This window comes from Caretta caretta, chromosome 20 (genome assembly GCF_965140235.1).
Source record: "Caretta caretta isolate rCarCar2 chromosome 20, rCarCar1.hap1, whole genome shotgun sequence".
Taxonomy (NCBI): Eukaryota; Metazoa; Chordata; order Testudines; family Cheloniidae; genus Caretta; species Caretta caretta.
This window is the reverse complement of record NC_134225.1, coordinates 13,637,950-13,909,485: the sequence shown is the minus strand read 5'-3', so window position 1 is coordinate 13,909,485 and position 271,536 is coordinate 13,637,950. Positions and strand designations below refer to the sequence as shown.

Here is a 271,536-nt window from a genome sequence, read left to right as displayed (position 1 = left end):
AAGAGCACGGGCGAGTTGTCGCGCATGTGTCTGCCCAGCCACTAGGGGGTGACAGCCCTGCATACAAAGTAGCTCCTGGGGCCTCTTCAGAGCCAGGGGGGGCGCTGTATGTCGGGGGAGGCACTGGTGGTATTTCGGGGAGGAATCTCGGGTCTCTGCTGCTCATATTTTTAGCATTTGCATGGATGAAGGGAAGAAAAAAAACCCCAAAACTAGGACAGCTAAAAAAATATATATAGCTGTCTCTGTCTCCTAATTAGAAAGCGGAAGGGAGGCAGCTGGGCCAGAGGTTTTAGAACAGGAGCTGAGCCAAGGCTGGCTAAACTGTCCTTGAAAGGGCCAGAGAGTGCATAGGCCAGCAGAAAGGCAGCGTGGGCTAGTGGTGAGGTCTCTGGCCTATGCTTTGGAAGAGGCGGGTTTTGTTCCTTTCTCCACTGTTGGCCTTGCACACAGTGGTTCCCCTCCTGCCCTTTTAGGCAACAAGCAGTTAGAGTAGGGCCTGTCCCTCTTCATGTGTATGTACAGCACCTAGCGCAATGGGGCCCTGATGCAACTGGGGAAAGGGGAGGGCAAGAGAGCTGGGCCTGCATTGCTATGAGTGATCGAAAGGGCCAGAGGTGGCTTTAGACTCCAGCTCAGCCTTAGGGGTCGTAATAAAGACTATTCCTTATAGTGGCTTTTTCATCAATAGATCTCAAAGTGCTTCATAAGCTTGTAATGCATTTATCCTCGCCACACGAGAGAGGAGGAAGCTTCATTATACCCATTTTACAGATAGGGACCTCAGACACAGAGAGGCCGAGTGACTTGCCCCAACGAAGCCCATGGGAGAGCAGAGAATTGATCTTGGTTCTCCCATGGCCTGTGCTAGTGCCCCAAATCACCGGGCTATCCTTCCCCTCTGGTCTGGGTCCCATCCCCAAAGGGCAACTAGAGCCTTGGCTTTTATTTCAGATCAAGGTGAAAGGGCTTCAGGAGAGAGCATGGCATGTGCCTCTCCTCTGGGATAGGAGGCTTCCCCCTGCAAGCTGGCAGGGCTCTTGGAAATGGAAAGGCACAGGGCTCAGAGCAGCCAGAAGGGATCACAGTCCTGACATGACAGGGTGAATGTTTCTGGGCAGGACAGGAGGGGCTGGGGGCTCTGGAAAGATTTGCCAGTGAAAAGAGAGACGGGGGGGGGCCCAGATATGAGGGTGATGGGCGTGTCCCATCAGGAGTCACCAGGTGAGGCCATAACACAAATCTTTTTCTTAGCAGCGTTCAGTCTTGGAAGAAATGCTGTCATTGTTTGTGATGTAGTTTCTTTATGAGGTACTCTAGCAAGTAGCAGGAGAGTTTGCTCCCTGCCTTAGTTGTATCAACCTGCCTGGAACTCAGAGGGAGCAGCCCAGTTTGCAGGAGGGAAGGGTTTAGAGGTGGCACCCGGAAGCTAGTCTGTGTGCACATGGCTGGAATGCACCCTCTGTAGATTGCTCTGTTAATAAAGAGCTGGTTTAGTTTTAGAAACATGGAGTCCTCTCCTGTTATGATGCAGCACATGGTCCATGAAACGAAAGCCAATTTTGCAGGCTGAGATGCTCACTGGGACCCGGCCGCTGGTGTTTGGGCCAAGATGCCAGGCAGAAAGAGGTTGCCTGCATGCCATTTGTAACCACCTCTGCTCCAGGACTGATGGAGAAAGTGTCAATAAACCAGCTGCAGTAGGAAAACACCCCGACGCTGTGCCACTTTCTCCTCCAACAGGCGGCAGAGCTGCAGGATACCGGCATCGGCAGAGCATACCCTAGATACACCCCCTGGCAGAGCAGCCCGGATGAGATTTTAGATTAAAAGGATCGATGTACCCAAGGCCTCTAAAAGAGCAAGGGTATAGGAACACCCCAGCCACATCCCCTCCTGCCTCTGGGGTGCCTGTAGGGGAACCCCACTGCACCCTGATATTCTCAGGGAGGGGGCCCTTTATGCTGGCTGCATATCCATGAATCCCTCCCCCTGGGGTGAAGGGAGGGTGGCTCACACATTCCCCCCCACCCACCCAGCATGCTTGTGGTGTCCCCTCTGCTGCTCGCCGCTGAGCTGTCTGGAGCCCCGTGGCAGCTGGCACAGGGCGAGACGGGCTTCGGGAGGAGCTAGCGAGAGCCGCAGTGCCGCACCCACACACCCATTAAGGGAGGGTTATTTCAGTCCCTCCGACCACAAAGGAAGCATCCGGGGCCGAGGCTTGAGACAGGCGGTGGGGGGAAGGGAGGGAGCAACAAGCAGGGTCTGTGAGAGAAAGGAAGGAAGCAAGAAAGGGAGGGAAAAGATCAAGCTGGATTCTCCCAGGATCTTCCCCCCTTGACAGTCCCATTTTCTGGGCGTAATATACCAGGCATTGGGCAGGCAACGAGCCAAGCTCCCAGCAACAGAGATTAAAATAAGGCCCCAATGCATCCAGCTGCAGAGCCAGGAGCCCCCAGCAGCATTACTGGGGGGGGGGGAGGGCAGCGGGGCAGTCACTGTGGTGTTTGCCACCCAGCATGCCCCCCGCCCTGGGGCAGCCCTGTGCTGTGCCTACGGCAGCGGGGGGCTGCTCCCCTGGGTCCTTGCTGCACAGATCTGACCCCAGGAGTGGGTCAGGGGGAGGGAACCAGGCCGACCGTCTGTAGGGCCTTGCACTGGGAAATGCATCCAGTGAGGAAAGGTGTTAGCCAGCCCCACCTTAAACACGCCTCTGGCCCAAGCGGGACCTGGACCAGTCGGGGTTAACACGCTGCCTGGGGGCCGATCCAGGTTAAGCTGGCACCGGGGGGAGGGGGTTTCCTTCCCCAAGGGAAGAGAAAGGGGAGCAGAGAGGGTTAATGCTGGGGGCTCTGTGCTGGGCGAGGGGCCCTGGGGAGCAGAGTGGGTAAGTCTGAGTCATGGTGGTTGGCGAACTATTAATAACAGGGGAAAGTTTAGCAGGAAAAGCTTTCGGAAGCCGACACGGGGGGACGGGGGATGGGCGGGGGAGGGATGGAGGATACAGGATAAGGATGGGGAGGGGGGTGCTGTTAATCCCCATTGTGCGGGTAGGGGGACCGAGGAAGGGAGGGGGGCTGGCTCAGGCTGAATTGCCTCTGCGTGTCCTTCCTGGAATCGGATGCTGACAGCAGTTCAGGCCGTGGGGGCCTGATCCCAGTGGAGTTTGGGCTGGGGACGGTGCCCCTGTAATGAAGTGGGGGGCAGGCCGGTGCCTGGAGAGGGGGGAGGGGGAGTGCAGGGAATCGCTGCCATCACCATTCCCAGCCTGTGGTTTAGCAGGCGATGAGTCAAAAGGATCCCTGGGAGAGGTGGCTTTCCTGTGCAACATGGCTCCCTCCTCCCACGCTGGAGAGCCAGGGGGAGCCGCTGGAGCAGAGCAGACAATGCCCCCCCCCCCCGCCTCCGTTGTGGCCTATTTACAGAGAAAGAGGGAAGGGCATTGAGGGGTATAGCTCAGGACACTGCTGTGGGGAAGCTCTCAGCAAGGAAGTCCTGCCGTGTCACTGCTGCAGGGAAGCTCGCAGCCCTGCAGTCTTGCCAGGGCACTGCGGCAGGGAAGCTCACGCCAATGGAGTCTGAAGTGGCATTCACGGGGCACAAACGTCTCCGTCATGGCAGAGATAACGAGGCGATGCATCTCTGTGCTGTGAGGAAACACACTCGTTAGCAGAGCGGGCGGGAAACGATTCCCTCATCCTGTGAAAACCTGGGAGATTTCAAACCAGGACAAACCAGAGACAGAGAGAGACCCCCGAATGGCCATCGGGGCTGCGGGAGACCCGGGTTCAAGACTCTCCAGGTTGGGCCAAGCTGGGCTACCCTGGCTCCGCAATTGCTTCTGGTCCCTGGGACCACATGGCGGCTCTGAGTGTAAAGCGGGACTTTGCTGCAAGAAAAGACATGCAGCCCAAGCTCCCCCCCCACACACACACACATCAGACCCTCTTCCCCCACAAATCCTGCAGCCCCCTACAAACCTTCCGGCCCTCCACAGGTCCTGCAGCCGCTACAAACCTCCAGCCCCCACAGATCCTGGAGTGCCCTACAAATCCTCCAGCCTCCACAGATCCTGGAGCCCCTTGCATTCCCTGCAACCCTGTCCCCTCAGATCACACAGCCCCCAACAAACCCTACAGCCCCCACAGATCCTGCGCAGCTCCCCCTGCCCCCCACAGATCCTGCAGCCCCCTTCCAACCCCTCAGTCCCTGCAAACCCCGATCAGCAGCTTCCCCCACCACAGAACTTGCAGCCCCCTGGATTTTTCATTGCACTTTCTGTTTTCCTTGCCCTTTTTTCTCTCCATGCTGAAAGCTCCCCTGGTCCCTGGGTGAAACGTTCCCTGTCAGACCCATCACTTCTTCAATGCTTCCCCCCCAGCCCCGCTACCCTACATTTACAGTGATTGTCTAACCAGTGCCCCCCCTCCTCCCCCCACGCAGAGCCCGGCTCCTACACATGGAAATGATTCCACGGTTTATTTTATTTTCCCCTTTGAAGGGGAAGAGCGTGTGCCGGCAAGAAGCTCTGTCAGATCTTCATTTCCCCAAGGGGGGTAGTGGTCTGGGGGTTACACCCCAGGGAGTATGGGGTAGGGGTGGGAACTCTGTGGCTGCCTTAGATTAGATTTTCTAGATTTCACAGGAGTCCTGGGGTCTGTTCCTGGATCTTGGCGGGTGTGTGGTCTAATGGCCAGGGATGGTGCATCAGGACTCCTGGGTTCCAATCCCAGATTTAGAAGGGTGTGCGGGCTAGTGGTTAGAGCAGGAGATGGTGCGCCAGGACTCCTGGGTTCTATTCCCAGATTTAGAAGGGTGCGTTGTCTGGTGATTAGAGCAGGAGATGGTGCGCCAGGACTCCTGGGTTCTATGCCCAGCTCTTAGAGGGGAGTGGTGGGGACTAATGAGTTAGAGCTGAGAGCCAGGACTCTGGGGCTCTATTTCAAACTCAAGGAGGGGAGCATGGCCTAGCGGTTAGAACAAGAGCTATCCAGGCACTAAGACAGTGGCCCCAGCACTAGAAAGCGGCAGGTTTTGATCATGAATTCTTGTGACAAGCCGCCTGGACTGGACCTGGACCCCTGACATCGGCCTGGGGCAATAAAAACCGGCTGTTCCTGGGCAGGGAACCAGGTCTCATCCAGGTCCAGGAAACCCACAGCATGAAGAGCAGAGCGGCTCAATGCTCAGCACGGCCTTACCGCAGCAAAGCCGACGGTGCGCGAATCCCGTTGGTCCCAAGGTTGAAATTTCAAAAAAACCCATACCCCGCCATGCGAGGAACAGGCGGAAAACATCCCCCTTAGCGAGACGTTTCGGTTTGCTATGGCTGGAGTGCTTTGTGCTGCCGTCTTCTAGTCATCTTATTTTCATTTGGCCATGATATGGAAGCCAGGCGGATGCGCTTTGATCTTGTCTGAATGATAACTTGCCATCGAAACGTGGACAAAGCGAGGACCTTCTGGATTTAGCTGAATCAGCATTTTCTGATGGCAAACGGGGCACTGAGCTGGCTAGCGTGCGGGCCTCCTCCTGCCCCGTCACAACTGCGTATTCCGCTCCTCAGGATGGCAAGTCTCCTTGAGCTCATGGGTGTTTGGAGGGTCTGAGGTGCAACCCGGCAGGTCAGCTTGGAGCAGCTGTGATGTTCAACACAGTGACATGGAGGAGAGTTTTGTGAGGAAGACACTAAGCGGGGAAACTGAGGCACGGAGACTTACCCAGCAGGAGAGTGGGAGAGCCAGGAATAGAACCTGGGTCCCACAAATCCCCTTCTAGTGCCTTACCCACTAGACCACTCTGCCTCTTATAAGTACACTCTGTTAAAGAGACCAGCATTCACCCAGCTGTCACTTCTTGACCATCCAGCACCAGGTATAGAACCCAGGAGTCCTGGTCTCCCTCCCGCTACCATACGCCATGGCAACACGGAAGACCTAGATACTACAGCTGGATCTGTGGGGCTCTGGGCAGGGTTAGCCCTCTACAGGAACTAGCCCAGGGGATCTAATGGTCACTCCTGGCTCCCCCTGAGTCTATGAAAGTCTCACCCCAGCTACGTGTGTTGTGTTAGGTGAATAAACAAGCCAAAACCGAACAGCCTCCAGTCTGGCACGGGGAGCAGGGGCCTGATCCTTCTCGTCTCGGGAAACGGAGGGAAGGCAGGCGGAAAAGGAAAAGGAAACAGAAGACAAAAATTAACACACACACCCTTATTTCAGAAGCACAGGCCCCTGCAATTGGTTAATTACAGACTCGGGGTTGGCGGAAGCCACCAACATTTCAGTAAGTGGGAAAGAAATTGTAATAAAACAAACAAAAAAATGCGATCAGTAAATCAGATTTATCTAGAGGGGAAAGGCCCCATATCCCATTCCCCCCTGCCCCAGCCCCCAAGCCTGCCAGTACCCTTGCCCTGGGGCCGGATCTGAGTCAACACTCCCTAGAGGGGAAAGGCCCCATAGCCCATTCTCCACCCCCAACATCCAGCCAGTGCCCCCACTTTGGGGCCAGGTCAGAGTTGGCACTTCCTAGAGAGGAAAGGCCCCATATCCCATTCCCTGTCCCCTTGAGCCCAGTGGCGGATTAGCCGCTGGGCTGACGGGACTCGTGCCCAGGGGCCCTGGCCAATTGGGGGGCCCCAGAAAAAATCCACCTGGAGCCCTGGTAGAACCACTGGGCTGTGGGGGAAGCCCCAGCACCTGGTGCTCTTGCTCCCCACGGCAGCCCCAGTGGAATGGGGCGGGACCAGAGGCTGAAGGGGTGGGGAGGGGCCCCCCCACTTGCTCTGGACCAGGGCCCCAAGAAATCTTAATACACCTCTGCTTGAGCCACTGGGGCCAGATCGGAGCCAGTTTTCCCTGGAGGGGAAAGGCCCCGTGTCCCATTCCCTGCACCCCTGAGCCAGCCAGTCCCTGCGATCTGGGGCCACACTGGAACCAAGTGCCCACTAGAGGGGAAAAGCCCAAATCCCAGGCTGCCTTGCCACTGAATTAGCCAGTCCCCCAGACTCACATACACCATCTGGGCTCATTTTTCTCATCCTTAGAAAGCCCGGGTTCTTTGCAGACTCGTGAGAGGGGCCGAGTCAGCACGTCCTGCTGCCAAAGGCTACAGAGCTCCGGCCCTTGCGGGCTGCGTGTGGTTGCAGGTCCCGGCTCTGTGGGTGCTCCAGGTGGGGCACCCAGAGCGCTGTGTGGGTCGATGAGATCCAGATGTCCTGCTGAACCGACAGCATCCTCCTCACTCCCCACCCCCACCCCCCCGTCAGGCTTCAAACAGCGCCCTGAGAAATCCCTAACCTGGGCTGCCCGGGCTCTTGAGTGGGAGGGCGTGGGGGGACGTATTTGGGGGACAGGCAGAGGAGTTGCCTCCAAGAAAAAGCTATGGGATTCCACGTAGGTGTGGAGAATGGAGCGGAGGTGTGTGTCCTTCTCTCCCTGCCTGGGGTGACGTACCAGCAGCTCACCCAGTTGAGGGAAGGGTGACTGTCCTCCAGGCCCTCTCTTTCATATGAATTGGTGGGGTGACCCAGTCCAGAGCTTCTAAAGCAGCTCAGTCTGGTCCAGCCACCTGTCCGCTAACTCGTCAATGCCAGGTTCCGCTGCACCTTCCCATGCCCACCGCGGGGACAGGCGGTCTGGCGCTTTGCAGCGCAGGAGCACCAGCTGAGACCCCATTGTGCCAGGCGCTGTACATGTATACACAGTGACAGTCCCTGCCCCACAAAGCTCACACTGGAAACAGACAAGAGTGGGTGGGGAAACTGAGGCACAGGGCGGGGAAGTGACCTGCTTATGGTTGCCCAGCAGGTGCGTGGTAGAGCCAGGAAGAGATCACGTGCATTTTCTCCCGATGGCTTCCCATTTGCCCTTCCTTTGTGTTCACCTTGCTGGGGTGAGGAATATATCCCTAGACTTCCCTGCAAAGAACCATAGTTAGTAGCAGAGTCAGAAATAGAACCCAGGAGTCCTGGCTCCCCAATCCCTGGCTGTCTGTGCAGGTAAGATACATATCTGGCCACCATCACTGCAGTATCCAAGCACAGGGCAGGGCAATAATCCTTGTTGTACTGGGAAATAATAATAGATAATAATAATCCTGGGAAACTGAGGCACAGAGCGGTTAAGTGACTTGCCCAAGGTCACACAAGGAGTCTGTGATGGGTCAGGGAAATGAACCCCGATATCCTGAGTCCACGGCTAGCACCCTAACCATTGGGCCAGCCCAACTGCTGGCCGGCATCATAGTGGGACAAGCTACCTGTTTAGTGACTGTTCCACTGTTCCCAGCTGATACTTTTGATTGACGAAGACAGGAACCAGTCACGGCCCGTGCACAGGAAAAGGCCATGGCTGGGCTGAATCACCATGAGACAGGTCCACGGCGAGCCAGTGAGCAGCCAGCCAAGGTGCGTAGCTGAATGAAATCCATACCCCTGGAAGGAAGGCCAAGCAGCCGAGGCTGGGCCATCCCGCAGCGACTCCCCGAGATGCACACTGGAAGGTGCAGGTAATCACGGCCCCGTCAGGCTGCTCCAAACTGGATTACACAAGAAATCTAATTTGCCAAGTATACCTGGCGCAGCCCTCTCTGTCCAGTCGTGACCCTCGGGGCCGTGTCCTCCTCAGCTCCCACCCCCAAGCCAGGGGAGTGGATGGGGCCACTGGCAAGTGGGGAAGAAATTCACCAGGGACAGAAGGTTCCTCCTTTTGTTTTGTAACTTTTAAAGCTACAGACACACTGTAAGAGAGAGACAATGAGAGGAACTGGGAGCTGCTGGGTCACAGCAGCAAAGTTTAAGGAGACTATCTCACTATCCTCTTGCACATCTATCTATCTATCTATCTATCTATCTATCTATGCTCTTATCCAATCCAAGCATCAGTTGGTCCAGCTATTTTATTTGCCCATCAATGTCATTTCTCCCATGAACTATCCCCAAAGTATTTAGCTTCCAATCATGGTTGACCAACAACCAACACAATTAGCTCTGTGTAGCATGAAAGCTCGTCTCTTTCATCAGCAGAGGTTGGTCCAATAAAGATACTGCCCCATGGAACCAAGTCATCTTCATTGACCGAGCAGGGCAGACATAACTGAGCAGCTGGTGATGCCCTGGGTGTTTATAACGTCTACACCAGAGGGGTTCACCACACTCCATCAGCGTCACAGATTGGAGGGGCTCCCAATTCCAGAGCCAAAAAGAAATGAAGGTGCGTCCCATAATGCACCTGGCCAAGCGGGATGGGACCAGCTGTCCCCCAACGTTGGCCCCCTGGCTCAGCATGCGCATGCCATGGCAGCAGGTCGATGGGTTTCCAAATTCTGACACCATTGCGATGGTTTTAAATTTCAAAATTTTGTGTGGGGGGGACCTGATGACAAAATCCTCCCCCGTCCCAACCAACTCCAGAACGGGTCAAAATCTTGAAATGGGGGAGGGGGGACTGGGGTGTGTGTGACATGTTCCCATCGTTTTTTTCAAGCCACGTCTAGTGCTTGGCCCCAGTAAGTGCAACAGCCTGCTACTGAGCTAGCAAACGGCGTTAACTTAGCTCCGCAGCATGGGGCTTTTGTGGGGGGTGTAAAACTCTGGGGGTTTGATCCTCCGCTGGTGCCTTAGGAGATCGGCTGGCATCATTGGCCTCTTCACTAACATTGCTGCAAAGGCTCCACCTCCCCATCTCAGCTCCTGTCCTCTTTCTGCACCGGTCCCATTCTGTGGCAGGCAGTTTGGTGCTGCACGGCAGGGTATTTCCACTGATCAGCAGCAGTGGTGTTTACTAGGGGGCTGCACACCGCGTTGCTTCGGTCGATAGCACGCACCACCTTGCCTCCCTCCATTTCTGCCCCGCCCCCCAACTCCCTGGGTGCCACCCTCCCACGGGTGTTTTGCTGGAAGGATTTTAACGGCTGCCATCAACCGGTTCTTTGATATGCAGCTGATTTCAGAGGTGCCTGAAGCTGATGGCTGTGCGAATCTCATGCCAGGGGCTCTGTGTGTCCCCTCTATGTGTTTGTGAGGCAAACCCACAGCCAGACCAGGGCTGCTCACTCTGCTGCCACGACTCATCCCTCCCACAGAGCCCCCCCCAGGACTCGGCCCTCAGGCACCCTGCAGCAGCCGATGGGGCCTGGGTCAGGTGATCCCCAAGCACAGGTACTTCACTGACCCTGCCAGCGTGGTAAGTCAGTCTGGGCAACAGCACAACCTGTCCAGAAATCTCTCTGGTGCCCTGTAGTGTAACAGATCCCCAGGCTTCTGGTTCCTGTTCCCGCCCCAGCCTTGCTCCAGCCTGGTCCATGCCCTGCTCTGATCTCGCTCCAGCCCTGCATCCACCTCTTGACCCCCGGCCCCTCTGACCACCCGGCCCCAACCCTTGGCCTGCACCTAGACTGCGATCCGGACTTGACTTGCCAGTGGATTCTGTCCTTGATTCTGACGCAGAGCCCGACCCCAGACCCTGGTTTCAGTGCTGTCCTCGGCCTGCTCCCGACCCTACATCTAGCTTTGACCACTGCTCCAACCACCAGATCTGACTGCCCGGAACCAGAACCTGGCACCATTTTATCCCCCTCTGGTTTCCTGATTCCCACCCTGGCCCATCAACAGTGTTCTTCTGCCAGGTGATGCCTAGAACTTCCCCAGAAATTCTGGAATTGATCAGATGTGGCATTCAAGAGTCGCCACGTTACAGGCAGATGGACAAATACATGCCACCAAGCTAAGTGTCTGTTTGTTGGGTGGGGGCGGCTGTGCCTGGTAGTGCCAGTCGCCGACCAAGCCAAGCGCTGTACAAACACAAACCAAAAAGTCCCTGCCCCAAAGAGCTCACCAATTGCTTTAAAACGAAGCTCCCAGGTTGAACTTGGCCCACCATTTAAAACAAGCTTTTAGCTCCTGTCATATAGCTCCCGAAGGGATGTGCGCACTGGGGATCCCTGAGCTAGAACCCGCCAGGCAAGGATTCTTAAAATCAAAGGATTTTATGAGTGAAATTTCACAAGCCCCCCCGGGAAGCAGCGGGATGAGACTAACCCCATTGCATCTCAGGGAGTGACTTGTCTATAGAACCCAGGTGTCCTGGCCCTCAGCACCCCACTCTGCTGCTGGCTGCGCCCCTCTCTGAGTGCTCGGAACAGGCCCCAAGCACCCAAACTCCTGGTGCTTCTTTCTGAGTCGTCAACTCAGGTTCTGCCAGGGCTGCGGGGGCGGGTGAATCGCTCAGGCAAACCTTCTGCCTGTGCTTCTCAACCAGGGCCATGGCGGTGCGTCAGCTCCCCGGGTGAATTCCGCGGCTCCATTCCCAAAGCCTGGCCAACCAGAAAGCGCGGAGCGAAGACCACCCATCCCGCCCAGCGGAGCCACCCAGCCTCGGCTCTGCCCCCATCAGGAGGCCCGGTGGGTCTGGGAAGGGCTCAGCCTCCTCCCTGTCCCTAATACAAGCTGCCATGGAGCGTGTGCCCACACCAGGAGGCCGAGTCATCGCTCCTCGCCTGCCTGCAACACTCATTTGCTGCTGGTTGGCAGAGAGCCCACTGGACACGCTGCAGAACTCATTGCCAGGGGATGTTGTGAAGGCCACAGCTATAACGGGGTTCAAAAAAGAATGAGATAAGTTGATGGAGGACAGCTCTGGGTGTCCTTAAACCTCCAACGGGCAGAAGCTGGGAGCGGAGGACAGGGAGTGGATCACTCAGGGATTGCCTGTTCTGATCATTCCCTCTGAAGCACCTGGCACTGCCCATTGTCAGAAGACATGATACTGGGTTGATGGACCATTGGTCTGACCCACTATGGCTGTTCTTATGGACTGAGGGAGGGGCGAGGTGCTGTGATCTCCCAAAGGGCAGCATTCAAAGAAGCAGAGTTAAGGTTATGCAGCTAATGTCCCCTTAACGCTGCATTTCCAACCCTTGTGCGTGGGGAATTAAACTCTCCTGTTCTGGAAGGACCCGAGTTGCGTCTGCAACTTCCACAAACAGGTTGCAAGGCAGGGGCGGCCTTTTGTACAGAGCCTAGCACAACAACACCCTGGCCTCAGAGCTGTGCGTGCCACAGACACTAATTAAAGAACCCCTACAGCCCGGTAGGGAGGTGAGTCCAGGGCTCTGGGGGAGGAATTCGCCCTCTCTGATGCACCCACGGTCACTAATCAGAGGCAGGGAACAGAACCCAGGGCCCCTAGCTCACTGCCTAGCGTGATGGGCCACAGATCCAGGGGCAGGTGGCTGGATTCCCCAGTCTGAGCCGGCTGTCTGGGCTCGCAGGGTCTCTCTCGCTTCCTTTGCACTTTCACCCTCAGTTTCATCAGCTTCAAAGGCCCCCCCTTGGAGCCCCGCCCTTTGCAACGCAATATAAATACACCAATAACTGTGATCGGCTTCAATCGCGGCCCGGCAGCCGGGTCACCCAGAACGCAAGCTACTAAAATAAGAGAGCGAGTTTCCTGCACAGCCAGCCTCCGGCTCTGCCCTGTAATCAGCCGAGGCCTAAATGGCGTGTTTATTTATAACCCTTTCATTTCTCCCTCGCGCGCGCTCTTTGGTCGGGCGACCGCAAAGCCTTCGAATGGGCCGAAGGCAGGCGCTGCCTTGGACCCGGAATCCGGGCGGGCTCCCAAGTTAACCCTTTGGCGTGCGTGACAGGGACGAGAGATGCTAGTGGGCTAGTGAGTGGCACCCTGGCTGCCCGGAATGGGCTGCCCCCTGCTGATCCTGCTGCCTGGCTGCCCCCTGCCCCCCAGAATGTTCCTCCTCTGGGGGCTCTGCCAACTAATGACCCCCAGATCTTACTGCTCCCAGCAATCCAAAGGGGTCTGCATGTAGCTGCCCGGTACCTCAGGAGGGGAGGCGACCGTGGGGAAAGCAGCTGGCAAACAGCAGCCAAGTCACTGTGGCGACCAGTTGATTGATTGTACAAAGCCCAGGGGTGAAGCCTGGCCATGGTTACCCAGGCAGGGGATGAGGCAGGTGCTTCCAGCTGCATAATGGGACACTGGGTCTCTCATAAGTTAAGTAGGACTGGCCTGTGGCAGGTGTTGGTTGGGAGACCCGTAAGGATTGGCAGGGGTTTAATGTACCTTGTGCGCCCATAGATTACCTCCCACTACTCTTACCTGGCCTCCCATAACAGCAGCGGGAGTCCAATCTGTTCAGCAGCCACGTGGCTGTGTTCTGCTGCTGATTTGATTACAGCAGAAGGCACTGCTTCCGTGCTGGACCCCCCAGCCTCAGCCTCGTAAGGTGCTGTCTCTTAGACAGAAGACGTGGCCAAATCCCCTGGCACTTTCTGCTGTAGCTGGCCTGGGTATCCTGAACAAATTGCCCTTTGGTGAATAATATTCTGCCTCCCTATGAGCCTTGCTCACTTCCTGTCTGAAACACAGAGTAGTGAGGCTTATGTGCTGCTGTTCAACACTTGCCCTGCCCCAGAGGTGGCTGCATTTCAGAGGTGGGGGGGGGGAAGATCCCGCTATAAATTCAGCAGAGCAAATCGTCCCCAGCCAACCTCTGCAAAGGCTGCCTGCCTTGTTGGCAGGTCCATGCCCTCCTTGATGGAAGTGTCTCTACCTGGGGAGTAGACGCATCCAAACCTTTATGAGCCTGTCGGGCAGGGTCCAGCTGTTCCCCAGATCCTCCCCCTCATTAGGCAGGAATGCATTCTTTTCAGGCCCCTTCTGTCCTGGCCTGTCTCACCTGCAGAGCCTTTGTCTTCACCCGCAACAATAGCAGCCCGAGGGTGCAGGATTCTCCCATCCTATCCTCAGGAGTGGATTATCGTACCTTCCAGAACAGCATGGGGCATTGCTGCAGAGACAGGGCAGGCCATACCTCTAGAAAGCCAAGTGCCAGGTTGATCTGCCCCTGTGATGCTGCTCAGCTCTTAACTTGGACTTTTCAGCCAAGCACTGGGTAAATACACAAGGCTCCTTCTTCAGAGGGGGAAAGTGAGGCACAGAGAGGGGGGACTTGCCCACGTTCACACAGCAAGTCACAACATCCAGGCTTCCCAGAGCAATCACTACCATTCTGATAGCACCTCCAGGCAGCTAACCAATATCAGGGCCCCATTGTGCCAGGTGCTGCACAGACAGAGCAAGAGACAGCCCCGGCCTAAAGAGCTTACAATGGAGGGAAGGCCCAGAGTCATGCGGCTGGCCAGTGACAAAACCAGGAATAGAACCCAGGTGTCCTGATTAGAGCCGGGTGAAATTTTTTTGATGGAAAATAGATTTTGGGGGCTCCGAAATTATTGGCAAATTCAGGTCAAATCTGATAACTTGTTGTGGTTGAAAAAGAAAAACTGAATTTCCCCCCCAAAATAATGGAGATGTTTTATTTCCACTTTTTACTTCCAAATGGCATTTTGTTGTCAGTCTAAAAATATCCCCCGCAAAAGGGTGCAAAACATCCCCAACCGGCCGAATCAAAACAAAATACAAAATACAAAACAAAATACAAAATACAAAATTTCATTTAAACATTTCGGTTGACTCGAAACGAAACGAAAAAACGACAAAAATGTCGAGTTGCCTGGAAACATTGCAGCTGATTCAGAACGAAATGGTTTTGATTTTTCGATTCAACAAAAAACTGGTGAAAAACTTAGTTTTGGTTTGAATCATCAAGCTGATTTCTTTTTAAAATTTTTCATTTTGGCTCCTGACCTGAAAACCCCCATTATTTTCCATCCTGATTCTCAAGCCACTGGCCCACACCGTGTGTGCTTGCACCCTGCGACATGTATTACCCATGTAACCCCTTATGCTGCGCTCCTTTGCATTGAAGTGAAACAGCCTTCACGCACTGCAGACAAATCAGTTCTCAGCGGCTTGCTCACCCCAAGAAACCGCCTTTATATTCTCTGCATTTTCAGTTAGATGGGCATCTGCATTCTGCTCTTTCCCTGCTCACGCGCACTTTCGTATGGGAGGCAGTTTTCACTAGCCCTGAAATAGGCCCGTTTTCTTTGCAAAACTGAGTCTGTTTCTCTCCACGACCTTGCTTTGACTTGGTTCTCAGTTCTGCTGCAAATAATTTGGTCTATAATGAATTCATAGAATCATAGAATCACAGAATATTAGGGTTGGAAGAGACCTCAGGAGGTCATCTAGTCCCACCCCCTGCTCAAAGAAAGACCAACACCAACTAAATCATCCCAGCCAAGGCTTTGTCAAGCCAGGCCTTAAAAACTTCTAAGAATGGAGATCACCACCTCCCTAGGTAATCCATTTCAGTGCTTCACCACCCTCCTAGTGAAATAGTGTTTCTTACCTGTTCATCTTCATGTTCATATGAATAGATTTTAAGGTCAGATCCTTACCAGTGCTTAAGTCCTAAAAAAAAAGAAGTGCCGGAATGCTTGGTTTCAACAAAAATAAAACTTTAAAAGGACTCTTATGAAAATCCCAATTATCACTGTTCCAGCACAACTGTTCCACCCCCACCACCCCAAAAGTGCCCGAATGGAAAGGTGCTGAATCAAGCATCCAATCTGACTCTCTTCTATAACACAGGCCATAGAATTTCACTCCGTGATCCCTTCAGCTACCCCAATAGCCTGTGGCTGAAGTGGCACTTTTAAAAAGCCAGCCAGCCCTGATTTAAAAAAGGCCAGCTGATGGGGAATCCACCGTATCCCTCAGGAAGCTCTGCCCTCCCTGTTAACAATTTACAGCTGATTTCCAGTGTGAATTTTTCTAGCTTCAACTTCCAGTCCTTGGGCCTTGCTGATGTACACCCTTATCTTCTGCATTCTCGGGGTTTGCTTTCCCTGAAGGTTTGGATTGCTTTAGATCAGCCTAGTTAAAGTGGGACTGCCCCTCCAGCGTAGACACAGTTATACCAGTATAAATGTGCTCATACCAGTAGCTATAATTCCTATAAAGAAAGGGGAATAAGCTATACCACTATAAGACATCTTTATACCAGTATGGCTGTGTCCACACTAGGGGTTGTACTGGTAAAACCATATGGGTAAAAATCATGCCCCGAGCTGACACAGTTATAGCAGTACAAAACCAGACGTCTGTGACACCAGCCCTTGGGTCTGATTCCAGGGCCTGCAGCTCCAACCCCCAGTCCATCCTGGTGCAGGTACAATCGTTTTGCAAATCTCCCAAGCAGAAAAGCTGGGCTAACGCTGAGTGGATCCAAACGACAGGATCCAGCGCAGCGACAGGCGTACGGGCCTGACCGGGGTACACGCCCATGAGGGGACGAGGCCGTGCGCTGCACAAGGAGGAAGGAAGGTGCGTGGTAAATTGTTAAATCGAGCTCAGCGCTCAGGCCCTGCCCTGCCCCTCCCCCAGGGCTGCCTCTGGGAGCCAGGAGAGGGAGGATCAAATTGATTAGCAGATAAGCCCTCAGAGGAACCTGTTTGCTGGGTGTCCTGCCATCAGCAGGTGGGGAAGGAGGAGGAGAGTCGAAAGAACCTGCTACCTGCTTTGTCCTTTGTTTACAAGTTGTCGCTTGACCCTTGCCCAGCATCTTGCCAATGGGACAGATCTGGGGAGAATCTCAGGCCAAGCCTCACAGTTTGGATCCAGACTTGCCCATGGTGCATTATCCAGAGTCCAGGCCAGGGGCTGGCTTAAGGGATACCCACTGGATCCTGGCCTCTTAAAATTTATTAGGTATATTACGGTAGTGCTTAAGCGCCCTGATCACAGATCAGGACCTCATTATGCTGTACATTATGTATTAATATGTACAGCCTGTAAATGATGTATCAGGTGTCTTATGGTAGCACCTAGGAACCCCAGTCATGGACCAGTTGCGCTAGGTGCTGTACATTATTTATTAGGCATATTACGATGATGCCTAGGAGCCCCATTGTGCTAGGCGCTGTACATTATTTATTAGGTGTATTATGGTAGCGCCTGGGACCCCCACTGTGCAGCACACACACAAAATAAAAACATGGTTCCTGCTCCAAAAAGCTTCCAATCTATTAGGGCATGTCTACATTTAAAATGCCATGGTGTAGACACTCCCTGCAGCAGCAGGAGTGTAGTTAATCCCCCTCCCCAGAAGATGGTATTTGGGGGCGGAGGGATAGCTCAGTGGTTTGAGCATTGGCCTGCTAAACCCAGGGTTGTGAGTTCAATCCTTGAGGGGGCCATTTAGGGATCTGGGGCAAAAAAATATTGGGGATTGGTCCTGCTTTGAGCAGGGAGTTGGACTAGATGATCTCCTGAGGTCCCTTCCAACCCTGATAGTCTATGAGTCAGTCTATGAGCTGGGTTGACAGAAGAATTCTTCCATTGACCCAGGACTGTCTACACTGGGGGTTAGGTCGGCTTAGCGGTGTCTCGCAGGGGGGTGGATTTTTCACAGTCCTGAGAGGAGTATAGATGCCGATGTAAGTGCTGCTGAGGTCAATGGGGTTGCTCCAGAAATGCACTGGTGTTGGGGCGATCAGAACCCAGATCCCAGTTCACCCACAGCCGAAGGCGGGGAGTGTTTGGATGTGGGACAATTGGAGAGAGGGGGATCAGCTAGGGAGTGTGTCATTTGTTGGACTCTGATTCTGCATCTGTTTTACTCACCAACCCCAAATGTTCAAAAATGATGAGTCAGGTCCCCCAAAAGTCACGAGATTGCCTTTACGAATCATGAGATCAGCTTCAAATTCATGAGATTTTAACAATAATACATTTGAAGGGGTTTTTCATTTGCCTGCTGGCTCTTAGCGCTGTCTGGTATCGTATTTTCCAGTTTTTCTCTGCGGCCATGAGACCTAAAAACATCCATTTTTTTTAAACACAAGCTGAAATTCTCACATAGTCACAAGACTCCAGGACCTGGGTCTTTCAGGGAAACACCAAATATCGTGAACGTCAGGCAGTGTTGATTTCAACACCCTATTGTGTTTTCACTGCCACATCAGGCAGTGAGTGAGAGGTTTTTATGGAAACGCCTGGAGAAAGCCGTATTACGGTAAAGCTTGTTTCCAAGTTTCCCAGCAGGCGTCAATGTGGCATGGGCTAGGCTGACCCACAGCGACAAAGGGACCAAGCTTCTACCCTTTGCATGTCTGGCTGGGCTGCGTGCTGCATCAACAAGAGAATGGCTTCAACTATTTCATTCAAAAACATTTCCCAGTGGAAAATCAGCTGTTTTCCTGATAGCATCAATGTTCATTCTGTTCAAAATTTTCTCATTGTTTTTGGTCAAAAAACCAAAAATCAAAAACGTTTTAGTTTTTTGGGGTTTCCCCTTCTCCTTTGCCCATTTTGCTGCTGGAAAAGAGGGGGGAGAAACCCCAAATGGTGCCTTTGTGGAGGGGGGTCAAAACTGTCAAAATGTTAGCTGGAAAGTTTCATTTTGTTCTGCAAAAACAGTGACCATTTTCTGTTCTTTAATCAGAACCATGGGGCCTTAAGAAACATCCCTGAACCCATCAGAGTTGGCAACACCATTGCTTGCAAGCTCAGAAAATGAGGAATTCTCCCTCTGAATCCCCGGCACAACAGAGGCCCCAGAAGCACTGACATGGTCCGGGGGGAGGTTTTGCATAGCCGGGCACACGGGGTGTTCCATCATAGTGTAAGTCTTGGGACCTCCAAGCCTGAAAGTGCAAGCCTGAGCTAAAGAGCCACCGGTACTCAGCTGGGGTGTCATTTCAGAAAGATTGGGGGAGGCAGGATTGGGGCAAGGTTGTGTCAGCACAGAGACCATTGTACGTTATATCCAGCAAAGTCAGGGGGAGAACAAGTGGAGTGTATAGACCTATGCAAAGTCTGGGGGGCAAACCCAGGTCTGGGGAATAAACCTAGGACATATCCCCCTGCTATAGGAGACATCTTCTCTGCGGACTAGGCTCAGAGAGGGCTCTGTAGCACATTCTCTCCAGTGGGTTAGACATGCTTTTTCCCTCACTCCTTTGGGCTGCACAAGGGTCTTCTCTGTTGCATTTTTCTTCCTTAGGGCCTTGCAAAACCCCCTCCCCCCACCCCTGATATCAGGCCGAAGCTCGCTTCAACCATTGGCTTTTATGTGATTAAGGTTTTTTGTTTTTTTAAAGCTTAAATACAAGCTTCACTTGGTTTCAATGCACAGCACTAAATCAGCCCTAGGCAGGCTCCAAACAATGACACCTGGTGCTTCCTTACTGCCTTTCATCTTAGGTGTTCAAAGGCAGGCTCGCCATCCCCTATTGTAGGGATGGGGAAACTGAGGCACGAGGCAGGGCCGTGACTCCACCCAGGTTCACACAGCACATCAGTGTCAGAAACAGGCAGTCCTGACTCCCAGACACCCCTCTGCTCTGGCGTCTAGATCATGCTTTGTCCCTTTGGAGTGGGCAATAGAACCCAACAGGCCTGACTCCCAGACACCCCCGTGACTGCCTCTCCCCTCCCAGAGCTGGGAATAGAACCCAGGAATCCCTGCAGCCCGCCCCCTTCTCTAATCAAAAGACCAGGCTGCCTCCCGTAGCAGGCCCATCTCAGTTTCTAACATGCCCTATAACAGACTCTATTGTGCACTCCTCACACAGCCCAACCTCCCAGCGAGCACGCCAAGATCTCTGAGCGCTGACCCTCCGTCACACACTTGCAAGAAGCAAAGGCTGGAAACGGGGGAGAATAATTTATTTCCACCCCAGCTGCTGGCGTCTCTGTTGACGAGTTCCCCCGACTTTGCCATTCTGGCTACGTTCATTTTAAAATGGTCTTTAATGTCATGTTGGAAAATCAATCTGAGGTCGGGAGCGCATGCCACTGCAGCCTTTGATTCCCCCCTCCCCTTTCCACCAATTGCTGATTCCTCCTCCCTCCCCCCCCCCCCATTGACTTCAGATGCACAAAAAATAAATACTTCCAAATGTGGCCTCCAAATGGGCAGCGAGCTGCTGTATCTTTAATTAGTGGCTTCCCCCCTGCTAACTAAAAAGGAAAATCCAGTCAAAGAAAGGTCTAAACAGACCCAATGCAAGGCCTATCCTTGTAGGGAGGAGGGTAGGAAGGGATCTCAGCAGATGAAAGACTGTCTGATTTTATTAGTGAAGCAGTTGTGATACTTGCATTGCATCATCGCGGGGCCTCTGTGAGTGTAGTGCAGAGACAGGGTGCTAGGCTGGGGCCCTGGTTTTTAATTCCTGGCTCTGCCACTGGCCTGCTGGGTGTCCAGGCGCAAATCACAGCCCTGCTCTGTGCCTCAGTTTCCCCTCCCACCCTTTGTCCGTTTAAACTGCAAGCTCTCCAGGGCAGGGCAGGGTCTGTGGCCCACTCTGTGTTCGTTCCTCACCCGGGACGATGGGCTCTTAGGGGCTACTTGGGTGTGAAGCATAATCAACGGTCTCAAAGCCTCCCACCTTTCAAAGGCAAGTGCAAGGAGTTGTGGGGTAATGCTGGAGATGGAGCCCATCAGTGTGGAGCATTTTATTTGATAGAAGCAGGCAAATTACCATAGAATCCTATGTGCCAAATGCCACACAGAGCAATCGCTGGGCCGTCTGAGCGAGCTAGATTTTGCTCTCATTTATAGCTGAGTAAAAGCACAGCAAGGCTGCTCACTACAGATTTATCCCAGCGTCAAGGCAGGGCACCGCGGCTCACTCCAGATTCACACCAGTGTAAACGCACAGCCATGCCGCTTAGTCCAGATTTACGCCTGTCTAAATTCAGGGCAAGGCTGCTGACTCCATGTTTACACCAGTGTGAATGCAGATCAGACTCTGGCTCTACACGAGAATACATCGGCGCAATTTACACCTCCCCTCGGCCTGTCAGTTAGAGCCACCCCCAGCGCCTCTGTTCTGGTCCCACTCTCTGTCTCTTTCACATTCTCTCCTTTTCCTTCGTGACTTTTCTCTTTGCTGACCTGGCCTGTCTGCCCTTCTCTTTTCTTTTATACCGTCATTGCTTTCTCTCTCCTCTCAGCTCTCTCCCTTCCTATCCTCTTTTCTTCCCCGCTCCTCCTCACTCCTTGATCCTCTGGCTGACAGCCAGACAGCTAGACGGACTCTCCCACCCCTCATCCTTGTCCCACCTGCACTCAGGGGCCCTCTGCTCCATGGCCCTGTGGCTTGTGCTCCCAGTGCAAAATGTGGGGGCGAACTGGCCACCGCATTGATCCGGGTAGCACTTTGGGCCAGTGTAAACGTCTGCCCAGAGGGCGGCAGGAGGCTGAACCACCCCCCGCAGTAGGAACCAGATCAGACCTCTAGCGAGCGTGGAAGAGGAGTCGGATTGAATCTGAGCTGGGAGTCTCTTTCCACGTGCGGGCCCGATCCTGCTCTTTTTGACGTCGATGGCAAAACTCCTAGGGACCTAAACAGGGTCAGGATCGGTGTTGAACCATTTGGGCCTGATCCTTCCATCCGTTTACAGACTACCCCACCCCCACCCCCTCGGCCTGAGTGGGAAAGGAGAGTGTGTGAGGACTGCAGGGTCAGCCTTCATCCATCCCTCAGGCGCAGCCTCCCCCAAGCCCCCCGGCATTGCCTTGTGCCCTGGCGGAGAGTCCCAGCCCCAGCATCCCAAGGGGTCAGTGCGCAGAATGTCATCCGGCTCCCTATTCCTAGCTCCCCACTTCTTCTTTCCTCCTTTTCCATTCTTTTTTCTGTTCTTTCCCCATCCTTTCCCCCGCCTCTGTTTCTTTCTTTTCTTTCCCTCGTCCTTCCCCCTCCATTTGTTCTTTTCCATTCTTTTTTTCCCTTTTCTGTCCCTCCTCCTTTCCCCTCCCTCTCTTTCCTTTCCTCTTTTTCATTCTTCTCTCCTCTTCTTTCCCTCCATCCTCTCCACCCCCATTTCTTTCTTTTCTAACCTCTGAGGAAACAAGGATCAATCCGAAAATGTTGACTTCTTCCCCCCACTCCACCCCCTTCCCTCCTCCTTTATTGGATACTAGCGGGTGCTCAAAGGCTCCTAGGCTGTAATTAGAGGGTGGATCCTAGTGCAAAGGGAAGGAGCTCCCCCCCAGTCCCTTCTAACTACGGATCAACTAGTTCCCTCTCCTTGTCTCTCCTCAAAATCTGCTGCAATCGCCCCAGGCTGGGACACACAGAGAGATGGCATCTCCAGCGCTCGAGGTAATCTCCCCACTGCATGCATTCAGGGGCCTTAGAGAGTCCTGACTTAGCAGCAATTGGGTTTTCTCAAGCCAGGTGGAAACTAAACCCCAAGGAGCTGAAAAAAGTAAGAAGCTCTTTTTTTTCTCTCTCTCTCTCTCTCTCCCTTTCTTTCTTTGCATTTTCTTTTTATTTTGGGGTGGGGTGGGGGTTGTCCTAAAATCAAATCCATGGTGAAGCTATAAGGACTGGGTGCAGGGGGTGCTGGGCAGCCTATCTTAAGAGGGGGTGAAATATACCAAGAGGAAGGAGAAGCGATAGAGATCAAGGATGTTTCCTCTAAACTCTGGAGTGGGAGCGCCTGGGTACTGATTGTGGGTGCCCTGGATTTCAGTGTCATCTGTGTTTAGTTTGTGTGAGTTTGTGTGTGTAGACTTTTGCAAAACCAACCCAGGGCTGTGCCCCATTTAACAGGGTATGGTTTTTAAACCTGAGGGGGTGTTTTCCTTGTTTAGATGAAAGGCAAAACGTGGAAGAGGGGAATCAAGTTAAAGAGGGGAATCAAGTTAAACTTTTTCTAGCCTCCCCACCCTTCACAAGCAGCAATTGCCTTCAGAGCAAAGGTTGGGAAAGATTCAGAAACCCAACTGCCCAGCTGCTATAGTCACAAATATTTAGGTTTCGGTTGAGGACAAACTCCCAGTTCAGGGCTATTTTCAGATTTTATTGGCTACAGAAATTTCACCGGCTGGAGTTGCTATTTAAAGGGTTGTTTTTAAGATTTTTTTTTTTTAGAAAAAAGAAAAATCCTTTTTAATGATCCTATGTGATCGTACAGCGAAAAAATGTCTTTTTTTTTCTTAAAGAGGGGGATTGGGTAGGTTTAGAAGTTGGCTTTTAATTTTTTGAATAAGGGGGAAGAAGATAACGAGGGGTTTTAATTAAAAGAAAAGGAAATAACGATCAGAGACGGAAAATAAAAGCGGCCCAGAGCTTGAACGTTTCCAAAAACCCACAACCCAAGACGTCGTTTGAAGTTGAAATTTCAGCAGTGGCGAGAGATTTGAGGCTCGCGATAGGTGTGTTAATAAGGTCATGTTCCACATTAACACGCCCCAGCTCCCAGCTAACCCCCCTTCCATTCTCCGCTTCTCCATCTCAGGAAAAAAGAAGGTAGGGGGAATGGATCTTGTTAAAGCAATGTTGCTTTCAGCTTCCTGGAACCCGGCTACTGGCATCAGGCACTTGGCACTTCAGGCAGTTGGCTTAGCTAAGCGTAGGATTCAAGCAGTCCTTTGAGGCCCCGAGGCAGGCACCTGGGCTGGTGTAAATCAAAGTCGATCTGTTGAGGGCAATGGAGCAAATTCTCCCCAATGGGTGTATATCGTCTGTCGCTCCCTTGGAGTCAATGGGGCCAGACCCCCAGTTGGCATCATTCCATTGGCGTCGATGTCTCTATGCGGAGCGACGGCGATCTGCTCCCCCTGAGGATCTGGCAATGCGGATGCACGGCACCGTCTGAGAGGGTGCTCACAGCTTCCCAAGGTCGAGCCCATGGTGCGCTGATGGGACTATTGCAAACCTAGCTATGGTCTCTCCCAAGAGGCTAGCTGGTGGTGGCGAGGGGGTCATCCGAGCAAGTGGCCTAGAGACAAATGTCTTTGCCCAGATGGCCACTGTTTCCAAGGAGATACAAGCTGCCCAGTCTCCCTCTGGGCCCCATCCCTGCGGTGCCACTCGCCCTTAGCTCTCTCGGCTTCGCTGCAAGTTGAGGGCGCTTGGGGACAGTTTTGAAAGGTATTAGCTGCCTCATGCCCAAGAAATCTGGCCCTTGGTCTCTAAGCTCATCCCATTGCTGGGCCCGGAGCTGGTTCAAAAGGGGTTGCCACATTCCTGAGTCTTCAGGATGTTTTGCTGACACCGTCTGTTCTGTCTGTGGCCAGTCCCGTGTCTGTCTGCCTGGGGCTGGTTAACCCGGCTGCTCCCTGCTGTGTCTCGCGAAGGTTTGATTTGATCGGTATATATTTCCTATGGAGAGGAGGGATTCAATCAGGATGGACTCACTGGGGTAAGAGGGGGAGGAAATGGTTGACCAAAGGGGCTGCCTCTAATTTGGCCCAGTCAATTCCACCCCCCAGTGTCAGTTCCATCCCACCCCTGTCAAAACAGCCCTGGGCTGAGGAAAGTTACAGCTGGAAAAAAACAAGAGCTGCCTTCCCTTACAATGGCATGTGCTGGTCACCTAGGCCGACTTGGCTGCCGTCCATGCATGGGGAGCCAGGGGTGGCAGGTGGAAGGGGGTGCATGAGAAAGGCTCGCTCCTAGATCCTGGCACAGGGGGGCTTGGGATTGCAGCTGTGCAGTGGGTGTCCCGTTGGGCAGTAGGAGCCAGGACTCCTGGGTTCTATTCGGGGAGGGAGTTGAGTGGCTAGAGCAGTGGCCTGGGTCCCCTGAGTTCTCTCCTAGCACTGGGAGGGAATTGGATGGTTGGACTGGGACAACTGCGTTCTATTCTTTGAGTGTGGTCAAGCCAGGGGAGGGAATATTGTCTACTGCTTAGTGTACGGGGCTAGGTTCTGCCATTGACCTGCTGGGTGACCTTGGGCAGATGCCTTCCTCTCCCCCTGCCTCCATTTACCCACCTGTAGAACAGAGTTCATAACCCTTTCACATCTCCCCGCAGTGCCCGGCAGGGAGTTTAAACAAGGCCTGTAAAATTCAGAGGCACTGCGGGTGTGCACAGCCTTGCTGCCAGCCTCGCCGAGGCGCGCCGCGCTGGGAGGGAGCAGAGCGTGTGCGTGCCAGGAGCCGAGACGCGGCAGGTCCCACCTGGGCCAGCTGCTCATTGGATGCTGATGGAGCAGATCTGTATATCTGCTGGGCGGAGGATGGGACTGACCCTTCCAGGAACACAGCTTGAACCATCTGAGATTCCAGGTGGGGGGTAAATCTGCTCCCGTTTTAGGGCGCAGGATTGAAGTTTGAGCAAGTCGGACCAATTAAAGAAATTCCTTATCCCTCGTTTTAAAGACCCTTTGGGCCAAGCTTCTTTGGGCACAACTGTAGCAATGCTGCATCAGGTTATGGCAGGGGCATATTGACCCAATTTGGACCGATTTCCGAGTGCTCAGCACCCACAATCAGGGCCGGATTTCCCAACTAAGCACCTTTGCCGTCTGACCTCCCCCGCAACCAGGCTGTTTTCCATCTTGCATCTCTATTAGTCCCTTGCCACATCCGCTGTGGGATTCACTCGTGATCCTATAGAACATTGTTGTTGCTGCTGATATGAGTTTTACCTGTTATCAGCCACTTGTTTACCTCCTTCCCCACTTGTTTCACGCTGATTATTTTTGTCCTGTGGAATTTTTAGGGTTCCTGGAGGATTAGAGGGTAAAACACAGGTCTGAGGCATCCCGCACACACCCCCTCCTTCCTTTGTCATGTCGAAAATGATCCTCCTCTCTTATCTTCCTCATGAATTTCTCAACACCCACATTCCCCTCTTGCTCTAAGGAAACAGGGAATCCCCAAAGGAGCAGATTTTCAAAGATGTCTAGGGAGATTATCTTAACATCACATGACTCCAGGAGCTGGTGCTTTAACTAAAATGCCAAATATCACGAGTCTTGGCTGTATATGTTATTAACCTGCCAGAGGCCCAAGCTGAGATCAGGACTTCATCATGCCAAAGATCTCATAGTCTAAATAGACAAAGGGTGGGAGGGGAAACTGAGGCACACAGGATCACCCACCAGAGTTGGCAATAGAACCCAGATGTTCTGAGTCCCCGTCCAGTGCCTGTTCCTCTCAGACATGTAGCTCCCATAGAAATGAATCCCCTAGACAGCTTGAAAAATCTCAACCTTTGTGTGTAAGAACAATAATAGTATTGCAAATATGAATGATCCCTCACCCTGTCCCATATGAGGCCAAGGTAGCACCATTATCCCCAGTCAGGTGGGGAAACTGAGGCATATGAGGCCATAATGTAGAGCTCACCCATTAAGTAGCTCTAATTTTGCTCCCAAGCAGCCAGTGCAAGGTCTGTAAGTTTCTTTCCATGGTGTTATGCTTAAATTCTTGGTATCCTCAGAGATAGCAAGTCTCCCACTTATTTTGAGCTCAGGGTCTAGGAAAGGTGAATTGTGCCATAGTGCATACACTGCACAGTGACTCAGGAGATTTGAGGTCTAGTCACAGCTTGGCCTGCTGGGTGACCGCTCCGTGCCTCAGTTTCCCCATCTGTAGAATGACGATAATACAGACTTGCTTGGAGATCTACTGATGAAAAGCACTATTTAAGATGGGGTATTACTATTATTATTACGGGTGCAGGCTAAACCAATCTGAAACTGATCGGAAGGTGTCCACACAAGGGTTTAATTCCATGGTTTGTTAAACCGGTGTGACTTCTGTGTTCGGCAAGCCCCAAGTGTATCCCCAGTAGTGCTTTGCAGTGTGCATTTTTCAACCTGTAAAAAGAACGAGGAGGACTTGTGGCACCTTAGAGACTAACAAATTTATTTGAGCATACGCTTTCGTGGGCTAAAGCCCACTTCATCTGCCATTAAATTGGGGCATTTTGCTGGCACAGACGAGGCCAAAGAGAAGGCAAAAAGAAGGGGACTGAATTACTGGTGATCGCTGTTAGCATCAGGCCAGAACCCTGGCTCCTTCCTTGACTAGGCAGAGGCCTGGTCCAGCTAGGGATCAGAGACATAGTCTATTGTCGGATGAAATTCCCTCCGCCCGTAGCAGGCACCAACAGAGGATCAGGAGGTGCCCAATGCTGAGAAGAATCCAGCCCAAGGTCTGGTGAGTTCCCCCCTGTGGTTCAGCTCAGAACTCAGAGCAGGGACTAAAGAAAAGCAGAGACACTGAGCATATAAACACAGCCCCCATTCCTCTGCCTCTGAGTCTTCCCCACCCGTGGCAAACGCTCCGTCCTCCCCACAGACTCCAGCAAGCTTCCCCTTGGAGCACACCGAGAATGGCCCAACGTGCCTCGGCACGAAGACCAGCCTCCTGAACAAAGTCCCACCATGCACTGGGGCTCCCCTGAGCATCTCTTCGGTTCGGTGATTTCAAAGGCCTTTCCCAGGAGGTCCTGGGTCCCTCATGCAGAGCCCCGAAAGTTGCGTTGGCTCCTCTCCTGGAGGTTGGGTCATGTCAGTCGGTCCCCTTGTCACATCGGTGACCTGCTGGAGGATGGGCGGAGTCAGTGGCGGAGTCCAGAATGGAATCAGGGCTCAGGGGAATTAATTCATTCTATCTGTACCATCCTGGGTGCAGCCGTCAGTTCAGGGGTGCCAAATAGCCCCTTAGCAAGGCAATAACGAAGGAGAATCCAGGCATTCTGGCTCCCCATCCCCTGCCCTAATTCCCAGAGCCAGGAATAGAATCCAGGAGTCCTGACCCCAGATTTCCTGCCTTCACCAAAGGACTGGAGGCTGTGAAGGGCGGAAGGAGTGGCCGGAGGCAGAACCCGTTAAGGACTGTTTTTTTCGGGAAGGGAAGGACATCAAACCTGCCCTCTGTCCCCCCACACCTCCTGCGCTACCAGCAAGCGGGATAGTGATTTCCTAGTGGTGGGTCCTTGGATCACGTTTGTCCACCCCCTAGGGTTTGCGTATCCCCCTCGCTGGATTTCACTTGTCTTGTTCTTGCCGGGCCAGCCGGCTTTATTCAATTCCCAGGCGGGCATTGAGGGGTGCAATCTGGTGGCACAGGGCTGAGAGATCAGGTTTCCATCATATAGAAGAGCTTGTCTGGACTAAGGAGCTTGTCTGGACTAAGGAGAGTTGCACCTGTAGAAGGATAGCGGTGGCGTTACATGGACCCAAGCCCCAGATGTGGAACGCACTGGTCTGCCTACCTGGCCTCCCCGGGCCCCAGAGGACATGGATCTGTTACAGCTCCTAGTGATGCAGGCTGGAGCTTTAGCTCAAGCTGTTGGAGGGTGGGCTGGGGAGGTCCCCGGGGTGTAAAATCGGGCTGGCGTTACTGCAATTGACATGCTTGCGCTGCTGCAGTGTACCCGCATTGGGGAGTTTGTCCTGCTTTTGCTATATCGGTGCAACACCTTCTCCCCAGGGCCAGGACCTTAGCTCCACCCGCAGAGATCTATTCCAGCTGTGACTCCAGGAAAAGCCCAGGGAGCTACTAAGGATTTGCACACAGGGGGTGGTCAGGGGCAGAAATTTGGGCTGAATAGTTTCTCTCTCCCAAAACTGGAAGGGGAACCGTCTGTCTGTGATGGCCGAGCTGGCCGACTCGGCGGGCAGAGACGTGAGTAGCAGAGCCCTACGCCGGTGCCACCACACGGTCATTCTCATTTCAGCATTTCCATTACAGCCCATGCTGCACCCCAGAGGTAGGGACGGAACCCAGGAGTTCAGGCCCCCTGCTCTAACTATGACTCTCTCCCAGAGCTGGAATAAAACCCCAGAGTCCCAACCCCCTGCCAGAGCCTTCTTTCCATCGAAACCTAATTTCATTCCCAAACCATCTCCCTCCAAACCAAATAATTCCCCCTCTGCCCCCCTCATTTCATTCTGGGAATAAAACACATAACCCCCCTCAACAAAGAACCTGGTTTGAATTCTTAAGAGAAACATACGGACTCCCCCACAACAGGGGGCTTTGAAAGCACACAGCCTCACAAATTCATGAATTCAAAACACCCTCCAAAACCCAACTTTCAGACAATGCCCCAAAAATCACATTTAAAGAACACTCCCCCAAACGCCCCAGTTCCATTCTTTAAAACATGCTCCCCCATAAAAGCCAACTTCATTTTTCAAAAGCAGACACCTCCCTGCCCCATTTAATTATTTTGGACATTCTCCCTTCTCCCCCAGCCCACCCCTTTATAAGCCCTAGGTTGTGCCACAAAAAAACTCCACAACCCAAAACCAGTTCATTCCTTCTGTCTCACACGCCCAGCCTGGGGTGCGGTGGGATGAGGGGGCTGTACAGGGAGAATCTAAAGTCCTTGTTCTCCTCCACTGGTGTAAATCAGAACTAATTCCACTGAGGTTGATGGAATTACAACCATTTAAAATGAGTGTAAATGGGATTACGATCAGGCCCTAACACATTTCTTGCTGTGCATTATCTTAGACCCCCCCATCCCGCTCCTATTTAAGCCAATGGCAAAGCTCCGGTAGACCGAGTCTCATTTACACTAGCGTGGCTGTTTAAAGAGTCCTTAGTGTAAATGAGAATCCCAATGTCGTGATTTTACCATGAGTCTCGCGAGCTCTGGTTTTTCAGGAGGTCCCAGAACTGGGAGTCATGGGGTTAGGTCAGAATATCTGGTCTCGTTGCTTTAGACAAGGAAATAAGTTGCTAACTCTCATAATTGTGAGGAAAAGCTTGAAACGCGACGTAACCCAAAATGCTCAGAACCCAGAACAACAACACAGGTAGAGAGCGAGGGCCACAGTGCTGGGTGTGCGTGTCCATGTTGTAGGGCTTTATTCTGCGCATCTAAAAGCTCCAACAGGTTATTACTGATCCAGTGTACCAGGTTAATCACAGGTTAGCCACCAGTCCGGAGCTGGGCAATGTCCCTTCCTGATCTCATGTCTGATCTTCAGGGCATGATGTGCGAGCTCTTTATCTCCAAGGCAGGCAATCTGACCAAAAAGTGCCAGCTGGCGATGACATGGTGACTTCAGTCTGCCCGAAGCTAATTCTCAATAATATGTCCCTATTACTGATGTAATCTAAGCATTTTACCAGGAGCCAGAATGCACATTAAAAAAAAACAAACCCAAATGTATTATTTAATTGTAAAAGCTCATGAGTTTTTTAAGCCAATCTCTGGCATTTTTCAAAGCTTGACTCAAGATTTTTGAACACTCCAAGCTTGTAATGCTAGAATCAGGCCCGCTCTAGTTTCATGGGACCCAGATTGGATCCTTATTATTGGCCCTAAAGATGCGTAAAATGTGCTAGATCTTGAGAGGTCAGATCTTGAAGTCTTTAAATCATGATTTGAGGACGTCAGTAACTCCGCCGGAGGTTCTGGTTCTGTTACAGTAGTGGGCGGAGGTGAGGTTCTGTGGCCTGCAATGTGCAGGAGGTCAGAGTAGGTGATCAGGACAGTCCCTTCTGGCCTCAAAGTCTATGAATCTAAGGGCCTCTTAGGTGCCCATAGAAACTGTTTCACAAATAAGACGAACTATGCAAGGATTCATCCAAAGGCAGGCAGGCGCTCTGCCAGTTTCTTGTGTAAAATAAGATAAAGAATTCGGAACCAACAAAAATCAGCCTGGAGATATTTAGCTGCAAGAGCACAGTGGCTGATTTGGGGAGAGTTTTATAAAAACCTGTGTTTAAAAAAAAAAACCCAAAGAAGAATCAATAAAGAAAGAAATAGATAAATAAAGGTTTGGTGCTTCAGGAAACTTCTCACTGGCTTGGGGAAGTTCTAATGGGCCATGAAATATTTTTAGATTTTCTTTTTTAATACTTTCCCCTCCCGTCAAAGGTAAAAATCCCCCCTTTTCCCTCATCCTCTAGCCCTGTGCTTGGCTACTTGCACAAACGTAACAGCTACCCTGCTTGGGCCTGAACCTGGAGCAGTCTCTAGTGAAGAGTATGAACGGGGTCTGCTTTAGATAAAGCAGCAGCTCTCTGAACTTGGTGACAGTAGCTGACTCTCTGGTTTTGGCACGAACATTTTAAATACATTTCACGGCAGAGGGGGCGGTAAAAAAACGATACGTCACCAAACGGTCACAAAATAATGAAGTTGGCACTGAAAGGTCAGGCCCAGGGTGTGTGTGGTGGAGGTGGAGAGGAAGCCCATCCTGCATTCGCCCCGGACCAGTGACTCCTGTCCTGTGAGGCTGGGCTTGATGTCCTGCTCCAGGCATTGCAACCTGGCACACAGAGTTCCTGCACCACTCAGGTTTAACCCGCCCACCCCTCTGTCTACAGAGGGGCCAAACCTGAGTGGTGTTGCGACCTAGCACATGGAGTTGCAATGCCACTCAGTTTGGGGGTCTAATCAAACAAGGGTTGCCAGTTTTGATGGGACGTATTCCTACAGCTTTCATCACATGACGTAATCTTTAAAGATTAATTCCTGGAGATTTCAAGACAATCCTGGAGGGTTGGCAACCCTACATCAAATGTGGTTTTTCCACAATTTCAGGGACTTTATTCAAACTCACGATTTCCATGATCACTGTGACCTCCATGACAAAAATGCAGCCCTACCCATAAACCCCTTGGTGTGGTCTGGCCACCAGCGAGGGCTAATCTAACCTACAGGCACAGACAGGTGGTTGAACTGCTGGGTCTGCCAACCAGATGGCAAGGGCTTCACCTGCCCCCCCCTTTCCTGCTTTTGTTTTGTTCTGAGTTTCACCCAAATCAATAGGGTTCTGCCCACTGCTGCCTAGAACATTGCCATGGAATTGATCAGCTGCAGCGTGCGAAAGTGATTGCGATACACAGACAGACAGAGACACGCCACTGAGTCGCGTGTAAAAGGCCTCAGAACCTTGGGGCCAATGGTACTTACCCAGAGCTCGCAGGGCAGATGCAAGCCTGCTAAGGGTTTGTAATGGCTTAACCTAGTTCATCTTGCTCCGGAAATCATGACAGGCTGGTTCCCTTCAAATGCCTTTGTCCAGCCTGGTTTTCATAGATTTTAAGGCTAGAAGCAGGGCCTGCCTTAGGAAAAATGGTGCCCTGGGCGAACTTGTATTTTGGAGCCCCTGGCCCCCACTGCCTTCCTCGGCTTGCCCTCCAATCACTCCTGGCCCCCGCTGGCTCCCCGGGCTCTCCACACCCCCCACCCCCATCGCTCCTGGCCCCCTCTGCCTCCCTCAACCCCCCACCCATTGCCCGCAGCCCCCGCTGCCTACCCATCCATCCCCCCATCACCCCTTGCCCTCACTGCCTCCTTGGGATCCCCCCCCGTCGCCCCCCTAGTCCCCACTGCCTCTCTGGGCTCCCCCCCATAACCCCTGGCCCCCACTGCCTCCTTGGGATTTCCCCCCCCCAATCGCCCCCCTAGTCCCCACTGCCTCTCTGGGCTCCCCACCCATCCCCCCCAGGCCACTGCTGCTTCCCTGGCCTTCCCACTGCTTGCATTGCTCCTGGGCCTCGCTGCCTCCCTTCCCCCCTCCCCCCCCTGCATTTTCCCAAGCTCCCTTCCATGGCCTCCCACCCCAGGCCTGCCACGCTTCATGCCTCTTGACCACAGCACCCTGGGCGGTTGCCCACCCATAAGGCTGGCCCTGGCTAGAAGGGACCATTTTGATCAACTAGTTAAACCTCTCGCAAAACACAGCCCAGAGAAACTGACACCTAGTGATTCCTGCATGAAGCCCATGTCTTGCAGTGGAGCTAGAATGCAGTTTTGACGCGGAATCCATCCCTTGGTAAGTCGTTCCAATAGTTAATTGCCTTTCCTGTCACAAAATTGCACCTTATTTCTCATCTGATTACGCTGAGCTTCCATTTCCAGCCACTGGATCTCGTTCGCTTTTCCCCGCTGGGTTAAAAAGCTCTGCCGTCTGGCGCCTTCTCTTGAAATGTCCCGATTACAGCTGGGCAAAATTTTTCATCTGCAACGTTTTCCAGGCGAAGTTCCCCACAGATTCGGTTCGACTGAAACATTTTGTGATTTTATGTCGATTTCTGCAAATTGTTTCGCTCAGTAAAACCAACTCTAAAAACAATTCAGAAAAAGTCAGAACATTTTGTTTCTACGCTTTCGAAAGGAAACATCTGCCTTTTTGGTTCGATATTAGGTTGAATATGATCTTTTTGAATTTAAAAAGGGCGGGGGGAGCTCAAAACCCAAATGAAACATTGTGTTTGGGGTCCGAAGCAAGGCTTCGTTCGACCTGAAATGAAATTTTTTGCAATTTTCCAATTTGCTAAAAAGTTTGAAAAATTTCATTTTTGGGTCAATGAAACTAATTTCCTCTCCCCTTCCCCCCGATTTTTTGGAATTGCTGCAAACCAAAAAATCCATTGTTCGCCCATCTCTAGACCCAAATGATGGTGCTTCCAATACCTCCATTGAGAAAAGATTCCCCAACCGAACAGACTCAATCATCAGAAAGAATTTCCTGATATTCATAGAATCACAGACTATCAGGGTTGGAAGGGACCTCAGGAAGTCATCTAGTCCAACCCCCTGCTCCAAGCAGGACCAACCCCAACTAAATCATCCCAGCCAGGGCTTTGTCAAACCTGACCTTAAAAACCTCTATGGAAGGAGATCCCTCCACTGGACTCTTGCCAATTTTTCAGCCTAAAGGTTCCCCTTTGTAATATTCTCCTGTTATTCCTCCTGTGGCTACATCCATTTGTGGCCCTCCAGTGGCGGGTTCTCTTTCCAACAACTCCAGCCAGGCAAACAGACTGACTGGCTGCAAATCAAAGCGGAAACGCCTGGGGAGCAAAGGGATTATCACTCACAAGTGTTGGGATGGGGAGGGAGCAAACAAGTGTGAGTCAGACTTGAGGAAATATTGAATGCTTGCTGGCTGTGTGCGTGGGTCAGGGGGCAAGCACAAGCTGATGAGCCAGGATACTTGGGTTCTGTTCCTAACATTGCTGTTGAATGGCTGTGTAACCCAGTCATGTCCGGCTCTCTGCCTCAGTTTCCCTATCTGTGAAATGAGGATAATGGGGGGCAGGGGTCAAATGCTTCATGGCCGAATTCATTGCACGCCCCCAGGGGGCTTCTCCATTCCCCCACAAGCCCCTTGTGAGTCAGCCAGGAACTCCCTGAAACTCCCCTTCTCACAGGCCAGGGGCTCTATGTGTGAGCCCCCCTTCCCTCCCATGCTAGGGTCCATCATTCTCCTCCATGCCAGTGCTCCCCCAGTTCTTTCTTTCTTTCTTGGAAATGGACAGCACTAAAAGGAGGGGTGTTGCTGTCATGCTGGAAGGGGTTAATTTCTGACATCAGCCTGTTTCTTGATCTATAGAAAATTAGAGGCAGCTGATGCTGATGGCTTTGCCTACCTGATACCATGGGCTCCCCTTTGCCCCTTTTGTTTTCTCCAAATTTCCCCCAACTCAGTAGGGTTCTGACCATGGACACCTGGAATATTCCCTGAAATCTGTGAAATGGGCAGTCTGTGGCGATCAGAAACTATTGCACTGCAGATAGACAAGCAGAGAAATGCCATCCAGCTGCATGGAAGAGCCCCATAAGCCAGTGATATTTACGCAGCCCTCTGGGACCGGCTCAAAGGGTGCTAGGGACTGTAATGGAGTAACGAAAAGTCAGCTGGAGACGAAAGGCCCCTTCCTGCTTTAGCAGTTATCTCTTAATAGCCTGTTAGTGCTGGGATAGGGTGCTGGATGTGATATAAACCCCTCAGCGGAGAGCTGGAGCCTGCATCTCAAGGGCCATATCTACATGCCAGACTTCTGCCGGCATAACGGCCTCAGTCACAGGGGTGAAACTGTGTGACCCTGGCCGATACCGCGGCGCTGGCCGAACCCCCAAGGGCAGGGGCAGTTACTGTGGCAGAGATATGCTTGTGTTGCTATAGCTTGTTTCGGTTCACGGACCCGGGGGGATGAGTTCTACCAGTGAGATTGCGGCTTTGCTGGGATAAACTCTGTCCACACTAGGAGCGCTTTGTTTAGTCTGGCAGTATTCCTGTAGTAGAGGCCTGCCCTTAGTTATAGGCTAAGTTAGATGACGGGCCAGGGTAGCCGGAAGGCACAGGGGGGTGGGTTTAGGGTGTATTTGATGGCTAGGTCACCAGTTTAAACCTGGCCTAGATTCCTAGGCACTGGGAAGGGAGCCCCTGTGTGGAATGAATTTGGAGGGTCTCAACTTTAGTCCTAATGAACAAGGGTCAATGTTGCAAAACCCACTGGCACAGCTGAGTCCCATGATTGGCAGGGCCAGGCCTGACGATGCTGAAATCCCAGGCTCGTCTCTCCAGGCAGGATGCTGGCAGGGGCTCTGGAACAATTTTTATAGTGGGGGGGCTGAGAGCCATTGAACCAAACTGCAAACCCTGTGTATAATGGAAACCACTTCAAGCCAGCTGCAGCACCCCCTGCACCCCTACTTCCAGCACCTATGGATACTGGGGACACTGCCATGGCCTGTGCTGGGTCTAAAACATCTGGTGATTAGAGCCTGCAGGATTTTCTCCCCTGGCCCAGGGCTTAGGTTGGTCAGTACATCTACAGCAGCTGTTCTAATGGGGAAGTGTCTAAGGGCTAGTGGGTTTCCAGGAGGCAGTGTGGTCTAGTGGCAAGGCGCACTCGCCTAGCTGGATTCTATTCCTGGTTCTGCCATTAAACTTGGGCAAGTCACTGCCCTGCTCTGTGCCTCAGTTTCCCCCCCCCACCTTTGTCTGTTTAGAATGTGAGCTGGGGCAGGGATTGTCTCTCTGTGTGTGCCTATGAAGCACCCTGCACCATGAGGCCCTGATCTCAGCAGGGGCAGGGACTGTCTGTCCCTGTGTGTCTATGCAGCGCCTAGCACCATGGGGCTCTGATCTGGGCTGGAGCCTCTATGCTACTGAAATACAAATAACGATGATAATCATTCTGATTTGGTCACAGTTCACACCCGGCTCACACTTGTGCCTGGAGCCAGTTTTCCATAAACGCTCAGAAGCTCTGGTTGAGGATTCTCTCCCCTGGTAGCCCTAGAGATCTGTCTCCCGGCTAGCAGCTCCCTTAGCTGCTGGTACCAACTGGCTGCCGATACCGCGCTGGTCTCCTGGTTTCTCTTTGTCCCTGACAATGGCCGGGGCATGGCAAGGAATAGTTGGGCTGGGACCCTTGGCCTGGGCTGATGCAAGCCGCGGGTCTGTCTCAGCCACGTCCCAGCGTGATCTGTTCCCTCTACCTGCCCCCACCACCGGGTTTCTTCAGACTCTGAGGCGGCAGCCACACTGGGGTCTGGCACTTCCCACCGAGCAGCCCAGCCGCATCTGAGTCCCTGGGTGTTTTGTGTGAATAGCTGAGGCTCTGGTCTGGATGTTTCCATCTGGCCATGCCTGTTGCCAGCCAGAACTGAGAAGGGGAGGGGGGATCTCAGACAGCTCCCTGTCCTCTCGCCTCACCCAAAGGGCAGCACGACGTGGTGTCGACAGCCAGACTCATCCCCGGGCCAGACTGCATTGCTCCACGGTGCCTGGTGCTGCCAGGCTGTGTTTGCATTGCAAAGCCAGCAGGACCCTCCCTGGCTGCTGAAAGAGACACTCTCAGGCCAGATTTGGCTTGATGTTAGGTGCTGCTGGGAAGGGGCGAGTTCCTCTAATGCCCAGTCAAAAATGTTCTCCTGGAATCTCTGTCACACCGGCCAACAGCAAATCCCCGTTGTCCTGGCAGCGGGTCACCACTCAAATACTGCAGCAGTGGGTTGGTGTGGAATGGAAGCATGCTGGAGACTCATGCCCCGGTCTGCCCCTCGAATCAAAGCCCTGAGACCACAATGAGGGGCATTGCCAAGAGATTTATCCAGCCTGTCTACACTACATGGGCAATCCACTCTAAGCACCCAATGTCCTGTCCCAGCACACCTTAGGATGGATCCTCTGAGGGGCAGGCTCCGGTGGTTTCCAAGCCCTGAGACAACTCTAGGTAGGGTGACCAGATAGCAACTGTGAAAAAACGGGACGGGGGTGGGGGGTAATAGGCATCTATATAAGAAAAAATCCCAAAAAACGGGACTGTCCCTTTAAAAACGGAACGGATGGTCACCCTAGCTCTGGGGGAGTGTCTGTGTGCAGCATTGCTCCAGTTTAATTTAAGGTGTGATTTGACAGTGATTGAAGGAAATCAGAGCCAAAAAGTGTTTAGCATCGTTTATTTCATAGATTCATAGATATTTAGGTCAGAAGGGACCATTATGATCATCTAGTCTGACCTCCTGCACAACCTTGTTTCAGTTTAAACCAGACTCATAAGTCAGTTAGGAACAGGTTTAAGTGAAACCAAAATAAGATGCTCTTAATCTGAAATAAGATCGTCCACACAGGACTTTGCACTGGTTTAACTGAACCAGTTTAATGAATCTGGTACAACAAATACTATGTGTAGACAAGTCCAGGACATTACAAAACTAGGTGACTGGTCAGCTGAAACTGACTAACTGCAATGGGTTAGAAACAAAATGAAAGACGAAACTTAGATCGATTTTTTTCATGGACTCATAGATGAAGGACCCCTGTGATCATCTAGCAGCCCCTCCTGTATAACACAGGCCATAGGACTTCCCTGAGATAATTCCTGTTTGAACTAGAGCATATATTTTAGAAAAACATCCTGTCTTGATTTTAAAGCCAGCTCTCTGAATCAATGCAAACTGCTAATATAGACACACTTAATTCGGTTTTCCCCTTGAATCAATTGACTCAACCTAAATCAAACTAAACTGATTTACATGAGGCTGTGTGTCTGCATTGCATTGCCTTCACTAAACTGGCTTTTTGTTAAGTTTGTGCAGCTTTTTTAGTATGCAAGGCCTGTGTCTTGTTATGTTTGGAAAGCGAATAGCAGATTGTGGGTGACACCAGAATCCTAATAAAAATAGTCTTAGCTCAGGGAAATAATAATAATTTTTTTTTAAAAAAAAAGCCACAAATAGTGAAAAATAAAGTGCTTAAAAATACAATTCCTGAGCTGACAATCTTCCTGTAATAACAGACAAATCTAAGGCCATTTAACAATTCTTGGGAACAGTAGAGCCAGAACTCAGACTCTTCTGCTCTGAAAGTGCTACTACCTGAGCTCAAGGAGAATCTCCATCACCAGTTTGCAGTAGAGGGTTTAGGACACATAGCTGATCAGCTGTGATTCTCTCCAGCAGAGGGCCGTGGCACGTGTACAAAACTAGGCAAAACTATTACAAACATCTACAGATTCTTTCAGCTCTTCCTCACCCCCAATACAAATCAGCAGTGGGGCGGGTGTGGGGATAGCTGTGAAGTTAAAGAAGGAAATGCCAGTTTTTACACTCCAAATTCCGATGACAATATAGATAGATGCTTAGCATGTGGGTCAAAGCCTCTGAGTGATGAGCTCGAAATGCGCTGTGTTTTTTTACGCATTGCATGTCGGAATTGGCAAAGCCCCAAGCTCCCAGAGTAGCAGATTAAAAACATAAAGGGAGCAAATAAAGAGGAAGTCATTTAAGGAAGGGAAAGAGGAGGATTTAAAATGCCACAACGTAATTCAATTAAAAGGCCATAAAAAGAGAGAGAGAGAGAGAAGGAGGCGAGATTGGAAACAGGAGGCTCTCGGAAGCTGTGAGCTTCTGCGTGGAGAGGATCAGCCATTCGGAGAAGCAAAATAATGAGACAAGCAAGGGGGGAAAAAGCCAAGGGGCTGACGGCAGGGATTCAATGCAGCAAAGCTGGATTTATATTCTCACTTCTGCATGTTAGGAAGGATGAGAGTTTTACTGAATGAGTTTTAATGATTCCAACAGTTTCTCTGTCCCTCCCCCAAATCAGCACTGGGCCCCAGTTCAGGAAACCACTTAAGCACATGATGGGACATTTTATCATGAGTCTGGCAGTGTCTGGTGTTTAATGTCAAGCACTAGCTCCCGGAGTCATGGGGCTGTGCAAGAATCTCACTAAGAACATACAAGTGGCCATACTGGGTCAGACCAATGGACCATCTAGCCCAGGGTCCCGGTACCAGATGCTTCAGAGGGAATGAACAGAACAGGGCAGTTATTGAGTGATCCACCCCCTGTTGTCCAGTCCCAGCTTCCAGCAATGAGAGGCTTAGGGACACCAGGAGCATGGGGCAGCGTCCCTGACCATCTGGTTAATAGCCACAGAGGCAGCTCGCCCTTGTGGTTGCAGAGCAAAGCCTAAAAAGGTGACCCTCCCGCAGAACCCCCCCCCCCCCCAGAGAGCCAATAAAAAGAACACCAATCAGACTTCTTTTTGCCTAAATATGATGATCTTTTGGGGCCTGACTCAGGAGTTTTTTGAACGTTGGATGAGTTAAGCACGTGCTTAAGTGCTTTCTTGAATCAGGGCCTGAGTGCTCAAGCCTCCAGCCCTGGGCTAGGCTGGGTCACACCACACAGGCTTAGAAGAAGGGTGGTTTGTGACTAAACTGGAACTCGAGAGTAAAGGCCTCATTTTTAAGCCCAGCCTGGAGTCACGCCCACCTGACCCGACCCTGACACTCCCACCGGCCGCCCCCTTGCTGGGCTGTGTGTGTTGCAGAGCAAGAGAAGCTGGGACTCCCGGCACATTCGCTCCGTAGCACACGCAGCACAGCAAGGTGGCAGTGGCTGCAGGAGGAGAGCTGACCCGAGCCCCAGAGGTTTCAGTTGTTCATCCACGCTTGTGGTCAGGTCCCATCCAGGTTGGACTGCAGGGCTCTACTCAAGACTGGCGCAGAATGTGTGTGACCTTGGGCAAGTCACTTAGACTTTCTGGCCCAGATCCTCAAAGGTATTCATAGAATCATAGAATATCAGGGTTGGAAGGGACCTCAGGAGGTCATCTAGTCCAACCCTCTGCTCAAAGCAGGACCAGTCCCCAATTTTTGCCCTAGATCCCTAAATGGCCCCCTCAAGGATTGAACTCACAACCCTGGGTTTAGCAGGCCAATGCTCAAACCACTGAGCTATCCCCTTATTCAGACACCTAATGTCCACAATGGGAGTGTGCCTCAGTTCCCCACCTGTAAAATGGGCATAATAATCCTAGCTTTCTCTGTCTTGCCCATGATTGAGCTCAAGGCCCCATTGTGCTAGGTATGTACATGTAGCATGATGCGGCCTTGATCTCTACTGAAATCTCTAGGTGCTACCTTAATGCAAATAGCAGCGTGAAGGAAATTCCGCAGATTTCATGCAGGTTGCTGCCTTTCTGTGACAGTGCAGCTTTATGACATGCGTGGCAATGCTGAGACCTGCAGCAAGGTGTCGCACAGATCCATCGGGGCAACCCGATGCTTTAACGGTAAAGTGATGTATCTTTAGAGTAAGGGGGGGGAAAATGCAACAAGAAAAGTTAAAGAGTAAAGTCACTTGGAGAGAGCACTGTGTGTGTAGCTCCTCTATGACAGGCTGCAGCAATGCTAAGAACAAAATGGCTGAACAAAGAGGCAGAATTCTCTCCTCAGATTATTTTATCTTTTTCTCTTTGGGTTCTGTTAATGAAAAGAAAGGCAGAAATTAGGGCTGGTCAAAAATGTCCCATTGAAACTGTTTTAAGATAGAAAATTGGGTTTTTGATTAAAGAAACATTTTCACTAAAAGTGTCTGCTTTCTGCAGAGATTTTCAACTGTTCATTGAAAAAAAAAAACCCCAACCCCCAAAATTTATATTTGGAAGCAATGTAATGGTGCCTTATGGGAGTTGTAGTTTGGGTGCCTCATGCCATCACCAGCAAGACTACATCTCCCATGTTACACCATAGCTATGCAGCACCCATGATGCATCGCAGAAGCTCAGCAAGAGGGAGATGTAGTCCATGGGTGTCTCATGGGAGATGTAGTCCAGCCACGGAGCCCAGCCCAGAGTGTAGAAGGCATCGAAACTACAACTCCCATGAGGCACCACAGCAACATTTCTGAATAGAAATTTTTGGGTTTTGGATGAAAACTTTTGAGTTTTTATTTTTCACCCACAATGTTGAAATTTTCCATGACACCCTCCATTTTCCAGCTGGCTCTAGTAGAAACATTGAAGGGACAGGGCACAGAAACCCAAAAGCACCAAAGTTCCAGACCAGGTCACGATATTGGAGTCATACATGCAACTGGCAATGAATCCTCCCAGACCATGAGGGGTGGAAGGTGGGATTGTATGTTACCATATGTCATGGGATAGGTAATTTTCCTTGCAGTCGCAGTAGATTTGGATTTCACCTCTGGCCGCAGTGCTATAAGCAGTGGTTTGCGAAATATCTGAAACAAAAATGCAATGCTTCTTGAATGTCAAGTCTTTTCACATTTCATTCTGAACTCCAGAATGGGGACCGTTTCCATGGCAAATTTTGCTCAGGTGCATTAATTCTCCAGTAAAAAAAAAAAGAAAGAGCCCATCTTCTGTCACAGCCCCATCCCCAATGCAAAAAGCATTGCCACCTCTTATTATTTATCATTTGTTATATCATAGCACCTGGGAACCCCAGCCACGGACCGGGACCCCCTTGTGTTCGGTGCTGTACAAACGCTGGACAAAAAGTCCCTCTCCCAAAGAGCTTCCAAGGCAAGCTATAAGAAACATGGTTTTATAAATGTGAAAATAGACCTTTTCCCAAAAAAAAGTCACACACGTTGCAGGGGTGTGAAATTGCACACAGTAGCCAACATTCCAAAATGGTGCACGGTCTATTCATGAGTATTTGTGATTCTTCCATGAGTAATATGTAAACCAAACCACACATCCCTTCTGATTCAGATCTCACAGGAGACATCTGAGAGCGATCCTGACTGCAGGTAGCCATGAAGACTGATTCTGACAAGATTTAAGAACTTTTCGAACTCCCGGCATGGGAATAACACTATTGATGGCTTAAAATTAACTCTTTGCATGGTCAGAGCACATAGCTTTCTGTAAGTTTGAGGTGTTACTCTAATGTCCTGCCCAGATTTCAATTTTGGGGTCAGATCCTCAGGTCAATATTAACAATAATCCTATTTAATTTATCATTTACATAGCAACAGCTGTTGTGATAGTGGCTTTGCCCTAACTTCCCCCTGCAGTTTCAAATGGACACAGTATTTTTCACTTCCTGCCGCAAATCACTGCAAGTGTTTCTTCCCATAGGTAAACATCTGGCACATCCCACCCCAGAGGTGGCTGCATTTTAATGGGGGGATAAAGTCAGCCATAGGTATACACAGTAGTTAGGCAGCAGTAAAGTGATTTAGAATCTTTTGGGAGTCAAAAAACACATGATAGAAACTCTACCTACATTGGCTAGAATGTCAAGGATTATAACATTCATAAACCAGTCGGAGAACATTTCAATCTCTCTGGTCACTCGATTTCTGACCTAAAAGTGACTATTCTTCAACAAAAAAACTTCAGAAACAGACTCCAACGAGAGACTGCTGAATTGGAATTAATTTGCAAATTGGATACAATTAACTTAGGCTTGAATAGAGACTGGGAGTGGTTGAGTCATTATACAAAGTAAAACTATTTCCCCTTGTTTATTCCCCACCCCCCGGACCCCCACTGTTCCTCAGACGTTCTTGTTAACTCCTGGAAATGTGCAAGAAATGGCCCACCTTGATTATCACTTCAAAAGGTTTTCTCTCCCCCCACCCCACTCTCCTGCCGGTAATAGCTCATCTTAAGTGATCACTCTCCTTACAATGTGTATGATAAAGACCCATTTTTTCATGGTCTGTGTGTATATAAATCTCCTCACTGTATTTTCCACTTTATGCATCCGATGAAGTGAGCTGTAGCTCACGAAAGCTCATGCTCAAATAAATTGGTTAGTCTCTAAGGTGCCACAAGTACTCCTTTTCTATTGGCTAGAATGTTATTCATTTACAAGGATAACGTCAAGTCGTAGAACTTGCTGATGGCTGAAATGTGGCTTGGACAGAGGCATGAGACTATGCTCGTGCTGGGAGATTTGCTGGGTAAGGGCACTGGAATGAAACTACAGCTCTGGTTTGTTTACTATCTTCTGAGCTATCTCAGGATCAGGACTGGACTAAGGAGTGAGGTGTACCAGCAGAGCTGTGTGTCTAGGGTGGTCGAAGGTTTGGAAGAGCAGTGGGGAGAAGAAAGCCAGGAGTAAGGAGCATGTCCGCAGAAGGCCCCATAGCGGACCGTGGGGATCGAGGGGCATCAGCAGAGCTGTGCCCAGGGAGGGTAATCCAGGGCTGGAACAGCAGAGGGGCTGAGTTCCAGACTGGGGGCAGAACCCCAGCCACTCGTGCTGCTGCTCAGATCAGTTCCTTTGGCCAAGCCCATCTCTGCGAGAAGCAATTTTTTAAGATCAGAGGAACTGCACCACCCAGAGCAAGAACAGGGGCTGGATGCAAGGTGTGGCGATGCCAATTAGTCAAGCTACTCGGTGAGACCCAGATCTGAAGAAACTGACAAGCAGACCCGCCCCATTCAGTTAGGCTCCAGTTCCCAATTAACCCCTAGCCATCCTGCCACACTCTCTAGACCAGATTTCCAAGACATCTCAGCTCCCATTTAGGCACCAAAGGTCTCAGCCTCTCTGGTGCTAATTGAGGGCTAAACTCTATGTGAAATCTGGTCCTGATTGTGGAGTCACACCTCTCAGATTGACACCTCTGGTGAGCCCTTGAATATCTGACCCCACAACCAGTGGCTACATGAGAATAAGAGAAACATTGGTGGGAATTTTCCAAGTTCCACCCGCATGATAGGCTTGGCCCACACCTCTCAGAACTATTATTCAGAGAGTTCACACCTCACCCAGCTGTTGTTTCAGGCTCTCTGCAGATTCAGGCAGATGGGACTGTGTCAGTTACACATAGTAACTGTGCCGAAAACGTGAGATTCTTGAGAGCAGAAAGGCAATTTGGGATAGCTACGAGTATGCTGTATGGCCACGTACCCGCCCAATCCAAGCCCTGTCCACATCTCACGTGTTCTGTTTTCACTAGAGCTGATTGGGAATGTTTTTTCACCAGAAAATGCTGATTTGTCAAAAACGAAATCTGCTCCTGGGAAAGGATTGATTACGACAAATCTTCCGAATCGAAAACAAATTGAAAATAGAAGCGTCGACATTTTTGAAATGAAAAGTTTTGTTTTTCAGTTCGAAACAACTTTTCATTGCAAAATTTTGGTGCATTTATACTTTAAAAAAAAAGTAAAGGGTTAATAAAAGGTCAAAATCAATCTGACATTTTTTCAGGTTCTTGGTTTGCCAAAATTTTTGAGATTTCAACTTTTCATCCTGATTCAGAATGGGAAAACATTTGGAAATCTCAGAAACTCTCGTGATATGGGAAAGCCTGCCCACCTCTAGTTCTCAGTCTCTCTTCTCGGTTAGCATTTGCCTCCTGTCCCACATTCTCTTTACACTGTTGGTGTGAGAATGTTTTACTCTGCATCTCCTGCTGCTTGGAGCAGTCTCCTGGTATCTCTCTGCATCACAGACTCTCCTTGGCTTCTACCTCTTCATTTTTTCTCTGTCTCTGTTGGATTGTGCTTTAGTCAAATGCAAGTTATTGTGCTCAATACGGAGGGGACTGGGTGAAATTCTCTGGCCTGTGACATAGAGGTGGTTAGAGGTGATCTAATGATGCATGTTGGCCTTAAAATGTATGCATCTATGAGTCACACTATATATTTTCTAAGGCAGGGATTTTCAGAGGAGGGTAAGGGACTTAGATGTATTTGAGATTCCTACCTAATCACATGACTCCAGGAGCTGGGGCGTTAGGATAAACATAAAATATCTTATGATTTGTGATTAAAATCAAGAGAGTTGGCAACACTGTAACTGCCCAAATCCCATTGAAATTCAGTGGGAATTGAGTGCCTAACTCAATTCTCATTGAAAATCCCAATCATCTTTGTGGGCTGCTATGATGCATCATAGGAAGTTAGTTCCCATGACTGCTGTGCATCATGGGAAGTTAGTTCAGCTGAGGAGCCCAGTCCACAGGGGGCAGAATGGGGGTGTCAGACACCTGAATTTACAACTCCCACAAGGCACCACTTGGTGGGTAGGGCAGTGTTCCAATTACTATGAAACAACGAAGCTGGTTGGGAATTTTAACATTGGAATGTATCTTTGACGGAAAATGTGGTTTCTGCAAAATGGAAATTTTGTGTGGGAAAATGTTGACTTAGCCAATTTTTTTTTTTAAATCTGTTGGAAAAATCAAAAGAAATATTTAGTTTAGGGTCAGTTTGACATTAATCTGCATCTGCCCGAACCACTGCGGTGCCTTCTGGGTGCCTTATGCCCTCGTTCTCCTTCTTGGGCATGGCTTGCTGGCTGAACTACATCTCCCATGATGCACCACAGTCAGATGCTGGCTGGCCTTGGTGCATCATAGGAATCCCATGACTTCAAGGCATCATGGGAGATGTAGTGTCTCTGTGGAGCACAGTCCATAACAGAGAATGGGAGCAGGAGGCACCGAACTACAACTCCCATGTGGCACCGCAGTGGCTCAGTTAAATGCAGATCTTGGGGATGTGGGGTGATTCTCCATTGTTCTCAATGATGTGGGGGAGAGTCTCCTTTGATCCCAGTGGGAGCTTATCCCTATTGTGCTGCATCTGTGTGCAGTTCTGGTCTCCCATGTTTAAGAAGGATGAATTCAAACTGGAACAGGTACAGAGAAGGGCTACTAGGATGATCCGAGGAATGGAAAACCTGTCTTATGAAAGGAGACTCAAGGAGCTTGGCTTGTTTAGCCTAACTAAAAGAAGGTTGAGGGGAGATATGATTGCTCTCTATAAATATAGCAGAGATAAATATCGGAGAGGGAGAGGAATTATTTAAGCTCAGTACCAATGTGGACACAAGAACAAATGGATATAAACTGGTCATTGGGAAATTTAGACTTGAAATCAGACGAAGGTTTCTAACCATCAGAGGAGTGAACTTTTGGAATAGCCTTCCAAGGGAAGCAGTGGGTGCAAAAGCCCTATCTGGTTTTAAGATTAAACTCGATAAGTTTATGGAGGAGATGGTATGATGGGATAACATGATTTTGGCAATTAATTGATCTTTAACTATTCATAGTAAATAGGCTCAATGGCCTGTGATGGGATGTTAGATGGGGTGGGATCTGAGTTACTACAGAGAATTCTTTCTTGGGTATCCGGCTGGTGAGTCTTGCCCACATGCTCAGGGTTCAGCTGATCACCATATTTGGGGTCGGGAAGGAATTTTCCTCCAGGGCAGATTGGAAGAGGCCCTGGAGGTTTTTTGCCTTCCTCTGTAGCATGGGGCACAGGTCACTTTCTGGAGGATTCTCTGCTCCTTGAAGTTTTTAAACCACGATTTGAGGACTTCAATAGCTCAGACATAGGTGAGAGGTTTTTCGCAGGAGTGGGTGGGTGAGATTCTGTGTCCTGCGTAGTGCAGGAGGTCGGACTAGATGATCATAATGGTCTCTTCTGACCTTAATATCTATGAATCTCTGAATCTGTGTTGCATTTGTGTTGCCCCATGTCCTGGCCCCCTGAATCAGCCTGGCCTGGTACAAACCTAGCTGCTGAAGGCCTCACTGAGCTCATGCCAATCCTGTCTCCCTTTGCTGACGCCTTGCCCTCCTTTCTCCCTCCCTGCAGGAGGACGCTCGCTATGGCTCCAGCCCCCTGGCTATGCTAACAGCCACCTGCAATAAATTTGGAGGCTCCAGTCCAATCAGGGATTCGGCCACGCCGGGGAAAGCGGGGAACCTTTTAGGGAAGAAACTGTACCAGCTGGGAGCCGAGCAGTCCAGCCCCAAGCTCCGCAGCTCCGAGGCCATGGGAGATTCCTACACGGCCGCCTTCCCCAGTGGCAACGGGCTGATGTCCTCCTCGGCCAGCCCGCAAGCCTCCACCACCTATGGCAATGACTACAGCCCCTTCTCCCACTCCTTTCCAGCTTCGTCCGGCTCTCAGGACCCCTCATCCCTCCTGGTGTCCAAGGGCCACCCCTCGGCCGAGTGCCTTCCCAGCGTCTACACCTCCTTGGATATGGCGCACCCTTACGGCTCCTGGTACAAAGCTGGGATCCATCCTGGGATCTCCAGCAGCTCCAGCAATGCCACAGCCTCCTGGTGGGACGTGCACTCCAATACCAACTGGCTGAGTGCCCAGCCCCAGTCGGACGGCCTCCAGGGCTCCCTTCAGCCTGTGCCGGCCCAGACATCCCTGAGCCCCCAGCTGCCAAGCTACAGCTCCGACTTCACCACCTTGAACCCTGCCCCGTACCCGGCCGTGGGCATCACCTCCTCCTCTCACCTCCTCCCTTCCAGCCAACACATGCTGTCCCAGGAGATGTACAAGCCCAAGCCTGTGGCCAACAACTCCCTGATGGAAGGCGGGATCGGACTGAAGGCCCCGCGTGGCGGCACCTTCAGCAGCACCGGCCGCTCGACGTGCGACTGCCCCAATTGCCAGGAGCTGGAGCGGCTCGGGGCTTCAGCCGCCAGCCTGCGGAAGAAGCCCATCCACAGCTGCCACATCCCGGGCTGCGGGAAGGTCTACGGCAAGGCCTCCCACCTCAAGGCCCACCTGCGGTGGCACACAGGCGAGCGCCCCTTTGTCTGCAACTGGCTCTTCTGTGGCAAGCGCTTCACCCGCTCAGATGAGCTGGAACGTCATGTCCGCACCCACACCCGGGAGAAGAAGTTCACCTGCCTGCTCTGCAACAAGAGGTTCACCCGCAGCGACCACCTCAGCAAGCACCAGAAGACCCACACCGAGATGGGGGCAGCCAAGCCTGCCGAGGGCGAAGCCGAAAGGGAGGAGACAGCCACCGGCGGTGGCTCTCCAGGCGCAGCCTTGCAGGATGGGTTGGCCAACGACGACAAAGACACCACCAGCCCTGAGCAAAGCAGCTTGCTGGAGATCTAACCTGGGGTGGAGCTTCTCCTCCAGCCTCCTCTTCTTCCTCCTCCTGTTTAGTTCCCCCTCTCACTGAGATAATTTATTTCCTGGGGGAAGTGGCGGCTCAGATGCAGACACCTATTGGGTTCTTGGACAGGATCCTCTTGGAACCCTTGCTTTCTGCTCCACGCAGGCATGGGAGAGTTAAATGACCTTGATGCAAGGTCACATGGAGCAGAGGCTGGGATTTGAACCTAATCCCCAGGTCATGTTGTTTTCTTTGCCGTGAATAGACTTACTGAGCCTTTTGTCCTACCTGGCCGGGATCGCTCGCAAAGCCACTGGCACCGTCTTCCTAAGGAGTTACTTAAGGTTGACCAAAGTGTGTGTGTGTGGGAGGAATCATCTCCCAGTTGGGGCAACCCCGTGAGGGCTTGATCCTGGGCAATGGGAACCTGATCCTGCAAAGCCAATGGGACTACTCATGAGTTTGGTGTTCAGCGGGTGCATTGATGGATTGGGGCCCTGGAACTCAGCCCCTGCCGGGATCGGGCCCTAAATGGTGCATCAGAACCTTTGCCCTCAGGTCAGATGGGGGAGGGGAGGATACAAAGAACCCATGTCGTCCTCCACCCACTTTACAAAGGAGGGCCACCAGTCACTATACGGAGATACCAAGAGGAGCTTCCACCTTCCCCTCCTCCCCCGCCTCCCCTCCCCCGTGTATTTAATCTAGAAATGTAAGAATTATATTTATGTCTTAAGTTATGATGATGAGCTAAGGGAGCGGGGTGGGGGGGTTTCACGAGGCCTTTGTGTTTAAAACACAGGAGGGGGCGTCTTTTAACGAGGGGCTCCCTGTTAATTGGTCGTCTCTCTTGACAGGGCCTCTTATGGTACCATTGACCTGCATTTAGCCTTGGGCCTTTTATAGTTTTTGCTTCTTTATGATGGAGGGAAAAAACAACAACCCTGAACATTCCCCCCTCCCTCACTTTAAAACCTTTTTTTTTTAATTTCTCCTTAGTTTTTTACCTTATTAATATCAGGAATTTTAAAAATAGCTCAGGGACAGATTTCCAGTTCTTCAGCACACACAATCCAGGCCAGATTGACAAAAGCGCTCAGCACCCATACAGGGATAGGCATGTAAGTAAAGTCCTCAGCACCCAACCTGCCCCATGTATTTAGGTGCCTAAATAAGAATTGAGCTCTTTTGTAAATTTCAGCCATAAAGTCTGATCTTCTGTGGTGTTACCTTTGGGAGGACTCAGGGATGTGTACTGTGAGCAGGAATAACTTAATGGGGTGGTTTATTAACAATGGATTCCTTTCTTCAAAACATTCGTTAGGCATCAGAGTTAAACAGGTGCTGACAAAGACAGAGTTTTAACAGTGTGTCTAAAAAATCCCTACCCTTTTAATTGCTCAGCTCTTGTGATGTCACTGTTTCACTAGATCTCCTGTCACCATAGAGTCTTCCAGCCTAGACAGGACCTGAATTAGGGATGTGGGACTGAAATGGACCTCCCAGGTCATCACGTCCAGTTCCCTATTTTCACAGGCAACCCTGGCAGATAATCCCCTTCATACACGTATTAAGCACCATCTTAAAACTAGTGAGGGTGCTGGCTCCCACTGCCTCACCTGACAACTCCAGACTGTAAACTCGTTAGGACAGGGATTAGCTTTTGGTTTGTAGCTGTGCAGCGCCCTGCACAATGGGGCTGCAGTTCTGCCTGGGGCCTATGGGTGCTACCTCATACCAGAAATGGTAATGATGTTGATGAGTTTTTTTTAATGTAAAAAACAAGCAGAAAACATTTCTTCTTTTTTTTTTTAAAGCTTTTTTGGCCTCATCCATCATAAAGGTGCAGGAGCCCATTTCCTCCCCCCTCCCCCTTGCAGGTCACCCTAATGGAAGGGCGCCTCTGTTAACAGCCGGGACTTCTCTGTGTGCTAATGGAGGAAGCATTTAATTAACGAGCATTGCTTCATTTGAAAGGGGTTCTCTGTCAAAAGCCTGAGGGATTCTCAATGGGGATTGGTTCATCGCTGAGGTTCGCAGGCAGTGGGGAGGGCTCCATATGTGAGGGTATGTGTGACTGTTAATTGGGGAGCAGCGTGAGTCATGTGTCTCTCTTCCTATCCCCCCAGGAAACACGGGAGCCAGGGGGAACAGGCCATCGGGGTTGGGGGTATGAAAATGATGTGCCCCTTTTCAGCCAAGTGACACTCACCGCGCCCATGCACACTCTTACACACTTGCTCAGACACACACTTACACACACACTTATGTGCTTGTGCACACACACACACACACACACACACATATGCACACACGAGTCAGGGAAGGGGTGGAGGGCAGCAGGGGCCAGCTGAGAATGCTGACAAAAGCATTCAACTGAATGCTCCGCGCATCTATTCATTTTCTCCACGTAGGGTAACATGGTGGACCAAAGACTTAGCTGGTGTCAGTTGCAGTAGCTTCCCTGATTTCAACCCCCTTCAATTTTTAACACACTGCCTGCATGCCTGCCCCCAAGCAAAAAATATATGGGGCAAAAATCAGCTTTGCTCTAATTGTAACCGACTGGGGAGGGTATATTACAGACGCCCGTCTGTGCCTGCTCCACAGAGTTTGTTACAGCCCCAGCTAGGGATGCTGATGCTTTTTGGTCCCCGGTTCTATCTCTGGTGCGTACACCCAAGTTGGGAGCTGTCACATAAGCAGATGTCGATGCCACCGACATCAGAGGGAACAAGATGGTGTCTTTAAACATCCCCCCTCCCCACAACACTCCTCACCGCCATTTGATTTGGAATGGAATTGTTTGGATTTTGGTTTTGTTGGTTTTAATTTAAGTAATAAAAGATGAGCTAAGTTGGACCCTCGCGAACGTGCCTTTGTTAAAAGATCCAGCGTCTCTGGTGGGCGGGGAAGAGTGAGCTAGAGAAGACGGGGTCCGAAAGGAGCTTCTAGGATTCATTAGCCAATAATCAGGAGGGCCCCTTTGTGTGGGGAGCTGTGCAAACACATTGGGAGGGACAGACTCGGCCCAAAAAGGAGGGTGGGGGAAGAAAGGAAGTCTTGTCCTTCCCACTTAACAGACGGGGATCTGAGGCCCAGATGCTCAAAGGCATGTAAGCACCTAACTCTCATGGGCGCACAAGGAGTCTGTAGTAGAGGTGGGAGCTGAACTTATTTATCCTGACTCCCACTCCAGTGCCTTATTCCTACCTTTGAGGCTAGCGAGGGGGCACTGCCATTATGTATCTCAACTGATGAGTCACAAAGCTGGGAGGGGGTGGGGTGCGTGTGTGAGACGGGTCACCAGGCATTGAAAATGTCCTTGCAATCTAAGAGAGAGAAGGCGGGTGAGATAATCTCTTTTATTGGACAAACTTCTGTCGGGTGCGAGAGACATGCTTCCGAGTTCCACTAAGCGGCAAACTGCAATGGAAAGTGAAGAAAACCTCACTCTCCTCTTCCCCGGCCGTTAAAGGTCACGTGTCCTCTGCCTCTCAAACACCGCCCCAAATCACTTCTTCGGGCTCAGTGCCATCACTGACACATTGTTCACAGTCAACATAAGGACTGTTCGTGAACAGTTTTTAGTTTGACGAAAGGTGCTGCTCCGCTGAGAAGCTTCACTCCAGGGCAGGATTCGGCAGACCTGGCCTCCATTCCCAGCTCTGCCACTGACCTTGGGCACATCACTTCCTGACAGTGCCTAGCTCTTATCCCGCGCTTGACACCTTTAGATCCCAAAGTTCTTAGTGCCAACGCCATTTTACAGATGGGGAAACTGAGGCAGGGGGATAAACGTGACTTGCAAGCTCGCCCAGCAGGCCATTGGCGGAAGTGAGAATTGAAGCCCGGTCTCCTGAAGCCCAGTGCACTATCCAGTAGAAAATGCTGCCTCCATTTTCCCTCTCTCTAACATGGGGCTAATACTTTCCTCCTTTACAGTGGATTATGAAATTCGTGAGACGCTCAGATACATCTGATGAAGTGAGCTGTAGCTCACGAAAGCTCATGCTCAAATAAATTGGTTAGTCTCTAAGGTGCCACAAGTACTCTTTTTCTTTTTGCGAATACAGACTAACACGGCTGTTACTCTGAAACCTGTCAGATACTACAGTGACAAGGTCCACGTAGGCACCTAGATAGATCCCCCAGGCCGCCCGTCCTCTCCTTTGCAGGCTAGCAATATTTCAGAATGGCCTGTGTGCTACCTAACGGCCCTGTAGCCCAGGCTGCAAATGAGAAACAAGATTACGTCTCCAACCACTGTCGTCAATGGCACGTGTCTTTGAGACGTGTTCCTTCCCGGCTTAATACACCTGAGATCATTCACAGACTCAGATTTTAAGGGCAGAAGGAACCATTAGGTCCTCTAGTCTGACCTCCTAACACCGGCCAGAGAATTTCCCTCACATCTTCCTGTACTGAGCCAATAACGTGGCTCTGACTAAGCATCTTCCAGAAAGACGTACAGGCAGGACTCCCTCCCTCAGCACCACAGGGCACCAGACGGATGAATAAACAAACCAAAGCAAATAGAATATTTTCCTCCCCCATCCCTGAAATCACCGAGAGGAAAAGTCACCCTCTCCAAAAAGGAAAATAAGGAATGGGGAGACTATAGAATCATCATGGAATCATAGAAGATCAGGGTTGGAAGAGACCTCAGGAGGTCATCTAGTCCAACCCCCTGCTCAAAGCAGGACCAACCCCAACTAAATCATCCCAGCCAAGGCTTTGTCAAGCCGGGCTGTAAAAACCTCTAAGGATGGAATGAGAGCAAAAGGGAGTGAGAAAGAGGGAGGAGGATGAGGGGAGAGAGAGACCTGCCCACCCATGAGATGGTAACCACTCTGAGTCTGCTGAGCGGCTTCCTGGTAGTGCAGGAAGCTGGAGTGTCTGCCCCGCACCACCTCCTGTGAAGCTCAGCTGGAGGCAACTGCAGGCCTGATTAGGCACTTATCGTTAGATGCCCTGCTGCACGGCATCTGGGTCTGAGTCGGGGGGAAGGGTACATGCTGGGGGTAACACCAGCCCCTAATGGGGCTGGGGTCCTACATCCGCAGGGAGCTGAGATTTGCATGGGCTCAAAGCAAACCCAGGCAAGACCTTTTGAGCCAGGTCAGCACTGCTAGGGGTGTAGATATTGGGATTCTGGGGTCCACAATGCCCTCAGCTAGTCATCTTCTGACTTTAGTAACACCTGGAGCCCCCAGCCACACTCAGGACCCCATTGTACCAGGTGCTGCAGAGACACAAAGTGAAAGACAGTCCCTGCCCCAAAGAACTCCCAGTCTGAATAGACAAGGAGTGGGGAGGGGAAACTGAGTCACGAGGATGGGACGTGACTTGCCCAACGTCACCCAGCAGGTCAGTAGCAGGAATACAACCCCCCATGTCCAGAGCCAGCCAGTACTCTACCCACTAGCCCACACTACCCCCTAGCTTGTGGGGCTGCTCTGTACACCGTAGATCTTGCCACATGCTAGACCGCTCTGTATTCCACTCCAGGCCCTGCTGTCCCAGGCTATCCCACCCATGAAGTGGGTGCCAAATTGTCTCCTTGTGCCTCAGTTTCCCCTCCCACCCCTTGTCTATTCAGACTGTGAACTTTTGAGGGCAGGAGCTGTCTCTCGCTCTGTGTCCGTGCAGCACTTGGCACAATGGGCTCCTGACATGAGATGAGTGTCAAACCCGGATGGGACGAGTAGGGCACCTCAGGCCCAGAGGAGTGCAACGCTCATGGATCCGGAAAACGAGGCAGGGCGCATCTCAAGGGTAGAAACCCTTCCGCCTCCTCTGTGCCAGGGTCTTCCTGTGGCATCGCTGGGTCTCCCTCATGACAAGCTCTGCCAGTTGGGGAACTTGGGGAGGAGTGGAGTGAGCTCCAGAGGTCAGTGAGGGGCCAAGCAGGCCTGGTGGTGGGGAGGGCGAAGGGAGGGAATCACCCTCCTGGACTGCAGTAACAATCACAAAGCCCCTGAGTTGTCGTCACCAGCGAAGCTCCCAGCCCCCGCGGAACAAAAGGGCTTCTGTGTGGCCGGCAAGCGCACAATGGGGCTTTGTAGAGAGATGGGATCCCGTTGGCAGGAACGGCGATTACCGCCAACACCGCGGCCATGCCTGACGGCCCTGGCGTTAACTCCTTGGCTCGTGAGACACCGACCGGACCGACCCGAAAGGAGCCCCGAGGAATGGGACTCGAGAGCCCTTGCTCAGTCATCCCCTGGCCTGACGGAGCGCTGCTGCCCTGGGTCCCACATTGCAATGCTAGGCAAACTCAACCCTGGTGTAACAGCGCTGCCCACTAGGAGAGGCTGGGACGGGAGTAGCCGGGAGCTCCCCCTACAGTCAGGGCTCCTGCCCCACTCCCTACAGTGCCCCCTGCTGGAAGAGACCAGGACTGGAGTAGCCGGGAGCTCCCCTGACTGCCAGTGCTCCTGCCCCGCTCCCCATTTCCCCCTGCTGGGAGAGGCTGGGACTGGAGTAGCCGGGAGCTCCCCCCACTGCCAGTGCTCCTGCCCTGCTCCCCACAGTGCCCCTGCTGAGAGAGGCTGGGACTGGAGTAACCGGGATCTCCCCTTATAGTCAGGGCTCCTGCCCCAACCCCCCCCATAGCACCCCCTGCTGGGAGAGGTCAGGACTGGAGTAGCCGGCAGCTCCCCCCACAGCCAGCGCTCCTGCCCCGTTCTTGAGAGCACCCTCTGCTGGGAGAGGCTGGGGCTGTTGTAAACCCACAGCTAAAACCGCTTTTGAGGGAGGTGAAAGCTGGTTTCTGTGGCTCTGTTTCCCTCTGTTGCACTAGCCCTGGTGCACCTCCTCTTGCGGGCAGCAGAGCACGAATACAGACAAGAGGCTGGTGTTTCTACCACCATCATGTCCGACAGCGGGCCTTGGGACATGGTGGTGAAATATAAGTGTGCAGTTGTGTATGTCCATATGTATATGTGTGTGTGCACTGTCCTTTCCCCGACCGCTCTGGGGGGACCTCCCCCACTGTCCCCTCCACCGCTGCTCTGTGCGGACCTCCTCAACCACTGCTCTAGGGAGACCTCCTCCACCCTACCCCCCACCCCTGCTCTGGAGAGACCTCCCCCACCCTACCCCTCTACCCCTGCTTGGAGGAGACCTCCCCCACCCTACCCCTCCACCTCTGCCCAGGGGAGATCTCTCCCACCCGCCCCTCCACCCCTGCCCAGGGGAGACCTCCCCAACCCTGCTCTGGGGAGGCCTCCCCCCCCTATGCCTGCCCCTGCTCTCTCCCAAAGCAGCAGGAGATACAAACATTCTTGGGGTTCCTTCCAGCAAGGACAACACGGTCGCCTGTGCCCAGCAAAGCCCCGGGCCCTGACTGCCCTAGAAGTTGGGGAGCTGCTGGGCTCAATTCCCCACAGGCTCCTTGGGCTCATTGCTGCAGAATCTGACCCCTGGAAGCTGCCCAGCTACGTTGCTAACAGTCTCTCCCCCTCCTCCGGGAAAGGAAGCCCCAGAGTGGGGCACCGGGGGGGGAAAGGGGGGTCGAGGAACTGCCCCCCACCCAGGAAAGGCTCCCACTGAGTTAGTCTCTCCAGCCTGGGACACACGAAGGCCCTCGGCGGACCACACACCGTCAGGCGCACAGTAGCTGCACAGCTGGGAAGCACATCTGCTCTCCTTCTGGCCTACACAGACCCACGCGCCCGGCGCGGCCCCGCAGCCAAGAATCTCTGTGGTGCCCAAGCCCCTCCCCATCTTCCTCTCCCTTCATGGGGGGCGGGGGAGGGGGGGTCAACTTCCAGCAGCTTCATCCTGAAGTTTGCATGAGGGGATAGGTTTCCAGGGTGGGGGCTGCATCTCGCAATGAAGTTCCATGATCTTCAGGTGAGCTGTGACTGGAAAACGCTGGCCCTCAGCTGGCAGGGGGGCGACTGGCAAGATGAGCCAGCCCCCGCCCCACCCAATCTTCCAGGGCTTACCCTGCAGGAGGCAGGCTGGCTGGTGCCCGGGTGATCTGGAGTGATCTGAAGGGGAGGGGGTTTGGCCCCAGCAGCGGAGATGCAGAGGAATTCCCTCCATTGCCTTGTGACAGGCCAGGAACTGGAGCAGGAGCCAGCAGGGCCCGGTTGGATCACGGTCGTGCAAGGATTGTGGGTGTGGGTGTGCGCAGATGCATGGGGTATGTGTGCACCTGTGTCAATGCATGTTCCTGCCTATGTTTGTGCATAGACGTGTGTCAACTCCACCAGGACCCCCACCCCGCAGGGATCACCCAAGCAGCTTGTTCCCTTCTTCCAGCTTGCCTGGTGCTCTGCCCTGGCCCAACCAAATCGGATTGATTTTCTGTGGCACCCCCATTATGATTCCTACTCTGAGTTATGCTGTGGTGATGCTGTCCAGCCCCATCTGAGATCAGGGCCCCACTGTGCCAGGTGGTGCACAGACAGTGATGGCTCCAGAGAGCTCACAGTCTAAACAGGCAAAGGGTGGGAGGGGAAACTGAGGCACCGTAACTTGCTCAGGGTCACCCAGACTGAGAATGGAACCCCGGGGTCCTACGTCCCAGTCCCGGGCTCCACCCACTTCACCACACTGCCTCTCCTCCTCCCTCACAGCACCTTAAGTGCTTTCCAGACAGAGCAGAAGGAGCGCTCCCGGCCCTGAAGTGCTACCAGACAAAGAGCCCCACACTGTGATCGCACATGGAGGGTGGGGAGTCCCGCTGTCACTCCCTCCCCAGCAAAGCTCTTGTAGCTCAAAGTGCTCATGGGATTGGGGCCCCTTGGTCATGCCTGCAAAGGGTTAATGGGGCTAATAATAAAGCAGCATCAGGATTGTCCCTAGCCTAGCTGTGAGCAGGCGCAGGGTGCCTTTGAGTCAGGAAATTACACCTAATCCCTTGGCAGGCAGAGCTGCTAATTCCCACCCCCCACACCCCTTCCCTAAACACCCCCACACTCCTCCCCTTCCAGCAACCCACTGGCCTCCCTGTTAGGAATCACCCTGAGTCGACAGAGGAATAGAGCTGCACGCAGAAGAGGCCCTGGCCAGAGTCTCTGGGGTTCCCCTAGCCCCCTGCCCCCAGTAGCAGGGGGACTCTGGAGCTGAGCTGGTGGCACTGGGTGGTTGCATGGCTCTGGGGGTGCCAGGCGTAGCCAGCTCTTCCCAGCACCTTGGGCTCCAGCCAGGCCTTTCATCTCTGGGCGTCTCAGTTTGGGGCTTTTTTGGTTTGCTGAAAGATAAAAAAAGGCCTCCCATCCATGGGCATCCCTCTGCCAGGACAAACAGAGGGGAGGGAGCTCAGAGCCACTGCCTTGAACATGTGCAAATGGTTACTGTGCCGTGGCCGGAGGGTGGGGTGGGTTCCAGCTATCTGCTCCCCAGGAGATGCACTGGGAGAGAGAGCGACATCAGCCGGAGTCAGCATGAATTAAAGAGACAGGGGAGGAGAAAGGGGGTGTCTTTTGTGAACTTCCCCACACAGCAGTGCCCAGAGAATGTCCACTGGGCAGGGATCCCAGAGCATGAGCGTCTCCCATCTGGGTCCTTTGCCGTGTGTTTCCTGACAGCAGTGTCCATCACGGGACTGCAGTGCTGTGAGCTTCCCCTCAGCAGTGCCTGAGGCTGAAACCCCACGCGGGTTACGAATTGTGACAGTGTGGATGGGCTGAGGCTGGCTGTGAAGCATTCTTTGCTTGATGCAGTGTGATCTAGTGGCAAGTGCTGGGGACTCAGGAAGCCTGGGTTCTATTCCCTGGCTGGGCAACTTTGGACAAGTGACGGTCTTGCTCTGTGCCTCAGTTTCCCCACTCACCCCCTGTCTATTTAGCTCTGTGCCTGTGCAGTACCCGGCCCTGATCTCGGTTGGGCCCTCTGCGTGCTCCTGCATCCAGAGAGCGGCCTTGTCTTCCCTGCAAAGTGGCGGCACATTGTAGCTCAATTGTTGCTGTTAACACAATCCCCCTGGGTGCTAGTCACATGAGCTGGCCCACACAAGCAGGGGTGTAGACTAGAGCTCGAGTGAGTGGCCCTCATCAGGGGCTAACATGACCTCTGGGAAGTGTGGACGCAGGGCAGGGCCACATCACCACAATGGAGGGCTGCTGGCCCTTCACGCAATTCCCCCCTGGTCATCCCCAGACACACACACACTTTATAAGGAGCAGACTAAGGCCAAAGAAACCTGGGACCGGGCTCACGACTGGAGCTCTGAGCTGGTGAGCTGGTTTTCCCCAGAAGCCAGCGAGCTCCAGTGCGGCTGGGCTCTACATTCAGGTCTCTGGAGCCTGTTAAATTCACTGAGCAAGGCCGCCCGTTTCATGGGGTCGGTGCCGAGTGCTTTCAGGGAGGTCGCGGCCGCCATCAGCTTCGGTGCGTTTCATGGTCCTGACACAAACCACAGACGGGCCTGAACAGCCGCTGGGATGCGGGGGGGGGAGGGGGAAGGTCCCTACAAAGTCCAAGCGGCTTCCTGTGAAGTGGTTTTCCCCGTGTGGGTCAAGGCGGGGAGTTGGTCTGTGGATGAGGCAGGCCGGTTGGCTGGAATTTCTCTGCTCTCAATGGGGACTGTGTGTGTGTTGGGGGGGGGGGGGGAGTGGGGATGGGCAAGGAAGGGGATGTTCTTTAGCCCCCAGGCTGGGCTGGGGGGAGCTGTTTGCAATAGCCATGGGGGCTTTGGAAGGCTGAGATCCTCCCTGTATGGGCCCTGCTAGGCTGCCCTGCTGCCCGCCCTTGGGAAACAGCTGGCAGAGGGGGCAAGGGAACAAGCATGGATTTCTCCCTCAGAAGGCCCTTTGCAGGGGCAGGGGCAGCAGAAGGGCTGGGGGGAGCTGCCCCGGGGTAACCACTTGATGCATGTTTTCTAGGAGAGGTTGATTCTGGTGGGATGGCCCTGGGATCCATCAGCCTGACGAGCAGGATGCGCGTGGGGCTAGGACCGAACTCCAGGCCCCGCACTGCACATGGCCATGTCACAGCATAAGGCCGTCATGTAATACTGACCCAGCAGTGTGATGCTGTGACACCGCAGCCGAGATGCCAGGGTTGAGATGTCGCAATGTTGTGCAACAACAGTAACAAATCCCTGGTCGCCAGGACTCTGTGTGGCCAATTTTCTGCCCTCTGCAGCCACTCAAACTTCACGGCAGGGTTAGCTCTCTGATTCCCCTGCTCTCAAAGCTCGAGCCCCTTCCTTCCTGAGCTAGAGGAGAATCTCCATCAAGCTGTTGGCAGTATAGGGGCCGTGACACACAGACGAGCTGTGTTTGTTCCGTCCAGTAGAGGGCAATGGCATGCACATCCACACACACAAGAGGTTGATTGCTAGTGCCGGGGGCTTACAGTGCATGGGGGTCTCCCTGGCCGGCCATTGAGCTCAGCCTACCTAACTCCTGGCGTGAGCACCGCCTGCAGGCAGCACCAGGATACGTTTCCCAAGTGAATTTGGCTCTGGAGAATGGCACCTGTTTATTCTACCCAGAACAAGCAGATTTTGCCGGGGGGGAGGGACAGGCCAAGGTCTGGATTGCCCCATGGTGTCCAGGAGGGGGCCGTCTGGGAATGCAGGAGAGGGGGCTGCAGCCCTTGTGACCATGGCTTATGTGATGCGGGTATCACAAGCTAGGGAGTGAGGCACGGAGCTGCTGCATATGGCCATTTATTGCATCAATACAAGCCTGCCCTCTAGTGATTGGCATGGGTAGATGCACTGGGAACGCTGCAGGGGAGAGGAAGGTGGAGAGTACAGGGCAAGACCGGACCCACCATGGTCAATCAATCTCGCCTAGCACTTTTCATCCATCGAAGGCACTTACACAGAGCCCATCACCGTAGTATCTGTGCACCTCACAATCTTTAATGTAATTGTCCTCCGAACACTCCTGCGAGGCAGGGCAGAGCTATTATCTTCACTAGAAGAAAAGGAGTACTTGTGGCACCTTAGAGACTAACCAATTTATTTGAGCATGAGCTTTCGTGAAGTGAGCTGTGGCTCACGAAAGCTCATGCTCAAATAAATTGGTTAGTCTCTAAGGTGCCACAAGTACTCCTTTTCTTTTTGCGAATACAGACTAACACAGCTGTTCCTCTGAAACCTATCTTCACTAGGGAACTGAGGTATGTAAAAACTAAGGCCTGGATCCTCAGCGGTATTTGGGCTCCAAACTTCTGTTGAAATCAATGGGCGTTTGATTTCAATGGAAATCTAACCCGCACAGATGCTCCACACAGAAAGACTGTGGAGGAGCAGGGATGCGAACCCAGCGCTTCTAAGTCCTAGGCTAGTGCCCCAACAACCACTGGCCAATAAGGATGCTAACCCTGGTAGCCTGGCTAAATCCCTGTTCAGATAATATCCTGCTTCCCTAAACTTTCCCCTGCAGCTGGATTCCAATTCCACCTGCAGGCGGATGGGAATTCTTCTCTGCCTGTCCTAAACGATTGTACGCTGCATGCTGGTAAATATATCTTATCTCAGAAGCATCCGCATCTCAGCGGCAGGCAAAACAACCTATGTGTACTGTTTGTAGATTAGTTGGTAAGCACTGTGTGGCGGTCGGGGGATGGAGACTATAGCTCTTATAGGCAGAGCTGATAGTACCACCTCGAGCGAAGTTAACCTAACACATTTCCATTATAAGCCCCTGTCTTCAGGTATAACTTTGCCAGACTTAAACAATTTGAGCTGAATTATCCCCTGGTTGCTCTCAACCTCAGGCTGAATTTTTTGTTTCTGGGAGATTTTCAGCAAAAAATGGTCCGCCTGAGAACGAGATTAAGGAAAATAATAGGCCGTTTCACCAGCGGTAAGCAATTTCCCCTCCTGTTTCTTTGAAGAGCGCTAACACCATCATGGTTTGAAGCAGGATGTTGAAATCTGGGAATGGTATAGGCCTGGAGTCAGAGAGGTGCCTTTGATTGTCCACGGGAAAATACTGCTCGATTTGGCCAAGTTATAAGCCTCTGAAAATCACCATTTGCCCATTCTCAGTAGAGCTTGCTCCTAAAAGATCTCTGAACATTCCCTTTGCACTGAGCAGGCTCCCCGGCACAGAGCTAGAGCATCGTATGCTGCTGCTGCTACCCCTTTGACCTAGGGAAGTAGATTGTGAGTTCTAGTCTCAGCTTTTTCCACTCACTTCCTGATGCTAACAATTGCCTCCAAGGTTGTTGGGTTGGGACCCAGCTAGCCATTTAACAGACGCGCCTCGTATGTTGCCCTTGAGAGATGATTTGTATTGATTTATTTTTTAATCTGGAGAACGTCTCTCTTAATGAACGGTTTCAGAGTAGCAGCTGTGTTAGTCTGTGTTCGCAAAAAGAAAGGGAGTACTTGTGGCACCTTAGAGACTAACCAATTTATTTGAGCATAATTATCAGCTTATGCTCAAATAAATTGGTTAGTCTCTAAGGTGCCACAAGTACTCCCTTTCCTTTTTCTCTTAATGAATCTCTTTCTTTGCCGAGCCCGAGCAAATCGCTGGGGTTACCAAAGCCAATGCTGTGGATGGGCCCCGGCCAATGGCCAATGGCCCACTGAAATCAATGGAAAGACTCCAGCTGGCTTCACAGGCTCCAAGGGGTACCGTGAAGAGATGGCAGAAACCCAAGGGGAATGCTCGGGTCCTTGGCGGGGAACTTCCCAATCTGGGGGCTCTGTTGGTGCGAGTAGATCTTTATCACCCCCTAAGGCTGACCTGGGGACCCCTTCGCAGAGGGAAGTGGGCACCTCAGGCGTTGCCTATTTCACTTCCCCACATGCAGCTCCAAGCAGGGTTTCGCCTGTGGGTCTGTGTCCAAGGTGGGGGGAAGCAGTCAGGGCCGAGCCAGGCCTGTGGTGGTTCTGATGTCTTCCAGCAAGAGGCGCCGTCCAAATCGCCGGCTCCTATCAAACCATCTTCTCTGTGTAATGGATCAGGAATGCAGGCCCCCTCCCGCAGCCCCCTCCACCAGAGCATTTATTTAATATCCTGAAAAAATTAAAATAACTTCTGTGGCCACTAACCCCCCCCCAGCCCCCAAAAGACAAATAGAATAAAAGTGAGCTGAAAATGGAAGGGAAAGAAAATAGAACCCCAAAGAGGGGCTGGGATCCTTCCAAACCGGAGAGGCTGGGATTCGGGAGGGAATGTGAGCATGAAGGAGACACAAAGACGGACACACACACACACAGAATGACACACACACAGAAAGAGGGACAGGCAGACACAGGCGCATGGACAGATGGAGATAGGCAGTTGGATATACACACGGAAAGACAGAGGGACACGCAGAGAGGCACAAATGGCGATGATGGATGCACACACACACACGCGCGTGCGCACACACTCAGAGAGGCAGATGGATTTGCATATACAGAGAGATGGACACACCCAGAGAAAGACACACACAGGCACATACCTGCGCATACATATAGACAGGTACAGGCACACACAGACATACATAGCAGGACACACACAGCTAGATGGACACACACATCAGAGAGACAGACACACACACACACATCTTACAGCCCCATGGCAGGAATGTGCCAGTTGGGGGAGAAATGAAACAAATCTGCTGAAAAGAGAAAGGCTGGGGGCAGTCATGTGTGTGTGTGAGAGAGAGACAGAGAGCATGGAGCCGTGTGGGTGTGTGTCTCGCAGGGACTGGTGTGTGTATGTGTGGGCGTGGAAGGGATTAGGAGGCGCACACATATAGGAGGATATGTGGGGATTTGATGGGTGTGTGTTTACGAGGGGATGTGGGGCTCAGCTGGAGGTGGTTATATAGAAAGGCGTCTGTCTGCGTGTGGCCTTGTGAGAACAATCCTTCTAGCCAGCTGCCTACAAGCTCCCCCATTATCCCCTTGTGCCTCCCATGCAGCTGGATGCACCCCACACTTCTGTACATCCTCCCCCCCATCAGACACCCCCCACACACATGTGCAGACCCCTCTGCCCACACACACAATGCCACGCGCCCACCAACACGGTTGTCTCACGCACGCACTGTCAGCCTCCCTCATAGCATTGCTGGGCTTCCAATTAGATGAGCCGTTGGGGTATTAAGATGCAAAAAGCCTGGTTCGTGGGGTGTCGCGACTGCAGGCGGTCAGCAGCGGCCTGTGCCCTTGCAAAGTGGGAGAGACTCCTCCCCGCACGTGGGCAAACTAGGAAGTGCACATCTAAGGTGACACGTCCTGCCCAGCACAGCCTTAACTCTGACCCCATCACAGTGGACCTGGGAACAGCCTGTTCATAAGGAAACCTGCCATTTAACCTCTGCCCACCCCAATGTCAAGGCAGGACTTCTAGCTACCCCACCCCAGTGATCTGCACAGCACTTGCTGCTGGTTGGTTGGCAGAGATCACAGTGGACTATCTATGCTAGGTATTTGTAAGGCCCGCCATTACCATAGTGACTCAATGCGCCACAGCCTTAGTGTATTTTTCTTTACAACTGCCCTGTGAGGCAGGCCGGTGCTATTATTCCCATTGTACAGATGGGAAAACTGAAGCACAGAGTGGCTAAGTGACTTTCCCAAGATCACACAAGAAGTCTGTGGCAGAGCAGGGAATTGACCCTAGCCCTCCCACAACTGAAGCTAGTGCCTGGAAGTGCTAGAGCATGTCAAGGAGAGGTAGGGTGCTGCGATCACCCAAGCGGCTGGGCTCAAATGGGGCAGACTTAAGGTGACATTAGCCATGCACCTTAACATGGCTGTGCTTCTGCTTTCCCAGCGTTTGAGTTTGGGCAATTAAACGTGTGTTCTAGAAGAACAACCATTAACAGAGAGATTGCAAGCGCTTTGGGGCCGGGACCGACTCTTCGCTCTATGCCTTTACAGCGCCTCGCCCTGGCCGTAACACTGCGTCTTCCCGGGTTTCACAGCATCTGAGAATTTGGGGAATTAAGGCCAGGATTTCCAGAACCGCAGAGTGGGAATCAGGCCTCTGCATCCGCCGAGCCGCCTAAGCGCCTCCGCTCCAGAAAGCTGTGAAGAGCACAGGGTGGAGCTGAGAGTGAGACCCTACAGCCCCGGCTGCCCCACGTGGGGGGTGTTTGCATGCTCACGGCCCTTATGTCGTTTTTCAAAAGCAGGCGGTGAGGGGGGCATGATCGAGGGGCACCTGGGGGAGTGAATAACTGGGAGCCATGGGGGGGGGTTGTGGGAACCCCTCTCAGAGCCCCCCAGATATCAGCCCCCCTCTACTCCTGCACCCCACGTCGCCTGTTTGGGGGGCCAGGGGTGGAGGGAAGCTAGAGAGATGGAGTAGGGGACGGAGGGGGACAGGGGGAAATGGAGGGGGAGAGGGAAGGCGGGAGGGGGATGGAGGAAGAGGCAGGAAGGCCGCAGAGTTGGTTAGGGGCGGGCGGGCTGGGGAGGGTGGGGGCAGCAGCGGGTAGCTGGAGGCTCAGGCCGCAATGCGGTCGCGGCCCCTTTAATTGCCGGGCCGCGGCTCTCTCATGTGCTTCTCCCCACTCCCACCCGGCCCCAGCGAGCTGCCGGGAGGCGCCGCTAGGGGGCGAGCGCGGGTCGAGCGGCGTGTCCTGAGCCGGCTTCCGTCGGGCTCTGAACCGGGCCCGGGAAAAGCAGGGGTTTGTGCCTGGTAACGGCAGGGGGAGGGGCCGGGGCTTCCCGTGGGGGTGACTGGGGCTCCCTGCTCCAGCGCGGCCTTTTTCCCCAGGCCCGGCCGGGGGACGTGTCCCTCTCTGCGGGCCCACGGGGAGGGCGAGCCTGGGGGCCCCTGGCTCTGCCCAGCCCCGGCGAGGGTGAGGGGGGGTGTTGAGTGGGGCCCTGGGGCCACGGTCTCCCCCCGGGCCTGTGTTGGGACGGGGGAGGCGAATGGGACCCCTTGGGGGCACGTGTTCCCTTGTCCGTGGGCGGCGTAGGGAGAGGCGGGGTGCTGAGTGTGGGGCCCTGGGGCAGGGGCTCCCCCGGGCCTGCGGTGGGAGGGGGGCCCCGGGGCAGGGTGGAGGGCGATCGGCTTGAATGGGACCCCCCGACGAGGGGCTGCACGCCCGTCTCTGACCCGGCCCTGCCTTCTCCCCAGGGCCTGCAGCAGGATGTGCTCCCTGGCGCTGTTCCCGCCCCCGCCTGCCCCCGGAGATGTCACCCTGTACGAATTTAACAACGCGCTGGTCTCCGGCCACGTCTATGAGACACTCCCGCTCGCTTTCCAAGACCAGGCAAGTGCTGCCCGACCGAGGGGGCCAGCTGGGGTCTCATAAGAACGGCCACACTGGGTCAGACCAAAGGTCCATCCAGCCCAGTATCCTGTCTATCGACAGTGGCCAGTGCCAGGTGCCCCCAGAGGGAGTGAACTTAACAGGTAATGATCTAGTGATCTCTCTCCTGCCATCCATCTCCACCCTCTGACAAACAGAGGCTAGGGACACCATTCCTTACCCATCCTGGCTAATAGCCATTAATGGACTTAACCTCCATGAATTTATCCAGTTCTCTTTTAGACCCTGTTATAGTCCTAGCCTTCACAACCTCCTCAGGCAAGGAGTTCCACAAGTTGACTGTTTGCTGTGTGAAGAAGAACTTCTGTTTATTTGTTTTAAATCTGCTACCCATTAATTTCATTTGGTGGCCCCTAGTTCTTCTATTATGGGAACAAGTAAATAACTTTTCCTTGTTCACTTTCTCCACACCACTCATGAATTTATAGACCTCTATCATATCCCCCCTTAGTCTCCTCTTTTCCAAGGTGAAAAGTCCTAGCCTCTTTAATCTCCCCTTATATGGGACCCGTTCCAAACCCCTAATCATTTTAGTTGTCCTTTTCTGAACCTTTTCTAAAGCCAGTATATCTTTTTTGAGATGAGGGGACCACATCTGTACACAGTATTCAAGATGTGGGTGTACCATGGATTTATATAAGGGCAATAAGATATTCTCCGTCTTATTCTCTATCCCATTTTAATGATTCCTAACATCCCGTTTGCTTTTTTGACTGCCGCTGCATACTGCGTGGATGTCTTCAGAGAAATATCCACGATGACTCCAAGATCTTTCTCCTGATTAGTTGTAGCTAAATTAGCCCCCGTATGTATGTATAGTTGGGGTTATTTTTTCCAATGTGCATTACTTTACATTTATCCACATTACATTTCATTTGCCATTTTGTTGCCCAATCACTTAGTTTTGTGAGATCTTTTTGGAGTTCTTCACAGTCTGCTTTGGTCTTAACTATCTTGAGCAGTTTAGTATCATCTGCAAACTTTGCCACCTCACTGTTTACCCCTTTCTCCAGGTCATTTATGAATAAATTGAATAGGATTGGTTCGAGGATTGACCCTTGGGGAACACCACTAGTTACCCCTCTCCATTCTGAAAATTTACCCTTTGTTCCCTGTCTTTTAACCAGTTCTCAATCCATGAAAGGATCTTCCCTCTTATCCCATGACAACTTAATTTACGTAAGAGCCTTTGGTGGGGGACCTAGTCAAATGCTTTCTGGAAATCTAAAGACACTATGTCCACTGGATCCCCCTTGACCACATGTTTGTTGACCCTCTCAAAGAACCCTAATAGATTAGTAAGACATGATCTCCCTTTACAGAAACCATGTTGACTTTTGTGCAACAATTTATGTTCTTCTGTGTGTCTGACAATTTTATTCTTTACTATTGTCTCAACTAATTTGCCTGGTACTGACGTTAGACTTATCGGTCTGTAATTGCTAGGATCACCTCTAGAGCCCTTCTTAAATATTGGCATTACTTTAGCTATCTTCCAGTCATTGGGTACAGTAGCTGATTTAAAGGACAGGTTACAAACCATAGTTCCACAATTTCACATTTGAGTTCTTTCAGAACTCTTGGGTGAATGCCATCTGGTCCCGGTGACTTGTTACTGTTAAGTTTCTCAATTAATTCCAAAACCTCCTCTAGTGACACTTCAATCTGTAACAATTCCTCAGATTTGTCACCTACAAAAGACTGCTCAAGTTTGGGAATCTCCCTAACATCCTCAGCCATGAAGACTGAAGCAAAGAATTCATTTAGTTTCTCCACAATGATTTTATCGTCTTTAAGTATCTCGCTTTTCCAGGGGCCCCACTGGTTGTTTAGCAGGCTTCCTGCTTCTGATGTACTTAGAAAAACATTTTATTACCTTTTGAGTTTTTGGCTAGCTGTTCTTCAGACTCCTTTTTGGCTTTTCTTATTACATTTTTACATTTAATTTGGCAGTGTTTATGCTCCTTTCTATTTACCTCACTAGGATTTGACTTCCACTTTTTAAAAGATGCCTTTTTATCTCTCACTGCTTCTTTTACATGGTTGTTAAGCCACGGTGGCTCTTTTTTAGTTCTTTTACTGTGTTATTTAATTTGGGGTATACATTTAAGTTGAGCCTCTATTATGGTGTCTTTGAAAAGTGTCCATGTAGCTTGCAGGGATTTCACTCTGGTCACTGTACCTTTTCATTTCTGTTTAACTAACCTCCTCATTTTTGCATAGTTTCCCTTTCTGAAATTAAATGCCACAGTGTTGGGCTGTTGAGGTGTTCTGCCCACCACAAGAATGTTAAATGTTGTTATATTATGGTCACTATTTCCAAGCGGTGCTGTTATAGTTACCTCTTGGACCAGATCCTGCGCTTCACTCAGGACTAGATCGAGAGTTGCCTCTCCCCTTGTGGGTTCCTGTACCAGCTGCTCTGAGAAGCAGTTGTTTAAAGTATTGAGAAATTTTATCTCTGCATTTCATCCTGAGGTGACATGTACCCAGTCAATATGGGGATAATTGAAATCCCCCACTATTACTGAGTTTTTTATTTTGATAGCCTCTCTAATCTCCCTTAGCATTTCATCATTGCTATCACTGTCCTGGTCAGGTGGAATTACTATCCATAGAGATTCTATGGAACATGTGGATTCATTTAAGATTTTTATTTCATTTGATTCTACATTTTCTTTCACATACAGTGCCACCTCACCTCCCCTCCCCCCCCACGACCTGTTCTGTCCTTCCGATATATTTTGTACCCCGGAATATTTTGTCTCCTCCTCTTCCAGGGCTGGCCTCCAGCACAGGTTTCACCAGCTGCTTCTTGGAGACTCTGTCCCTCCTGGATGGGCCTGCTCTCCCCAGTGGCAGGTGAACCAGAAGGAGACCAGTGGACTGAACCCATCTGCTGCTCCAGACCAATGGACGGCCTGGCCTCTTTCACCAGGAGAGCTTGTCGCTGTTTTCTGGTGGAGCAGGACTATAACCCAGCAGAGCTTTGCAGCTCCATGCACAAGCTGGGGTTTAAGTAGATTGGAACAGCAGGGAGCACTCGCCACACCAGCCAAGAAGAAGGGGAGCAGCCTGGGGGAGCGCTGCTTATTCAAGCCATGGAGGGACGGGGCTTGCCCCTCTGGTCGTAGCAGAGGGGCATCTGTGCTTTCTCCCAGGTCCCCCCTACTTTAACCCCTGAGCATGAGGCATTGTTGTCCCTGAAGGATTTTTGATGCATGGAAGAGGGAGCTGCCAATCTTAAACCCTCAGAACTGTATTGTGTCACTATTTCCTTGTCTTGCCACATCCATCTTTTTGTGTCCACCTTTGTTGCTTTCCTTGTACTTGGATTTTAAGCTTTGGGGGCAGGGACTGTCTCTTTGTTCTGTGTTCACAAATTGTCTAGCAGAGTGGGTCCTTGTCCCTCAGTGCAGGTCCTCAACCTGTTTTCTTGATACTTGAAGGTGAGGGAGACTTTGGCTTCTGGCACTTTCCATCTAGCACCAAATTCACAAAAAAAAAAACAAACCCAAAAAAACTTCAAAACCTTTTTTTAATTAATCAACATTTTGACAATTTGTAGCAGCCGCTGTGCCTCCTGGCCCAGTTTCTTTCTGTTTCCTTTCCTATGTGACCTCCTTTTCAGGAATATAGTCAGTTGCCTCCCAATTGCTTATTTCCCCACCTGTAGCTATAATTATGGTGCTGCTTAGCTGGCAATGGAAGCTGGTTTCTGATGCATGAGTTGTGATCAGTTAGCGCTTACATTGTTAATATGTTCTTCTAGCATATTGCTTACATCAAGTTGAGAATATATCCTTCAGCTCAAGTTGCTCATTACTTAGAGGATAAGCCCCATCTTTTTGTTCTGTTTTTGTATGAACGCAGTGGGGTCTTGATTAATAACTGGGGTTCCAATACAAATAAGATTCAACCTCTTTCCTCCTTCCTCACGTGTAGGTGCTGCTTTTTCAAAACGTGAATTTAGAATGTCTGGCAGGTGCCAGTCCTGGAGACTGACTCCTTTGTTTACGCACAGAACAGATACAGTCAGGCACAACATGGCAAGCATTCCCTCTATGCTGCCCCTGCCAATGTGCCTCAGCCCTGATCTGAACCAGCCTCTTATTTCTATTTCCAATCAGCCTTTGGCGTCTTTGCTGAGGTTGCCCACAAGAGGGGTCACTTGGCTGGTGGGTTTTGTGATCATAAATATTTACTCTTTTGCATAATGGCCACAATGTGCTAAATGCCTTGCAGACCTGTGAGAAGGCATATTCCCTGGAGCTTACAGACCCTTGACCTGCACTGACATCTGCCAGCTTGTTACATGCAAGTTGCCCAATGATTGGAGAGTGGTAGTAGCTTTCAGCTGCTCTTTGGAAATGGTGGCTTGGAAGTGATTGGTTCTGTGTCCTGTTCCCAAACCCCTCAGCCATTGGTCCTCAGATCAAGCCATTTCACTAGAGTCTGTTTGATTGACTGTGTTTTTTGTGCTTGCAGTTGGCTGATCTGCCTGTCCTAACCATCCCCAAGGAAACCCTGAAAGCTCACAGCCGGCTGGAGCATAGCACAAAACCCGCCTTCATCCACCACCAGGAGACCCTCTGGAAGAGATGTCTCAATGCATGGTGAGCAAGTGTGTGCATGCTCTGAACAGAAAGCAAGGAGGCAGCTGTTACTTACGAAGATTGCAAGCTTTTTGGGGCAGGAACCATCTCTTTAAATATTTGTACAGTGCTTAGCACAATGAGTCCCTGATCTTTGAGTGGGTCGCCGTAGGCACTGCCGTAACACAGATGATAATAATTAATAATCTGCGGTTGGGATGTTGGAGGCTGAGAGGTGACTGTTCCTCAGATAACCCTGATTGTGCTGGCTGGCATTCGGAATTAAAATGGTGTCTCATTTCAGTTCCCTATGCTGGCCTTCTATAGCTCTGCTGGCCTGACCAAGCCCATGCTGAAATTCTCCTTTCAGCTCTCGTTTGCAATCAGTGGAAGAAAAGCCTGGACTGTCCTAAGGGCAGGTACAGTGCTGCTTGAGATGGGAAGGGGTTCTTAACCCTAGACTCTTCTGCAATTTCCAAGGGTGGGTGCTTGACACTTGGAAACTGGGAAATGAGGTTGGTCATTTTTTTTTTTTTGTCCTGAGGTTAACAGGCAGCTCTGCAGCTGGAAAGCAGGTCATAAGCAAGTCCGGTAGCAGGTTTGCCTGGTATAAACTGACAGTTTCCAACAGCTGGGAGGCAAAGGGGTTGGGGGTATTGGATATTGGACCAGGTTGGTGGGAGAGAACCAGCAGTTGGTGGCTTTTGTTGAGGGAGGAGTTGCAGTAAGGTGAAGCAGAGCGAACAAGGTGGGGTCGCAGGGAGATTGCGAGCAGCTCTGAAAACAACTTGAGGCCCTGTTTAGAGTCTGGCTCCTGGATACTGTGTCCAGTTCTTCATGCCAGAACGTCTTGCTTACCTACTCACGTGGCTACGGAGAGGGTACCTCAGTAGGGATGGACTGTTTATATAAGGTATGTTACTGTAGTATCTGCGTGCCTCACACCGTTTTTAAGGGATTTATCTCTCTCTCTACTCCCCCGAGTGAGGCAGGGTAGTGCTGTTATCCCCATTGCACAGATGGAGAATAGAGGCACAGAGAGACTAAGTGATTTGCCCACAGCCACGTGAGAAGTATGTGGTGGTGTAGCAGGGAATTGAACCTGAATCTCCCACGTCCCATGCTAGTGACCTGCATTGCTGGGGGAAGAGCTACTCCCCACCCCTGCTGTCTAGCTTAAAACTGTAGCCTTGTGATATGTAGGAGACTCACAGAGTTTTCTGTCCACAGGCGCGATGTGGGAATGTGTGGGGTGCTTAACGAGATAGCAAATGCGGAGGAGGCAGGTGAGTCTGACTGTGGGTTAAGAGAGCAGCCCTGGCTACATGTTGTGAAGGAACTAGGTAGCTGTCTCCTAAATCTTTTCATGCCTTGATCACTCCAGTCCCTTTAGTCCCTGTCACCTGGGACTCTGCTGCTTCCCCCCCCCCCTCATGCTTTGGACCCCTTTCTGTGTCCCGTCCCTCCCCACCTCCCTGTGGCTCCTCTCTCGGTTACGTGAGTTAGTGAGGAAAGGGTTGTAGTGCTGAGCAGGTCAGCTGGAGTTTGCGGGGATCGGGCTGACTTCTTCTGAAACAGCTGAAGCTTAATATGAGATTAAAGCTGCCACTCCGTCCTTTCCTCTCCGTCAGTGCCTAGAGTCACCGTAGGACATAGAGGGAGCTGCTGCTGCCACCGCAACAAAAGCTTAAAGCAAAACCTATCTGCTTATTTCACAGAGGGGAAATAAAACCCAACCAGTATCATCCACTGCACGGAACCTGAAATAACAACCCAACCCATAATGAGAGAGCAGCGGGAGACTGTGGTACAGACCCGTCCTGTCTGTTGCTGTCTCGGGGGGGTGGGGGGGGTGCTGCTGGATCATGCTAGCTCAGTGCTGCTCCCAGGGACACTAGGCTAATGATGTCTGGTTACTGTTGTGTTTAAAATCACATTTGCAGTTATATGCTGAGCCTATAAACTACAGGTGGCATGTTGCTTTCAAATGCACATCCACAGCCATAGAACACCATAGTGTTTCCCACTCTGAAGGATCCCAAATAAGCTCTGTGTAGGAATTGCTCCCCTGCCATTCCCTGGAATAGCTGAGTAAATAACCTAGAGATTGCCTTGCTGGTTAGTTCAATGGTGGTCCTAGTTCTGTATCTTGTTCCCAACAGAGGCCAAGACCAGATGCTTCAGAGAGAGGTGCAAGAAATCCTCTATGGTATACCTTGCCCCTCAGGGAAAGTTTCTTCCTGACTCCTACTAGAAGTTGGCTTAATCCCTGAAGTAGGAGGGTTTAGATCTCTGTCAAAACACCTGGGCTTTGGTAGTGCTGTTTTCAGTCCTTACTCTTGTAACTCTGGTGGTTATTTGTAGAAACCTCTAATCCGTCTTTGAATCTTGCCAGCTGTCAGCCTCAGTGGCATATTGTGGCAGAGTGTTCCACAAGCTGTCCGCACTCACAAGTACCATCTCCTTTCTGATTGTCACTTTTACATTTGCCGTCTTTCAGTTTTGTTAAATCAATAAATCACTTTCCGTGCACCTCACTCTCCACAATTCCCATCTGATTTCAGCGGACTCACAGCACTTCACTGGGTTTTCCCACACTGTCCGTTGCGAAAGTTTGGCCTGTGCCCCCTCATTGCTGGTTGCTGCCTTTCACCCCGAGGTGTATGCATTTCCATGGCACTTTGGGATCCTTTGGGCAAGACCAGAGCTACAGAAATAGATGGGATTATTTATTAAATCCAGTAATGGTCCATGAGATTCAGACAATACACATGACAGTCCTTAAGTTTCCAGGTTAACTCTAGTCTGTGCATCCTTCTTCACTTCTGTCTTGGAAAATCACAATTCCAGAAGGATTGACGACCCTCTTCTCTTTTCCTTCCCATTCTTATATCCCTCTCTTTCCTTCTAGATCTCCAGTGGATGAAAACAGGATCACGCTGGACTTTGGCTCTGTGCCACTGGGTCTCCTCTCTCCACGGCTCCCTGTTTCCCCATTTGTCAGTGAGTGCTGTGAAGAATGAATCTGTCCCTAACTATTACTGGGGCCTGGTCTGCGCTAGGAAATTACCTTGGTATAACTATGTTGCTCATGGGGTGTGAAAAATCCGCACCCCTGAGCAACGCAGTTAAACTGACCTAACCGTCGGTGTAGACCCTGTCAGCCTAGCTAACTCCTCTTGGGAAGGTGGAGCACCTGTGCAGACAGGAGAACCCGTCCCGTTGGTGTAGGTAGGGTATTCACGGGAGCAGCTGCGCTGCTGCAGCGTTTAAATGTAGGCAAGTCTTGAGTGTCGTGGAAATGCTGGCAGATGTGGCACATCTTGTGATGTTAGCTGCTTGTGCACTACAAGGGGGTGGAGGGTCTGTATGTTTCCCTGACTCTGAAGCTCAGGCTCTAACACGGTGTAACATTGGACCAGCTGGGCAGGAATATAAATGTTGTTCATCCTATTGTATTGCAATTAAATTAGTGGCCTCATGTCCATTTGTGGACTGAGTCCATCCCGTTGCCTTCCAGCAACATGAGAGGTACAATACAGGCATCAAGGAAGCTGGTCTCCTTGCCCAATTAAACATAATGCTTTGAACTTGCAGCGCTTTTCACTCAGGTGGGTTGGTATCATTATAGATGGGGAAACTGAAGCAGAGAGAGGGCAAGTAGCTTGTGCCTATGAAGCTTTGTGAGTCAGTGGGAATAAGAATGCAGGTTGCCTGATTCTCAGCCCAGTCCACTAGGCCACAGCTGCCTGCAGGATCCCCTCGACACACAGAAAACTCAGGAGTCCCCAGTCTCTGAATTCATTGCAAGGGGACAGTGATCATAACTGATCAAAGACCAATGGATGCAGACATCCTGTCACTCAGAGGGTGGCAAATACCTCAGGCAGAATCAGTCTGGTAACTGGCATTTTGGCCTAAGGTGTGTGTATTTACAAAGGGTGTCATGTCCAAGTTCACATGTCCAAATTCAGCACCGAGTACAAATGTGGGGCCACCTCAGAGTAATTGAGCAGGATCTGCAAGTTGAGAAGCAGAGTGATTCAGTGAACAGAGTACTGGACTGGGACTTGGCGAGCAGGGTTCTGTTCCTGGCTCTCACTGACCTGCTTGGCCAAGTCACCGATCCACCCCATGCCTCTGTTCCCCCACCCCTTTGTCTATTTAGATTGCAAGTTATTTAGAGTAGGGATTGTGTATCTCCATAATAGAACCCCAAATTCAGCTGACTACTGTAATAAAATAATTAATAGTAAGTTGCCATTTTTAAAACTCAAGCCGGTTAAAATCTTCTCATTGATAGTGGCTGGGATTTCCAAAGGGACCTAAGGGAGTTAGGCACTCAACCTTGTTGCAAATCAGTGGATGCCCCTCTGCAAATCCAAGCCATAATGTATTGCTCTAATGCTGGCTTGCCTGGGCACTCCAAGTCTGCCTACACTGCACTCAATAAGTGTGAGTGCAGCAAATGTAGTGTGGCTAGCTAGTTCAAAACTAGCTTGAGTAACAATAGCAGTGAAGCTGCAGCGGCAGGGATGATTGCAGGAGCTAGCCCCATGTACTGCTGCTGTTACTCATATGTCTATGTGCTGCAGTCATATCTCCCAATTGCAGTGTAGACACGGTCTCTGAATGTTCTTTCTGTCTGGGGAAGGAGAACAACCGGGTACTGAAAAGCAAGGGTTAAATATGGCAGAATATTCCAGAGGAACTGTTGAGGGTGTATATAAGGTGGGTGAGACGTGAAAACCACTTAACTGAGAACTGTAACTCCCATCAACTTCTTGTGGCTCCGATACCCACTCCGCAGGCAGCTGCTGTCTTCTCTGTGCGGTTTGCCAGATCTGCCACTGATGTGTTAATTCTTTTTTCATCTATCCTTAAGCTATGCAGTGAAGACATGATTGCAGAGTTCTCCCAGGCGGTGGACTGGTAAGTTCTGCACGTTGAGGCTCTGCAACGTGTGTGTACCTAGCTGGGCTTTTATAAGGGTGCCCATCGTGGTGGGGACTAAGTGCCTGCAGTTTACAGAGAGGAGAAATAGGGCAGTGGTGAGGGTGCAGTGATGAGTGGTTTTGCCTGAGACTCGGGAGACCTAAGTTCAACTTCCTGCTTTGCTTTGGGCAGGTCACTTTGTCTGCCTCAGTTCTCCATCTGTACAATGGGGTTAATGGCACTGCGTGAAAGATGGTGAGCTGCTTGGGTACTACAGCAATGAGGACCTTAGATGTTCACCTAACTCATAGCCATGCTTTTAATCCATGGATCTCCAAGTGCTTTGTGCAGGAGATCAGGATCATTAGCCCACTTTACAGATGGAAAAATCAAGGAGGAAATTATTTGCCCAAGGTCACTCAGTAGTGGCGGGACTAGAACCCAGGTCTCCTGAGTCCTAGCTCAGTGTTCTGGCCACTGAGCCACAATGCCTGTGTAGAGTTACTCTCTCTCTGTTTCAATTTGATCCTACTTCTGCACCAAACAGGAGTCTTGGTTGCTGTGCACCCCAGGAAATGTTAAATCTAGCCTCCTGCCACCTGTGTGGTGTTATCCCTGTGGTATGTGTGAGGCCCAGAAGGGGAGTGATGTGCCCAAGGACACGCAGTCGGTGGCACAGTTCCAGCCTCTCTCCCTTAAACTAACAAATAGTTTCTGGGAACTGGAGGGATTTGATAATTGGAGAGAGTCCAGCAGAGGGCAGCGAAAATGATCAGGGGGCTGGGGCACATGACTTATGAGGAGAGGCTGAGGGAACTGGGCTTATTTAGTCTGCAGAAGAGAAGAGTGAGGGGGGATTTGATAGCAGCCTTCAACTACCTAAAGGGGGGGTTCCAAAGAGAATGGAGTTCGGCTGTTCTCAGTGGTGGCAGATGACAGAACAAGGAGTAATGGTCTCAAGTGGCAGTGGGGGAGGTCTAGGTTGGATATGAGGAAACACTATTTCACTAGGAGGGTGGTGAAGCACTGGAATGGGTTACCTAGGGAGGTGGTGCAACCTCCATCCTTAGAGCTTTTCAAGGCCTGGCTTGACAAAGCCGTGGCTGGGATGATTTAGTCATGGTTGGCCCTGCTTTGAGCAGGGGGTTGGACTAGATGGCCTCCTGAGGTCTCTTCCAACTCTAATCTTCTGTGATAGCAGAGGGCCAGGCAGGACCACAGACTCTGAAAAGTGCCTAAGTTAGACAGACCCTGTAGTCCTGTGTTTATTCCCAAGGGCTTCTGGATCCACCTTACTCCCTTTACAAGTCAGAGAGCGAACTATCTAAATGTCAATGCTGCACGCTTCACCTGGGCTCTTGGTATTGTCCTGGGTTCTCTCTGCTACCACTGGCACGAGAAAGTGGGACTTGGCTCCAGCCCGCCCTCCTGTGGCTGTGTCACCCCTTGCAGGACTAAGGGGAATCAACAGTCGTGTGTCCATGAAGCCAGTAGATCAGACTTGCAGCCTGTGGGAGTCTCTCTTCAGGCCTGTTCAGTTTGTGCATAGTCCAGTCGTACACATTGGGCACTGCTGGAGATGGAATATAGGCCTCTATGTTCCAGCACTCAGATTCAGAAAGGCATTCTCCAGGATATTGCTGTATCTGACATGGCGCTCTTTGTCCTGTCATCTCTCAAGCTCTGTGTATGCTGTCGGTGGTACTTATCTGGCCCCCACTCAGTAGTATCTGAGAATCTCAATCTTAGACAAACTGAATTCTCAAAGGTTACTCCTCTTGGGAAGGATGAAAGTTTGAGGAGACCTTGCTGGGGTTTGAACCTGTCTTTGAACCTGATGCTTTGCCTTTTCTAAGCCATCCCTTACTGTCTTTACTATCGGGCAATCCTGCTTTGCATCTCAGACTGTCAGACCCTTGGGGCTGTGTAACACAATATGATCCCTTCTCTCTTGCTCATTGTTTTTCCAGGGCTGGCTGCTCCATCCGGGCTTTTGCCTGGCACCCTCATTCCAGCAAGTTTGCAGTGGCCCTTTTGGACGACTCCATCCGAGTTTACAACACAAACAGGTGAGGAGTGTCAGGTTGCCCGTACTGCCGCTGGCAGAGTAAAGACGCACTGAGGCTGCAAAGCTTGTGTGATGGCGAAGGCTCATGCAGTGAGGTACAGACACCTCCGTTGCTGCTACAAAGACCTCTATGGATCCCTGTTCTTGGGGTCTGGGAGCCTGAGCCACAAGCTACTGGAAACAGCACTCCTCAGAGGCCGCCTAAGCAGTGCTTTGCTGGCCAAGTTTGGGAAAGGGAGGTGCAGCCCCAGTTGTCTCCAGTCCTTCCTTCCTGCCATACCTTGCAGGGACAGGAATCTGGAGCTGTGACTGAGTCTGCCTTTGTCAGATATCTCTTGGCAGGGTCATGCCCACAGGACCATGAGGCAAGGCTCTGAGCCTTCCTGCTGCAGGAGTCCCCGTGCATAAAATCTGCAGCTCCGCGCAGCGTCCAGACGGGCTGTTGTCTGCTCCTGAACCCTTAATTCAGGGTTCTAAGCTGACTCCCATGCTCTTGCTAGTGCATACGAAGACTGAGGTTGTTGTGGGTCCCGTGGAAGCTGCAAACTGATGTCCTCAGCGAGAGGGGAGTGTGCGCCCTGTGTTTTGGACCTCTGTAGCAGCACAGTTGTTAGACCTTTCTCTGGTTCAGCAGGTCAGGTTCCTAGAATTACACTGGCAGTGCGAGGCCCTTCTGCACTGAAGCCTGTTAAGACCTTGGTGGTTGCAGCCAGTGTCTTTGTTCTGAGCATGAGGCTAAGGAGATTCCCTAGGAAGTTCCCTTCTTCCTTCTCAAGTGCCTTCAGGCCTCCAGGCTCCTTACACAGCCTCGAGAGCCCTTATGCCCTGCCCTGACGCTAAGGGAGAGAAGGTGGTGCCGTGGGGTAGTTCCTCAGCACCAAGACAGTGAAGGCAGTTCCAGTGAAGGCAACACTTCAGCTCTAGGTCTCTTGGCACCAAATGCCACCATTCCAAATGCTTCTCCAGTATGTCCCAAAGACTCTGCATCCTCTCCTCCCTCTCCTCTCCTCTGTAACCCACCTCTGATCCCTGAGCTAGCCACTCCTTCCATCACACACTCGTCTTCAGCTCTTGGCAGGTTTTTTGTGTTCCCAGAATTTCTCACTCTGTAGCAGAAGTTCTTATCAGACGTTTAGTAAAATCTCCAGATCCTGCTGCTAGCCTACTTCCAGTTTTCTCTCCGTTTCCCCCCTCTGTTGATGCAGGCCATCCCATCGAAGGAAAACAGCACTTGCTGTGCATAGTGGGGAAAGGTGGAATGACACTGCAGCTGAGTGACGTCCGCTGTCAGTAAGGCCTGGCCCTTGAGGGTTATTTATAGTAGCCAGATAAGTGTCAGATAAGTGGCTGAGCAGAACACCCCCCAGCTTGGGGTTCAGACCAGTCCTGTTACTGAGGATGTCCCATGGGGGTCCTTCTCCCAGCTCCTCATACAAACCTTTCCTGTGAGCACCTGTGGAAGGGGCATGTTGGGGCCCAGCACTGACCCCATGTTTCCTGGAGAGCAGGTATGCTCCCGCAGTCTCTTGAGGCCAGCATAGCTCCTCTGGCATGGAGGCCTCCTCTAGACCAAGGGCCAGAATCGTTAATAGCGCATCTATCGCCTCGCCAAGCTAAGCAGCAGCTGTCAGTAAGGGCTGATCCATTCGTCTTCAGGTTAACACTTAAGAAATCCATATTCACGTCACTAGGTGGCTGGGCTAAGCAATATTGCTCTCATCTCATGTGCTGCCTGGAGTTTGTCCCTCTTCCCATGTGATGGCTCAGCAGGCAGAGCAGGTTCAGACTGTCTCCCACTGGCCTGCGAGAGGCTTAGTTAGGGGAGGTCTCTCGCTTTTTTCCCTTGGGCATCCATTGAATTTCGTCTCTCCTGCAGGTCTCCCCACTCTCCAAGTGGGTCCCAGCTAGCAAGTAAAGGCATCCTTAAAAGAAGACTCTCCCAGCTCATTCTGAAGTGCTGCCGGCTTTCCCCTCCACAGGCTGCATCCCCTGGCTGGACTTTCTTGCCAGCATGTGCCAAATCACATCCATTAACTGCTGGGACTAGGCTGCAGGCTGCACCGGGCACGCTGCTTAAACAAACTAGGTGCGCTGCCATCTCCGTCCTCTTGAGCCTCTGAATGTTGCAGCTCTGCCACCCTGGGTGGTGATCTCGTCAGGTTCCCCCAGGCTTAGCAGTGTCAGGGCCTGGTCATTACTTCAGGGGACTCCACCAAAGAAAATCCAACATCTTGCTGGAAGTGGGATTGGCGATTCAGTACAGCTGCACTGCGCTCAGTCAGTAGTGACCTGGCGTGGTGCTAGGGGGCGCTGTCTTTCAGAGTAGGTATAAAACCGCTCCTGGATGATCTGTGAATTGGCCGCAAGTAGTTAGAACTTTTCCCAAGAATCAGTGTGTTCTGGTCAAATCCCCCTGGTATTCTCCACCTCCTGCACTGAGCTGGTGTGCAGTGCTATGACACAGCTGCTGTGTCTCCCCCACCCCAGGGGGGGCCATGTTTCAGTGGTATGTGTGCGGGCTCTGGGATCATTTCTTTCTCTTTGGTTATACCCATTACCGCAATACCTGAGTGCCTCATAATCTACAACACGTTTACCTTCAGAACTCCTGTGAGGCAGAGCAATGCTATTACACCTATTGACGGAGGCACAGAGACCAAGTGTCTTGCCCAAGATCCCACAGGAAGCCTGTGTCAGAACAGGGAATCAAACCTATGTCTCTAGAGTCCAGTCTGATGCCCTAACCCCTAGGCAATCCTTCCTCTCCATTTAGGACAAAAGGTGCCATAGAAATAGAAGATTGTGTTAGGTCTCATAGAACTATGCTGTATGCACATCTCGGGCATCCACCCAGGCAGAGTATCTGGAGCTGATGACTGGGCAGAGGCAGATACCAGAGGCGCCGGTTACCTTGCTGCTGCTGTGAATGCTGCCTTTGTCTCCCATGTCACACCCCCTCTCCTCTCTTGCAGCGCGACGGTCCCCATCCTGAAACACCGCTTGCAGAGGAATGTGGCCTCGATGGCGTGGAAGCCACTGTGTGCATCCATCCTCGCTGTGGCATGCCAGAGCTGTGTCTTGGTTTGGCACTTGGATCCTACTTCCCTTTCCACCAGGTAACCAGCCACCTGGAGACATGGTCGTGCCCCTGTGGTCTCTTCCCATGTTGCTGGCATCTCTCTGCTGGCAAGGAGGCTGCCTCTAAAGCCAGGGCCAGAATCCTATGTGTCTAGTGTGGTTATAGCACACCCATTACTTGGGCAAGCAGAACAGCATGTGTCATTAAAAGCCCAGTTCAGTGGCATTTGGATCAACACCACCTACCCATCAACAAGCCACCTGACACAGACAGATGTGGCTACATGTCCCCTGGAAATAAGCAGCTGCTGCCAGCCTTCCTGGAACATGTCATAGCAGTTTGGCCCCTACTAGCAAGGTCTCTCTCCTCTCCTTCAGGCCTTCCTCTGGCTGCGCCCAGGTTCTTGCCTTCACCGGTCACAGTCCCGTCACCAGCCTGGCATGGGCCCCCAGTGGAGAGATGCTGCTCTCGGCCTCGCCTGTTGATACTGCCATGCTTGTGAGTAAGGCGGGCCCTCCTACGTTTCTCTCCGCCTGTGTCCTCCTGTAGTGTGGGGAGTGGCTGGGGTGTCTCTACCACTCAGTGCTGGACGGAACAGCAAGACCTGCTGAACTCTCAACCACATGCCCTAGTAGATGCGTGTGACTGTTTCAAAGGGTTTCCACTAGTAACTGTGTGTCTAGTTGGTCATCCCTAAGGTTTGAACCTGCGACGTCTGGGTCTAAAAGCATGGGTTTCTACTGCCTGACCTACCAATCCAACTCCGCTAACTAAGAGGCAGTAGTGGGCTCACATCTCTACGGCCCGGGCACTAGAGGGGGACAAGGATCTATATAGATACTAATGTAGGTCACGTTAGCATTATTCCCTAGACCAGTGGTGCTCAAGGTAGCCTCATACTGCTGGTGTGCTGCAGAGGACTGGAAGGAACCTCCTGGGTCCTCAAGTCCAATCTCCTGCCATCACAGGCAACCCCTTGCCAGAGGTCTGTTGAAAGCCTGCTGGCGACATTGCTGCCTTTCTAGTTTCCAGCTGCCAAACTCCAGTAAGACAGCTAAAAATACATTAAATTGGGTCCTGATCTTACTCTTCCATGTAGTTGCCACAAGGATGCTGTGTGATGGAGAACGGGAGGGGAGGGGGCCTCTGCAGTCACGCCTGGCCCAGAGGTGCCCGGGAGACCATCTCCGTATTAAGATGAGGGCCGGGCTTTGAGAATCTGAGCTCCCCCACTCTAGACTGGCCTCCGTCTATAAAGACCCTGAGATCGAGTCCAAGATGGCACAGATGGTGATAGTGTCACTGCAGGCCTGGGTTCGATTCCGCCCAGCTCAGTTTTGCAGCAGTCGGCCACCTCTATTCAGAAGCCGCGCACTGCAGCAGCAGGGAGCTGCAGGTCGGGAATGAGCTCTGTCACCAAGTTTTCTGGGGCCCGGGTCAGGAATGAGGGGCACTGACCGTGCAGCTGCAAGGCGTGGGGGGCAGGGAACCTGACGGGACTAGCAGGACGGTGGGTCAGGGTTAAGGGCCATTGGCAGCACTTTGTGTGGGAGGCGCTTAGGACTGGAATAGCAAAGGGGCCACGGGTAAGGATTGAGGTGTGTTGAGCAAAGAGTGCGCCTGGCTCAAGCTAGCTCTGTCTGTGAGCGATATCTCGACTCCCTGATAGAATTTTAGGGCCAAAACCTCCTGGCCTTGGGGCAGCCTGTCTGCTGCTGTGAAGAAGCCCCAGGTTCAATTTCTAGATTCTGCGGTTTCTTCCTGGCCAGCAGGACCTGGGTGGTTTGGAGGCAGAATGCTTGAGTTTAGGCATGGGGCAAGCTGTGTGCCTATGGGCTTGTGACTGAAGGCAACTAAAGGTCATTCTTGATGCTCAAATTCACTGTGTGTGATTCACAACTTCCAGAGGTTGTAGAGAGCTGCAGAGTGGGAACTGGTCTCTGACATGACCAAAGGGACTAAAATTGCTCTGACCGGGGGGAAACCAATCCCTACTTGATGTGCTGCAAGGCTGAGGCCTCTACTGATGCTGTGATGGCTTAATATTGAAAACCGTGGCCGGTGTCTGTCATCCTCTTCCTGGTATAGCAAGAGCCTGCCTGGAAGATAGCTGAACCAGCGAGCAGAGGGGCACAGAACCTTTCCAACTCCCAGCTGTGTATGGGTTGGAGGGAGACAGATTTGTTTTTCCAGTATGTTACCCTCATCATCTCTTCCCCCCTCCCCCCACACTTCTCTCCCTCTCTAGGTGTGGGACGTGTCCACGGAAAACTGTGTCCCGCTACAGTGGTTTGGAGGGGGTGGAGTCACTTACCTTGCTTGGTCACCCGATGGCAGCAAGGTGCTAGCAACCACACCCTCAGCAGTGTTCAGGTGAGGATGAGGACTGCTGGGACCCATGGGAGCATGGTCTAGTGGTTAGAGCATGGGACTGGGAGCCAGGACTCTTGGGGGTCTCTTCTCACCTTTGGACTGGGGCAAGTCACCTCCTTTCTCTGCATGTCTGCATCTTGATCTGTAAAATGGAGAGGATGTTATGGACCCATCTCAGAGGGGGTTGTCAGACTTCATCTGTAAAGTGCCTTGAGATGTGGGGGTGAAAGATAACAGAGAAGTTCTTCACTCTTCTGCTGCAGGCAGGTGATATCTGGGTGACAGCATCTCTGAGCCCTCCATCACTGCAGGTTTTCTGCCTTCGGAGTCCCATGGCTTTGCTGTGTCAGTCTGTGCCTCCCCTCCTCCCCAGCCAGTAACGTCTTCCCCTTGCCTAGCACCTGCCATCATCCAAGGAGCTCCAAAATGTTCTGCAAACTTTAGCAAAGTCTCTCACTCCTCAAGGAAGCAGCTGCTCTGTGGCTTAGTCAGTCAGAGGCAGAACCCAGGAGCTGACATGCCCCAATTGTCTGTGAAGACCATGTTGTCTGCCTGTTGATGGCAGTTGTTTGGTTCCTCTCAGAGAAGCAGAACTGGATTAAACCTTGTCTCTCGATGGTCTTGGGTCTAACACAAGAATTGAAATGGAGATGCTGGAAGTACAATGAGTCTGTGCTCTCATTCACCTCATCCTATGGTCTCTTCCAGGGTGTGGGAAGCTCAAATGTGGACGTGCGAGAGGTGGCCCACCATCAAGGGGCACTGCCAGGTATGTGGGGTGGAGGGTTGTTCCTGATTCCGCGCTAGTGAAGGGGAGAGCACTGAGCAGATTGTTTTTGTGAAGGTTAACGGACAAACAGCTGAACAGTGAGATCCTTCCCCCATCACTGCCCTGCTACGTACCAGGTACACAGGAGCAGATGCAGTGAGTCGCCCTGCCTTGACCATCGCCCTCTTGCGGGGTGAGACTAGCTCTCTGCTTTGTTCTCCAGATTGGCTGGGCCCTTCCTGATGCAAAACTGGGAATTTGATCCAAATTGGGTTAGTGGGTTTTTGTTTTGTTTTGTGCAGACTCCCATCCTGTAGGATAAGCACAGATAAGACCCACCAACCTCCAGCCCCCTGCAACAGGCAACCCCTTGCCAGAGGTCTGTGGAGAACCTGCTGGGGACATGGCTACCTCTCCTTGTTTCCAGCTGTCAAGCTCCATTAAGTCAGCTAAAAATGCCTTCACAGAAAAAACCTTGAGCTGGATCACTGCGGCGTAAGGCCAGTGCTTCATCCCCAGCACCACAGACTTAAACTTCTGTCACGTGATGGAGTCTTCCCTTGTTCCTGTGTTGGGGTGGAGAGACTTTTCCTTACCTGAGGGTGAAACGAAGTCCTCGATCTGTGCTCATAAATACTCCAATTCTGATCCAAAGGGGATATCAGCCCTGGCTGAATTCCACTCTACCTATCTAAACTCCCCCTGCAGTGCGAGTTGGCTGCTGGATTCTCCTTCCCTCCCTATCCTAAACTGTTGTGTTACAGCAGTGCTGTGCAGCAGCTGCTGAGTTAGATACAGAGGTGGCTGCGTTTCCGTGGTGGGCAAATGATGCCATATGGGTTGAGCCCTTAAAAGCTGAGTTAGCCACATGACTTCCAGGAACGTTAAGGGGAAGCTGTGTGGCTAGCTCCCTCGTCAACTCTGAGGATAAAAGGTACCATGTTGCAAGTTGTTCTCATGGTCTGGTTTTAAACGCGTCCCTTTCCTTCCCACAGACAGGGTGCTGGAGCCCTGACGGCAGCCGATTGCTCTTTACGGTCCTGGGGGAGTCGGTCATTTACTCCTTGTCCTTCTCAGAGTACAGTGGTGAGTACGTTAAACTTTCCAAGAGGAGATAGCCGATTCCACCAGATTGTTGTCTGATTCCCGTAGCCACACTGGCCTCCCGGACGCTTTCCAGCCAGAGCTTTGCCTTCCTCCTATGTGATCTTGTTAATTTCCTCCTGGTCTGGTGAGCACACCCTGGGTGCTGACTATGAAACACCCCAACCAAAGCCAGTGTTCGGACTCATCTTTCATTCTGTTTCCTCTCCCCCTCCTTAATCCAGCCCATTGTGCCATAACATCCTGTAGTGCTACGTATCCTAGGCACACTCTAGTGGTGGGGCAGAGCTCTTCATGAATCTCACAATGCTTGTAGTTCTGAGTTACTGGTCATTAGCCCACTGGGGGGAGATTTTCAGAGGTACAAAGGGCAGTTAACTGTCCAACTGTTATGGACTTTCAGTGGGAATTGGGCACCTAATTCCTCTCTGAAACGGTGAAAATCTCCCCTTTGTAGTCTAAACCACAATGCAGCTGCTTCTGGGGTGGGGCAAGGATTCTTTTCAACAGTGCACAGCAACATAGACAGTGGTTTAGGCCAGGAAACGGAGAAGAATCCTGCATCCAATCCAAAGTGCAGGGGCAATTTAGGGAGGCAGAACGGAACGATCCATCGTGGAATTTGGTCAGGACATGGGGGGCCAACACAGCAGCAACAAACTGATTCACGTTGCTCAGCACACGACTCGGCAACTTTAGCTACTAGCTGTGTGGCAGAATTCACCTGTCTTGGTCTCTTCTATTCCAGGCGAGATGCAAGGGCAAGTCGGAGGGTCAAAAACGGCGTCTATTGTGGCAGACCTGTCCGAGACCACCTTCGAGACGCCATATGGGGAGGAGAGGTGAAGACAGGGTAGCTGGCCCCGCTACAGGGCTGCGGTGGGAAGACCGAGTGAGGGGACGGTGCTGCAGATTCAGATCCTGAATGGAAGATGCAGGCGCTGATGCCTTAACATAGCCCCTGTGCTTGTTACTCAGATTTGTGTGTGGGGTGTACAGGGGCATCGCTCAGTGCTTACATGACATTTCTCTCCCACTTTCTTTTGTGGGTGATTTCAGTGGCAGATCGATATCATTGCCCAGAGCCTGGTGTAAAACTGGCAGGCCCTTTTCTCTCTTCCCAGATGTTTATCTCTGTACCCATCAGGGCCTGCAGCAAGCCTAGGTGATTGCAATTCTGGGTAATTCCTGAGGTGGGAGAACTAGGTATAGGGTGGTTGCATGTAGCAAACAAACTAAGCTGAGCTCAGCTGACTTGTGTCACATGTGACTTCATCCGAAGGGGTCCCAAGCCAAGGCTAAGGGTGGAAGACATGTGTGTCCCAGTTATGCTACTCTATCTCCATAGGATAGAAATTCTGTGATGCAAAAGGCAGCTTGGAACAGAGCTTGCTTGCTTGCTAAGGAAACTGTGTGTGTGGGGTGTGGGCTTCTTCCAAGCCCATCTAGCGAGCGAGGCGGCAGGCAGCGTTCCTGGCAGCTGAGCCTAGCTCACACTGATGCTGCTCTCAGCAAGAGGAGCTCTAATGCCCGGTGTGTTGGTTTCAGGATCGGAGGGGAAGTGCACTCCATGGTCTGGGACCCCAGGGGCGAGAGGCTTGCGGCTCTCATCAGAGGTAAAACCTTAAGCCCTTCAACCCCCTCACTCTCAAATGGGATTTTCCTAAGCGATCTTGGCTTGTGTAGCTTGGTTCCCCCACCCAGCGTGAGGTTAAACAGTGAGTGGGAGCTAGATAATGCAGAAGGGGAAGGGAGGTGCAGCTAGCTCCAGCTGAGAGCAGTGGATAATCTCCTCTCGCTCCGGAACCGACCCTCGCCTGAATAGCCTCTTCCCCATCTGCATTAAACAGCTACTCCTGCCCCACAAATCCCCAGGCAAGGAATAGGGTGGGCTCCACCCTGCCACTGGGTCTCAGCCTTCACCTGCATGAGCCTCCTCCTTCAGATGAGCCTGTAAACTCTCTGGAGCAAGGACCTGTGTGTTCAGATGGGGCCCTGGTTCTGATCTGGTATAACAATAACCAGAGGGGTAACAGGGGAATGCTCTGTTGCTGCCATTAGACCTACCATCTAGAGGCCATTCCCAACCCACTGAACCATCCAGTCCCCTGATCTCATGCAGAGAAGTCCTGTGTGCTGTGTAGGAAGCCCAGCTGAAGAGAAGAGGGGTAGCTGCAAAACCAGGGCCAGTCAGGATGCATGGTACAGTGGCAAGCCATGACTGGCACCCTGTGCTGTGTCACACCCCCCCACCCCCAACCCCCAGCTTACTACAGTGGCCCATGAGTGAGAGCAGGTGTGTCCTGCGTGGATCTAAGCATATAAAATTGCATGCTTGAGAGACTTAAGACAATCCTCTAATCTGCATTTTATAGCAGCAGGCGGGAGGCTGCTGGGATTCTCTTCAAAGCCTGGTTGTAAATGAGCCACCTTTGTTATTCAGAGAGCAGGAACCCAATGGGATATGGCTGTAGTAACCCCCTCAGAGAGCTAGTGCGTCTCCAAAGGCAGCCGGCTGTCAGCAATGTGGACAAACTGGTGTCATTCCTGCCTAGGGCAAAAGGCTGGCCTGGCAGGGGAGTTTCCCCGCACCTTGGCCTGAAGGCACTTTCCATCTGTTCGAATGCCCCTTTGTACCACTTGAGCAGTGTCAAGTGGCCTTAGCCATGAGAATCAGCCGCCTTCTGTATTAAAAATGCTTCTTTCCTCTGTTGCCCTGTGAAAGACCCCACAAGTGACGGGGAAATGGGCTTCTCCAGCGTGCTGTGCAAAGCACACAGTAAAGCCACTGATAAACTAGGAGGAACGCTTATTTCCCCCCCCTCCCACCCCCAAATCTTTCAGTTGTAGGCATCTTAGGGGGTGGGATTTTTCAAAAGTGGAGCAAAAGGATGGTTAGAGCTCCAGCCTGGGACTGAGGGAAACCAGGTTCAATTCCCTGTTCCGCAGACTCCCTTGGGGAAGTCACCTAGCATGTCATGGTTCCCCCTCTGTACAGTGGGGATAACATCTTGTGGCGTGGATAAATAGGTAAAGACTATCTGAGCACCCCCACAATGAGGGCCAAATAGGTACTGTAGATGCTCCCCCTTACCATAGCATCTTTGCACCCCATAATCTTTACTGTATTTACTCTCACAACACTCCTGTGAGGAAGGGCGTGGCTATTATCCCCATTTTATGGGCAGGGAAATGAGGCACAGAGACCAAGTGACTTGGCCAAGGTCATCCAGGAAGCTTGTGGCAGAATAGGGCTTGAACCCGGGTCTCCCAAGTCCTAGGCTAGAACCACTCTTGGATTTCACTGTTTCAGTACCTAACACAGAGTACGAGACCCACTGGCTTTTGATCACCTAAGTGCTGTTGAAAACCCCGCCCTAGGCATTGCTTGTCCCAGTCGCTGGTCAATGACGTTCTGATGGAAGTGAGGCTTTCTGGCTCTGATCCAATGTAGAGAAAGGGGATCTGATTAGCGTCCGGGCCACAGCGATCACTTCGGATAATGGTACAGGTGAAGTGAAGTTCATTAATAAAGAATCACCCCAGATTCCTGCTGGGACCTGCGGACAAATAGCGATTTACCGAGGCCTCAAACCAGCTTCCGGGCACCACTTGTGTCTGAAAAATAGCTAATGTCCTGTTCACTTGCTTTTTTCCTCTTTGCAGGGAATCCTGAAACCCCTGAAAGCAGGACAATCGTTGCTGTGTTTCGTACCCGCAACAGCCCCGTGTTCGAACTCCTGCCATGGTGCGTACTGGTGGCTTAAGGAGTAGCCCTCAACGCCATAAGATTAAAGGCAGCAGAAGGACTGTTTTGAGCAGTTAGTCTGACCTGCAGAACACAGGCCTAAGAGAATTTCACCCAGTAACTCTTGCGTCAAGCCCAGAGCTTCTGTTGGAGTGAGGTCATGTCCTTTAGAAAGATGCATCCAAGCTTGGCGTGATACTGGAGAGGGTGCTGGGTTCTTGGTGCCATTCCCTCTGAATCGGCACTAAGTTAACACCCAGAGGTGGTGCTAGGGTGGACTGTGTCACCACAGGGTGCTGTCTTTCAAGTGAGTCATGAAACGGGGATCCTGACTGGCTAGTCCTTAAACATCCATGGTGCTGGGGTGAGAGTCAGGGAGTGGGCTCTGGTGTCCTGGTCAAATTCAAGCTTGTGTAATTCCATTCTGCCTTGTGGTGCTGAGCACCCTCTGTTGGCACTAATCACTGAGGACACGGTGCAGGATCAAGCCCTAAATTTCCCCTAATTGGATGTTGTATTCTGTGGTTCCTGCCCTAGATGCTCAAGGAAATGTTAGTATGTGGTGTTGTGCCCCAGAAGTGGCTGCATCTCAGTTGGAGCTATCCCTGCCATCCTGGTCCTTTTTCCTGCTGGCAGGGTGGCGTCCACTGAGTTCCTGTTTTAAAATCCAAACAAAAAACCCTCCTTGCAAGACAGGGAATAAGAGACACCCATAAGAGTAACAACCCCAACTCCACAACACCAATCCATACAGCCCATTAAGGCCCCAGAGCACCGTGACACATCTGTGCAGGTATGGGTCTTTCAGACAAGACTATCAAATCCCCAGATCCTGTCCGTGCCGCATCAATGTTAAAGATCCCGTAGTACTGCACAAGGGTCGGGGGTAAGGGGATTTGCCCCAGGCCCTAAAGCCCAAATGTCCCTTCTCCCTCTCTGTTTGCTCTCCACCCCAGAGGCGGCTGCACCTTGCTGGTGTGGTATTAATAGTTTGTAATAGTCTGACGGCAGTATAACTGCCTCCCTCAGTGTGAAGGGGTGGGCAAGGGATCCCAGGTCCTGTTGCTCACAGCCCAACACTGGAGGAATGTGAGAGTGAGTGAGATCAATTGGTCATGCAGTCACTGTGTCCCCTTTCTCTTCCCTAGTGGCTTCCTGCAGGGTGAGCCAGGGGCTCAGCCGCAGCTGATCGCTTTCCATCCCTGCTTTAAGAAAGGGGCCCTCTTGACTGTGGTGAGTGCAGCCTTGTTTTTTGGGATCTCCTTGGGGGGTCCCAGCTGAGATACTCTGAAGCTGGAGGCTTTCTAAACACAATCCTCCTCCCCCCCCCGCCACCCACCCTCACAGTCCCTCCACAACAGAGGAGCAGGAAACCACAGGGCTTCAGCAGAGGGGACAGCTCTGTGGCTGCTGGGAATGGGGCTTGAGGGTGCCGTTACCCTAACCCTAGATCTGTTAGCATTGAAATGGGGAGGGGTGGGGGGAGTCATTACCAGACCCCATGAGGGCCTCAGGGGCCTTGAGATCTGCTGGCACTGAGAATGGGAGGTGCTGTTATCCTGACACAGCCCCATATGCTTGGTGTCCCTAGGCCTCGAACTGCCAGAAGCTGGGACTGGACGACAGGGGATGTATCCATCAAATCACCCTGTTCTGTTCGTTCCCTCGGAAGCGCCTGGCACTGGCCGCTGTTGGAAGACAGGACACTGGGCTAGATGGACCTTTGGTCTGACCCAGTATGGCTGTTCTTAACTCGGGTTCTGTTGGCATTGGGACATGGGTCTAATTTCCAGCAGAACAGAGATCTAATTGGCTGGGATTTGGGGTGTGTTGCGCAGGTCCTGTGCTCATGTTTCTCTCTCTCCCCCCCCCCACCAGTGCTGGTCTACAGGGAGGATCAGCCACATCCCGTTTTTCTTTGTGAGCGCCCAGTTCCCCTGCTTGAGACCCAGCCACAGTCCTGTTGTGGCCCTGAGCAGCAGCAGTGCCAGTGTGCGGGAGCAGCCCTTGTTTTCGGAGCTGTGAAGAGCGGAGCAGGGGACCCTTGGGCCGGGCTCCATTTCAACCCTGCTGGGCCTTTCCTTATCATGCTAATTGTGCTGTTTAAGGAGTTTCCTTTTGCCCTGCTGCTGGGTAACCACAGTGCTCACTCCTTGTAATGGTTACTCCTCCCCAGCCTCACTGGGAAGAGAGAGCTGGTCCCAGCACATCCACTGGGGTCAGCTGGGGTGGCAGCATATGCTGGACACTGATGGATTTTATAATTTGTCAAGAGAGCCCCGAGTCTGGAAGGGGAGCAGTTTTGTTTGCTGTATAAACTTGATTGAAGGAGTCAGCACAGAGCATGAGGCCCCACTTTTTAAAGCGCTCGGTGCTGTCCGGATTAAAGATCACACTTTCATTCTGGCTTCCGTTCTCTTGTACTTCCCAATGTGACCTGAATGGCACTTGCTTTGCAACCACAGCAGCTCAAGGCTGCACTTTCGGCTCCCAGCCTCCAAACGGCTGCCTGTAAAAGGCTAAGTGGTATTTGCGCTGGGGTGGCTCAGAGCCCTGGAGCTATTTAACCCAGGGAGCTGCTCCTGGCAGGTTCTGAAAGAACTAGCACTTCCATGTGCCTTTCATCTACAGCCACCTGGCCTCATTTCTGCACTTGGTCACAAATGGGGCAAGTGTTTACAGCTTATGTCTGTTCTGCTGTGTGGGCGCCGGCGTGCGGTGACACCTGGGAAAGGGGCGGGCCTGCTTGGAGCTAGGGGGCCTGTTCCTATTAGGCACTGCTGGAGGGCTTTAAAAACAAGTGACACCTCTGTGCCAGGTCAGTATTATCACTATTGGGCTAAACCAAGCATACAGTGTGGATCTCCAGCCCCCTCTACTGTCTGAATTACATAGTGGTGTCAGTCACAGTCTGAGCACACTTGGGTCTTTCTGTACAGCCACTGAAAGCTCCTAGTTTGGGATCTAAAAGATCCTGGGTTAAATCCCTCATACTGACAACTCTCCCATAGGTGTCATGTTACATACAGGTTGGCAAGTGTGAGCCTGGAATGGGGGAGTGACTCTGCGCAGTCAGAGGTGGGAGTGGAACCTAAGAGTCCTGCCCGTGTGACATTGCTTCCTTTCTGTATGTTGGATTTGGGTGCCCTGTTCCTGTTAATGGGAACCAGGTGTCCAAATCTGCTAGGCAGCTCTGAAAAATCTCAGTCCATCTTCCATAAAAGTAACAAAGCTGTTCCCATGAGAGAGAATTCTCAGCCCCCAAGCCAGAGTCTCGCATGTCCAGGGCTAGTTCATAAGGGGTGACAGGGAGAGGTGGTGTGTAGGGATAATTCTGAAATTAAAAGAATTAAAGTTTGGTTAAAAAAATGACCTATTTGCTTTATAGTTTGTGGCTAGCAGGGAGAAGGCCGCAATCAACAAGTAGAAGAAGGCTGTGAGAATAATTAGTATTGTAGTGTGGGAAGGATGTATGGTTCCGAAAGTAACTAATGAAGAGCTGCAGTAACAAGACAAAGAAAAACTGTCTTAAAAGAAACCAGTACAAACCTTCCCACAGGTCTGCTGGTAAGCAAGGAGGGGAGAGGAGATAAGGGAAGACCTTGGAGGGAGGAAAGTACCAAGGATAAACGGCTTCAAACTTGGTTTTTGCTAAAGTTAGCTTGGTTTTAGCCAGTTAGCTGAAGGGTCTTTATCAGACCCTACCTGATCATACTGAAGCACGCCAGCGTGAGATGGTTTTCCCTAGGACTGGCCTATTTGTAAGTATACCGATCACATGCTTATGAATACTTCATTACTGTATTGGGTGTAGGGTCTGCTTAGGCATGTTTAGAGCCATTGTATAAAATACCATTTGGCCTTTGGAATTAATAAAGGAATTTATGGTTGAATTACTGTCTCATGGCCTCCTGTACTAATTTCAAATATTAATAAATCCAGTATGGTGGTTAATTTATTTCTGTTGCTGTGGGGCGTAGGAGCCTCAGTCAGAGATTGACACCCCGCTGTGCAAGGCGCTGTACTAACAGAATAAAAAGTCCCTGCCCCAAAGAGCTTCCAGTAATGCAGGAGAAACTGGAAAGTGAAATTGGTTAGGAACAAAAGTGAAGCTGACTGGAGTTTTAATTTGAGTGGAGAGCAAGGCAAAAAGTTGACCAAGAATTGTAAAGCATGAAAAAACTTTAATGGCCCCTTTACTGTGTTATCTGAGCATCACACAATCTTTATGAAATTATCCTCATGCAGCCCTGGAGGCAAGGCAGTGCTGTTATCCCCACTGTATGGGCAAGGAACAGATCCCCTAAGGGATTCAGGCATGCCTACACCTCCCTTTTAGGACCTTGCCATCCAGTAGAATTCATAGCGCTGTATTAGCCACCCAGGCACACCATGCATGGTGAGAGTTAGGCATGGCAGAGAAGCCACCTAGGCTAGCCTGTAGGAAATGCCAAGGAACAGGGTGGTAGTGGGGGGGAATCTCCCCATCTCTTTTGTTGAGCCTGTTCCATTTTGTATAAATAATTAGTCGCTACCAGGACTTGAAGCTGGGTCTCCGGAATCCCAGGTGAGCTCCTGACCCAGAGGGCTGTTGGGTGCTCTGGTGGACTTGCTTAATCTCTCCTGTTTTGAAGCTGCTCCACTTTGTATAAATAGTTCGGTTCAGGTCTCTGCTGCTTCTTCATGCCAAGGTAAATGCCCTAAACACCAAGCTATAGAGGCAGTCTCGCTTGCTGTGTGGCCCAATGAATATTTAATACAAAGTGGAACAGCTTCAACATATAGAATATCAGATTTGGAAGGGACCTCAGGAGATCATCTAGTCCAACCCCCTGCTCAAAGCAGGCACAATCCCCAATTTTTTTTGCCCGAGATCCCTAAATGGCCCCCTCAAGGATTGAACTCAAAACCCTGGGTTTAGCAGGCCAATGCTCAAACCACTGAGCTATCCCTCCCCCAACAGGGGAGCTTCCCTATCTCAGAATACCCCAGGGTGCACCCCGACCAGTTGGAAGACCTGGGTTCTAGTCCTTGCTTCAAATTGTGGCTATTTGAATACAGGCGATTTTGAATACAGTGTCCTAACCTCTGGGCTACTAGGTGATGTAGGTAGGGCCCACCCTAAGCTATCTTTTGTGGGGGTTAGACACATGTATCGCAGCAGCCAAGATGCCAGCTCATGGCAAGGTACTCATGTCTCATGAACACTGACAAACACATCGCTGGACTCAGGCTGACTTACCTGTGTGTTAGTGTTGTTAAAACAGGTATTAAAATTCAAAGCGTTTAGACGTTATTGAATGCTTGTGAGTTGCTACCTGCATTAATCTCACTTATAGCATCTGTATCCCATATTGTAAGGTAATGTTTAAGTATTTGTATTGTGAGCCTCTGTGACGGTGTAAATCACTGGACAAGAGCCATTTACTCGTGCAGTGGTTTTCAACCTTTTTTCATTTGCGGACCCCGAAAAAGTTTCTAACGGAGGTGTGGACGACCTTTGGAAATCTTAGACATAGTCTGTGGACCACAGTTTGAAAACCACTCAACTAGCATACAGTGCTGGTCTCCAACAGAAGCAGTTACCTCCTGGCCAATGGGGAAGGCCCGTCAACCCCAGACAGACCATTGTGGAACATTAAAGAGGACAAAAGACTTTGTTGTTCTGCTCTTCCCTCCACTGAAGATGAGTCAAGCAAGTGGATTCCTCCCATCAGCTGAGTTCACAACTCAGAGCATAGGGGTTTTAACTCCCTCCCCCCATAACAAGAAGGAAGTGTATCTTTGTGCTGCTTGGACTCTGGGGGGTAAGATTTTTCTAGGCATAGGGAAGAGATCCCCACTGCTTGGCCTGGGTTAGCCCTAAAGGACATATAGAGCTTGCTTATAGAAGTTTCTATTAATTTTTGAAACAAGATGGTAACTCATTCGTGTATGTATGTTCACCTGCTTTAACCTTGTAACTAACTCCCTTGTATCCTTTTCCTAGATAATAAATCTATAATAAAAGTTTACTATAGGACTGGCTACAAGCATTGTCTTTGGTGTCTAAAGTGCAGTTGAGCTGGGATAAGAGACTGGTCTTTTAGGACTGGGAGTAACCTGAATACCGATGTAATTCTTGGTGTAAGGGGCCAGCTATCACAAAGGCAGTCTCACTGGGATGCAACAGACTGGGATACCCAGGGGGGCTCTGTAACTCCATGTTAAGGCTGTTATAATGCCTTAAATGTTTACATTTAATAGTTGGTTGGTGAACTCTAAGTATAGGACTCACAGCCACTTTGGGGTTTGTGCCCTGGTTCGTTGCTCTTGAGCCACTGGAGGCCATCAGAATGAGGTGGAAGACCTGGGTTCAAGGGCTTGCTTCAAATTGTGCATGGAGATTTGAAAACAGGTCTCTGATCTCCCAGCTGAGTGCCCTAACCTCGGGGCTTTGGGGTATAATGGTATGTGTAGGTAGGTCCTCTCCCAAGCTATGGTTTGTGGGGGCTAGGCATGCTCTAAGAATGCCTGCCCCCATCACGCTGAGCTAGGCCAGGGGACACCTAGTTTGAGAATCTTGCTATGGCTTGGGGTGCTGAGCTATTCAGTGCCATCGGGATTTAGGCAGCTTTGCAAATGCTCACCAGTGGAAACTTAGGCACCTAGGGGATTTAGGTGCCTATATCATTAGGTGGCAGCTGAGCAGGGATTTGGAGGAGTTCGGTGGCCCCTAAGTTCCTTTGTGGATCTAGGCTAGTTCCTGAAGAAGCCGAGGTGAGCTGCCCAAGGTCATGCAGGAAGGCTGTGATGCTGCAGAGAATTGCACTCAGGCTCTTATCCCAGGTTAGTGACCTAATCTCCAGATCATCCATTCTCAGTCTAAAATGTGTGTGGGGGGGTGGGGGTGGTATTTGTCTTAATTTGCTCATGTTTATAACTTAAAGGTCAAATTAAAATAATAAATTTGAAACTTGGAATAAGATGCACAAAGGCTGATCCAATAAAATAAGGCAAAATCGTTTAGAATGTCACAGGAAACTTTTTTAACAGCATGACCAATTAACCTGCAGAACTCACTGCCACAAGATAATAGGGAGCAAAGTGTTTAGTGTTACTAAAAGATTAGCCACTTATGGGACCAATGCTATCCGCTGTTCCATTTGATTATAAAAGACGTAAACCAAATCATCTCAGCATGGTGAGAGAACTGCACTCATGAGTCTCCCCCTGTGGGGGCGGAAGGACTATTGCCCAAGTGCTATTATTGGATAATAGGGATGGGTTGATACTGTGCCACTGTGAATGGTGGGACACCAGACCAGTTCAGACCATTGGTAGCAAATCTTTAGGATTGTCTCTGCTTTTAAGCCATCTGCATCCTGACTTGGCTTGCTGAAGATTTAGGCTTGAACGACACTGAACAGCATGTGTACATGGGATGTTATCACAGACCCCGCGAGGGGGTTAACTGTGGGGCATCTGCCTCACCTTTCTGGACAAGCCAGCTGGGGAGATGTGCAGCGATGAAAGGGCTGGTAATAAATAACCCGGTGAGAGAATGGAGCTTTGCAAACCCACCCTCCGCCCCAGATGGAAATGAGCACTTTGTTTAATGCTCAAGCAAGACCGTCACGCTACACGCCATCTCATTTTCCGACTTGCAAGTGACAGTCTGTGGTGAGGTTCCCAGGCAGCAAGAACAGGAGGGACGTGCAGAACTGAGGGGGCTGTAATTGATCGTGGGCCAGAGCCTTGTCCAGGACACTCCAAAGCAGAACATGTGACCCCTGCAAAATGAGCTGTGCTAATAGTAAAAAGAAAAGGAGTACTTGTGGCACCTTAGAGATTAACCAATTTATTTGAGCATAAGCTTTCGTGAGCTACAATTCACTTCATCGGATGTATACTGTGGAAAGTGTAGAAGATCTTATTATATACACACAAAGCATGAAAAAGTACCTCCTCCCTCCCCACTCTCCTGCTGCTGATAGCTTATCTAAAGTGATCACACTCCTTACAATGTGTATGATAATCAAGGTGGGCCATTTCCAGCATAAATCCAGGGTTTAACAAGAACGTTGGGGGGGGGGGGTAGGAAAAAACAAGGGGAAATAGGTTACCTTGCATAATGACTTAGCCATTCCCAGTCTCTATTCAAGCCTAAGTTAATTGTATCAAATTTGCAGTATGCCATAAAAATGTTCATAGAATCATAGAATATCAGGGTTGGAAGGGACCTCAGGAGGTCATCTAGTCCAATCCCCTGCTCAAAGCGGACAAATCCCCAATTAAATGTTGGCATACTGTGGGGCCATGCGGGTACCCATGAACTTTGTGACTTTGTCCTTACCCATAACTATTTTACATTTGGGGACAATGTATACCTTCAGATCAGCGGCACTGCTATGGGTACCCGCATGGCCCCACAGGATGCCAACGTTTTTATGGCTGACTTAGAACAACGCTTCCTCAGCTCTCATCCCCTAACGCCCCTACTCTACTTGCGCTATATTGATGACATCTTCATCATCTGGACCCATGGAAAAGAAGCCCTTGAGGAATTCCACCATGATTTCAACAATTTCCATCCCACCATCAACCTCAGCCTGGTCCAGTCCACGCAAGAGATCCACTTCCTGGACACTACAGTGCTAATAAACGATGGTTGATTTAATTGGGGATGGGTCCTGCTTTTGAGCAGGGGGTTGGACTAGATGACCTCCTGAGGTCCCTTCCAACCCTGATATTCTATGATTCTATGATGGTCACATAAACACCACCCTATACTGGAAACCTACTGACCGCTATTCCTACCTACATGCCTCCAGCTTTCACCCTGACCACACCATACGATCCATCGTCTACAGCCAAGCTCTGTGATACAACCGCATTTGCTCCAACCCCTCAGACAGAGAGAAACACCTACAAGATCTCTATCAAGCATTCTTACAACTACAATACCTACCTGCGGAAGTGAAGAAACAGATTGACAGAGCCAGAAGAGTTCCCAGAAGTCACCTACTACAGGACAGGCCTAACAAAGAAAATAACAGAACGCCACTAGCTGTCACCTTCAGCCCCCAACTAAAACCCCTCCAACGCATTATTAAGTATCTACAACCTATCCTGAAGGATGACCCAACACTCTCACAAATCTTGGGAGACAGGCCAGTCCTTGCCTACAGACAGCCCCCCAACCTGAAGCAAATACTCACCAGCAACTACATACCACACAACAAAACCACTAACCCAGGAACCTATTCTTGCAACAAAGCCCGTTGCCAACTGTGCCCACATATCTATTCAGGGGACACCATCACAGGGCCTAATAACATCAGTCACACTATCAGAGGCTCATTCACCTGCACATCCACCAATGTGATATATGCCATCATGTGCCAGCAATGCCCCTCTGCCATGTACATTGGTCAAACTGGACAGTCTCTACGTAAAAGAATAAATGGACACAAATCAGATGTCAAGAATTGTAACATTCATAAACCAGTCGGAGAACACTTCAATCTCTCTGGTCACGCGATTACAGACATGAAAGTTGTGATATTACAACCAAAAAACTTCAAATCCAGACTCCAGCGAGAAACTGTTGAATTGGAATTCATTTGCAAATTTGATACAATTAACTTAGGCTTGAATAGAGGCTGGGAGTGGCTAAGTCATTATGCAAGGTAACCTATTTCCCCTTGTTTTTTCCTTACCCCCCCCCCCCCCCCAAGACGTTCTTGTTAAACCCTGGATTTATGCTGGAAATGGCCAACTTGATTATCATACACATTGTAAGGAGAGTGGTCACTTTAGATAAGCTATTACCAGCAGGAGAGTGGGTTTGTGTGTGTGTGGGGGGCGGGGGGGTGAGAAAACCTGGATTTATGCTGGAAATGGCCCAACTTGACTATCATACACATTGTAAGGAGAGTGGTCACTTTAGATAAGCTATTACCAGCAGGAGAGTGGGGTGGGAGGAGGTATTTTTTCATGCTTTGTGTGTATATAAAAAGATCTTCTGCACTTTCCCCAGCATGCGTCCGATGAAGTGAGCTGTGGCTCACGAAAGCTCACGCTCAAATAAACTGGCTAGTCTCTAAGGTGCCACACGTCCTGTTCTGTTTTTATACCGACTAACACGGCTGCTCCTCTGAAAGCTGTGCTAATAGCAGCTCTCTCCGTGGAGAAGGCTTCTTTGGCCAGTAATGCCTCGCCGCTCCCTAGGGCGGGCAGGAAAAGCCAGGGGCATTAGAAGCAGAGCTGCCCAGATCTGGGCAATCCAGGCAGCAGCAGCAGGGGGAGGATCTGGGACACCCCTGTGGGAGTGAAGGAGTTCAGTTGTGGAGTCCTACACACCGACACTGAGCCGGTCTCCCCCAGGCTTTCCCTCCCTTCGGGCCAGGCTGGTGGGCCCCACGCTGGGACTCTGTCAATGGTTTCCTCCCCAAAGACGAGCAATGCTGCGGGCGTGACACACACGGGCCTTTGAGGACACCAGGAAACTAAAGCCTTTGTGGGTTTAATTTTTTTTTTTTAAACAAAACAAGAGGAAGCCTAAATCAGCATCCAAAGTGAGTCAGGAAAGATGCCATTTGGTTTAGCCGTAATCGCCTTAAAACCCTTGCCAGGCTGGAGAAATTAAAAAGAAAACCAAGCATCTAGTATCTCAGCTGAGCTGCAAAGCTCAGGGCCCTGCCTCCTGCTGGCCTTTCTTGTTCCAAGAGGCAGAGGGTATGAAATACCAGCATCCCAGCCAAGTGCCGGTCCCCCTCCACTTTCTCCTCCCCTAACTTGTCCCATAGTGTGGCTGTGAGCTGTTAAAACAGTGGCCCTGTTCCTCCCCAGGGCTGGCTGCATTTCAGGCCCAGCTGCATTTCAGGCCCATGGGGGTGAGGTGTGTACTTGCAAAGCATTTTACGGTTATTTGGGATGAAAGGCGCTGTCAGCAGGCAAGCTCTTCGTTCTGCTCCTGCTCTCGCCTGCTGAGGAGCAGCAGCGTGCACACGTGGATGAGAACGACTGCCTGGAAAGTGGTGGCGGAGGGGCAGATGGGCCTTACTTGCACCTCTGAAAAGCAGGGATTAGAGGAGAGGGATTTATGGTGGTTTCATTGTTAATCCTCCAGATTATGTTCCCACCGTTCCCATCCGCTCTGCCTCCTCCCACCCCATGACTCTCTCCTCACACACCCTCCCCTGCCCCCCACCCCCCGACACATCCTGTGCCCTTCCCAAAACTCCAAGGCCCACTCCAGCTTCTACCACTGCTTCCACTGACCTCACTCCCTATCCCTTTGTCCTCCAACTCCTGCCCCTTTTGCCCCGACGACCTGACTCCCACCCCCTCTCCCTGCACACCAACTCCCAGCCCGTCCAACCTTCAATTCCTGCCCCCTGCCACATACCCCCCTCCCCTGCTGCCCTTCACCCCAGTGGAGATGGGTCACCAGAGGAGAGGCTGGGCCCAGCTTGCTGGTTCTGACCGGCAGCCCCTCGCTGCCACGTGAAATCACCCAGCGTCGGGCCAGGCCGACAGAAGAGGGGCCCCGCTGACACTCTGGGACTTCCTAGTTACTCTCACGCCAGGAGCGGGACTTGGCTTATGAGGGTGTCTACACACCTAAACAGACACGGGAGTTCATGGCTCATACCCTGCCCCTGGAGAAAGGGAAGGCGGCTTGGATTATCAGCCAGCCTGGCCAGAGTGCAATCAAACTGAAACCCCGTGACTAACCAGGAAAGCCAACAGCGACCTGGAACTCAACTGCCTTGCCTGGGCAGGAGTCCACGCGGCCCCAACAGGGGATCCAGAGCTGTGGCCCACCTGGGGTCCCACTTCTCTATGTTTAGCCGGAGGTGACCGACTGTCCGGCTTCTTTTTCTTCTGAGGCACTGGCAAGTGAGATCAGAGCCTGCTCTCCGCTGGGCCTCGGGAGGTGCCGTGCTGGTACCGAGTGTCCCGGGACAAGTCCTTTCTCAGCACCAAACTTGATGACGGCACCGGGGCACTCTGCGTCGATGAGGACGTGTTAGAAGCCGGGTCCCCAGAGCCCGGGGCCGAATTGGGGTGTAGAGTTGCGTGAGGATCGCTTTAAGCCGCTGCTCCCTTTCTTTAAGTGTTCTAGGGTGGACCTCGCAGCAGATCTGACAGCGATCCTTTTGGTGACCCTCCCCTAGGCACCATAAGCACGAAGAGTGTGGATCATTCTTCGGCATGCACTTTGCGCAGACCACACCGTTTTTAAACCCTGGGGACCGCAGCATACCACGGCTCTGGGGAGTCAAAAGGGGCGGAGGGACCCCTAACAACTCTAATCACTAGCTACAAACTAAAACTACTGAGATAAACTATATACAAAGAACTGCTGAACATGCTTGCTAAAGCAAGGGCTACGGGAAGTTCCAGCCTCCGTCACTGGCGGCAAGAAGGAACTGAAGGGGGGGTTGAAGGGGCAGGGTTCTATATCAAGTGCCATGAAGGCACAACTCCAGGGGGCACCCAGACCGATCCGACGGATGCTGCTCGGTGAAAAATCTTCCGGCTACCATGCATGCGCATACACCTGATTGCAATTGACATGAACACGCACTCGAAGAAGAACGCGGAGTTTGGAGTTTATTCAGTCTGAGTTTTAAAAACCAGCTACAGTTCAGCAGGAAGAACACAGTTGTCTGTGCTAGTAACTCGCAGCTCCCTTCCCAGCCCTTCCTTTTAAAAATCAGGACCTTTACTTTGGTGCCTAAATAAAGGATTTTGCAGTTTAAAATTAACCTCCTAGTTCTGAACATTTCCACCCCCTCTTGAATAATAAGCTAAATAAATTGAGCTCCATCAGCCTCTTGCTCCGAGGCAGGTTTTCCAGAACTTGAATCATTCTTGCAGCTCTTGTCTGAATCACCATTTTTTCCATCCTCCTCTTTGAAGAGTGGACGCCAGGACTGGACACAGTATCCAGTAATGCCCTGGCCAATGCTATGCACCGAGATAATACCACCTTCCTACTCCATCTCCCCTGCTTTGTACATCCAAGGACTATGGATGTCTCCTCAGCCACCGCACCGCACTGGGAGCTCATGTTCAGCTGGTTTCCACCATGAGCTCCCCACACCCTTTTCAGACTCTTATTCCCAGGACGCAGCCGGTGACACCTATCTTCTTTGTGCCTCTATGTCAGACCAGGCATTCAGCCAAGTGTGAAAGGTGCCCAGGTTATCTTCATTGCTGTCTCTCACTGTCCTGTCTTCATCATGATTTAACAACCTGCAAACTTTATTGGCAGTGATTCCCCATTTCCTGCCCAATGGCTGAATAGTGAATGGCATTGAGCCAAGAACTGATCTTGGCTGGAAACACTCCCCATGCATTGACTATTCCTCATTAGCGATTATGTTTTGAGCTCTAGGGCTTAGCTAGCCTTCAACCCTACCTGCCGTAGGCCTTGTCTACATGGGGAAATTGACTGGAATAGCTACTGCAGAATAAGCTAGTCCAGAAAACTCCCCATGTGGACACTTTTGGTCCAGCACAGCTGCTGTGCTTCAGATTCATGCCCTACTTTATTCTGGAACAACTTCCCCGTGTAGACAAGACTTAAGGTACAGATGGGGGAACTGAGGCACACAGACGCTAAGTGACTTGCCCAGAGTATCACAGGAAGTCTGTGGCAGAATAAGAAATTGAACCCAGGTCTCTCCTGGCCCAACCACCACAAGGCCAACCTTCCTCTCTAATCCTTCCAGCATACTCTGTATGGGTTTCTCAGCCATCGTGGTTCAAAGTCAAAACCTTCCCCTTTTAAATACAGCTCCCACCCACCGCAAAGATGCGGGGTCAGAGGATGGTACTGAGCGTGTCTTCCTCCATCTCCTCCTCCTCTGGACTCGGCTGCTTGATGGGCAGGGACTTGAGATACTCCAGGTGCCTGCGGGTTTCGGCCTGGTTCCGCTGAACGTAGTAGAGCACGTAGGCGATGAGCACTGTAAACCAGCAGAACATGGTGACCAGCATGGCCACGTCCGTGGTCCTCTGCTGGACGCTGCAGAAGTCGATGCCGGTGTTGAGCAGGAGGGCGAAGGGCTGGCCGGCGTACTCCTCCCGGGCCGCGCTGGCGCACACCACGTCCTCCAGGGTCTCGGCCTCCATGGGCAGGGCCTCCAGCAGCTTCTGCAGGGAGCAGCCGCAGTGCCACGGGTTGCCGTAGAGGCGCATCTTGGCCCGCAGGGCGGAGGCAGCCTCGGCGGGGCCCAGCTGCCGGAGCCGGTTATTGGAGAGGTCCAGCAGCTGCAAACGGCTGCCCAGCTCCCCGAAGGCGGCTAGGGAGATGTTCTCGATCAGGTTGTCAGAGAGGTAGAGTTCCCGCAGCTGGCGCAGCTCCCGCAAGGCACCATCCGGGAGGCCGGTGATCTCGTTGGAGTCCAGGTAGAGCACGCGGGTGTCGCGGGGGATGCCCTGGGGGATCTCCCGCAGCTGCCCATGGGTGCAGCTCACTACCCTGCTCTCCAGCGGGCAGCGGCAGCCCTCAGGACATGCCAGGCCGCCACAGCGGCAGAGAACCACGAGGAGGAGCCAGGGCAGCACTGGCATTTCTGCATAGCTCTCCCTGCCTCTTCTTGGCTCTCCAGGACCCTCACAGCAGGGAAAGAGCCCCTGGGATGCAGGCTGGCCACCCCGTCTGGAAAGCAAGAGACAAGCCCCTGGATGTAAAGAGCGCTGGGAGGTGGGGCGGTAAGATGCTGGCACGTGCGTGTGTGTGGACAGGCCACTATCCGGGCAGGCTGCAGAGCAAGAGGGGGCACAGGATTAGTGGTTAGAGCAGGGAGCTAAGTCAGGACTCCTGGGTTCTAGCCCTAGAGCTGCGAGGGAAGTGTGGTCTAGTGGGTTAGCTAGAGCAGGGGGGCTGGGAATCAGGACTCCTGGATTCTATCCCAGCTTTGGGGAGGAGGTGCAGTCTAGTGGTTAGAGCAGGGTGGAATTCAGAGTCAGGACTCCTACTGCTGGTAGGGAAGTGGGTCTAGTGGGTTAGACCAGTGGGTCGCAGTGGCTCTGGTCAGCACCGCCAACCGAGTGGTTAAAAGTCCCGACAGCGGCGCTGCCCGGCTAAGGCCGGCTAGTGCCTACCTGTTCTGACACCGTGCTGCGCCCCACACGCAGCCAGCAGCAGGTCCGGCTCCTAGGTGGAGGGCCACGGGGCTCTGCGTGCTGCCCCCGTCCCAAGCACCGGCTCCGCACTCCTCACCGGTTCCCAGCCAATGAGAGCTGGAGGGGTGGTGCCTGTGGGCAAGAGCATAGGAACTAGAGGGGGGACATGCCACTATTTCTGGAAGCCGCCTGAGGTAAGTGCTGCCCGGAGCCTACACCCCCCCCCCCCCCCGCCCTCCCGCACCCCAGCCCTCTATCCCAGCCCTGAGACCCCCCCCAAGCCCAGAGCCCTCTCCTGCACCCCAAACCCCTCATCCCTGGCCCCACTGCAGAGCCTGCACCCCCAGCCCAGAGCCCTGGCCCCCTCCCACACCCCAAACTCCTCATCCCCAGCTCCTTTGGGTCACAGACATCAACGATTTTCTTTAACTGGGTCACCAGAAAACCACTAGGTTAGATAGAGCAGGGGAACTGGGAGTCAGGACTCCTGGGTTCTATTCCCAGCTGGGGAAGGGGGTCGGGTCTAGTGGTTAGAGCAGAGACTGGGTGGGGCCCACTCTACCCAGGATAACAACAAAGGAAGCAATTCAAACAAAAATACCTGGCTGCATCTGCTCCCCCCGACTCCAGCGGTAGCCGGGGGTGTGTGCGCGCAGCAGGTGCCTGAAGAACTAAACCCCGCCAGGAGCACCCTAGGGTGCTAACCCCGTTTACTTCTCCTGCCCCCCACCCCTTACCCTTGAGCCCCTGGCTGCCCCGCCCAATCCGGCAGCGACCCCCGCCCCGCCTTGTTCATCACTGGCTGGAGGGGGCTCAGGAGCTGCTGTGCCCGGCGCTGCACGAACCCGGCTCTGTCCTCCCGGGGCTCCCTCCGCGATCCTGCCTGGAGCCCTGGGGCCGAGCATCCCCCGGGGCCGCTATCACCCCCCGGCCTCGGTAAATGCACCCACCGGGATGGGGGCTGTTCCGGGCCCCGGGCTCCTCGTTCGGGCTCCGGGCCGGCCCCAGCCCTGGGCATCCGCCAGCCCGCGCCTGCCAACTTCCCCGGCGGGACCGGCCGCTGCCTGCGGCAGAGCCAGCCCCGCCAGCCGGCACCGTGCGTCAGAGCTGCGGGCCCCGAGCCCAGCCCCCCCACGCCCCCCGCAGAGCCCGGCCCCCTCCCCTGCCTCCAGCCCCCCACCGGAGCCCTGCCTCCAGCCCCCTCCTCCAGAGCCCGGCCCCCTCCCCTGCCTCCAGCCCCCTCCTCCAGAGCCCGGCCCCCTCCCCTGCCTCCAGCCCCCCACCGGAGCCCGGCCCCCTCCCCTGCCTCCAGCCCCTCCCCTGCCCTGAGCCCGGCCCCCCCTTCCTCCAGCCTCCCTCCGTTGCCCCCCCCCGAGCCCTGCCCCCCCTTCCTCCAGCCTCCCTCCTCTGCCCCCCCCCAGAGCCCGGCCCCCTCCCCTGCCTCCAGCCCCCCACCGGAGCCCCCAACTCCTTCCCCCCCCCCACAGAGCCCTTCACCCAGCGCCTCCTTCCCCACAACCAGGCTGCCTCCAACACTCCCCCACAGCCCTGCTGCCAACATCCCCAATATCCCCCACAACTCTGCCCCCCACCCTCCCCACAGCCCTGCCTCCAGCTCCCCAGACACACTGCTCTTCCTCAACACCCCCTTCTCCCAACCACCCCATCCACACTTCCTGACTTCAGCCCCCCAGATACATATTGCCTTCCCCCCCAGTCCCCAATACTCCCATATACTGCCTCCCTCTGACACCCCTCACTCCCTCTTTCTCCCAACCCCTAGGCATTGCCCTTCCCCCAACCCCCCATTCCCTCCATAACCCTCCGTCTAACCCCCCAGACACACCGCCTCCCTTTGACACTCCCTCCACACCCACACACACACCCCCTCCCACTGACACCCCCATACACACTGCTGTTCCCCCTACACTCCCTCCCCCACCCCACCCCTTCCAATCTTCCCCCACAGCCCACTGACACCCCCCCAGACATACCACCCTTCCCCCAACATCCCTTCACCCCCACTGCCCTCCCTCTGACACCCACACACACACTGCCCTCTCCAACGTGCCCAAACACCCCCCCGACCCATCCCCCACACTGTCCTCCCTCCCTCTGACACCCCCCACCCATACTCCCTCCCTCTCTCTACTCGGGTTGGTATTGGTCCATTACTAGATGGAAATAGTAGGATTGTCAATAATGCAGACAAGGCAGATGTGTTCAATAAATATTTCTGTTCTGTATTGGGGGGAAATGATTTAGTCATATTACCCAACACTCTTTCCATTCCACTAGTGCCACTGGAGGATGTTAAACAGCAGCTATTAGAGTCAGAACATTTTTAAATCAGCAGGCTCAAATAACTTGAATCCAAGAGTTTTAAAAGAGCTGGCTGAGGAGCAGTGCTGGACATTAACATTGGGGAAGTTCCAGAAGACTGAAAGAAAGCTAATGTTGTGTCAATTTTTAAAAAGGGTAAAATGGGATGTCCTGGGTAACTATAATACTGTTAGTCTGACCGATAGTGGGCATGATATGGAGCAGCTGATATGGGACTGGATTGATAAAGAATTAAAAGGGGGAGGGGTGTCTTATAATTAATGCCAATCAACATGGGTTTATGGAAAATAGATCCTATCAAACTACCTTGATATCTTTTTTTTTTATGAGATCACAAGTTTGGCTGATAGAGGTAATAGCGTCGATGTAATGTGCTGAGACGTCTGTAAGGTGTTTGACTTGGTACCACACGACATTTTGATTAAAAAGTAGAAAGATATAAAATTAACATGGCACCCATTGACCGCATTAAAAGCTGGCTAAGTGACAGGTCTCACAATGTAATTGTAAATGGGGGATCATTGAATGGGTCTGTTTCCAGTGGGGTCCTGCAGGGATGGGTTCTTAGCCCTACACTATTTAAAATGTTTATGAATGACCTAAACTCATCTCTGATAAAGTTCACAGATGACACAAAAATTGGGGAGCAGTAAATAAAGAAGCGGATCGGTCACTGATACAGAGCGAGCTGGAGCGCTTGGTAGATTGGGCCCAGGCAAACAATGTGTTTTCATAGGGCTAAATGGAACTGATTACATCTAGGAAAAAAGAATGCCGGCCACACTTACAGGATGGGGGGCTCGATCCTGGGAAGGAGCAACTCCAAAAAAGATTTGGGGCTGCTGGTGGATAATCAGATGAACAGGGGGCTCTCAGTGCAATCTCGAGTCGGAAGAGCAAGGTTATATGCCTTTGAAGTGCAATCGCTGCTGGAATAGAGAGTCCATTTCTGGTGCCCCCGATTGAAGACTGTTGAGGAGATTGGGAAGAGGTCAAAGAAGAGTCCTGAGAATGATTAAAGGATTAGAAAACCTGCCTTATAGTGATAGACTCAAGGTGCTCAATTTCTGCTGCTTAACAAAGAGATGGTTAAGGGGTGACTTGATCACAGGCTCTAGGTACGTACACGGGGAACAAATATTTACTAATGGGAGTGTCAATCTAGTACAGAAAGGTCTAACCCACTCCAGTGGCTGGAAGTTGAAGCTAGACATATTCAGATGGCAATAAAGTATAACTTTTTAACAGAGAGAGTAATTAACCATTGGAACAATTTACCAAGGGTGGTGGTGGATTCGCCATCACTGGCAATTTTAAAATCAAGATGGGATGTTTTTATAAAAGAGATGCCCTAGGAATTAGTCTGGGGCAGTTCTCTGGTTTGTGTTACACAGGAGGACAGGCTAGGCGGTCCCGTCTGGTCTTGGAATCTATGAAATACTCCCCTCACATGCAACCCCCTTTCTCTGACACCTCCCCCAGCTCGACACGCCACACTCCAACACCGCCACTCCCCTTCAACCCCCCCAAGCTTCCCCCACTCCCCGTCTCCCAGCCCCTCCATACACCCATTCGCCCAATCACTGCCACCCCACACATCCATACATGCCCCCACATCCAGTCCCCACTTGCCACCCCACAAGACTCCCCAAGGTCCCCCTCCCCATGCCCCAACACCTCCCCCCATTCATTCCCCCCCAGTGGGACAGATGCTGCCCTCTCATCACATCCCCAGATCCTTCTGGGACACACTGGCAGCTTCCAAGGTGTGGGGGCCTGGCTAGGGTCAAAGGACATTCCCCTGAGAGCGCCATTTAGAGCAGCCCCCCCAGCTCCTTCCAGGGTCAGGCCCCCAATAGCTTTGGTTTATAGCATCCATGTCCATGACTGGGGACCTCCTGCTTACCCCAAGGGCTGCTAGGGAGAATGGGGGAGGGGCAGGTTAGTTACCGGAGGATGGGGGCAAGGGGGTGCCAGGGAGCAGTGGAGGGGGGTCCATGGGACAGGGAAGTCTCAAGGGGTGGTGGGAGCATTTTAGGGTCCCAGCCCAGGGAGTGGGGGAGGGCAGGTCCTTGGGTCATTTCCCCACGCCAGATTTCAGCTTTCCTTAGAACAGCACCCCGCACAGATCTGCAGCAGGCAAAACAAGCCCAAAGCCACATGCCTCGGCCCACACTGGGGGGACAAGACTGGAGTAGGCACAAGCTGCCCCACCTCCGGGCAGGGATGTAGAGAACCCACCCCCGCCCTCTGTTTTGTGCAGGTTTAGCCAGAGGTGCTGGGGCCTGGAGAGGGGTGCATGGTGGGGTAGGGGGAGCTGGATGATCTCACAGGCTCTGAAAGCCCCCACTGCTCCTCATTGTTCTCACTGCAGGGAGGGGGGATTCCCATTAGGAATTGGGGAGGTGGGGGAGATTCTCCGTTGTTCCCGGGGGAGCTGCTGGGAACTGCGCTCCCGGGACAAGCTAGTGCCAGCTCTCTCACCTCCATTGAAACCCTGGCGAAGGCAGTGTGACCTAGTGGCTAGAGAACAGGACTGGGGTCTATCCCCAGCTTTGTCACTGTGTGACCTTGGGCAAGTGACTTTTCCCTGCTCCGTGCCTCAGTTTCCCCTCACACCTCTCAGCTGTTCCTCGGTGCTTGTTGGGATAGGGAGCAACTCATTCTGGCTGTGCAGCACCCAGTATAAGATGGGCCCTGATCTCAGCAGTAGCCAGCCCAGAAATAGAAACAGAAGACTGAAGCGCCTTCCCCAGTCCCTCACAGCATGAAAGAGAGATGCAAAGGATGGCCTCCCCGCATAAACACAAAGACCCTCCTGCCTGACAGGAACTTGCCCCACATCCCTCTGGAGCAGATCAAAGCTCCAGCAACCAGGCCTATGGTGGCAAACGTTAAGTAGTTGCAGGCTGCAATTAGAGAGCGAGAGATAGCCAAGGGGAAGGGGCTGGGAGTTTGCGGTGGCTCCAAAGGCTGATGGGGACAAATTCCGAAAGCACTAGACAGACTTTGTAAGTGGCTTAGAGACTCTGGGAGACGTTACCCTGCACCTTGGCAAAACGGCAGCTGGGGGATTTTTACAGGGAAAGATGCGGCTGGCTCTGGAGGAACTCTTTGAGGAAGTTCAGACCTGGATCCAGAGTGGGCAACCCCAAAAGCTCTGGTGAAAGGTGGGGCTCAGGCCCCTGCCAGACAAGTACTAAACTCTAGGGCAGTGACTGAAGCACCTCTGCTGCCAGTGCTGGACTGACCTCCCCCCAGCCAAGACATGAGGAAGTTTACTGGGATGAAATGCCAAAGAGATCAGAGGCAGAATGCATTGCCTGGTTAGAATGGCAGGGTGTGTGACAGTCTGTACCCCAGAGCACCCTTTTTCAAGACTATGATAAATTTTGAGCAAACTATGCCTTGCAAGGTATCATCTGAAAACTCATAATTTGCTGATCATTATTGTCCTGATAAAATGTGTGGCAACACTGCATATAAAATTATAAGATTCTATTGTATGATATTACTGAGACATGTTCCAAATCCGGGGAAGCAGCCACAAACCAGTTCCTCAGAGACAAAAGGCAAACTGACCCCTAAGCCAGGTGTCAGCAAAATCAAATGGGCCATCACCTGGACAAGGGCCATTCTTTGGCAGAAAAAAGGGTGTGAGCGAGAAATTTACACGTTGGCAAAGAAACAGCTGGAGGTTCCCATCCTCACAGATTTTGTCTCCTGTACCCCAGCTGGAGATGATTCTCAAAGAGGCGGAAAAGGTGTAAGAATGCGGAACAGAGGCCCCAAGATCTCTCTCCCTTCATCTCTCCCCACGGCAGCCACAACACCTGAGGAACAAAGAAACAGCTTTGGACTAAGGGAGGGATCCTGTCTGAAAGTTCAGCCAGTTAGACTGCTGAAGCACTGCGTAAGAGAGACCTGTGCTTTGAATTCATTTAGCTTGTTAAGTTAGGTTAATAAAATGGCAGACTTTATATGAGGTTGTATTGTCCAGGAGAGAGCTGGGCAGTACATGACTCATGTTTCTGGGGGCAAATCTGGGACTGGGAGTTTCTCTGCAGTGTAAGTCCGGAGCGGCTGGCTGTAGCACTCAGACAGCGTAGGTGGGAGTGATGTACATGCTGGAGGCTGCATGTGGGCACCCCAGGCTGGAGAATTGTCCATCAGTCCAGATTGCGCCCCAGGGAACGTCACAGCTGGTGTCGCTTTGTTTACCTGGCGCACCACAATTGATGCAACCCAGCACAGATGCACAGCACAAGTATACTACAGGGCTGGGACCAGCATGGCCGACCTGATTTACGTCATGGCCTAGCCGCGCGACAGACAGACCCAATGCAGACAGGTCCATCCACAATCCTTTATTGTTCCACTTCCAGCCATTTTCCAATCCTCGCTGTGATTCCGTGGCCACCCGGCCTCCATCCTCCAGGGGTTTCTGCTGGCCAGGGCCCAGTTCGAGAGCTCCCACTGCTCTCCTCATGGCACGACCCGGACGAGCTTGCGGGACCCAGAAGGCCAGCTCTGTGGGGACAGTCTGGTGGCAATCAGCTGCTTGGTGCGTCAGAGCCGGTCTGTTGAGCCAGCGTGCTCTGCGCCATTCGCAGTGCGCCTTCCTGGGTCCGGTTGCCTCCGATGAAGCCGCTGGCGTGCACGAAAACGCAGCCCGGGATGCCGCTGAGCTGGGAAAGCGCCTCGTCCCGGACTCCGCGCCACTCCTCCGGCAGGGACAGCCTGGCCAGGAGAGAAACCGAGCAAGGAGGAAAGAAGCGTGGCTGAGCTCAGAGCACTTGAGGCGCGTCCAAAGGCTCTCGACCTCCCTGGCACCCTCACCTGACCCAGCTCAGACACCGAGCTTGTCTGTACCCAGAAATAGTGTGAAATACCCAAGACACACAAGCGCTCTGATTTCCGTTTACATTAGGAGCAGGTTTAAGATGAACCCAAGCAAGCCCCACTTGGGCCTAGTTTACACAGTGTTTGTGCTCGTACAATTATGTCGTTTCGCGGCTTCCACTCCCAACCCCCGCTCCCTTCCCCTCACAGAGGCAGTGGCTTGTCTCTCCCTCACCCCATTGCTGGGGGCGGGGGCATGCAGGAAAAGATTGGGGGTGGGGCTCTGGGGGCTGAGGGTCTCACCGGTTCTGGAAGGTGTGGAGCCCGGCAGGGACGCACTGCACTCGCCACTGGCCGCTCTGATCTGCGTACAGGACGAACTTGATGGGTTTCTCCACCCCCAGCTCCGACTCCAGGCTGAAGAGATGCTCCTTCCAGGGGCAGCCGCCCTGGGAGAACAATAGGATCTCGCCACTGGGGTCCACCTGACAGGGGAGAGGGAGACATGGGACTCAGGAAGGGAGGGGAGCAGATAAGAGCTCCCGGGATGCTGGGCCATTACGACCACAATGGATTTGTGCCCTGGGCTGGGACTATTCCTAGCTCTGCCACTGATCTGTTGAGTGATCTTGGGCAAGTCACTTCCTCTCTCTGTGCCTCTGTTTCCCCACCAGTGTCTAGAGTCTCAGCTCTCTGGGCAAGTCCCTGACTCGGGGAAGCTCAGGCACAGCCCCTGACTGTGTGTCTGTGCAGTGCCTGGCCCAATGCGGCCCTGTCACTGCCCTAGGGAGGGAGTTGGGGTCGAAAGAAACCCACCTGCCCGTAAAAGCAGAGCCCCTGGAGTAGCCGGTGGGAATAGCTGCCAAGCATGTTCAGTGACCAGAGAAACGCAGGCAGGGGACATGCTGGGGGTCGGGACTCCTGGGTTCTATTCCCAGCTCACTGCGTGGCCTCAGGTAGGCTGCTGCCCCACTTCTGCAGAGTGGAAATTTATTGAGTGTGTGTGTGTCTCTCTCTCTCTTTGGTGGGCATCAACCTCAGTGGACATCACGTGCTTGGAGATCCTTGGAAGGGGTATGAATTATCCTTGGAAACCCAAGCTGGGCACTGGGCCAAGCCCGTCAACCAAATCTAGGCTCAACACCCCAGCCCAGCATACAGCCAACAGGACATTGATCAGCCTCTGCCACCCCAGGATCCCCCGAACTTGAGAATCCCCACGTGGGAAGGCCAGGGCTGGTCGCAGACCCCAGACCAAGAACCCCTGCGTGCTTGAAGATACCTTGAAGCGCTTCTGAATGGCTTCCTCCACCAGCACGCGAGCCGGCAGCCATGAGTGGTGGTAGTAATTGAGACGGTCCAGGAACTCCTGGCCCACCAGCTCCATCGCCTTCTTGAACCCGGCCTGGAGGAGAAACAAGCCAGGGACGTTAGCTGCTCCTTCCCCAGCCCATAGGCACTGACTTTAATTTTTCCCTGTGGGAGGCTCCATCCCCGCTCCACCCAGAGGCCTTGCCCCACTCTGCCCCTTCCTCCAAAGCCCCGCCCCCTGCCTCTTCCCGCCCCTGCTCCACCCCCTCCCGAGGCCCCGCTCCCAGCCTCTTCCCTACCCCACTCCACCCCCTCCCCTGACTCTTCCCACCCCTGCTCCACCCCCTCCCCTGAGGCCCCGCCCGCCTGCTGCTCTCTGCCCTCCCTCTCCCCGCTGAACAGCTGTGGTTGGTGGGTGCTGAACACCCACAATTCTTTTCCCAGGGGTGCTTGAGCCCCGGAGCACCCACAGATAGATAGAGGTAGGGTCAGATAGATAGATAGGAGGTCGGCGCCTATGGTACAGCCCACCCCCTATCTAAGTCTATGCTCCCCTCCGTGTTTCCATGGTGCAGCCCACTTGGTACCTGCGCTTTCCCCTCCGCCCACCCCCACGTGCCCACCTCCGTGTCCTGGTCCGTGTCATTCCAGCGGGGGTTGAGGTTGGCCACCCTGGCGCTGAGGTTGGTGGTCATGGCGTAGCGAGGCTCCCCGTCCCACTGGGCGATGCCGTTGTCGATGGCGTCGATCTCCTCCACAAAGTTCTCGTACAGCTGGGATGGGGGCAGAGGAGAGGATAAAACAGGTCCGGGGGGGGATGGGGGAAGGGGGCTCCTTGCCCTGCCCACCTCCCGATGGAGCCTCGTGGCGGATTCAGGCCGGTCACGAGCAGATCAGAGGCCGTAAAAACGGGCCCATCTGAGTCAGCGGCCACGGTGACCTGCTGGCTTCAGTGCCACAAAGAGGGTTAACTCTCGCCAGCCCTGCAGGTACCCAGACCAAGCCAGAGTCTGCTCTGGCTCAGACAGAATTGCCAGCCCGGCTCCCCCTGCGGATCCTTTGTCGGCCGCCAAGATGCATGATGCAGAAAAGGACCCAGCTTGGCCTTCTGAGGCCACAAACTCTGCATTTCCAGCTACCAGCAGAAGGAGCAGCAAGGGCTGCTAGGAAAACGACCTGCCCCGAGGGGCTGAGACCATAAGCCTAGCTACGCCTTAGCTCTGTTAATACAGAAATGTGAGCTGGGCTTGGGAGGACAGCGCACCCACCGTAAACCACAGCAACTCCGGGCACGCGTGAGCAGGAAACCTTGTGCAGAGATTCTCCAGATTCCATCCAACCCCTCTATGGCTGCTAGGCAGGCCAGGCCCAAGAGCCCCTCCTGGGGGATCCCAGCAACACAGGGACCCCTCTATCCCAGAAGCAGGGACATCCCGCGTCAGGGCAGAGGCAAGGATGGGGCATCCTTACCCATCTGCAATGCTGAACCCCTGCCAAGTCCCATGGGTGCTTTTCAAGTTAGGACAGGCCGAGCCTGTACCAGGAGCTGAACTGGCCCCTGCAGCTTCTGAACAAGGCAGCAGCTACCTGCCTTCCCCTGTCTCTGGGGTGCAGCTGGGATGAACACCCCCCCTCCCCCCAAGCCCACATCATGGTGGGAATCCGAGAATATGGACAGCGAGAGTGTGTCTAAAAAAAGCCGGTTTCCTGGGGAACGTCAGCAGAATAGGACTTTTTACAAAGGGAGCATCAGCCAGCCGTTAGAGCAAGGTGATGGCGCCAGGACTCCTGGGTTCCATTCCTAGGTCTGGGAGGGGAAGAGGGTCTAACGGTCAGAGATGGAGGGGCTGGGGTTCTAATCCCACCTCTACGAGCGAGTCACCATTCCTGGGCAAGACACGGCCCTGCTCCGTGCCTCAGTTTCCCCAGCTATAAAACAAGGCTAAGGATACTAATCCACCACACAGGAGGCTGGTAAGGATCACTGCATCTATGTCTGCAAAGTGCTTTGAGATCCTCAGACAGGAGGGGCCAGAAAGGGGTATTGATTATGATTTTCCTAAGGAGGAAAACAGGCCTTTTTAGCCCTGGAGCGTGGGACACCCCGGTTAGTGCCCACCCACCCTGCCTCCCCACTTCCTACCTTATCGTACAGCGCTTGCACTATAGGATCCTCCTCCTTCAGCCCCAACAGACTGGCCAGGATCTGGGAGCCAAAATGGAAATACACCAGCCCCGCACTGCTCAGCTTGGTTTTCCAGGGCTTGTCGGGCCTCAGGCAGTGCATGGACTGTGCAAAGGACCTGCAAAAGGCAGGGAAGAATTAGCCCGAGCTCCTGAGGCCCTGGGGCCACCCCTCCTTCTTTAGTGTATTATACACCAAAATAACTTAAATACTAGCCATTGCTGTGCCCACTGCCTGAGCCCATTAGGGTGCGTCGACACTGCACTGTAAACCCAGATCGGGGGACCCAGGCTTGTGGACTCAGTGTTTCCAAGCCAGCGCTTGAGATCCACACTGCGTTTTAAATGCTGGATGTATGGATGCTAACCCATCCATACAGCACTACGCAGCCCTTCTGACTCAGGTCTGCGTCTGGAGCTGCGTCCACACTGCAAAATGACAGGTCTTGAATCCAATTTCGGTGGGACTTGAACTCAGATCTCCCTTCCCTTGCCGAGCTGGGTCCTAGGACCCGGGTGTTAGGGGGTTTATTCCTTCACCCACTTACTTCCCTAGTCCTTCTCGCATGAACAAAGAGCAACATTACCTGAAGTCCAAAGGTGCAAACGATTCAGTGTTTATTGGGATGAACTTCCAGCAAGCATGATTCCAGTTTCCTTCCTTAGTGTCCCCCTTCCCAGCTCTGACACCACAGAGCCTTACCTGTGTCCCTGTTCCATTTCCTGCCCTTAGCCAAACATGATTCCAATTCCCCCTCCCCCATTCCCGGTTCCCATTTCCCCCTTTAGCAAAACATGATTCCAACTCCCCCCCCCCCGCCCCCCCATTCTCCCCTCTCACACTTCCTGATTGAATGCAGACTATATAGTAAAACTTGAGTTCAGCTTAGCTATACCTTAACCAATCATTTTCCTGAAATTTAACTAGCCAATCCTAACATATTGTAACATGATCATGTAACCAATTATATCCCACCACCTTAATTAGTTTACACCCAACAAAATTAATTATACAGCAGACAGAAACAATCAGAGAATCAGACAGAGACCACGCAAATAAATAAGTGGGAACTATAATGACAAAACAATACAGAAGTGAGGATTTCACATCCCAGCTATTGATAAGTGAGTTCTTGCCAAACAGGATGCTCTCAAACTAAGTTTCCTTTTACATCTTCTAGGCACTTCCCTTTCTCTGGAGGCGACTGGCATGATCAGGACAGGATTGTATTCCTAACAGCCCAATAGCACCTTCTTTCAATGTGACCGTTCACTTCCCAGCTTATGGCTGCCTCTGCTGCTTAGCCAAAGGCCTTAGCCTAAGCACAGGGCCTCAGACTGTCACAGTGAGAGAAGGCCCTTACACTGGCAGACAGTGATTTTGATTCTTTTATACCTCTAGAACGAGCCACATGATAAGAATACACCTACATTCTTAGAGTCTAGGCCTTTACAGAGGGGCCTGAATATCTATATCCTGACACCGGGGCCAGAGGGTTTCCTGGCTCGAGTCAGTCAGATCTGTGTGTGGATGGTAGGAGGGTTTGGGCTCAAACCCGAGTCTGAGGCTGGGTTTACAATGCAGTGTAGATACACCCTTAGAGGGACAGGCCCAGGCCCCATGACCCAGTGAAAGTAAGGACACCTGGGTTCTACTAAGTTGCTTGGTGTAGGACCTTGGGCAAATCACTAATTACCTGTATCCCAGGAGAGTCGAGATCAGGGACCCACTGCGCTTAGGTGCTGCACAGACAGAGCGGGAGGGAAAAAGAGACCCGGAGAATGGAAGGGACATGCCTAAGGTCAGCGGCAGAGCCAGGAATAGAACCCAGGTGGCCTGAGTCCCAGCCCACTGCCCTGTCCGCTAGTCCACTCCAATTCCCCTCCCCCTCTCCGTGCCTCAGTCTCCCCATTTATAAAGGGAGGCATGATGCTCCTGCCCTTTCCTTTGTAACATGCTCTGAGCCCCTGCAGTGGGAGGGGCCAGGCAGAGGCTGTGCGTTTCCGCTCTCACCTCTGGTGATGATCGTACCGGTGTTTCTGAGGGTCGTACTCGCCACCCACGTCTACCACCACGTCACACTCGGACAGCAGCTGGGGCTCCCGCGTCCGGACGATCTCCGCATCCTGGAGGGAGGGGGCACACAATGAAAGGTTCCCCTCCACAAGGCAGCTCAGTAGGGGAGTGAATTCAGTTCCACCCTGTGTTTATCAGCAGGGGCAGGGCTTGGACTCAGCAGTGGTCAGAGGCACCCAAGGGGGGAAGGAACTGGGGCTTTCTGGGGCAGGAAAGATGATGGGAGGGATCCCTGTCCGTAGTCCCAGGGTGTGCTAGCCTCCAGAAGGGATGGGGGGCGGTGCCCGGGAGGGGAGCTGGAGGCTCTGGGAAAAGGAGAGAACTGTCCAGGGTTTGAGGTCCCAGAAGAGGGGTGCCGGGTCCCAGGGCAAAGGGGACTGGGAATCCCAAGGGAAAGGGAGGGGTGCATGCCCCAATGCCAGCAGGAGGGGATGGAGGGGTGTCAAGGGACGGGAATGTTGGATCCCAGGATGACGAGAAGGGGAAGGGGTACCGGATGGGGGTCGTGCTCTCAGGAGGAAGTCCTGGTGTACGGTGGTCTTAGGTGGGGATGCCAGGAGTCCTGAGGGATAGGTGATCCTGGGGTGTATGGGAGGACTGGTATCCCAGTTGCGGGTCCCAATTCCTGGTGGGGAAGGGGCTGCGGGATAAGGGTACCAGCTCCTGGTGGGCAGAAGGGAGACTTGGGTGTAGGTCCCAGTTCCCAGGTGGGGGTCCCAGGGTGGAAACAGGTTTTTTTATTTTTTTGGGGGGGGGGGGGGGAGAGGGGGGAGTGTCCCAGGCTTCTTAGTTCCTGGGGGTGGTATCAGATGGTGGCCCAGGTCCCAGGAAGGCAGACTGGGGGAGGGTGGTTGTGGGGTCTTGGTTTTGGGGAAAGGTCCAGGGAGAAGGTTGTCTTGGGGGAGTGCTTGGGACTAGGAGTCTCAGTTTCGGAGGGGTGGGGGGGGGAAGAGGGGAGGTGTATTGGGAAATGAGGGCCTTGGTTCCAGGGGGGCAGGGCAGGGAGGCCCCAGGGGATGTGGATCTCAGGTCCGGAGTGGGGGGAGGGGGGTCCTGATGTGGAGGAAGCAGGGTGTGGGGGAGCAGGATTCCAGGTCCTGGGGGGAGCTGGGTGGGGGTGGGTGGGATCCCAGGGAGCTGGGGGGGGTCCTGGTGGGGGGGCGGGATCCCATGTCCCAGGGGGGTCCCGGTCCGGAGGGAGTTGGGGGTGGTGGTCCAGGGCTGAGGGGTTGTAGGATCCCAGGTCCCGGGAGTCAGGGCTGGAGGGTCCCGAGGGATGGGGATCCCAGGTCCTGGGGGGAGCTGGATGAGATCCCAGGGGGCAGGGCTGGGGGGGGTCCCGGTCTGGAGAGAGTTGGGGGGGGAACAGGGCTGGGGGGTCACGGGATCCCAGGTCCCGGGGGTCAGGGCTGGGGGGACCCAGGGAATGTCTGGGGGGAGCTGTGTGGGGGTGGGTGGGATCCCAGGGGGCAGGGCTGGAGGGGTCCCGGTCCGGAGGGAGCTGGTGGGGGCAGGGCTGGGAGGGGGTTGGACGGGATCCCAGGTCCTGATCTGGAGGGAGCTGGGGGGCAGCGCTGGGGGAGTTCCCGGGGAGGGCGGGATCCCAGTCCGGAGGAAGCTAGGGGGGGCAGAGCTGGGGGATTCCCGGGGGGGCGGGATCCCAGATCCCGGAGGGGGGGGCCCGGTCCAGAGGGAGCTGGAGGGGGTGCAAGGCTGGGGGGGTCCCGCTGGGGGGCGGGATCCCAGGTGGGTTCCAGTCCGGAGGGAGCTGGGGGGGCAAGGCTGGGGGGTTCCCAGGGGGGTGGGATCCCAGGTCCCGGGGGGGTCCCAGGCCAGAGGGAGCTGGGGGAGCAGGGCTGGGACAGTTCCCGGGGGGGCGGGATCCCAGGTCCTGGGGAGGTCCCAGTCTGGGGGGAGCTGGGAGGGGGCAGGATCCCAGGTCCCGGGGAGGGTCCCGGTTCGGGGGGAGCTGGGGGGGCAGGGCTGGGTGGTCCCTGGGGGGGACGGGATCCCAGGGGGTCTCGGTTCACAGGGAGCTGGGGGACAGGGCTGGGGGAGGGTCCCGGGGGGGTCCCGGCCCAGAGTGAGCTGGGGGCGGTTCCCGGGGTGGCAGGATCCCAGGTCCCGGGGGAGGGGTCCCGATCTGGGGGGAGCTGGGAGGGCAGGGCTGGGGGAGGGTCCCGGGGTGGCGGGATCCCAGGTCCCGGGTTGGGTCCTGGGCCAGGGGGAGCTGGGTGGGCAGGGCTGGGGGAGGGTCCCGGGGGGGGGTCCCGGTCCAGAGGGAGCTGGGGGCGGTTCTTGGGGGAGGCGGGATCCCAGGTCCCGGGGGGGTCCCGATCCGGAGGAAGCTACGGGGGGCAGGGCTGGGGGAGGGTCCAGGGGGGGCAGGATCCCAGGTCCCGGGGGGGTCCCGGTTCGGGGGAGCTGGGGGCGGTTCCGGGGGGGGGGGCGGGATCCCAGTTACCGGGGGGGGTCCCAGTCTGGAGGGAGCTGGGGGAGCAGGGCTGGAGACGGTTCTGGGGGGGGCGGGATCCCAGTCCGGAGGGAGCTGGGGGGGGCAGTGCTTGGGGATGGTCTCTGGGGGAGGATCCCAGGTCCCGGGGGGGTCCCGGGCCGGGGGGAGCCGGGGGGGCAGGGCTGGGGGAGGGTCCCGGCGGGGTCCCGCACCCGGTACTGGGGCAGCAGCCGCAGCAGGTAGCAGGCCAGCGCCTCGTCGCAGTGGAAGGTGCCGCTGTGGGTGCCGATGCGCGGGGCCATGGCGCTGCGGGGCCGCTGGGGGCCGGGGCCCGGCCTGGGGCGGGGTCGGAGCAGCAGCCGCAGCCGGGCCGCGCGGAGCCCGAACCCCATCCGCCGCCACTGCGCATGCCCCGCAGCGCTCCGAGCATGCGCGCCAAGGCCAAGGGAAGCCACTGCGTGCCCGGCCTCTGCCCTCACCTGCCATGTGCTCCCGGAGCGAGCCCGGCTGGCCCCCGGGGCTGGGTGGGTGAGAGCCTCTCAAGCAGCCGAGACCCGGACCTGGGTTCATGGAGTCTCAGGCTAGAAAGAAGGGACCGTTGTGATCATCAGCCTGTACAAGGCAGGCCAGAGAGCTTCCCCCCACTACTCCCTGGAGGCGACCTGTTAGAAAAACTTCCCCTCTGGCTTTAAACATGGTCAGTGATGGAGAATCCGTGGCAACCTTTGGTAAATTGTTCCAAGGGTTAATTGCGCTCACCCGTGGCTATTTAGTCTGCTCTACGTCATTATTAGTGTATTAGGTGCCCATTATAAATATTTAAGAGAGTAAAATAATTGAAGGAATGGGAGGAAAATTGCTACATATTAAGTGTTTAGCACCCCCAGGTCAGCGCCAGATTTAAGAGAGCTCAGCTGTTTGAGCACTTAAATAAGGGCCAAGTTCTCCAAAGGGTTCAGGACACCGCAGCTCCCCTTGCGACAGCAATGGGCAGATTTTCATAAAATCTCAGCTCGCGTGCACACAGCTCCTTAGAAACTCTGGCCCCTAGAGGTCAATGGGATGAACACTGATCAGCAGTCAGGGTTTCTAAGGAATAAGGCTTGCTTTTTTGTGTGTGTGGTTCCTGATTTTGAGACCAGAAGGAACCATTTATGATCACTTAGTGTCACCTGCATAACACAGGCCAGAGAGCCTCACGCTGTTTGAGCCAGAGCATCTTTTAGAAAGACATCCAATCTTGATTTAAAGACTTCACTGATGGAGAATCCACCACTTCTGCAGGTAAATTTGTTCCAAGGGCTAATTACTTGCTACTTAACGTACACCTTATGTCTAGTCTAAACTTGTCTTGCTTCAGTTCCAAACCAGTGCATCTCATTATGCCTTTGTCTGCTAGATTGAAGAGCTCTCTGCTACCGCCAATCTCTTCTTCATGTAGACTGATCAAGTCACTGCTTAGGCAAATTGGATAGAGTAAGAGACTAAATAAGCTCCAAGGCAGGTTTTCCAGCCCATTTTTGTTGCTCTCCTCTGAACTCCTTGCAATTTGTCAACATCCTTTTTGAAGTGTTGACAACAGAAGAGTATCTGATTTTGTAACTTCTGAGACCCCGCTCCTGCAACTGTATCCCATTTAATCAAGGCCTTAGTGAGAGAATCAGACAGTAGATGTTACATATTTGTTTTTTTTAGGAAGAGGTACAAAAGATTGTGAACCTACCCAGGAGGGCACAGGACTTTTGCTGAGTGTGTGTGAAAGCACGAGAGTATGCACAGAAGAGAGCAAGCAAGCAGAACACACAGAAACTGAGAAAAGACCAAAACAGAAAGAGGTGCAAAGGTAAAAAACAAGAAAGCCAAGCAGTAGCTGGTGAGCACAGTGACACCCTGGAGAAAACTAGAGCGCATGTTTTTGGGTCTGTTGGCTAAAGAGGCTAAGAAACTGCTCCCCTTGTTCCGAATGCAGGAGGAACCAAGGACAACTGGAGTTTACACATTCCCTATAAATAAACAAGACTGCATCAGAGAAAATACCAGCTCCATCAATTTCTACTGCCAACTGGAACAGCTGTAGGGCCCCGACTTTTGACTGGCTGATCAGTTCGGGGGAAAAAAAAAGAGGGCAACAATATCAGAGCTCATGAAACGCAACTGAAAAACGAGCTATTACTTGCAGTAAGACGATTCAACTCTCCGCTGTTTGAGCAAAAGTCATTGTGGCAAATTTGCTACATACCCCTGTAAAAGCCATTTGGTTACATTCTGCCTCCTTTTATTCATGGTGTACTTTACCCAGCAAGTGCTTGGGCAGGTTGCAGAATTAGGTACCATGCTATGGGAGCAAGGCCTCGTCGTTGCACAGAAGTTGCACCAATTTAAACTTGTGTGGATGCTCAGATTTAACCCTGGCTTTAGCTTGAATAAGTAAGGAATCAGTTGAAACTGGAGCTATATAAGCCAGGCTTGAAATCAAATGAGCACAGCTACACAGGGTTTTGCACTTTTAAGGGATCAAAAACCCTACATCTTTAGTTAAACTGATACAACTGTGTGTGGAGACCAGAACTAGTTCCCCCTAGCTGTACAGGCGGTGAGAGGTGGCAGAAAGACACTGTCTGTAGTGTTGTTGGAGAAAGGCCAGAAGTATAAAGCATGGAATCACTGTCTGCTTAAAAAGTCCCATAAAGATTCAAACCAGCCCCACTGAAATGAGCTTTTCACAACATCATACATTTTATTGATAAGGCAACAGCGTAGTACAAATATGAAACAGCATCCAACTTCCTTTGTCATAGCATTAAAGCTTTGAAGTTGGGTTCACATTAATACACATGTATTCCAGCTTCTCTTTTTTGCCAATTAGGAAAAGCTCAAGGCATACCAGGGAGGGGGGGGGAAAAGGAAGAGACAGCAGCTGCCTCTATTCTTCATCACTATAATTAAAATAGATTTCTTTTAAATCTTTATTTATAAAGTGCATTGCCTTACAGTTTGTATTACACAAGGCAACAAAACAGAGAGCTGTGTTTCACATTCAGAAATTTCACCTAAGTACTGTACACACTTGGTTTACATGCACAAATGGAAAGAAAAAAATCATGCTTCTATCTGTTCAAAAGAGCAGCTTTGAATGATTTAAACACTTTGTTTAAAATCCAATTTACAATAAAACATTTCCACTATATTAAATAGTTATTTACATTTTGACACTAAATTACTCAACAAAATTTGGCGCAATCATTCTGTAGATCTATAACTTACGTTTTTGTTGACAGGATCAATATTAAAAACAACCACCCCCACCGCCACCTTTCCCCACCACCGTAAAGAAATGTTTTCTTTTAACTAAGCCATTTATAGAATATAAAAAATCAGACCTCCCTATTATCACCTGGTTGTCTATATGTTCAGTTTCTCCAGTCAAACATTTACTTTAGTGCTAGTTTTCCCCAGGGGTGGTTCTTCCCTGGTGTGTGCAATGGTTTTAGGAAAGAAAAGGTGAGGTCAGGCAAACAGTCTAGAACAGCAAGACACGAAGGGAGATATTCAGCATGCCCTCTTTGGGCATTAGTTGCCCTTTCCCGGCACAGCAATGCCCTGGCGACTGATGGTGCAAAGCTGGAGTTATTTGGGTAAAATACACCTGGAGCTGCTCAAAACACTTAGTCATGAGGGTCAAGGCTTTTTATTTGTTTTTTTAAAATTTAAGCTCTGACGTATTTTACTTGCAAGTTATAGGGTATATTGAGCTTTGGCGGAAGGAGAATGCAAAGGGGGCGTGTGCATTTTCAAAATGCACAGGTTTCATTAGAGCCAGCCCAAAAAAACCCAAAAACTTTTTTGTAACAAAAGTGGGGTATTTTTAGGTCAAAAATGTGTTATTAAAAAGACTGAGAATGTTTAGCAAGACATTGGACATTCTTCCATGTATCATTTTCTGGGTTAGAAAAAAAGAAATGTTACAAAAGCCTAATTCTTCAACAGTTTTGAAAACCTGAGGAGTTTCAAAGTAATAGCCAGGATTTTTTTCTTCCATTCTCCACCCAGCTCCCCTTTCCGCATTAGAGACACTGAAACAGAACCGCTCCAAGTCTAACCGAAGGGAACTTCTATGCAGCGTTTGTGCGGGATGCCCCTTAGGAGCTGTGGTTCTCCCTAAGGATGGGTTAGGATTGCTAGAGCACTGTGGTGCTATAGTATTGGGAAGCCTCCCTCTTTGATAAAGGCTCCTTTATGGAGAGAAAGCTCCCATCAGTCAAAGATTTTCTCTAATGATGCCTGCTTCACAGTTTAGCGAGTGGAACAAATACGTACACCCAGGGGTCTCCAATCATTTATAGTGCTCTAGTTAAGCATGGTACTGTACTATGGGTCAAATGCGACAGCAAGAGTCCCTGCCCTGATAAGCTGACAGTCTAAAGGCACAAATGGGTACAATACAGGGTAAACTCCAAGAAGGGTGAGGTAACTACAGCTGGAACACTTCCCACAACTGGCTTTGAGGAGATGAGGGGAAAGCATTGATTGGGTGGGCTGGTCATGGCAACAAGGCACAATGCCAAAAGCGAGGGAAAGATGGAATGGCAGGGCCAGGGGAAGCTTGGAGGGTGCATATAGGGAGGTTAAAGGCAAAACAGCAGAGGAGATTTAAGCATGGGGCTGTGCAGAGATCTGAATGGGGAGATGAGGAACTTGGGAGGAAGCCAGTGAAGGAATTGGTGAAAGGGACAGTTGTCTTGGCAGCGGGATATTGAGTAGTCTTCCATCCCATCTGGCACCATCCTGTCCAGTAGCTGGTGAAGAGAAGGTTTTTATCCCCCCCCAGAACAGGAGACTGCCATATCATTTGGTTGCCAAAAGGATAGGCACAGAAGGAGCAAGCCAAAGTGAGAGGAGGAGGGGGCTTGGAATCAGGGTATGGCTGGCTGAGAGTTTTCTGAAGCAGTTTTTCCAAAGAAAATTGTTTTTTTTTTTTTACCACGAAATTTCATGTTTGCATCCTGGGGGAAATTTCAACTCTTCTGTGGTCAAACACTTCTTTGGATTTTTGAGGAAGAGCCAAAATTTTCCATGGGGAAATTTAAACAATTTTTTTTAAAAAAAATCAAAAACTTCAGCACCCCTTCCTCCAGTTTTCCAACCAGCTCTGAGTCAGAGACAGGATTTAAGGAGAAGCTTGAAAGTAGAGGAAGAAAAGGGACAACTGGCCCAAGGGATGCGGGGTGAAGAGTGCTAATTTTGCTTTAGAAGAAAACTAGCAGGGCTGAGGCAAGACACACTGAAGGACAAGTAGAGTCATTTGAGAAGGCAGAGAACAGAGTTGAGGCAGCAAAGAGCAAGTCCTCACGGGGGCTGGATTTTCTCCAGACACACAGAGTGAGCCGGTCCAAGGAGACTGCCAGATTTGGGGGTTGGAGCGGGGCGGGGGGTAGGACTGAGAAGCAGAACTGGGCAGCTTGCAAGACACACACACACACGCGGGGGGCGTGGGTGGGTTGGGGTTTACACACATACCATGACATCAACCAACGGGAAAATCAACTGAGGTTAAAAGACCCACTACACAAGCGTACAGATATATTTGATACAGCAACAAGATATCTATATTTAAGGCACCGATTTCAAACAAAGGTGACGCATGCATCCGATGAAGTGAGCTGTAGCTCACGAAAGCTTATGCTCAAATAAATTGGTTAGTCTCTGAGGTGCCACAAGTACTCCTTTTCTTTTTGCGAATACAGACTAACACGGCTGCTACTCTGAAAACTATATTAAAGAACACAGTGATCTTCTCCGAGGAGAGGGAACTGCCTTCCCACGGCTTCTCAGACAAGTGCAGAGACCAAGGAGGAGATCAATTCCTTGGATCTGAGTGAGCGATATTTCAGATTGGCGAGACTCAGGAACGCAGATAGGGAAAAGGTTAACTGTGCTGTACATAAGCTCAAGGCACTTAACGCTTGCAAAGGAGCTGCTTTCATTCTTACTGTGCGAGCGACACCAAGTGGACACAAGAGAGATTCGCAAAAAGAAAAGGAGTACTTGTAGCACCTTAGAGAGACTCACAAATTTATTTGAGCATAAGCTTTCGTGAGCTACAGCTCACTTCTCGAAAGCTTATGCGCAAATAAATTTGTGAGTCTCTAAGGTGCCACAAGTACTCCTTTTCTTTTTGCGAATACAGACTAACATGGCTGCTACTCTGAAACAAGAGAGATTGCAACCAAAGATACAAGCAAAGCAGTCTCTCCCCCACCTGGGACACAGGATTTCTTATTTCCCAGAATATCTCCAGGGATATACTTATCATTCCTACAGCCTTTTTCTACCCTGATGGGAGGAATTATTTTGGTTTCCCTTTGAAGATTCTATCTAGAGGCTTAAACATCTGCATTTCACAATGTGGTGTCCCAGCACACCCTTCTCCCTGCCCTCATACCTCTGTGCTGTGCAGACACACACTTGAACTATGCACATTTTAAATGACATTCAAATACTGAGATGCCTAAAAAGCAGATGACATGCCGGGTCTCTCTGCCAGTCTCAACTCAGCTTTCTGGAAAGTTTACTCAGTAATGAGGTTTTCCTATTTATATTTAATCACGTTGTTTTATTAAACATCATTATTTAGGGCTCCCTCTTGAAGAGCTGTGGCAGTGAGCACAGAGGAGACAGTTGGCATTTCAGGCATAAGTCAATACACAGGAATCAGAGAAAAAGCATAATTTAAACAAGAGAAATACCGTGATTTCACATAACCCCCAAGAATATATTTGTGGAATCCCGGCTCTCTGAAGTCACCAGTTAGTGAGTTACTGCAGGCCGAGTTCCTTCCAGAATTATGAAATAATTCTTTTTTTTTTTTTTTTTTTTAAAGGAAACATTTCTTCTTATTCCAAATCTCACAACCTGGGGGAATGCACTCTCCTACAATAAGTGCTTGGAAGTTTTGGCATATGGAATGAACGGTTTTAACACGAAAGGCCACTGGCAACTTCCTGAGAGCGGTAGAGGGTCAACCAAAGTGCAACACAAATCTTCCCACATTAGTGCAAGAGACAGAGAAAGCAACACCATTGCCATGCGGCAGCCACTTGACAGAGGAGCATGAACACAGAGCTTCAAAGCCCAATTCTGATTCTTTAGCATTAGGAAAACGAGCAACTTGTTTACAAAGGCGGTGGTGGCAGCTAAAGGTGCACATTAGCAGATGGAAAGTAATTTTCATAGTACACAAAACAGAAGCCGACCCCAAACATCCTCTGCACACCCAACGACTGACACACAAGGGACTGAACTAGAGGGATTTTCTTTGCTCTTGCGTCATTTGGTTTTCCTTGGTTGGCAGATTTTTCTACAATTTTTTTTGCCCTCTTAATAGCGCTTGACCTGCCACTGTTGGAGGCCCCAGAGTGGATACATGTTTCTCTCCAAAATGGATGCTATCACTGGCCGCTGTGATTTCATATGTTTGCACAGGGCCTAGCACAATGGGACCCCTGACACAATAGAGTCTGTGTCCTGTAGTGCATTGAAAGCAGGACTCCTACATAGCACAGGAAAACTCTGGAGAACTCAGGATGAAAGACTGGGTTCATCTCAGGCCTTAATTGACTGTGATGCAATGCTATGCACAGCTTATTGGCTGCTTTTCCTCTTCCTTAGTTCTAAGAAACCAGGACTCCTCTCGTAAAGACTGAAATCTTGCTGCAACCAGAACATTTCAGGGTAGGAAGATGTGAGATTAATCCTTCCCCGCTTAATTCTTACTGAGTTATCCCAAGATGTTGCACATTTAACAGGCTTGGCAAGTAATCTGTTCAGACGCTATTTGATAACTGTCCAGCAGACCCAAAGGCCCAGAAACCACCCCACTGGCCACCCCACAGGCTGAAAGGGTTTGTTCCTAACTGATTATCTGAGGTCTCACCTCGACACTTGGCAACATCAACACTGAAACAAAAATGGTACAGCGTGTTGATTAGCATGGATTTTCGTGCTTTTAGCTATCCATCCTGGGAGCCCAAGAGACAGTCTTCAGTCTATCACAGATCAAGGGTGAAACTGGCAAATACCACTTCCAGTCTGGCTACACCTCTCAGAGCAACCCAAGAGACTAGTAACCTTACAAATATCCCATTCATTCCTGTCGCATTAACAGGGGGACAGACCACAACGTGCCATTGCTTCGGAGATCTTCAGCTTCTACACAGCAGGCAAATGGAGATTTCTCTCAGAGATACAGGAATTGTTCTCCCCTAAGTGCATTGCCCTATTTATTTTGAGACTAAGATATTTCTGTACTTTGCAGCCAGTGTTGGAGGAGGTGGGTGCATATGCTGGGATCATTCAGCTGGCTCTGGGGTGGAATGAGCCAGCAACTATGCACCAACAGCACTTGGGCAACAGGCTTTGGGAAGGGATAGGAGGAGTAACTAGAGAACTGTTCTCTCTCCACAGACAGCATTAGGGGTTCATTGAAGCCCTGAATTCCAAGCTCACCCATGAAATCTCCGTCATTTCCTCCCAACTAGTGGCCTGACTTTTCAGTTTTTACTTTGTAAAACAAGCCAAAAAAGTGGTGGTTTCAAGAAGGCCTCAGTCTGAAGGCAGCCTTGAAACAGCCATAAAGGGATATGTGAGGATATGTGAGCATAAGGGATAGGGTTACAGAAGGAAGGCAAGTGGAAAAGCCACTCGCTGGGGAAAAAAAAAGCAGCGTAGCTGGGTTGGCTGCCGCTCTGCAGCAAGCCAACTCAGGTGACTGAAGATGTGCAGAAAACGCAGTCCTCTCCAGTAGTGTGAAACTAAACTGGGTCTATATACAAACCCTGGTTAAGGGTCACACCCCTCCCGCTCACCAGGCTGACTTATCCCTTTCTTTCTCGGTGCGCTGTCCTGCATCTGAAGTCAGGAGATTTCATTGCCAAAAACCTCCAGGACCAGCGGGGTGAGCTGCATGCTGTGCTCTGGCTTGAAGGAAAGGCAGCGGTACTGTTTGGAATGCTCCTCATTCAGGCTCCGCAGGTCTGCCAGCTTCTGGATCATCTTGGCATAGAGTAAGCGGTTGCCTGGGGGAGGGTGTTTGCACAGAATGTAGGTCTGCAGGACCTCGGAAAGGCGGTCTTGGAGGGACTCCACCAGAGAAGTGTCCTGCACGCCAGGGCGGTCTAGAAATCAAAGCAAACAATTCAGGTCATGGGAAGGGTTTAGCTGATTAGTACTGTCGGGATGGTCTAAGCATAATCCTGCTCAGTGTGGGGGGACGACCCCTTCCAGCTCGACATTTCCATGATTTCTTGCTATCGCCGCTTGTTTATTTAAAAGGATTCAGGAAGTACACCTATGCCAGGCTCTAGGTGCCCGATCGTTACTGCCACGTGTCAGACACAGCTGCACTACATCATAATTTCAACAGAAACAAACAGCCAGACACCCACTGAAAACTCCTTTCCCCTCCCTCAGTTAGGAACGTCAGAGGTTTTTGGCAGCATGCCACTAAATCGGGTGCTATTTCAGACCACGGAGGGGAGCAAGTTCCAGGATCACAGATCCCTCACAGGGATCTCCCTGTCAGCTGCCCCCTCTCTTTTACAAGATGGGGAGCCAGCTCAGGTACCAGCGCAGATCCAAGAGCACTGGTGTCATGCGCCCAGTGAGATGCTCCACTCAATAAGCGAGTCACTGTTCTGCACTGGCATCAGTCTCCGAATGGTTTTAAGGTGTAGCCCCACACACAGCACCTTGGCAACCCACGTTTGATTCCAAGTCTCTTGCTCCCTGGCTCGGCAGTGGCTGTGAGGGCTGCGGTGCCTTCCCTGGGCTTGGATCAGGGTCTTATAGATGGCTAGTGGTTAGCTTTGTAGGCCCTGGCTGAGGGGGGCAGCCCCACTTCCGCAGTACAGATAAAGGCAGCTCATAGATTATTGGCTCTGAGCATGGAACATGCAGCCAGACACCAAGTTTCTCTTACCAGGGGAGAGGATGCAGATGCCCATCAGGAGCACATGCTCCTCTTCGTGAAGGTTCAACTTCTTTAAGCCAATCTGAAATTTCACAAGTGGTTCCAACAGTTCTAGGCTGTGACCAGCTAAAAGACAAAACACAGAACATCCTCCAGAACAGTCTTTCTACCTCCAGGAATTCGGATCTCCTAAAAGTCAACTGCTAAGTGAAAACAAAGGCAGAGATATCAAGTTTCAGAGTAGCAGCCGTGTTAGTCTGTATTCGCAAAAAGAAAAGGAGTACGTGTGGCACCTTAGAGACTAACCGATTTATTTGAGCGTGAGCTTTCGTGAGCTACAGCTCACTTCATCGGATGCATCCTGTGGAAAGTGTAGAAGATCTTTTTATACACACAAAGCAGAGTGGGGTGGGGGGAGGTATTTTTTCATGCTTTGTGTGTATAAAAAGATCTTCTACACATTCCACGGGATGCATCCGATGAAGTGAGCTGTAGCTCACGAAAGCTTATGCTCAAATAAATTGGTTAGTCTCTAAGGTGCCGGAGATATCAAGGATATCTGCAACCAGGTCCCTTCAACTCAGAGAGTTTGGTCAATGGGAGAGGAGATAATAAGTGGTTGAAATGGATCAGTTCCAAACTCTAGTTCTCATGAAGCAATTAAGCGTTTGTCACACAGCTCTAATTACACCTGAGTGTTGCTACTCTAATCATGGGACCCCCCTCCCACAGCTTTATCAATGCACCTCATTCCAGACCTACAACCCTCCCTATATCTTATTTCTGGGCCTCTCTCCTGCAGAGACTTGCTAAATGGTAAGACTTTGGAGCAGGGACCTTGTCTTTATATCATTTAAAGCATCTTAGCATGCTGCTGGTGCTATGCCCATTAAAAGCAAATAATTTTAGGAGCTAGGAGAAGGAATCATTGGCACTTGAGGATCTTGGAAAGCTCAGCACTCTGATTCCTAGTTAGCTGATCTGCAAAAGGAGAGTGTGTGGGTTTACAACAGTGGTAAACAGTCATTTTATTCAAGTGTCACATTTGCATGCACACTGGCTCAACTTTCCATAGGATTTTTGCAAATAGATAATTTCCAAGTATTTACTACTGTAACAGTAGCAGGTTGTTTTAAGCCAGCTGCTCTTGAAACAGGAATCTCCCGAGTGTGGTAAACAAATGACAGCAGCAGGGACTACGTTGCTGGAAGCTCAGATTTCAAGGCCAGATTGATCTGGGGTAAGTGACTGGTCTCTTGGGACTGGGAGCAACCTGATGTGGTGTGATTTTTGGTTTAAGAGATTTTTTTATCACGAAGTTCAGTTTGCCTGAGTGGCAAGATAGGCTGGAGAGTCTGAGGGGCTGTCTGTGACTCCATCGTAAGACTGACATAGTGATCCAGGAGTTCACTTTTGTTACTGGCTTGGTGAAAGCTAATTATAGAACACACCACTGGTTTGGAGAGTTTGCCCTGAGGTAAACACTCATAGCCGTGAGCCACTCCAGACAGCGTGACAAAGACTTCATTGGATAGACTAAGGATCCCTCTATCAGATATATTCTCTTTGCATAGGTACTTCTAGACTAGCGGTTCTCAAACTGTGGGTCGGGACCCCAAAGTGGGTCACGACTAGGTTTTAATGGGGTTGCCAGGGCTGGCTTAGACTTGTTGAGGCCTGGTGCCAAAGCCCAAGAGCTTCAGCCCTGGGCGGCAAGGTTCAGGTTAGAGGACCTTTCCCTGGGGCTGAAGCCTTTGGGCTTTGGTTTTGCCGCCCTGGCCCACGCCACTTCCCGCAGCTCCCATTGGCTGGAAACGGCAAACCATAGCCACTGGGAGCTATGGGCGGCTGTGCAAATGTAACCAAACTGTCTGGTGGCCCGCCAGAGGATTACCCTGATGGGCTGCATGCGGCCAATGGGCCGCAGGTTGCCCACCACTGTTCTAATGGGTATTATTTTCAGATGACTAGTTAGGCTGTTAAATGTACATGCCCCATGGGGCTCAAGCACAATGTAAGGGATGTGAGGGCCTTGTGCTGGGGCTCCGGTCAGGAATGAATTACATGCCAGTACCCAATCCCAGCTAACATCACCTTAACTTTGCATTCCTTGAATTGGTGTGGATCTCAATTTGCATCCCCAAAGTGGTATTAAATTATAGTAAATGCAAAAATCTATGTTAAGGTTGGGGAAATCAGATTCAGACAAATTTATTAACCTTCAACAAGCAACAAAGCTGCCATGGGACCCATGCTGTACTTTGGTTACAGGGGTAGCCAGAGATAATTTACCTTGGGTAACGTCATTGATTTGGTACTTGAATTCATTGCCTCCACATGACCATGCCATATCCTCCAAGGAAAACGACTGGTTTGAACGAAGCATAATAATTTCAATGGCGCTGGACTTCAGTAAGGCAATCTGGTCCTCCGCCGTCAGATCCCTGAACATTGGAAGGGAGGGGGAGACAATCAGTGAGACTTCAAGTAAATCTAACACCAACCCTCCAGTTAGATTGGCAATGGACCTGCAACCAAATGCCAGCCATATAGGTAATGTCTTCTGGCTCACCGCCAAAAGCAGCCTTTTTGGACTACAGAAATACAGAAGTAGAATAAAACCCAAAATTCCGTCTGGTGGCTCGTTTGGAAATTAAATGAACTGAAACTGCAGTAAAAAGATACTGCAGTTCACCCAGGATGAAATGCTTAAGGGAGTTAGAGTTGGGAAAAGGGACCTTGTATAGCTTTTTTTGTAACTTGGAATTAGTCTCTCTCACTTGCAACATCCCCTTAGAATCTTGAAAAATAACAGCTTCCCCTACTGTCATTCCTATTTGAAAAGCTGGTATTTCCCTGTGTTTCTAACAGAAATGATGACACCAGGGTACCATCTTTTAAAAAATTATGTGTGTTGCAGTAGCACCTACGAGCCCTGGTCACAGACTAGGAGCGCATTGTGCTCGGAGCGATACAGAAGCAGAACCAAAAGGCAGTATTTGCTTAAAGAGACTTATTTCCTTGATAATGCACTAGCTCTGACAACAAGCATGCACAGGTCTTGAACAGCGTTTGTCCTATGATTAACCTAGAAAGCATTGTAGCCTAGTGGAGAGAGCGTGAACTGTAGCAATCAGGAATCCTGTTGTGACATTCCCCAGGGTACAACTGGGACTATTGAACAGCTGTGTCCCCTCAACTCTCCAACCTGGAGTGCCTTTTACACTACTTTGCTGTGAAAGCAACCACTCCTGGTCTGCTCACACACAGCCTCCAACATGTACATAACTTCCAGGTATACGGTGAGTGCTACAGCCAGCCGCTCCTGAATTACGCTGCCAAGCAACACCAGCAAATTCCCAGTCCCAGATTTGCCCCCAGAAACGTGAGTCTCATACTGCCCAGCTCTCTACTGGACAATACAACCTCATATAAAGATAGTCATTTTTTAAATAGAAAATGATATGCACCAATCCTGTTATCTCAAATGGTATCTCAATCCAAACACACTGGTTTAGATCAAACAAGTTTATTAACTACAGAAGGATAGGTTTTCAGTGATTACAAGTAATGAGGCATAAAAGTCAGAAGTGTTTACAAGAAAATAAAAAGGTAAAATGCAAAGAATATTAATTTAAGTTAAATGAATTCAAAGCAAAGGTATCTCTCACCACTTGCTTCAGTAGTCTTACTGGCTGGATTTCTGTCAGCCAGGACCCCTCTCTCGCTCAGTGTTACTTTCCTTATCCTTCAGGTATTGATGCCATGGGCAGAGAGTAAAGGACGAATAACTTGGCGTGTTTGTTCCCCATTCTTACACTTTTTCTTCTTTGAGAATCATCTCCAGCTGGGATTCAGGAGACAAAGTCTGTGGGGACCGGAACCTCCAGCTGTTTCTTTGCCAAGAACATAACAGCCATACTGGGTCACACCAAAGGTCCATCTAGCCCAGTATCCTGTCTTCAACAGTGGCCAATGCCAGGTGCTTCAGGGGAATGAACAGAACAAGTAATCATCAAGTGATCCATCCGCTGTCACCCATTCCCAGCTTCTGGTAAACAGAGGCTAGGGACACCATTCCTGTCCATCCTGGCTAAGAGCCATTGATGGCCCAATCCTCCATGAATTGATCTTTTTGAGCTGGGGCAACCAGATCTGCATGCAGTATTCAAGATGAGAGCGTACCATGAATTTACATAGAGGCAATATGGTATTTTCCTAATTAGTCCCAACATTTTGTTAGCTATTTTGATTGTCTCTGCACACTGAGTGGATGTTTTTTTTTGCAGAGAACTATCCACAAAGACTCCAGGATCTCTTTCTTGAGTGGTAACAGCTAATTTAGACCTACCATTTTATATATATCCTTCGGATTATGTTTTGCAATGTGCATTACTTGAAATTCAATGTTGATAAATGCAATCTGCCATTTTGTTGCCCAGTCACCAAGTTTTGTGAGATCCCTTTGTAACTCTTCGCAGTCTGCTTTGGACTTAACGATCTTGAGTAGTTTTGTATCATCTGCAAATTTGCCACCTGTTTACCCCTTTTCCCAGATCGTTTATTAATATCTTGAACAGTACTGGGTCCAAAATGTAAATTTCTCCCTTACACCCTTTTTCCTGCCACAGACTATCCAGGCGATAGTCTATTTGATTTCACTGACACCTGGCTGAAGTGTCAGTTTGCCTTTTGCCTCTGAGGAACTGGTTTTTGGCTGCTTTTCAGACTTTGGAACATGTCTCAGTACTATCATACAGTAGAATCTTTTACATACAATGTTGCCACACATATTTTACCAGGATAATAATAAGCAGCAAATTATGAGTTTTCAAATGACACCTCACAAGGCATATTTTGTGCATAATTTATCATAGTCTTGTAAAAGGGGTGAACATAAGGATACAGACTGTCACATCTGTGTTCTAATCCTGCTTCTAGCACTGACTTAGAATAATAGAATCATAGAAGATTAGGGTTGGAAGAGACCTCAGGAGGTCATCTAGTCCAATCCCCTGCTCAAAGCAGGACCAACCCCAACTAAATCATCCCAGCCAGGGCTTTGTAAAGCCTGACCTTAAAAACCTCTAAGGATGGAGATTCCACCACCTCCCTAGGTAACCCATTCCAGTGCTTCACCACTCTCCTAGTGAAACAGTGTTTCCTAATATCCAACCTAGACCTCTCCCACTGCAACTTGAGACCATTGCTCCTTGTTCTCTCATCTGCCATCACTGAGAACAGCCTAGCTCCATCCTCTTTGGAATCCCCCTTCAGGTAGTTGAAGGCTGCTATCAAATCCCGCCTCACTCTTCTCTTCTGCAGACTAAATAAGCCCAGTTCCCTCAGCCTCTCCTCATAAGTTGTGCCTCAGACCCCTAATCATTTTTGTTGTCCTCCGCTGGACTCTCTCCAATTTGTCCACATCCTTTCTAGAGTGGGGACCCCAAAACTGGACACAATACTCCAGATGTGGCCTCATCAGTGCTGAATAGAGGGGAATAATCACTTCCCTCGATCTGCTGGCAATGCTCCTACTAATGCAGCCCAATATGCCATTAGCCTTCTTGGCAAAAAGGGCACACTGTTGACTCATACCCAGCTTCTCCACTGGCTTCTCCACAGCCAGATCCTTTTCTGCAGAACTACTGCATAGCCAGTAGGTCCCCAGCCTGTAGCACTGCATGGGATTCTTCCATTCTAAGTGCAGGACCCTGCACTTGTCCTTGTTGAACCTCATCAGATTTCTTTTGGCCCAATCCTCCTATTTGTCTAGGTCCCTCTGGATCCTATCCCTACCCTCCAGTGTATCTGCCTCTCTCCCCAGCTTAGTGTCATCCATGAACTTGCTGAAGGTGCAATCCAAGCCATCCTCCCTGGTCTTTAATGAAGATGTTGAACAAAACCATACTATGTTACCTTGGGGTCTCTTACTTCAACTGCATAATGGGAAACAAGGAAATCAGTTTACCACATTGAGGTGCTATGGTATCAAAATAAAGCATTGCTGATGGATACTGTGGTGATGCACACCAGAGAGAGGCCTAAGAGCCTCACAAACACAAATTTAACATTACCAGTGATGGAACCAATGCTTTCACTGATTTTCCCACAGTAACGGTCAGATCTTTTTGCTCATTAGGGTGTCCGATGACTTATCCATCTAACATCTACTCTCTGGCTCCCAAATTAACTAATATTTGCTTATGTTAAACTGTATCTGCTGGCCCAACCACCTTCACTATCCACATCTAGATACTATAGAACCCTCAATTCCTACTCGCATCCTGGGCTCAGAAATTGAGTGGGCAGAAGAAGTTTCCAACTCCGAGTTGCTGAACCTTGAGTTGACATCTTGCAAAAGAATCCCACTAGTGAGCAAAAGCGAGAAGTACAAGCAGAAAGCAAATAAGAAGAGTTCTTTTGGATGTGAGGAGCCAGATTCTGATTTCATTTGTGTCAATGGATTATCTACAATGGATTTACTCTGTCTTTACACCAGTGTAACAAATCAGAATTTAATAGAGGGCACAAATATACTGGTGTAAACTTGAAAAATAAAAGGCAAATTTGGCTTTACCAAGATAGCAGCACACATCAGGGATCGAACTCAAATCCATGGTTAGCTTCCAGACCAATAATCAGCCCGCCATCTGTACTAGATGAAAGTGATCAGAGAATAGCAGAGGCTGTTCCTGGAATTCTCAGAAACACAGAACCTTTGTTCTGTTCTTTGAAACTGAAAGACACTGCCGTCTGAGTAAGCTTTTAGATTTGAGTGCTTTAGTTATTCTTCCTGGGAGCTCTTGAGAAGTCCTCATCCTATCGCCGCTCAGCGCTGAACTTGGCAGAAGCCACTTCCAATCCAGAGCAATCCACAAAACACCAAACGCCTTCTATGAATCATCATCATGCTAAGATTATAGAATGCTTTACAGAGTGATTTGTAAACTTTGGGCTCAGGAAACAAGCACTGAGTGGTGGGATCACATCGTCATGCAAGTCTGGGCTGCGGCGCAAGCACACGAGATTGAGAGCTGCCCTGACGGTGGAGAAGCGGGTGGCTATTGCAGTCTGGAAGCTGGCAACTCCGGACAGCTACCAGTCACTAACCAGTTTGGAGTGGGAAAGTCGACCGCTGGAATCGGATTGATGCAAGTTTGCAGGGCCATTAATCGCATCCTGCTCAGAAGAACCGTGACTCTGGGCAATGTGGGTGACATTGTGGCTGGCTTTGCACAATGGGTTTCCTTATCTGCGGAGGGGTGATAGATGGGACGCACATTCCAATTCTGGCACCAGACCACCTCGTCTCAGAGTACATAAATCGGAAGGGGTATTTCTCTATGGTTCTCCAGGCGCTTGTGGATCACTGTGGGTGTTTCATGGACATTAACGCAGGCTGGTCCGGAAAGGTGCATGACACACGCATTTTCTGGAACACTGGCCTGTTTAGGAAGCTGCAAGCTGGGACTTTTTCCCCAGACCAGAAGATCACCGTAGGGGAAGTCGAAATGCCCATTGTGATCCTTGGACACCCCGCTTACCCTTTAATGCCGTGTCTCATGAAACGCTACACAGGGAGCCTTGATGGCAGCAAGGAGCAACAGGCAGAGTCGGTGCAGAATGCATCCGATGAAGTGAGCTGTAGCTCACGAAAGCTTATGCTCAAATAAATTTGTTAATCTCTAAGGTACCACAAGTATTCCTTTTCTTTTTTCAGAATGACTGTTGAGTGTGCTGTTGGCCGTTTAAAGGGCCACTGGTGCTGTCTGTATGGGAAGCTGGACCTGGCCGTTATAGCTGTGTGCTGTACCCTCCATAACATTTGTGAAGGGAAGGGTGAAAGCTTCACTCAGGCATGGACCTCAGAGGTTCAACACCTGGAGGCTGAATTTGAACAGCCAGAGACCAGCGTATTAGAGGGGCCCAGCGCGGGGCTGTAAGGATTAGGGATGCCTTGAGGGAGCAATTTGATGCTGAAAGCCACCAGTAATGTTTGGTGCCCTGCATCTGTGTTTGCTATGTACGATGCACTGACTTGCAGTGCCTGTTGCTTTCCTGGGCTATGGTATCTTTTACTTAATGCAATAAAGAACGTTTTCAAAGCCAAAACAGTCATTTATTGAAAAGAAACACAACTGCTTGGGAAACAGAAAGGGCATGACACATCTGTGCTACGTGGGAGGAGGGAAGGGGGGTGGGGAACGGGACAATCACAGATTTGCATATGTCCTGTTATCATACTCAGCTTTCCTGTCTGGAGTGCCGTAGAATGAGTGCTGCTCTTCAGGCTGGCTAACATGCGTGGTGATGTGGGTTGAGTGCAGTGGGTAAGGGTTGTAGTTTGCAAGGCTGGGTGGTGAAGCTACAGGCATTGGAGGCAGCTGGTGGAGATAAGAACCCGGATGTTGGGGAAAGTGGGTTGGCAGTGACATGGGGGCACAAGGGAAAGAGTTTTGGGACAACGGCTGCAGGGGATGGGCAGGTGCGGATGTGCTCCGTCTGCATTGCTATGAGCGCCTGTATCAACTCCGCTTGGCGCTCCATGATGCTTAGCAGCTGCTCCGTGCTTTGGTGCCGGTGATCCGCATTCTGCTGATGAAGCCTCCTTTCATCTCCCGCCACTCCTGTACTTTTTGATTTTCATTAAGGGACTGCTGCATGACTTCATGCAGCAGGTCCTCTGCGTCTTTGCGGACGCTTCCTGATTCTTTGAAATCTTTCAGCAGTTGATAACAAGGATGGCTGGGATCTCAAGGTTGCATCTGTAAAGCCAAAATGCAACACTTAACAGAGGCAGCATTGTTCACACCAGACAGAGCAATGATTTGGCCGTACTTAAAGACAAATAGAGTGTACATAATAGCAGAAACTGCCCGACCCAAAGCGAGCGAACATAATCCACAGGAGCCCCAAAATGATGAGTAAGCACAGGGGCAAGGGGGACTGATTGTTTCATAGCCATACTGTCCTCTGGGGTTCTGTGCCTTGGGAAGAGCCAACAGCTGTAGGGGGCCCCTATAGTGAACACTGTCCCCACATTTTCCACAGGATGAATTCGTCCTGGAAGATATCTTGCTGCTAAGGGTGACCTGGGAAGCAAGGGAGGGTCTTCTACTACAATGTGGCTTCCACCCTGGCCCTTATGCAGATTGCCTGTGTGCAGCAGTGGTCTGCCCGCCCATCATGGCACAGTGGCATGGACATGTTAGCCTTAATCATAGAATCTCAGGGTTGGAAGGGCCCTCAGGAGGTCATCTAGTCCAACCCCCTGCTCAAAGCAGGACCAATCCCCAATTTTTGCCCCAGATCCCTAAATGGCCCCCTCAAGGATTGAACTCACAAACTTGGGTTTAGCAGGCTGATGCTCAAACCACGGAGCTATCCCATGTATACTGGGACAAGGAGCACAGTAGCTCTGCCAAGGAACCTGCGCAAGCGGATTGCCCAGCTTCTGCATCAGACCTTTGAAGACATCCCTGAGGCCAATTACCGCGGTGTGAGAGAGCACATCAATGCCCTGTTCCGCATCTAGGCATGCATGCAGCCCTAACCCTGCAACCCTCCTTGCCCCAAGGGCCCGCACCGAACAACTACCTTCCCAAAATAAAAGCCACTTACCAGGCACCTCCTCTGCGGTTTGTTCTTGCCCAAGCACTATCCGCTGCGACTGGCTACCTTCCTCCTGGCTTGAAAACAGCTCCTGGGTGCATGAATCTAGGGATGCCGGGCTGTCCCCCTCCTCCTCAGCACCTTCGTTCCCGCTCTCCTCCTCCTGCCTTGTTGAACTCTGTGCTGCTATGGCCTCTGAAGTGTCCACGGTGGTCTTTGGAGTGGAAGTGGGGTCGTCCCCAAGTATCGCGCCCAGCTCTTTGTAGAAACGGCAGGTCGTGGGGGCAGCATCAGAGCGGTGGTTTGCCTCTCACGCTTTGTGGTAGGCATTCTGCAGCTCCTTCACTTTAACCCTGCACTGCTGTGCGTCCCGGTCATGGCCCCTTTCCATCATGTCCCTTGATATCTGCCCGAAGGTATCGTAATTCCTATGGCTGGAGTGCAGCTGGGACTGGACAGCTTCTTCCCTGCAAACTCTAGCTTGCCAGCAAGTTAAAGAGTATGGGCTGGATGAATGGACTGTAAGGTGGATAGAAAGCTGGCTAGATCATCGGGTTGTGATCAATGGCTCCATGTCTAGTTGGCAGCCAGTGTCAAGCGGAGTGCCCCAAGCGTCGGTCCTGGGACCGGTTTTGTTCAATATCTTCATTAATGATCTGGAGAATGGCGTGGATTGCACCCTCAGCAAGTTTGCAGATGACACTAAACTGGGACGAGTGGTAGATATGCTGGAGGGGAGGGATAAGATACAGAGGGACCTACACAAATTAGAGGATTGGGCCAAAAGAAATCTGATGAGGTTCAATAAGGACAAGTGCAGAGTCCTGCACTTAGGACGGAAGAATCCATGCACTGCTACAGACTAGGGACTGAGTGCTAGGCAGCAGTTCTACAGAAGAGGACCTAGAGGTTACATTTGTCGAGAAGCTGGATATGAGTCAACAGTGTGCCCTTGTTGTCACGAAGGCTAACAGCATATTGGGCTGCATTAGTAGGAGCATTGCCAGCAGATCGAGGGAAGTGATTATTCCCCTCTATTCGGCATTGGTGAGGCCTCATCTGGAGTACTGTGTCCAGTTTTGGGCCCCACACTACAAGAAGGATGTGGAAAAATTGGAAAGAGTCCAGCAGAGGGCAACAAAATTGATTAGGGGGCTGGAGCACATGACTTACAAGGAGAGGCTGAGGGAACTGGGCTTATTTAGTCTGCAGAAGAGAAGAGTGAGGCGGGATTTGATAGCAGCCTTCAACTACCTGAAAGGGGGTTCCAAAGAGGATGGATTTAGACTGTCCTCAGTGGTACTAGATGACAGAACAAGGAGCAATGGTCTCAAGTTGCAGTGGGGGAGGTCTAGGTTGGATATTAGGAAACACTGTTTCACTAGGAGAGTGGTGAAGCACTGGAATGGGTTACCTAGGGAGGTGGTGGAATCTCCATCCTTAGAGGTTTTTAAGGTCAGGCTTGACAAACCCCTAGCTGGGATGATTTAGTTGTGGATTGGTCCTGCTTTGAGCAGGGGATTGGACTAGATGACCTCCTGAGGGTCCCTTCCAACCCTGATATTCTACGATTCTATGAGGTCCAGCACCTCGCCATTGCTCCACACTGGGGACTGTCTGTTGCGTGGAGGCATGGTCACCTGGAAAGATGCATTGAGAGCACTCCACGCCTTGCTGAGCAAACAGGAAGGGGAATTTCAAAATTCCCAGAAAATGTAACGGGCGTGTCTGATGGTTGGTCACCTGAGTGCAGGGCAGTAGAGTTCAAAGTGAAGACCAGAGTGGCTAGAACAGGCATTGTGGGACACTTCTGGAGGCTGATCAGAGCGCATTAATAGACCAGGGCGTCCACACTGGTGCCGCGGTGGTCCAGCCGGGGCACAGCAAGTGTTATACTTCTTGTGGAGGTGGATTATCAGGGGCGTTCCAGCCGCGGAGTCCGGGCGCTCTACGTGCCTTGCCAGTGTGGACACCTCAGGAGTTAGGGTGCCAGGGGCTGACTTAATGCACTCTAACTTGCAAGTGTAGCCAAGCTCTTAGAGTTAGGCATGTGTTTAAGTGCTGGATTAGGGGCATTGTGGATAAGGCTAGGGAAGCAACAGGAAGAGAAGAGTCAGTGATGACTTCAGTGGAGGCAGTGCTGAGCTGCAGAAGGAGCAAGAAAGAAGAATGCTTGGGCTTAAGGCAGCAGCAGAGATGAGACAAATTTAGGAAAATGAACAAGCAGCATAAAGCAAGACAGACACAGAGTGATTTCAACCAAAAAATCAAAGCAAAGCCTGCCCAAACTTTGGGGAACAAACCCGTCCTTACCTGAACCCTGGGATCATTTTTGCAAAGCCAATCACTTTCTGTATGCTGTAGCTGACGAGGTCAGCCAGGTGAGGTAGCATGGTGAGGTGCGAGAGGTTAATATCCATGGAAGGGCTTTCGTCAGACTCCTCGTTCAGTGCCATGTTGGAGAACATTCTGTGCTCTACAGACTCTGTGGAGTGGAAAGAGGTTGATATTTATCTTGGCTGCACGGTTTCCCCATGATAGGAAGTTTGTTCTTCAGGATAAAAATCAACCAAGAGGAGAGAGTGTCAAAATAAATAACTGCACAACCACAACATTTGTATCCCAGTCCATGGGCACCATGTGCACCTTGCCCTTAGGGGACTTAGGCTAGGGAATATTTTAGTAAAAATGAGAGAGAGGAAGAGTATGCAACAATCTGTGTTTGAGTGAGCTGACTCATGCTACAGGGATTTTAAAGCTGTCCTTGGAAAAGGAGCCTTGAGGAGCCACTGCAGCACAATTAGGAGAATTTTGGAATCAAAGCAACACTAAAGCTCTGTTTATTTTGAAAATCTGCATCGCATTCACCCACATCTCTCACCTGGCACCATTACCATCTGCCTTCAAGCAGTCTATATCCCCGCCTTGCCTAGTAACTCACATCACCCCATACCCAGGCACCAATATCCCCTGTGTTATAATCCCCCTGCTCCCTGATACCACCCCTACAACTATTTACCCCTAGCCAGTCTTCTGCTCCCTGCTCTTCCCTCATCCCGTTCCCCAGCTGTTTACCTATTTGCTATCCTCTCCCTACTTACCCCCACAGCTCCCTCCTGTTAAACAAAGCCATATGCCTACAGCAAACCCCTCCCAGTGAGGCCTCTATGGGTTCCTCTCCATCCAGTCTCCACGTAAAGCAAACCCCCTCTTATGGTTGTCTCCTGCTCTCTGTAGCATCCCAATCAGCCACCCCTCCTCTGAGCCAGGTTCTCTCTTGCTCTCTAAAATCTGCAGAACCACTGGACTGGCGTAGCACGGAGCAGAAATGTCACAAAGGTATTTGCTTGAGGGTTTGCTAAGGTGATACCTTGTAGAGCAGCTGTCCTCTGCCATTACCTATTCCCTCCCAGCCACACAACCCTCCAGGCAGAAGAGTTGCTTCAGGTTTGGCGCAAGAGGGGATGCCTCTGATGCATCAAATGTGGAATTAGGCCATGATCCAACAAAACATTTAACACGCTTAACTTTAAACACACGAGCACTCACCCTGGACTATGCACATGCTTACTGTTAGGTATGTATTTAAGTGTTTGGCAGGGTTGTGGGGGAAGGGGTTGCATTTCTTAAACAAAGATCATGAAGACTCAGAAATGACAAACTGTCAAAATAACCGTTATTTAAAAACCCCACAGATTGCTTAAATCCCTACTCTGACTTATCCATGTGACTATCATTTGTAGGGGAGAAAGCCAATACCACGTATAATACCTGGAGAACAGCTGAAGGTATCTGAAGACTCTTCCGATGAGGAGCCATGCGTAAGGACCGATGATGATCTAGTTATTCTTTTGCTTGAGTTGGCTCTCACAGGAGGCTGGAACAGAATGCAGGAACTGATTATACCTCTGAGAAAGTGGGTTGACAAAGGAACACTGCATTTTTCTTTATTCTCTGTGTCCTCCCAGGTAGAGGGGCGCACTTCTTAAACATTGTCCTGGCCAAGGATAAGGGTACAATCCAGTGGACTATAGGATTTTGGAGGAGAATTTCCAAAAGTGCTCAGTGTTGGCCTACCTCTGCTTCCATTAATTTTGATGGGAGCAGAGCTGGACTGGTGCTGAGTGTTTTTGGAAACTTCACCTTGGTCTTTCCTATCTCTATTAGATTGCTCAGGTCATTCCTGGCTGACGCTGGACTTCTTCCTATGATACCCTGTCCAACGAGTAAAATATCATCAGGTTTTCCTCCACCACCACCATCATGGGAAAGAGCAGATTAGTCAATTGTTCCTGGGATGGTAAGTTGTCATGACAATGTTGCAAGGCTGATTTAGAAGTATTTTAAAATTGACTAACCAATAGCTTCTACCATGTGTCCTCTTTTGCACTGGGACATTACTTTTTAATTCTGTTTTGTTGTGTATCTTCTGGGTTTAAGACACATTAAATATAATTCTATAATTAAAATTACCTAGTGATTGTGTTAAAGGTCTCAAAACTAACAGGGCAGATACATTAGGAATATTAGTAACTTAGGTTTTTCTTCTAATTTTAAGCTACTAGTGTTCCACTTCCTGGCCCAGATCCTTGGTTGTGTGAATCAGCCTATCAATGAAGCTAAGTTGATTTACATCAGCTGGGATCAGGCCTGCCATATTTAACCAGATCATCCAGCACATACTCAGGTTTTGAATATTAGTTTTCCGATCACTATTGATCTAAGAAAATAGTCAGCTACTCATTAATTTCCAGCTTATTAAAAAAAATACTGTATCCGAGGCAGAGAAAGGTTTTATGCAATTGCTGCATGTTTGAATCTTGTGTTCCAGAGTCCTTGCATACCACTGAGGAATTTGACTAATTCAATACACATGTAGGCTCTGATTTGACCTATAGTACTTCTCTCATGGATGGCAACTGGAATGGATTCATACATTTTAAGGTCAGAGCTTAGGGGGATCATTGGGATCTAGTCTGATCTACATAACACCAACCACAGAGAACTTCACCCAGTAATTTCTGATTCAAGCCCACAGCTTCTGTTAGAGCTATAGCAAGTCACCCATTTTTTCATGTTCTGTGTATATATAAATCTCCTCACTGTATTTTCCACTGAATGCATCCGATGAAGTGAGCTGTAGCTCACGAAAGCTTATGCTCAAATAAATTGGTTAGTCTCTAAGGTACCACAAGTACTCCTTTTCTTTTTGTGAATACAGACTAACACGGCTGCTACTCTGAAACCTGTCTTTTAGAAAGACATCCAGTCTTGATTTAAAGCCTTCCAGTGATTGACAGCTGCCACTGTCATTTGTGGCAAGATTCTGAGCCCCAATTATATAAACAGAATGACATTTTGGGAGAACAGCACATGGGCACTTTCACTGATAGTCAGTGAGTGCCCTAAGATCACACGTTCTGAACCTGGGGGAGCCATAAACAAGATTCAGGGCATCATGACCACCTTTCTTCCCCATATGACTAGTTAGGAGGAAGATTGCAAAACTTTACATTGTAACACTGGGTCATGGTATGGAAGAGGTAGAGACTACTACTTAGCTTATCTATCAGAATTTTGGCACAGCCTTCTACCACCACCAGAGGTCCTCCTAGTAACAGCAAATGGGAAGTCTTCGCATGAAAGCTAAGGGAGAGAAAGCAGGTCCTGGAACATACCCGGAACTGGGTGAAGTCAGAATAGGTTGGGTCATAAGTTTTGCGATGGGCCTCGAGAAGAATGTCAACGACTCTCTGTTGCTCCTCCGATAATTTGGGCTTCATGCTCTCTTTGAGAGCCTCCTCTTCCTTCCTCTTCGTTATCATCTCTCTCTTCCTCTGGACCTCCTCATCTGTCAGAATGACTGTTTACAAACATGTGGCAAGGGGAAGAGAATGAACAAGAGTCAAAAATCAACATCCTGGAATTATCTACAAATACTTAGAAACTGGGTAAAACCAAAAGTCATTGTAGAAGATGTCTCAAAAGTGAGCTCCAGAGTAAATACCCTGTCCCTTTTGTATTGCTACTTAATAATTAAACCTGTATTTTCTCCCTCTTGTTTTAAATCTGCTGAATTAGCAGGTCACTGCTTCCTGCTGCTATTTAAATCCTGATTTAGCAATGTCACATCTCCCATAATTCTAGAGAAGCATTTGATCCAGTGTTAGATAGAATGAGAAAGAGAGAGGTGAGGAATTTTGGCATCACCATACATGTTCTAGACCCCAGCCTTGCAGCTTGTTGCATGTGGGTGAACTTCTGTGGAGAGCCCTAAAAAAGTCTGCAGACTGCCTTGCTCAGACCCAAAGAGCTCAGTGTAAGATCAACAGCTAGTCTCCCTTACCAAAAGATATCACCTCACCCACCTTGTCTCTTTGCTCACTCAAGGTCTAGATCCTGCAGTTGATATTAAGAACATAAGAACAGCCATACTGGGTCAGAACAATGGCCCAGTATCCTGTCTTCTGAAAATGTCAGTGCCAGATACTTCAGAGGAAATGAACAGAACAGTGCAATTTCAAGTGATCCATCTCAGTCATCCAGTCCCAGCTCCTGGCAGTTGGAAGTTTAGGGACACCTGGAGCCTGGGATGCATCCCTGACCATCTTGGCTAATAGCCATTGATGGCCCTAGCCTTAATTAACTTATCTTTTTGGAACCAAGTTATAATTTTGGCCTTCACAACATTCCATGGAAGTGAGTTCCACATGTTGACCATGTGTTGTGTAAACAGAAGTACTTCCTTTTGTTTCAGAGTAGCAGCCGTGTTAGTCTGTATTGGTAAAAAGAAAAGGAGGACTCGTGGCACCTTAGAGACTAACCAATTTATTTGAGCGTAAGCTTTCGTGAGCTACAGCTCGCTTCATCGGATGCTACTCTGAAACCTGTCTAGTAGAATGGGTAATCTCCTACTTCAGGGAATTTTGAGCAGGGGAGGAAGTATCAGATTGAAAATTCTTTGTGTGTGCTGAATGCCCCTCTTGATCATACGAGAATTTAGTCTGTAACTCTACAATTCCTACATTCTAAACTAAAATGCATGAAAGTTCAAGAGGTCATCAAACGGGAAAAAGCCCAAGGTGTCCAGGGATCTAGATGAGGAGTCTTTCGAAGAGCTGATTGCACACACTCTTTACATCCTAAAATTTAGGAAGATGCCGTGTGTACGAAAGACGAACTAGAGCTCTTTTTGCAAGTCTTCATTCTGGTTCTCGCATTTTTAGAAGACAGCAACAAACTGCTCCACATTCTTGTGAAGTTAACATTTTCAATTAAAGGAATTGTTAAAGGAAAAAAGTGACAAACTGAAAGTACAGTAAATCTTTTTTGCACGTACAATGCAAGTTTTTCCCATTTCTTTATCCCCACCCCTAAAATGTCTCATCAGGTTTCACTTCTGTGCTTTATTGCACCATCAAAACTCCTGAAGAGAATTCTAGATTTGTAATTAAAATGCTCCATGCATTACTCTGAACAGCGTACATTCCACAGACATGGTAGAATGCAAAAGGCAGATTCTCAATCCCTCTTTGAAAACACTGACAATTTACAGGTTCATGGTCAGGAAGGGTTTGCATTACACTCTGTAGATACTGTTGTTGAGAAGTGGCAGCATTTCCTTCTCTGATTGCATAGATTAATTTGGGCAAGTGTGCACAGTTCAGTTACAGTACACATAGCAATATTTGTGCAGCAAAAGCTACCTGAATCTGCTATGAACACAAGCTATGCCCTGCTCACAATTAAACTTATTATTAGTAAACATCAGCAGTTTTCATGGGATTTTTTTTTAAATGAACATATAGTATAGGCTTAAAACTCACTAATCAGAATGTGGAGGGTTCCTAAAGGACCAAGCAGACTCATCTCTATAAACTCAGGCCTTGATTCAGCAAGGCAGTAAGCACATGCTTAGCTTTAAGCACATCTTTTAGCGAGACCTATGCATGAGCTGAAGCAATTTGTTGAATTGGGGCCTTTGTACAGATCAGGATTCTGCACTCTGAATGAACAGTCACAGCTGTTTTGGCAAACAAAAGTCAATCACCATTTTCTCTAATCACTGGTCTTTAAACCCATTACTGGTCCCTTAACCGAACAGTGCTTTTTTGGCTCTGGTCTAGAATTGATTTTAAAAATTTCCAGGACTTAAACCAGTGTCCTTTGAGCTGTCTGAAAACAAAGGAAAATTATGTTTGAGATTCTAGCTCCACAAAACTCAGGAAATTCAAGTAATTGTTCTTCCTTTGACCATAGCTTGTCTCCTTTCCACATATGTATATTTCTGTTCAGAATATTAGTTTTGCCACCTCAGTACTATGTATGGACAGTACTGGTTTCTAGCTATCAAACACACTTGCCTAGATTTCAACATACAGGTTGTGACATTCCGTACCCCAAAGCAACACCCTAGTATCCCCATATTTACCTAGGTGATCTAATTATATGTTTTATGCAAAGTACTCCTTGTAAGGGATCATTCTAAAAGTCTTGATCTGTTGAACATTAATAGCCTGTTGGATTGCACGTGCTGTCATTGTATCTGAAGTTATGAATATTGACTCTGTACCAGTATTTCAAATGTGTTTACTCCTGGGGTGACACCCACAAGGTAGTTTACATCCACTCTAGCCAGCACATTGTGGATGAACCATTCAACGTCATGGCCCATTAAGAAACACAACAGGCCATGGAAGAAGCTAATCCCAGACCTGATGGACTTTCCTGTGAAAGTTCTAGTCAGGATATGGGTAATGGCCCCTGCTGTGACTCATCGAAGCATGCAAGGGCATGTGATCAGCTCATGTGACACTGGACTCCATCTTATGCCTGTACTTTTCCACTAACTGTGCTGGGGGGTTTGTTTGGGACAGTGAAGTTCCCTCCACATTGAAGAAGCTATAAAAGGAGGAAGTGACATCATCACTTGGCTTCACTCCCCTGGAACTCAACACCTGGAAACACCTTAGGAACAAAGAAAGGAAGTGGTCCCAGGCTGAAGGGATTTCTAGCCTGTGTATGGAAGACTGGTGGACTGTTTGTACCATAAGGGTGAGACAGCACTTGATTAAAATCTTGTCTAGAGTACAGAACTTAGATTGCAATTTTGTTTTATTTCTTAGGTAACCAAGTTTGATCTGTGTGCTATTATTTATAATCACTTACATTCTCTCTTTCTGTAGTTAATACATCTGTTTTATATTTTTTACCTAAAACAGTGTGTTGTTTGAAGTGCAAAGGGAACAGGGGCAGGAACAGGGGCAGGTGCACTGCCCTCTCCACATTGAGGGAGGGACGGACTGGAAAATAAACTTACACTGGTCAGGCTTTTGAGTAGGGCAAGACTGTATAGCTCTGGGGTCCTAGGCTGGGGAGCTGGCTGGTGCCTCCACAGGCGCCAGCTTCCTCTGGGCTCTAGGGGTGCTCAAACCCTTGCCCCCACTCCCACCCCCCCGCCCCTACCTCTGCCCCACCTCTTCCTGACCAGGTCCACCCCAGACCCTGCCCCCACCCCTTCTCCCAAGCTCCCGCCCCGCCCTGTCTCTTCCCACCTCTGCTCCACCCCAGTCCTGCCTCTTCACGCCCAGTTTTGCCCCCTTCCCCAAGCACACCCCATACCTGCTCCTCCCCCTCCCTTCCAGTGCCTCCTGCAAGCCATGAAACAGCTGATTGTAGTGGGTGGGAGACGCTGGGAGGGAGGGGGAGGAGTTGAGTGGAGAGGCCAGTGGCGGGTGGGAGGTGCTGTGGGGGAGGGAGAGCTGGCTGCCGGTGGGTGCTTCCCCCCCCCCCCATGAGTGCTCCAGCCCTGGAGCACCTACACAGTTGGTGCCTAGGGGAGCCTCTCTGTTGTTGGCTCATGAGTGGCATGTCCCTGTCTCCGTATGGCTGTGTAAGTGCAAGACCTGGAGAGAACTGCAGCTTGTCACAGCCTCACAGTGTGGGGGGGGGGGGAGCCCAGATTGGTATGCCAGAGGGCTCAGCGGTACCCCAGTTTCAGGTTGCACCCCAGGGAAGTCCATCACACATGTCTGCAGACATGCAGAAGCATCAGCTCTTGAGTACTTGGTCCCATACAGCGCATGTGGGACAAGAGATTTTTCTAAACCCTTACATGCCTTGCTCTTTCTAAATAAAATCTTTGCAAAAATGTCTGTCGGCCCAATCCTGCAATGTGCTTAACATCTTCAACTGTCCCTGAAGTCAATGGGAGTTAAGGGTGCTCAGCACCTGTAGTATCAGGCTCTGAAACGCAAGTTTTCCCATAGAAAACAAGAAGAGGGTTAGGTTTATAGCTGGGTTTTCAAAAAGCTCAGCACCCAAGCAAGAGGAGCTGCTGGGTGCAGAATACCTTTGAAAGTCTGGCAACTTATTTAGGTGCCTAAATTGGAAATAAGCTGTTTTGAAAATCTAGCTTCAATTGTGGGTGCTGAGTTTCTTTTCAAAATCTAGTTCTTACAGTTCTTGAGCTATGAGCGAGTCATTCTGGTAAAGCACTGACCACACACCCCTTTCCACATTTGGAAATTTGTTGTTTGGTGTCTATACGTGCTACCACAAAGCAATCAGGACTGGGACTTCAGTGTTTTACGTGCTGCCACAAAAATCTTATAGGCCAACTAAAAAGAGGCCCCACAGAATTCCGTAAAGATTTCTCCAGACAATTTACTTTTGGGGTGAGAACAAGCACAAACTACTTCTGCTCAAATGGTACCTTTATTAAAAAGCTCCAAGCATCTGAAAAGTATAAGCAATTGAAGAGCTTTAAAACCACAACTACATTGCTATTTTCAGAAGATTATAATATACCCTGTGGCATAAGCAGCATAGAGATTTTATCACCTTATTGATAGGTTTCAGAGTAACAGCCGTGTTAGTCTGTATTCACAAAAAGAAAAGGAGTACTTGTGGCACCTTAGAGACTAACCAATTTATTTGAGCATAAGCTTTTGTGAGCTACAGCTCACTTCATCTGATGATAGCTCACGAAAGCTTATGCTCAAATAAATTTGTTAGTCTCTAAGGTGCCACAAGTACTCCTTTTCTATCAGCTTATTTTATCTTTTGATAGAGATTAAGATAGCAACCACAGGTGGGGTTTTTTCCATCTATATTTAAACCCAAAGCCAAACAGTCATAGACAGGTCCTGTTTTAATACAGTGACATAACTCAGCAAAGCAAATACACCTTGAAGGGTAGGTAATAAACCCTAAATATAGCAAAGAAGAATTTCACATTCGTTAAGACATTAATCGTCTTTTAACCTATCATTAACAAATAAAAAAATAGATTTATCTTATGACTGGAGGCTTTTTGCCGACATTAGGTTCCAGGAATACTCTACGTTGGTAGGTTAAGGTGGAGTTCGGAATGAAAGGTTTGGCAAGAAAAAGAGAAGCAATACACTTGATGTAGCTGTACTCAGAGGTAACGTAAGGTACAATAGCAGTGCTATGTAGCTTTCAGTTACAGCCTCAGGGTTTAGCCGCTGGTATTTTTCCAATACCTTTTTTGAAGTTGCATAACACTCTACATGCCTCAAAATGATTTAAAATCTAGGAGGCAGCTACCTGAACATTTCAGGCCAGAGGGTTACACTAGCGATTAGAATACTACAATTAGTTCTTAAGCAATATGTTTTTGTAAAATCATTTTTTATGTTTGTTTACAAATTAATCTGAATAAGAGACGGACTATTACAAATTCCCCTTTAATACGCAGCCTTCGATAGCAAAGTGAGGACTGCTAAATTTTAATGGGAAACTGCTAAAGAATTAGCAGGGGAAGGAGCTTTAGGACTAGTAGATGCATTGCTAGAATCAGATATCTGCAAATATAAAGAAATAAAAGTAGTGGGCAAAGTTAAGATCTCCTGAGACAAACATGCTTTTGGGGGGCTGTGAATCTTTACTCTTCAATATTAAGTTACAATTACACAGTTTACTTTGGTTAGCAGGTAGAAGAGCTAGAAAACAAAAACATCAAGCCAAGCTGAACAAAAGCTTTGTCCTGACTACAGCTGTGCAGAGAAGACAGAAAAAGGAGACAGCTATCACACTGTAAAAATCCTAGTAGAGACAAAGCACAGGTAGGTTTTATTTCAATGTAGCTTTTCTGCGTCAGCCTCACATAAGGGGGGTACGAGGTAGATGCACAACTTTTCTGCAGTGAACATTAGCCTAGGATTTAAAAGGTGTGTGAGAATGTGTTAGCTAGTGTGTTTTATGCTGCTTTGTCCACACTAGCGATTTAGAACATGCTAGCTAACACCTTTAAATCCTAGTGGAGATCAACCGAAAGGTGGCACAAATCAAGGGGTATATTTTGAAGCGTGGGCCTATGCTACCTAGATCTCTGCATAAAGAAAAGGAGTACTTGTGGCACCTTAAAGACTAACCAATTTATTTGAGCATAAGCTTTTGTGAGCTACAGCTCACTTCATCGGATGCATACAGTGGACAATACAGTGGGGAGATTTTATATACACAGAGAACATGAAACAATGGGTGTTACCATACACACTGTAAGGAGAGTGATCAGGTAAGGTGAGCTATTACCAGCAGGAGAGAAAAAAAACACTTTTGTAGTGATAATCAAGGTGGGCCATTTCCAGCAGTTGACAAGAATGTGTGAGGAACAGTTGGGGGGGGGGAACGGGGGATGACACAAACATGGGGAAATAGTTTTACTTTTTGTAATGACACATCCACTCCCAGTCTTTATTCAAGCCTAATGTAATGGTGTCCAGATTGCAAATTAATTCCAATTCAGCAGTCTCTCATTGGAGTCTGTTTTTGAAGTTCTTTTGTTGAAGAATTGCAACTTTTAGGTCTGTAACAGAGTGACCAGAGAGATTGAAGTGTTCTCCACAGGTTTTTGCATGTCCATTATCAGCCTGCAAAGTCATGGCACTCATCAGTCCAGAGAGAGCGATAAAGATCTTTCAAGACAATGCAAGCCAGTGAGTGGTAGTAAAATTAAAATGATCACCACTCGACAGCTATGGGTGAAAGATTAACAGGGTAGATAGGTGCTTAACAGTGACAGATAAGGAGATTAGGAGGACGGTGGGCAAGGTTATCATGTTACACTCACAAAAACACTCTTTAAGAGGGAAAATAGATACTTGAGGGAGTGTGGTGGTGGTGGGCACAGAGGGTATTCAGATGCACTCAGAGAAGCTATATGTATATGCCCAATGCGAAAATGCTCACAGAGCAATGGCAAGGAATCACACCCTTTTACAAGGAAAGGGACCATGTCATTCTGGGGAGAACAATAAAAGCAGAATGTAGAGCCAGATGTTCAGAGTGTGCTCAGTACCAACAACTGGACCAGAGTTTATCGAAACCTCCCATTGTTTAAAAAAAGCTCCTTTGTCATGCAAGGTGCTGAATTTTGATTAGAGAGTTTGAATATCCAGTCCTTATTTAGGTGCCTGAATAGGAGTTACAGACCAGGATTCTTATGTCAGATTTGCAAGAGAATGATGTTATTATGGTGAGGAAGCTCAGAAAGCCCTTGGACTCTATTAGTGAAACTCACCCTTGTGCAAAGGAACAACAGGAGATCTATACACCACCTGAGCCCCATCTGAGGGTTTACAAGTGGCGTGAAGTGCTGGCTCTCTGCAAACGAGCAAAAATTAATTCTAAATTCCCTGTAGAGGTTAATTGGAGACCACTGAGTCACAACAAAACGAGCTATTCCAGATTCTTCAGAAGAGTGAACACCACACAATGCTACTGGGCACCAATCTTGATTGGGTTACTGGGTATTACTGAACTACATAACTGTGCTTGGAAGGAATCGATTTTTAATTGGTGAATGTCGATTTCACCGCACACATAAACCAACAAAAATATTTCAATAATAAATACTAATAGTAACAAGAAAAATGCTGCTTGAGAACTTAGTAGGTGTTGTGATGCAAAAAGTTAAAGCTTTATAATAATTAAAACACAATTTGTCAACATCACGTCAAAATATACAAAGTAAATATCCTAAAACAAACTCTACCATCGTTAAATAATTGTCTGACCGCCCCAACATCTGACCCCCCCACCATGAAAATTTAAATAAATAAAAATAAAAACCGCTTAAAAGTAAACATTGATACTACCAAAATTATATTAAAAATAAAAATTGAATTCTGCCAAGCCTATATACAAGTATGGCATAATAAATACCATAATTGTCAAGAAGCCAGCCAGGTAGGGTCTAGAAGAAATCTACTTCTACTAGGATTTTATACGACAAGTCCTAGGCCTGGTCTACACTAGGAAATTAGGTCAGTATAACTTTGTCACTCAGGGGTGTGAAAAATCCACACCTGAGTGACACAGTTAAACCGACCTAACCCCCCCCATAGACAGTGATAGGTAGATGGGAGAATTCTCCTATCAGCCTAGCTACTGCCTCTCAGGAAGGTGGATTACCTATGCCCACAGGAGAACCCCTCCTATCGGCATAGGTAGTGTCTTCATTGAAGGGTTCCGGCTGCAGTAGCGTAGCTGCATCACTGTAGCATTTTAATTTCTTCGCTTAAGAGTGCCACCAATTAACCGGGTTCAGCAACAGTTCTGTTGTATTCAGCTTCAATACACCCATTCACCAGCTTCCAGACACTTTCCCAGAGAGGGGACATGCCTGAATACTACTGAGGGCAAACTCCTACTCTTGTATCCTCCACCAGATGGATTGTGACATGCCACACATTGTTAACACAATCACACTTGTTAGTTCCGGATACAGGAATGATTTAAGGAAAGTATAGTATACTTACACCAATCAGCCCCGTTTAAATGCTTAGAAAGTGGAAAATGTTAACTTTAAAAGGTGCTGACAAAATGGGTTAATTTTAATTCTAACTAAAGGATAGCAACTTCAACCCACTCAAAGCAAAAACATTGCAAATCATTGCTTCTGCAGAAGTGAGCATGCTGGCAAATTTACACTCCCTAATCCTGTTTTGTAATCCATCCAGATCTTCTTTCACTATAAAGAGGCTATATAATGAAGCAGCGAGTTCCTCATTTGTTCTGTCACCAAATTGAGCGCTGTCTGTTGCATGAAGCATTTTGGAAGACTAAACATGGTGGGGCTGGATCCTGCTGCCACAGAAGTCAAACCTCACTGATGTCACTGGGAACAGGACAGGGCCTTGTAGAGCATCTGCAGTAACTCACCCACAATTTCATATTTGACTGCCAGTCACTGAAAGCAGTTATCAGCTTTGCCAGCTCCATGTGCTTTGCCAGGGCTTCATCAAGAGTCCAAATGTTACTGGAGCTTTAAAAATATTGCAGTGGAATACAAGATTATTTCAATTACAGAGAAAACTGGAACCCTTTTCTTTTAAAGCTTGTCTTTAATAGATGTATATTGAATTCAGGTTGAAAGATTTCTGCCACGTTGGCAGTTTGTGCAAGACTTAAGATGTAGGAAATGAATCGCTACAGCTGAACACTTCTCAACCTATGGAAAGCTAAGTATTTCCATAGACACAATTTCAGCTAATGGAGAAGGACAACATAATCTCACGCATGTGCCTTGTACTTGAGGCAAAGCTGGAGTCATTAAACCCTTGATGTTAGAGATTTACCCTCAGTAGAGCCAAGGGTCAGGCAAGAGGATTTAAAACACTCAAAGAGCTGTCAGTGACATCACAGGACACACAGCATGGCTGGAGGATTGTTAGATTACAAAGAACTTGTATAAAAGGTCCCGGGAAAACATGTTGACCATCATTCTCTGCCAAATAGCAGCAGTATATGGCTACAGATCAACAATGGAGCTATAAAGGGTGCAATGTTGTGATAATCTGGCCTATACACTTACTCTCATTGTAAAGTGAACTGTAAAAAGTATGCAAAAATTCATAAAATGTCATGGTAACCTCTCCTAACAAACGTTGATGGGAGAAGGTATGAAAAGGAGACAAAAACTGAATTAGTCTAAACAAAAAAGCCTACTGATATAACTCAAGCACTACGTCAAGATCCTGCTTAGTAAACCAGAAAATGTGAGTCCAGAAATCAATGAACCAAAATTGATGGATCCAAAACTAGGCCTAATTGGTGGACAAAATAATATTCCACCCATCACTCTCTTTTTGGGTCCTTAAAGAAAGACTTTGTAAGGAAAAACATGGAAGATCAGACAGAAGCTACTGAAGCAAGCTTCACCATCAAGGCTGCCACCACCACTTTTTCCCCCGGCACCCATTGTCTTAACCCTGAGGGGTGTCTTGAGCAGATTGGGGCAGAGGGTGGGATCCAGATAACATTACCACCACCCCTACCAGCTCCAGCTGAATCCCAAACACACCACCAGACATTAAACAGAAGCAGACTTTACCAGTAGCAAGAGCTCCAGCAGTTACTACCGTCTAAGAAAAAAGAAAAGGAGTACTTGTGGCATCTTAGAGAGCTTATGCTCAAATAAATTTTTGTTAGTCTCTAAGGTGCCACCAGTCCTCCTGTTCTTTTTGCGAATACAGACTAACACGGCTGCCACTCTGAAACCTACCACCTAAGAGGCTGTCAAACTAGGGCTTTTCTTTCCCATTCTCCAGCTACATGGAAATGGAACACGGAATATTGTTAAAATGAAAGCCTTGTTTAATACTTTACATTTCAAGTGCTTTACCTGTTTTTCTTTTTTTTTCTTTAATAAAAGAATAAAAGATTTTTAATGGTGTATTGCTATGGTACTAGAAAGGCTGAGGGCCCTGTATACCAAACCCTGGACCTTGTTTATCACTGTTCAGTGTTGGATGGTGACTGAGTTATGTTAACACCCCCCAGGCATTTTGTTCAGAATGAAAGCCAGCAGACCAGCTCTTCAGCCTGGCTGTCAGCGTACACGCTGACCAAGTGCTATCTGTGAATCCACAGTTGGATTCCTGACATGCAATTTGTGTGGCTCTTCCTGTAAATGCTTCCTGAGATTTCTACAGAACTACACAGACTCTCTGCTGCGCATGAGGGCTCTGCTCAAGTCTGTTACCCGTCAGCAGATGGCAGAACATTCCCTTTAATAGGAGAATTTAAGACAGCCAAATGAAAGGGTCGAGATGTTCAGGATCCTGTCTGGATCGGCAGCAGTGGGGACTGGCCACATCAGGGGGCTCACAATCCAGCCAGACTATAGCTGACTTTGCATCTGAACTGCAACACAAAACACAATAGAAACTCCCAAAGCAGTGGTAACTTTACAATGATTCATAGTTAGGCAAGAGATATTGGTAGTATAAGAGACCAATTCCAGGATGCTAGACTATGCAAATTTATAAATAGATTGATGAATCATAACTCCACATGACAGGGCTGGTCACATAGCTGCCACAGGACTCTATGTACCCTGGATTTTCTGGTGTTTTTCCACATTTAATACAAAAATAGGATTGAGAATCACACATGGGTGGGCCAGGAGTGATCCCCTGGATCACTCAATCTGACCCCTGCAACATCACAAGGCAACTCAGTCCCAACAGATGGTTTCAAAGACACACACCGGATCCAGCTTCATACTGGATCACAAAATGAGGAAGCCTCTTTACTGCCCTTCTGCCAGTGCCTTGTCTTGTGAGAAGCAACAGCAGCACTGCCTGCAGAAATGGAAAGACGAATAGCTTAAAACTGCTCCTGTCAGTGCTTTGCGGCCACCTCTGCCACTTCCAACCCCTCAATGCTGCTGCCACCACCACCTGTGGATCTCATTCCACGAGAACTACTGGCATCGTGCCCTTTGAAAGTGAGAGAAGCATAAAGGAGGAAGGTCTCTTCTCTAGGGAAGACTGCAAAACTCCAGGCTGCAGAAGAAACGGACAGAGAAAGTGACACTCTCAGCAGCAGGACACAGGAAGCAGGAAAGAAAAAAGGGCAGGGAAGAAGAACCCTGCCAAAAAGCTGAAGTGCAAGCCAAAACAGGCTCGTTCCTCATCCCTTGAAAAAGACTAAAGACACACAACGTTGCTGTCACAGACAATGCTACAAAGCACTTGACATTTCCAATGTGCTTCACAAGCATTAATGAAACCTCTTGCCCACCTTGATGCTGGTTAGTACCACCCCCTTTTTACCGAAAGGGAAACTGAAGCAGGGAGAGGTTGTAGTAAATGATTTGTTCAAGGTCACAGCAAGTCAGTGGCAGAGCCTGGATTAGAACTTGTCTCCTGGCTCCCATTCTCAGCTGACAGGGAGGGAAATAGCAACATTCTGGTAGTGATCACAGCGTACTAGGACTGTCTGGTCACTGCTCTGAAGAATTTGTAATTTGAAAAATACATACAGACGGACAGGGGGAGTGTATGTTAACAATAAAAATAGGTACGCTAATTAGAAACATTGATCTCTAAATTAAAAAAATACATCGGCTATACCAGACTTCCCCCAGTATTCGTTGGCCAGTTTCTTATAGTTGTCACAGAAGTGGGTTTTGAGGAGGCATGTACAAAGGAGAGGGTAGAAGCCTTATGAAACAGTTCAGGGAGGGAATTCTACACACAGGAGGACCATAGAAGTGAGGTGGTCAAAGCCAGCAGAGCAGTTGGGATCTCAACACAATAGAGGAGAAGGTATATAGGGAGGGGCAGAGCTGCAAAGGCCTTGATAATGAGGGAAGGAGTAGGAATGGGGCTGGTGAAAAAACAACCAGTAACAGCAGTTACAGTAGCTGGGAGCAGGCAACCAGACCATGAAGGCAGGAATGCCAAAGTAGCAGCAAAAAAAAATGCCCTAGCACAGCAAAGTTGTAGCCTAAGAACCAGCAGCACAGAAGCAAAATTGGAGGTTTGCGCGAGTGAGGCCACACACAGGCAGTATTCACGACATGCAGAGGTGTTATTAGTCATGGCACACGTACGAAGAATCCTCTCCATAACACACCCTTCCATTTAGTGCTCACAGAACACGCAACCAGAGCCCTGTAACTCACCCTAAATGAATCATCCTTCCTGGGTAAAGGAAAGCAGTAGTATAATGGAAAGGAATGCGTACCACAGTAAGTTAAGCCAGCTAGCGTCTTGCTGCTCAGAATGCTTCTGTCTCTGTCTCCCTTGCTCCTCTGCCTTCACTCTTAAGAGCATCACCCCAACCAACCCCAAGCACTCAAGTCAGGTCCCGCCAAAATCAGAAGATTTTTAACATAAATAAATGTGGGGGTCTTTATTTGCTTTCTGGTTTTGAACCTTTGGGGTTCAGGTGTTAAAGCTTCTCTCTGCAGCTGTGATGGCTAGAACTCTACTTTCTTTTTAAAAGTGAACACCGAGAGTCTTACATAATCACATGACTTCAGGAGCTAGGGCTTTAAAGAGGAAAAAACACAACAGAGGTGGCAAGACTTGTGATGAGCTGACAATAATGAAGCTTCGTCTTCACTGATGAAGAGGTGTTCTTTTTTACTGCAAGATAACGAAGACGTGATAGTCACCCTGCTGGAAAAATCTTAGTGGCGACAAGGCACCCATTATTGTTTTTTACCTAGGTAGTTAGGTGAGGTCAACGCTTAATCCTCCTCCCACAGCTGACCTCACAGTAAAACTACTGGACCTTGTCTCCACCAGGATTTCACCACAGGATAGCTAATATTATCCTGTGGTTAAAAATATCCAAACACTCCTTTTTAGCAGTGAAGCCAGCCTAAAAGGGAGGTGCAGCAGATCTTGTATGTTTAAATCTTATGCTCCCTGCCAGTGCCATGAGAAGCGTAAAAGCGCAAAGCCAGAGTTGCAAAAGCAGCTGCAATGCTCCATGCTAGTGACACACATTCACCTCAAGAACAAAAACAGTTTCTTTCTGATGAAGCTGACCAGAGTGACGCTAGCACTGCATGTAGGGGGAGGGACATAAATGGGAATTAAGCACCCCATTCCCATTGATTTTCCTGGGTATCTTTGAAAATCCAATGATAATTGTAAAAGGGATACAAGAGCATATGGTGCTTTAGAACATGTGGTTCAGACAGGTCCCCAGCACTCTAGCAACCTTGTCTAACAAAACAGGACGTGTCTATTCCTGCAAAGGAGCGTTTTTCTTAGATGGCAAAAAGAACCTTTATTTCTTTTTAATATTATGCACTCTCCACTTTGCCAGTTTTTTTAACGCCAGTTCCCATCCCAAAGGCCAGTCCTTGCACAATTATATTATTCGTTGCTCACAAGAGAATGTAAAATGTGGTAGGCAGTTTCTGTCTCCTGACCTTTTTCTGTGTTTAAATGCAGTAGTCATAGCCATTATTCACAGAACCAAAAGCATGCGGGAAATACCACCTCTAATTTATAGTTTTTAGGGACATGGATTATTAGGAATCAAACTCAAAATAGCTTTTTTTTTTTTTTGAACATCCTTTTTTGGTCTCTGCGTTAAACTAAAAACACAGGAGAAAACAGAAGAGCTTAGCATGCTTTTTAACACTTTAGTGCACAGGAGAGGAGAGAGAAGCTGTCTGGTTTGTGAGAGAACGAACCCTACTGTTCCAAGAGGCCACCTTCTGGCTGGAACTGCTCTTACATCAGAAGATTAGTACTGGCAGTAGCCTTCTGCTTTGGTGAATCTCAGCTTTGCCCACTGAGGAACAATCTGATACCGAAGCTGCTTTCTCCACATGCCCCCTCCCCACCCAGAAACATTGCAGCTACTTCCATATAGGCTCCCAACTCCCTCTCCCTGCTTAGAACTCCCTTCCTCCTCTCCCCTCATATCCTTGCTCCTTACCTCCGCCCTGGTGTGCTCACTCACCTTTGCCCTACTGCCCTGGCGAACACCATCCCCATCTCGGCCTTGCTGCTACTCTACCCCACCCTGCAACTCTCTGCTCTTAGCCTCCCGCCTCTTCCAGTTGCGAATCAGGGTGAGCTCCCATAATTATTTCTGCAATCCACCCCTCCCAGATGGTGAAATTTTCCACTCCCCTCCCCTCATGAATTTTCAGACCACATTTCAGAAGCGCTGGGGGTGAGACAGTAAATCCAGCCTCACTACAAGCAAAGTGAGCAGCTTCTGCTGGCACGTCAGTCTGTTATCCATGGACTTTGGCCCCTGGTACTCAGAGTGTCACAGCTAAATACAAGATCCAACAGATTAGTTTAACATAAGTCGTCAGCACATATTCTATCTGTTGGATCTTGTATTTAGCTGTGACACTCACAGTACCTTTCCCAGACCTGAAGAAGAGCTTTGTATAGCTCCAAAGCGCATCTCTTTAGCCAACAGAAGCTGGTCCAATAAAAGATATTACCTCTCCCACCTTGCCTCTCTAATATCTTGAGACCAGCATGGTTACAACAACACTGCATAGCTCAGACTAGAGTGAAGAGCAAATGCCTTTTGGCTCAAAGACTGCAGAATGGTTCACCTACATATTGTCAAGGGATCAATAATCAACCCATAGCCTAAGCTTGTAAAGATACAGGCATGTGTCCAAGTAGATATCGGGACTAGCCAGAGCAATATAAAATGCACTGAATTAAAAACTGAAATTTAAATTTCCTAATAGATTAAGTTCCAAAGAAGTCTTCGGGTGATGACAAAATTAAAAACAACAAAAAAAGGAACTCAAAAGAGGATCTCTTGCTGTCACTTAACCCCTTTTCTACTAGACAATGCTGGATCTTTCAGGCATGGGTGGAGCAATGATTTTTTTTTTTTGTATTACAGTAGTGTCCAGAGGCCCGACATACCAAATAAGAAAGAGTCCCTGCCCCAAAGAGTTCACACTTTAAATAGTCAAAACAGAAAAAGGGTAAGTGGTAAAACACAGGCACAGACAGGTGATTCGACTTGCCCACGGGTCACAGATTAGTTGTAGTGCTGGTTTACCTGGCTCCTGACTCCTACGCCAGTGACCTGCCTGCTAGACCACACTGATGTTCAAATGAAACGTCAGCACTTACACATCTGGGATACATGGGGCAGCAGTGGAGGGCAATTCGGTTCGAACTGTTCTGCTGCTGCCTATTAAAATCAGTGGCAAAGCAAGGTTGAATATACAGAGTACGTGCAAAATTCTCAAGAATTGCAGATTGTAACGGTCAGGGCTGCTTTGGCTGGTCTGAGTCAGATATTTTATGAGCAAGTGAAGAACAGCTATGGGAAACTGTACCCTGGCTGTTTGTCACACTAACATGTCCTTAAGTATAATTCCTCACAGTGTTTACTCGCATTCACCTAGGGAGGCGTTGTGATCTCTTGTCACGCACAGCTGTACTAGTGGAAAAATGGGTGTACACATCAGGGTCAATTATATAAACAAAAGAGTGAGCGTGGAGTGAACTAGTCTGGAAACATTTTGAATTAAAAAGCAATTTAGACACACAGGGTTTATATGAGATGTAGAGAAGTTTTTTTTTTGGCCTTTAAGCTCCTCCCCCCCCGGCGAAGCTGTTCAGTGTTTTTATTTGTATACCATAGGGCCTAAAGGTCCCCTCCACCCCATCCCGAACAAGGTCAGCTCCCAGACTGCTGCGCTGGGCATCACAACATGGGGAATAGATGGCCAGCCCTCTGTGGAGAAAGAGGTGGTTAGGCACTATTTAGAAAAGCTGGATGTGCACAAGTCCATGGGGCTGGACGAGTTGCATTCGAGAGTGCTAAAGGAATTGGCGGCTGTGATTGCAGAGCCGTTGGCCATTATCTTTGAAAACTCGTGGCGAACAGGGGAAGTCCCGGATGACTGGAAAAAGGCTAATGTAGTGCCAATCTTTAAAAAAGGGAAGAAAGAGGATCCTGGGAACTACAGGCCAGTCAGCCTCACCTCAGTCCCCGGAAAAATCATGGAGCAGGTCCTCAAAGAATCAATCCTGAAGCACTTACATGAGAGGAAAGTGATCAGGAACAGTCAGCATGGATTCACCAAGGGAAGGTCATGCCTGACTAATCTAATCGCCTTCTATGATGAGATTACTGGTTCTGTGGATGAAGGAAAAGCAGTGGATGTATTGTTTCTTGACTTTAGCAAAGCTTTTGACACGGTCTCCCACAGTATTCTTGTCAGCAAGTTAAAGAAGTATGGGCTGGATGAATGCACTATAAGGTGGGTAGAAAGTTGGCTAGATTGTCGGGCTCAACGGGTAGTGATCAATGGCTCCATGTCTAGTTGGCAGCCGGTGTCAAGTGGAGTGCCCCAGGGGTCGGTCCTGGGGCCGGTTTTGTTCAATATCTTCATAAATGATCTGGAGGATGGTGTGGTTTGCACTCTCAGCAAATTTGCGGATGATACTAAACTGGGAGGAGTGGTAGATACGCTGGAGGGCAGGGATAGGATACAGAGGGACCTAGACAAATTGGAGGATTGGGCCAAAAGAAATCTGATGAGGTTCAATAAGGATAAGTGCAGGGTCCTGCACTTAGGACGGAAGAACCCAATGCACCGCTACAGACTAGGGACCGAATGGCTAGGCAGCATTCTGCGGAAAAGGACCTAGGGGTGACAGTGGACGAGAAGCTGGATATGAGTCAGCAGTGTGCCTTGTTGCCAAGAAGGCCAATGGCATTTTGGGATGTATAAGTAGGGGCATAGCGAGCAGATCGAGGGACATGATCGTCCCCCTCTATTCGACATTGGTGAGGCCTCATCTGGAGTACTGTGTCCAGTTTTGGGCCCCACCCTACAAGAAGGATGTGGATAAATAGGAGAGAGTCCAGCGAAGGGCAACAAAAATGATTAGGGGTCTGGAACACATGACTTATGAGGAGAGGCTGAGGGAACTGGGATTGTTTAGTCTGCAGAAGAGAAGAATGAGGGGGGATTTGATAGCTGCTTTCAACTACCTGAGAGGTGGTTCCAGAGAGGATGGTTCTAGACTATTCTCAGTGGTAGAAGAGGACAGGACAAGGAGTAATGGTCTCAAGTTGCAGTGGGGGAGGTTTAGGTTGGATATTAGGAAAAACTTTTTCACTAGGAGGGTGGTGAAACACTGGAATGCGTTACCTAGGGAGGTGGTAGAATCTCCTTCCTTAGAAGTTTTTAAGGTCAGGCTTGACAAAGCCCTGGCTGGGATGATTTAATTGGGGATTGGTCCTGCTTTGAGCAGGGAGTTGGACTAGATGACCTCCTGAGGTCCCTTCCAACCCTGATATTCTATGATTCTATGATCCCCAAGCAGGACTGAGGCCCCATTGTGCTAGACACTGTACACAGTGAACATAAGACTGTAAGCTCTTTGAGTCAGGGACTATCTAAAAGTGGAGAGAGACAGAAAACAAGTAGAATATTTTTTGCCAAGAGCACAGTACAATTTCTTCCCAGTTTCTTCTTCACATAAACATGCCCCCGTCATCAGCCACCCCCATGTACAGCTATCAAACTCCTTCAGTCCCTGCTCAGCCCAAGAATCCTCCTTCCTTCACACCCCCAAAGGAAAACACCTATCTTCATTCTGGGAGTCAAATATCAGCACTTCCCCTCAACTGCCCTAAGTGCCTGAAGGCAGCTCACAGTTGCTTCCCTTCCTTGTGAGGGATCCAGGAGTAGTCGGGCGGTCCAGGGCTTGGGCTATGTCAGTGGTTTTCAATCTGTGGCTCACAGACCCCTGGGAGTCTGCAGACTATGTCTAAGATTTCCAAAGGGGTCTGCACCTCCATTTGAATTTTGTAGGGGTCCGCAAATGAAAAGCAGTTGAAAACCATTGGGCTGCACGATGTCCTGGACTTTGGCAACTACACCAATTAAAAAAAAAGGAGTACTTGTGGCACCTTAGAGACTAACAAATACAAGTACTCCTTTTCTTTTTGCGAATACAGACTAACACGGCTGCTACTCTGAAACCTACACCAATTAAGTGTGTTTTTAAAATCAATGTATTTAAATGAGTGCAAACACCCCATGGATGTTCTTAAAAAAAAACCCAACTATTTAAAATCAGTGCAACTGTGTGTTCAGACTGGCTTTAGGGCTTGTTTACCACAAAAGTTGGACCGCTTTAACTATAACAGTATAGTTCAATTAGTTAAACTCCCCTTTTGTGGATGCAGTTATATTTGTATAAAGGTGCCTTCTACCAGTGTAGCTTTTCCCATAGTGGAAGGGAAAAACCAAACCAAACCAGTGATAGCCCCTGTAAAAGGCACCTTCATAGAATCATAGAAATGTAGGGCTCGAAGGGACCTCAAGAGGTCATGAGGCCTCTGAGCTGAGGCAGGACTAAGTACCTCTAGACCCTCCCTGACTGGACGTAACTGCCTCCACCCTAGGGATTATTGCCAGTAGAACTATTTTGGTAAAAAAAATTCACCCCTTTAACTGTGGATACAGTTACCCTGGAGCTGGAAGGTGTCATTTCCAGCTAAGTAGACATACCCGCACTAGCTCAGACCGAGCTTGCTTGCTAAAAATAGAAGTGTAGCTGTGGCAGCAGGACTAGCTAGCCGTCCCAAGTACGATCCTGTCCAACACTCTAGGTACGTACTTGGGGAACCTAGCCCACTGCACTGCCATGGCTACACACACTTCTATTTTTAGCACACTAGGTCGATTAGCACTAATGCAGGTATGTCTACCCAGGCTGGAAATGGCAACTTCCAGCTCCAATGTTCCCCAAAATAGTTATAACTGTATAGAATGTGTGTGTTCCCAGGCCTAGCTATTGGAAACAGTTGTGTCATTTGACACGCCCCGTGAGCAAACACACTATCATTAAGAGTTCAGACTGCAAAAAGAGCATTTAAAAATGATGTGGCTTGTCTTTAGCTACCATTTAGAGTCAGCACCCTCTTATCAATAGCAAAGCACCACAAATGTACACATTGCTTTACAGAACTTGGCAAATATATTTGTGGTTTTCCTCCTCCCTCATCTAACCCTGTTACTGTAAAATGAGCTTTGAGTATATACAAGGCACCTACAGGAAATAAAGATGCACCTATCATTACTATGTAGAATCATAGGACTGGAAGGCACCTCGAGGGGTCATCTAGTCCAGTCCCCTGCACTCAAGGCAGGACTAAGTATTATTTAGACCATCCCTGACACGTTTTTGTCCAACCTTAGAGATGGCTAAGGGGAGATATGATTGAGGTCTATAAAATCATGACTGGTGTAGAGAAAGTAGATAAGGAAGTGTTGTTTACTCCTTCTCATAACACAAGAACTAGGGGTCACCAAATGAAAAATTAATAGGCCACTGTCGGAAGACAGGATACTGGGCTAGATGGACCTTTGGTCTGACCCAGTAGGGCCATTCTTATGGTCTTAAAAATCCCCAATGATGGAGATTCCACAACCTCCCTAGGCAATTTATTTCAGTGCTTAACCACTCTAACAGTTAGGAAGTTTTTCCTGATGTCCAACCTAAACTGCCCTTGCTGCGATTTAAGCCCATGCCTTCTTGTCCTATCCTCAGAGGTTGTTAGTCTGAGGAATAATGTCTGGGCTGATCAAAAGAAGATTATTTTCACTTTTCTGTTTCAATTTGTTAATTATTTCAGAATGGTGTTTGAAAACTGTCATCTGATGCGTGACAGGATTAACACATGTAATTGAAAACAATCCCTGGAAAAATCATGGAGCATGTCCTCAAAGAATCCATTTTAAAGCACTTGGAGGAGAGTAAGGTGATCAGGAACAGTCAACATGGATTCAACAAGAGCAAGTCATGCCTGACCAACCTGATTGCCTTCTATGATGAGATAACTGGCTCTGTGGATAGGGGGAAAGAGGTGGATGTGATATATCTGAACTTTAGCAAAGGTTTTAAAACCGTCTCCCACAGTATTCTTGCTAGCAAGTTAAAAAAATATGGATTGGATGAATCCACTACATGGTGGCTAGAAAGCGGACTAGATTGTCGGACTCAACAGGTAGTGATCAACGGCTTGATGTCTAGTTGGCAGCTGGTATCAAGCAGAGTGCCCCAGCGGTCTGTCCTGGGGCCGGTTTTGTTCAACATCTTCATTAATGATTTGCATGCTGGGATGAATTGCACCCTCAGCAAGTTCGCGGATGACACTAAGCTGTGGCGAGAGGTAAATATGCTGGACGGTAGGGACAGTGTCCCGAGTGACCTAGACAAACTGGAGGATTGGGCCAAAAAAAGCACTACTACAGGCTGGGGACCGACTGGCTAAGCAGCAGCTCTGCAGAAAAGGACCTGGGGATAATAGTGGATGAGAAGCTGGATATGAGTCAACCGTGTGCCCTTGTTGCCAAGAAGGCTAACGGCATATTGGGCTGCATTCATAGGCCCCGACTCCATCGGTGCTCCACGGCTGGAGCACCCACGGGGAAAAATTAGTGGGTGCTCTGCACCCACCAGCAGCCAAGATCCCCTAACCCTCCCACCCCACCTCCTCCTCCCCCCTGAGCACGCTGCATCCCTGCTCCTCCGCCTACCTCCCACCGTTTCCCACCCGGCCGCCGCCAAACAGCTGTTTGGCAGTGTTAGCATGCACCCGGGGGAGGGATGCGGGGGGAGAGGAGCAAGAACATGGTGCACTCAGGGGAGGAGGCGGGGCCGGTGCAGGGATTTGGGGAAGGAGTTGGAATATTGGCAGGGAGGGGGCGGAGTTGGGGTGGGGACTTTGGGGAAGGGGTTGGAAGCGGCAGCACATGACTTACAAGGAGAGGCTGAGGGAACTGGGCTTATTTAGTCTGCAGAAGAGAAGAGTGAGGCGGGATTTGATAGCAGCCTTCAACTACCTGAAGGGGGGTTACAAAGAGGATGGAGCTCGGCTGTTCTCAGTGGTGGCAGATGACAGAACAAGGAGCAATGATCTCAAGTTGCAGTGGGGGAGGTCTAGGTTGGACATTAGGAAAAACTATTTCACTAGGAGGGTGGTGAAGCACTGGAATGGGTTACCTAGAGAGGTGGTGGAATCTCCATCCTTAGAGTTTTTAAGGCCTGGCTGACAAGGCCTGGCTGGGATGATTTAGTTGGGGTTGGTCCTCCTTTGAGCAGGGGGTTGGACTAGATGACCTACTGACGTCTCTTCCAACCCTGATCTTCCATGATTCTATGGACCTCACTCAGTAATACACTTTGGGAAAAGTCATGAAGAAAACTGAGCAACTTCATTCATTAAATTCTTTTCTTGTGATCCCACCTATTTGCAGGAGTTTTATTTCCTGTTTATCGGGGTTGCCTGCAATGGGGAGAGAATATACTAATCTATCCTATGCCCCTTCCTCCCCAGTCCAAGCATCTCTGCTCATTCACCCATCTCCAACTCTGAGAAACCACCATCACTGTCTTCGGCTGTGTATATACAGTGGCACAGCTATGCCATGGTAACACTGTAGCATAGACACTTTCTACAATGCCGGAAGGAGTTTTTCCCTTGGCAATCTACCTCCCTTGGTAGCAGTAGTTAGATCGACAGAGGATTCTGCTGTTGACTGAGCCATATTGATACACCTGGTTAGGTCAGCTTGCCTACAGTGCTCAGATAAATAGCTATGTCGACCTACATTTTAAGTTTAGTCCATGCCTACTTCTTACCCCTCAACCTGTCACTGAAACCTTATGGTCTCTCAACTCTCTTGCTCATTCTCTCAGCACATTCCTCATGTGCTGTCCTTAAGACTCCTCTCTTTAACCCCAGTTGTTCCTCTAATTACTGTCCCATCTCCTTCCTGTCAGCTCCCTGAGGAAGCCATCTCTGCCTCACCACCACTTCCAGATACCTCCTGGAACACCCTGCTATTCAGCATCTCCCTCTCTGTGCCTCAGAAGTCAAACACTTCTTCTTATCCAAGTTCAGGGCCTTCTTTATAATACCTTTCACGTGGCTACTTTCAACATCTGTTTTCCTGACTCCATACTCTTGTACCTCATCATACCTCTCCAACTCCTCACTCATTCAGCTGCTTCTTCCCGTCACTGTCTGCTTTCTTTAAAGCTCTGCTCACCTTCCACAGCCTGACCTTGGGTGACTTCATCCTCTGCCATGATTTCTAGATCTCCTATACTATATCTGAATACTCAGATCTTTCCTATCTACCCACAACCCTTCCTCCTATGATCAGTCTTTCATCTTCCAGCTGCTTCCAACATCTCCACCTGGATATTCTGCTGCAGACTAAAATTCAGCATGACAAATTCCAAACTCCTCTTTCCATCTGAGCCATTTGATATTGACCAATACCACTGTCCACCTGGTCACCTAGTCTCACCACTTCTATTCATAAGCTTACCATGTCCTGCCACTTCATCTATATTAATAAAATCTCTCTCTTCCTCTTTACATGGGAGGAGCTCCACATCAACAGCTGCAAGGCCATTGTTTTCCTCCTTCAAATCCCTCCTACAAACTTTTATTTGCAGGAAACATGGCAATGGTTAGGCAGCTGGTGTGCAGAGGCAGCTGGTGTGCGGAGACCACTGCCTATCATATTAAACAATATTGCTCCTGATTTGCTTATGCTACCCATGTCTGCATCTACACCGTTTGTCTCCTGTCTTAGATTGTAAGCTCCTCAAGGCAGGGAGTCCTTTTGTTATCTGTTTGTGCAGTATCTAGCACAAAGGGGACCTGGTCCGTGACTGGGGCTCCTACGTGCTACCGCAATACAAAGAAAATAATTTATCTCCATGTGACGAAGTGGGACTGTTCTTAATGTTTCCTCTGAATAGTGTGGGGGTGCCTCAGTTTCCCCTATGCAGTTCTTAAGTATCTAGGTGGTGGGATAAGGGTGTATGATCATTGCAGAGCCCTAGAGGGCAGGTGTGTGCAGGAGTCTGGACACAGAGAATGGCCGACACCCTGTTTCCTGGCAACTGATGGCCTGGGCCCTTCCCCCCTGCAAGGTGAGAGCTGAAGGGTTGGAGAACAAAGGAATCAGGTGACCACCTGGCCCGGGAAAGGAACAAAGCCCAGAGGAGGAGGGGCTGGAGGGGGTTTCAGTTTGGGGCTGGCTGGGACATGGAGTGAAGTGCAGACGTGGTTGTCTGGCTCACTGCCCCCCAAAATGGACCCAGCTGAGGGGTCCCGTTCTCTGCACCTGCAAGCTCTGTTTTAGACCATGTTCCTGTCATCTAATAAACCTTCTGTTTTACTGGCTGGCTGAGAGTCACGTCTGACTGCGAAGTTGGGGTGCAGGACCCTCTGGCTTCCCCAGGAGCCCCGCCTGAGCGGACTCGCTGTGGGAAGCGCACGGTGGGGCAGAGGATGCTGAATGCTCCGAGGTCAGACCCAGGAAGGTGGAAGCTGAGTGAGCTGCGTGTCCTGAAGACAGGCTGCTCACAGAAAGGCGACTGCCCCAGAGTCCTGACTGGCTTCATGGGGAGCAGTTCCAGAGCATCGCCCCGGGACTCCGTGACACTCCACCAGGAAGAACTTGTCTCTCACCTGAGCTACCTTCTCTAGCTGCCTCATACCTCATCTCCTCAAGCTGCTGCTGCTAACGTAATGGTTTTGGGATTGTTGGTTTTTTTTTTGCTGCTTAGGTCACCCTATGAATCCCCCCGCAAAGCCTTCCCTTCTTTCACCTTCCTAATTGATTTCAAGCTCCCAGGACTTCATCATTAAGACTCGGATAACAAACATTCATAAAGCCAGATTCCTCAGTGTTGCCATGTTTGGGCTGCAAATGGGCCTGGGGAATATACATTTGTTGAAAAATACACAGTGCAATTGTAGCCCTTGTGAGAACCAACCAGAACTCTCATTGGCCTGGGAGAGCAAGGACTAACGACACTAAATCCTGCATTAGTGAGCTGTCGCTAAACTACAGTTCTGTCTCCCTTCTTTCCCCCCCTTTCACAGAAGCTCTTTCCCCTTCCCTTTCTCTTTTGGCTCCCTTCAATTCCTTGCTCTGTCTCATCTGCCAGTGTTTTCCCTTCTCTCACTCCCTTAGATCATGTTTCTGCGTCGTTGGACTAAAATCAGATCAGTGTCACTCTGTTGCTTGTTGCAGGAACAGTGATAGGGACGTCCCAGAGAGAGGTGGTAGCTGTGGGAAGACAACTGCTTGCACTCTTGTAGGAGTTTTAAACCTGATTCGACCTAAAAATAATTGAAGCACACTTTGTTCCCATTCATTTAACTAGCAGTTAAGTCCACTCAGAGGGTCTATTTTTAGTTACTCTGGGTTAGGTTTCTATTGATAAAGAATGGATTTCATTAAATGGATCATTTACAAGTTAACTACTATACAGCTTTGCTCAGGCCGGAAAACAACGCCCCCGTTTTGCTGCTACCGAAGTTTCCTGGCTGTCCTTGCAAAATTCACGAACTAGCGCAAACGGGTATAATCCCCTTGATTTCAGTGGAGTTGCACTTGCTTATGTCAACTCTCAGTTGGACTCCAGTAACCAAGGCTATTCGCTTGCACCCAATTTGGCTTTTAGAGTCACAGATTTCAAAGCCTTTTTTCCATTCAAATAAGCACAACAGCATTTGCTCTCTCAAAGGCGATTTGTGTAATGATTACAAGATAATGCCAGTTGAAAACAACATTGTTCTTGGAGAATGGTCTCCGGCCATTGAAGAAATGTGCAGGAGAAGCCGATCCATCCCTTATTAAAGCAGAAGGCCCGTGAAAATTCTCCATTTCAAATAATTATTTCTGGAATATCCCAAAAAAAACTACAGTGCCGAGAAACATTTTCAGAATTGCTTAAGTGTCGTTGACTTTGTGTTGCTCTGTTCTCTACTAAGTAGCTGTACTGGTTCATTGCTCTAGCCAGGGAACAAGGATGTTTTAACAGTGTGCTGTACCAATTTATTTTGTATGGTATCTTACATTACCCACTGGACCCCAAAGTACTCACACAGAGTCCAAAATAAAACAGAGAGCAGTCTATTAATTCTGTTCTAACATGCACATGAGCTTTAACCTATGCCCTCCGATGGCCCAGCTAGCTCAGATTTTAAGCACCACCATGCTCAAGTGAAAGACTGTGTGGGCAGGAGTTGGTTTAGAGTAAGAGTAAGAACTTTGCAGTAAAGACATTACAATTTATTTGTATTCAAACACAGGTTAACTGGCTGCAAAAAACAAACTAATAAACTGCAGTCTCAGTTGTTACCCAGGGCAAACAGGGCCTTTGTTTCTCTTTCCATGGAGCCTCACCCACTAACTTTAAAACTAGTTTTACTGGAGCCTGCCTATTTACTAGAAACATGGAGATTTTTCCACATGTGCTGAAGATACAAGACTCTTCTGGACTGGAGCATTCCAGTAAACACTGGTTTTCTTAAAGGGCCATAGGTGACGTTCCTTAGCTGCACCCAGTTACATTATGAAGCTGTTTCTTCTCTACTAAATAGAGAACATTTATAGGAAAGCCAAGTGATACTAAAATTTCCAAACAGGTTGCAGATTTTTAAATCCATCAATCATCACGTGGCACAATGTCTTGTGTGCCCGTGCCCTGATTTTCTCAAAGCGATAGGCACTCTCTTGCAGAGTAAATGGTGAGGCTGGCTGGAAGAGAATAAGAACTCTCTCTGAACAAAACCACACTTTCACAAGTGGAGCGAAGCCACATCCCAGCTGAAAAAGAACAAGAGGCAACTGTTGTCTCCATGGTACAGGTTCCACTCCCCCTTAGGAGGGGGGAAACTCTTACAGATGGGAAGAGGGAGAAGCTAGGGTCAGCAACTATCAGCAAGATTCTCCCCACTCCAAAAAGCATGGGGGGAGAAGCCATGTCTGATTCTCCCCTGCCTGCATCATATCATGTATCATTTATACCTGTGCAAACTGGGTGCAACACACTAACATTTTGATAGAATAATACCTTACACTCATTTTGCACAGGGAGAATAGACACAGAAGGTACAAGGAAGTGGAGAATCAAGTGCAGGTTCTTTTGGCTACTTGCACAGGTTCACCATACACACCATAACACACCCAGGCTCTGCAGGCAGCTGTAATCAGGAGAACAGCACAACTCCTGCAGAAAGTTCATGATGCTTCCTAACGAAGGTGGATCATTTTGGTTTGACTTGAATCCATAGAGAAGTGAAAAGAATGTGTACAAACTCACCGGACATGTATTTTTAAGTACAAACTCGGAAAAATAAATATTTTGACAACGTTCATGTGTTTGAACTCAGTTGAACTTTACTTTTCCCGAGTTATTCCCCAAGCCTCTACCAAGGAGGCTCAAGGTCACAAAACAGAACTCTGCTGAAATGAATACCAACAAGAGATGCCATTAAGGAAAAACACAAGGAAATTCCACAGCAAAAAACTACAATAAGAGAGATGCATGAAGCCAAAGTCATGTGGAAGATGTTTAAAGGGAAGAACCGCATGAATATTTGAATTGTTTGATGTGATATTATGTCACCAAAGAAAGGAGTTCCACAAAGCCAGGGTGCAGTATGGGGGTTGTTAATACTTTTCTTCAAACCTACTCAGGAGACAACCTCAAAGAGACAAGTGTGATGGATACTCTCTCTCTCTCTCTCTCTCTCTCTCTCAAGACAGTAGCTTAACAATGGACAACGCTACCATTCGGCTCAAAGAAGTTCTCCCATGGCACAGAGCCAACTCCACCTTTACAAATCACAAACCAATATGGAAACCAAAAGCTAATTAGTCTCAATCATTAAACCGCTCTCAATCATTAATCAGCTCCGCCCAGAAACAATACATACCTATAGCATCCCGTTTTAACCAAACCAAGTCCTTGTAAAATGCAGAGATGCGCGAGGAAAACTTGAGTGCTATGAAATCTTTCCCACTTTTCAACTCAGGAAACATAGGGTAGAACAGCCATGAACAGATCACGATCGCTAGTGGGTGAACATATTTCTCAGATCACAATGCTCCCTAGCAAGGAATATGTTTAAGACATTTGCTTCATTTCCCTGGCATTTAACAGTGAGCAAATTGCTTTGTAAATAAAACTAACAGAGCAGCTACTTCTAAAAGAGAGAATGAAAAACTCTGCTAGGACAAGAGGGAGATGAAGTAGATGACCCAAATTGCTTTTTGACATCTCTAATTTCTATGGGAATTCAATTTTTAAATAGAGCGGTCCACCTGTTCCTGCTGTCAGGAGACAATACAACAAGGTTTCAAAGAAGGGCCAGGCAAGAGAGATGCTTGGCAGGGAAGCTAAAAGCTCTGATTTAGAAAGCACATATCTACAGACGTTAGATGACTACAAGATACTTGAAGCTTGTCTAGATTAGGGAAATTGCTCCAAGCATATTTCAATGATGCAATTACTGGAGTAAGTTGATCCAGTGCAGTGTGTCTGCATTAAGGGTTTCCATCCGTGCAAGGTGTAGGATTCCTTACTTTGACTTTTATTTGGGAGCAATGTGCTTGGTCTCAAAATTTGGCCTACTGCAAAAATTCTCCTTTAAATCATTGTGAATGCTGAAAAAACTCAGTTCAGGACTGTGGACCTTCTTACCCATAAAGTACTGCAGTCTAGTTATACCCCAAATTAAAAATTAAGATGGCAAGTGATGCATGAAATGATCCATGTATTACTACAGACTTCTGACTTATTTGTCTATTCCATGGCGGTGTCTAGTGATTCTGGGCACCTCCATTTTTGGGTGCTCATCTGGAGATATATCTTAAAGGGGCCTGAGATTCAGAGGGCAGGAGCTGTCAGAGACCGGGATGTGGGTTTTCATGCCCAGTGGCTGGAGCACGAGTTGGTAGTTCGAAATCAGAGCCAAGGGTCAGAACAGGAGTCAGAGGCCAGATCCCAGGGTCAGAAGCCAGGAACCGGAGCAGAGGGTCAGGACTGGGTTACCTGGAGTGAGGAAGGGCTGGGAGCAATGTAGGAGCAAGGATGGGAACAAGTAGGCCCAGGAAGTATCACAGCCATGGGCGAATGGTTTGAACAGCTGTTGAACTGCTGCTGGGCTTAAGACTCTTCCAATCAACCAGGTGGTATAGCCAGACAACCTACTGCAGGCTTTGTGCTTTTTAGGTTGCCCGAAGACTGGCTCTGGTGCAAACCTTGATTCCTGATAGGAGCTCAGCACTTTCTCAAAACAAGGCCCCTTTTAAAGGTGACTTCAGTTGGGAACCCAAAAAAACCCAAAAGCATCCAGAGAATCGCTAGTCACTTCTGAAGGTTGAGGCCAAACATTTTAGGCTAGAATTTTCAAAGTGACCTGAGAGATTCAAGTCAATGGGAGCTGGTCAAGCACCTCAAATCCCCAGCCTTAAAACTACTGCAAAACTAAAGTACATTAAGCACAGAATCACTGTGCACTTGTTTACTCACATTCTTTCATCATGCCTATGTCCACACAACGCTTCAGCCGGCAGGCTTGGCAATGCCGTCGGTTATCTTTGGTGATTTTGCAGTCGCTGTTGAATGGACATGTAAACATTGCTTTTCTTTTCATGCTCCTCCTGAAAATAAAACACAAATAAATATTATGATGCCTGGACTTGTTTACTGCTAAGGAAACATTGAAGCTGTGTGTGGAGACCGTTTCAAAACATCGTGTGGGACATCTGCAGTCAAACCCATTGGGCTGTGGGGTGAGGATTGCAATTGTGTGCCAGAACACTCCTGTAGCCACTGTTCAGTTTCTGCAAGTTGTACATTTTAAAATACTTTTTTTTAAATGTTTGAAAGACAGCCACAACTTGTATGTCTCTATGGTTTTTAAAAGGTTTAAAAATTTCTAAGCTGCCCAAAAAAACCCAAACACACAGAGCTTCTTGTCAACAAATACAACATGTACTATAAACAGGAAAATATTAGCCACAGTTTAAATTTCACAGTTTTGGATACTGTGAAACTGGAAAAAAGAGTGGAAGAATTTACAGAGAAATACAGACTTGAACCACAAACAGCAGAAGCAACGGAAACTAAACCAAACCAGAGTATAAGTCAGCTTGTACCTAGCAAGGGCCTTTCAGAAGCAGTATATGTTATTAAACATTTACCAGGCTTGGAAGCCTCCTGGTTGGAGTGAGAGAGAGAAATCCCACTGTATAATATGGGAGAAATATTTCACACTCTTGTGCCCACACGCATGTGAACGCACTATTGCACGTGTGTGTGTGTGTGTGTGTGTGTGTGATTAAGATTTTTAATGTTCTTAAATCAGTACATTCAGAGTTCTAGGTCCCATCAAAAGTATAACTTGTCTTCCTTGACTAGTCAGTATTATAGGATTTCTTTGGGGCAGGGACTAACTTTTTGTTCTGTGTTTGTACAGCACCTCGCACAGTATGGCCCCAGTCCATGCCTAGGGCTCCAAGGCACTAGCACTATATATATATATAGTGTATAGCATGCTCTTTAATGACTAGTTAGTGGTGATTCTATATTAAGCTCGGTTTCCATATTGCATGGAAAACAGGGACCCATCATCTTTGTTTTGGATGAAGAATGCAATGTAATTTACAGCACATCTGTGAGCACAGATTGAATTGTCTGGGGAAGTTATGTAGTTTGAGATAGACATGAATACAAAAATACATCCTTTAGAAAGGAGGAGAAGTGTGGCAGAGCAGCAGAGATTGGAGCAAGAATATCTCCAAGCAGAGATCTAAATAGCGAAGATACTGGGAAGGATGGCAGCCTGGGCCCAGACATCTACACTGCAATTTTATAGCCCTGCAGCCAAGTCTGAGCCAGCTGTCGCGGGCCAGTTGCAGGTGTTTTACTGCAATTTAGATCTACCCAATCCCATCCAGTTAGAGAAAGATCTCAGGTTACCCATTGGGCCTGCCAGTTAAAAGGTACTGAGAGGCAGCATGGTATGATGGTTAGGGGACTGGGAATCTGGAGACCTGGATGCTGTTCCTGGCTCTGCCACTGACCCTGGTGGGTAACCTTGAGCATATCACTTTTCCTACTCTGTCCTTGTTTCCCTTCCCACCCTTTGTCTTGTCTATTTAGATTGTAAGCCCTTCAAGATGGGCTCTTACTGTATTTATGTGCAATGCCTAGCACAATGGGGTCCCACACTTAGTTGGATCCCCAAGGCAGTACAGTAAAACAAATACACAGTAGCCCAAATTTTGCTTTCTTCTTAAGTTCTGAATGAATCTCCTCTCCTTCCCCCTTGATTTTTCATTGCCACGCCTCCACATGAATTCATGCAATGGTTCAGCAAGATATATCAGAACACAGAAGCAGATAAGAGGCTTTAAGGTGAGAACCTCTCCAAGCAAATATTTGCTTGGCACAAAGCCTTAAATTTTGTTTCCAGCTTGATCTTGCAGCCCTTATCCACTTGTGTCAATGGGGCTACAGAAAAGGAAAGGCTGAAAGATAGGGCCCTCTAAAAGCTAATTATAAAGACATTACATTCAACATATTTACAGTTCATTTAACCAAAAAGGGGAAACAATGTTATCTGATATGCTATAAACCAAAGTTTGCTGCCTGAATAAGATTAGATGGGCCAAAATCTCCAATAAACTCTCCCTTCTGGAATTGCTATTACTGTACTTCCTAAATACAGCTGGGGCAGCATGGTCCAGGAACTAGGGTACTGGCCTAGTAGATAGAATATCTGGGTTCTATTCCCAGGTCTGCTGCATGACTTTGGACAAATCACTTTGCCTCAGTGCCAACCCAACTCTCTTTATGTTATCACAGATCTTGTGATATTTGATGAGTCATTAGGAGGCAAGTGATGTGAGAACCCTTGGCGTTCATTAAAAAAAAGTTTCTAACCCTTGTGTGTATGGAAAGAAATTTTGAAAATTTGACCCAAGTGCACCCTACAGGTTCAAAAAACCCCAAACCAAACAAAACACAGAAGGCAAATAAAGAGGACGCAACGTTTAAAAAAAACAAAACAAAAAAAAACAACAATAAATCTTATGGTTTTTAAGCCAATGCTATTCTGATGGACCCAACTCATGGTTTTTGAAGAGTTACGTTGGCAAAGCTGCTCCCTCTCTCCCTCATGCTTCTGTTTTCCCTTGCACACGGTCTCATTTATTGTAAGTTTTTTAGGGGGCAGGGACTTCATCTGCACAGAGCTCAGCACAGTGGGGTACTTATCTTGATTGGGGCCTCTAGGCACTACCGTAATACAAATCAATAATATACAGTACTTGGATTTTGGCTAGTGTGAAAACTATTGCAATTCATTGTATACCTCCATGCAGAGCAGCAGTGGAAAATGACATGGTTTAAGAGCCCTTTTAAAAGCAAGCCTTATTGCTCAGAGCACATTAGGGTCTTGCGTCTTTATTACAAAAGAAACTAAATTACAGAGTCAGTGCAGTGGGGGCAGATGTCCTACCCACAGAAGCACAACAAGAGCACAGGCTGTCAGGCTCTGTCCAGCCGCAGTGTATTTTTATTAAAAAAAAACACAAACACAAAAAAAAACCTTACAGAACCAGCCATTTCAAGGCTCCCTTAAAACTATGTCCCAGGCATACTGCCGAAAATTAAAAATAATGAAATCCCTCTCTGCACTAATCCTGACTATGTGCAAGCATAAACAGGCTCTGTATTCAACCAAAAGCAAAAGTACATGCCAGTGCATGCTGCACAGAGGTTTTTGGGGCCTGGGAAAAAATCTGAAACTGAGGCCCTCCACCCTTCCACCAAAATAAAATAAAATAAATATATATATATTTTTTAAATAGATCACTCAGGGGAGCTGGGGAAGTGCTGGAGAATGAGACTGCCCTGCAGCGGTGGCTCCTGTCCCATGAGGCTGGGGCCAGCTCCCCACTCTGGCAGTTACAACGTGACACCTGGGATTGCTGCATCACTCACGTCTGGCTCAGCTGTTCTTCCATCGTGACAGAGAGGCCACCAGGCCAAATCTGAGTGGTGCTGCAATCCTGTACACCAGGTTGCAAATATCACTCCGTTTAGGGGCTCTGGGCAAATTGTCCCCCCCTTCCCAGGCAGCTCTGGGGCATGTTTCCAATGTAGAAATGATTGTCTCAGTAAAGCCGAGAATTCACCTGCTTGACTATCAGTGAGAAATGGAAGATATTGATTTTCATGGTCTGTGTAATCAACTAACTGCTGGATGCCTGAATTAAGAGCTCACACACCATGCAGAAATTCTGGACAGATCCATGTAACTTCAGGAAGAAGTAGTTAAGTTTGCATGCAACTGAACATGAAAATGAATCTGTGGGGCAGTTTTCAATATTCTTTATTGGAAACCCACCTGCGAGTGCCCAACGCACTGAAAATTAGGCCCACAATTTAAGAAAGTTTGAAAAGACTGTTTTGTTTGAAACCCGGGCTAGAATGCTGGATTCTAGTGGATACTCCAATTGGCACTTAAGTGGGTGGGTGCTTAGGCCATAAACTCTTTAGGGCAGGAACTATCTTTCTGTGGTGCATTTAGAGTGCCTACGACAGTGGGGTCCTGTTCCATGACTAAGACTCCTTTAAGGTGCTTCCACAATACAAGAAAGTAATATTTATTCCTGAGGGAATTCTGCGCCACTGCGCATGTGCAGAATTCACGTTACCTGCAGATTTCTTTGCTTCCTTGCAGAAAAATGATTTTCTGATGGGGAAACAAAGGGAAGCCACAAGAATGGTCTCGCGGCTGTCCCCAGCAGTGCAGGTGTGTCATTTCAGGCACCTGGTGCAAACGGGGGAGAGGTAAATCACTGCGAGGAGGGTCTGGGGACATCAGGCAGTGGTTCCTACTCTGTGCCAAGCTCAGCTGCTCGTCCTGGCTGGGCAAGAACAGGACTTCTTCCCCTGCAAGGAGTGGCTAATCCAGATCAGACCCACCCCCAGAAACCTCCTCCGGCTGCAGGAAACTCCACAATGCCACCCCTGCACTTCCTGCCCCCATTGCTCCTCAGCCTTGGGGGGAGAGGTCAGTGTGCAGGAGCTGCTCCCCCAGTCACCCAACCCTCATGCATCCAGACCCCACCCCCCAAGCCTTACCTCCCCACACATTCAGAGCTCTCCCACCCCAAACCCACTGAGCTGCATCTCCTGCTCCTGGAGCCCCCTGCATCTGAACCCCACCTGAGCCCCCTGCACTCAAACCCCAACCACCTTCACCTAGACCCCCTTGCAGAGTCCCATTGCCCCTGCACACAGAACCCCACCCCACCCTCCAATGAGCCCCTGGGCATAGAGATCCCCCCCCCCCGCACCCAGACCCCCCACTGAGCTGCCTGCACCCAGATTGCCCCACACAGAACCCTCTCACCCCATACCTGGATCCCCCCATACTAAGCCCCTCCACCCTTGGATCTGCCACCCTGAGCCAGTTTGCCTGCCCACACCTGGTGCAGAGGGGTAGGGCCCTGGGGTGTTTCTGGGGCAGGCCCAGCCCTTGCACTGTGTCAGGGTTGGGTGCTGCCTCATTGTGGAGCCCATGTCCCGGGAGTTGGGGGAGGGCACTGCAGGTGGTCTCCCACCTTCATGCAGCCAGTGGCCTGGCTCCCCACTGCCATGGTGGAACCTCTACATTTATTTATTGACACACAAAATTTGCAGAACTTTAAAATATTGTGGGCAGATTTTTTGGGGGGGAGGGGGGGCGCAGAATTCCCTCAGGAGTAAATAGTAAAGTTGCCTGAGTACAGGTCTCCCAAATGAGGACATTAGAAAATTAAGTTGGCTCTCTTTTTGTTTGATGTTTGGACAAAAATACAGCACAACAGCATCCTGGTCCATCCTGAGGCTCTGAGATACTATGATAATAAGTTTATAGCGTATGCTTAAAGTTACTTTAGTTGGCAACTGCTCTGTAGATATTTGTACCGGAATGTGTTCAGGGCAGAACATAAAGGAAGAGGAGATGTTAAAAACAGGATTCAGACCCTCTCCCCCCCCAGTGAAAGACTTTTTTGGCAACATAGTTAATTAGAAACAAAAACTTTTAATTAATTGGACAAAAGGAACACACATTGGCCTGTACCCACAAGTGATGGCCTACTATGGAAGGACGCGTTGAGAGAGGGTATTGGGAATTCACCATTTCAGAGATGCTATTTATTTATATTTTGTTGTGGCTTAGCCTTTTACTGAAAGGAAAAAAAAAACCCCCTCTGACTTTCAGTTTCACTCTCTCTGAATCTTAATTAGTGCAGTGACCTTTAATGACAAACTACCCCCTCCCCCCCATGTCTAGCACATTTGTGAAACCCGTGAAATGCTCAAGTTCCTGAAAGTTACCTTTGTCATAACCAAAAATCACAGCATACCAACTGGCGTATTTTGTTAGTCATGCTCTAGCCCCCGGAATCAGGGACTATCTACCTAATGCCAGTGAGTCATTTCAATCCTCAGCCTATGGTAAAAAGTTTCCCACTCCTCTTGGGTTAGCTGTAGACATCAGCTCTGTGCTGCTTATCTAGGTATTTATACTACACTAAGTGTCTAGCACAACATGGCACTCATCCATGAATGGGACTCTAAAGGAACAACTGCAATTTTAAACGAATATTCTATATGTTGAAATCACCCATGAAGACCCATAATCCCTGCTAGCCCCAATTTTTCCAGGTGCTACAAAATTCCCAAATGTAGACCTAAAATTTCCAAAGTCAGTTCACTCATTCTGGTTGTCTTCCATTTTTGGGTGCCCAGTCTGACTTTCAAAGCCAAGCACCCACAACTCTGGTGAACATCCATGGGAACTGCGGGTAATTGGGATCCCTCTTAAAGAAAGAGTTAGGCCCAAGGTTTCTCAAGTTTGGATACCCAACATTTGAAAGTAGCCAGAACAAGTGCATGGTTTAGAACACCCATACCCCTGTTCTATACACACACACAAAACAGAATCAGCCTCAAAGGGGTGCCCGTGTACAAACTCCCCTGCCATTAGCTTCAGTCACTCAGGGAAGCTTCGAGGACAGAAGACTCTTCTGGTGTGCAATGAAGGTTACCAAATCCTAGCTCTCGTGAACCAAAGATTTCCAAGGTCAAGGACCCCTGGCAGGGAAGATCCTGCTGCCAGCCCCCTCTTTAAAATCAACCATCCCAGGAGACAAAATACGCTTTTCTCCCACGAGGACAAACCAGTTGGGGTTAACTGGTCCCCATGAGATCCCTGGGACACAGAAAAGCACCAAGAAGAGCTGCAATACTCACGAGGCAGACAGAGTGGGTCTCTGTTCTAGCAAAGAGCAGTAACTCTGACTTTGGAGGCGACCGCACAGCTAAGAGAACAAGCATGTTTGTCCCCGGGCAAATACATGAGCAGCAGACACATGGCAAGGTTAAAAGAGTTCCTAGAGATTTGCCCTTGGTGGCACCCACTTGAAAGGCTGGAGTTGGCAGAGCTGTAGTTCTTTGGCAACCCTTTTGTCTGTATCCTTATGTCTGTTTGCACAAGTGGAATAATTGCTGCAAACTCCATCCTGCACTTTTGCTTCAGGTTCCAGGGGTTGGGTTACAAATGCAACAGAGACAACTGCACCCTGCCCAGAAATGCATTTAATCAGTGCCCCGAACTGCATTCCTGCCAGGAAGAATTAGGACCAGCTTGTTCAGCCAGACCTTTGAACTAAGATAGAAAGAGGAAAAAGTCCAGAGGGGCAGTTTGTGCCTGGTTTCTTTTTTCTATATCCTGGTTTTGTCTGCAGCAGTCTCATTACATTTGTTTTAAAAAATGAACAGTTTATGCAGACGTTTCCCCATTCACAGACATACCGTGCCTGGGTGAAATTCTCTGGTCTGTGTTATGCAGAAGGTCATTATGGTCCCTTCTGGCCTTGAAACCGATGAACCTACTTCACGGTTCTGTCATTTTTTTAGCGTGCATAAAAGCAGAGCACTATTTTTTTCTTAGTAATCGTTTACATAGTGCCACAGTTATACAAGACCCTTTACAATGGCAGACATGCCAACTCGCGAATTAATCACGAGAGATGGGCTTTCTACGTACAAGTATTAAGCCTGACTCATGATTGCGGGACAGAACTCTCCAATGTCAAAGATTTTTTTCCCCCCAACCACAGATGGGGAAAAAAAAAAAAATCCTGACATTGGAGACTTCTGTCCCGCGATCATGAGTCAGGCTTAATAATTTTACTTAAGATCATGGTCAGCCAGCCCCAAGGCAGAGAGCGGCAGCCCTTCCTTGCCAGGCCTCTATGATGATGGGCTCCCACGGTCAGCAGATATGTGACTTGAGAGCACCTTAAAGGCTCAGAAACTGGAGGAGAAATAAAGGGAACTCACTTTTCATTAAAAATCCTCATGATTGTTAAGCCAATCTCATGATTGGGGGGGTCTGACTCATGATGTGTCAATGGTGAGGGTTGGTAACACTGCAAATGTGCCAGAGTTAGACTCCCTACTACACAGAAGTTACAATGCGCAGGTGTGAGCCAGGGCTAAGGGATGTGTGCGGGGGGGGGGGGGGGGGGAAGGAAGGATAGTCTCTGTAGATGGAATCCTTTAAGAACAAATGGACCTTTAGAAGTTTCAGAAGGGGAGGAAAAACACTTGGGGAGCATTACTGAAGAGCACCCAGCAAAGTTGAACTTGAGCTAGCCAACATTTTCCAGAAATTGCAAAAAACTTTCAAAGTTATGGGAATTGTTATGGGTGAGGGAGAGGAAGTAAGCCATCAGTAAAGAAGCTTGGGTACTGTATGGGGCATAGGATGGGGTGTAAAATATGGGTGGAAGCAGGAACAGCATTGGACAGAACCTTGAGGGGAGGACCAGGAGCATGAATTTGATGTGGAAGGGGAGAGGAAGCCAGTTACAGGATTTGGCACATGGGTGTCAAAGACAGGGTGGAAGGAAAGTGATCTTGGCAATTACCTTTCGGACAGATGGGAGTGGGGAGAGGAGAGATGTAGGAAAGGAGATTAAAAATAATTGGGGTAAGTGATAAGGTAGGTACAGATCAAGATAGGGCCATAAGGATGGAGGAAAAGAATGGATTTTAGAGAGGGGGGAACGAAACTTCAGATCTTGAAAAAGGACAAGCCATGGAGACACAAGCTGACAAACTTGGATGACTGGTGATATTGTCAACAGTAAGGGATAGCGAAAGAGAGGAAAGGGTTGGGTGAAGAGATTAGAGATAAATTCTGCACTTGGTTATGCTGGTGTCAATCCAGAATAACTCCACTGACTTCAGGAAAGTCACTCCAGATTTATTCTGTGTACGACAAATTTAGCTCAGTTTAAGAAATACTGAGCAGCCACTGCTTAACAAAAGGCCACCTGATGCCTACCAATGTCACTAGTAAACTGCCCAACTGTGACTTGAGACACCAATTGGCCAAAGGTTATTTAGTGTCTGTTAGTACTATCGGCTAAGTACACATTTCAGTACTTCTGTACGGACAAATACATCGCCTCATAAATATGTAGGAATTAAAGGTACTCCCAGGCCCTGCTGGTTTCAAACATTCATAACTTCAGAACTATGGTGCAGATGCACCTCATGTTTGCCTTGAGTTTTAGGATTTACACATGTGCCAACAAAGCCAGCTTTCAAGTCAGGAAAACAGTTCAGAAGAACACGTGCCCTTCACTATGCTCTCTTGTAGGTGCAGTGCAGTCTTCTAAGGGCACTTCAAGGGCAGAGCCCAGCCACCTCAGGAAAAATTGCAAAGCCTCTTTGGCGAAGTTTTGCTACTACTGCCAGAATGACATTCACAGTGGCTGCCACTGTCACTACCCTCCTTCCAAAATTAAGAATCTACCTTCCTATGCAAAAGTCTCTCTAACCCCACAATGGAAAAGGAGCCAGAAACGCCATGAAGTCCACTAGAAATTCCGCCATTTGTTTTATGTGGAAGGCACTCACGTGCTACCATGAAGGGCAGCAGTACAATCTATTCTGTTACACACAATCCCTGGGCTCCTTCATCCAGTATGTGGCAACTCTTGCACTCCTCTCCCATGAGCACTCAGCTGGCAGGTAGCTATATAGCACAGAGCCGGTTTGGACTCCCTGCATGAAGTACCTTGCCCCTGGCCACTGATGCATCCTTTAGCAGCTGCTTGACTGCTGTTTCTCCATTAAGAGGCAGGTGCAGGACCCAGTAGGGGTGGAGGGAGAACAAGCTTCTCATGTGGGCCAGGGAAGGCAGGTCAGGGTGGGACTGGCTCTGCCCTGGAGTCTTGAACTAGTTGTTTTTACCCCCCGCCCCAGATTTCACTATAACTACTTCCTTCACACCCAGCATAGCCAGTACTGGTGATGTAAACCACCTCAGGACAGGACCTTAAGTGTTAAATTCAACAGGTCTAAAATGCAGAGGAAAAAGGTAGTGTTTCAGGATAAGTCAACACACACACACACCCCAATAAAGTGAGCTAATCTTGTCTGCAGTGTTTGGCAAATTGTTGCACTGGAGGTTAACATGCTGCCACGGAAAACAGGAAAGTGGTGGGGTTTAGGGCTATATAAAAGGGCAGGAAGCAAGCACCTATGGAAGCTGTTTTATAGTGATGAGCTTTTACTTTGGGTGGAATGGCCCTGGGAAACTTGAGTCATAAATATCCAGTTAAAAAAATTCAATACATTGTTTAAAAAAAAAATCATTGAAACGTTTGTAAACTAGGATCAAAGCAGAACATACTGGGGGCATTGGGAGGCACGAGTAAGAGGAAAGGTACAAAAAACTACCATGGTTAACACTATGTTTTGGAAAAAGGGAGCTTTAAAAAGGGAAGAGAAGAAGCAAGTCAAGAAAGCAAGTCCTTAAGTTGAAGATACAAATGTTAAAGTCTTAATAAGGGCCCATGGAGACTGCTTAAGAATAACCGAGCAGGTGTAGGCACAGTGTTTGTACTGCTTTAACTGTATTAGTTTAGAAAACAGATATAGCTAACAGATCAATCCCCTAGAGCGGATGCAGTTAAACCAGTATAAAAAGGTGTGTATACAGCCTATCTGCCAGAATTTATATCTTAATACCAGTATAACTGAGACCACACTAGGGGGTTGTGCAGCTTTAATTATAATCGGTGTTTAAAAAAAAAAACAAAACAAACCACACACACAACACACCCCACACATCACCCTCCTGACCAAAATAGTTTAATCTGTACCAAAAAAAGGCCAAGCCACAATACCAGAGTCTCAGAAGGTGTGCATACCCTCTGAACAAAAAGGGAAGCACTCATGGATAAAAAACTAAGGGAGAAGGAAAACTGGCCATTTATTCCCTTCTCTCTGTCACCATGACAAAATTCTTGATATGTATCATCCAGACTGCATGTGCCTGACTAGCTGATGACGCTAAACATGTGCATGGAAGTGAGCACCTGAAAGGAGAGTTACTCATTTAGCTACAGTAATTGAGGAAATGTTGTTCTAGTTAGCCAAGCTGCACTGTAACCCAACTGGAAAACAAGCAGCAAGGCTGTGGTATGCAAAAACATCTAGTCCAGTAATTCCTGTGACTATCTGGCTCCTATAGCAATAGAAATTAAGGTTTTTAAAACCCCAGCTCAAATTGTAGTTATGAAATTGACCATCCCACCTTTGTTTACTTTAATTCTACAATGCATCTAATTCTACCACCACCTGCTACGACTATCTTCTAATTACAATGCTAAATGCTTAAGTAAGTTTTGCCCTAATTAGTCACATAGTAGCTATTAGCTTATTTAATTCCACCAGCTCTTAGTCATTATACAGTTTGTTCCAAACAGGAGAAGTTCCCATGCAAATCCTCTAGTTTGTCAATACAGAAATATTCTGTAAGATAGATACAACTGCTTCATTGCAGATAATTGCTGGGTGAGGGGATAATTGGCATATAGAAGTCCCTATTGTCTGGAACCCTCCAAGTTTACTCAGAGCTGCCCCTACAGCTCCCAAAGGGAAATTTGCCCTTAATAAAAGGGGCAGTAAAACGCTTATGCACCACTTAAATCCCTTTTAAGACCTAGGCCCTACGTGAATGACAAGGAGGAGAGTTTGCTCCCTGGTGGAACCTTCTAACGGGTGTTCTCCAGTTATAGAAGGGGCTTATTATATGTGTGCGCCTATGTGTAGAGGTAGGAATAGGCATTGAAAGGTGAGGGGGAAAAAGAAAAAAAAGAAGCCAACATTAACAGGAGAGAAACAACATGAGTGAAAGGAAATGTACCAATGCAAGGGAAACTTAGGGGGCCTGATTCTCATTTACACCATTTTGGCAATGCAACAGGCCTCAAAATGGGTCTAAATATAGGTTATGCCTACTGTAAAGCCCCTTGACACTGCCAGAGCTATGCAAAGAGAATCTGGGCAGCAAGTTTTTAAAAAGTTTTATACAGAGTTCAATATCCATGTGAATGTTATATTATGTGACAAAAAGTATTGCATAGATATTTCCACTAGAGAAAAAAGTCTCAGGGGTGCCATATGGCAACATTTTTTTTTTTTAAACTGCAGCTATTGTGTAGGTTTAGAAAGTGGCAGGTAAGTCTTGGTGTAGGGTGTGAGAGGCATTTATTTGCTTTACAGTTCTCTCAGTTGTACAACTCCCTATTGCTCATATAATACAAGGTCCCTTCCACATGTATATAGGCTGTTTTGTGTTAGCCAGTAGCATTTTACTGCATAGAACACCTACTGCATGGGGATGGAGGCATAGCTGGACTTTTCAGCAATTTTATTAGTCATAGCCTCCTGCATCAGCGCAAAGGTTTAGATTAGTGTACCTGTCAGACAAGTTCTCTCAAATGTACAGGACGTCCAATTTTGCAGAGATGTTGATTATTTCTAACCAGGAGCCAAAAAGCAGAGTTGCCGCCCCTTTCCTCAATCTTCCTAACTAGTCAGAGTTCATTATTTTAAAAATGAAGGCTGGTTTCTAATTAATTTTCACTCTCAAAAACATCACTTACCTAAAAAATCCTTTGCAGCCTTCACATGTCATGGCATTGAAATGAAAGCCAGTAGCTTTGTCTCCACAGACACCACAGATACGGGGAACGTTCCTATCAAATTCATTGGCTGGATCAGGAAGAGGTGTACTTGCTGCCAGCACCTCCATCTCTGAGACTGAGAAAAAGCAAGAAGGTTAGAGATCTTTTCATTACAGAGACTTGTTAAGCAAATTGAAGATGGAGGCACTAGGTTTCTGCTGACTCACTGGCAAAAGTACTTGTGTTACCTCTGTATAGTACAAGGAACATATACACAGGAATGTGATGGAATCACAAAAATGTACACATGCAAATTATGCTCATCTACCCAGCAATTGCATTGCTGATCTCAACTCCACCCACCCTCCCAATTTGACCACATGCACCTTGAAGCAGTCTTTTTTTTATTAAGATCTAGGGAATGTATATACATGGCTATAGCCCAATCTGAAGTCAGGATCTTCTGTCCCTACCCTTATATGATCCTTTCAGAAAGAGTTGTGCATTAAGATTTCATCATTTACACCAACTGGAAAACATGCACCTCACCAGAAACAAGCAAAATTTCCCTTCTGCAGAAAAAGGAAGTGACCCAAGTACATCCGTGCCACCTTTACGAGGAGATGAGTAAAATTGCAAACACGAGTCAAACACTGTCAGTCAAGTGAGCACGGGTTTTTTTATGTCTTGGTTCTTAAATAATGGTTTTTTTTCTTTGTATGTTTGGTTGGTAGTTTGTTTTAAAAGAGGGAAGAGGAAAGGGTTGGTGTGTCACAAAAAGAAATTTAGACATTGCACATACTATAGTATGTTGTCTGTGGCAGCGAACACTAGAATTAAGTGTATATGTAGATGCCTATTATAACCTCATTATTACAATACAACAGCATGCTCATAACTATGTCTAAAGTTCTTCACTGAAAACTGAAGATCCTTTTTTTGAACTTTGATCACTCAAAAATGCCCTAAAGTTTGAACTTCCCATGGTGTCCAGGCCTTGCTGGATAACAGTCTTTGGGCTAATATGGAGGGGAAAAAAAAACAAAAACAAAGAACTATATGCAACTGCACATTTTGCTTGACACACACAGTACCTATCTGCAAAGTTTGGACTTTTTACTAGAAAGCACCAATTAATTAAAATCACTGCTGGTCAGTTCATAGAATATCAGGGTTGGAAGGAACCTCAGGAGGTCATCTAGTCCAACCCCCTGCTCAAAGCAGGACCAATCCCCAACTAAATCATCCCAGCCAGGGCTTTGTCAAGCCTGACCTTAAAAATATCTAAGGAAGGAGATTCCACCACCTAGTTACATAGATTCCACATCTAGTTACATAGATGTGGTTTCGAGCTGCTTTTTGATTGCGGAGTTCATCTCTTTGCATACTTTCAAACTGTGGAACCAGTCAGTGAAATCAGTAGAAAGACCAACATTTTAGTCTTCTGTCTCTCCTATCCCGACCCAACATCCAAGCTTAAAAACAAAGGAAGATTATATGGCAGCAAGTTACTGAACTAAGAATCAGAATATGCAAGTGTTATTGTTATTCTGCAAATGTTAATTTCCACATTGCATCAGATTTTCAGACGTGCTCAGCACCCAAAAGCTCCCATTGTTTTCCAGGGAAGCAAACAGCATTTGGCTGGGAGGTGAGAATTTATCAGACTCTGATTACTTATTCAGGTACCTAATGTGGGAGCTGAGCTGGCTCATAGAGTTTTGAGATTACATTTTCAGAGGCACTGTGGATAAAGGCGATTGGGTTCCATTCCTAGTTCTGCCAATGACTCACTGTGCAATTTCAAGAAAGTCTCAGCACCTCTGTGCCTCAGTTTCCCCATCTGTAAAGTGGTATTAGCTCTCTCAGAGGGATTGAGTGTCTTAATTTAAAATTAAATTTACAAACTTAAGATCCCCAAATAGAAGCAGAAAGTATTTTTGTTAATTATGCTATTGAAATGTGTAACTTAACAGATGACATGTGCAATACAGGCATGTTACTGTAGGATCTCTAACTTGCATGTTCTGTCTTTTCAGTGTTGAAAATACTATTCCTAGCATCAGATTAAGTAAATTTAGTATTTAAATATATTAGTCAAATTCTGTAAAAGTATGCCTTAGACAGGACTGGAACATGCGACAGTAACACACTTGTGCTCTATTTAATACGGACTCTCTCTGTCAATAGCATTGAATGTAACTTACTCCTCTGTTAAGGTTTCCTCAGTAACTCATGTTAATTTAGCAGCCATGAGGGAATCGTAATGTTTGATTCTCAGTTGAAGGCAGCTTTATCTGGCTCTGGCGGCATCAAGGGGCCTTAAAGAACAGTGTAGAGCTGCCTTGATATACATGAGAACCAGGGCCAAAATCTTTGGTTTATAACTAACATTCAAACTACTTAAATAGAGAGTCTGTATTCAATAGAAGACAAGTGTCTATTAATCTACATGCCTACTTGTAGTAATCTAATCAGGCTCATTAGCTACCCACCACTTCCATGAGGAATAATATTGTACCTTTCAAGTGATCAGAATATCTATTCCACTTTTTGAAAGCCTTTTTCAGTGAGTACTGGAATTGTCCTGTATAATGCTCTCTTCGGGCAGCGATTAATCAACAACCAAGGCCCCAGATTCAATAATCACATGAGCAATAAAAAGGCATTCAGTACAGTATTATTGGCCTTTGCTTTTTTCTTTCTTTCTTTTTTTTTTTTAAACTCAGCAGTTTGTAAATTTCGATTTAAATGCACTTTAAAAGAAGTGAACAAATGTTTCCAGCTAATATAGAAAGGTAATCCACAAAGTGATTGGAAAATTGCTCTGTACAGGCTGTTTGAAAATCAATGCACAGAAAAGCAAGCTCTTGAGTAAGATTTTCAAAAGTGCCTGAGGGCCAGATTTCTAAAAAGATATTTAGGCAGATCGTGGGATTTTCAGAAGTATGCCTAACACCCATTGGGTGTTACCTTTAAACATATAGCCCAAGTGATTTAGGAGCCTCAATCTTATTTTCAAAAGTGACAGAGACACTCAAGAACCTAGAGTCCCACTGAAATTCTGAGAGTCTTTTTAGACTAAGAGCTTGTCTATACTTGACGTGCTACAGATGCATTGCTGTAGCGCTTCAGTGAGGATATTACCTAGGGGTTCTGTCTGTGTAGGTATTCCATCTCATAGATTCATAGATTTTAAGGCCAGAAGGGACCATGGTGATCATCTAGTCTGACCTCCTGCACATCACAGGCCACAGAACCTAGCCCACCCGCTCCTGTAATAGACCTCTAACCTCTGGCTGAGTTACTATCACCCCCAATACAGATACCACTAAGTCAACAGATGACTTCTTCTGTCAATTTAGCTACTGCTGGTGGATTAACTACTGAGGTGGATTAACTACACAGACGGGAGAACCCCTTCTGTTGCTGTAGCAAGTATCTACACTGAATTGCTGCAGCTGTGCCACTATAACATTTTAAGTGTAGACATATCTTATGTCACTTTTGAAAATTGGATTTGCGTGCCCAAGCAGTTTAGGCACTCTTGAAAGTTTTACCCCTTAACACAGTGGATGTTTTTCAGAGTAAACACACACATAAAGAAAGTGCATTCCAGGGCTAGGATTTGCAAAGGTGCCTTGGATCAGTTGAGTTTTAACTGATTTGAGGTGCCTAACTCCCTTGAAATTCATTGGGACCCAAGTGCTGAACTCCCTTATAGTCTTACAGAAACCCCAGCCAAAAATTACAGAATTCACTCCCAGCTATTTTAGAAACTCACAAAGATCTCCCTCTTTCCTGACATACTGCAGGAGTAAGCAATAGGCATCACATTACAGACAGATATTCCTTCTGTAAGAAGAAAAACAAACAAACAAACACACACGACTTTACCGGCATCCAGAACATGCGTTGCACCATCCTGGTATACTCCCCAACAGTTCTGAAGCTGTGACATGGAACCACCTGTGGTCAAAAATGTTTGACAATGTAATTTCTCAGAACATTAAATGATTGTCAAGCAAGTCAAATGGATAATCTCAGATTCTGCTTGAATTCTGGGAATTTACTCCTGCCTTTAACTCTGATCTATTGACGTAAGCAATATTCATTACCTGGGTGTGGTGTTCTCAAAATAACCCACTCCACCCAAAAAGATTCTTGCAGCACCAAATGCCATGTTCAGCTTCCCATGGCACAGAGGTTCTCATAACCCTACCTCCTGTAGATACTTTAAGAGATATTGCTAACAGGAGGGCATACTGCCCTCCAGATGCCCAGACCAAGCACGTTGCTAGAAGAATTAGAGCAATGCTAAGGGAGAATCCATGCAGTGCTCAAAAGACACAGGAAGAAGAACAAAGGATGAGAATGACACACAGCTAGTTTCTTTAATCTTGATTACATTTTTCTATAAACGCAAGTTTCACAATTCAGTTCGTCAAGTGCTTAACACTGAGGCACGGGCAGGCTTCTGTGGGATGGAGTTAAGTGGTGCTGAATGGCTTTTCCCAGCTTTGGCCTTGATTCAACAAAGACTATGCACATGAAGTCAGTGGGATCATTTAAATGCTGAAAGTTAAGGCGCCTGTTTAACTACCTTGTGGAAGGGTGCCTTATTTCTTTATCTGGCTGCCCTATTGGCAGGATTACAGGACAACAGTGGATTAATATGTGCATGCTCAGATCCCAGAAATAAATGAATGTGTTACTTTTTTGCTTTGGTGCAACCACATTGGACCTGTAGACTAATCGATGCACCTGCTCTGCTTCCTTCACCACACCTGAAGAACTCTATATAGTTCAAAAGCTTGTACCTTCCACCAACAAAAGTTGGTCCCAAAAATATATATATATATATTTTTTACCTCGTCTACCACACTAACTTCTCTTTCCCCATTTTCTGCAGTGATTCACCAGCGTCAGTTTCCTGTTTTGAAGGCTGAGATTTTAAGCCTTGTCACTATTTGTGCAGCTGCTAGATCAAAAAGGCCAAATGAAAAGTTATAGAATACTTTTATTAAACTGAAGTTACTTTGACTTAATACTTTCCATTAATCCTTTTCTCAGAAAGCGTAGAATAGAATTTTGCTAAGAGAGTTTTTTTTTTTAGTCAAAAATTTAGACAAAATTTATATTATTTCAGTTAAAAATTCCATCTATAAAGATCTGCTTCCCATGTACCAACATATAGAGAATTGAAGATAATAACCCAAAATATTTTGGGATAGGTTTGACACACTCTACTAGAGGTGTCTCTCTACCAATCCTAACATTTGGTGTCAATTACTGCACCTCTCTTATACAGCACCCCCCAAACCTAAAATTTTAGGGTATTTTTGAAAGAGGCAAAAGGAGTTAGGTGCCCAAATTCCATAGGAAATACCATCTCAGGTCAATAAAGATATACTAGACCATTATGAAAGTGAAAACCATGCAAGTGTACAAGAATGAAAAATCAAGTTTATAAGAGGTTACACATTTAAAAGTTAGAGGAAAAAGGTATTGCTAGGACATTAGTCCATCAAACCACTACCCTGTCCTCCTGGAAGTCTCCCCTCAAAATTAATCTCTACCATATGGTTAACTCAACGAATAATGGCTGCGTAGATGGTCAATGGAGACTTTTTATATCTATGCCTATACCTTATTTTAAAAAGCAAGACAATCTCTAACCCATCTAACTATGCACACAGCTAGCCTATATAAATGGATGTTCCTATTACTGTTACATTCATCCTCCCTTCCCTGTTCCTCTTTTTATTTTTTTTAAATCCACTTGCTGTTTTTTATCTTTAATTCAGATTGTAATCCCTCTAGGGTATGGTCTGTCTCTTGTGTTTCTATTGCACATACACAGCATAATGGGGCCCGGTCACAAATAGAGTCTGGACTTATTCTATTACAAACCAGTTTTTAAAATGACCATTTCCCCCTCCATATCCAACAACAGCTTCTGCTCTGCTGTGAAACACGCTGTACCTTGACAGCTTTCAAAGAACCCTCGGGCACAGGGCTAGCCTGGGCAGAGATTAGGCAAATTCACGATACGGATTTACAAGACTATTTTGTATCCCAAAAATTTAAAGAAGAATTAAATTTGGGACAACCCTGGAAAAATACAGTTACATGAGCTCCCTTGTTTTTCAAATTGTTTATGAACTTTGCATAATAGGATTACATCTAACGACAATCAGTGCATACAGAAACGTGATTTATATTCAGTAATCTGTGTTTAAACTTGACAAAAATAGACTTTTTTTCTAGTCATACTATTTCTTTGCCTGCAGCTCTGCTACCCTGTGAGGTGATCCTGCCAGATCTCAAATGTTAAGCAGGACTGGGTTGGGGTAGCATGTAGATAGGACACAGATTCTGCAGACAATGGTGTTGGCAATTCCACAGGGGGCACTCTCCCCTCAGATGGTAACAGCACTTCATCAGGGATGCTGATGTGTTTTAAACAATACCAAACTGGAGGTCCTGGCTACTTACTGTCATTAAAGGTCCCCTGACTTTTTTGGGGGGGAGGGGTGGGAAGAGGAGGGGACAGGGGGAAACCAAGACTCTGGATGTTAGCCTTGGTATCATGGCAACACTTCAGCTCTCTGACACAGGTTTTCCAAATGATTAGTTTTAGAGAGTTAGAATCCCAAACCTAATGGAGGAACATCCCAGCTGGAATCAAAACTAGCGTTTGCTCTGCTTTAATGCTTGCCCTAATCTAGGCTGTGGATTTCTCAAATAGCTGCCAAGGTTCAAGATGCAGATTTGCCAGCCTTTGTGCTCGTTTGCCTGATCAGCAGGGACATTACATAAATGAAAAGGAGTACTTGTGGCACCTTAGAGACTAACCAATTTATTTGAGCATGAGCTTTCGTGAGCTACAGCTCACTTCATCAGATGTATACCGTGGAAACTGCAGCAGACTTTATATACACACAGAGAATATGAAACAATACCTCCTCCCACCCCACTGTCCTGCTGGTAATAGCTTATCTAAAGTGATCATCAAGTGGGCCATTTCCAGCACAAATCCAGACAGCCCCGCAACCTGAAGCAAATACTCACCAACAACCACATACCACACAACAGAACCACTAACCCAGGAACTTATCCTTGCAACAAAGCCCGTTGCCAATTGTGCCCACATATCTATTCAGGGGACACCATCACAGGGCCTAATAACATCAGCCACACTATCAGAGGCTCGTTCACCTGCACATCCACCAATGTGATATATGCCATCATGTGCCAGCAATGCCCCTCTGCCATGTACATTGGTCAAACTGGACAGTCTCTACGTAAAAGAATAAATGGACACAAATCAGATGTCAAGAATTATAACATTCATAAACCAGTCGGAGAACACTTCAATCTCTCTGGTCACGCAATCACCGACATGAAGGTCGCTATCTTAAAACAAAAAAACTTCAAATCCAGACTCCAGCGAGAAACTGCTGAATTGGAATTCATTTGCAAATTGGATACTATTAATTTAGGCTTAAATAGAGACTGGGAGTGGCTAAGTCATTATGCAAGGTAGCCTGTTTCCTCTTGTTTTTTCCTACCCCCCCCCCCCCCAGATGTTCTGGTTTAACTTGGATTTAAATTTGGAGAGTGGTCAGTTTAGATGAGCTATTACCAGCAGGAGAGTGAGTTTGTGTGTGTATGGGGGTGGGGGGGAGGTGAGAAAACCTGGATCTATGCAGGAAATAGCCCGACTTAATTATGTAAAGAGTTGTCACTTTGGATGGGCTAGCACCAGCAGGAGAGTGAATTTGTGTGGGGGGGTGGAGGGTGAGAAAACCTGGATTTGTGCTGGAAATGGCCCACCTGATGATCACTTTAGATAAGCTATTACCAGCAGGACAGTGGGGTGGGAGGAGGTATTGTTTCATATTCTCTGTGTGTATATAAAGTCTGCTGCAGTTTCCACGGTATACATCTGATGAAGTGAGCTGTAGCTCACGAAAGCTCATGCTCAAATAAATTGGTTAGTCTCTAAGGTGCCACAAGTACTCCTTTTCTTTTTGCGAATACAGACTAACACGGCTGTTCCTCTGAAACATTACATAAATGGTAACCCACAGGTTTCATTAACCAGGTTACTCAGACACCAAAAGAAGCATCCACCCAACCTCAATCTTCCTGCCATCCTCCCTCCCTCCCTGCCAAGCAACAGCTTCCTTTTCTCCCCCAGCTCTACACAAAACATCCATCAGAATTAGTCATCGCTATGCACTAGTGCCCTAGCTATTCTGATGGAACTAGGTTGCCCCAGCACCTCTATATGTTACCCAAATGCTAGGGATGTGGATAGGACATTACAATGCACTCAAAATTTTTCCAAAATGAAGGTGGCTTCCCTAGCTGAGTGGGACATTGTCTCTTAGGGAAACAGGAGTGCAATGTTAGAACGAAGTGTTGTGCACCCCTTAAAACAATATTGGATGAAGAGGTAGAAAGCATGCTTTGTTGCTATCTACATAAGGCCAGATAAACATTTATAAACATCCGGCACCCTCAAGTGTTAAGTTACCGGAAGGAAGAATACAGCCATCTCTAATCACTCTGGTACCTGGGCACCAAGGTCTAATTGGCAGATACCTTCAAAAATGGGAAGGAGCACAGTGCTATCCTCTCTTCTCCTCTGCTGGGAGAAAGGGCTGAATGGGAAGGGTGGAAAAGAGAAGGGCCACTGTCTCTTCCCCACATGGGGTCCCAGCAAACTTCTACTTCCTCTGCAGGTATATTCAGTGCCTAGATGGTCCAGTCAATGCTAACCTTGAGTCACTGAACTCTGCTCTGATAAGACTCTGGCCAGTGCAACCGCACCAAGCAGAGAAGAGCACTCCAGCTATCAGCTCTCTAGTTCCTGCTCTGCCTGTGAAATTTAGACAGAAAAGAAGAGCACGTTGGTCAGGGCTACATTTCCCTGCTCACTACTAGTGAGGTGGCATTACTGAGTCTTGTAATTACACTGTATATGCTTTATCCCTGTAGCTTGCTCTTCCTGCTATTAGCTTACTTAACTTTTAATGAAAAGCAAAGGTAGTTTGTCATTAAAATTACACAATTAATTATTCTGCTCTCCTGATGAACATCAGATGTAATCACCATGGGAATTACTAGGCCGTTTAGCACAATTTCATGTTGGAATTCCTGGAATTTGTTACTCAATACTATAATGAAACTGACAGATCTGCAGAAGTTTCCACCCCCCCAACCCCCCGCCATTAAAGGTGGCTGATTCGTCAAGCTGACGTTTATTCTTCAACTCTTGAAACAGCCCAAGTTGTTTGTCTTAAAACTGATGTCCTTGGTCACGCACCTCCGATTTGGAAAAAAGGTCAAACTAGTTTCACATCTGTATGTAGGAGTTGACCTATTTTTTTGCCCTGGTGGAGTCTACGTAGAGGCTTTAAAAAAAAAAAAATCTGCGCTATACCAAGGGTAAAGTTCAGTAAGTCCTATTCCAATAGAGCAAACTGTAGTCAAGTCTTTGAAAAGTTAGGAAATTTTAAGGTTAGGATGACAACCTTCCACTGTAAGGTTGACTAAGAATGAAAAAACAAAACTACCATAGCCACACAAAGCTGGTTAAGATAATTAACCATTAGAACACTGCATTGGGACACTACCCAACAGAATACGCAGAGGAAGCAAATATAGTAAGGAAGCCACTATGGTTAAACATTAAATACATGGGGGGAAATCATCTGCATAGCATGGATGATACTGCACATTCTTTTAAACACTAATATACTATATTCAATTTCTCAAACAGAAGCACTAGGGGTCACCAAATGAAATTAATAGGCTGCAGGTTTAAAACAAACACAAGGAAGTATTTCTTCACACAACACACAGTCAACCTGTGGAACTCCTTGCCAGAGGATGTTGTGAAGGCCAAGACCATGACAGGATTCAAAAAAGAACTAGATAAATTCATGAAGGATAGGTCCATCAATGGCTATTAGCCAGGATGGGCAGGAATGGTGTCCCTAGCCTCTGTTTGCTAGAAGCTGGGAATGAGCACCAGGGAGAATGGATCACTTGATAATTACTTGTTCTGTTCATTCCCTCTGGGGCACCTGGCACTGGCCAATGCTGGAAGACAGGATACTGGGCTAGATGGACCTTTGGTCTGACCCAGTAGGGCCGTTCTTATGTTATTCTTATTTCTGGCTGTCTGATCCTTCTTACGTAGGAGTGACTGAAGGCATGTTGGACATGCAAAAAAACCCTTCCACTAATGATGAATGTGATCAGGTCTGCCAGAACTATTTTAGAGTTGATCCCTCTGCAGGATGGTTAAAAGCCACACTCTACTTATAGGTTTCAGAGGAACAGCCGTGTTAGTCTGTATTCGCAAAAAGAAAAGGAGTACTTGTGGCACCTTAGAGACTAACCAATTTATTTGAGCATGAGCTTTCGTGAGCTACAGCTCACTGCATCACCGGGTGATATTAAAGGTAGGATTCACTAAACCCCAGATATGGACCTGCAAAATTTGGAACAAAGCATCTACGAGGACCCTACCCTTCTCCAAAAGGAGAGAGAGAGAGAGAGAGAGATGTTAGGGAACTAGCTTAGGACTTGGAGATCAAGGGCCTCTGCAAAGCTACCTCATTATCCACTTTCAGATCCCGCCTCAAAACCTTTCCTTTGCCATGATGCCTACAAAAACTTTAATGGTTAGGGCTGCTGGTGTGAAGAGAACACCAACTATCATGATGACCAATATTATCCACTAGTACCTCAGGAGGTTGTTAAAAAGAAGCTACTAAAGTAAGACATTTTTATATTAGCAGGTCCAGATAACTTGCATCCAAAAATTTTAAAAGTTGGCTGAGGAGCTCATTGGACCATTAATGCTGATTTTCAGTAAGTCCTGAAGCACTGGGGAAGTTCCAGAAGACAGTTTTTAAAAAGTAATGATGTAAATGTGATCACAGGGAGGACAAAGAGGGGTCCCTCAGGATTAGGTCAGAGATGCACTCCCCAACTTCAACCTTAACTCCACCTTAAATGTTTCTGTCCAAGAATAGATTCTGTATTTCCAAGGGTGAGTGACAGAAGGCAAAGTGCTGGCTGGTAAACCACATGTTTACTAGTCTGTTCGGAAGTTCGTGTGTGGGGGTGGCAGAGGGACACAGGGACTGGGCCAGATTTAACTGCTGTGGCTCAGTAAGCCTAAGTGAGTAACAAACAAGGAGAACAATTCTTGTGGGGAGTTCTAGTGTGTAGATAGGTCTATGTAAGCACAAAGTGGAGTGGATTTTCCTTTCTGAAGGAGGAAGTGCAAAGGTTCAGATAAAGCTGCAGAAAGGGAAGTGGAATTAAATCACAAAGGCATCATCAGGAGGGCATCACTGAGACAGATGTGAATGATGCAGGACGTCAGAAAAAAACAAAACAACAGTGGCATTATTGAAAAGAAACATGCACAGACCCATTAATCTTAAGAGTCCAGCTAAGTGTGGATCAGGCTTAGGGTTAGAAGATTAGAGTGAGAAGATGCAGAGACGTGAAGCATGGGTAAACAAAATCAAAGGGCAGATGTTGCCTCGTCTTTCCAGTGGCTCTAAGTGAATATAACCATGTTTCTCAATCTGTGAGGCAAGAGAAATGGCTTTCTGCATCCTGACTTCCAAAACAAGAACTAGACATAAAAGGAAAAAAGGATAACATGGAGAATGCTATGGAATTTCTCCTTATTATAGGCTAATACACAACCTTTAGATACATGGGAAGAGAAACAAAGGCTGTGCTGGTTTAATGCCGAAGATCTTGGGAAATCCTTCCAGCACTGAAATACATTATCAATAAAAGGATCACCAACAGTAGAGGCCAACCAATGGACATACAGAGGGCCAGGGTCAGCTCTACAATTTTTGCCGCCCCAAGCAGTGAAAAAAAACTGCTGCTGCGGATGGCAAAAGGGAGAAGCTGCTGCCGATTTGCCGCCGCAGCCGGTGGGACAGAGGGGCGGCTGCCGAATTGCCGCAGCCGCGGAAACACTGCCGCCCCTTTCTAACCGCCGCCCCAAGCTGGTGCCTGGAGCCGGCCCTGCAGAGGGCAATGGAATAGTGCTAGGAGCATCTAATCCAGACATTCAGCACTGATATCTGTTTAAGCAGATGGGTACTAACCCCTTAGGTTCAAAATTGACAGGGCTTGGTAGGCAGGCTGGCTTTAAACTTGGGGGGAAATGGGTAGTTGACGAATTCTCATTTCACTAAAAGTCTGGAATCAATTTAAATAAATTGTAAGATGGACAGAGTCTGATCTGGCATTGTCCTGTGTCATGGACAGTCATTTATACCAGGGAAAAGCATATGCAATATGGATATGAAATGCTATGAAACCACGATAAAAACAATTATGGTTTCATAGCATTTTATATCCTCTCTGCACTGGTGTAGGAGACTACCAAAAGTCTAGGGCAAAGGATAATCAGGCCCACAGTCTTCCCCAAAGAAAGGATTAAAAGGATACTCAATCTCTCACCCCATGTTATATTCAGCCTAAATTTAGTGAGACCAATTCAGTTACAAAATAGTCTCCCATGGAAAGCAGTAGAAATTTCCATCTCTTGGGTCATTTACACCTAGACTGGAGAAGTGTATAAAGGAACAATACTGCATTGACAGGATTAACTGGATTGATCTACTTGAGTCTTGTATTTCTAGCTACTTGTGATTAGAATGGATTCCCTTGGGTTCTGCAGTAGGCACCATTTTCCTGATGTCAAACATTTTTCTTCATGCAACAATCACTGAACTTTCTAACCGTTAAAAATCTTTATATTTCTTCCAGGCTCTAGCACTTAACTATAGTGTGTATATTGGCTTCTCAAGAGGTTACAATTTCTATGGCTATACCCCATGCTTAGCTCTCTAGAACTGCAAGACAGACAAGCATGAGTAAGTCTTGGCAGAATGAAGGAGATGTCTTCACTGGATGATCGTTCTTTCTAAAGAATCTTAGTCACTCTAATTCATTGCCTGCATAGCAATTGCTGTATCACTATCACAGTATAGGACTGCCTTGTTCAGTAATTGATTAAACTGGTTCACTAGTTAGGATATTAAGTAAACAAGCAGCTATAAATGTTATGGCTTAAGCAAAAACCAAGAGCCAGGAATTCATGCTAGTAAAGGCCAATGATCAAACCGCAACCTATTAACAAAGTTGCAATGGAATGAGTACATCATTCATCTCAACATCAGATTTCCTGTCATTGATTGGTTTGCAGTAATTTATTAAATTTCACAGATGCATTTACCTCAATACTTCCCACCCCGTGTAAATTTTTATATCCATTGGAATATGCATTTACATGTGGTCAAGTCTCATTTGGATGCTATGTACAGTAATGTCTCAGAGCCTAGAGAGCAGAGTCAAGTATGTGAAAGTGTCTAGAGTACGCAGTCAGACTAATAATCCAGGATATATTATAACTAATGGTAGTAGCGGTGAGATTACAGAGTGGCCAGAGGCCTACGGTAGTGTCAGGGCCCCACTGGGCTAAGCACTGTATAAATATAGCAAGAGAGAGAATCCCCGGCCTAAAGAGCTTGCAATCTAATTTGACAAAACAAAGGTAGAAGGGGGCACAGAGGTGAAGTGACTGACTTGAGGTCACACAGCAGGTCAGTAGTAATGTGACTAGAACCCAGGTCTTTGCCACCCGTCCTATGCCCTATTAACTGAACTATGCTGCCCCTCTCGAGCCTGAAGGCTGCAAGGAGAATTAAGCCTTGAGTGAGTTATACCCAAGGGGAACCCCCCCAGTGTAAAAACAAAAGCAGGAGTTAGGACAAGAGCAAAACCTAGAAGTTGAGTTTATACTGAAATCTAGGTTATGTAACACCAACAGAGGGCTTTTCAACAAGAGGGTCATATGTGAAAGGTCATACGTGGAGCCACAGTGTTAATGAATTTACAATACTGAGGTTTCGCTGTTTCATGACCTCCTTCAGTTGGTCTAGAGATCAGGAAAACAACTCTGATTGCTGTAGTTGATAAAATACACAGTTACAACTAGATCATTCAAAAACTCATCATTAAAGAGACTTATTCATGTAAAGTAAGTGGTCATGTATTCTATTGACCTCCTGAGGTCCCTTCCAACCCTGATAGTCTATGATTCTATTAGCTTTATGGTTCACACATTTGTTTCACAACACTGACATGTGAAAAATGCAATGATCCTCCCTGCATCAACATAGGAAACTTTGGCATGGTACTTGAAATTCAAGAGGCTTTTTCAGTACAAAACTAGCTATCCATAATGTCTAGTTATGACAGGTGTGCAGCCCCCTCTCTGGAAAGAAAAAAATACAATTAAGTTGTTTCCTCCTGCAGCTTCAGGGAGTCCTATTATTCAGCTGCCTTTCATGAGAGTTACTGAACAGATGTCGGATGGCCTCCTTATATACAAAACATTGATACTGTATTCATAATAGACCGCATGGTACCCAACATGAAGCTATTTAATGTGGAAGCCTGGATAAGCTGGCTGGGGACAAGAGATACAGTGTAAAATTTTTCCAAGAACTTAAGTCACTTAAGGGTCGGAGTTCTAAAGGTAGTGAGATGCATCTCACTACCTTTTAAACTCTGACCCTTAGGCCCGTAGTCTTCTAAAATCCCTCTGACTTTCAACTAGCACCTCCACTTCTGTATGAAACGAACAAAAAAATTACACAGCAATATGGAGGTGAGGCATACAGTCTTATTTCCTGGGCATGGAAACAGCCACATTATAGTAATTGCTTTTAGATAGTTTTTCAGGTATGCCCATATGCTGCATCTAGGATTCAAACACTACAGCAGATGTACGCACTTCCTTAAGCATCTGCTTCCCTATACAGAATCTCTCTTAGAACTGCAACAGGGGGCTAACGGGGGAGCGGTTATTTTCCATGCTGTTCAAGTAGGTCTTGCTTCTACACATAGGCCACATGTGGCAGCTGGCTGTGCATGCAACATTGGAGCAGTGACTCTGGGATGCAGGTTGGCAGCTAGTTACTCCCCTCAGCCAATGCAGAACTGTTCCCTCCATTAATTTTATTGGAGCTTCCAGAGACCCTGATCAGGCTCAGGGGATCCCTTGTGCTAGATATTGAACAAATAGGAAGGCTCAGTTCCTGCTCCAGAAGGATGACAATCCTGAAGTGTTTCCAGTACAGTTTTGCAAGGCAAAGGACAGAGTCACTAGGCTACAACATTCACAGGAGGATTCTCAGATGTGCTAGACTTAGGCTTTGAGTAAGCTCAGTGCTGTCTGGCAATGGAAAAATAATTTCCTTTGCATCCGACAGTTGAAAAGAAAAGAACGAAAGAAAGTAAGCATTTTGGTTTAGAGGTCAAAAGATACAACATACTTCCTAATATAAAAAAGGAACAGTTACCTCGTTACCTCTCAGGAACTGGAGTGCATCATAGCCTTTAGAGAGGCCATACGAAGATTTTACAGTGGAACAAGCCCATCAATACACTAAATTTGATTATGGACTTCGACAAAGCCAGAAAGCTGTTAGCTAATACAGTTAGCTATTGAAAGCCATATCCTGGTATTAAAGCTTAAAAAAAAAAAAGGAAAACTTGGTCAAGCGAAGCGAGGTCTTATACTGAACTCAGTGGCATTTCTAACTTTTGAGTGCCACATCCAAACAATTCCAAACTTTTAAGGAATCTTCTAGGTATCAAGGGACAGAATCGTACTGATTTTGGTGGAAAAAATAAATCAGAAAACTGGACGGGGGACTGTAGAGGCCCTGTCCAGAAGCTGGGAATGGGTGACAGGGGATGGATCACCTGATGATTACCTGTTCTGTTCATTGCCTCTGGGGCACCTGGTATTGGCCACTGTCGGAAGACAGGATACTGGGCTAGATTAGGGTTACCAATTTTGGTTGAACATATTCCTGGAGGCTTCATCACATGACAATCTTTAATTCCTGGAGAGTTGGCAATCCTAGGCTTGATAGACCGATGGTCTGACCCAGTATGGCTGTTCTTATGTAGCGGAAGAATGGGGTGGGGTGGGGGCACATAGGGCCCCTGCCATGGTAGGGAAGAGGGAAGGGGAGACAGAGCCCTTGGCATTTGTCAGAGGGAACACAGGTTACTGCAAGTCACACACAAACAGCTTGGGGGGAAGGGGGGTGCCATAAATATAAAGGGAAGGGTAAACACCTTTAAAATCCCTCCTGGCCAGAGGAAAAGCCCTTTCACCTGTAAAGGGTTAAGAAGCTAGGATAACCTCGCTGGCACCTGACCAAAATGACCAATGAGGAGACAAGATACTTTCAAAGCTGGAGTGGGCGGAGAAACAAAGGGTCTGGGTCTGTCTGTGTGATGCTTTTGCCAGGGACAGAACAGGACTGGAGTCTTAGAACTTAGTAAGTAATCTAGCTAGATATGCGTTAGATTATGATTTCTTTAAATGGCTGAGAAAATAAGCTGTGCTGAATAGAATGGATATTCCTGTCTGTGTGTCTTTTTGTAACTTGAGGTTTTTCCTAGAGGTATTCTCTATGTTTTGAATCTAATTACCCTGTAAGGTATTTACCATCCTGATTTTACAGAGATGATTCTTTTTACTTTTTCTTCCATTAAAATTCTTCTTGTAAGAAACTGAATGCTTTTTTCATTGTTCTTAAGATCCAAGGGTTTGGGTTTGTGGTCACCTATGCAAATTGGTGAGAATTATCATCAAACCTTCCCCAGGAAGGGGGGTGCAAGGTTTTGGTGAGGATTTTGGGGGGAAAGGCATTTCCAAACGACTCTTTCCCAATAATAAACCCGGTTAGACATTTGGTGGTGGCAGTGAAAGTCCAAGGGCAAAAGGTAAAATAGTTTGTACCTTGGGGAAGTTTTAACCTAAGCTGGTAAAAGTAAGTTTAGGAGGTTTTCATGCAGGTCCCCACATCTGTACCCTAGAGTTCAGAGTGGGGAAGGAACCTTGACGGGGGAAAGGAAGGGAGGAGGGAACTGGAGGCATGCAAGGAACACCCCTGATGTGTGCCACGTGCTCGGTCTACAGAAGCAACATCGTTTTTTCCTTCTAGTTAGAGATAGCAAAGTGTTTCTGGCCTCATTACTCCCCATATTCCTCCTCATTGGCTAACACCCCAAAACAGAAATATACTAGGTGGCCCCACCGAGTTTAGATGTTTTCTCTCACCACCCTGTGCCATCACAGACTAGAAGTTATGGGAAAATATGTGAAGCCCCATCAGACACAAACTGTACTAACCAGATATATGAAATAGGAGGAATCCTCAAACTGAGCTCCAGGAGAGAGGCCATCCCATGGAGTGGGAAGGATGGAAGTAGAAAAAAGATGCCAACTGTGTGGATGGGAAGGGGTTGAGACAGAAAGGATGGCTGCAGAGACCAGCATCCCAGGATATGAAGGGCATGAGACTGAGAAGAGCAGTTGATGGGTGTTTAAAGTAGAGAGGCAAAGCATATAAACTTGGTAAAGTTTGCTTATTGTTTTAGAGTCACCACAGTATCCAAGTATCTTTATTAGAACTCACGTGACATGGATTAGGTAAACAAACATTTCACATCTAAAAGTTCCAAAATCCCAAATGCTGTTCCTTTAAAGGAGTGGAAAGAAGCCAGGTATACAGGCTTTCCAATTAGTGCTTGGGCATAATGACAAGGTCCTGCTGGAAGACAGGTACTCTGATTCCTGACCAGCACTAACTAAACCTTTTTATCCTGAAGTCACCTAAAAAGCAAGATGCAGAATTCTATTTGAATTTGCAAGTTGGAGACAGTTTCCCTTTGAAACTAGATTTGCATTGTGAGTTATTGGGCAACAGTAACCATTTAAAAAAAAAAAGCTATTTAGAAATGTGATTATGTTAATAGTGTCAACGGGTCACTTTTCAGCCATCCTCCAAAGTTTATTTTTATCCGCTTATTTATCAAAGTAGCTTTTCCTGTGACCATAATTATAGCACCTAGGCTAGCATGATTTTCCCCTCTTCCTTTTTTTTTTTTTTAATATCACATCTACCAATGGGATATACGCCATCATGTGCCAGAAATGCCCCTCTGCCATGTACATTGGTCAAACTGGACAGTCTCTATGTAAAAGAATAAATGGACACAAATCAGACGTCAAGAATTATAACATTCAAAAACCAGTCGGAGAACACTTCAATCTCACTGGTCACTCGATTACAGACCTAAAAGTCGCAATATTACAACAAAAAAACTTCAAAAACAGACTCCAACGAGAGACTGCTGAATTGGAATTAATTTGCAAACTGGACACCATTAAATTCGGCTTGAATAAAGACTGGGAGTGGATGGGTCATTACACAAAGTAAAACTATTTCCCCATGTTTATTCCCCCCCCCCCCCACTGTTCCTCACACGTTCTTGTCAATTGCTGGAAGTGGCCCATCTTGATTATCACTACAAAAGGTTTTTTTCCCCTCTCCTGCTGGTAATAGCTCACCTTAACTGATCACTCTCGTTATAGTGTGTATGATAACACCCATTGTTTCATGTTCTCTGTGTATATATATATCTATCTTCCTACTGTATTTTCCACTGCATGCATCCGATGAAGTGGGTTTTAGCTCACAAAAGCTTACGCTCAAATACATTTGTTAGTCTCTAAGATGCCACAAGTACTCCTGTTCTTTTTTTTAGTAGCGTCCTTTCAGCTTTTGCTCACTTAGCCAGCTACAGTCGATCGTTAGTCCCTTTCTTCTGTCTGATTTTCCATCTTATAAGAGAGGTCTAGGTTGACTAGCTTCACACACACACAATTCCTCTCTTTATCTTATTACTATTCCTTGTTTCCACATTCTTCCTTTATCTTGTCTTCAGTCTCAACTAATGTGCCACCCCCCCATGATGCATCTGCTCTTGATCCAACACCTGGATGTCTAACTAAAAGTCCCTCCAGAATCTTCTTTCAGTAGAATAAACAGTGTTCTCTTGTATCTTCTATATCTGGCTTACTTTCTTAACTTACTGATAGACTCCAATAAGAGAAGCAGCGTCTAGATGTTCTGCCAATGCTCACTCTCTGAACCCCCTTCTTTTGAGCCCTCCAATTCACTGCCAAGGTAGGTTTGCAGAGAATCATTGGAATATCAGGTGTTCACTTACATGATCAGCAAGTTTTGAAAGCAACTGTAATATACTGTAAATTTATTGTTTGCATGGAAGCACCACTTCAAACAATCACTGGGAAGATCATGGAGTACATTTCCCTAGGACTGGTTAACTGAGCCACTTCAGCATGCTGGCCAGGTGAAAAGCCTTTGATGCAAGAATTGCTGAGCTAAATTCAATGGCCTGTGATATGCAGGAGGTCAGATTAGATCAGGGTCCCTTCTGGCCTTAAAATATGTGAAGGTAAAGTGTGTATTTGTCAGAGACAAGAACGTGTTTATCACGTTCTTGATACTATAATGAACTATAAATCTGGCTCTACATGGGCTAACTGAAGAGAATCCTCCTCTTAAGAGCCAGGGTGGATAAAAATCCACGATTTATAAATAAAAAATATTAAAATAAAAAATCTAATTATTATTTATTTAAAAAAACCTATTTACCATTAAATTGGAAATTAGGCCAATCTATGTTAAAGCCTAAACTTACTCAAATCTACTAAAATTGTTTAAATTAAATACATAATATTAAGCAGTACATGCTTGCTGCTGACTTTCTTTGAAACTTCAAGCCGTGGAACTGGTGGCAATCATTGGCTAAGTACCTGAAACAAGAGTTTGACAACACGTGAAACCAGCTTTTGACAGCAGTAGCCTCTTCTACAGCTGTAAAATAAACTGAAACAAAGAAAATATTTTCTCAACCAATTCAGTTCAATGATTAATTCACTCAAAGTTGAGAAACCAACTGGGATTTGAAAAAGCAGAATAGCTTGTTTTCATTTTCCAATCTATGAATAATAATTAATCATAATAATAATAATAATAAAAAACTAGGCGAGAGAGAGGATGAGATTTACTAGCTCTAAAATCCTGAAGGACATGGTGACCAGAAACAAATCAGTTCAGTTCACTAACTGCAGAGACTTCCTTTGTTTATTAAATCAGTTAAAATATTCCCTCTTGTGCTGGATATGTATTTTTTCCACTTAAATAAAACTAATAAAAACACAATTTTAAATTCTAATTTTCATCCATATAGAATTTGTCACAAATCATAAACAAACATAAATCTAGTAAATAAGAAATGCATCATTCACCATTTTCTAATAAAAATTCAGATTATGTTAAAATACAGAAGTTAAATAATGTATATAGGTCTAGCATATCCTCCTGATTAGCAAAAGTACTAAGTTTAGTGTAAAAGGTTTATTTAATTGCAAACCAAAATTTTAATTAATTAGAAAAGGAGTACTTGTGGCACCTTAGACACTAACCAATTTATTTGAGCATGAGCTTTCGTGAGCTACAGCTCACTTCATCGGATGCATTGTGTGTGTGTGAATGCATCCGATGAAGTGAGCTGTAGCTCACGAAAGCTTATGCTCAAATAAATTGGTTAGTCTCTAAGGTGCCACAAGTACTCCTTTTCTTTTTGCGAATACAGACTATCACGGCTGTTACTCTGAAACCTTTAATTAAGTAGCTACCAACCAATGAGAATCAACATTTCTTTCAGAATAGCTAAAAACATCTTAAATCAAGGTTTCCTTTTTGCTTTCTTAAAAAAAAAAATCAAACCACTCCGAAGCGCACAAAGCTGCTTCCTCCATAATAATTTCAGAGATTTTATAGTTGCGTTCAGATCCCAATTCCTGACCAAAGAATAGCCAGAACTGAATTTTGATTCAAACAGAGTTCTACTCTCTAACCCAAAGAGTTTAGAGACAAAGTCAGGGCTCAAAAACCACGTACCTTCTCAACATTGGCAAGATGACATATGCAGCCTTGCCCAGCAGTTTGACATGCCTCTCCCTGAAGCACAGAAAGTGGGCTACCCGTAAGAGTACTCCACCTCATTATTATTTTTAAACATTTGTACTGCAGTAGCACCCACAGGCCCCAGTCAAGGATTGGAGCCCCATTGGAGCCCTCTATGAACAGAGTCCATTCCTGCCCCAAGAGCTTAGGATACCAATATGTGACAAGACAGGGTAAGCACAAGGTAACAGTGAGACAATTGTGATTAGAGTAAGAAGCTGCAGTCACAGCACACCCAGCTACCTCACCACTGTCAAAAGAGCTTTGTAGATATCACAGCACAAGAAAGTTTTAAAGAAGAGATGTGAGCAGCCTGACAGGGTGGAGCAGCCTCCAAGTCTAGTCATAGAAGCCAAAATTGACTGCACTAGGCACAAAAAGATAAACATTTAGACTATTAGCACAATAATGTTTTCAGTACAGTATCATTGCCAACTCCAGTGATTTTATCTGGCATGTGTTATTTGGGTTTTTTTTTTTTAATTTAAAGCCCCAGGTCCTACAGTCATGTGATTATGTGTGGGTGGGGGTGGGAAGTTTCTAGGTTTCATGGTTATGGAGAAGAGTTGGAAAACATGAATCTTAAAGGCTCAAAAGAGGCAAATAAGACAACAAAGTTTTAGTGCAGTTTTGGGGGGTCCTGACTCACGATTTCTGAATGCTTGGTAGTTGCCAGTACAATAAGTTGCATCCCTTATACAAATTCCCCAGAGTATAGGATTCTGAAAGTAGTGCTCTATTACAGGCAAATACTATAGTTAGAGCTGGTCAAAGAGTTTTCATGGCAACAGTTTTCCATTTAAAAATACATAGTTTTGTGTAAGATGAAACTTTTAGCTGGAATGCATCAATTGATTAACTTTTTGATGGGAAAAGATTTGAATATTTTGACTGGTTTCATTTTGCTTTGACTTTGATATAATATGATATATATTATATTATATTAATTATATACACAACATTTAATTGTAATTTTTAGATACTTAATATTTATATATAGACATTAAAATATTAAATTGAAATTATGCAACAATCTAAACTAAATGAATCACAATGACACTATTGTCAGAGTAGTTGTTATCAATGGTTCAGAGTCAATCTGGAAAGACATATCAAGTAGGGTCCTGCAGGGATCTGTCATAGGTCTAGTTCTAGTCAAGGTCTTCATAAATGTTGTAGAGAATGGTACAGAGGTATACTTATAAAGTTTGTGAACAATATCTAGCTGGGAGGGGTTACAAGCACTTTGAAGGACAGTATTAAAATCAAGTGATCTTGACAAACTGGAGAAATGGGCTGAAATAAATAGGATGAAATTCAAAAAGGAGAAATGCAAAGTACTACACTTAAGAAATAACCAATTGCACAAATACAAAATGGGAAGTGACTGCCTAGAAAGGAGTACCACAGAAAAGGATATGGTGGTTAGTGGATCAAACTAAATATGAGTCAACAATGTAATGCGGTTGCAAAAAAAGCAAACATCATTCTGGGATGTATTAGCAGGAATGTTTAAGCAAGACATGAGAAGCAATTCTATTCAACACTGATAAGCCCCCAACTGGAGTATTTTGTCCAGTTCTGGGCACCACACTTCAAGAAAGATGTGGACATAATGATTAAAGGTCTAGAAAACATGACCTAAGAGGAAAGATTGAAAAAATTGGGTTTGTTTAGTCTGGAGAAGAGAAGCCTGAGGGGTACATGATAACAGACTTCAATTCATAAAAGGTTGTTTTATAAAGGAGAAAAACGTATCTCCTTTCTCAACCACTGAGGACAGGACAAGAAGTGATGGGCTTAAAATTGCAGCAAGGGAGATTTATGCTAGACATTAGGAAAAACTTCCAAACTGTAAGAGTAGCTAAGCGCTGGAACAAATTAGAAGGTTGTGGAATCTCCATCACTGGAGGTTTTTAAGAACAGGCCAGACAAACACCTAAGTCTGCTGCTTCCCAGGAGCTAAGATTTGCGATCTGACGGAGACTGCCGTCAGAGACTGCCGAGACTCATCAAGCCTTCGGATCGCTACCCCTTCCTGCTTCTTCACGTGGACACTAATGATACTGCCAAGAATGACCTTGAGCGGATCACTGCGGACTACGTGGCTCTGGGAAGAAGGATAAAGGAGTTTGAGGTGCAAGTGGTGTTCTCGTCCTTCCTCCCCGTGGAAGGAAAAGGCCTGGGTAGAGACGGTCGAATCGTGGAAGTCAACGAATGGCTACGCAGGTGGTGTCAGAGAGAAGCCTTTGGATTCTTTGACCATGGGATGGTGTTCCAAGGAGTGCTAGGCAGAGACGGGCTCCACCTAACGAAGAGAGGGAAGAGCACCTTCGCAAGCAGGCTGGCTAACCTAGTGAGGAGGGCTTTAAACTAGGTTCACCGGGGGAAGGAGACCAAAGCCCTCAGGTAAGTGGGGAAGTGGGATACCGGGAGGAGGCACGAGCATGAGCGCGTGAGAGGGGAGGGCTCCTGCCTCATGCTGAGAAAGAGGGGCGATCAGCAGGTTACCTCAAGTGCCTATATACAAATGCACGAAGCCTGGGAAACAAGCAGGGAGAACTGGAAGTCCTGGCACAGTCAAGGAATTATGATGTGATTGGAATAACAGAGACTTGGTGGGATAACTCACATGACTGGAGTACTGTCATGGATGGATATAAGCTGTTCAGGAAGGACAGGAAGGGCAGAAAAGGTGGGGGAGTTGCACTGTATGTAAGAGAGCAGTATGACTGCTCAGAGCTCAAGTATGAAACTGCAGAAAAACCTGAGAGTTTCTGGATTAAGTTTAGAAGTGTGAGCAACAAGAGTGATGTAGTGGTGGGAGTCTGCTATAGACCACCGGACCAGGGGGATGAGGTGGATGAGGCTTTCTTCCAGCAACTCGCAGAAGTTACTAGATCGCAGGCCCGCAAAAGTGGATGGGAACCTGGGAGGCAGTGACCACAAAATGGTCTAGTTCAAGATCCTGACAAAAGGAAGAAAGGAGAGCAGCAGAATACGGACCCTGGACTTCAGAAAAGCAGACTTTGACTCCCTCAGGGAACTGATGGGCAGGATCCCCTGAGAGAACAACATGAGGGGGAAAGGAGTCCAGGAGAGCTGGCTGTATTTTAAAGAATCCTTATGGAGTTTGCAGGAACAAACCATCCCAATGTGTAGAAAGAAGAAAAGGAGTACTTGTGGCACCTTAGAGACTAACCAATTTATTTGAGCATGAGCTTTCGTGAGCTACAGCTCATTTCATCGGATGCATACCGTGGAAACTGCAGCAGACATTATATACACACAGAGATCATGAAACAATACCTCCTCCCACCCCACTGTCCTGCTGGTAATAGCTTATCTAAAGTGATCATCAAGTTGGGCCATTTCCAGCACAAATCCAGGTTTTCTCACCCTCCACCCCCCTACACACAAACTCACTCTCCTGCTGGTAATAGCCCATCCAAAGTGACAACTCTCTTCACAATGTGCATGATAATCAAGGTGCGCCATTTCCTGCACAAATCCAGGTTCTCTCACCCCCTCACCCCCCTCCAAAAACCACACACACAAACTCACTCTCCTGCTGGTAAAAGCTCATCCAAAGTGACCACTCTCCCTACAATGTGCATGGTAATCAAGGTGGGCCATGTCCAGCACAAATCCAGGCTCTCTCACCCCCCCCTTCACCCCTCCCGGGGACACACACACACACACTCACTCTCCTGCTGGCAATAGCTCATCCAAACTGACCACTCTCCAAGTTTAAATCCAAGTTTAACCAGAACGTCTGGGGGGGGGGGTAGGAAAAAACAAGGGGAAATAGGCTACCTTGCATAATGACTTAGCCACTCCCAGTCTCTATTTAAGCCTAAATTAATAGTGTCCAATTTGCAAATGAATTCCAATTCAGCAGTTTCTCGCTGGAGTCTGGATTTGAAGTTTTTTTGTTTTAAGATAGCGACCTTCATGTCGGTGATTGCGTGACCAGAGAGATTGAAGTGTTCTCCGACTGGTTTATGAATGTTACAATTCTTGACATCTGATTTGTGTCCATTTATTCTTTTACGTAGAGACTGTCCAGTTTGACCAATGTAAATGGCAGAGGGGCATTGCTGGCACATGATGGCATATATCACATTGGTGCATGTGCAGGTGAACGAGCCTCTGATAGTGTGGCTGATGTTATTAGGCCCTGTGATGGTGTCCCCTGAATAGATATGTGGGCACAGTTGGCAACGGGCTTTGTTGCAAGGATAAGTTCCTGGGTTAGTGGTTCTGTTGTGTGGTATATGGTTGTTGGTGAGTATTTGCTTCAGGTTGCGGGGCTGTCTGTAGGCAAGGACTGCCCTGTCTCCCAAGATTTGTGAGAGTGTTGGGTCATCCTTCAGGATAGGTTGTAGATCCTTAATAATGCGTTGGAGGGGTTTTAGTTGGGGGCTGAAGGTGACAGCTAGTGGCGTTCTGTTATTTTCTTTGTTAGGCCTGTCCTTCTGGGAACTCTTCTGGCTCTATCAATCTGTTTCTTCACTTCCGCAGGTGGGTATTGTAGTTGTAAGAAAGCTTGACAGAGATCTTGTAGGTGTTTGTCTCTGTCTGAGGGGTTGGAGCAAATGCGGTTGTATCGCAGAGCTTGGCTGTAGACGATGGATCGTGTGGTGTGGTCAGGGTGAAAGCTGGAGGCATGTAGGTAGGAATAGCGGTCAGTAGGCTTCCGGTATAGGGTGGTGTTTATGTGACCATTGTTTATTAGCACTGTAGTGTCCAGGAATATAGTATTCTTTTTGCGAATACAGACTAACACGGCTGTTACTCTGAAATGTGTAGAAAGAATAGTAAATAGGGCAGGCGACCAGCTTGGCTTAACAGTGAAATCCTTGCTGCTCTTAAATACAAAAAAGAAGCTTACAAGAAGTGGAAGATTGGACAAATGACCAGGGATGAGTGTAAAAATATTGCTCGGGCTTGCAGGAGTGAAATCAGGAAGGCCAAATCACACCTGGAGTTGCAGCTAGCAAGAGATGTTAAGAGTAACAAGAAGGGTTTCTTCAGGTATGTTAGTAACAAGAAGAAAGTCAAGGAAAGTGTGGGCCCCTTACTGAATGAGGGAGGCAACCTAGTGACAGAGGATGTGGAAAAAGCTAATGTACTCAATGCTTTTTTTGCCTCTGTCTTCACGAACAAGGTCAGCTCCCAGACTACTGCACTGGGCAGCACAGCATGGGGAGAAGGTGACCAGCCCTCTGTGGAGAAAGAAGTGGTTCGGGATTTTTTAGGAAAGCTGGACGAGCACAAGTCCATGGGGCTGGATGCGTTGCATCCGAGAGTGCTAAAGGAGTTGGCAGATGTGATTGCAGAGCCATTGGCCATTATCTTTGAAAACTCATGGTGATCGGGGGAGGTCCCAGATGACTGGAAAAAGGCTAATGTAGTGCCAATCTTTAAAAAAGGGAAGGAGGAGGATCTTGGGAACTACAGGCCAGTCAGCCTCACCTATTCCCTGGAAAAATCATGGAGCAGGTCCTCAAGGAATCCATTCTGAAGCACTTAGAGGAAAGTGATCAGGAACAGTCAGCATGGATTCACCAAGGGCAAGTCATGCCTGACTAATCTAATTGCCTTCTATGACGAGATAACTGGCTCTGTGGATGAAAGGAAAGCAGTGGACGTGTTGTTCCTTGACTTTAGCAAAGCTTTTGACACGGTCTCCCACATTATTCTTGCCAGCAAGTTAAAGAAGTATGGGCTGGATGAATGGACTATAAGGTGGATAGAAAGTTGGCTAGATTGTCGGGCTCAACGGGTAGTGATCAATGGCTCCATGTCTAGTTGGCAGCCGGTATCAAGTGGAGTGCCCCAAGGGTCGGTTCTGGGGCCGGTTTTGTTCAATATCTTCATAAATTATCTGGAGGATGGTGTGGATTGCACCCTCAGCAAGTTTGCAGATGACACTAAACTGGGAGGAGTGGTAGATACGCTGGAGGGTAGGGACAGGATACAGAGGGACCTACACAAATTGGAGGATTGGGCCAAAAGAAATCTGATGAGTTTCAACAAGGAAAAGTGCAGAGTCCTGCACTTAGGACGGAAGAATCCAATGCACTGCTACAGACTAGGGACCGAATGGCTCGGCAGCAGTTCTGCAGAAAAGGACCTAGGGGTTACAGTGGACGAGAAGTTGGATATGAGTCAACAGTGTGCCTTTGTTACCAAGAAGGCCAATGGCATTTTGGGATGTATAAGTAGGGGCATTGCCAGCAGATCGAGGGACGTGATCGTTCCCCTCTATTTGACATTGGTGAGGCCTCATCTGGAGTACTGTGTCCAGTTTTGGGCCCCACACTACAAGAAGGATGTGGAAAAATTGGAAAGAGTCCAGTGGAGGGCAACAAAAATGATTAGGGGACTGGAACACATGACTTATGAGGAGAGGCTGAGGAAACTGAGGAACTGAGGAAGCTGAGGAAACCCTTCCTGCTTCTCCACGTGGGCACCAATGATACTGCCAAGAATGACCTTGAGCAGATCACTGCGGACTATGTGGCTCTAGGAAGAAGGATAAAGGAGTTGGAGGCGCAAGTGGTGTTCTCGTCCATCCTCCCCGTGGAAGGAAAAGGCCTAGGTAGGGAGCGTCGAATCGTGGAAGTCAACGAATGGCTACGCAGGTGGTGTCGGAGAGAAGGCTTTGGATTCTTCGACCATGGGATGGTGTTCCAAGAAGGAGTGCCAGGCAGAGACGGGCTCCACTTAACGAAGAGAGGGAAGAGCATCTTCGCGAGCAGGCTGGCTAACCTAGTGAGGAGGGCTTTAAACTAGGTTAACCGGGGGAAGGAGACCAAAGCCCTGAGGTAAGTGGGAAAGCGGGATACCGGGAGGAAGCACAGGCAGGAATGTCTGTGAGGGGAGGGCTCCTGCCTCATACTGGGAATGAGGGGCGATCAACAGGTTATCTCAAGTGCTTATATACAAATGCACAAAGCCTTGGAAACAAGCAGGGAGAACTGGAGGTCCTGGTGATGTCAAAGAACTATGACGTGATCGGAATAACAGAGACTTGGTGGGATAACTCACATGACTGGAGTACTGCCATGGATGGTTATAAACTGTTCAGGAAGGACAGGCAGGGCAGAAAAGGTGGGGGAGTAGCACTGTATGTAAGGGAGCAGTATGACTGCTCAGAGCTCCGGTACGAAACTGCAGAAAAACCTGAGTGTCTCTGGATTAAGTTTAGAAGTGTGTGCAACAAGAGTGATGTAGTGGTGGGAGTCTGCTATAGACCACCAGACCAGGGGGATGAGGTAGATGAGGCTTTCTTCCGGCAGCTCACGGAAGCTACTGGATCGCATGCCCTGATTCTCATGGGTGACTTTAATTTTCCTGATATCTGCTGGGAGAGCAATACAGTGGTGCATAGACAATCCAGGAAGTTTTTGGAAAGCGTAGGGGACAATTTCCTGGCGCAAGTGCTAGAGGAGCCAACTAGGGGGGGCGCTTTTCTTGACCTGCTGCTCACTAACCGGGTAGAATTAGTGGGGGAAGCAAAAGTGGATGGGAATCTGGGAGGCAGTGACCATGAGTTGGTTGAGTTCAGGATTCTGACACAGGGAAGAAAGGTAAGCAGCACGATACAGACCCTGGACTTCAGGAAAGCAGACTTCGACTCCCTCAGGGAACGGATGGCCAGGATCCCCTGGGGGACTAACTTGAAGGGGAAAGGAGTCCAGGAGAGCTGGCTGTATTTCAAGGAATCCCTGTTGAGGTTACAGGGACAAACCATCCCAATGAGTCGAAAGAATAGTAAATATGGCAGGCGACCAGCTTGGCTTAATGGTGAAATCTTAGCGGATCTTAAACATAAAAAAGAAGCTTACAAGAAGTGGAAGGTTGGACATATGACCAGGGAAGAGTATAAAAATATTGCTCGGGCATGTAGGAATGTTATCAGGAGGGCCAAATCGCACCTGGAGCTACAGCTAGCCAGAGATGTCAAGAGTAACAAGAAGGGTTTCTTCAGGTATGTTGGCAACAAGAAGAAAGCCAAGGAATGTGTGGGCCCCTTACTGAATGAGGGAGGCAAACTAGTGACAGAGGATGTGGAAAAAGCTAATGTACTCAATGCTTTTTTTGCCTCTGTTTTCACTAACAAGGTCAGCTCCCAGACTGCTACGCTGGGCATTACAAAATGGGGAAGAGATGGACAGCCCTCTGTGGAGATAGAGGTGGTTAGGGACTATTTAGAAAAGCTGGACGTGCACAAGTCCATGGGGCCGGACGAGTTGCATCCGAGAGTGCTGAAGGAACTGGCGGCTGTGATTGCAGAGCCATTGGCCATTATCTTTGAAAACTCGTGGCGAACCGGGGAAGTCCCGGATGACTGGAAAAAGGCTAATGTAGTGCCAATCTTTAAAAAAGGGAAGGAGGAGGATCCTGGGAACTATAGGCCAGTCAGCCTCACTTCAGTCCCTGGAAAAATCATGGAGCAGGTCCTCAAAGAATCAATCCTGAAGCACTTGCATGAGAGGAAAGTGATCAGGAACAGCCAGCATGGATTCACCAAGGGAAGGTCATGCCTGACTAATCTAATCGCCTTCTATGATGAGATTACTGGTTCTGTGGATGAAGGGAAAGCAGTGATGTATTGTTTCTTGACTTTAGCAAAGCTTTTGACACGGTCTCCCACAGTATTCTTGTCAGCAAGTTAAGGAAGTATGGGCTGGATGAATGCACTACAAGGTGGGTAGAAAGCTGGCTAAATTGTCGGGCTCAACGGGTAGTTATCAATGGCTCCATGTCTAGTTGGCAGCCGGTATCAAGTGGAGTGCCCCAAGGGTCGGTCCTGGGGCCGGTTTTGTTCAATATCTTCATAAATGATCTGGAGGATGGTGTGGATTGCACTCTCAGCAAATTTGCGGATGATACTAAACTGGGAGGAGTGGTAGATACGCTGGAGGGGAGGGATAGGATACAGAAGGACCTAGACAAATTGGAGGATTGGGCCAAAAGAAATCTGATGAGGTTCAATAAGGATAAGTGCAGGGTCCTGCACTTAGGACGGAAGAACCCAATGCACCGCTACAGACTAGGGACCGAATGGCTAGGCAGCAGTTCTGCGGAAAAGGACCTAGGGATGACAGTGGACGAGAAGCTGGATATGAGTCAGCAGTGTGCCCTTGTTGCCAAGAAGGCCAATGGCATTTTGGGATGTATAAGTAGGGGCATAGTGAGCAGATCGAGGGACGTGATCGTTCCCCTCTATTCGACATTGGTGAGGCCTCATCTGGAGTACTGTGTCCAGTTTTGGGCCCCACACTTCAAGAAGGATGTGGATAAATTGGAGAGAGTCCAGCGAAGGGCAACAAAAATGATTAGGGGTCTGGAACACATGACTTATGAGGAGAGGCTGAGGGAGCTGGGATTGTTTAGCCTGCAGAAGAGAAGAATGAGGGGGGATTTGATAGCTGCTTTCAACTACCTGAAAGGGGGTTCCAAAGAGGATGGCTCTAGACTGTTCTCAATGGTATCAGATGACAGAACGAGGAGTAATGGTCTCAAGTTGCAGTGGGGGAGGTTTAGATTGGATATTAGGAAAAACTTTTTCACTAAGAGGGTGGTGAAACACTGGAATGCGTTACCTAGGGAGGTGGTAGAATCTCCTTCCTTAGAGGTTTTTAAGGTCAGGCTTGACAAAGCCCTGGCTGGGATGATTTAACTGGGAATTGGTCCTGCTTCGAGCAGGGGGTTGGACTAGATGACCTTCTGGGGTCCCTTCCAACCCTTATATTCTATGATTCTATGAAACTGGGGATGTTTAGTCTTCAGAAGAGACGAATGAGGGGGGATTTGATAGCTGCTTTCAACCACCTGAAAGGGGGTTTCAAAGAGGATGGCTCTAGACTGTTCTCAGTGGTAGCTGATGACAGAACAAGGAGTAATGGTCTCAATGGGAGAGGTCTAGGTTGGATATTAGGAAAAACTTTTTCACTAGGAGGGTGGTGAAACACTGGAATGCGTTACCTTGGGAGGTGGTGGAATCTCCTTCCCTAGAAGTTTTTAAGGTCAAGCTTGACAAAGCCCTGGCTGGGATGATTTAGTCGGGGATCGGTCCTGCTTTGAGCAGGGGGTTGGACTAGATGACCTCCTGAGGTCTCTTCCAACCCTGATATTCTATGATTCTAAGTCTAGGTAATACTTAGTCCTGCCTCAGTGCAGGGGACTAGTGATGACCTATCAAGGTCCCTTCCAGTCCTACATTTCAATGATTCCATCAAAACAATTTTCGGAACGTGTTTCATGGGAAATTTTTGAGATTACCTATGAAATTAATTCCAGTTGCTGAGCAGCTTTAACTATAGTCTATGATGGTCTCCCTTGTAGAGAAATGGCTGTAACTTTTTTCCTGACATAAGTCAGAAGACCGCTTGTGATGGTCCATCCTCTAGACATGTATTTCACAAATAACTGTTGTATAGCAAAGTAGAAAACAGGCAGCCTTCGAAGGGCGTTTTCTCCAATGTGTGTGCCGAAACAAACTCCTCCTAGTATTACCAGGCAGCAGGGCTCCTTTTGTTGCATCTGAGTCAGACCACCTTGACCTTGCAGATTTGTATGAGGTCTCCAAGTATTCCTTCCCAAAGTGAAGGAATAGGAATACTTCTAGTTGTCCCTGCTGTGGGCTCCTGTGCAGGAGACTTCTGCTGCAAGTTGCAGATCATGAACGAACAGGAGCACTGGAAGGCCAACACAGGGCAGGAAGATCTCCACGTCTCCCATCCATAGGCACTGACTCCATGGGTGCTCTGGGGCTGGAGCACCCATGGGGAAAAAATGGAGGGTGCAGAGCACCCACCGACAGTCTCCCATGCTCCTCAGCGCCTCCCGCCTGGCGGGCCCTGTGGGTCAGTGCCTCCCCCTCCCTCCCGCCACTATCAGCTATTTCGCGGCATGCAGGAGGCTGGGGGAGAGGAGCGAAGATGCGGCATGCTCAGGGGAGGAACTGGGCAGGAAAAGGTGGGGTGGGGTGGGGTGGGTGCAGGGCCAGAGGTCAAGCACCCCCCTCCCCAGTACTTTCAAAAGTCGGTGCCTGTGCTCCCATCTATCCTTCTTACCCATTATCCCAATGGATTTGGTTCTATTTCCCATTGTCCCAAGGACTATGGCTTTAAAAAAAAAAAGGGGGGGGGGTGGCCCGCCCACAAGAGACACAGCTGGCGAGCCTTAAACACAACAAAACAAAAAACAAAACAAAAAATACCAGTAGAACAGACCACACACCAGTGCTAGGTCAGAGAGCCCTAGGACCCAAGAGGAACATAAAAAGAAATACAAATGATTTAACCTCTAAACTCCCTGCCATTGTCCACCGATATTCAAAGAGGAATATTGAGACTATGAGTTTGGACTTTGAGGGCCACAATTTCAAAGAGCACTTGGCCTGCCAGATTAGGCATGATGCCTGTCCGGGGCTCAACCAACAAGCTGTGAGATATTGGAGACATGCCTGATCTGTTAAATGTGGAGAGAGAGAGATTTCACTCAATTTAATAAAAATCAGTAGAAATGACATATCACAGGTGTTGCAATGATATTCACTCTAAGATGGTAACACCAGTTAAATAGAAAGATCTGATGACTGTATTCCCATATACTGTCTCTGTACAAAAGCTAGCTGTTGTAATGATTGTTTTGTTTCGGAGGTTAACATGGCAAAGGTTTGCAAACTTGTTAAAACTGCCTAAATAAATCGTTTACAAAAATCTGTTAGCACCCCAAAGCGTCAGATGAATAAGTATTTGCAACCGCTCCTACTGCTCATTCTAGAGTAACTCACAAGAAGCTGCTACCTTTAAAACAAACATACATACATACATTTAACTTGCTGCACTATGGCTTTGCCTTAGCCTTCCTGATACTTGGAATGGGAAATAGCACTGTAAATTTAAAGTGTCACTCTAAAAATAGCATTATGGAATTTTATGGCTGTTACTCTACATCAAATTTGCACAGTTTAGAAGTAAAAAGACATTGCATATAGGTGCATGACTGACCACTTGTGCTTATGCATTACAATGATCACATACCAGCACAATGTACTGTATTTTTCCTGCCGACTTACATAAACATCTGTAGCATCTTGCAGTACCGTGTACTGTTCCATGTATGCCCAAGTCCACAAAAGTCATTTAAAGTAAATAAGCTGTAATATGTTGTGAAAGAAGGACTTAAGAACATAGAAAATAGCTGAACATTGACTGGGGTACATAGACCATTAAGTCAGCAACCAAGTTAGCTTTAGTTAACTGCCCCATCTCCTGAGCAGTACTTAAGGGAGGACGAGTTATTGGTTAACAAGAAAATGGGATTTAAGTTATGAAAAAACAAAAAAACACCCCCACATACCTGGTAGGTAGGCAATCTTGTATTAAAAAAGTAAGGCAATAAAGATCAGCTGGACCACTACAATGCCGCAAGTATACGAAGGAATGAAAATATTATAAAGATGTTATCTGTGTATCTTTGCATGATACTACACTGAGTTATCTGGAAAATAGTAGGTTATCATGTAATTAAAAGCTGTGTAGTAATGCTGCATTTGCAAAAAGAAGCACACTTGAAGTTACACATCCAGCGTCAATTTTGGCATGTCCTAACTTGAGCACCTGCCTCCCTCCCCTGCCTCAGGAGCTGTAACTTTTGCTGAAGCCAAGTCACACTGCACTCAACGGCTGTCACCCAAAAATCTGCAGTATTATGTCATAAATAGAAAGGGAAGGGTAAACCCCTTTAAAACTCCTCCTGGCCAGAGGAAAAATCCTCTTACTTGTAAAGGGTTAAGAAGCTAAAGGTAACCTCACTGGCACCTGACCAAAATGACCAATGAGGAGACAAGATACTTTCAAAAGCTGGGAGGAGGGAGAAATACAAAGGGTCTGTGTCTGTCTGTGTGATGTTTTTGCCGGAGACAGAACAGGAATGGAGTCTTAGAACTTAGTAAGTAATCTAGCTAGGTATGTGTTAGATTATGATTTCTTTAAATGGCTGAGAAAATAGCTGTGCTGAATAGAATGAATACTCCTATCTGTGTGTCTTTTTTGTAACTTAAGGTTTTGCCTAGAGGGATTCTCTATGTTTGAATCTAATTACCCTGTAAGGTATCTACCAGCCTGATTTTACAGAGGTTATTCCTTTACTTCTATTAAAAGTCTTCTTGTAAGGAAACTGAATGCTTTTTCATTGTTCTAAGATCCAAGGGTTTGGGTCTGTGGTCACCTATGCAAATTGGTGAGGATTTTTACCAAACCTTCCCCAGGAAGTGGGGTGCAAGTGTTGGGAGGATTTTGGGGGGAAAGATGTTTCCAAACTACGTTTTTTCAGGAACCCAGATAAAGTTTGGTGGTGGCAGTGAAAATCCAAGGGCAAAGGGTAAAATTAATTTGTACCTTGGGGAAGTTTTAACCTAAGCTGGTAAAAGTAGGCTTAGGAGGTTTTCATGCCCTAGAGTTCAGAGTGGGGAAGGAACCTTGACAATCAACTATATCAGCACCTTCTCTTTTCCCCTATCTGACACACAGGAGTCAGGAAGTTCAAAAGTCAGGGTTTACATTGCAGCCCCAACTCAGCAACACTGCACTTGTGTTTTGACACAGCTACAAACATGCAAGAAATGGGGAGAGTTACAGTTGCTACAAAAACCTAGAGACAGGCTCAAGCCACAGAATTTAGAGCTGGCTTCAAACTTTCCCCCCAGTTTCCTCAAATCATAGAATGGAGAACTGGAAGGGACATCAATAGGTCATCTAGTCCAGTCCCCTGCACTGAGGCAAGACTGGAGTATTATCTAGACCAGGGGTTCTCAGACTTTTGTACTGGTGACCCCTTTCACACAGCAAGCCTCTGAGTGCGACCCCCCCCCTTATACATTAAAAACACTTTTTAATATATTTAACACCATTATAAGTGCTGGAGAAAAAGCGGGGTTTGGGGTGGAGGCTGACAGCTTGTGACCCCCCCCCCCATGTAATAACCTCGCAACCCCCGAGGGGTCCCACCCCCAGTTTGAGAACCCCTGATCTAGGCCAACCTTGACAGATGTTTGTCTGATCTGTTCTTAAAAACTTCCAGTGACAGAGATTCCACAACTTCCCTAGGTAATTTGTTCCAGTGCTTAACTACCCTTACAATTAGGAATATTTTCCTAATGTCAGACTAAATCTCCTTTGTTGCAATTTAAGCCCATTACTTCTTGTCCTGTCCTCAGTAGGTAAGAACAATTTATCATCCTCCTCTTTATAACAACCTTTTAGAAATTGAAGACTTACCATATCCCCCATGCAGTCTTCTCTTCTCCAGACTAAGCAAACCCAATTTTTTCAATCTTTCCTCGTAGGCCAAGTTTTCTAGACCTTTAATCATTATGTCCAAATCTTTCTGAAAACGTGGTGCCCAGAATTGGACAAAGTACTTTAGTTGAGGCCTTATTAGTGCTGAGTGGAAGAATTACATCTCGTGTCTTGCTTACAACACTCCTGCTAATACTTCCAAGAATAGCATTCACTTCGCTGACTCCTATTTAGTTTGTGATCCACTATAACCCCCAGATCCTTTTTTGCAGTACTCCTTTCTAGGCAGTCGTTTCCGATTTTATATTTGTGCAACTGATTATTCCTTCCTAACTCTAGTATTTTGCATTTGTCCTTATTGAATTTCATCCTGTTTATTTCAGACCATTTCTCCAGTTTGTCAAGATCACTTTGACTTTTAATCCTGTCCTTCAAAGCGCTTGCAACTCCTTTCAGCTTGATATCTTCCACAAAAATTAAGTGTACTCTCTATGCCATTATCCAAGTCATTTATTAAAATATTGATTAGAACTGGACCCTGGGCTGGTGCAACCACTAGGCGAACTAGGCAGTCGCCTAGGGCGCAAAGTGGTTGGGGGCAGCGGTGGAGTGGAGGTGAGCTGGGGCAGGGAGGCGCGGCGAGGGCTGCCTGCAGCAAGTAAGGGGGTCGGGGGCGCACAGGGGAACCGCTCCCTGCCCCAGCTCACCTCTGCTCCACCTCCTCCCCTGAGCACCGCCCCGCTCTGCTTCTCTCTCTCCCAGGTTTGCGCACCAAACAGCTGATTGGCATCGCAAGCCTGGGAGGTGGGAGAAGCGGCTGTGTGCTCGGGGAGGAGGTGGAGCAGAGGTGAGCTGGGGTGGGGAGCTGCCGCAGGGGGGGCTCCCCGGGCCGAGGGGAGGGGGCGGCGGGGAGCGGCGCAAGGTGGAAGTTTCACCTAGGGCGTGAAACCTCCTTGCACCGGCCCTGACTGGACCCATGACAGACCCCTACAGGACCCCTTTCAATATGCCCTTCCAGCTGGACTATGAACCATTGATAACTACTCTGGGGAGTATGGTTTTCCAAACAGCTGTGCACCAAACCTTACAGTAGGCTTGCCAAGGCTATGTTTCCCTAGTTTGCTTATGAGAAGGTCACGTGAGATAGTAACAAAAACATTACTAAAAATTGAGATACATCATATCTACTGATGCCCCCCTATTCCTCAAGCTTGTTACCCTGTCAAAGAAGGATAATAGGTTGGCTTGAAATGATTTGTTCTTTGTTATTGACTGCTACTTATTACCTTATTAGATTCTAGGTGCTCCCAAATTTATGGGGAGTTTTTCAATCTAGATTTGTGTTATGGTCTCATCTCTTGTAAAAATATAACTCAAATACAGTATATGAACTTGTTAACACTTGCATACCAACCTTACTGCTACACTATTGGAAACTGGATATCCTGACTGAGAAACTAAATTCTCAACCCCATTGTTGCATTAGATTAGATGTCTGTATGGATGTCTGATTTTATTTATTGTTGGTGAGTAAGGATACTTGGCAATTATGAGGATGATCTGAGGAAGTCATACATGGGTTGATTCAATTTTGATGCAACCTGAAGGTCTAAAACTGCCAGCACATGGAAGAAATAAAACAAATTCAGTGGGTTTTTTTTCCACTCACCAATATAATCCAAGCACTTTCAGTTCTTAAGAATTTTAATGAACAGTCATATGTTCTGGATGAACCTGCAATGCAGATGTTGGCAAAACACCATTCACTTCAAATACTAGCTGAAGCATCACTCATTCCAGAGTCTCCTTGGACAGCTATAACAAATCTCCTTAGGTCAGAAAGTGGAAAGATGCAGCAAGTCACTGACTTGCCTCTGTGGGGCCACTTGAAAGAGAAACTGCAGAAGATCCTCCACCCACTGCCAAATTCTTTGGAAGAAAGGCAAAGATCAAGTAACTAGTCTAAGCTTGCAGCTCTGCTAGGAGGTACACACACTGGAGAAAGCCAAACAGTGGATTCTGTCTCTACCTGCTAACTGGCAGATAGAAAATGCCTGGGATCAGATAAGCCATATGTAAAAAAGAGCCAGGCTAGTAGAAGAACAGTACAGTCATACAAGGTGTCTCTAGCAAGACAGCAACATTAAAGAATGGTTTTAAATAGCTAACCTTGTCACATTAATCTTGATAGGTATAGAGCTAATTTTGTTCCCCCCTCCTAAATTTCACAAAGCTCTGGGTAGGGGCAGTCACCCCTGACTGATTGTAATAAAATACTAAAGTAGCTATTTACAGAACACAGTTAGCACATACATAACTAGTGGAGGTAACCATATATTTAGGATTAGATCATCAGTAAACGTCAATTTCACCACACACACACACACACACACACACACACACTCTTTCCATTGATAATTGAAATTTACAGATAAGAAAACTGCAGCTTGAGAACTGAAGCGTTTGACTGAAGAATGTTTACTTTGTATATTTTGACATACAAAGTTAAAGCTTTACAAACTGTTGAAACACAAATTAACTTTTTGAATCCGAGTGTCTACAGTCATTAAATATTTGACTCCCTCCCATAATTTCCTGCAAGTGTGAAAATATACATTGATAAAAATAGATAAAATACTTTAAAATAAACAGGAATTCAGTAGTGGTGCTGAGCAGAGTAATTCTACTGAACTATTGAGATTGGTAGGACATGCTGTTCTCAAACCCACCCACCCCAATCTCCCCCAGTTTCTAAGATACATACAGACCATAAACACTAAACTATTTTTAGTAAGCAAGTCTGGATGTCACTGCAAATATATACACAGTGATAGGCATTAGTTACTAACACAGAAAGGTCCTGTTGTGCTTTTAGTTAAATTCTGGTTGGCTTAAATCAGCAAATGAGAAAATGAAGTTCAACCTATTATCTAAAGCTGCCATGTCATTCACTACACAAAGAGGGGAGAAGGAGCTCTTCAAGGAGCAGGCCAAGATAGTCAACAGCTATTCAAATTTTGCTCTATGGATTAAAAGTCTGGCTCTTGCTTCACTAAGGAGCTTGATGGTTAGCCCAGCACATAGGGACTAGGTCCTATCTCCTTTTCCCTCCATAGGACTTAGCAGGTTCATTCCCCTCTTTCCAGCAGTGCAGCAGTGGCTAGGGCCATTTACTCAGCATTTGGAATATTACCAGACACTTGTTAGCCAGAGACCAGTACAAAAGATACAAAAGAGCAAATGCTTTAGAAAAATCCTAGGTTATAATGGGATTCATAATAAATGCAGAGATTTGTCAGAGTTCAACCAGCCCTTGTTTCTAAAGTTAGCCAGAAAAGATGAAAATATTTTGGACATATGTTGAGAATGCAGTCAGTGTCTCCCACAGCAGGTGTGTCATCGAAGGGGCCAACGAAAAGAATTCCTCCACTGAATATTCAAAAAAGGGAAAGCTTATGGTACTTGCAATGGATCTGATCACTAGAGTTTAAGGAAATTCTTACCTACTTCAACTAACTGATGCTAAAGCATGTGAATGTGATAGATGAGTTACAGCAGCCTCTATATCTAGCTTTAAACAAAGTTAAAGCAGTGAAAAATCAAGACCATTTTATTAACTGCAAAGCTACTGAAGCAGTTATAAGAGGAACTCGCACCACTAATGGAGATGCTCCTGGGCTCCCACATTATCCATTAGAAGCAACGTTTTTAAATGGTCATGGTAAACAAAAAGAAATGTTCACTGGCATAAGCCCACTAGATACCGTTATACAGCCGATTCAGTTGGTATTTACTTATATGCACCCATCACCGGGATATCTCCCAAAACTTAAAGCAAAAGTCAGTCCACAGGACAGTCTTCTCCACTCTCTTATCACATTGCTAGAATGCATGGAATGTGTGCGTGTGCTAGTCTTCAGCTGGAAGACACATCTGTTCACAATGCCATTCAGAAGGTGGTATGGCCTACACTTGTTCATTATCTTCTGGAAGGGAGTTCCAAAGCCAAGGGCTTGCCACAAAAGCAGCATGGTACCTGGGATGAGTAAGCATCATATGGGGATCTGCCAGTTCCAGAGTCTCCTTTGATGGCAACAGTCATCATGAGTCACAGAGAATGGCAGTCATGTATTTAACCAAGGACCAAAATATGCCATGAAGTGGACCTGGCACTGGACTGTGAGGCAGTGCCGAGCATGGAACACTGGAGCAATGTGTTCTCAGTAGCAGTGAGCTGTAGCTCACGAAAGCTTACGCTCAAATAAACTGGTTAGTCTCTAAGGTGCCACAAGTACTCCTTTTCTTTTTGCGAATACAGACTAACACGGCTGTTACTCTGAAATCAGTAGCCTGTGTTACTAGACAGACAGAGGCTGCTGCCTGTTCAAACAGCTGCAGATTCTTGAGTTGAAACATCTGGCTCACTAAGGGCAAGTCAGTCTACAACAGGAAGGGGTGCAGATTCCTGGCCAACAGAGGGAAGGAAAAATGTTTCTAGCTACAGCATTTGAGTATCCAGGAGAAGCAAAGCATCCTTAAGGGCCCAAGACTAAGCCTGCAAAATCTTTACAATTGGAAGACATCAGCCTCCATCAAGCAAATCATTCAACACATCAGGAAGTGTCAACTTGTTTCTCTTTTCCCATGATCAATTCAGTCTTGCCAATTGCCCTTTATTCAGGGGCTAACACATTGCCTTAGTCACTAGGAGAACTAAGTGATAGCACTATCTGCATTTGACTCAAAGGAGACAGAGCTGAAATAGTGTGCATGTTGCTGGCATTCAAGTCCAGTGATCTCTTTTAGAGCTCTAATACACATTGCATAAAGGGAAGAGAGGACAGCCTTGCACGCTCCACAAGTAAGCGCTCTGAGGGAGGAGTAGCAGCATCTGTTCAAAGAAACAAGTGATGCTGGATTAGTTGTGTTTCCTTTGCCAAGTCATTTAAGTGAGTCAATGAAAAGGTCATGATGGACAGTATCCAGAGCTTCACACTGATCCAAACTGCCCTGGTAGGCACAGATGCCCGTTTGGGGTGACAGGACCAACAGCACTGTCTCAGTGCTACCTCCTGATCGGAAGGACATTGGCAGAGGTCAGGTGCAATTGGAGACTGCTCAGATATTCTCTCAACCCCCAAGTAGAGAAAGTTAGAGCCAAGGTGGTATTTTAAAAAGTCATTTGCACTGAGCAAAGCTCACGAACTGGTTGGGCTGGTCTAGTAGGCGGCCCTCTGTGAAAGCAGCAATGACCTTCTTCTAGCAAGACATCCTTCACAGGCTTCCACCGACAGGGGTCTGAGTCACACATACTGGTTGATGCATTCCTCAGTGCTTCAAAGATTTCTGAGTACATGATTGGGCCAAAGTCTGTAAGAGAAGGTGCTATATTCACTAGCCAAAGGATTAGATTCCTGGAGCCCAGAGAATCAGTCTTGTATCTGATGACCCTGGTCAAGAAATCACTAGTCAGACTGAGAACTCAGATAGGAGCACTGACAGCATGAAGAGTAATAATCGGGCCAAGGGATGAAGTGGAAGGGGAAAAGAAGATACATAGTTAGCAGCAAGAAAAGGAGTACTAGTGGCACCTTAGAGACTAACCAATTTATTTGAGCATAAGCTTTCGTGTAATCTGAAACTTCACTTCCCATCTTGTTCCTGTACCCTCTCCTAATTAAGCTCCTCATTCTCTCTACCCCTTAAACTGACTGTCACCGTTGGGAATCCACTCCACCCCCATAGAGTTTGGGAAATCAATGATGGGAATCTCTTCCTCCCTATACCAAATATAGATATTAGAGAAAGCAGGGAGCAGACATATCAAAGGCACTTTAGAATCCAACTGTAGCAGTTTTGGAGTAACATGAGAAGCTCTTCAAATAACCTAGGTCATCTCACCAGAGTGGCATTCCCACTGACTCAAAACACAGGAACATGGCGGGAGTAACACTTTGGTCCCACTATTCCCCTGGATGCAAGCCTTGTGGACTCAAAAGAACAATTGTTAAGATGCTAAATAGTTATGCGCTACCTCACCTTGAACTCTGAGAGCCCTCTGAAGAATTTCTGTCCTAAAGCTGGTCAAGAGGGAGAGCATTTAAGAGTGAGAAATGGTCTTAAAAGTTAAATCTGTGCACCATTAGTCTCCATGAAACACCATCTGTTCTGCATAATATTTGGCATTTAGAATAATCTAACTCAAACCCGTCCACAAATAAGCAGATGTCTGTAGAGACCAAAACACAAATAAAGGCGGCCAGGGAGGGAGATTTAATGACATGCAGTTGGACAAAAGTGGCAAGTAGCAGTGATTCTATATTTTGTTTTTAATTTCCATTTCTTATCTAGAACAATTATTTTTCCAAGCTACTTTTTCCACTGGGAACTTTGCCTTTAGCTTAGTCAACATGATTTCCATACTGATATTACTATCCACGTAATTGCACTACCAAACTGTTCATACCACTGCACCTCAGAAAGTAGCAACACATTCACATCCAGCTAACTGCAGGGTATGGCAAGGACAGCACAAAAGGAAAGTTTTGTTCTTCAAAACAGTTTCACCCACCCTTAATCCAAGTAGTTGAAATCAATATACAGTTCAGCTGTGGCAGTGTCAGACAAGTGTGCATACAGCACTGAAGAACTGAGGCAAGTCTTAAGTCAAGCATGGTTTGCTGACAAATTATTCAAGTGATATTTACACATTCATCACCGTAGCAATTAACAGTGGGATGTCTCACTGATTCGCTCTTGCTCAAGGCACTAAATATAGAGCTTCTGTAGGAAAGAGTTCAGAATTCAAGGTCTATAGACCAAGCACAAGATTTATGAAGTGGCAACCCATGCAGAATACGCCGGACAGTCCTAAGATTGCCAGCTGGTTCAATAACCTTTGAAATTATAAACTAAGTAAGAAAGATTTCAGGAGATAAAGTAAATAATGAAAAAAAATGAAGTGATGCTTTTAATTAGGTAGGAACATAAGAGCTGCATTTTCACTGCAAGCTAAGCCAAGTGAGTTATGGCTGGGATTTTAGGCACCTTTGAACATCATAGACCAGGGATGGCCAATCAGTGGCTCGCAAACTGCATGTGGCTCTTTTACAGTTAAAGTGTGGCTCGCAGAGCTCCCCCTCCATGTCACCCCCCTTCCGCATTCTCCATCTAGCAGACTGGGGTGGGGGGGTGGGGGAGGAGAAAGCTCAGGACCTCTGCCTTGCAGCAAGGTGGTGGGGTAGAGGCATCTGCCCACAAAGGAGCGGGGGGTCTCAAGGCTTCAACCCCGTGGGACATGCCTGCCAGGGCTCCGGTTCTTGAACTTCTGAAGGTTGTCGTATGTGGCTCAGAGGGTCACTAAGTCATAGACTAACACCCAGTATAAAAACAAAAGTTTTTCTGGCAAATGGACCCCTCCCCCACAAAAAGACAAGGGAATTTTTGGTCAGTGCAAGTAGATACTAAATTGAGGTCTCTCCCTCACTCAACATATCTGACCACAGATATTTTGACACCACAGATGACTCTTTCAATGGAATATTCAGGTCACTTGACCCTTCCTGGGTCCGTATAAAAATCTGTGCTGTAGGTAGAGCAAAGACTTTTACGGTGGGAATTTTAACCCTGATAGCATTTGATGGGGTTTCATGACATGGGGCTTAACTATAGTCTTAGCAATCCCAGTATCTCCCCATCTAATGAATGTCTCCAATTAACTACTTCCATTGGTGAGCCTTGGATCTGCAACCCAGCAGGGCGCAGCATGACACAGAAGCAGTGGTTTGGGATGTGAATGACTCAGCATAAACATTATATGCCATCAGTGGACTGGCTGCGTGACTCTCCCTCTGAGATGGGAACTCTGTGAGATTGGAGTACAGCTGGTCTTTCCAGCACTGCACTGGGCCTCAGCTGGCAGAATGGGCAATCTTGAGCAAAGACAGCCAGCTGCCTACATTTGAACTCTGCTTTTCCTCAACCTGTCCCAGGGCTTCTCAGAAGTGGCTTCCCTCCCCTGGCTGTGGGTCTGCACGTGGGCTCAATCCTTGCTCTTTGATGACATTCCTTTCCTGTTAGTCTGCCTGTGTTTGATAGAAAACCTATCCACGTAACGGTAAGCCCATTTCCCAGCTGCAGTTACATTTCTAGGATCTGTCTATTAACTGAGATTTTAGGTTGGGGGTGGCAGAGTTTATAGAATGGTTCTAAACCCACTAACTCAGACTCATTGATCACGGAAACCCTCCAGCCAGTTCCCCACTTTCTTACATACCCCTAATCTGGGCTGAACCTCAGCAGAGGTCATGTCCCCTTTTTCCCCCCAAACTCCCCAAAAATCTTCTCCTACATATTTCAGGGGCCAATTTAAAGTTTTGTTGCAAACCTTTATAGTCCTCGGTCCGTAAGGGTGAAAATGCCCCCAAAGCCTTTGGCCTGGACAGCAGTAGAGCCAGATACCATATCACGTCATCCTTCCTCAGCTTATTCAATTCACACACCATTTCAAAAGCATTTAGAAACACATCCACGTCATCCCCCCTCTCTAAAGCAAGGAAGTAATTTGGAGTCTATGCCACCCACTGGGACCAGACTATGGTTCTCCTGGTGCAGTTTCTCCACCTTGAGCTGAGATTGACAATCCTTGTCTCTCTCTCCTAGTGCTAGTTTTCCTTCTCTTCTCTCTTGCACTGATGCTGCCTCTCTCTTGCTCCAGGTCTGCAAGCAGCTGGATTTCCAGATGCACTCTGTGCCTTGCCAGTTGTTGCTTCTGCTGCTCTAACGGTTGATCCATCCACAATTCCTGTTGCAGCAGTGCCTTCAATCCCAATGAAACACAGTTGCTGTCAGTCAGCTTTTCTCTGGCCTCCCTTCAAGGAGTCAACTCCAAGATCCCCCCACGCCCCACACCCCCTTTCCCTTCTCTGGACTTTGCCAGTGGACTGGATGTTCCCTGAGAACCTGGACAGTCATTCCTCTTTTGGTCATGCAACTACAGCAAGTCAACTAGCTGTGTCTTTGTACAGTTCTCAGTACTGAGCTGCCTTTCTCTGCATAGCTCTTGTAGCTGCTTTTTCTTTAGCTATTCATAATTAGCTTTCCCTAGCTCTTTTTTTGCTGTCTCTTTCCCAAAAGGACAACAAGACTTTTCTGTGTGCTTTCCCCTTCTGTGGTACTTGCTTTCACTGCTGTTCGCACTTATAGTAATTCACATGGTCATACATCCCACACACACTGCCACGCTATACTTCATAGGTCAGGGCAACTGTGCCTGTATTTCCCCTCTGTGGTCCCTTGAGGACTACTCAGTCCCCACCCTGCTTGGGTAGACACGCACCTCTCTCCCCCTCCGGGCCAGGGTTTTTCCAGGCTGCACAGCTCCCTGCCGACACAGCTATCCCCAGAAAGCCAGACTGCATAACCAGGCCTCTTCAAAGGCTATGAAAAATGTAACTGCCTGCAGTTATAACTGATCACACAGCTCTTTAGAAGCAAGCATATTATATTGCAGGAAATTAGGATATCGGTCATAACGTACTGATGAGGTGATCCAGATTTTAATTGTGCAGTAGTGCCTGTTTGGGAACCCAAGGATTACAGTGGACATTAACTGGATAAAGAATTTCCCAGAAAGTCTTTTGCAATCTGTTCTTTTTAAAATATAGACTTGCAAAATATAGTTTCTTCTAGTAGAGTGAAAGCCAGGAGAAAAGAAATGAAAGTTTCATTGGTGTATTAAAACAGTGAGTTACACTTAAAGAACGAACATCCAGCATGGCCTAGGTTTATCTGCAATTGCGATATAGCGCAAGACATTGGACATGTAATTCTACTACAAGCAAGTCTGGGAAATAAAGCGTAATACTGGGATATAACTGAATGATATTCATGGTTCCCAGATTTGGGTGAGTTGAAGATTATGACGACATATCTGAAATTTTAGATTTTATCCACTAGTATGGTTGTTACATATAGATTTCATATTATAGAGTAGCAATGGTGTGTGCAACGCGTAGCAACTTGCTGTTGGGTCAGGAATTGACAATTATGACAAATGGACAGTGGGGAATCAAACAGAAAACATAGCACGTAACTCCATCCTCAGCAAACTATACCTGCCTCAACGCAGGTCTGTCTTTTTCTTACTCTTTTGCAACACTTTTATAGCTCAGTGAAGTCTCATTAATTGAACTGAACTGTGTCTTGTCACTGGATTCATATTGATCAAGTTAAATGTACAGCAGGTTTTTCATGGATGTCTGAGATTCTGAAGCAATATGTAACCTTTATAATTCAAATTAAAAAAAAAAACCCTCAAATTGCATGGTCTAACCTTGCACAGCAGCCTTCTCCGCTATCTTTGTGCAACCTCAATACATAAACTAGATACCCACACTTAATCACTAGACAGTCACCCAGCGGCATGTCTATATTCAGGTGAAGATCAATTACCAGCACAACTAAGAGCTCTCAAGTGGTCTCATTATCAGAGCTGAAGAGCGAAAATTTCAGTATTCCTCAAATCTTTCTGGAGAGATTAATTCTACTCCTCTTGCTGATCCCAGACAAGACCAGGACTGAGCTACCTTACAAAAAGATTAATCTGTTTTGAGTCAAATCCTCAAGTAAACCAGATTATCCAGAAAGCCAAAAAACTGTTTGGACTTGTTATTATAAATGTACAGTATTTTGAGTGGTCACAGGTTCACCTCACCCTCCTTGTATTCAAAACAAGTTTGATTTTTCATCAGTACCAAGGATTAACTGTAGTCATAAATTTACACCTGACATCAACACCCACCCCCATCTCCAATCCAAATCCTTAACAGTAAGATAAAGGTACCTGGTTACAAATTGTTATATTAGACCAGGGGTGGGCAAACTTTTTGGCCCGAGGGCCACATCGGGGTTGCAAAACTGTATTGAGGGCTGGGTAGGGAAGGCTGTGCCGCCCCAAACATCCTGGCGCCAGTCCCATATCTGCCCCTCCCACTTCCCGCCCCCTGACTGCCCCCCTCAGACCCTCCCCCACCTATCCAACCCCTCCCCCCCACTCCTTGTCCCCTGACCTCTCCCTCCCGGGACCCCATCCAACCCCCCCTGCTCCCTGTCCCTAACTGCCCCCCGGGACCTCCTGCCCCTTAATCCAACCCCTGACCCCCTTACCATGCCGCTCAGAGCAGCATGTCTGGCAGCCGCGCCACCCAGCCACGGCGGTGTGACTGCTGGGGAGGGGGTAGAGCAGGGGAGGGGCTAGCCTCCCCGGCCAGTAGCTCAAGGGCCGGGCAGAATGGTTCCATGGGCCGGATGTGGCCCGCGGGCCATAGTTTGCCCACCTCTGTATTAGATACAGGATCTAAGACATTTGAATCCAGAGATTAAGTAGTTTATAAATGGAAGATTTTCAAATGTCTTTATATTATATGACAGTGGAACACACATTTGTACATGGTTTTCAAAAATCTGTCAAGTCTATTCTTGATGTCATGGATACAAGTACACTCCCACAAGCATTTCTATGGGTTCAAATCTTAAATTATGTTCAAATCTAAAAACATTTTAAAACAAAAAATTCAAAATAATTTAAGAACATGAGAATGTTCTGATCCAGTATGGCCAATGGCACATCTAGCCCAGTAACCTGTCTTCCAGCAGTAGCCTGTGTCAGATACTTCAGTGACCCATCCCATCATCCTCTTGATTGCCAGAAGCTGGGGCTGGTTTAGGGATACCCAGAGCATGGGGTTGCATCCCTGACCATCCTGGCTAACAGCCATTGATGGATCTATCCTCCATGAACATATCTAAATCTTTTTGAACTCAGTTATACTTTTGGCCTTCTCAATAGTCCCGAGCAACAAGTCTCCCAGGCTGACTGTGCACTGTGTGAAGAAGTACTTCCTTTTGTTTTAAACCTGCTACCTATTAATTTCACTGGGTGACCTCTAGTTCATGTGTTATGTGAAGTAATAAGTAACCTTCCTTATTCACTTTCTCTATACCAACCATGATTTTCTAGATCTCTATCATATCCCTGCCTTAGTTATATCTTTTCTAAAATGAACAGGAGAGATTAAAATGACTGGGACTAAAACGGAAGATGTTCCATCCTCCTAATAATTTGTGTTGCCATTCTCTGAACCTTTTCCAATATATCTTTTTTGAGATGGAGCAAATCAGAACAGAATGCAGTATTCAAGGTGTACCACGGATTTATATAGTGGCATGACGATATTTTCTGTTCTGTTATCTATCCCTTTCCTACTGGTTCCTAACATTGTTAGCTTTTTTGATTGCCGATCATATTGAGCAGATGTTTTCAGAGAACTATCCATGATGACAACGCCAAGATCACTTTCTTGAGTGGTAATCGCTAATTTAGACCCCATTATTCTCCACCTCCCCATGTGCACTACTTTGCATTCATCAACATTGAATTTCCTCTGCTATTTTGTCACCCAGTTCTGTGAGATCCCTTTGTAACTTTTCATAGTGAGCTTTGGACTTCCCTATCTTGAGTAATTTTGTATAGTCTGCAAACTTTACCACCTCACTGTTTACCCCCTTCTCCAGATCATTTATGAATATAATGAACAGCACAGGTCCCAGTACAGATCCTGGGGGACCCTGCTATTTACCTGTTTCCATTGCGAAAGCTGCCCATTTATTCCTTCCCTTTGTTTCCCGTCTTAATTCTTGAGAGGACCTTCCCTCTTATCCCATGACTGCTTATTTTGCTTAAGATAAGGGGGAGGGATAACTCAGTAGTTTGAGCATTGGCCTGCTAAACCCAGGGTTGTGAGTTCAATCCTTGAGGGGGCCATTTAGGGATCTGGGGCAAAAAAAATTGGGGATTGTGCCTGCTTTGAGCAGGGGGTTGGACTAGATGACCTCCTGAGGTCCCTTCCAACCCTGATATTCTATGATCTTTTGGAGTGGGACCTTTTTGTAGTAGAAAGAGAGCCCGAGACCTGGCATAAGGCCCTGTTGAGATAAAGCAAACTTAGCAAGAGTCAAACTATGAGCAAAAGTCAGGCCCTGTTACAAAGTAGATGCCTGCTTGCAGGTTCACTATCCAATACATGAGCTTGGCTAGAACAAGAATGGCATTGCAAACACAAACACTCCTAGGCACTGAGTATTCACATAAACACATTCCAGAAGGGTAGCACCAGAACACCCCGATAGACGGTTATGGTGTAAACACACTCCCACAAAGATGATACAGGGACACATTGACCCCTGTCAATATGACAAGATCAGGATGATGGATAGAGATGTTTCGATCGAGCCTACAGGTACAAAGTAAAGGATGGTAACTAACCAAATCAGAGGGGCAATATGTAACATGTTTGTATCAGTGTATAAAAGAGGGGTCACAGAGGGGGTGTCTGGCCAAGGCGGGGAGGGGGAAATCGGAAAGTCCTGCCGCTCACGGAGCTGATCCATTGTCATGGGCATACATGTATTAAGTGTACCTTGAGCGCTTATAGGGCACTAAGACCGTGCTTTGTCGGGAATAAACCTGGCTGAGTGCCTTCACCACTGAACAGTCTGTGGACTCCTTGGGCCACTTGATCGAAGGATGCTGTACAGGCACCATGCAGAGAGAACACACACAGAAACAACAACTGACAGCCTTTGACAAGTGTTTTCTGAAAGTCCAAGTACACTATATCAACTGATATAATTCAGTTTTTATAATCAGTCTAATAATACTGTTCTTTACTGTAGCGTCAACCAATTTGCCTGGTTCTGAAGTTAGGCTTACGAGCCTGTAAATTACCAGGATCACCTCTGGAGCCTTTAAAAAAAAACAAAACTGGCATTACATTAGCTACCCAGTAGTCATCTGGTACAGAGGCTTTTTAAGCAATAGGTTACATACCATAGTTAGTAGTTCTGCAATTTCATATTTGAGTTCTTTCAGAACTCTTGGATGAATACTGTCTGGTCCAGGTGACTTATTATGGTTTAATTTATCAGTTTGTTCCATAACCTTCTCTATTGAAACTTCAATCTGGCACAGTTCCTCAGATCTGTGGAAATCTCCCTCACATCCTCTGCAGTGAAGACGGATGCAAAGAATTCATTTAGCTTCTCTTCAATGGCTTTGTCTTCCTTATCACCCTGATCATCCAGTCGCTCCACTGATTGTTTGGCAGGCTTCCTGCTTCAGATGTACTTAAGTTTTTTGCGGTTAGATTTTGTGTTTCTTGCTAGCTGCTCTTCAAAATTCTTTTTGGGCCTGCCTTATTATACTTTTACACTTGACTTGCCAGAGTTTATGTTCCTTTCTATTTTCCTCAGTGGGATTTGACTTCCAGTTTTTAAAAGGATGCCTTTTTGCCTCTAGCCATCTCTTTTACTCTGCTGTTTAGCCATGGTGGCTTTTTTTTGGGTCCTCTTATGCTTTCATTCTTAATTTGGGGTATACATTTAGTCTGAGCCTGTATTTCAGTGTTTTTAAAAATAGTTTCCATGCAGCTTGCAGGCATTTCACCCTTGTGACTGTTCCTTTTAATTTCCATTTAAGTAGCTTCCTCATTTTTTTTTTTTAAATGTAGTTCCCCTTTTTGAAATTAAATGCAACTGTGGTGGGTTTCTTTGGTGTTTTCCCCTCTAGAAGGATGTTTAAATTTAATTACATTATTGTTGCTATTACCAAGCGGCTCAGCTATATTCACCTCTTGGATCAGATCCTATGCTGCACTTAGGACTACATCAGGAATTGCCCCTCCCTTTGCGGGTTCCAGGACTACATCAGGAATTGCCCCTCCCTTTGCGGGTTCCAGGACTAGCCGCTCCAAGAAGCGGTCATTTATGGAGTCTAGAAATTTTCTCGCTGCATCCCGTCTTGAGTGACATGTCTGGAATCAACAGGGGGATAGTTGAAATCCCTCATTATTATTGTGTTTTTTGTTTTTGTAAATTCTCTCATCCCCCTGCGCATTTCAAGGTCACCATCACCATCCTGGTCAGTAGCATATTCCTACTCCTATATTCTTAATATTCAAGCAGGGAATTTCTATCCATGAAGATTCTATGGTATCTTCACTTAAGATTTTTACTATATTTGACTCTATGCTCTTTCACATACAGTGCCACTCCATCAGCATAACCTAGTCGGTCATTCCCCTGTATAACTGTGCCCCATTGATTATAATTGTTCCACCAAGTTTCTATGGTGCCTTTTGTATCAATATCCTCATTTAATACCATTCACTGAAGTTCACCCTTCTTAGTTTTTTCCCTAGCATTTTTATACAAGCACTTATTAAATGTGTCAATATTTAGTGGTCTGCCTTCATGCAATGTAACTGAATGGGACTCATTTTTGACTGTTTCTCTTCAGTTCCTATCTGTACTTTATCAAATTCTGTCCTCACCTCTTTACTAGGATATAGAGTTTCCCCTTTAATAAATCCTCCCCCAAGGGATCCCGCTCTGAGTTGTTTGCTCCTTTGTACTGGTCAGCTTCCCCCCAGCCCTCAGTTTAAAAACTCCTCTAGGACCTTTTCAATTTTACATACCAGCAATCTGAACTGGTTCTGTTTTTATTTAGGTGGAGCCCATCCTTCCTGTAGAAGTTCCTCCTTTCCTAAAAAGTTCCCCAGTTCTTAGTAAGCCTAAATCCCTCCTCCAAAAATCATCTCATCCACACATTAAGACTCTGCAGTTCTGCCTGTCTAACTTGCCCTCTATATGGAACGAAAAGCATTTCAGAGATTGCTACCAGGGACGTCTTGGACTTTAATTTCTTACCTAGCAGCCTAAATTTGGCCTCCAGGGTCTCTGTCCTACCTTTCCCTAGGTCACTGGTACCTGCATGTAGCACATTCACTAGCTCCTCCCCAGCACTTAAATCGATCTAGATGTCTTGAGAAGTCTGCAACTTTTGCACGCAGCAAGTAATTCACAAACACAACTATTACCTGTCTGATTATAATAACTGGGGTCCCCTCCCCGGAAGGGGTATCCTCTGTGCAAGAGGATACCATGACCTCTGAAAGGAGGGTCCTCCTCCACTTATTTATCAACGCCCTAAATACCACAAATAATTTTCACATTTAACTTTATGCACTGAAAAATCCTATTGACTTCAGTGAGATTTCTCATAGTGTGTAAAATTAAACAGGTACTTAAGCTTTTGTAGGATCTGGTCCAAAGAGACAAGTTCAGGGTTTTGTATCTCTCGTACTAGAGTCCTGGTCTGAAAGTAGGACTTAAAAAGCAAACCTTTCAGTTGTCTGTTTGAAGTATGATCTTTTAAGTTTTTAAGAAAACTCTGTCTGAAAATTTACCACCTACTATGGTGACGCTATTTAATACAAAAAGCATACAACAACAACAAAAGATTATTGGAATGGAAAGAGAAGCTGTACTTGTAAACTAAGAATTCCGCATTAATGAACAAGAGAAACATGCATCATGGTTTAAACACATCTCTAGTTTTCTTAAAGTCATTTCTTGATGTTCCCCGCACTCAAAAACAGAGATTAAAGAATCCAGAGAGCCTTAGAATATAAAGGAAAGCATAATACCTATTTAATATCTGCTTCAGTGCCAAGTAACTTATAAAGTTGTTGACACTACATGACAAACTATGACTACAGTCACATTACTGCCCTTATCTTTCGGGGAAAAAAATCAGAAGTCATTTTTTTTATTATGCAAGAAAATATTGCTGAAATTGCTATAAATAGCTCAGGGACAAGTTAAGACCTTCAGAACTATGGGGAGGGGGAGGAAAAACAATTTTGTTCCTAATTTGACGGGGAAATCACTATATCAATGTAGAATATTTAGTAATGCAAAAATGCAGGGAAATAAAAAATAAAGAGAAGTAAATAATTTTTAAACCTAGTAATTATTAGTCATTAGGAAAACTTTTTCTAAAACATTCTTAAATACAGTAAGACTTTTTTTAGAAGGCTATTGTCTCTTGCCTGCATTAAGAACACTATTGAGAAAGATCACACTTAATGCAGTGAATGTCACCTGAATTTAGCAAAACTGGAGCACCAAGACTGGGGGGGGGGGGGGTGTTTGGAGGAATCTAAGGATTGGGTAAATCACTAAGCTAGATAAAAGGAAAAGTTCTTTACCTGCAGTACTTGATCTCTGGCAGCATGCAGCTATAAAAGGTTCCGACTGCTACGTCTGTGCCTCCAATGACAGACTGGTGGAGCTAACTAGTAAACGGAGAATATAAAACTCTCAGCAGAGCCGCAGTCATGTGACTTGAAGGCAGAGAGTCACAATGCCCCAGCCCTCAATTGTCAGTTCCTTTTCTAGCAACACGGCTGAGGACTCACAGGAAGCAAGTGGGTGAAAGTGGATCTATTATGACCATGTACCTTTGGAGAAAAGAATTACAGGTAATTATTTTTCCCTTCCCAGGGATGAGTTTTGATAAGAGAGCCCCATTCCTAGAGGAAAAAGTCAAACTTCCAGAATCTGAACGGTTTACAATGAAACAGAACACTATGCTCAGAAAGCAGCCTGACCAAAGACATTTGGGGCTGGGGTAGAAAGGCTACCTGTTTTTACATGAGGGCAGAGAAAACTTCAGTCAAAATTAGAGACAAAAAGCTCCTCTTCCCATTCACCAAGTGAGGAGAACCTTACTAATCTGGGCTCGATCTTGAACATTCCATCTCTGACCCCGCAAAGGGCATATTTACATTAAGCCTGAGTAGTCCCATTAACTTGAATGGGCTCTTCACATGTTTAAAATTAGTGATCAAGTCCTTTATAGTCTCTCCCCAACCTCAAAGCTTTTATAACAGAGAGCAATTGTGAGGTTTTGTATTACCAAGATTTCATTAGTTTCAAAATATTTTCACATTTTGCTAGGCTTGAATTACAAGCTAAACTATGAAGTGAGCTGTAGCTCATGAAAGCTTATGCTCAAATAAATTTGTTAGTCTCAAAGGTGCCACAAGTCCTCCTTTTCTTTTTGCAAATACAGACTAACATGGCTGCTACTCTGAAAGCTAAACTACAGTTACTTAAATGAAGAAAGTATCTTTTGCACTGTAGTAACCTTTGCATGTTCGTGAACTATCATATCAGCAAGTAATTAATTCACATGCATCTCCTGGTCATTAGTGTGAATTATTATTATTAGCAGTATCACAATAGCACCTAGAGGATCAAGATTGGGGCCCCATTGTCGTAGGCACTAAACACATACAGGAAATGACTGTGCCTGCCTTGGAAAAGCATGCAGTCCAGGTAGACAAGGCAGACAAAGAGCAGGAGGAGAAAGAGCAAGAGAGAGGCAAAGTGACTTGATCAAGGTCACCCAGCAGATAAGTGCCACAGACAGGAACAGAAACTGAGTTCTATGAACTCCCAATCCCGAGTTCTATCCACTAGGATATTAAGAAGATTCTGCCATATTGGAACATGAAGGAGACAAGGTCAGAAATAATCAGACAAGAAATAAATTGAAAAAAAAAATCACGTCTGAGCACACAAGCCTGAGATAACTACAGTTCAAAACTACAAGTGTGCTACTTTTAGCATAAATATAGATAAGAGCTCCACACTTGAAGTCACAGGATTGCAGGGAAAGCAACATGCTATCTATTCACTAGCAAAGACTGATATACTACATTGGAAAAAAAAATCCTCAAAACAGGCAAAATACAGATGTGAACTAGCCAGCATGATCTCTGTACTCCTAATGTAAGCCAAGATTTAAACTACAGTATGATATAGTACTTTGTTATTATTCAATATTGAAGTCAGTGTCTTCCCAGTTTAAAAAACACAGCCTTCTGGCCAGCAATATTAACAATAGTAATATATCTATGGACGAAAGGTGCTGTATAAAGGCTTTCAAAGTGCTTTACAAAAAGGAATTAGTTATTACCATTTCACACATGAAAGATTTGAATCAAACAAGTTAAGTGACTTGACCTGTGTCACCCAGCAAGTCAGTAGCAGAGCTGGAAATAGAATCCAGGTCTTCAAGTCCCAGTCTGATGCCCTACCCACTGAGCCACACCACCACCTGGTGGACAGAGAAACTGGGTGAATGACCCCAGTTCTGAGATTGGAAAGCAAAATACACTATAGAAATAAGCAAATATATATTTAGACTGCAAGCTAATGTGTCTTATCTATGTTCTGCAAAGTGCTTACATTTATGGTACTATAAAGATTTATAAACAACTACCGTGTCAGCATATTCATGGACTCTACAACTCTTTTACAGAAATGAGAGACTGAGGCCATGTCTACATGACAGTCATTAAACCAGCATAACTACAGCACCATAGTGCAGAAGCAGCTTATACCTGCAGAAGGTATTTTTCCATCAGCGTAGGTCCACCACATTGCTGTGTGATGGTAGTTAGGTCAATGGAATCATTCTTCCATCAACCTAGCTGCATCTGCACTGGGGGATTAGGTTAGCATAGCTATATCACTCAGGGAGGTGGATTTTTCACACCCCAAGTGAAGTAGCTATAGCAACCTAAATTTTAAGTGTAGGCAGATCAGGCCTGAAAGTTGGACATGCCTAAACTAATCAGATGTTTAGAAATCTACAAGGAGACTCAGACAAGTTCCTGAATCATGGAGGACAGATGACGATTTCTGCTAATACTTACATGAATGCACAGCTTTTCGTACGAAGAAAGAAAGAGCTAAATGAAAGCAAATTCACTTAACAAGTAAACACCATGCTACTCAAGTTTCCCTCATTTCAATGGGCATTACCCATTTTAGTCCTAAAGTTCCCTACATTCTATATAAATGTGGTGTCTTCTTCACTTTTATTGTTGAAAGTTATTTACATCAGAAATACAGAATCAAGAAGCTGAGTTTCTAGGAAGAAAGTGTTATTTACTCCAGGAGAAGGATTCCTACAGCATTTTGAGCTTCCCACATGAATAATACTTGTATCTCAGTCACACATCGTATCCCACGTGAGCCATAGAAGGTTGGGGGGGGGGGAAGGGAGAGGAAAAACAGACGACTAAGCCCCATCATTTGCTTAAAGTTAAGATGGTTAAGCACACACCTAACTATGCAACTCAAAGGTCCTAGTGCAACAAAATTTTCTTCTCTCCATAGGAAAGGACTTAGCAATGCCCTAACCCACAGTTGTAGTCTCTAATCACATATTATGGCTCTTCCAGAATTCTTAGCTTGCTCACACACTATAACAGTCATATGCTAGAAGTCTCAGACACAGAAAAGATCTGTTTTAAAAGCCTCATTTTTGGACATATAGGGAGTAAAAACAGGAATACAGACCATAGCAACCTTTTCACCCACACATATACAGAATAGGGTAACACTGGGGTAATGTTTCAAACCCATGTTAAAAAAAGTTTCACAATGCAATAGTGATCCCAGCTGGACTGTTTTCTAACATGGTTTGCATGGCCAATCTATATGATGCAATAGGGTTTGGCCTCACTCATGCCAGCAGGACAAACTATGCTAGAATACAATTCAAACGGAAGCAGTGAAGGAGGGGGAACTATGTATTTTGTTTTGATTTTACATGATTTGCAAAGACTCCAGCCTGTGTACACACAGAGCCTAAGGCACTACAGCCATCGCAAGACCTTTATGCCAGACATGTACCTTTCAACAAAAGAAATTCTGATGCCATCTATGCAACCAAAAAGTATCAACTACTACTTCACTTCCAGCATCCTTAGAACAAAAGCTACTAAAAATTCAGTGCCTGATGCAGTTACACTAAAGCACCCTTCACCTGCTCTGGCAGCATGAAAGGGACTTAAATTGGGTGTGATGCCTCTTTATGCTGCCAGAGTGGTATGTAAGAACCTTATAGGGTAGGGGTTCTCAAATTTCATTGCACCATGACCCCTTCAGATAACAAAATTACTACATGACCCTGGGGTAAGTGGCCGGAGCCTGAGCCCCGCCGCCCCTAGTGTGGGGAGAGGGGGCCGGAGCCTGAGCGAGAGCTCAGGCTTCGGCTTCAGCCCCAGCCCCAGGTCCCAGCAAGTCTAATGCTGACCCTGGCGACCCCATTAAAATGGGGTCCCGATCCACAGTTTGAGAACTACTGTTCTAGGGTAACTGAGAATTCAGGTTTCTGAGCTGAAGTGACTAATTTTTCTGAATGTCTGTTTCTGTAAGAGACAACATTTAGAGTTGGCTTTTAAAGCCAAAAGTACCGTAAGCACAAAAGTAATTGTTTGATATTTGTAATTCTGCAAGACTATCTTCTATACAAAGTATTTTAAAGAGCTACTTACCGATGTTCTATCAACACGAATGTTTCAGAGTCAAGATACAAAAGACTTATGTTGGCACCTCCTGACACTCCAGGCAAGGGGTATATAATCTTGGCAATAAGGTGAGCAGTCTCTAGAATCAAGATGCATGTATTAATGTTTCAGGTAGTCATTCCGTGAGCTTTTTAGTCCACATTTTCAACAAGCTATAACCATGAGTTACTTCCCAAGGTTAGGTTTATATGATAACATTAATATCATGGGTGTGGTGGAGCAAACTAGTGTTTCTGAATTACAGCCAATTCAGCAAGTTACTTAACTACATACCAATCTTTAAGCATGCGAGCAACCCCATTGAATTGAATGGCGCTGTTTAAATATCTTGCTGAATTGGTGCCTAAATATTGAGAGTAAGATGCTACTTGTAGCAATCTCTTGATCACTGTGAAAAGTGGTGATGACAGAAGGTTGGAACTCAGTCTGTATATGGAGGAAAAGAGGCACAATGTTGGATGTCTCTGGCCAGTAACAGAAATCAAGCTTAACATCAAGCCATTATCACGGCTCAACAATATAGTAATAAATATCTATCTATCTTAGTCTGACCAAGAAGGAAACCTGACAGCTAATTAAATGGATTGCCTTGAACCCCTTCCTCCTCTTCTTTCTGCCCCGTAGCCACAAGAGATTGAAATATCAACTGACAGATTTGAATATACTAATACAAAATGCTAAAGGCCAAAGAAATAAAACTCCCATATAACAACTAATATTAACCAAGGAGGATTTAAAGCACTAGGCATATCTAGTATTTTAGCCCTCTTTTTTCTCTTTAGATATAACCAAACAGATTAGTCTGTCTTAAACAGCAAAGAACATTAACTGGTATGTGTCATTTTTTCCACTGATCATCAGTGGCTTGCTTATTTACCTTTTGCTAGGTAACACCTGCTAGTGTAAATCGCCTTTAAACGCATGCACACACACACAAATTAAGCACAGGTAACTGGATGTGGGACTTCCGGGTATGACTCTTAACGTCTCCCCATCCCCTTATCATTCTGCAATGGATATTTTTAGGTCCATGTTTTAAGTAGTTGCTTCTAGTTTCTGGGTGTTCAGCTTGAGACAGCTTCAGGCCCTATTTTCATGGGCTGTGAGCACCCTCAACTCCAAGTGAAGTTGTTGGAAGCTCAGCACTATTGGGAAAAGAAAGATCAGGCCCAAATTGGACACCAAGAAACTGAGGCATCCAAAGTCAGAAGATGATGGATACAGGTGTCCATATCAGGAATCTGAGAACATCCCTCACGTGGCCTTCCAGGCTGAATCCAGTGATTAAGAAGCTTCATTTTAGAAGTCTCGCCAAGACTTCTCCATAGCAGCTCCACCATCCTCATCCACCCAAGCTATTCTAACCCATTCTATATTCCAGAACATGTCCTCAATAACCCTTAATTGACCCAGAATGCCCTGATAAGCTTAATTCTAGCAGAAGATAGTAGCATTCTAATTTTCCTCCCTTTAGTCATCATATTTGCCACAGAATTATTAAAAACAAACAAACAAACAAACAAAACTACACCACCACACACCACTTTAAGACCGACAAGAGTCTTTGACCTGGCTTATCTAGCTGGACTTTTGTTCCCTTTCTATCTTGCAGTTTATATTCGTGTTCTGGTTTACCAGTCCCTCCCTCCTCCCCACAAGTACAAACTGTTTCCACATGCCAGAGTTGCTGTTAATAACCTTCTCACTGACAACAGATCAGTCACTTGTATTATCAAAACTACCTTCTTTCAAAGTGTTTGGGAGCCATATTTTCCCTCCATTCAGTCAAACTGTGAAATGCTGTTGCTGTAGGGATTTTCCACATAAAGAAATACATTTCTAAGGGGGGGGGGGTTGTATATAAGATGACTAAATCAAATCCCTCTCTCAGAAACTAATAGAGAAGTAGGTTAGCGTAGTATAATCTTGATATATCCCCTCCCCCATCTCTGCAAGAAAGAAATTTTTACAGCCTGGCCACCCAACTTCAGGTGGTTTGGGGACAGGCACGAAAAGTAGAATTAAATGATCTCCTTGGACCCCACATGGGCAAAGCCCTTCTTTCTCACAAGTTTTTTGGCAGTGGCAAGAGGTTATCAGTTATTTAATGATAACATGATGTTTCTGTACAGTTTGCTAAAAATGTTGTGCTCTTTGATTTACAATTAAGAGTTTATCCAAAAAGGGAAACTGTGTAGAATTCATGGAGCTCACTGTTAAATCCCATGATTCTCCATCTTTTCCTTGAGCTCAGGATTTTCCAGCAAAGTGAAGTTTTGCAAACTCTGTTTTTTTTGTTATCTGATCATTCTTTGTCCAACTGCCCAAGATTCCAACATTTCTTCACAGAAGGTCACAGGAAGTTTCAGGTGACTTGTTTTAGTTTTGGCAAAGTTACAGAGGTATAAAAATGCTTTAAAACACAGTCAGCACTTTAACCAAGGACAGAAATAGCCACCTCACCACAAGTAGCAGAGTTATATTTGCAATTTAGAATCATAGAATATCAGGGTTGGAAGGGACTTCAGGAGGTCATCTAGTCCAACTCCCTGCTCAAAGCAGGACCAATCCCCAATTTTTGCCCTGATCCCTAAATGGCCCCTTCAAGGATTGAACTCACAACCCTGGGTTTAGCAGGCCAATGCCCAATGCTCAAACCACTGAGCTATCCCTCCCCCCGCAAAGGGGGATAATGGTGCTGACTCCATTGTAAAGCACTTTGATATCTATGGAAAAGGGCTCATAGAATATCAGAGTTGGAAGGGACCTCAGGAGGTTATCTAGTCTACCCCCCTGCTCAAAGCAGGACCAATCCCCAATTTTTGCCTTAGATCCCTAAATGGCCCCCTGAAGGATTGAACTCACAACCCTGGGTTTAGCAAGCCAATGCTCAAACCACTGAGCTATCCCTCATATTGCATAGGCTTATGTTATATAGCCACCTGTCTTAAGTACCTTAGTATCTAGGCACAAAAATCAGTAAAAAGCAGACAGTACAGAAAGCAATTCTCCTCATGATTCAAGGATTTGTTTGTTTTTAATTTTGTTTTTGAAAGAGTAGATCTGGACTTCTGTTGCATGGTTCCACATCTTGATGTGATCACAAGCAAGACTGGTCTCAGTCAACCTCTAAGCAGTCTTTTCTTGGGGTTCTCCAACTGCATAATCCCTATCTAGCACAATCACTTGGGTGAGTGGTGGGCAATGAAGTGGGGTCCCAAAATTGCCAAGTCCCAGCATAGGAAAGCTTTTGGAGATTAGGACCAAGACAGAATTTGTTCTAGAAATTTGCGGGGGGGTGGGGGCAGTGGCTTCCTCAGAGCACCAGGGTGAGAGTTTGCATTGGCTTTTGTTGGTGAAGACACTGGAAGCAGTTGCAGATTCCATATGGTAGTGAGGCAACTTAAATTGAAAGTTATGAAAGCATAGAATTTACGGTCTACTATAGATCCTTGTCTATAAGATAGCCAGACAAAATGCATCCTTGCAGAATATTTGTCATCTGAGGACAGTAGCTTTTTAGGGGGTGGGGGAAAGACAAGCAAATACTTGAGTTATTTGCTAAAGGATAGGAGAATAGGTTTTCATTCATATTTTATAAAGCTCCTTTAAAAAAGGACTGAGAAAGTTTCACACAGAAATCTGTGTGAAACTAACTGCTCATAATACATTTTAAGTAAACTTTTACAGACACAGTATTCAGTACCATTTATCCTCCCTAGCCATGATTAGAACACACAGCTCAAGTGTCTACAGCATTCGGTTAAAATCATTCTGATCTGAGTAACATGATCAAACTGTACTCTAAATACAAACCTATCAAAGTTGTAGCGCTCCTAAAACTTTTGCTAGAGCAATCTTAACTGTCTCATAACAAGATTAGCTTGAACTTTCCTGCATTTCAAGTTTGCTGACAGATTTCAGAAAAACTTAGGAATTTTCTGCATTCTATCTAAATGACAGAAAATCTGCCTCACAACATGAGCACTTTAACAGGTTTCAGAGAAGCAGCCGTGTTAGTCTGTATCCGCAGAAAGAAAAGAAAAGGAGTCTCTAAGGTGCCACAAGTCCTAACACATTTATTTGAGCATAAGCTTTTGTGAGCTACAGCTCACTTCATCGGATGCCTGGAGTAGAAAATACAGTGGGGAGATTTTATATACACAGAGAACATGAAACAATGGATGTTACCATACAGACTACTGTTTTTTTTGGTTTGTTTTTTTCTCTCTCCTCTGCTGGTAATAGCTCACCTTACCTGATCACTCTTGTTGCAGTGTGTATGGTAACACCCATTGTTTCATGTTCTCTGTGTATATAAAATCTCCCCACTGTATTTTCCCTCCATGCATCTGATGAAGTGAGCTGTAGCTGACGAAAGCTTATGCTCAAATAAATTTGTTAGTCTCTAAGGTGCCACAAGTACTCCTTTTCTTCAAGCACTTTAGACTCACAGCAAGAACTTCAACTCCGATTCAGTGTGTAAACTGCCAGTATTGTGGTGGGGAAAAGAGGCTTTAAAAAGTGAGCAATAAATGACTAAACTTTACATAATTATTCTGTGTCTGGCATATGACAGATTAAATATTCTTTAGTGATTGTACTGTTTTAAAAGTATTTATCAAGGCCTTTATCCCATTCTCCCAGAGCCTACTGATCCAGCTCACGCCTACTGTACTGCAGATGCAAGAGAAGAGTATGTGTGAGTGGCAACAGCTACACTGGATTTTGTAGACTCCATACTAAAGTTGAACTCTGAACAAAGTTCCCCTTCAGAAGGAAACGCACATGCTCCTGAACACGCTACAGCTTTTTAAACTGAGCCCATAAAGGAAGATGAGTCACTGACCTCATCTAGTGTGGGAGGAGAGCAAGCCATGGAACAGAGCAAGCCCTAGGAGGGCTTTTCATGAAAATTGGCTTCTATGGAACTTTACTTTAATATCAGAAGACAATCAGACACCAGGACTTTGCTGTTACTACATCAGCAAGTTATAGCCCCAAAAGGAGAGAAAACCACAGTAGAGGAGAAGATGGCAATCATCCTTTCACACTTCACCTTTGCCCCAAGCAGAGACTTCTCCTCCTAACCCAGCCTACCCATTCCCCCTTCCCTCCCTGCCCCAAAAATAAATTTCTCCCTCTAATTTTTACTTAGAACTTAGTAATTACTCCATCCTGTCACAATGGGGTCCAGAGATGCCTTAATCTTTTACCCACATCCCAGACAACTCAGGGAGGGGCATACGGTTATGAACAGGGGAGTTTATCCCTCGCAAAAGAGGACAAATCCTGGCAATTATATCCCAATAAGACAAACTTTTATCATTAGAAATATATTGGAACAAGTCACTACAAATCTAGAGTTTATCAGAACTAGAGAAAGAGAACGCAGGGATTCAATCTGGATTTTAGTCAGGCATTCGATACTGCGCCTCACAAAATCTCAATTGGGAAGTTAATTCAAATTGGCTCAGATAGAGCAACTCCTGTGGATTGCAAGCTGGTTGGAAACCCATACACAAAATGGTTATGACAAGTAGCAAAGTAGCACACTGAGAGATACTGAGAAACCAGTGTTAAGACATGTCTTAATATGCTCATTAATTATCTAGAAGAGTTAGTAAGCAAAATATTAATAAAAAAAGAAAAGGAGTACTTGTGGCACCTTAGAGACTAACCAATTTATTTGAGCATGAGCTTTCGTGAGCTACAGCTCACTTCATCAGATGTTGATGAAGTGAGCTGTAGCTCACGAAAGCTCATGCTCAAATAAATTGGTTAGTCTCTAAGGTGCCACAAGTACTCCTTTTCTTTTTGCGAATACAGACTAACACGGCTGTTCCTCTGAAACCTGTCAAAATATTAATGCATCCACATGGCGATCAAACCCCAAACACAGCATGTAACTATCTTGGGTGGGCTATGCCCACCCCTAACAGATACCTGAGGGGTCTGGGTTTTCTTAACTCTTTGACAACACTTGTATAACTTGTAATCCCATTAAAGTCTTATTAAACTGAATTGACATTCTTAGATTATTAAATGGAAAGGAGTTGCAGACACCACTGGGGATGGAGAAACACAGGGTGTGTGCGTGTGTCTCTACAGAGATTAGATACATGGGCAAAAAGTTTTAAGAGATTCAACTTAGAAAAACGCAGCTAGTGTATTGGAGTGTGCGGAGGGGGCGGAGAAGGGAAAATCTAAATCAGATCCTTCACGGAAACAAGCAGTCAAGGAATCAGTAATGTTGAAAGCCCTTCTTTACAAGCATAGACAGCAAATTAGCCATCAGCTTGCATTGCTACGCGGCTGCAAAATAAAATAAAGGAAACAAGCTTAATGCAATTTTAGGCACAAGGAGGTGCGTGAGGCCTTCTGTACAACCACACCAGGAATATGGCAATCAATTCTGGGCACCAGGATACCAGAAAGAAATTGACAAAGCAACAGGAGCTCAAGTGATTAGCCATGGAAGAGATTAGGGGGCTGGAGGAATCCAGTAGGGAGGAAAGATTAATAAGTGAGTGGAGCTTGGTTAAGTGACAACCTGTGAGGGGGCGAGGTTAAGAGAACCTACAAGTGCATGAAGGGTGTAGGCAGGGGTTAAATTCTTACAGAGTATTTTCTAGAGCCCCCCCCCCCTCCACCATGCTATAAAAACCTCTAAGAGGGAAGGGGGAGGAAGACTCACCCTCGACCCTGCCCACTCCGAGGCCTCGCCCACTCCTGGCAGGGGTTAAAGCCAGGCCCCCCAGGTGTCAGGAAACTCAGACCCCCCCCCCCCCCACCACCACCACCACCACCACCACCACCACTCCCTCACACAGCCCCTGGGCAAGGGGGCAGAAAGCTGCCTACCCCGCTGCACGAGGGAGAAACTGACCCACCCCCCCCCAAAGGGAGAGGGGGGGAGCCCAACCCCGTGGTGGAGGGGCACCTCAGAGCCAGGCAGCCCCCCCCTTTGAGCCAGCCCGCCAGGGGGCCCCTCAGAGCCAGGCAGCCCCCCCCCTCCGAGCCAGCCCGCCAGAGCCATGCAGCCCCCCCCCTCCGAGCCAGCCCCCCAGAGCCAGGCAGCCCCCCCCTCCGAGCCAGCCCCCCAGGGGGCCCCTCACAGCCAGCCAGCCCCCCCGAGGACCCCTCAGAACCCGCCGTCGCGGGGGAGCTGAGCCCGCCGCCCCAGGGGCAACTCTACGCCCGGCTCGGTACCTGCGCGTCCCGGTGCCCCAGCGCCAGCTGCTCCCCGCACCCACCCCGCGCCCGCCTTTTGACTGGAAGCTACCGGCTCCCCCGCCCCCCCCCCCACTACACCGGAGCCGCGAACGGCCCCGCCCCCGCCGCTCAAGCTCCGCCCCCAGCCCCCCCCACCGCCGGCTGAAATTGCCGGTGCCCTTCCGTCTCTCCTGCCTCTGTCCCTGCCCCCAGCGCCTCAAACTCCCAGCCGGGCCACCCCCCTTCCCTGTGCCAGCCCCCAGCCCCTGTGCCAGCCCTACCACCCCCAGCTCCTTTCCCTCTGCCACCCCCCTTCCCTGTGCCAGCCCCCAGCCCCCTTCCCTCTGCCAGCCCTACCACCCCCAGCTCCTTTCCCTCTGCCACCCCCCTTCCCTGTGCCAGCCCCCAGCCCCCTTCCCTCTGCCAGCCCTACCACCCCCAGCTCCTTTCCCTCTGCCACCCCCCTTCCCTGTGCCAGCCCCCAGCCCCCTTCCCTCTGCCAGCCCTACCACCCCCAGCTCCTTTCCCTCTGCCACCCCCCTTCCCTGTGCCAGCCCCCAGCCCCCTTCCCTCTGCCAGCCCTACCACCCCCAGCTCCTTTCCCTCTGCCACCCCCCTTCCCTGTGCCAGCCCCCAGCCCCCTTCCCTCTGCCAGCCCTACCACCCCCAGCTCCTTTCCCTCTGCCACCCCCCTTCCCTGTGCCAGCCCCCAGCCCCCTTCCCTCTGCCAGCCCTACCACCCCCAGCCCCGCCACCCTAGCCCCCTTCCCTCTGCCACCCCCTTCCCTGTGCCAGCCCTGCCATCCCCAGCCCCGCCACCCTAGCCCCCTTCCCTCTGCCACCCCTTCCCTGTGCCAGCCCCCAGCCCCCTTCCCTCTGCCAGCCCTGCCATCCCCAGCCCCGCCACCCTAGCCCCCTTCCCTCTGCCACCCCCTTCCCTGTGCCAGCCCTGCCATCCCCAGCCCCGCCACCCTAGCCCCCTTCCCTCTGCCACCCCTTCCCTCTGCCAGCCCCCAGCTCCCTTCCCTCTGCCAGCCCTGCCATCCCCAGCCCTGCCACCCTAGCCCCCTTCCCTCTGCCACCCCCTTCCCTCTGCCAGCCCTGCCATCCCCAGCCCCGCCACCCTAGCCCCCTTCCCTGTGCCACCCCCTTCCCTGTGCCAGCCCCCAACCCCCTTCCCTCTGCCAGCCCTGCCATCCCCAGCCCCGCCACCCTAGCCCCCTTCCCTCTGCCACCCCCTTCCCTGTGCCAGCCCCCAGCCCCCTTCCCTCTGCCAGCCCTGCCATCCCCAGCCCCGCCACCCTAGCCCCCTTCCCTCTGCCACCCCCTTCCCTGTGCCAGCCCCCAACCCCCTTCCCTCTGCCAGCCCTGCCATCCCCAGCCCCGCCACCCTAGCCCCCTTCCCTCTGCCACCCCCTTCCCTGTGCCAGCCCCCAACCCCCTTCCCTCTGCCAGCCCTGCCATCCCCAGCCCCGCCACCCTAGCCCCCTTCCCTCTGCCACCCCCTTCCCTGTGCCAGCCCCCAACCCCCTTCCCTCTGCCAGCCCTGCCATCCCCAGCCCCGCCACCCTAGCCCCCTTCCCTCTGCCACCCCCTTCCCTGTGCCAGCCCCCAGGCCCTTCCCTCTGCCAGCCCTGCCACCCCCAGCCCCCATCCCCTGTGCCAGCCCTGCCACCCCCAGCCCCCTTCCCTCTGCCACCCCCTTCCCTGTGCCAGCCCCCAGCCCCCTTCCCTCTGCCAGCCCTGCCATCCCCAGCCCCCTTCCCTCTGCCACCCCCTTCCCTCTGCCAGCCCCCAGCCCCCTTCCCTCCGCCAGCCCTGCCATCCCCAGCCCCCTTCCCTCTGCCACCCCTTTCCCTGTGCCAGCCCCCAGCCCCCTTCCCTCTGCCAGCCCTGCCAGCCCCAGCCCCCTTCCCTCTGCCACCCCTTTCCCTGTGCCAGCCCCCTTCCCTCTGCCAGCCCTGCCATCCCCAGCCCCCTTCCCTCTGCCACCCCTTCCCTGTGCCAGCCCCTAGCCCTCATCCCCTGTGCCAGCCCTGCCACCCCCAGCCCCCTTCCCTTTACCACCCCCCTTCCCTCTGCCACCCCCCAGCCCTGCCACCCTCCACCCCCCTTACCTCTGCCAGCCCTGCCACCCTCCACCCCCCTTACCTCTGCTAGCCCCCCTTCCCTATGCCAGCCCAGCCACACCTCCAGCCCCCTTCCCTCCACCAGCCCTGCAATCCCCCTCCCCTTTGCCAGCCCTGCAGCCCCTCAGCCCCCTTCCCTCTGCCAGCCCTGCCACTCCCAACTCCCCACCCCCTTTCCCTGCCCTGCCACTCCCTAGCCCCCCTTCCCTCTGCCAGCCCTGCAGCCCCTCAACCCCCTTCCCTCCACCAGCTCTGTCCTGCAGCCCCCCAATCCTTCCACCAGCCCTGCTCTGCAGCCCCCCAGCCCCTCTTCCCTCCACCAGCTCTCACCCCCAAGCTCCCCTACCCTCCACCAGGCCTACCCTGCCACCCCCAGCCCTCCTCCCAACCTCTGCCAGCCCTGTCTTGCTGTCCCCCGTGTTTTGTCCCCCCTTCCCTTTGCCAGTTCCACAGTCACCATCCAGTGTCCCCGCCCCCCCCATGTGCTTCTCTCTCACCCCCTTCCAGCTGCCAAAATAATCAGCCATGAAGCAGTTCATAAAGTGTCATCACTGAGATGTAGATTTGCTGCCCCAATCAAATTAGCAGGAAAGGGGGGAGTTGACTGATCCCCGAGGCTCTCTGCAGACTCAGGCAGGGATGGCCACCGCAGTGAACCTTCCCAATGGGAGCCAAGTATCTCTGAAGCCAGGAGGGCTAGGAAAAAAAAAAAGAGCCAAAATGCTGCCCAACATGGATACAGCCTGCAGGCCAGTTCCAGCCTCTGTATGTTTGACACCCTTCCGCTAGTCTAGCTGTCCCATATCAAACAGAGGAGCCTGACAGTCTGCAGAGTTATTCCTTTCGCCCAGTAGGGACCTGTGCTTTCTCTGCTCCATTCACAGCTATCAGCCGCATGTGTGCCATGACTGTACATTGTACGAGCACACAGAGCTCCTTCTCTCCCAAGGCTTCGCACAGCTATAGCGGATGACTCGGGGGAAGGCCGTTAGGTAAAGGAAGCTTTCAAGTAAGTGGTTGCAAATAAATGAACTTTTTAATGTGAGCAGTTGAGACAGTTTGGGAATGCGGAGTGGTTTTGCAAACCGCCTCAGTGTAAACCGAATTAGCCCTTGGTAAGAGGGTCTGTCTCAGGTACCTCTCCGAGCAGGTGAGAATAGTGAATATTTTTGCAAGTAAGTTCTAGACCAGGGCTGCCCTGCCTCTGTCAATAGAATCCAAGAATATCGGGGTTGGAAGGGACCTCAGGAGGTCATCTAGTCCCACCCCCTGCTCAAAGCAGGGCCAACCTCAACTAAATCATCCCAGCCAGGGCTTTGTCAAGCCTGACCTTAAAAACCTCTAAGGAAGGAGATTCCATCACCTCCCTAGGTAACCCATTCCAGTGCTTCACCACCCTCCTTGTGAAACAGTGTTTCCTAATATCCAACCTAAACCTCCCCCACTGCAACTTGAGACCATTACTCCTCGTTCTGTCATCTGATACCATTGAGAATAGTCTAGATCCATCCTCTTTGGAAGCCCCCTTTCAAGTAGTTGAAGGCTGCTATCAAATCCCCCCTCATTCTTCTCTTCTGCAGACTAAATAATCCCATTTCCCTCGGCCTCTCCTCATAAATCATAGAATCATAGAATATCAGGGTTGGAAGGGACCCCTGAAGGTCATCTAGTCCAACCCCCTGCTCGAAGCAGGACCAATTCCCAGTTAAATCATCCCAGCCAGGGCTTTGTCAAGCCTGACCTTAAAAACCTCTAAGGAAGGAGATTCTACCACCTCCCTAGGTAACCCATTCCAGTGCTTCACCACCCTCTTAGTGAAACAGTGTTTCCTAATATCCAATCTAAACCTCCCCCACTGCAACTTGAGACCATTACTCCTCGTTCTGTCATCTGATACCATTGAGAACAGTCTAGAGCCATCCTCTTTGGAACCCCCTTTCAGGTAGTTGAAAGCAGCTATCAAATCCCCCCTCATTCTTCTCTTCTGCAGGCTAAACAATCCCAGCTCCCTCAGCCTCTCCTCATAAGTCATGTGTTCCAGTCCCCTAATCATTTTTGTTGCCCTTCGCTGGACCCTCTCCAATTTATCCACATCCTTCTTGTAGTGTGGGGCCCAAAACTGGACACAGTACTCCAGATGAGGCCTCACCAATGTCGAATAGAGGGGAACGATCACGTCCCTCGATCTGCTCGCTATGCCCCTACTTATACATCCCAAAATGCCATTGGCCTTCTTGGCAACAAGGGCACACTGCTGACTCATATCCAGCTTCTCGCCCACTGTCACCCGTAGGTCCTTTTCCGCAGAACTGCTGCCTAGCCATTCGGTCCCTAGTCTGTAGCGGTGCATTGGGTTCTTCCGTCCTAAGTGCAGGACCCTGCACTTATCCTTATTGAACCTCATCAGATTTCCTGGGCTGGGAACAGAACACAGCCCACAAAAAGAAAAGCCATTGTTGCCAGAGTAGAAACAACACCCCAGAGTTTTCCCCTGATTTGGAGGGCAGTTAATTATAATTATTTATTATAGCAGGGTAGCCAGACAGGCAGCTTTGGCCTGAGGCAAAGCCCCTTTACGAATGGGCTTTAAATCATGTGCTCCAGCCCCCTAATCATTTTTGTTGCCCTTTGCTGGACTCTTTCCAATTTTTCCACATCATTCTTGTAGTGTGGGGCCCAAAACTGGACACAGTACTCCAGATGAGGCCTCACCAATGCCAAATAGAGGGGAAGGATCATGTCCCTTGATCTGCTGGCAATGTTCCTACTTATACAAATTCAGTGTCCCTACTCTTAATTGCAGTGTTTTTCTTCTCCCCTGCTGGCTACCTGGCATGGCTCAGCATGGCAGCTGCTGGCACTCATGCCCAAGAATGGGATTGAAAAAGGATACAATAAAAAAAGTTCCATACCTCCCAGGCAGCTCAGAAATCACTGCCAAACGTATTGCTGTTTTGTACTCCCACCTCCAAACACATACCCAGACTCCAGACCCGTTAACCCATTTTGCACAAAGGTGCAATACTGCCATTCTGAGTGCATTTTGCACCATGCAGGGCAACAGAAAACTAGGCCCAGGGTGCATGAAAGAATCAGCACCTACTTCACAAACTTCCTTGAGCCTCTCAGCAGAGCCCCCAACATGCATCCCATTCTAATGGGAAAAGCGCTGTTTCACCAAGCCTGTCTACACCACATTTAAAGCTGCTTTTTGGATGGTGGGATAGGATCACCACCTATCTGGTCAGCTGCAGTAACCAGGGTCACTGCTACCCCCTTGCATCTATGAATTAGGTACTCTGTACTAAAACATACTATTATTAGCAGGACTTTGCCCTCCGCACTTGTTTGTCTCACACAACTGAGACCTCTTGCCTTTTAGATCAGGGGTTCTGAGCCCAGTTGCTGCAACCCCTGGAGGATCACAAAAAGGGATCAGGGCATCACAACCATCCTGCTGTTCCCATATTTCTAAATGGGAGGCCCAGCCATGCAGGAGACAGGTCCTACAATGGCAACGGTGGAGAACCACTATTCTAAATGATCAACTTTTTGCAAGCAGAGATTGTCATTTACCCACAAGTTTATACAGCACCTAACACAAGAGTCAAGAAAGTGCTGCCCTCCACCCTGCCCTAGATCAGGGGGAGCTAATAGCCAGACCATAGGACAAATCCAGATCACCAGGCACTTCTGAATGGACCCCAAACTCTCTTTTTATTTGCTTTTTTATCATTATTAATTTTCTCTGGAGTCTAGACTTCAACTATACCTTGACCAAGAAATTTAGACTGACAAATAAATTGACTACCACTGCTCTAGATAGTACTGCAACAGTAATAACTAAATGCTGGCTACTGCTCGGTCTCTCCCACCCTAGAAGATTTAAACACCAAACCAAGGGTCTGGCTTGGGCTCCCCTTTCTGCAGGGCACCATTTACTAGTTGCACCAACAACCTTTAGCAAACCCCAGCATCCAGCTGCTAGTTGTCCTCTGACCCAGGGGGCCACATTACCAGCCCCTACTCTGTTCCTAGCCAACTCTTCCCTACTTTTCCTATGGGCCAATCGTTCACCTGCTTCTTATAACTCAGCCCACCTTGGTGGTGCGTTCAGCTTTTTATTGGCATCAGGTGTCCATTGGGCAGTCAGACCCATTCCCAGCTGGGTCTGATCATCCCCTCTACCCCAGGCCCATTCTTAAAGGGGCTTTGCCTCAGGCCAAAGCTGCCTGTCTGGCTACCCTGCTATAATAAATAATTATAATTAACTGCCCTCCAAATCAGGGGAAAACTCTGGGGTGTTGTTTCTACTCTGGCAACAATGGCTTTTCTTTTTGTGGGCTGTGTTCTGTTCCCAGCCTGTTCTCCAGGCTACAGCAGCTTGGCAGCATGCAATCTGTCCTCACCTATTATTGGTCCTACTAGAGCAACTGTGGTCAGTCAGAGCAGAGGTTTTTAATTGGGTCAGGGAGCCAGGTCCCCTTGCCGGAGCAGAGGGCTCGAGTAACCTTGAGGCTTTGATGGGTCACAGCTTGTTTAAAGATACTGCACTTGTTGCAAGAATGGACCCGTTCTGACTATATGAGTAGCAGTAGAAAAATAACACACAGGAGATGTCTGAGGAGAAGACTGTTCCAGATAGCATGTCAATACGTAGTTAGGTAAGTGGATGCAGCAAAGCTACACTCTGTTAGAGCAGGGGTGGGCAAACTTTTTGGCCCAAGGGCCTCATCTGGGTATGGAAATTGTATGGTGGGCCATGAATGCTCACGAGATTGGGGTGTGGGAGGGGGTGAGGGCTCTGGTTGGGGGAATGGGCTCTGGGGTGGGGCCAGAAATGAGTTCAGGATGTGGGAGGGGGCTCTGGACTGGGGCAGGGGGGTGGGTGGGGGAGGAGGGCTCTGGGATGGGGTTGGGGATGAGGGGTTGGGGGTATGGGAGGGTGCTCTGGGCTGGGACCGAGGGGTTTGAAGGGCAGGAGGGGGATCAGGGCTGGGGCAGGGGGTTGGGCGGGGGGCAGGCTCTGGGCAACGCTTACCTCAAGCAGCTCCCGGAAAGAGCAGCATGTTCCTCCTCACCGGCTCCTACGTGGAGACACAGCCAGGCAGCTCTGCACAGGCACTGCCCCTGCAGCTCCCATTGGCCATGGTACCCGGCCAATGGGAGCTGCAGGGGTGGCACTTGGGGCAGGGGCGGTGTGTAGAACCCCCTAGCTGCCCCATGCGTAGGAGCTGGAGGGGAGGAACATGCTGCTGCTCCTAGGAGCCGCGCAGAGCCATGGCATGCACAGAGCGGGGCAAGCTTCCGACCCAGCTCCCCAGCTGGAGCAGGACAAGCCCCAGACCCCGCTCCCTGGTGGGAGCTCGAGGGCCGGATTAAAATGTCTGAAGGGCCGGATGTGGCCCTCGGGCCATAGTTTGCCCACCCTTGTGTTTAGAGGCAGTGTGGTCTAGTGGCTAGGCCACTGTATGAGCCCCCGAGAGACCTGGTTGTGATTCCTGATCTGCTATTGACTTTCTGTGTGACCTCTGGTGAATCCTATCCCCTCTCTGGTTCTCCTCCCTGAGTCTATTTCAACGATCAGCTCTTTGGAGCAGGGACTGTGTTTTACTATCTGTTCTTACAGCACTTAGCACAGCAATGCCCTGATTTCATGTGCATCTTCCATGGCTGGGAGCATGGCCAGCAGCTGGGTCCCACTCAGCCTGCTGAACCTGCGGCAGCTCCTCTCGGTTCTGGGGACTGGTGGGAAGCCTTGAGCTAGCAGGGAGGGGTAAGGTGTTAGGTGGGGTGAGGCAGCTCGGCTATTCTAGTTTGGCCTGGTAGGGAGGGATGGGGGAAGCATGCTTGGTCTTGCCCGCTCTGAGTTGCGATGGCAACTCCTTCCCAGGGACCCAGCAGGGCGGGGGAGCTGGGCTGGATGTGGGGCAGAGAGGGTAAGACCCTAAAATTCCTTCCTCCAAAGAAGCCTCAAGCCAGCAGGAAGGCGAAGGAGTGAGGTGGAAGGGGGCAGGGGCTCACTTGAGGGCTGAGGTTTCTGGGAGGAGATTTCCTGGGTTTTTAACTGTTGTGATCATCATAATTAAGTCTCACACTGAACTGACTCACTGCTGTGTTACTACAACTGTACAAGAGTTTGGCACTATCAGTCTTTTGTACAGTGCCTGGGTACAGTTATAACAACACAGCAGAGAGTTAGTTCAGTGTCAGAAGACTTACGATGGTTTGTTGTTTGTCTCTACCTGACCACCCAGTAAAGATTTCATAGCTGCTTTAAGTGTCAGCAGCCCCAGAGGCCTGGGCCGTCCCCTTTGGACACCCCCCCTCCCTTTATTCTTCATTACAAATGTACACCTACACTACAGTACCTAGATGTCGTTATTATCAAGTGGTATGTAAACAGTTCCTGGACTTACTTTGAAGTGATGTATTTTAAATAACAGGAGATGAAAAACTCTTTGTTCATGCATTAGTAAATAATATTGGGAGATCTACTGGGGAGGGTGTGTTGGCTTCAAAATCCATTGCATAATCTATGATAGATTAGCAGGCACCAGGGGATAACGTTCGCAACCTAGACTTTAGAGGAACTGAGAGTGTAAGTGACAGACCCTCAGAAGAGGGGACTGGAATAGTATCACTGACCGTTATGATTTCAGGAACTGAGAGGTTGGGATAATGGCTGAGCCCATGGGACAGACACACGGAATGCTTAAACTGTGATCTCCCATTTACCAGGACTGTCTCTGTAAGGTTTAACCTACCTAGCTTGGCTGTTGCCTCCCTTGTATACTAGATATGACATTATTCCATTTACCTTTGGTTTAATTTGATTTATAATAAACTTCCAAACCTGATTGGTATGCAACTCGGTGCTCCAGCTCACAACACCCAGAGCTGGAAGCTGGGCCCAGCCTCGTGGGACAGGAGCTGCCTCTGTGGAGTGAATGTGGGGCAAGCTCCCTCTCCAGTCTCTCTCCCTTTTCCTCTCTCCTGTCCTTTCCCAGAGACTGACTGCAGCCTCTCTCCCTGCAGCAAACTTCCTGGCTTTGTAAGCCAGCCTACTCCTGCCCAGTTGGGCTGCTTCTTCAGTTTGGCCTGGCTCTCCCTCCAAATGCAGCCAGGTTCCCTATATGACATTCCAGGGTGCAATCCAGACCAGGGAGGGGCTTGCCTTGCAACTTGGTGTGCCTCACAATGCTTTGCTGCTGTAGCTCTGAACATGATCTCCTCACAGACAGCCAAACAGCATGCAGGTCACGCCTGAGTGTCTGTATATAGCCACAGCCTTGGTCCAGCAACTCTGACCCCAGCAGCCTGTCAGCAAACACCAGCCATGCTCTGGCTTCCAGCAGCCTTGGTTACTATTTGCAAGGTGACCCCAACACACTTCCAGTCCCAGATTTTCCCCCCAAAACGGGTGTTCTGCACTGTCCAGCCCTCTCTTTGACAGTCCAGATATATTAGGTCTATTTGCCCCTCTAAGGGGATCAACATACAACAGTTTGCAACCATAAATAGAGTTACCACTCTGTTCATAACACTGGATTAGTTTTGATTGAAGGATGAAACAAATGTATTTAACTACAAACGTAACAAACTAGAGTCCCTCACCGCATGTTTCCAGTAACATTACTGACCAAACTCTCAGGCAGGATTGGCCCCCAAAGTCCAATGGCTGTTTCTTTCGTCCTCTTAGGTGAAAAGAAGAGAGATGGATAGGGAAAGATAACTTGGAGTGTTTTTGCCCCTCACCTTTATAGTTCAGTCACCCTTTGAAATGCATTTTCCTGAGGGCTAACCCCAATTCAAGTTCATTCAGACAGTAAAGAAGGTGACACGGTGCACGCTGTTTCTTCTCACCTCTGTTGTCTGAAATGCAGATTTGTCTTTTTTCCTGTCTTCCCCCCCCTCACTGTCAGAAGATCCTGTTTACAACTTATATGAAAATTGAGGTGAACACACATTCCTGTGTTTAAGACCTGCTTGACCAGTCCTGCCTAACCGGGGCTACGTGGGTTTGAACATGTGCTACCAACACTATTCAGGGGGATTTAGACCCCTAGATGCTGGAACTAGGGATGCTTGGGGTGCTGCCACACCCCCTGAGTTGAAGTAGTTTCCACCATATACAGGGTTCACAGTTTGTTTTAATGGCTCTCCCCCCCCACTATACAAATTGTTCCAGCACCCCATTCAGAACTTTAACATTTAACATTGCTACACACATTTCATCATGATATTATTGACCAGTGAGTTATGAGTTTTCAAATGATACCTCACATGGCATATTTTGTAGAAAGATTATTACAATGGCGTGTAGGTAGGGTTGCCAACTGTCTAATCACACAAACCCAAATACCCCTGACGCCGCCCTTTCTCGGAGGCCCCACCCCACTCACTCCATCCCCCCTCCCTCTGTCGCTAGCTCTCCCCCACCTTCACTCACATTCAGCGGGCTGGTGGAGGGGGTTTGGGTGCAGGAGGGGGGTGAGCTCTGGGCTGGGGCTGAAGGATTTGGAGTGTGGGAGGGGGCTCCAGGCTGAGCCTGGGGCTGGGGGTTGGGGTGCAAGAGAGGTGTGGACTCTAGGAGGGAGTTTGGGTGCAGGAGGGGGGTTGGGGTGCTGGCTCTGGGAGGGAGCTCAGGGCTGGGGCAGGGGGTTGGGGTGTGGGCTCTGGCCAGGCAGTGCTTACCTCGGGTGGCTCCCGGGTGGCGGGGCCAAGTCAGGCTCCCTACTTGCCCTGGCCCCACGCCGCTCGTGGCACCTCCCTGTGGCCCCTGGGGGTGGAGGCCAGGGGACTCCACGCACTGCCCCTGCCTGCAGGCACCACCCCCGCAGCTCCCATTGGCCACAGTTCCCGGCCAATGAGACTCCAGAGTTATTGGGGGGCGGGGGAGGGGAGGCTACATCTGCAAATACGGTATATACAAATACAGTATAATAGCTATCTCTGTACCGCAGAGGTCAATTTCCTGTCCGAGCACTAACTTCAAATCTGTGCTGTGAAGTTCTTTCCTAAGTGCTCTTTATTGCGATCCTTTATATCAATTACATGGTTCTCTATCAGACACCTGACAAAGCCAAATATGGTCCCTGTGCAATGACCTTTTCCCCTACTAAATCAGAAATGGGATCAAAGAGCGCTATTAGAGTTTTATTGGCATGACCTCATTCTTGTTCATAACGGCCAACCAATCGGAGCCAACTGTCACTTCTAGCCATATCGCCAGAAAATGTGATGAAAACCTGAAACGTTCTCATGCTATCTGACCAGGTTTGGCTAATGTTTCAACCCCGACATGCCTTCACGCACAGGAGTGGCTCTGGTTTAACTAATGGTGTGATTTTTTTAAACCAATCCACACAGGGGTTTACACTGCTTTAACAGAGAGCTTGTCTACACACAAGGTTTGCACTGGTCAATTTAAATCCATTTCAAATCAGTTTGGCTAAACTAATGTATGGGGGGGCTGGAATAATTTGTACAGTGGGGGTGCTGAGAGCCATTGAACCAAACTTTAAACCCTGGATAGGATGGAAACCACTTCAAGTCAGGGGGTGCAGCAGCACCCCTAGTTCCAGTGCCCAGGAAGTATATCCCCTTGTTGACAGTCTATACTGCAATCGAAGGTGTGGTTGCGGGTGGGCATACCTGTGCTAGCTTCAAGCTAGCTAGACCCGCTAAAAACAGCTGTGAAGGCACGGCCCCAGGGGCTTCAGCTCGGCTGTACTAATCTGCCTGGTCCCCGTGGTACATGCTCTGTTGCTAGCCAGTGCCAGGGTCCATGCCACCATATCTTTTTGCGTTTTTAGCCGTACTAGCTAGATTAAAGCTCGTGCAGGTATATCTGCAATCACATCTTTGATCTCAATGTCGCTATACCCTTAAATCTGTCTTGTACGTATCAATTTAGCTTGCACCGGTTTAAAATCCGGTTTATATTGATTTAGCACCACCTATGGACACTTCAAAGCATGCACCCACAAAGTTGCACTGAATTGGTTTAAAACCACACCTTTAGTTAACCAAATACAACATTGCACATAGACCAGTTGATTTTGAAACCAGTTGAAAGTTAAGGGTTGTATACAGGCAAGGCCTTATGTTAAGGAACCAGTGTGAAACTTCTATTTAAATAGAAAAGGAGTACTTGTGGCACTTTAGAAACTAACAAATAAATTTGTTAGCCTCTAAGGTGCCATAAGTCCTCCTTTTCTTTCTGCGGATACAGACTAACACGGCTGCTCCTCTGAAACCTTCTACTTAAATGACCAGCCTTGGATCTGCTGCACTGGCTGTTCTGTCACCTCCTGCCCTCCATGTCACCACCCCTCCCAGCTTCTCCCCACACACCGCTCCCATGGGTAGCTGCCAAGCTGCGTGCAGTTCCCTGGGGAACGTTTCTCAATGGTGAGGAAGAGTGACTGGTTTACACTGCGGGGTCTCCCTAGCTATAGCTCCAGCTCCACAAGTTATTGGCATCAATGCAAGGATTACGGGGAGAGGTTCTCTGAGCTGTGTTATGTGGGAGATTGGGCTAGATTATCAGAATAGTTGTTGCTGACCTAGGACTGACAATTGGCCGGCTGCTCTGAGCTGGGGTGAATTTTACCCCATGAATGCAGAGGGTCTGCCCGTGAGGCTTAAATAGGGTGACAGATGTCCTGATGTTATAGGGACTGTCCCGATTTTGGGGTCTTTTTCTTATATAGGCTCCTATTACCCCCCACCCCCGTCCCGATTTTTCACATTTGTTGTCTGGTCACCCTAGGCTTAAAAGATGCAGCAGGCCTGGGAGAATTTCATCCTTTGGTTGTGCCCAGCAGCCCCAGGGCACATGTGTAACCCCTGGGTCAGTGTGTCCCTTGTTGTGCCTGACCTACAAAGTATGTGAGTGTGTCACAGGCCTTAGCTACAAAGCCTGGCTCTTTAGCTCAAACTGAAGCAGTTTAGGCATTCAGCTCTGGAATGCCCTGCTGTTGACTCAGTGTAGCTGTATACTGCAATCGCTGGGTGTGTTTGAAGCTTGTGTGGACAAACCCTAGATAGCTTTAATCTAGGGTCCCGGAGCAGTGAAGCCGCTGCTGTACGAGACTGTCCAGAAACCTGGGTAATTTCTCATGGAGCAAATGCATGCAGCTGGAACGTCACTGCTCTGGCACCTGAACTAGCTCGCTTGATTAATGCATGAGCTGCAGCCACACCCTGTGGTTCCAGTCTAGACATACCCTCAGATGGCAGCTGTCACAGGTGTATGTAGGGAGGGGGAATTTAAGGAAACTTGCGCCTTTCCATTTGGAATCCTTGCCCTCCCAGGAGAGCCCAGGAAAAGGCACAGCCATAGACATATCCATCCGCTTCCCAGAGCTGCCCAAAGATCTGGCCCTGGGAGCACAATGCCCTTTCTTAAAGGGCGGGGCAGCAGTCAGTTCCCAGGTGCACAGTGTAGCCCTGAGCAAATTCTCCTTCATAAGAAGGAACTCGTGTCCTGTTGCTTTTGCTCTCATGAAGCTTCCTTCAAAGGAAGGGCCTTTGGGGGTTGTAGCAATCTGTAACTCGTGCCTTTACCTGTTTAAATACAGTAAGATGGTTCCAGCATTTAATTATCTGCCGGGCTTTCTGTCTGCAGGGATGACTAATTTTGATGAATCTGGGTTTGCAATAGCCCTGTTTTGCATTGGTTTTTAACCATGTTTCCTGCAGACTCTGGGCTATTTTGCACACCTTATACTTCTGTAATGTGCCCTTGTTTAGATTGCACAGCTGAGCTCTTCTAAGAGATTCGGATCTTCCATTCCCATTAATTTCCCTTCCTCTGACTGTCCCTGTTCCTACCATCCATGAATTAATTTCCTTCCTCTTTTAAGTTCTAAACACATGACTCCCCACTTTTTCCCATGTATACTGTTATGGCAGGAGTCCCCAGGTGGTTAGTTCTGAGCATTCAAGCAATGTACAGTCTTTGAAGAAATGCTGTGTTACTGCTAGTTTTGCGATGCACATTCTTGTTGGAGGAGCTGTTGGGAGCAGCAGGAAAGTTTGTTCTTAGCCTAAATCTCTCAAACTAGAGTCCATTTCTGGGGCACCATTGCTTCCTGGAAACTAGGTATTGGTTGCTGGACTGAGACCTGTGAAAAAGGGGATTTGCCTGCCTGCTGTTTGTGACCCCCTCTGTTCCAGGACGGGTGTGTTTAGTGTGAATCAACAAGCTACACTGAGAAAATACCCAGGCTCTGCTTCACTGATTTCTCCTCCACTGGGAAACTGCCATGCAGGGTCCCAAGATCTGCTACCACTTGGCAGAGACATGACACTCCTTTCTTCTTCTAACCTCAGGACTTTCCTGACATCTTCCAGTCCCTTAGGAAAATTACCTCCTCTCACCCCAATGCAGAGACCCAGCACAAGGCCTATGCAGTACTTAAGTCCCAATTAAGTCCCCAAAATGTCCTGGTTTACACCACATGAGAATTTGGCCTCAATAGTGCATCTGCAGACAGATTTTGTGTTCTTTTTATTGGCCTTCTGGATTTGGAGTCTTTAGGGTTCATGATTTCAATTTTTTCTCTGCACTCATGAGGAATAGAGACTTACCTTCCCCCACTGCCAAATAACCAAACCTGAAAGTCTCATATAATCACCTGACTCCAGGAGTTGGGGCTTTAAGAAAACACCTAATATTGTGAGACTTGGAAACACTGGGACTACCACATAAATCTGCAAAGGGTTATTTATGGATTCATAGATTTCAAATCCTTAAACTATTTCCTCATTTTCATTCTTCAGACATATGTCTGCAAAAGCATCTGCAAATTGCAATTTTTCAGTCCAGATTTGATATTTTTCTAAAAGATTTGGTCTAGGAATTATTTTGGAGAAGTTCTGTGGCCTGTGATGTGCCAGCGTGCAGACTGGATGATCACGGTGGTCCCGTCTGGCCTTGGAATCTATGAATTCTATGACTTGGAGCCCCCTGTGTAAAATTGGGAGGGGATTTTCAGGTAACCCTAGTTAAATGTTGCTAGAATTTAAGCTGGCTAAATAATGAATTTTCAGTTCGTTGGGAATTCCCAAAGAAAACTGAAGGGGTGGGGGAGGAATTTTTCAGATTGAATAGAAAACATTTTTAAAATTTTCAGCAAATCAAAAAGTCAGAAAAAAGTTTTTAAATTTAGATTTTTTTAACATTTAAAAAAAGGTTAAAGGAAATGTCTAAATAAAAAGTCTTTTCAAAGGGAAAGATCAAAACTTTGTTTTGAAAATGTGGAAACAAAACATTTTGATTTTTTTGGTGAGTTTTGGGGGATGTTTTTTTCAAAATGAGCAATGATGCGAAACTGGCACAAATTCGCAGAACATTTTGGTATCACCAAATCTGCATTTTTTTCCGAAAAAAAAGTGGTTGAAAAATTTGGCCTGGCTGAATGTCTCACACATCTTCTGGCCCCCGATCCCCAGGAGTAATGGGTCCTATGGCCCCGACTGCATGTGGGGAAAGTAAACCTACATCAGGAGAGAAAGCAGAGGCGTCTGACACATCAGCACAACAGAAAAAAAAGTCCTTGCTCTCCTAGCTATGAACCGTAAACAGTAAGTTCAACAGCTTTAATTTGCCCTGGAAATTTTGCTAAACTTTTCTAAATTGGTTTAATGGTGCCGATCAGAAAAATAAATCTTAAAGTCAATCAAAATGTTCAGAACTTTGCAGTCAGCTGGGGTGAACATTAGTTATAATTGTGCAAGACAGACTTTGGGGGATAAGCAACTTTTCACAGCCTCAGTGTGGGGAAATACAGCCAGGCAGATTCTCCCTTGCCCTGGACCTTGTGCAAAATGAGAGTAAAATGCTAACAACACCAAATGGTATTGATCTGCAGCCACCTTGCACTGGTGTCTCTGTCTCCAAGGGTTCACAAATTACACGTCAGGCCTCTCCCAAAATCACACACTTGGCTTAAAAATCAGGAGACTTTTAACACAAATAATACATTTGAGGTTCTTTTATTTGCTTTCTGGGCTTGGAGATTTTAGAGATCACATATGTTGGCTTTTCTCTATAGCCATAAGAGCTAGAAATGTACTTCACCTTTTTCAATGAAAAGTGAGATTCTCCCATACTGCCATGACTCCAGGAGCCGGGGCTTTAAGGAAAACACCAAATATCACAAGAGGATAACACTATAATGACTATACAAGGGGCAGACTACAGAAATGAGGGAGTTGCCCAGATTCCTTTGACTTTCCTTGGGGCCATGTCTACGCTCCAGAGCCTATGCTGGCCTAGCCCCCTTGTGTAGATGCAACATCTGCTAATGTATCCAAAACAACGTTCGGTAAGGTGACGGGAACACACTTCTGTTGGCATAGTTATGTCTACATTGAGGGTTTTGTCTGCATAGCTATGTCAGCGAGGGGTGTGTGTGAATTTTTTACTCCCACCCGACATAGCTATGTTTCCATAGCTTCCTAGTGTAGTGTAGGCCTGGGATTTGGGCGTCTAACACCCCCTGGCAATGTGCACAGCCTAACTATCTCTGGCTTTGGTTTAGGGGTGAATGAGATCATTATCAAAAGTACATACATGGCTGAGAACCATTGTGCCTCCCAGAGTGACCATGGCTGATGGCAGTGAACCAGGCATTCTGTAGTGAAGTTCCCAGATCTGGTTCAATCCTGCAAATCCATGAATCTCTGGGGTGGCCCCGGGGGAAGAGCCAGATAGGGTCAGGGCATGCAGCCCTTCACTTGCCGATGTAGTTTTGAGAGCATGGCCTGCTGGGGTGTTTTTCTCCCTCCTGGCGACATGGTCGAAGAGCATGCAAAGCGGCTTTTGATTATAATAAGCAACCGAAGGAAGGGTAGATTTCTGCGTGATTGTGACATTTTGCACAAAGTCAAACCACTTTATGCTCAGGATTTGGTGCTGACTGTGCATATGGGATGCCTCTAGGCGCTCCAAGTCTGCCTGTAAGAAGGGTCAGGTTTCTGACCCGTATAGCAATACAAGTCATAGACAGGTTTGATTCAGCCTGAACTTTGTGTCAGCACAAAGATGTTTATGCATCCATAAGTGAGTCATGCACTTCATGCAGGAAGACCTGTTTGTCGAAGAATGTCTGGTTTGCTGTGACTGTTTGATCTCTGCTTGCAGCCTCGGTAAATGAACTCGTCAGTGAGAGGGGGTCTTAAATACCCCAGGCTGGGATGTTGGGGTTAGATTGGTGGGATAATGAGACAAACCAAAATGACTGTGGAGATAAGATCCAGGGAGGAGTGTGGAGCTGACCAAGCAAGAGGTTAGCTGAAAATTGAAGCTGGAGAAATTCAGCTAGAAATAAGGTGCAAATTTTTGTCAGTGGGGGTAACTAATCATTGGAACAACTTGTCAAGGGTCATGGTTGAGTCTCCATCACTGGCAATGTTTAAATCAGGATAGGGTGCTTTTCTAAAAGATCTGCTCTAGATTAGACAGGAATTAGTTCAGGAAAGTCCCATGGCCTGTGTTATGCAGGAGGTCAAATTAGATCAGCGTCTCTCAACCTTTCCAGACTGCTGTACCCCTGGCAGGTGTCTGGGGTGACCAGATAGCAAGGGTGAAAAATTGGGACCGGGGGTGGAGGGTTATAGGCACCTATATAAGACAAAGCCCCAAATATCGGGACTGTCCCTATAAAATTGGGACATCTGGTCACTCTACAGGTGTCTGATTTGTCTTGCATACCCCTCACTTAAAAACTACTTGCTTACAAAATCAGGCATAAAAATACAAAGGTATCCCAGCGCACTAGTACTAAACAATTGCTTAGGTTCTCATTTTTACCATCTAATTCTAAAATAAATCAATCAGAATATAAATATTGTATTTACATTTCAGTGTACAGTATATAGAGCAGTATAAACAAGCCATTGTCTGTTTTTAGTTTGTACTGACTTCCCTAGTGCTTTTTCTGTCACCTGTTGTAAAACTAGGCAAATATCTAGATGAGTTGACGTACCCCCTGGAAGACCCCTGCCTACCCCCAGGGTGAGAACCACTGCACTAGATGATCACCATGGTCTCTACGGGGGGGGGGGGGGGGGGCGCTTATAACCTATAAAGCCAGGTCTCTAGGTTTTAGACATGAGCTCTGGCATCCATCCATTCGTTCCACATACAGGAAGCAAACTCAGCGCGTTGCCAGGAACAGACCTCAGTTTGTAGGACTTTGTTCTTTGCTGCCTAGATGGTTCCTACCAACGTGCTTCAGCCCCTGAAGGGCTTGTAGGCTATTTGTAGCAACGATCGCTTCAGGCATTTGCTGCTCATAACTTGCTCTTCCAGTATTGTCAACCTCAAGCTTTCAAACATCATGAGATTGGCTTAACAACCAAGAGATTTTTAAAAATGATAAATACTGGGCTCTTTTTATTTACAGTCTGGTTTCTGCACCTTCAGGGTGCCCTTGCTTCATGCTTCCCAGTTTTCCTCCGTAGTGGCCATGAGCACTAGAAATGGCTTTATATTTGTAAACACAAGGCGAGACTCCCCCATACAGCCCCATGAACCCGGGGTCTAGGGGCTTTAAGGAAAGCTCCAGATTTCACGGGAGTTGTACAGCACTGCTCTTCTTGCTGTGGGATTGAGCGCCGGAGATCCCATGGCATCGTTTCTGCTCTCCAAAAGGTTGATTTGAAAAGCACAAGGAGATATCAAGATATGTGAGCGAATCTCATGTGAACATCCACCTTCACAAGTATTGCACATTCACGCATGAATTTGGCTCGTCAGCGAACAGATTACGTGTGGCTGAATTCCCTTGGTCAGATTTAAGATCTATAGGCAGAAGCACATCTCTTGGCTACCAAAGACAACACCATCCTTCTCTGATTGCTGTAGCACCCAGGGGCCCCCTCCAAGATCAGGGCCCCACCGTGCTCAATGCTGTACAGATATGCAATGAGAGACATCCTCAGAGGGACTGCAATCTTAATAGGCTAAGGGTGGGAGGGGAAGTGACTCACCCAACATCCCACTGCTGATCAGCAGCTGACTCCCATTGCAGTGCCCTGTCCACTGGATCACACTGCCTCTGTCAGCACCTGTCACCTATATTGTTCTTTGTGTCTTTGTACCCTCTTCGGGGCCTTTTCTTCCAGGTTTGTCCCATCGGTCTCCTTTGCTCTGTCATATCCTATCCAGTTCTTAGCAACTGGTTTGCCCCAGGTCACACATTCTCAGCCTCTCCCCTGCTATAATGCCAATCTATTTCCCTTCTCCCACACCCATGGGGATTCTGTTGTGTAATCACAGGGCCAAGTTTTAATTTTGCCGAGGCTATAATTGCATGCAGAACAGAATGGATGACTAATTCTGGATGGGCACATCCTTGTTGTACAACGATGGATGGCAAGACAGTGAAGTATGGTAAGGCGCCTGGGAACTCATGGGACAAAATGAACTGATACAGGCAGCCGGTTCCAAGAACCCATATTTCCCAGGCCACCAAAATGATCCCCTATGCACCCTGCCTTCTTTATTAAGGCCCTGGTTCAGCAAAGCATGCAATCACAAGTGCTGAAGTCCTATTGACTTCACTGGGACCTAAGCATGTGCACAGGGAGGTTGTAGAATCTCCATCGTTGGGGATTTTTAAGAGCAGGTTAGACAAACACCTGTCAGGGATGGTCTAGATAACACTTAGTCCTGCCATGAGTGCAGGGGACTGGACTAGGTGACCTCGAGAGGTCCCTTCAAGTCCTATGATTCTATAAATGCAGTGCTTAATTTGTAATGAAAGAAGTGCCGGGGCTCAAGCAATTAGGTGCTGGAATTTAAGTAATTTTTTTACGTTCATAACTGATGCAGCAAGCCAAGAGGTGCCAGGACTATGAACTGCCAAGCCTAGAGGTGCCAAGGCTGCCCCCTGGCAAGCCCTGGTGCAAATTAAGCACTGCATGAATGCTTTGCTTAATCAGAATGGACTTAAGCACCTGCCTAACTTTAAGCAGGTGCTTAAGTGCTTTCCTAATTGGGGTCTCAAAGATGACTCTGTGTTTAGGGCAGGGATTATCTCCCACCCTGTCTGTGCAGCACTATGGGGCCCTGAGCTCAGCTGGGACCCCCAGGCACTATGGAAAACAAATAATAATAATATGAATTTGACATCTGCATGGCAATATTATTATTGGCTTTTCTGTAATGCCTAGGGAACAGGGCCCATTGTGCTAGGCGCTGTACAAACCCAGAGTAATATAAATAATACAGACGGGTGCGGTGTCTTTTGCTTGTTTATGCCCAACCTTTTGATCATTTTCTGAATTCTTTTTTTTTTTTTTAAACATTCAAGAAATTCAGCCCTTTTCTCCTTTGATCCTTGGTGGCTCATTGAGAGAAAGGATGGCCTAGTGGTTAGGACCTTAGCCTATGACTTGGGAGAGCTGTGTTTAAGTCCTTTTCCTGCCTGAATTAGGGCAAGTTTTTTTTAAAGAATTAGATGCTTAAATATCTTTAAAACTCTGATCCTTATCCTGTCTGCCTTGGTTCCCCATCCGTTCATTGGGGATAATGGCACTGCCAGGCCTCATGTGTATGCTGTGAGAATAAATTCAGATGTCCGATACTGTGGTGATGGGGGCCATAAAAGTGCCTCAGCTAGCAAAAACCTGACATTAGAGGTGCAATGCAAACAGGAGAGAGAGGCAGCGATTATTGACCCTACAAAAAGAGAAATGAACAGACTTTTTTTTTTTATAATGGGGGGAAAATGCACATCTCTCCCCCACCCATCCCTCAAACTCTCCGAACACCCAAACAGCTGAAGGGATTGTGCTCAAACTTTCCCAGAAACATCACTTTCCGGTGGAGACCAAAGCTGGAAAAGTTTGTCCCAGAAGGTGAGAGTTACGAGCACGTGAGAGCGGAAATGGTTTTGCAACTTTAACGATCTAATTTTAATGGCTGCTCCCACTCCTGCGTGATTGCTTTAATAGTGCTTGTTATGGGGGCGGGTAAGCGTCGCCATGAGAAGGCTGGTAATGATCATGCATTTGCAAAATTTACTAGCTGTACAAACTATACGCAGGAATCTCTCTGCGTTCAGGGGCCTGTGGGATGAGTGCACAGCACAGTAGGGTGGACTGTGAAGACCATGACCGACAGACACCACTCTGGCCCGTTCACATCACTCAGATGTACAGGGGCCAGAGAAGAATTCAGCCAGTGGAGGAGAGAGCTGCTGTTGTGAACAAGTTCAGTAGAGCTGCTTATTGAATTGACACAGATTTCTCCTAGCTCAGCTGGCTTTGGGACTGTGCCACAGGCATGACTGCCCTTTGGCTACATTTCTTCTCTGATCCCAATGGTTCATCCCATTAATACAAGATGTTTCCCCACTAAAGCTGGGTAGGAGATAGTTTTCCCATTGTGCAAAATTTTTGAGAGTTCAAAATGATTTCCCATGAATCCCATCTATCTTCTATTTTTTTAAATTTTTTTTTTTTTTTTTTTTTGGTGAAAAGTCCGAAAGAGAGAGCCCTACTCCAGAGCAGCCATTAGCTCAGTGACTATGGCATTCATCTGTGAGGGGAGAGATCCAGGTTCAAATTGCTGCTTCCATGATTATTTTTACAATGTGGAACAACTCCAAGAGGAAAGAGGCCCACTCCTGAACAGGGAATAGCTTGCTGGTTAGGGCACTCAGGATCTCTCGCATTTCAGATGAGCACCATAACCACAGGGCTATTGCAAGGTGCTCCTTTTCCTTTCATTTTCTATCCTGGACCTGAGAAATCTTTCTCGTTGAAATGAGTGCATTACCACAAAAAGTTTCGGTTTTGCTGAATTGGCATTTTCCAGTGGAAAAACCATTTTGTCAACAAATTCCTAACCAGCTCTCTCCCCCACTGAATCACCCTGGGCCGAGCTCTTGTGGGAGTCGCTAATGGGACTTGAACCCAGGACCACTGGTTCTAAAAAAAGGTATGTATCAGACTGCTTGAACTAAGGAATCACCTGCTGGTAGCAGAGCCTTAGTAGCATCCTCAAAAATCCCTTTATATGGTTCAACCACTACAGGGTCCCCAAACCCCTCTATTTATCTAGGTACTTCTGTGTCCCTTATCACCTTTTGATCTCAGTGTGAAGGACATGAGGCAGATCTGTACTGACAAGGTAATGGGAAATGCTTCCTTGTGTGAGTATATTGAAATGTTTGCTGCATGGGGGTTCGAATAGCAGGTTGTTTGCTGAAGGTAACACAATGGCTCGAGGGAACCCACCCTGGCTAGAGCTTTTTCCAGCAGTGTATTTTCTGATTTGCTGGCAGTTTGAGAAAAGTCAGTAGGAAAAGTTCCTTGTGATTTGAAAACTTTTCTCTGTAGAACTGAAGGAAGTTTTGCAATGAACAGGCATTTTCCAAAGGAAAAAGTTCAGACTTTGTTTGGGATTCCCCCCCCTCCCCCCCCCCCCCAGTAACAATTTGCAAAATGTCGGTTGACCTGAATCTGCTTTTTTTTTTTTTTGTCTTCTTTTTGCTGGGAAAAAAAAAGTTTTAGTCAAATAATTCCCCGCAGTTCTACTTCTCAGCAACAGGGCCGGA

General features: G+C 48.1%; 5 protein-coding genes and 1 long non-coding RNA gene across 19 annotated transcripts; 3 read left to right on the top strand and 3 right to left on the bottom strand.

Annotated features, from left to right (window-relative positions):
- Nucleotides 1–22,029: 22,029 nt before the first annotated feature.
- On the top strand, nt 22,030–48,059 carry SP7 (Sp7 transcription factor). The gene is made up of 2 exons (XM_048831979.2): nt 22,030–22,148; nt 46,276–48,059. Exons 1-2 carry the CDS (start codon nt 22,059–22,061, stop codon nt 47,548–47,550), a joined length of 1,365 nt encoding a protein of 454 aa, XP_048687936.2. The 5' UTR covers nt 22,030–22,058; the 3' UTR covers nt 47,551–48,059.
- A 15,970-nt stretch (nt 48,060–64,029) lies between these two features.
- Nucleotides 64,030–91,320, top strand: AAAS (aladin WD repeat nucleoporin). 8 transcript variants are annotated; one of them, XM_048831821.2, is made up of 18 exons: nt 64,030–64,105; nt 64,561–64,696; nt 69,245–69,372; nt 70,582–70,637; nt 72,263–72,354; nt 74,237–74,283; nt 76,257–76,355; nt 78,231–78,440; nt 79,327–79,470; nt 79,811–79,931; nt 81,682–81,806; nt 82,515–82,575; nt 83,571–83,661; nt 84,428–84,521; nt 85,228–85,295; nt 87,346–87,427; nt 88,576–88,660; nt 89,306–91,320. In XM_048831821.2, exons 2-18 carry the CDS (start codon nt 64,574–64,576, stop codon nt 89,450–89,452), a joined length of 1,773 nt encoding a protein of 590 aa, XP_048687778.1. In that variant the 5' UTR covers nt 64,030–64,105; nt 64,561–64,573; the 3' UTR covers nt 89,453–91,320. The 8 variants fall into 8 exon arrangements, with proteins under 8 accessions (XP_048687778.1, XP_048687777.1, XP_048687776.1 ...); XM_048831820.2 differs by having other exon boundaries at nt 64,041–64,116; XM_048831819.2 differs by lacking the exon at nt 64,030–64,105 and adding an exon at nt 64,135–64,279.
- Nucleotides 91,321–100,013: 8,693 nt separating this feature from the next.
- Nucleotides 100,014–103,604, bottom strand: LOC125627723 (leucine-rich repeat-containing protein 3-like). 3 transcript variants are annotated; one of them, XM_048832157.2, is made up of 3 exons: nt 103,399–103,604; nt 102,533–102,685; nt 100,014–102,086 (listed from the first exon to the last, which is right to left on the bottom strand). In XM_048832157.2, the coding sequence occupies exons 1-3, from the start codon at nt 103,569–103,571 to the stop codon at nt 101,246–101,248; spliced, it is 1,167 nt and encodes a 388-aa protein (XP_048688114.2). In that variant the 5' UTR covers nt 103,572–103,604; the 3' UTR covers nt 100,014–101,245. The 3 variants fall into 3 exon arrangements, with proteins under 3 accessions (XP_048688114.2, XP_048688115.2, XP_048688116.2); XM_048832158.2 differs by having other exon boundaries at nt 103,504–103,585; XM_048832159.2 differs by lacking the exon at nt 103,399–103,604 and adding an exon at nt 103,155–103,278.
- Nucleotides 103,605–109,248: 5,644 nt separating this feature from the next.
- Nucleotides 109,249–118,164, bottom strand: MYG1 (MYG1 exonuclease). Of its 2 annotated transcripts, none has more exons than XM_048831933.2 (7): nt 117,978–118,164; nt 115,248–115,360; nt 113,193–113,352; nt 111,673–111,822; nt 111,021–111,143; nt 110,042–110,223; nt 109,249–109,636 (listed from the first exon to the last, which is right to left on the bottom strand). In XM_048831933.2, the coding sequence occupies exons 1-7, from the start codon at nt 118,155–118,157 to the stop codon at nt 109,450–109,452; spliced, it is 1,095 nt and encodes a 364-aa protein (XP_048687890.1). In that variant the 5' UTR covers nt 118,158–118,164; the 3' UTR covers nt 109,249–109,449. The 2 variants fall into 2 exon arrangements, with proteins under 2 accessions (XP_048687890.1, XP_048687891.1); XM_048831934.2 differs by having other exon boundaries at nt 115,266–115,360.
- A 2,313-nt stretch (nt 118,165–120,477) lies between these two features.
- On the bottom strand, nt 120,478–248,872 carry VDR (vitamin D receptor). Of its 4 annotated transcripts, none has more exons than XM_075121454.1 (11): nt 248,823–248,872; nt 241,578–241,689; nt 188,903–188,984; nt 184,995–185,151; nt 172,492–172,622; nt 143,026–143,210; nt 141,119–141,224; nt 139,661–139,832; nt 130,025–130,176; nt 127,742–127,858; nt 120,478–126,938 (listed from the first exon to the last, which is right to left on the bottom strand). In XM_075121454.1, exons 3-11 carry the CDS (start codon nt 188,937–188,939, stop codon nt 126,679–126,681), a joined length of 1,317 nt encoding a protein of 438 aa, XP_074977555.1. In that variant the 5' UTR covers nt 188,940–188,984; nt 241,578–241,689; nt 248,823–248,872; the 3' UTR covers nt 120,478–126,678. The 4 variants fall into 4 exon arrangements, with proteins under 4 accessions (XP_074977555.1, XP_048687773.1, XP_074977554.1 ...); XM_048831816.2 differs by having other exon boundaries at nt 188,913–188,984; XM_075121453.1 differs by lacking the exons at nt 241,578–241,689; nt 248,823–248,872 and adding an exon at nt 237,432–237,528.
- Nucleotides 237,625–246,757, top strand: LOC142069620 (uncharacterized). The gene is made up of 2 exons (XR_012665548.1): nt 237,625–237,704; nt 246,258–246,757. It is a non-coding gene; the product is annotated as an uncharacterized LOC142069620 (long non-coding RNA).
- Nucleotides 248,873–271,536: the final 22,664 nt, after the last annotated feature.

Excerpts from the sequence above, each read along its gene's own strand:
- SP7 (XM_048831979.2), top strand. The coding sequence starts at position 22,059 with ATGCATTCAGGGGCCTTAGAGAGTCCTGACTTAGCAGCAATTGGGTTT. Across the intron at positions 22,149-46,275 it reads ACCCCAAGGAGCTGAAAAAA|GAGGACGCTCGCTATGGCTC; the intron begins GTAAGAAGCTCT and ends CCCTCCCTGCAG.
- AAAS (XM_048831821.2), top strand. The coding sequence starts at position 64,574 with ATGTGCTCCCTGGCGCTGTTCCCGCCCCCGCCTGCCCCCGGAGATGTC. Across the intron at positions 76,356-78,230 it reads CGAGTTTACAACACAAACAG|GTCTCCCCACTCTCCAAGTG; the intron begins GTGAGGAGTGTC and ends TCTCTCCTGCAG. Across the intron at positions 79,932-81,681 it reads CTGTTGATACTGCCATGCTT|GTGTGGGACGTGTCCACGGA; the intron begins GTGAGTAAGGCG and ends CTCCCTCTCTAG.
- LOC125627723 (XM_048832157.2), bottom strand. The coding sequence starts at position 103,571 with ATGCCCAGGGCTGGGGCCGGCCCGGAGCCCGAACGAGGAGCCCGGGGC. Across the intron at positions 102,686-103,398 it reads CCCCGGGAGGACAGAGCCGG|GCACCACCCCTCCAGCTCTC; the intron begins GTTCGTGCAGCG and ends TCTTGCCCACAG. Across the intron at positions 102,087-102,532 it reads GCAGCACGGTGTCAGAACAG|ACGGGGTGGCCAGCCTGCAT; the intron begins GTAGGCACTAGC and ends CTTGCTTTCCAG.
- MYG1 (XM_048831933.2), bottom strand. The coding sequence starts at position 118,157 with ATGGGGTTCGGGCTCCGCGCGGCCCGGCTGCGGCTGCTGCTCCGACCC. Across the intron at positions 115,361-117,977 it reads GGCTGCTGCCCCAGTACCGG|GATGCGGAGATCGTCCGGAC; the intron begins GTGCGGGACCCC and ends CCCTCCCTCCAG. Across the intron at positions 113,353-115,247 it reads CGGTACGATCATCACCAGAG|GTCCTTTGCACAGTCCATGC; the intron begins GTGAGAGCGGAA and ends TGCCTTTTGCAG.
- VDR (XM_048831816.2), bottom strand. The coding sequence starts at position 188,976 with ATGTCACAGCTTCAGAACTGTTGGGGAGTATACCAGGATGGTGCAACG. Across the intron at positions 185,152-188,912 it reads AACGCATGTTCTGGATGCCG|TCTCAGAGATGGAGGTGCTG; the intron begins GTAAAGTCGTGT and ends GCTTTTTCTCAG. Across the intron at positions 139,833-141,118 it reads TACCTTCAGCTGTTCTCCAG|AGTCTGTAGAGCACAGAATG; the intron begins GTATTATACGTG and ends TCCACTCCACAG.